We start from the raw sequence: 274842 nt of genomic DNA, 5'->3' as shown, positions 1-274842 counted from the left end.
TTTTCACAAATAAACGCAAGTTATATCGAATAAATGTTACTACTAAAATGAAGTACAATATGTCACGAGAAAACAATGTCAGAATCGCCAAGATCCGTTGAAGCGTTCCAGAGTTATAACCTCATAAAGGGACAGTGGTCAGAATTGTAAAAATTGGCCCGGTCATTAACGTGCAAACCACCCTCGGGGCTTAAGGGGTTAAAGGTCTGTCTTCATGTGTGGATCTTCTCACTGCAAGAGTACAAAATATTCAAGACTTTGTGGCTCAGAATTCTATGTTAGAACCAAGAATTCCTATTCCTGATTTGTTTTCTGGAGATAGAGCTAAATTTCTGAGTTTCAAAAATAATTGCAAACTGTTTCTGGCGTTGAAACCTCGCTCCTCTGGTGACCCAGTTCAACAAGTTAAGATTATTATTTCTTTATTACGTGGCGACCCTCAAGACTGGGCATTTTCCCTTGCGCCAGGAGATCCTGCATTATGTAATATTGATGCATTTTTTCTGGCGCTCGGATTACTGTACGATGAACCTAATTCAGTGGATCAGGCAGGGAAAAATTTGCTGGCTCTGTGTCAGGGTCAGGATGAGATAGAGATTTATTGTCAGAAGTTTAGAAAGTGGTCTGTGCTCACTCAATGGAATGAATGTGCTTTGGCAGCAATCTTCAGAAAGGGTCTCTCTGAAGCCCTTAAGGATGTCATGGTGGGATTTCCTATGCCTGCTGGTCTGAATGAGTCTATGTCTTTGGCCATTCAGATCGGTCGACGCTTGCGTGAGCGTAAATCTGTGCACCATTTGGCGGTATTATCTGAGCATAAACCTGAGCCTATGCAGTGCGATAGGACTTTGACCAGAGCTGAAAGGCAAGAACACAGACGTCAGAATGGGCTGTGTTTCTACTGTGGTGATTCCACTCATGCTATCTCCGATTGTCCTAAGCGCACTAAGCGGTTCGCTAAGTCTGCCACCATTGGTACGGTACAGTCGAAATTTCTTTTGTCCGTTACTTTGATCTGCTCTTTGTCTTCCTATTCTGTCATGGCATTTGTGGATTCAGGCGCTGCCCTGAATTTGATGGACTTAGAGTTTGCTAGGCGCTGTGGGTTTGTCTTGGAGCCCTTGCAGTGTCTTATTCCATTGAGAGGAATTGATGCTACGCCTTTGTCCAAGAATAAGCCTCAGTATTGGACCCAGCTGACCATGTGCATGGCTCCTGCGCACCAGGAGGATATTCGCTTTCTGGTGTTGCAAAATCTGTATGATGTGGTCGTGTTGGGGTTGCCATGACTACAAGTCCATAACCCAGTATTAGATTGGAAATCAATGTCTGTGTCCAGCTGGGGTTGTCAGGGGGTACATGGTGATGTTCCATTTCTGTCTATCTCATCATCCACCCCTTCTGAGGTCCCAGAGTTCTTGTCTGATTACCGGGATGTATTCGATGAGCCCAAGTCCAATGCCCTACCTCCGCATAGGGATTGTGATTGTGCTATCGAGTTGATTCCTGGTAGTAAGTTTCCTAAGGGTCGACTGTTTAATTTATCTGTACCTGAGCACGCCGCTATGCGGAGTTACGTAAAAGAATCCTTGGAGAAGGGTCATATTCGGCCGTCGTCATCGCCATTGGGAGCAGGGTTCTTTTTTGTGGCCAAGAAGGATGGTTCGCTGAGACCTTGCATTGATTACCGCCTTCTTAATAAGATCACAGTCAAATTTCAGTACCCCTTGCCGCTGCTATCTGATTTGTTTGCTCGGATTAAGGGGGCTAGTTGGTTCACCAAGATAGATCTTCGTGGTGCATATAATCTTGTGCGTATTAAACGGGGCGATGAATGGAAAACTGCATTTAATACGCCCGAGGGCCATTTTGAGTACCTAGTTATGCCATTCGGACTTGCCAATGCTCCATCAGTATTTCAGTCCTTTATGCATGACATCTTCCGAGAGTACCTGGATAAATTCCTGATTGTATACTTGGATGATATTTTGGTCTTCTCGGATGATTGGGAGTCTCATGTGAAGCAGGTCAGAATGGTGTTCCAGGTCCTGCGTGCTAATTCTTTGTTTGTGAAGGGATCAAAGTGTCTCTTTGGTGTTCAGAAGGTTTCATTTTTGGGGTTCATTTTTTCCCCTTCTACCATCGAGATGGACCCTGTTAAGGTCCAGGCCATTTATGATTGGACTCAGTCGACATCTCTGAAGAGTCTGCAAAAGTTCCTTGGCTTTGCTACTTTTTATCGTCGCTTCATCTGTAATTTTTCTAGTATTGCTAAACCATTGACCGATTTGACCAAGAAGGGTGCTGATGTGGTCAATTGGTCTTCTGCTGCTGTGGAAGCTTTTCAAGAGTTAAAGCGTCGTTTTTCTTCTGCCCCTGTGTTGTGTCAACCAGATGTTTCGCTTCCGTTCCAGGTTGAGGTTGATGCTTCTGAAATTGGAGCGGGGGCTGTTTTGTCGCAAAGAGGTGCTGATTGCTCGGTGATGAAGCCATGCGCCTTCTTTTCCAGGAAGTTTTCGCCTGCTGAGCGAAATTATGATGTTGGCAATCGAGAGTTGCTGGCCATGAAGTGGGCATTCGAGGAGTGGCGTCATTGGCTTGAAGGAGCTAAGCATCGCGTGGTGGTCTTGACTGATCACAAGAACTTGACTTATCTCGAGTCTGCCAAACGGTTGGATCCTAGACAGGCTCGTTGGTCGCTGTTTTTCTCCCGTTTTGACTTTGTGGTTTCGTACCTTCCGGGCTCTAAAAATGTGAAGGCGGATGCCCTGTCTAGGAGTTTTGTGCCCGACTCTCCGGGTTTGCCTGAGCCGGCGGGTATTCTCAAAGAGGGAGTAATTGTGTCTGCCATCTCCCCTGATTTGCGGCGGGTGCTGCAAAAATTTCAGGCTAATAAACCTGATCGTTGCCCAGCAGAGAAATTATTTGTCCCTGATAGGTGGACGAATAAAGTTATCTCTGAGGTTCATTGTTCGGTGTTGGCTGGTCATCCTGGAATCTTTGGTACCAGAGATTTGGTGGCTAGATCCTTTTGGCGGCCGTCTCTGTCGCGGGATGTGCGTTCTTTTGTGCAGTCCTGTGGGATTTGTGCTCGGGCTAAGCCCTGCTGTTCTCGTGCCAGTGGGTTGCTTTTGCCCTTGCCGATCCCGAAGAGGCCTTGGACACATATCTCTATGGATTTTATTTCGGATCTCCCCGTCTCTCAAAAAATGTCGGTCATTTGGGTGGTTTGTGATCGCTTCTCTAAGATGATCCATTTGGTACCCTTGTCTAAATTACCTTCCTCCTCTGATTTGGTGCCATTGTTCTTCCAGCATGTGGTTCGTTTACATGGCATTCCAGAGAACATCGTTTCTGACAGAGGTTCCCAGTTTGTTTCGAGGTTTTGGCGAGCCTTTTGTGCTAGGATGGGCATTGATTTGTCTTTTTCCTCGGCTTTCCATCCTCAGACTAATGGCCAGACTGAACGAACCAATCAGACCTTGGAAACATATCTGAGATGTTTTGTTTCTGCTGATCAGGATGATTGGGTGTCCTTTTTGCCGTTGGCTGAGTTCGCTCTTAATAATCGGGCCAGCTCGGCTACCTTGGTTTCACCGTTTTTCTGCAATTCTGGTTTCCATCCTCGTTTCTCTTCAGGGCAGGTTGAGTCTTCGGACTGTCCTGGTGTGGATACTGTGGTGGACAGGTTGCAGCGGATTTGGACTCATGTAGTGGACAATTTGACCTTGTCCCAGGAGAAGGCTCAACGTTTCGCTAATCGCAGACGCTGTGTGGGTCCCCGACTTCGTGTTGGGGATTTGGTTTGGTTGTCATCTCGTTATATTCCTATGAAGGTTTCCTCTCCTAAGTTTAAGCCTCGTTTCATTGGCCCGTATAGGATTTCTGAGGTTCTTAATCCTGTGTCTTTTCGTTTGACCCTTCCAGATTCTTTTTCCATCCATAACGTATTCCATAGGTCATTGTTGCGGAGATACGTGGCGCCTGTGGTTCCATCTGTTGATCCTCCTGCCCCGGTTTTGGTGAAGGGGGAGTTGGAGTATATAGTGGAGAAGATTTTGGATTCTCGTGTTTCGAGACGGAAACTCCAGTATCTGGTTAAGTGGAAGGGTTATGGTCAGGAAGATAATTCCTGGGTCTTTGCCTCTGATGTCCATGCTGCCGATCTTGTTCGTGCCTTTCATATGGCTCATCCTGGTCGGCCTGGGGGCTCTGGAGAGAATTCGGGCCTCACTTTGCTAAATCTATTTCATCTCTGTGTTTGTATTTTCATCTTAACTCACAGTCATTATATATGGGGGGCTGCCTTTTCCTTTGGGGAATTTCTCTGAGGCAAGGTAGGCTTATTTTTCTATCTTCAGGACTAGCTAGTTTCTCAGGCTGTGCCGAGTTGCATAGGGAGCGTTAGGCGCAATCCACGGCTACCTCTAGTGTGGTTTGATAGGTTTAGGGATTGCGGTCAGCAGAGTTTCCACGTCTCAGAGCTCGTCCTATGTTTTGTGGTTTTTGTCAGGTCACTTGTGTGCTCTGAACTTCAAGGTCCATTGTGGTTCTGAATTACCTATTCATAACAGCTGTGCTGATGAAGAAAACAAGCTGTTATATTGTCCTCCATACATAGCACAGCAAACAGAGATGATCCTGCTTTTCAATCCTTAGTTCGCACACAGACAGAAGCTGCAGAAATATGGAGTTAAAAATGTAGCAGTACAAAGCAGTGTATATGTGAATCCAGCTCTGGCGGTGAAGTGAAGCTCAGCATGATCTGTTTGTGTTTCTCTGTGCCTCTTTTCTCACTCTGCTAATCATGTCTCCTCCTCACTATTCTTTCCATTTAATAGGAGGTATAACCTGACCTACTGTGCTGCCAGTTTGTCTTGTGTGGTTTTTTTTTCAGATTGATTAGTACGTTTAGGAGGCAAGGGAAGGGGAAGAAGTGACCCATAAGGGGAGGAAAAAAGCAGATTTCTTTGATAAGATATATTAAAAAGTTTCTTACATTTGCCTGTGCTATTGATTTAAGCAACGTTTGTAGAAAGCAAAGCTCCTATTTATCATGAAATTAGTCAAAACAGAATTGGACCTTAAATACAATAGTGAACATTATCTTTAATGAAAGCAATCTGTATCATTATGGAATGTGATCTATTCCTAGTTTTTTGTCTCATAGACACAGATTTATCATACCATTGTACACTGCATTAGTAAAAATGACATTATTGTGCAGAAATACAAAAAATAACTTTCAAAATTTGTGACATGATTCCCTTATTGTTATCTCATTTGTAATAATATGCAGGTACTGAGTATGTCACCACGGAACAGACAGACCAACAGTTGAGGGGTTTAATAACAGGAATCAGGTTCTCCTCGCAGGGAGGAAGCAATGGAAAATAACTAGCAATAAAACAGTGCAAAAATATGGGAGTCAAACAATGTAACAGGAGTAAGCAAGATTTCTTGAGAAAAGAACACTTATCAGCCTGATGAGGACTTGCTTGAAGGGTCGTCTTCTCCAACGTAGGCGCCGAGAAACAGCGGCACTTGTCCCTCTGTTGTCCGTGGGCTGAGTAGTCTCTAGGAGCCTGCTGCCTGGGGTTTCGGGAGTTAATGTGGTATGCACAGGCTCTGAGTCTTTAGCTTTTACAGCATAGCCAGGAATCAGGGGCTCTGCACTGTTAAGTCTCTATACCAGGAATCAGGGGCTCTGCATTGTTAAGTCTCTGTACCAGGAATCACAGTCTCTGTACTGATACTGCGGGGACCAGGGGGTCGCAGTCTCTACACGGGCCAATGTCTCTACACGGGTCTCAAAGCGCCCCTCTCCAGTCACAGCAGAGTCCACTTTCAAGTACTCACAAGATGCAGTCTTTCTGGGCAGTCTCCCTGTATTTGTCCTCAGACTGGGAGCTCTCTCTCTCCCGAAGCGCAGCTGCACCCTGCTCTGACCGCTGCTTACGCTGCTATCTCTCTTGTGCCCGTGCCTTTCCCGCTCTCTGCCCGCTTCCTTCCTGTCCCAGTCTCTAAGTCTGCCCCCTGGGGAAACTGCAGCACAGCTCAATGGTTCCAGGCACAGAGCCGAGAAGGTAACCGCCCCCCAGACTCTTCTGGTGTTTCACCTCCTTACACATTGTTGGAGTGATATTTTTTTTAACCTTCTATGAGATGTTGCAGGCTGCCGAAAGCCGTTGGTTGAGTCTTTATTTGCGGTGAATAGGAAAATGAGAAGCTGCTCCTTTCTATAGTCAATTTTTACAAATGATAATGAATTTTGGAGGTGTTATATGGACATTTTAAGACATAGGAGTGTTTTTTTTACCATTCTGCCAATACTATAACTCAAAAACACAAATATATGAATGAAAGATCCAAATAATCGCAGAGTTTTTCATACAAGATTCCAAATCATAAATACTGAAAAAATATTATTACTATTGTTATAGGGAGATATATATATATATATATATATATATATATATATATATATATATATATATACACATAAATAGAGTAATATAAGCAGTACCAACAGGTGATCAGGGGGCTGTGCCTCCCGGGTAAATACCAAACCTTTAAAATGAAGACAACTTCAGGAAAAAAAAATATGGCTTTTTCTGAAGAGGTTTCCAGTTGAAAGACTCGTCTAGACATTTCCCATAATGGAACATGGACCTTGGAGGCTAGGGCTGCCCAAGAGGTCCATTTTACCCATAAGGAAATACCAATACTAATAAAGTCCTGTGATATTTGGGGGTCTCATTGGAGATTTTACAATGGTTCCCAAGAGCTCTGGTGTTTTTTTTTTAAATTTCACCACCGAAGTGGAATCCCCAATGCATGTTTCCTGTCCGCACTAAAATACTTACCAGCTGCCGTCTTCAGCTGTTCTGGGAGCTTTGGCTTGAGTCATGTCCCCCAACTTGGGAATCATGTAATATTGTATTGTTATTGTCATTGTGTTGTTGTTATGCTTCCTTGCAATAGGGTTTGGCCCATTTAGAAGTTGCCCTCGCTGTCTCTATGTGACTCTGATGTAGCTCTGTTGTCAGTATCCTCTTCTTTCTTCCTCATTCTCTATGTCAGCCATATTAAGAAACTCAAGTGTTTGCATCTCTCATTTTTACCTACTGTAATTGTGCAAAACTACAAGAATTCGCTGAAAAATAAATATTCTGGAACCTTCACACGTGCCTCCTGCAGTTGAGTTCAAGCTATCTGATGAAATCACTTCATGAGTATCGGTTCATAGAGAACCACAGAAACGGTCTCTCAAGCGCCTCACACACTCAACCTAGTTATGGAGTCAGAAGTCTTCTGCTAGGCTTCTCTAGTTGTGGTCGATTGGGATCGGCACATCACAGGGAAGACGGCAGCTTTCAAGTAGATTACTAGGGGCAGGGAACTTACATTAGTGGCACAGCTCCATTGCTGAAATAAAAAAAAATGCTGGAGTGGTGCTTAAGACATTAGCCCACTGTTCTGACTCATAAAGAGGGGTCCCAAGTGGGGTGCCTGTAGGACAGTGTTTATCACCTCCAGTCCTCAAGACCCCACAACAGGTCATGTTTTCAGGATTTCCTTAGTATTGCACAGGTGATAATTTCATCACCTGCTCAAGCATTAATTCCATTGCCTATGCAATACTAAGGAAATCTTGAAAACATGACCTGTTGTGGGGTCTTGAGGACTGGAGTTGAAAAACACTGCTCTAGGATGTCCATGTGCCCCAATAAGGCTAGTTTCACATTTGCGTACGAATCCGCAGCGTTTAATCCGCATCCGCAAGTGCAGGAAAAAGCGCATAGAAACACGTACAAACGCAGCGTTTATTAGACGCATGCTGGAACGCATGCGGTTAATAAAATGCCGCGTTTTCACGCTTTAACATGTAACGGGTCCGTGGCTGTCTGATGAAGGACTGCTCCAGAACCTGGGTCAACAATGCTGCTTCATGTGCTGTGAAAAAAGAAAAAAATTATTAATACCAAACATTTACTAAACGCCAACTCCTGTGGAATAGAAACATACAGATTATGGCAATACAACACAACCTAATACACCGAAAAAATACTTACGTTCTCTGGGCAAGGAAGGGTCTTAAAAATGCCAGAATGCGGTGGTATTTATATATTTTCGGATCCTTGCTCCAGAACCACTAGGAACATGGCTCTCTTGACGCAGGTCCTTGTTGAAGCGGTCCTTCATCGAACGCCAAACATGTTTTGACTTTGAGCATTGTTGAAAAACAAAAAATAATGGTTAGACAATGGACTTTTGGCCGTGCTCACACAACTGTGTGTGATGAGAGAAACTCCTGAGAGTTTGTGTCATCACACACAGTTGTGTGAGCACGGCAATACTTACCAAATGCATTTCGGACCCGAGTCAGGGCGTTGTCCCAGCCATCCCACATCGCTTTGGCCACCTCATTCCATAGCCGCCGGATCGTTACGTTGTCCGAGTGCGGGGGAACCCGGGTGTCCCACAACGGGACTCGCTCATGGACCAGGGAGATGAGGATATCGTTGTCAATGAGGTCCTCATCCCGTTCTGGAACCTAAAAAATAAATTAAGACATTAAGGTTGGAGACATTAACATAAGGAAAAGAAAGAAAACAGAGGCAGAGAAATGGCATGAATAATGAAAGTCAAGATAAAAAAGGAGTCTAGGAGAAAAATGTAAAGAAAGAGGAAAGTAAAGAAAGGAAGATTCAAGAATACTAAAGTGAGGATACAATAAACAGTCAGCCAGGTATACTTACACGCTGCCGCCTTGCCACCTGACCGTGAACCCGCTGCTCCTGCTCAGTCTCTGCCGCAGTGGAAGAAGTGCTCTAAAAAAAGGAAAAAAAAATTGTCACATGTGTAGATGTGACAGTGAATACTTACCAATCTGAGGAGTCAAGTACTCACTTCACTGACATGTTCGGCTTGTGAAGGCCCAGGACGTTGCTCCTCATCAGAAGAAGATGACATTCTGATGCATGCAGAAAGAAAGAAAGAAATGGCAGAAATTAGGACATGTAGAGACAGAAAATAAAGGCATTGGCTAGGATATACTCACATTGTTCAGTCTTGTTTCCTCCAAGATGATTTCGTCTTTCTGGTCTGGTTCTCTGTCTGCTGAGGATTGACCTGCAAATGTCCACTCCCTCCCTTTTTCACTTTGTATGTGGGGGGTGGCTAATCAGTGTCTAGACACGTTTTCCTGGGGTGCAACGCATTCGTTCACAAACGCAAGCAAACGCATTGTGCTTGCGGCCGCATGCATTCACATAGACAGCAATGTGTTTTTTTGCCGCATTCCATCCGCTAACAAACGCATATGTTTCTAGGTGGCAAATTGACGCCTCTAAAATTACTACATGTAGCGTTTACCGCGCCAAACCGCAGACGACGAAACAACGCATGCGTCGTCAAACGTGGCAAAACGCAACCGATCGCAGACACATGTGTCTCTAATGTTAAATATAGGAATACACAACGCATGCGGATAATTGCGGAAGAAACACTGCGGACACAACCGCAAATGTGAAACCGGTCAAAGGTTTATGAACAGGAAGGTTTTTCACAAGAAAACTCCTGAACATTAAGCCATTCTATGATTCTGTAGCTTTTGCCTAGATGTAAGACTCTAAACATTTCTTTCTCAGCGGATATAGCCGAATTTGGGAAATTATTCCACATCTCACACTGAAAGCGTCCTATAGAGACTTACTGTAGAAAGGGACTGTCAGAAAGAATTAAGGACAATCTTGCCCAGAGTCATCTGCCATAAGCTTTAAATGACTTTATCTCAGTCTTATTGCCTCACTAAACACGGCTGGGTCAGGAACAGTAGGGGAAATCTTCCCCCTCATTTAGTAATGTGTCAAAGCAGGTCTGACGATTAACTTACTATATGAAATTCTTCATGGCTGGGTTATCACTCCGTTGGTAGAATTCAGATTTCTAAGTGTTTTTCTTCAAATATTGTGACCTTCCTTTTACTAGGTTGTTGGAGCTGAAATAATTAGTCCTTCAAGTCATCATTGGGCCCTTTTTTAATATGTTTATTTTTTTTAAAATTTAGTTGTAGTTTTGTGCATATGAGTGTAAAAGTTTTAGAGCTTTTACACAAGAGTAAACATTTTTCAAGCACTCCAATGTTCTGGATGGTTTATTTTCTGACAGCAAAGAAAAATCTCAAATATGGTGAGGAACTGATGCATTATTGAAATACATATCAAGACGTTTAGGAGACATGTGCCTATTTGAAAAAGTATATTTTTGGACAAGCTGGTGCTTGTGCTAAAATTTGGAACTTCTTGCCATATTTCTGCCATTTCAGCTGGCAGAAACATAGTACTACTGAAACTTAGTACTACTTTGTACTAGAAAAGGAAATAGTGTCTACTTATCTGCTCTCGCAAGGTTAGGTATGACTTCTGGATCCAGAACATTATAGAGGGATGCACGGATAGTAATGCCCAGCTGGTTACTGGATGGAGTAGCATTCTAAATAGGGATAGTGATCCAGAAATCCCACAAAATTGCTTAAAAAGTCATATTTATTCCAATATCTTTAAAAACATAGTGAAAAAAATGGAAGGAAGGGTGAATAAAATCACATAGATGACGTGTTCTGAACTGCAATGGTTCTTAATCATAACCTATTGTTACAATGAAGACACAAAAGAGCACAGTGAGGTCAAAAATACTCTGTTGTAAAAAAATCACAGTAATAAGCAAGTGCTAGTCAAAAGATGGAAAAAACAGGGTATTTAGTTGATACGTTTTTTTGCAAAAAAATGTATACTAAGCTGCTCCACCAATCGTCAAGGTATACCCATATAGAGCAGTCCTAACTAATGTATATAATCCCTATCTGATGTATTTAAAAACCTGATCATCTGTATAGTACCTGTATAAGCAGGGTTCAGAGAGGGAATTTTCATGTAGACATGCTGGATTGTTACAATGGCAGTCAAATACGCTGCGTTTTGCGACGCATGCGTCGTTTTTTACCGAAATTTGGACGCAAGAAAAATGCAACTTGTTGCGTTTTCTTGGTCCGACGCTTGCGGCAAAAAAGACGCATGCGTCGCACAACGCAACAAACAAAAACGCATGCGTCCCCAATGTTAAATATAGGGGCGCATGACGCATGCGTCGCCGCTGCGTCGCCCCTGACGCAAACCCGACGCAAACAAGCATAACGCTAATGTGAACGTAGCCTAATCCATTTTTGGAACAGTTCACATGGTATGGTCGCTATATAGACGACATCCTCCTTAAATGATGTGGCAATGAGTTTTCTTCAGTTTACGTTTTTGATTTTCATAAATCAAATAATTTGAAATTCAAGGTCATTACAGAACATCACGAAAATAGTTTCCTTCTTTTGGATATATCATTATTTGGGATGAAAACGATGGTTCCATTGCGGTTCAAAATTCATCATCCATGTGATTTTATTCACCCTGCCTTCCAATTTTTCAATACGTTTTTAATTATCTTAGATTAAATATGACTTTTTAAACAGTTTGTGTTTTAGTATTGCTGGATTCATATCCTGATTCTTAGTACTATTTTTTAACTCAAGGAAACCAGTTTCCTTCAAAGAGTGTTTGATTAACCACTCCTGTGGTAGCATTCTGAGGAATTTGAGAATTTGCTGGTTTCCTTCACAGATTACATCTGATATTTGAGGGTTCAAGCAACAAGACACTCTGTAATCAGCCTTTGTTTAGAGGGTTCTTTAAAACTAAGCAATTCCCTACAGCTGAGAACATCTTTACAATTCCTCAAATTCTTCTCCAATTTTCTGAAAATTTGTACCATAATTAGGTACTTGGAAACCATTGGGCCAAATGAGCAAATGGAATGTAGCACGGATAAATGACATTGATGCAGTAAAGTGAACAAGTGCAGAAACAGAGGCTATATAGGCTAGATGGTAGGTGGAGGAATGGAGGCTGTAGAAAACCATGGAGAAGATGAACATTTTTTATGCCCAAGCGAGGTAGTTGTGGGTGAACTTCTGCTCCCATCTGCTCTGACATCCTACAGACAAATTGTGTCCTTGTCCTGTGCTGCTGTGTATGTGGTGCTTCCCATTTACGTCTGTCTTGCAAGGCTAGCTCTAACTCCAGAAATCCATCCTCTTGAACCAGGGCAGCAGGAATCAATCCAAGGGACACAAGATTCCTAAAAATGACCAAACTTTGACTTGGTGACGGGAAATATTTAGATGCAGATGTAGATGATAAGGCCCAATGAGTTGTCATCCTTTCCCACTTATACCAGACACATCTTCAGCCCTGGTTCTTAGTATAGGTATAGGATACCTCTTGCTAACTTCTCCAGCCCTAAGGAATCTTCTCCACCACCAGCAGTATATTTGGATTCCATCTCATTCTGCCCCCGAGAGTTTGAATTCAATTTCTTCTGCAGCTTCGCAGGCAGAACCCAGGCCCTGACGTCTATCTTGAGATTCCAGGGCCTGCAAAAGGGGACTTGTGCAGAAGGGTTCCCTAGCAATCCACTGCCCTGAGGTTCTTGTCCCTAGCAGCCCTGACCTGAGCCTGCTGATTCTCACCACTCACACTACCTTGTCACTTCCTGAACTTGACAATAACCCCCAGTTCCTCCTCCCCAATATGGAATGGCTGTTAACCCTCACACTGACTCTATGCCTGCTGTGTTACTTCACCTTTCACCTACATTTTAGACAGTGATATCTTGTGACCATTAGTTATCACTCCGACCCACAGGGGAATTATAATTGTTATAACAAGGAAACATATCAGGAACAAAACATTATTCACATTCTGCACCACACTAGCATTGATGTCTTCAGAGGGAACATGACAGCTGGTTCATCTCACTACATTTTTCCCTTCTTTAATAATGGTCGTCCTCGACAACCTGGAAAAACCTGCAAGACACTGCATAAAACCAAACCAAAACAAACATTAATTCTTTGCTTCTCTGGAAGGCAGATGTTTTCTTTCCTGTTTCTTCAGGTCAGCATAACCCTGGTCCAACTAGGCTGAGACCCTGGAACCAAGTGTCCATGTCCATATTTGACAGAGGCAAACAGGCCAACACAATAGCAGCCCTTCCTGTTCAAGGTCTCAGTCCTCAAGTTTCCTGACCTGGCTGGAAGATCAAGTCATCCGTTCCCCCTCCCTGAAATGTTGGTTCTTACAACCAGGACACAGTCCATGTAGAAAAAAATTCCATAGGGGCATTGGGGCAAAGTCCCCAACTGGTAGGGCAAGGTAGCTGGCGAAGGGTGTAGAACCCTAAAACAGCACAAAGTCTCTCAACCAGCAGGGAGGCAAATAAGCAAGGGGCAAACCAAACCTTCGGCTGTCTAGACTCATCGAAACAGTCATTCTCCCTGAGCAGAGGGCATCTCATCCTCCGCTTACATTTCTTCATTCATCGCTAATATCCATAGGGCAGTCATGGGGCATACTTGAGTCTCGACCGCCATGTGCCATCGTCATTCAGGGTTTTCCTCTCAACTTCTCACCTCTCATGTGTTGGGAAGAAAATGGCTTCCTGCATGGTGCCACGCTTGCATGTCTGGCTCTGCCTATTTCTAGGCCAAACTTCTAACGTGACCGCCTCATTATACCTCACTCTCGGTGGCTCCGCCTTCTGCCACACCTCCTTCCACTGTCATCTTCCACTCAATGCGCTGTACCTCGCTCTGCGCCGCTCCCTCCTTCAGAACGTACCTCTCATTCTGGGTTGATCTTTGGCTGCTGGGCCCATTCTCCTTCTGGCCAACATTCGTGGGACCTGGACACATTTTTGTGCTCTCGAGCGAAGTCCACTTCCACGATAGGCGGTTCTCCTCCTCTTTGCCACCTCTGTCGCCGTCTTGGAGTCCAAGTTTCTGGCCTACATCAAGGGCCACATGTATTCCAGTGCTCTTCCATCCCTACCATGCATTGTATTTTCCTCACTTTCTTCGTGCAAGGCACTTGCATCCTACTGGCTGCACCAAATGTAAGATGCCCATGAGAGGTAGTCGTGGGCGACCTTCTGCTACCAGGGCAGCAATCATTCCAGGGGACACGAGATTCATAAAAACAACTAACTTTTACTTGTTGACTGGCAGTATTTACAGTATCTACAGGCAGATGTAGAGGATAAGGCCCATCATCTTTCCCACCGGTACCGGACACATCTTCAGCCGTGGTTTTTGGTATAGGTAGAGCATCTCTCTTGCTAACTTCTCTAGTCTTAGGGAATCTTCTCAACCACTAGCAGTATTTTCAGATTCCATCTCACTCTGTCTCTGAAAGTTTTAGTCCAATATCTCCTGCAGCTTCGCAAGCAGAACGTGCCCCCAGGGCCTGATGTCTATCTCGATATTCCCAGGCCAGCAAAAGGGAACTCGTGCATAGGGGTTCCCTGGCAAACCACTGCCCCAAAGTTCTAGGCTCACGTTGTCCCTAGCAGCCCTTTACCTGAGCCTGCTGCTTGTCACCGCTCACACTACCTTGTCACTTCCTGAACTTGGCAATAACCCTCGGATCCCCCTCCCCAATCTGGGCAGGCTGTTAACCGTCACACTGTCTCTATCCCTGCTGTGTAACGGGCAAATTTCACCTTTCACTTACATTCTAAACATCTTGTGGCTGTTAGTTATTACTGCCGCCCACAGGGGAATTATAATTGTTATAACAAGGAAACTTATTGGGAACACACATTCTACACCACAGTGGGCAGCACGGTGGATCAGTGGATAGCACTGGAGTCCTGGGTTAAAATCCCATCAAAGACAACATCTGCAAGGAGTTTGTATGCTCTCCCCATGTTTGCGTGGGTTTCCTCCGGGTTCTCCAGTTTCCTCCCACACTCCAAAGAAATACTGATAGGGAATTTAGCTTGTGAGCCCCATCGGGGACAGTGATAATAGTGTGTGCAAACTGTAAAGCGCTGAGGAATATGTTAGCGCTATATAAAAATAAAGATTATTATTATTACAGTAGCATTGATGTCTTCAGGGGGAACACGGCAGCTGGTCCATCTGCCTACAGAAACTTAGTGATGTAGTAGAGCCCAGCCACACAGCAGTGCATGCTATGATAGAAGACGCACTTGTGGTGATGCAGAAGCGCCCAGCAATACAGCAGAGAGAACAAATGTCAGGAGGCGCTTTTGTGGTGATGTAGCAAAGCCCGGCAGTATGGCAGAGCTGTATACAGTGGGTACGGAAAGTATTCAGACCCCTTTAAATTTTTCACTCTTTATTTCATTGCAGCCATTTGGTAAATTCAAAAAAGTTCATTTTTTCTCATTAATGTTCACTCTGCACCCCATATTGACTGAAAAAAACATAAATGTAGAAATTTTTGCAAATTTATTAAAAAAGAAAAACTGAAATATCACATGGCCATAAGTATTCAGACCCTTTGCTCAGACACTCATATTTAAGTCACATGCTGTCCATTTCCTTGTGATCCTCCTTGAGATGGTTCTACTCCTTCATAGGAGTCCAGCGATGTTTAATTAAACTGATAGGGCTTGATTTGAAAAGGCACAAACCTGTCTATATAAGACCTCACAGCTCACAGTGCATGTCAGACCAAATGAGAATCATGAGGTCAAAGGAACTGGCCAAGGGGCTCAGAGCTCAGAGACAGAATTGTGGCAAGGCACAGATCTGGCCAAGGTTACAAAAGAATTTCTGCAGTACTCAAGGTTCCTAAGAGCACAGTAACCTCCATAATCCTTAAATTGAAGAAGTTTGGGACCACCAGACCTGGCCGTCCAGCCAAACTGAGCAATCGTAGGAGAAGAGCCTTGGTGAGAGAGGTAAAGAAGAACCCCAAGATCACTGTGGCTGAGCTCCAGAGATGCAGTAGGGAGATGGGAGAAAGTTCCACAAAGTCAACTATCACTGCAGCCCTCCACCAGTCGGGTCTTTATGGCAGAGTGGCCCGATGGAAGCCTCTCCTCAGTGAAAGACATATGATAGCCCGCATAGAGTTTGCTAAAAAACACATGAAGGACTCCCAGACTATAAGTAATAAGATTCTCTGGTCTGATGAGACAAAGATAGACCTTTTTCGTGATAATTCTAAGCGGTATGTGTGGTGAAAACTAGGTACTACTCATCACCTGCCCAATACAATCCTAACAGTGAAACATGGTGGTGGCAGCATCATGCTATGGGGGTGTTTTTCAGCTGCAGGACAGGACGACTGGTTGCCATTGAACGAAACTTGAATGCGGCCAAGTACAGAGATATCCTGGATGAAAACCTCTTCTAAAGTGCTCTGAACCTCAGACTTGGCTGAATGTTCACCTTCCAACAAGACAATGACCCTAAGCACACAGCTAAAATAACAAAGGATTGGCTTCTGAACAACTCTGTGACCATTCTTGACTGGCCCAGCCAGAGCCCTGACCTAAACCTAATTGAGCATCTCTGGAAAGACCTGGAATGGCTGCCCACCAATGTTCACCATCCAACCTGAACTGGAGAGGGTCTGCAAGGAAGAATGGCCGAGGATCCCCAAATCCAGGTGTGAAAACTTGTTGCATCATTCCCAAGAAGACTCATAGCTGTACCAGCTCAAAAGGTTCTTCTACTCAATACTGAGCAAACGGTCTGAATACTTACAACCATGTGATATTTCAGTTTTTCTTTTTCAATAAATATGCAAAAATTTCTACATTTCTGTTTTTTTCAGTCAAGATGGGGTGCAGAGTGTTCATTAATGAGAAAAAAATGAACTTTTTTGAATGTACCAAATGGCTGCAAGGAAACAAAGAGTGAAACATTTAAAGAGGTCTGAATACTTTCCGTACCCATTGTATGTCAAAAGACGCACTTGTAATGGAGTCGCAAAACCCAGCAACTCAGCAAAGTTGGATTTGTCAGGAGACTCACAATTTGCGATGTAACAGAGCCTAGCAACATAGTAGAACTTTGTTTGTCAAAAGGCATCACAGAAAAATGAAGCAATGGAGATATTTAGTAGTGCTCATAAGGCCAATAACTGTGACCTTAGGGGTACACCAGGTTGCACAGGAGAAATTATTGAGAGTATGTGGTATTGATCTGTTACGGATTAATGTTAGGGGAGGGAATCTCTCGAAACGTCTAGCGCAGCTGGGGTCCAAGTGGATTTGGACATTACGGACAATCCACCCTCATGGACTAAATGAGAATATTTCATTTGCTCCATTCTTGTGATTATATATACCTGGTATCATAGTGAAATTTCCTGTTGGCATGCACAGTGTTTTTACTTATGTTTTATCCTTTATTTTTTTGCTTTAGGTAGGTGTACGCTTTAGTCTGCTGGTTGTGGACCATCAAGGATACTTGGAATGTCGCAATGATATGCCCGTCAGTTTCGTCGAGTATTGTTTCCTGCTTGGTCCTATCCTTTATATACTGTTTTGGGTATTATTATAGTCACCATTGTTAGGGGCTATTTAATTCTTTGGGGATAATAGTGGTCTTTCTATATGTCTATGTATTACTATGGTGGGTTTGGGTGGATACATGTTTTGCTGTATATGTTTACATATGTATTGTTTATATATTGTTTCATGTTTTGATTTGATTTTGTATATTCATTATTTTTTGCATTTTTATGTAGTTTTGTTTAGGTGTTATATACGGGTATTATGTGATCTGTCCCTATGTATTGTGTATTATTTTTTATCCTTTTTTTGGATTTTGTGTCCTTTTTATGTGGTTATATTGATATTTTTTATTTTTTATTTTTTTGTCTGTTTGTATACCATTATTATGTATCCAGCTGTGAGGTGTTCCGCTGCCGGCTGGTGTGTCCTTAGGTTTTTGGTATCTAGATATTGGGCATATTTGTCCATTTTGATATTCTCCTTTAAATATTGTTCTATCACACCTGATGAGACACTCGCTGGGCGGTAATGCTTTATCTGACCGATGGATGTCATTATTATTGTTTTTCTTGTATTGTTGTTAGTCATCTCCACTCCCCTTTTTCTTTTGCCCTTTTCAAGTATGGTATCGGTTAGTTATCTTTGCGCAGGCGCTTGCTTGCGGATTGTTATTGCCCTCTTTCTTGCCCTCACTATGTATGGTGTCGGTTACTCATCTCTGCGCATGCACCCGCCTGTGATTTATCCATGCTGGCGTCCATGTCATGTGGTGCCGGATCACGTGGGGCCCGCGTGTTTCCGGTTCCGGATGGCAGCGGCGCTCTGGCTGGCGGCACAGGCGGGCGGTGCGCTACACGTTTAGGGTGAGTTCCGGTATGATTGTATTTAAAAGATGTTGCGGCACCTGTCGAGCACACCCCCTGAGGAAGGAGCCCTGTTAGGCCCCGAAACGCGCGTCGGGGTGGGCTCAGGTTCCCCACTGTTGAGTGAACTTCAGGTAAATGCCTTTATAATATATCTAACGATGGTAATTGGCTGTTATTCAGTGATTTTTTACTGTATGTGCACTTGCACCTTATCTTATATACTTTCTATTGGCCATATTAGAGCTACCAGAGTTATCAGTGTATGCGCAATTGCCTTATCCACCTACTGTGGTTTATATCAATAATAAATGATGTTCTGATACGGTGGGCAGTACCTTGCAGCCCTATGTGTAGTATTGCCGTACAGTTCTTTCACTAGCCCCACTTGTCCCGATGTATCTTTTCCCTTGTGTTTTTTTTAAATATATATATTTAATGAAGGAATTTTTTATGGGACTTATGGACTGTGTTTCTCTGTGGAGTGTTAGAACCATGTGATGTTTCAGTTTTTCTTTTTCAATAAATATGCAAAAATTTCTACATTTCTGTTTTTTTTTCAGTCAAGATGGGGTGCAGAGTGTTCATTAATGAGAAAAAAAATGAACTTTTTTGAATTTACCAAATGGCTGCAAGGAAACAAAGAGTGAAACATTTAAAGACGTCTGAATACTTTCCGTACTCACTGTATGTCAAAAGACACACTTGTAATGGAGTCGCAAAACCCAGCAACTCAGCAAAGTTGGATTCGTTAGGAGACTCACAATCAGCGATGTAACAGAGCCTAGCAACATAGTAGAACTTTGTTTGTCAAAAGGCATCACAGAAAAATGAAGCAATGGAGATATTTAGTAGTGATGCCTGAGGTGGCCCATAAGGCCAATAACTGTGACCTTAGGGGTACACCAGGTTGCAAAGGAGGAAGCAAGCCAATGAGGGAGGAAGATGCTGGAACTGGGACAACTAACACTTTATCCCCAAATTGTTGTACATTATAGCCATAAATTAAAGACCATCGAACAACCTTCTACCTACCAGAATATACACAGATATAGCAGTCGTAGTCCTGCTTGACCTTCTGTCTGCCTATGGTACCTAACCTGTCATTTTGTCTCTTATCATTCTGGATAACACAATTTGTGGCTTCGTCAGCCTTTTGCTTCATGCTTAGTTTGTTTTTGCTTGTTCTTCATGCTTTGTTTATTCTTCTGTGACATATCTGCGGTGGGCACTGACATACCGCGAAGTGAATACTGTGAAATCAATGTCCCTGTGACTATTTTCTGGTGCCTTGTTTGTTGTGACAAAGGCATCAACACGACAGATTTCCCATATATTATACAATAATATTCCTAGCAAGACAGAAAGTAGGTTAAATATATTACAATATCTGATGCCTGAGGTGCTTAGCCATATGGCTCACCTGTCTCCAAATTCTGCCCTGTGCCAAAAAACGAAAATACTACTGTTAAGGAAGCAGAATCCGCTTCTTGTTAGAAAATATAATTATTCATTGAAACATGACTCATACGAATCTGTTCTTCATTTTATCAGCATTTTATAAGCAGATGCTCCCCTGCTGATCCAGGCCTTCTAAAAAATGACATATTAATGCCAAGGGCAAATGCCCATAAGAGTCGGAGTTATTATCCTGATATATAGCTTCCCTTGCTTATCTTTGTACATGCTCAAAACAAGGTTGCCAACATAATTATTTTTGTGAACAACACATCCAAAAATCACTGACATTTTTTAAGGGTACAGGTTGAAACCGTGACAAATGATGAAGAATATAAGTAATTTCTATTGTTCAGAATAATTATATAAACATATATCTAACTCTGCTCTCCACCTGGCCAAACAATCTACCGTACTTCACCTCCCTCATCACATCGCTAACTGACAATCTAAAACAACTTTTCAAAACTCTCCACACCCTCCTTAGCCCTAAAGTACAGCCTCCTGTGACCAACCTCAGCGCTTATGATCTGGCCACATATTTCCAAGAAAAAGTCAACCATATCAGTCAGGATATTTTTGCCCAATCCCCTCAGAGCTTGGATCCCCTTGCCTTATCAAAAAAAAAAAAGAAGGCTCTATCCCTCTTTTCACCCTACAACCTGCTCCAGTGACCCTATTCCCTCACATCTCCTTCAGTCCCTTTTTACAGCTGTCTCTGTTCACTAAACTAAAAATATTTAATCTCTCTCTCATCTGGTATCTTTCCCTCTTCATTCAAAAACACCGTCATAACCCCTTTACTAAAAAAAAAATCCCTCGACCAGAAATGCACTGTTGACTACAGACCTGTCTCAAATATTCCCTTCTTCTCTAAACTGATTGAACGATTGATCCTCTCTCTTTCAGATAACTCTCTAAAATCTGGTTTCTGATCTTTACGCTCTACTGAAACTACCTTCGCTAAAGCATCTAAAGATCTACTAACAGCTACTGTAAATCTAATGGCCACTACTCCCTGCTGAATTTCCTCAATCTCTCTGCAGCATTCTACACTGTGGATCACCAGCTCATCCTCACTATCGTCTGCTCTGTTGGCATGAAGGACACTGTTCTCTCTTGGTTCTCCTCCTATCTCTCTGATCGCTTTTTCAAGGTATCTTTTGCCGCCTCTTATTCTTCTAATCTTCCTCTTACTACCAGGGTTCATCAGGGTTCCGTTCTAGGTTCCCTCCTCTCTATGTATACCGCTCCGATCAGAAAGAAAAGGGTTGCAAGGAACCAACTGAATCAATATGCACAAAACATGAGAATGTAGGTTTAGAGAGGGATAATGCTTTAGATATGTGCATATATCTGAAATGTGCTAGCCGAGAGACTAATTGCTGAATTACATATAAACAAACCACAAGAAAATTGATAGAAAGACAATAGGGCCGTAATTATGAAATTTAATTATTATTATTATTCAAGTATAAAAACTGTGAGAGGACACACAAACCAAGAGGGGAGCGAAACACATAAGGATAATAAATTTGACATGTGTCAAAAGTAAGACAGGAGACATGCTGCATAGGTAATAACAAGAATGCATGTACACTATGAAACCAAGGGGGCCAGAAAGGCATCGCCGAAACACGGCGGTCCTGCTGTTGTTCTGTTGTATGTTAGTGCTCTTTCACACTTCCTGATATTTCCGGTACTGAAAAAAGCAGTACCGGAGATATCAATGGCTGTGTGTATAATACTCATGACATACATGTGTCAACCATGTGCCGCCCATGTTCCACATTAGTATCACATGTACCGGTGCCTTGGAATCAGCGGTACTGTTTGCACTGTTCCCCAGTGCTGGGTGCTGAAGACATCTCTCATCATTCATCCTGCTTGTGCTGCGATCAGGGCTAGGAGTGGACAATGTTAAGAGTTGTATTCAGTTGATAACAGTCAATTAAGGCAGTGGATGATGAGAGTATTCATTAACCACCGCCTACGCTTTAATTAAATAACTAAATAAAATAAAAAATTATGTGGGGTTCCACTGTATTTTTGATATCCAGCAAGGCAAAACTGACAGCTGTGGGCTGCAACCCTCAGCTGTCAGCGTTACCAGGGCTGGTTATCAAGAATAGAGGGTTCCCCATGCAGTATTTTTTAGTTATTGAAATAAATTATTTTAAAAAATGGAGTGGGGTCCCTCCATTTTTGACAACCAGCAAAAGCTAAAGCTCACAGCTGGAGGCTGGTATTCTCAGGCTGGTAAGGGGCCATTGATATTGCCCCCCCCCTAGGTCTACAAATAGCAGCCTGCAGACGTCCAGAAAAGGCATATCTATAAGATGGGCCAATTCTGGTGCTTTGCCCAACTCTTCCCACTTGCCCTATAGCTGTGGCAAGTGGAGTAATATTTGTGGAGTTGATGTCACCTTTGTATTGTATGGTGACATAAAGCCCACCGATTAGGAATGAAGAGGTGTCTATAAGACACCAAACCATTACTATTCCTATAGTTGTATTGTAAATAAACACACAGCCAGAATAAAGTATTTTATTAGAAACTAGATGGTGGCCTGATTCTAACGCATCGGGTATTCTAGAATATGCTTGTCCACATAGTATTTTGCCCAGCCACGTAGTATAGTGCCCAGCCACGTAGTATAGTGCCCAGCCATGTAGTATATAGCCCAGACACGTAGTATATTGCCCAGACACATAGTATATTGTCCAGAATCGTGGTTTATTGCCCAGCCACGTAGTATATTGCCCAGTCACGTAGTATATTGCCCAGTGACGTGGTATATTGCCCAGTCACGTAGTATATTGCCCAGCCACGTAGTATATTGCCCAGCCACATAGTATATTGCCCAGCCACGTAGTATATTGCCCAGCCACAAAGTATATTGCCCAGCCACATAGTATATTGCCCAGTGACGTAGTATATTGCCCAGCCACGTAGTATATTGCCCAGCCACGTAGTATATTGCCCAGCCACAAAGTATATTGCCCAGCCACATAGTATATTGCCCAGTGACGTAGTATATTGCCCAGCCACGTAGTATATTGCCCAGCCACGTAGTATATTGCCCAGCCACAAAGTATATTGCCCAGCCACGTAGTATATTGCCCAGTGACGTAATATATTGCCCAGCCACGTAGTATATAGCCCAGTGACGTAATATATTGCCCAGCCACGTAGTATATTGCCCAGTTACGTAGCATATTGCCCAGTGACGTAGTACATTGCCCAGTGACGTAGTATATTGCCCAGTGACGTAGTATATTGCCCAGTGACGTAGTATATTGCCCAGTTACGTAGTATATTGCCCAGTGACGTAGTAAATTGCCCAGTTACGTAGTATATTGCCCAGTGACGTAGTATATTGCCCAGTCACATAGTATACAGCACAGAGCCACGTAGTATATTGCCCAGTGACGTAGTATATAGCAAAGAGCCACGTAGTACATTGCCCAGCCACGTAGTATATTGCACAGCGAAGTAGTATACAGCACAGAGCCACGTAGTATATTGGCCAGTCACGTAGTATATTGCTCAGCTACACAGTATATTGCCCAGCCAGGTTTGTCACAGGTGAAAAAATAAAAAATAAACATACACTCACCTTTCCGAGGGAGCCCTTGTAGTCCAAGGCAGCTTCCGGTCCCAGGGTTAGCGTAGGACCTGTGATGACGTCGCGGTCACATGACCGTGACGTCATGGCAGGTCTTTGCAGCGCAGGCGCGCAGGGCCTGTGATGACGTAGCGGTCACATGACTGTGACGTCATGGCAGGTCCTTCTGCCACCGGAACCTGCAACGGAAGATGGCGGCCAGCGCGAGCGTCTACGGAGGGTGAGTATAGCAGGTTTTTTTTATTTTTATTATTTTTAACATTACATTTTTTACTATTGATGCCGCATAGGAATCGTCAATAGTAAAAAGTTGGGGACACACAGGGTTAATAGCGGCGGTAACGGAGTGCGTTACCCGCGGCATAACGCGGTCCGTTACCGCCGGCATTAACCCTGTGTTAGCGGTGACCAGAGGGGAGTATGAGGGCGACAGGCACTGACTGCGGGGAGTAAGGAGCTGCCATTTTCTTCCGGACTGTGCCCGTCGCTGATTGGTCGCGGCAGCCATGACAGGCAGCTGGCGAGACCAATCAGCGAATGAATAACTGTGACAGACAGACAGACGGAAGAGACAATTATATATATAGATGAAACAAAAACACACTTTTGCTTTTTAGTTAAACTATATGAAGTGCTTTTTGGATATCATTACAGCAACGTTTTTAATGAAAAAAAGTGTTAGTGATGCAAATTGCATCACCAGCAACCCACTGGGGACAGCATGACGTGACATGCTCCCTTTACGCAAGAGGCACCACTAACCAAATAACACCATGGAGACCAAGGAGATATCCAAACAAGTCAGGGGCAAAGTTGGCCTTCAAAAGTTGGGTCTCTGTCCTGATATGTAACCTCACCAGGGCAATAAAGCCTACAATTTATGGGGCAGCAATGGACCATATATAATTGATATATTCATTAAATAGCGCTTCTTTTTCCCCTTTTTTCCCATTTTCTATGGCAGTAATGCAGTTTCCATGTTCTAGAGTAATCTTTCTTGGTAAATCATGGTGCAACCGTTATCATTTTTCAAATTAATTAGAGAGGTAACACAGAGCCCAAAGGTAACACTGTAGGAGCTGCAGAGTTCACAAGCAGGGACTGGAGTATCTGTCCATACGACTACAGTAAGCCACACACTCTACACAGGTGGCCTTTATGGAAGAGTGGGCAAAGAAAAAACCTTTGCTTACAAACAAAATTGTAAGGCTTGTTTTGAGTTTGCCAGAAAACATGTGGAAGTCTCTCCAAATGTATGGAGGAAGGTGCTGTGGTCAGATGAGACCAAAATTCTACTTTTTGGACACCACGGTAAATGCTATGTCTGGTGCCAAACCAACACAACTCATCACCATCACCCCAATAACACAATACCCACAGTGAAACATGGTGGTGGCAGCATCATGCTGTATGTATGCTTTTCGGCAGCAGAGACAAGAAAAATGGTATGAGTCGAGGGTAAGATGGATGGTGTGAAATACAGGGATATTCTTGAGCAAAACCTGCTTCAGTCTGTCAGTGATTTGAGACCAGGATAGAGGTTCACCTTCCATCAAGACAATGAATCATACTACTAAAGGAACACTCAAGTGTTTTAAGGGGAAACGTGTAAGTGTTTTGGAGTGGCACAGTCAAGGCCCAGACATTAATCCAATTGAGAATCTGTGGTCAGACTTGAAGTTCGCTGTTCACCAGATGAAATCATCTAACTTGAAGGAACTGGAGCGGTTTTGCCTTGCGGAAGGGGCAAAAATCCCAGTGTCAAGATGTGTCAAGCTCATAGAGACTTATCCAAAGTGACTTACAACTGCAATTGCATCAAAATGAGGCTCTACAAAGTTCTGACTTTAGGGAGGTGAATAGTTATGCACACTGAAGTTTCAGTAATTTTGTTCTATTTATTGTTTGTTTCTCAATATAAAGAAAATAAATGTTTACAGCTGTAGGCATGTTCTTTACATGAACTGATGCAAATTGTCATGGTTCCAACTTTCAGTATGTCTGGGATGCAGTTACTGACAGCTCGGCCGTCCAATCCGGTACAGGGGCATGCTGAGCTGTCAGTGTTGATTGATCACTCGACTATCCAATCTGTGACTGGGAGGTGTAAGCTGTCTACAAGTGTTCATTATTCCAGGTGATTGTCATGCTGCTTAAAGGGAACCTGTCACCCCCAAAATGTAAGATGAACTAAGCACAGTGGCATCAGGGGCTTATCTACAGCAGTGGTGTCAAACTGCATTCCTCGAGGGCTGCAAACAGGTCATGTTTTCAGGATTTCCTTGTATTGCACAGGTGATAATTTAATCACCTTCAGAGAATGATTCCAGCACCTTGTGCAATGCTAAGGAAATCTTGAAAACACACATGGTTTGAGGCCCTCGAGGAATGCAGTTTGACACCACTGATCTACAGCATTCCGTAATGTTGTAGATAAGCCCCCGATGTATCCTGTTAGATATGAAAAAGAGGTTAGATTATACTCACCTGGGCGGGCGGTCCGATCCGATGGGCTTCGCGGTCCGGTCCGGGGCCTCCCATCTTCATAGGATGATGTCCTCTTCTTGTCTTCATGCTGTGCTCCGGTGCAAGCGTTCCTTGTCTGCCCTGTTGAGGGCTGAGCAAAGTACGCAGGCGAAGGGCATCTCTGACCTTTCGCGGTACCTGCGCATTGCAGTACTTTGCTCTGCCCTCAACAGGGCAGAAAAAGTACGCCTGCGCCGGAGCAGCAGCATGAAGACAGGAAAAGGACGTCATCATAAGAAGATGGGAGGCCCCGGACCGCAACACCCATCATACCGGACCGCAGCGGGACCGCCCCTGGGTGAGTATAATCTAACCTCTTTTTCTCATCTTTTAGGATACATTGGGGGCTTATCTACAGCATTACAGAATGCTGTAGATAAGCTCCTGGTGCCGGTGGTCTTAGCTCATCTTCCATTTTGGGAGTGACAGGTTCCCTTTAACTGAGCTGATTCTCCCAGACCTCTTCCAGACGTACATTTAGCTTGTGAGGTTTGTGCTCCCGTGCCGTGAGTTCTGTATGCTTGATCATTTGCTACCTGACCTTGGACTTTGTTCTGACCATCCGTCTGTTTAACCCCATCTGCTCTGATCCGTTATCCTCCTTGTATTCTGACCTCGGAACGTTACCTGACTACACTTTTGTCTCTTCCTTCTGTTTATGATGTACTCTCCTGTCTTCTGACCTTGGACTCCTTGACCATTCTGACACACGGCTTGGCCGTGAGAAGTGACTAGCGTCGCACAAACCGTCAAAAAAACCAAACAATGAAATTCCAAGTTATGAGGTAGCAAAACACGAAAAATTCCAAGGGGGCAAATACTTTCACAAGTCACTGTGTACCTATGTACTTGCTCTAATATACATTGCTATACACTTACCTGTATCCATTTGACAATCTATAACTCACTTGCTGGCTATAATTATAATGTGTGTTTGTACTACCTTCAGCCTGATATATACTGTATCCTCATACTTCATCTTGGTTTCATTGTGTGCATGCATTCTTGTTATTACCTATGCACCATGCCTCCTGTCTTACTTTTGACACTTGTCAATGTTATAACCCTTATGTGAATCACAACCTTCCTCATTTTGTTTGTATGTCCACTCATAGTTTTTATACTTGAATAATAATAAAAAATTAATTTTCTAATTAGTTTCTGCCTTACTTACTTTCTATCGGTTTTCTTGTGGCTTGCTAATACCGCTCCTATAAGATAAACCATTAGCAGATTTGGATTCTGATACCATCTCTATGCTGGTGACACCTAACTATACACCTCTTCTCCTCATATCACCCCTACCTTAATACAAAATATCTAGAACTGTCTGTCTGCTTTCTCTAACATCATGTCCTTCGTCTACTAGCAACTGAATTTCTCCAAAACTGAACTTCTCGTGTATCCCCCGCCCTTTACTAACAGGACCCAACAAGAAGGGGGGCACTGCTAGACCTAATATTAACCAACAGGCCAGACCGCATAGCAAATATAAGGGTTGGGGGTTACTTGGGAAATAGCGATCACAAAATAATAAGTTTTCATGTATCCTTTAAAAAGATGTGTAATAGAGGGGTTACAAGGACACTAAACTTCAGGAGGGCAAATTTCCAACGGATGAGAGAGGATCTTGGTGCAATTAAATGGGACGATATCCTGAGACAAAAATACACAAAGACAATGGGAGACATTTATTAACATCCTGGATAGGACCTGTGCACAGTATATACCGTATGGGAATAAACATACTAGGAATAGGAGGAAACCAATATGGCTAAATAGAGCTGTAAGGGGCGCAATAAGTGACAAAAAGAAAGGATTTAGAGAATTAAAGGAAGTAGGTAGTGAGGAGGCATTAAATAAATACAAAAAATTAAATAAATTCTGTAAAAAGCAAATCAAGGCAGCAAAGATTGAGACAGAGAGACTCATTGCCAGAGAGAGTAAAAATAATCCCAAAATATTCTTTAAATAAATAAATAATAATCTTTATTTTTATATAGCGCTAACATATTCCGCAGCGCTTTACAGTTTTGCACCCATTATCATCACTGTCCCCGATGGGGCTCACAATCTAGATTCCCTATCAGTATGTCTTTGGAATGTGGGAGGAAACCGGAGTACCCGGAGGAAACCCACGCAAACACGGAGAGAACATACAAACTCTTTGCAGATGTTGTCCTGGGTGGGATTTGAACCCAGGACCCCAGCGCTGCACGGCTGCTGTGCTATCCACTGAGCCACCGTGCCTACATAAATAGTAAGAAACTAAAAAATGATAGTGTTGGCCCCCTTAAAAATAGTCTGGGTGAAATGGTGGATGAGGATGAGGGAAAAGCCAATATGCTAAATGACTTTTTTTCATCAGTATTTACAAAAGAAAATCCCATGGCAGACAATATGATCAGTGATAAAAATTCCCCATTAAATGTCACCTGCTTAACCCAGCAGGAAGTGCGGCGGCATCTAAAAATCACTAAAATTGACAAATCTCTGGGCCCGGATGGGATACACCCCCGAGTCCTGCAGGAATTAAGTACAGTCATTGATAGACCATTATTTTTAATCTTTAAAGACTCCATAATAACAGGGTCTGTACCACAGGACTGGCGTATAGCAAATGTGGTGCCAATATTCAAAAAGGGGACAAAAACTGAACTCGGAAATTATAGGCCAGTAAGCTTAACCTCTACTGTGGGTAAAATCCTGGAGGGCATTCTAAGGGATGCTATACTGGAGTATCTGAAGAGGAATAACCTCATGACCCAGTATCAGCACGGGTTTACTAGGGACCGTTCATGTCAGACTAATTTGATCAGTTTCTATGAAGAGGTAAGTTGCGGACTGGACCAAAGGAACCCAGTAGATGTAGTGTATATGGACTTTTCAAAAGCTTTTGATACGGTGCCACACAAAAGGTTGATACATAAAATGAGAATAATGGGGATAGGGGAAAATATGTGTAAGTGGGTTGAGAGCTGGCTCAGGGATAGGAAACAAAGGGTGGTTATTAATGGAGCACACTCGGACTGGGTCACGGTTAGCAGTGGGGTACCACAGGGGTCAGTATTGGGCCCTCTTCTTTTTAACATATTTATTAATGACCTTGTAGGGGGCATTCAGAGTAGAATTTCAATATTTGCAGATGACACTAAACTCTGCAGGGTAATCAATACAGAGGAGGACAATTTTATATTACAGGATGATTTATGTAAACTAGAAGCTTGGGCTGATAAATGGCAAATGAGCTTTAATGGGGATAAATGTAAGGTCATGCACTTGGGTAGAAGTAATAAGATGTATAATTATGTGCTTAATTCTAAAACTCTGGGCAAAACCGTCAAGGAAAAAGACCTGGGTGTATGGGTGGATGACAAACTCATATTCAGTGGCCAGTGTCAGGCAGCTGCTACAAAGGCAAATAAAATAATGGGATGCATTAAAAGAGGCATAGATGCTCATGAGGAGAATATAATTTTACCTCTATACAAGTCACTTGTTCGACCACACTTAGAATACTGTGCACAGTTCTGGTCTCCGGTGTATAAGAAAGACATAGCTGAACTGGAGCGGGTGCAGAGAAGAGCGACCAAGGTTATTAGAGGACTGGGGGGTCTGCAATACCAAGATAGGTTATTACACTTGGGGCTATTTAGTTTGGAAAAACGAAGACTAAGGGGTGATCTTATTTTAATGTATAAATATATGAGGGGACAGTACAAAGACCTTTCTGATGATCTTTTTTAATCATAGACCTTAGACAGGGACAAGGGGGCATCCTCTACGTTTGGAGGAAAAAAGGTTTAAGCGTAATAACAGACGCGGATTCTTTACTGTAAGAGCAGTGAGACTATGGAACTCTCTGCCGTATGATGTTGTAATGAGTGATTCATTACTTAAATTTAAGTGGGGATTGGATACATTTCTGGAAAAGTATAATGTTACAGGGTATATACACTAGATTCCTTGATAGGGCGTTGATCCAGGGAACTAGTCTGATTGCCGTATGTGGAGTCGGGAAGGAATTTTTTTCCCCAAGGTGGAGCTTACTCTTTGCCACATGGTTTTTTTTTGCCTTCCTCTGGATCAACATGTTAGGGCAAGTTAGGTTAGGCTATGGGTTGAACTAGATGGACTTAAAGTCTTCCTTCAACCTTAATAACTATGTAACTATATATGTAACTATGTAACTACACCCAATAAAGTAATTTCCTTGGGTGATTGAACTATAACTCATAAGTAGCACACTTTCTGTTTTGGGGTCATATTTGAGACAGAACTTTATTTTATTCCCTATGTCCAATCACTCATTTGCTCATGTTACCGGCATTTTAAAAACATCGTCAGAATCCAACCTTTTCTCAACTTTAAAACTGCAAAAACTCTTATTGTTGCTCTTATTTATTCTTGACTGGACTATTGAAACTCTCTACTGATCGGTCTCCCTCTTACCAAACATTCTCTTCTCTAATCCATCCTGAATGCGGCAGCCAGAGTCATATTCCTGTCCAGCCGCTACACCGATGCTTACATTCTGTCCCAGTCATTGCACTGGTTACCCATCCATTACAGAGTACAATATAAACATATTGCTCTCACCCACAAAGTTCTCCACAGATCTGCACCACCACACATCTCCTCCCTCATCTCTGTCTATCACCCTACTCATGCTCCCCATTCTGGAACTCATCTAAGACTAACATCCTCCATAATCAGAAACTCCCTCTTCCGTCTCCAAGATTTTTCACCTGCTGCGCAAGTTTTCTGGAATGCACTATATTGAACAATCCAACTGATACCTAACCCCCACATTTTAAACTCATCTCTTTAGACCAGCCTATCACCTCAACTCACGACCCTAACTCTCCCCTTTTCCATCCTTCTAAACTTTCTGCAGAATTCAGTCCCTCCAATTCATCCATCGCCACATCCTCCATGCATCCAGTAGCACTCTGTACCTGTACTTATCCTGGCTGATGACTGGATCATGCAGCTTTATTTGAAATGCCCTAATAATTCTAATGATGGCTGGACCATACAGGACCACACTCTTTACCTATTGTGCCCCCTTGTTTCCTTATAGAGTGGAAGCTTTTGATCACGGTCCTCATTCCTCCTATATCTGTTGAACTATGTGTTACTTTGATATCTTTGGTATAGTAAAGTAATGAAAAACCATGGAAAGCAACAAAGAAACATTTATCAGATGAGTAATGATTTTTTAATTAATTCATGGTATTTTCCTCCTTAGCTTAAAATGTTCTGATATCTGAAACAACTTTAAAAATAACCCGACAGCCGACTTATGCTGCCCGAATCATGGATGTATCAGTGGCTCTATCACTGCAGCCAGGTATGTTTTACTGTCCAACATCGCGGCGTTTCAGAAAGAACCTATATTTATTTAACCCTCTCTCAATATACACACACATAGGGTGTCACTATAGAGAAGTGGGGCGACGACAAGCCACTGATGACCTGCATCAGACTAGTCGGCCCTGTTGTAGATTTAGTTCCCTGCTGCCTTTCAGAAGTATGTTTTCTCTGAAATGTCCAAGAGCGAAACCTACCTGGCTGACATAATGGACCCCAGGCAGCATGTACAGGTATTCGCTGTCAGGTTGTGTCTCTCTTCAGCTACCGCTATCGGCAGCTCATTGTAGAATTACTTATACAGCTTCCATTAAACTTAAAGGAAACATGTCAGCAATTGTTTACATATGGAAATAGAGATATGGTTGTAAAGGCGCTTGTCTCCCAATAAAAATGATACCTTTTTTGTAGAGATCCGATGTGCCAGTCATGAGAAATCGAATGTAGAAGCTATGCGTAAATCAGGCTGAAGAGCACTGGGGCGTGTCAATGCATTAGACAGCTTCCTTAAAGTGCACTGACACGCCTCCACTGCATTTCCAGCCTGATTTTCATATAGTTTCTGCATTCAATTTCTCATGACTGGCACATCGGATTTGTACAAAAAAGGTGTCATTTTCATTGGGGGACGAGCACCTATACAGCCATACCACTAGTTCCGTATGCAAAAGTATAGTCATTGGATCCCTTTAAACAGGATCTGTCACTTTTCCTGACGTCTGTTTTTTGTAAATACTTGCATTCTGAAAACTTAATCCTCAAACATTGTTTTTTTACAACTTTCTGTTCCTCTGTTATTTCCACTAGAAATGTATGAATAATTGACAATTGGGTGTTACCCATTGGGGGTCACTGCACTGTCTGAACTTGTCCAATCAGCACTGATAGTTTATTTATTCATCTTTAAACAAAGAGAATAGTAACATCCAGTTTTCAATTTTTTATTGTTATAAATCTCCAATAGGAATAACAAATAAAATGGAACAAGAAAGGCAAAAGCCAAAGGGGACACTGGTCTCTTCATTTATAGGATTGTTGGGGGGTTCCAAGACGATGCTTCTCCCACCGATCATGATTTTCATATCCTGAAAATTCCAGCACATGGTGGGAATACTCCTTTAACAAGTCACGCCCCAGAGCAGTGAGATGATGGTTAAGCAGATTTTCTGGATTTACACTTTTATTAACAGAAAGATTTTATTATTTTTTTTTTACATTTTTTTTAATTAAAAACGTATTTTTGCCCATGACGGACCATCGTAATGCACGGTCCACGTGAAAGTAGCACTGTTCTGTAAGAAAACGTTGGCACTTTTTTCTCCTTTTCTAGTTTTTCTTTATCAAAGTCTTAGAAATTCTCACAAATACAATTCACAGAAAAAAATAAATAATGTATTTAGAATATGGAGTGGATATTGAGTTCAAGCACTTCAGGATATAAGGCTGGAAAATGTAGGAAACGTCGCAGATATTGCACAGGGTTGAAGCCTGCCTTCTCTATTCCTATACATCACTTTAAATGGGTTCTCCAAGACTGGAAAAATGTCTCCAGGAAACAGCGCCACCCTCATCCACGGACTGTGTCTGGTAATGCAACGCTTTCACTTGAAAACTGTAATGCCAGACCCAACCATTGGATAAGTGAGGCGCTGCTTATAAAAAAAGAAACAATATTTTTCCAATCCTGGGTAACCGCTTCAGTTTTAAAACGTTTCTATGGCGTTGTCGCAGACTTGGAATGTTATTTTCTTGGTGGTCCGGGATATGGAGGAGGAGGAGGATATTGTCGAGGCACTGGAGGAGTCGGAGTATATGGCGGAGGTAAGTCGATAGGATACTCCATCTCATATTCATAGCTGTAAGGTGGAGGCGAAACTGTAGGGAAAAAATAGAGAATGAAAAAACAAATATAAAAAAACACCGTTAACTCAATTCATTTTAACTCGCCAGTCAAACATGGACAAGGCTTTTAAAGGGAATCTGTCCCCCTGGGACGTATATGATCTCTTAATATGGGCATACAGGTAATAAAAATGTTACACTAGTCCTACCTGTATGCCTCATATTAATGGTCTTGTTGCCGAGAAATCTTATATTGTTTCCTTATGCTAATGATTTCTTCCAGTCTCCGGGGCGTGCGGTGCCTGGAAGAAATCCCTGCCTCCTGTCTTCATTGTAATATGACCCCCCTCCCATGCACCTCAGTGTTGGCACCGGAATCCCGCGCCTGTGTCCTGCACTTTCTCCATAATACGTACCTTTTCCTCCTGTTTATGGGCGCTGTATTCAGGGATCTTCTGCGTAGGCGAGTCACGGTGACCTCCGGTGTGCAGTCCGATAAGATGCTCTCCCCACTTCCTCCCTGCACAGTCATTGCTAGGAACCATGTGTACATAGTGATGACTATTCAGGGAGGAAGTTGGGAGAGCACCTTATCGGCATGCACACCGGAGGTCACTGGAGCGGAAGTCACCAGCGCCTGCGCAGAAGATCCCTGAGTCCAGTGCCCACAGAAGGGAGGAAAAAACTATGGCATGTGGAGGGAGTGCAAGGCGCAGGCGCGACAACTGACGTGCATGGGAGGTGGTAGGATTATAATGAAGACAGGAGGCAGGGATGTCTTCCAAGCAATGCACACCCTGGAGCCTAGAAGAAATCATTAGCATGAGGAAAGAATATAACATTTCTCAACAACAAGACCATTAATATGCAATATTTCTATTACCTGTATGCCCATATTAATAGGTCATATTCTTCCTTGGGAGGGGTTGACAGATTCCCTTTAAGCTGGATTCTTACTGGGCATGTTTTTAAAAGAAATAACAGCAATTCTTATCCTTGGCATTTTTTCTGGCATTGCACATGACTACATGTGAAGTTTTTACAAATAATAATAATAATCTTTTTTTTAATTTTTATTATTACATATGGCATCACTGTTACATTTTTGGGAGCAATGGATGAGATGCGATTTATATCTCCAAATTCTATCACGCCCTGTCAAAACTTGTTTCCTCTCTCTTTTTCTGCACAGAAATAAAAAAACAAATAATAATACAATTTTTCTACCCCTTTCCTCCCCTTCAATATCATGATTTGGGAGTTGGAGAGACCTCCGGCCATAGTACATGCCTTTAAAATTCCACTAACATTTCCTGGGCGAATAGGAGATAATATGTAATAGAAGTTTGGGACATTCGTTCATTTTTATTCAGGAGTGAAAAAAGACACACGAGATTCATTTAGAATGAATCTGAGATAAAATATAATAACTCAAAATCACCTTCCATGTAATAGTCATCATATTAAACCGGTGCAGGAAATAAGTGATGGCGCGGCTGCACTAAGAGTGTAAATGATGTATCTGCACTCTTGGTTCTCTTAAAAATAGAAATCGCTCAGGAGGTGATAATGATTATTTTCATCCGCAAATGTTCTCATTTTGCAAATTAAAATTCAATAGAAATTTAGATTGTAAAATGAAATGAAACATCACAAAAAGTTACAGCAAATGCAAAATGTATAACTAAATACAACTGATAATAGAAGTAATTACATGTCCTTAAAATGGGAAATGCTTGAATAATGTTGGAATTAGTAAAAAAAAAAAATATAATCTGCATCTGTTTCTTTTAAAACCATTTCGTCCTCAGCTATCTACTGTGCCAAGCAGTGGCAATTTCTTTAAGAGAACTATGTTTAGCAGCTCTTTGTCACTATAGAATGTACATGGAAAGCAGCCAATCAGTGGTGTGGGCGGGGCTATAGAGAGCTCAGCATTCAGAGCTCTGCTAGATCTGCAGCAGAGAAAACTGTGATTGGATCACAACTGCTGCACCCAGTAACATAAGTGATATATCACTGGAATCAGAGTCTCTGTTCCTACATCATGCTGTCGTTAGATTACAAAGCAAAAACCTACTGACAGATTCAGTGCATGCGCACTGATGTTTTCGGCTCTGCCCACAGAAGGGCATAGCATGGTGAACAGGAGCGAGCTGACGATTTCTATGTGCAGGCGTGGTATTTCGCTTAGCCAATTTGCATGATGGTGTAGGTGACTTGCCCTCCAGGGCTGTGGGGTACCCGGTACCAGGTCCAGCGTTCACAGGGGGATGCCACGGTGGCAACCTGGTCCATGGCCTTGGGCGCCCATGTAAAAGGGGAACAGAATAAAGTTTATGCTCATGATACCACCTGTAGTATTCGGTCAGTGGGGACCGATGTTGCTTTAAGGGGTCCGCTGGGGTGATGTTATGGCAGCTAGATGGTATAACTTCCCACAGGTGAAGTGTGTCCTTAGGGCTCCCAGTGTGTAAATGCAAGATGGTGAATAGTGCAGTAAAGAAGGAGGACACAGGTTTGCAGTCACTTTACCTGGTTTACTGAAGACATTGGGCAGCCACAGTCCAGGGCACCAGATCACAGGGTAGGCAGGGTCCGGCCGGCTTGGAAGTGAATCCAGAGTCCCCTTTACCAGGTGGAGTTAAAAGCCTTCCTCTAGCGCGGTGGTGTTATAGTCCCTTACTGCCTATGACTTCAGATAAGGTCCTCACAGATGTTCTCTGTCACCCATATAGGATAGGACAATACCTGCATGACAGGTAACTCGAGCCTTTTTACAGGTACTCTATCACTCCCCGGGCTCTATATGTTACTGTGTCTTCAGGTGTGTGTGGCGGAAAGGTAACTTGCAGTTCAGCTGTCCTGCCGGTCTCTGCTGTAAATCTTAGAGTTCCTTACAACCTCGGTGGTCCGGCTACCGGTTAGCTGCGCTTCAGAAGGAGGCAGCCTGCTCGTAGCTCGTCTCCCCTGATATCTCCTCTCCTGTGCTTCACTCTCCTGCACGCTCACTGAATGATGTCCTTTCCTTCTGTATATCTCTTTCCAGGGGCTGTAGTACTTCAGACTGCACGGCCCCTTCAGACCTTCTGACACTCTATGTCGGTCTGCTCTCTTCTGTCTCTCTGACAATCTAACCTGTTATGATCTGGTGGCCTAGGAGCAGCATGAGACGTACTCTGGAGAAGGTGGTACCTGTACTGACCGCAGACCCTGAACTTAGCACCGCAACTAGAAGTAGCCGTGGGATGTACCTAACACTCCCTAGACACCTCAACACAGCCTAAGAACTAACTTCCCCTAAAGATAGAAACGGGAAAACTATCTTGCCTCAGAGAAAATCCCCAAAGGATAGACAGCCCCCCACAAATATTGACTGTGAGAGGAGAGGGAAATGACATATGCAGACTGAAATCAGGATTTAGCAAAGGAGGCCATTCTAGCTAAAAAGAAAGAATAGGACAGAGTACTATGCAGTCAGTATTAAAACACTAGAAAATATCCACCACAGAAAATACAAATCTCCACATCTGACTAAAGACATGGAGGGTATATCTGCATCTCCGGAGACACAGCTTGGCTGCAAAAAATCCTTCACAGACAAAGCTGGACAAGACAAAACATGAAAATGCACTGAACTATAAGGTCCAGAGCATGTGGATAGCAAAAACAAAGCCAGAACTTATCTTTGTTGAAATCAACAGCAAAACAGGAGAGACCAGGTATGGATGTGAATCCTCCAAAAACAATGGACAACTGGCACTGACTAAAGAATCAAGCAAGACTAAATAGCCCAGTCCAAATTGCAATAAGTGGACACACCTGATAAATGCTGTGATCCAAAGACAGCAGTACTACCACTCATAACCACCGGAGGGAGCCCAAGAGCAGAATTCACAACAGTACCCCCCCTTGAGGAGGGGTCACCGAACCCTCACCAGAGCCCCCAGGCCGATCAGGACGAGCCAAATGAAAGGCACGAACCAAATCGTCAGCATGAATATCGGAGGCAACAACCCAAGAATTATCCTCCTGGTCATAACCCTTCCATTTGACCAGATACTGAAGCTTCCGCCTCGAAAAATGAGAATCCAAAATCTTCTCAACCACATACTCCAACTCCCCATCAATCAACACCGGGGCCGGAAGATCAACAGAGGGAACAACGGGCACCACATACTTCCGCAACAAAGATCTATGGAAAACATTATGGATGGAAAAAGAGGCTGGAAGGGCCAAACGAAAAGACACTGGATTGATAATCTCAGAAATCCTATAAGGACCAATAAACCGAGGCTTGAACTTAGGGGAAGAAACCTTCATAGGAACATGATGGGAAGACAACCAGACCAAATCCCCAACCCGAAGCCGGGAACCAACACACCGATGACGGTTAGCAAAATGCTGAGCCTCCTCCTGAGACAACACCAAATTGTCCACCACATGAGCCCAAATTTGCTGCAGCCTGTCAACCACAGAATCCACACCAGGACAATCAGAAGGCTCAACCTGCCCTGAAGAAAAACGAGGATGAAAACCAAAATTACAAAAAAAAGGCGAAACCAAGGTAGCAGAACTAGCCCGATTATTAAGGGCAAACTCGGCCAATGGCAAGAAAGCCACCCAATCATCCTGATCAGCAGACACAAAGCATCTCAAATAAGTTTCCAAAGTCTGATTAGTTCGCTCCGTTTGGCCATTTGTCTGAGGATGAAATGCGGAAGAAAAAGACAAATCAATGCCCAGCCTAGCACAAAAGGCCCGCCAAAACCTAGAAACAAACTGGGAACCTCTATCGGACACAATATTCTCCGGAATGTCATGCAAACGAACCACATGCTTAAAAAACAACGGAACCAAATCAGAAGAGGAAGAAAATTTAGGCAAAGGTACCAAATGAACCATCTTAGAAAACCGGTCACAAACCACCCAGATAACCGACATCCTCTGGGAAACCGGAAGATCTGAAATAAAATCCATAGAAATATGCGTCCAAGGTCTCTCAGGTACCGGCAAAGGCAGAAGCAACCCACTAGCGCGGGAACAGCAAGGCTTAGCCCACGCACAAATCCCACAGGACTGCACAAAAGAACGCACATCCCACGACAAAGAAGGCCACCAAAAGGACCTACCAACCAAATCTCTGGTACCAAAAATCCCAGGATGGCCAGCCAACACAGAACAATGAACCTCAGAAATCACTTTACTAGTCCATCTATCAGGAACAAACAGCTTCCCCACTGGACAGCGGTCAGGTTTATTAGCCTGAAATTCCTGAAGAACCCATCGTAAATCAGGGGAGATGGCAGAAAGAATCACTCCTTCCTTCAGAATGCCGACCGGCTCAAGAACCCCAGGGGAATCAGGAAAAAAACTCCTAGAGAGGGCATCAGCCTTAACATTCTTAGAACCCGGAAGATACGAGACCACAAAATCAAAACGGGAGAAAAACAGGGACCATCGAGCCTGTCTAGGATTCAGTCGTTTGGCAGACTCGAGGTAAATCAGATTCTTATGATCGGTCAGGACCACAATACAGTGCTTGGCCCCCTCAAGCCAATGTCGCCACTCCTCAAATGCCCACTTCATAGCCAACAACTCCCGATTGCTGACATCATAATTGCGTTCCGCAGGCGAAAACTTCCAAGAAAAGAAGGCACACGGTTTCATCAAGGAACGATCAGAATTCCTCTGAGACAAAATGGCCCCTGCCCCAATCTCAGACGCGTCAACCTCAACCTGAAATGGAAGACAAACATCCGGCTGACGCAACACAGGGGCAGAAGTAAATCGGCGTTTAAGCTCCTGAAAGGCAGAAACAGCCGCGGAGGACCAATCCATCACATCAGCGCCTTTCTTCGTCAAATCGGTTAGAGGTTTAACCACACTGGAGAAGTTGGCAATGAAACGACGATAAAAATTAGCAAAGCCCAAGAATTTCTGAAGGCTCTTCACAGATGTGGGCTGAACCCAATCATGAATGGCCTGAACCTTAACCGGATCCATTTCTATAGATGAGGGAGAAAAAATGAAGCCCAAAAAAGAAACCTTCTGCACTCCAAAGAGGCACTTCGACCCCTTCACAAATAAAGCATTATTACGGAGGATCTGAAATACCATCCTGACCTGTTTCACATGAGACTCCCAATCATCGGAAAAAATCAAAATATCATCCGAATATACAACCATGAATTTATCAAGATAACTCCGAAAGATATCATGCATGAAGGACTGGAACACAGATGGGGCATTAGAGAGTCCGAATGGCATCACAAGGTATTCAAAATGGCCTTCGGGCGTATTAAATGCAGTTTTCCATTCGTCACCCTGCTTAATACGAATAAGATTATATGCCCCTCGAAGGTCAATCTTAGTAAACAAACTAGCCCCCTTAATCCTAGCAAACAAATCAGTAAGCAAAGGCAAAGGGTATTGAAATTTGACCGTGATCTTATTCAAGAGGCGATAATCAATACAGGGTCTCAAGGAGCCATCCTTCTTGGCAACAAAAAAAAACCTGCCCCCAATGATGAAGAAGATGACCGAATATGCCCCTTCTCCAAAGACTCCTTAATATAGCTCCGCATGGCGGCATGTTCTGGCACAGACAGGTTGAAAAGTCGGCCCTTAGGGAACTTACAACCTGAAATCAAGTCAATAGCACAATCACAGTCCCTATGCGGTGGAAGGGAACTGGATTTGGGCTCATCGAATACATCCTGGAAATCTGACAAAAACTCAGGAATTTCAGAAGAGGGGGAAGAGGAAATTGACATCAAAGGAACGTGACCATGAACCCCCTGACAACCCCAACTAATCACAGACATAGATTTCCAATCTAACACCGGATTATGTACCTGTAACCATGGAAAACCCAGCACAATATCATCATGCAAATTATGCAACACCAGAAAACGACAATCTTCCTGATGGGCTGGCGCCATGCGCATGGTCAGCTGTGTCCAAAACTGAGGTTTATTTATAGCCAACGGTGTAGCATCAATCCCCCTTAAAGGAATAGGGTTCTGCAAAGGCTGCAAGGGGAAACCACAACGTCTGGCAAATTCTAAGTCCATTAAGTTCAGAGCGGCGCCTGAATCCACAAATGCCATGACAGAAAATGACGATAATGAGCAGATCAAGGTAACAGATAATAGAAATTTAGGTTGTACAGTACTGATGGTAACAGAACTAGCGATTCTCTTTGTACGCTTAGGGCAATCAGAAATAACATGAGCAGAATCGCCGCAGTAAAAACACAACCTATTCTGACGCCTGAATCTTTGTCGTTCAGCTCTAGACAAAATCCTATCACACTGCATAGGCTCAGGGCTCCGCTCGGAGGACAACGCCACAGTGTGCACAACTCTGCAAGCGCTGATCAATCTGAATGGCCAGAGACATAGAATCACTCAGACCAGCAGGCGTGGGGAACCCCACCATAACATCTTTAACGGATTCAGAAAGACCCTTTCTGAAAATTGCCGCCAAGGCATCCTCATTCCATTTAGTCAACACCGACCATTTTCTAAATTTCTGGCAATACGATTCTGCCGCTTCTTGACCCTGACACAGGGCCAACAAGGTCTTCTCTGCATGATCCACTGAATTAGGTTCATCATACAATAACCCTAGCACCTGAAAAAAGGTGTCTACATTAAGCAAAGCAGGATTCCCAGATTCCAGGGAAAATGCCCAATCCTGAGGATCACCACGCAGCAGGGAAATAACAATTTTAACCTGCTGAATGGAATCACCAGAAGAACGGGGTTTCAGAGCAAAAAACAGTTTACAGTTATTTTTAAAGCTCAAACATTTGGACCTGTCCCCAAAAAACAAATTAGGAGTTGGAATTCTAGGCTCTAAAGCCGGAGTCTGAACGATATAATCGGAAATACCCTGTACTCTAGCAGCAAGTTGGTCCACACGAGAAACCAATTCCTGAACCTCCATGCCAGCGCCAAACTCCTGAGCCACCCAGAGGAAAAGAGGGAAGGAAAGACAAAACAGACTACAGAAAAAAAAATGGCTCAGCACTTTCCTTCCCTTCTTCTGAGATGCATTTAACTCATTGTTGGCCAGTTGTACTGTTATGATCTGGTGGCCTAGGAGCAGCATGAGACGTAGTCGTAGACGTAGTCGTAGACGTGGAGAAGGTGGTACCTGTACTGACCGCAGACCCTGAACTTAGCACCGCAACTAGAAGTAGCCGTGGGATGTACCTAACACTCCCTAGACACCTCGACACAGCCTAAGAACTAACTTCCCCTAAAGATAGAAACGGGAAAACTATCTTGCCTCAGAGAAAATCCCCAAAGGATAGACAGCCCCCCACAAATATTGACTGTGAGAGGAGAGGGAAATGACATACGCAGACTGAAATCAGGATTTAGCAAAGGAGGCCATTCTAGCTAAAAAGAAAGAATAGGACAGAGTACTATGCGGTCAGTATTATAACACTAGAAAATATCCACCACAGAAAATACAAATCTCCACATCTGACTAAAGACATGGAGGGTATATCTGCATCTCCAGAGACACAGCTTGGCTGCAAAAAATCCTTCACAGACAAAGCTGGACAAGACAAAACATGAAAATGCACTGAACTATAAGGTCCACAGCATGTGGACAGCAAAAACAAAGCCAGAACTTATCTTTGTTGAAATCAACAGCAAAACAGGAGAGACCAGGTATGGATGTGAATCCTCCAAAAACAATGGACAACTGGCACTGACTAAAGGATCAAGCAAGACTAAATAGCCCAGTCCAAATTGCAATAAGTGGACACACCTGATAAATGCTGTGATCCAAAGACAGCAGCACTACCACTCATAACCACCGGAGGGAGCCCAAGAGCATAATTCACAACACTAACCCCTCTTTCCCTCTAAACCACAATATATAGGGGAGTCACCTAGGAATAGGATCAAAAGCTCTCCCTTGTGGCCTGGAGTGTGAACATGTTGTGTGTATGGTGATTACCTGATAAAAGATATCCTTCATCGCTTCCAAATGTCACATCACTCTCCCCGTGAGAAAAGCAATGCTACTGTGATGACCAGGACCCTGGGGCGCCACATAGGCGTCAAACATGTACAGAAAAACAGGAGGACGGCAAGCAGCAGCCGGGAGGAGAGATAGAGAGCACAGAATGGATGCCCCTTGAATCGGACAGACAGGATCAACATACAGCATGGGAGAACTTTAATAGGTTTTTGGGGGGGTGCACAGGGGGAGTCAGGAGGTTATATAACCATTTATGGAATGCAGCACAGGCACTAAATAAGGTGATAGTTCTAGGTGACACAGGACAACACTTGGGTCAGGTTCCCTTTAATATCTTAATAATGGCTGAACATTTAAATAAGGAGTAAATTGCAAAATTGCTGATATTACAAGCTTTGTCCAACAGTACCCATTTATGAAGAGGGGAATATCCCTACAGCTCTTGATGGGATTTACAGCTGTGTGAAAAAGTGTTTGCCCCTTTCCTGATTTCCTATTCTTTTGCATGTTTGTCACACTTAAATGTTTCAGATCAAACAAATTGAAATATTAGCCAACGATAACACAAATAAACACAAACAGCAGTTTTTAAATGAGGATCTTTATTATTTAGTGAAAAAGAAATCCAAACCAACAGGGCCCTGTGAGAAAGTGATTGACCCCTAAACCTAAAAACTGGTTGGGCCACCCTTCGCAGCAACAACTGCAATCAAGCGATTGCGATAACTGCCATGGAGTCATTCACAACACTCTTGGGGAATTTTGGCCTACTAGTCTTTGCAGAGATGTAATTCAGACACATTGGAAGGTTTCCGAGCATGAACCACCTTTTTAAGGTCATGCCACTGCATCTCAATCAGATTAAGGTCAGGAAGGACTTTGACTAGGCCACTCCAAAGTCTAAATATTGTTTTTCTTAAGCCATTCAGAGGTGGACTTGCTGCTGTGTTTTGGATCATCGTCGTGCTGTGTAACCCAAGTGCATTTCAGCTTGAGGTCAAGAACAGATGGCCGGACATTCTCCTTCAGGATATTTTGGAACACAGGAGAATTCATGGTTTAATTTACCACAGGAAGTCTTCCAGGTCCTGAAGCAGGAAAACAGCCCTAGACCATCACACTACCACCACCATATTTTATTGTTGGTATGATGGCCCTTTTCTTCAATGCTGTGTTACTTCTACATTAGAAGTAATGAGATATACACCTTCCAAAAAGTTCAACTTTTGTCTTGTCAGTTCACAGAGTATTCTCCCAAATGTTTTGGGATCATCAAGATGTTTTTTGGCAAAATTGAGATGAGCCTTTATATTCTTATTGCTCAGGAGTGTTTTTTGCCCAGTCTATTTCTTATGGTGGAGTCATAAACACTGACCTTAACTTAGCCAAGTGAGGCCTGCAGTTCTTTGGATGGTGTTGTGGGGTCTTTTGTCACCTCTTTGATGAATCGTCACTGCGCTTTATAGCCTTTTGCAGACTGATAAATCGCAGTTACTTTGTTTCTCATTTGTTCCAGAATTTCTTTGAGTTGCGGCATGATGTTTAGCTTTTGAGGATTTTTTGGTCTACTTTACTATATATATATATATACTCCGCTTCCCAAATAATGTGATAAACCACAGCTAATTTATGGTGGCAATCACTTTTTCACACAGAGCCCTGTTGATTTGGATTTCTTTTTACCTTAATAGGAAAGACCTTCATTTAAAAACTGCATTTTGTGATAACTTGTGTTTTCTTTGTCTAATATTTCAATTTTCTTGGTGATATGAAACATTTAAGTGTGACAAACATGCACAAGAAGGGGGCAAATATTTTTTCACAACTGTATATGGTGGCACAAAGTATATATTATCAAGACATCTAGAGGCAATATTTTCTGGGTATCTCCTTCTACCTGAATAAGAACTGATGGCGTTGATATGTGTTGCTCTAATCACTCCCACACGGGTTCCTCGGCTGCTCTTCATGCACATGCAGATACAGATGGCAATTCCTGCAATTACCCCCATGATAAAGACAATTCCAAACACTATTCCAGCTATCGCTGTGCCCCTGAAATGATAAAAAATAGCATCATGTTACATAATAATAAGTACACACTATACTAACAATACCTACGGTGAACCAGAAATTAAGAGATTGTCCAGCACCTCTAAGTAGGCCATCAAAGTCAGATCGGTGTGCGTCCAACAACTAACTCTCCCACTGATCTGTTTTTGTATCTCCGTCTGTGGCCAGAACAGCTTCATACAATGTGCTGTGGAAGTTCTCAGGTACTGCAGCTCTGATCACATTTACTTTAAAAAGAGCTGAGTTGTAGGTCTTGAGAACGGCCACCATGGAGCTAGGCTCTTCTGACTTTGCACACTGTGAACAACTGGACGCAGCGAGAGCTGCAAACAGATGATCTGTGGGATATTGAGGGGTGACAGACTTCCCACCCAGATCTGATATTGATGACCTATTCCATTATCAATATACAAGTGCTGGGTGACCCATTTTATATCCACAGCCCAGTACAAAACCCTCTAACATACCAGTCTCTTGAATACCACCACAAACCGTATTCTGCTGAGAGCACCTTGGAGAAGATGCACAGAAATTTTTTTTCCCAATTTTGGTAATAAAACATATATTATAAAATTCACTTGATGAAGTCAACAAGAGTGTCCCCTTGGCCCGTCAGGTAGGTATACATGAGTATAGCCATTTCTCTATGCAGAGACGTCATGGAAAAATACGTTTTCGAGACAACACGTTCCATCAGCAGTATACACCGGGCAATACTCCCAAGGTATAAAATCCATGATGGCTCCGACATGATGTGAGCAAAGCCATAGCAAATGGAACAAAATGTTTTTTGAGCCATTTGGGCTAATATAAGAGTAGACCCGTCCTCGAACCATACTCCCCATACACAGGGCAACACATTCTACGAGGGAGGGAATCCTGGTGAAGTTACATTCCCATTGTCACGTCTTATTTTCTTCGCTGTGAAACACGTTGTACAGTCCCAGAATTGGGCTATTTATATGTTGATGAGAACAACGGCTGAATATCACAAGGAACAGAGGAAAGGAAACAGCTTCTGAATGTTGCCTGTGGGCTACAGACATCTTAATCCAGTGATAATTACTCACTAGGATACGGAGGCGTTCTGCTGGTACAAGCATTATTGTAATTCTTTCTACGGTAAAACAGACGCTTCTTGTCACTGCGCTCTTAAAAGTAAATTTGAGACTTGAACTAATTTCTGTTGCGATAAGTCAAAAAAGCATTATTCCCATATTGTACATTTACGGCGAATGTGGATATGGAATAAATGTACAAAATGGGAATAGCCCATTCATGTAACTTTTATCCCAGTTACACGTTCGCTCATCTCTAGTTATTTCATCTAGTATTGTTATGGTATATTGCTAGGATATCACAAATTTGACAACTGTTTAGACTCCTCTGGCGGAGGCTTATCTTAGAGAGGACAAACGGAGTCTGAAATGGAACATCCCGGATCTGTCACTGCCCTGACATCAGACATTCTGGATCTTTAAACCCCTGGCTTCAGACATCCCAGAACTTTCACTTCCACGACATCAGACATCCTGGATCTGTCACTCCCCTGACATCAGACAATCTGGATCTTTTACTTGCCCGACATCAGAGATCCCGGATCTTTTAGTTCCCCACATCAGACATCCCGGATCTTTTAGTTCCCCGACATCGGACATCCCGGATCTGTCACTCCCCGACATCGGACATCCCGGATCTGTCACTCCCCTGACATCAGACAACCTGGATCTTTCACTTCCCCGACATTGGACATCCAGGATCTTTTACTTGCCTGACATCAGAGATCCCGGATCTTTTAGCTCCCACATCAGACATCCTGGATCTGTCACTTCCCTGACATCAGACATCCCAGATCTTTCACTTCCCAAACACTGGACATCCTGGATCTTTCACTTCCCCTGACATCAGACATCCCGAATCTGTCACTTCCCTGACATCAGACGTCCTGGATCTGTCACTTCCCTGATATCAGACATCCTGGATCATTCACATCCCTGACATCAGACATCCTGGATTGTTCATTTCCCCGGCACCGGACATCCATGATCTTTCACATCCCCATCATCTTTTGGTGGAGAGTCAGGAAACCCCCACACACATTTGACTAGCGTCGGCCAAATCAACCGATATTTAATACTTTCTAATGACATCCCCCACACTGCTCACAACATTTCTCAGGCATTTTGATCCTGTATTGGAACATAATGGAGGAATGTGGAGGTACAGTAAGGGATCATAGGTTTTCCCTGTTTCGGCTATATTCTGCTCTTTCGGAACCACAGCACAGTGATGTGCATATAGTGTTAGAATAGGAATTTTATTGTGACGCCCAGGAGACCGGGGTACCCAGCACCGGACCAATGGGGTCTGTCTCTTGAGGGGTATGTCACGGGTGGCTTGACCCGGTGCTGTGGCCTCAGGCAATGCACAGTGTAAGGGTATCGTGAGGGAACAGGCACTTACTTGATCAGCAGCAGGTTCTCCCAGCGGCGATGATCCCGATCCTAGATAGATGGCTATTGTCCAAATGAAAGACTGAGGCACTGAAACATTTAACCAGTTTACTTCAACATAAAGGGATTTACAACCAGTCCTGTCACCGGAGTCTGTATGGGAACTCTGAGTTACTTTGACCCTGCCGGGGTCTTCGCCTCTTATTGCACGCAGTTTCTGTGTGGCCCTGCTGCTGTATGTGAACTGGCTGCCGGCCCAATCTGTCCCCTCCGGGTCCTGGTTCGACGGGCAACCCGAGTCCTTTTATCTGCTTACCCCCTTCAGGAGTACCGCTGAACTCTGTGTCTGTTGCTGCGTCCGGCCCTAGTGAAGCTGATATCACCTCACGTTTTTCCGGTTGCTGTATTATATATAATGAATACAGTCACGGATCCGGTATCCGTCTTTGCGCCTGTTCTGGGTAGTGATTAATGCTACCCGGTTCTCACAATGTCCTTTTTCTCCGTCCCTTTTCTCCTCAGGCCGGTGATTTGGGCCTGGAAACCGTCATAGGGCTGTTAGAAATTCAGCTGTATGACCTCTCACTTTCAGCTCCTTAGCCCAACTGCCAGTTCTTCTCTCAGACCAGAATGGATCAAGGGGAGTCTCTGGAGCTCCCTCTTCTGGCCGGAGGTGGTAGTGCAGTCTTGCTATTTTAGTATTTGTATTTAGTGTCAGTAACTGTTTTTGTGGCAAATACCCCTAGGGGTGCCACATTCCCCCTTAGTTAAGAACAGTACTCTGGGACTGTGGGACGATAACATTTTGAAATAACAATTAATATGTACAGAGTCTTAAAAATGAAAAGTTACAAAAACCACTCAAGGAGTGTAAAAAGTCACTTCAAATAGCGTCCATTAATACAGTTCTATCCTTGAAGGTACTAGGAAAGGCACTGCACTTTGTGTCCAGGAATTTAGTTCCATTTTTCCAACAGAGTTGTCAATATAAAGTCTAAAGAAAGTTCAAAAAGAGCAAAAAGCAAAGTTCAAAAAGCAGTCTTTCCGGAGCTTTGATTTAGTGCCTCCGGGCTGATAAAAAGTTCAAGAATATGCAATAAGTTCATACAGACAAGTCTCTGTAGGTACTGGGCTTAAACGTTGCAGAATGATAACAATGACTATAGTTTTATAGTTGGTAATCCGCATACCTGGCCGGTAATTGACCCTAGGTACTACGCTGTGATCTACGTAATAGCGGTGTCTCTTCATGTGGTGTACTACTCTCTACTGCGGATGTAGTATCTGCCCGCTCTGCTAAAGATAATTCCACGACTATGGAATCGGCAAGTCCACCGTGAATGGGATTACTCTGATCAGGAATCTGTTCTTCCTGACCTGGAACCTCCCGTAGTACGGGGTCAGCCTCTTCCTGTCTTGGGACTTCTGGTATTGGGTTCGGTGTTGGGTAAAAGGCCACCATGGGAACCACTACTGCACCATGGTATGTTAGTAGGGTTTTGGGAAAGTCTCCTATACAGGTGTGATACACTTCCTCTTCTTTTTCCTTTACTGGTTGAACCTGTATGGGTTGAATAACTTCTGGTTCTGGCTGGACAACTTCTGGCTCTTTTAATGCTTCCGGACATAATTTAAGATTGTCTCTTGACACTAGTACAGATGTTAAGCCCCCGTTTTTGCTAATGAGGCACATTTTAGGATTATCCATTCTTGTTGGTAAAACTGTGTAGGGTACGGCTTCCCACTGATTGTCTAGTTTATTGGTTCGACGATTTCTCTTGAGCACTTGGTCACCCGGTCTTAATGGGGTCGCTAGAGCATTCTGGTTGAAAGTTCGCTCTTGTCTTTCTCTAGTTTGTTGAAGGCTTCTTTCCACACTCTCTTGCACTTGGCGATACTGCTTTTGCCGTATGATATCCCAATTGGAGTCTTGGACTTCTGCGTCTGGTTTCAGAATTCCCATTTCTAGATCGATTGGTAATTGGCCGGGTCTTGCACGCATAAGGTAAGCTGGGGTGCAATTGGTGGAGCTCACCGGGACATGATTATACAGATCCACCAAGTCAGGCAATTTCTCTGGCCATTGATTCCTTTCTGTCTCAGGTAAAGTCTTTAGTAGTTCTATTACAATATGGTTCATCTTCTCGCATAAGCCGTTTGTTTGTGGATGATAGGCCGTCGTCCGGATCTTTTTGCAACCATACATATTACAGAATTCTCTGAAGATCTCTGATTCAAAGGCTGTACCTTGGTCGGTGAGAACCTGTTCCGGATATCCATGGGGTCTACAAAAGTATGTTTGGAACGCTTTGGCTGCTGTTTTTGCTGTCAGATCTTTTACGGGTACTACTACCAAGAAGCGTGAATAATGGTCCACGATGGTCAAGGCATAGACATAGCCGGACCGGCTTGGTGTCAACTTCACGTGGTCCATGGCTACAAGTTCAAGTGGTTGTTTGGTGATTATGGGCTGCAGTGGTGCTCTTTGGTTCTTTTGATCGTTTCTTCTGAGGTTGCACGGGCCACAATTTCTGCACCACTGTTCGATTGATTTTCTCATCCCGACCCAATAAAATCTTTCTCTTAGAAGTACTTCTTACTTTTTCCAACCGAAGTGACCAGCACCATTATGGTAAGCTTCGAGGACCATCTTGACTCTTGTTTAGGCACGATAATCTGCCAAACCAATTCATGTGTTTTCGGATTGGTGTACCTTCTACAGAGCTTCCCTTGATACAGGAACATTTTGCCTCTCTCTTTCCAGAGTTGATGCGTCTCTTCTGGGGCATCCTCATCGAGATATGCACTTTGCTCAGTTAACAGTTCCTTCACCAACTTCACAGCCGGATTGCTGTCTTGGGTGTCAGCCCATCTATGGTGTGCTAACGGATTAAAATTCACCTCTTGTTGTTTCTGATAGGTACTTGACTGATGATGTTTTGCCTTGGGATGATGGAAGGCTGGTAGTTCAATTTCTTCAAGCTCCCCCGTTTCTTCTTCTACATCTCTCAAGTGTGGCATCCGAGATAGGGCATCGGCATTTCCATTCTTGCGACCTGCTCGATACTTGATTATGAAGTTGTAATTAGATAACCGGGCTATCCATCGCTGTTCTAACGCACCTAATTTGGCTGTGTTCAGATGGGTCAACGGATTGTTGTCAGTATAGACAATAAATTCTGCAGCAGCCAGATAGTGTTTGAAACGTTCAGTCACAGCCCAAACTACTGCCAGTAGTTCCAATTTGAAGGAGCTGTAATTTTCTGAATTTCTTTCAGTTGGCCGGAGCTTTCTACTTGCAAAGGCGATGACTTTCTCCCGACCTTCTTGCTTTTGTGACAGCACCGCTCCTAGTCCCACATCACTGGCATCGGTGTAGAGGATGAAAGGTTGATGGTAATCTGGGTATGCCAGAACCTCTTCTCCGGTTAGTGCCTTCTTTAGTTGTTCAAAGGAGTCTTCCCTTTCATCGTTCCACTGAAAAGGAGGGTTTCGGTTTGAAGGTTTCTTCGTCTGCCCTACCAAGGCGTCTTGCAAGGGTGCTGCCAACTTGGTAAATCCTTTTATAAGTCTGCGATAGTAACCCACCAATCCCAGGAATTGCCTCACTTCTTTTGCGTTGGTAGGTCTTGGCCAATCCCTTATGGCGCTTATTTTCTCGGGATCCGGTGCTACTCCCTCCGAACTCACGATGTGTCCCAGGTACTGTACCTTTGGCTTGAGAAGGTGACATTTGGATGGCTTGATTTTCATGCCATACCTGGATAAGGCTTCGAACACTTCTGCCAGGTCTTTTAAGTGTTGTTCGTAAGTCTTTGAGTAGACGATCACATCATCTAGGTACAGGAGGACGGTCTCGAAGTTCTTGTGTCCGAGGCAGCATTCCATCAGCCGCTGGAAGGTACCGGATGCGTTGCAGAGTCCAAATGGCATGCGATTAAATTCACATAGACCCATTGGTGTGGTGAATGCCGTCTTTTCCTTATCTCTCTCAGCCACAGGGACTTGCCAATACCCGCTTGTTAAGTCTAAGGTGGAAAAATAATTAGCAGATTTCAAAGCAGTCAAGGACTCTTCTATCCTAGGCAAGGGGTAGGCGTCTTTATGGGTGATGTTATTAATCCGCCGGTAGTCTACGCACATTCTCATGGTTCCGTCCTTTTTTTTGACAATCACTAGAGGGGCCGCCCAGGGGCTACAGCTGTCTCTTATTACCCCGGCCTGTTTCATCTCCCTCAGCATATCTTTTGCACATTGATAGTGAGCGGGCGGTATGGGTCTATATCTTTCTTTTATTGGGGGATGGTCACCGGTGGGGATTGTGTGTTCTACCCCTTCTATCCATCCGAAGTCCAATGGGTGTTTACTGAAGACTTGTTCATATTCCGTCACTAGCCTATACACCCCTTGTTTTTGATGGGTAGGTGTTGAATTTATGCCCACGTGTAGCTGTTGGCACCAATCCTCCAATTCTCCATCTGAGCCGTTGACTTCCACCTGACAGGTTGGTTCTAAGGGCTCAATGGTTGTGATGGCATTGTTGTCAACAGTATATAGCTTTGCCACTGTAGCATACCTTGGCAAAGTGACCTCTTCCTCTCCACAGTTCAAAAGTCGTACCGGCACTCGTCCCCGGTGTACCTCGACTACCCCTCGTGCTGTGAGTATAGTGGGCCTGCTGTCAGTGTACACTGGTTCTATTAAGGCTTGATAATCTCGTCCCTTAGTACCAATGGCTGCTCTACACCATACCAGCATTTCTGTTTTTGGTGGGATTACAATAGACGTTGGATCACTTACCCTCACACTGCCGATTTCTCCACCTGCAACTTCTACCTGTTGCCTTAACATCAATACTTTTATTTCCCTCCGGAGAACTCTCTGCTGGTAGGATTGGGCAGTTTCAGCAATTTGCTGTAAGACAGAAATAACTTCGGCAAAGCAGTTCTCTAACACATTCATTCCTATCAATACAGTTGGTTCACAGTTCCGCCGGTCAACATCAACAACAATTATACCCTGTTTCTTCAATTCTACTTTACCAATCTTTATGGTCATCTCCCTGAATCCTAGTTTCGGTACCAACTTACCATTACTGGCCCATATATCTAGTTCAACATCAGAGGGCCCTTTATCAATATCTGCATCAGCCCAGTACCTCTTATAAAGGATATACGGTATAGATGAAATCTGGGAACCTGTGTCCAGCAAAGCGTTGAGGGGAATTCCGTCCAGCACGATAGGGATAATGGGTCGTCCTCCGATGTACCTGTCGTGCCAGGGTGTTGGGCCTTGAAAGTTCATTCCTGTGAAGCGGCCCGCATTCCCAGGGGATTCCCGTTTAAATCACAATCTCGTGCAAAGTGGCCTGGCTGCTGGCAACGGCGGCAAATGGGCTGTCCATCCGGTTGGTAGCGGTCGTGGGGTCGTCCTCTCCATGTCGGGTATTTCCGGGGTCTCATCCATGGAACATCCTCTCTACGGTTTGCCAACTCCATCTTGGGTCCTCTCATCTCCTGCATGGTTTTAGCCATTGAAGCAACAACATCAGTTAAAGAGTCAAGCTTTTGTTGAAGAGCCTCATTAGTACTAGACACCAGGGGCTTAGCAATGGCCCCGGACATAGCTGATGTCACTGGCACTCCCTGTTGTTGAGGTGCCTATGCCATGGGTTGCGCAGGATCCTGATCCCGAGGTGCCTCTGCCAGCTGGAGACGTATAGCGCTCTCCTTTAATTGGGCAAATGTCAATTCAGGGTTCTTAAAAACAAGCATGCTCACATGCCCCCGGTGAGAAGGGGTGAAGAGTCCCTCAATAAATTGATCTCTTAGCAGTTTATCCGCTCCGGTGTTAAAAATGGTTTCAGCCAGTGTAAGTGATTTAAGGGCTTCCTGCAGGTTTAAGGCAAAGTCTCTCACGCCCTCATTAGCTTTTTGTTTGCAATTAAAGAATTGTATTTTAGCTTTGTTGCTGGCAGTGGTTTCAAATGTAGCTTTTAATCCAGCAAATATGCGTTCAACAGTGCCTTTTAGATCAGCTGCCCATGCTGTGACTTCTCGCTTAGCATGGCCACTTAACTGCATCATCAGGAGACTAACACGCTGAACTTCACCCACGGGGAACATGTCAAAATGGGCCAGCATCTTTTCTCTGAAATCGTCAAGGGTATTAGGCTCACCTTCATACATTGGAAGCCACGGGCCACCCGGGGTATATGGCATCAGCACCGGCATGATGGGCGCCACTCCTTGCACCGCTGCGCTGCCGGACTCTCTATTGACACTCTGTCTTTCAGCTGCATTAGCGTCGACGTCTCCGTGCTGCGACATACTGTGCCCCCTTAGTTAATCCGGACCCTTCCGGTCCTCCGCTTCCGTCGGGATAGTGTAGATTCGTTCCGCTGTGCAGCAGGATTGGTTTCCCCTTGCTCTGATGTCAGAGCGCTCAGCTTGGTGCCGCCCACAATGACACGCCCCCTGCTGCTCCCGCCCGCCACGCGCTCTGTGATGGCGGATTCTGAAGTTTTTCAGTCAGACTGAGGCTCAGGTGATGGCGTAGCTCAATTAACAGGTCTTGTGCCTAACGGTTATGAGGTGATGGCGGCCATCTTTACTCCATTATAACCAAAGGGGAAAAGTCACTTTCAATAGTTTTTAATGGGAAATGGAATTTTCTTTAATAAAGTAAATTTTCAAGATTTTTCATCCAAGTTTTCACAGTTTTGGGCTCCAATCACGGCACACAATACCCGGTATACGGGCTGGCTGTATCCTGTTCGTGACGCCAATTGTGACGCCCAGGAGACCGGGGTACCCAGCACCGGACCAATGGGGTCTGTCTCTTGAGGGGTATGTCACGGGTGGCTTGACCCGGTGCTGTGGCCTCAGGCAATGCACAGTGTAAGGGTATCGTGAGGGAACAGACACTTACTTGATCAGCAGCAGGTTCTCCTAGCGGTGATGATCCCGATCCTAGATAGATGGCTATTGTCCAAATGAAAGACTGAGGCACTGAAACATTTAACCAGTTTACTTCAACATAAAGGGATTTACAACCAGTCCTGTCACCGGAGTCTGTATGGGAACTCTGAGTTACTTTGACCCTGCCGGGGTCTTCGCCTCTTATTGTACGCAGTTTCTGTGTGACCCTGCTGCTGTATGTGAACTGGCTGACGGCCCAATCTGTCCCCTCCGGGTCCTGGTTCGACGGGCAACCCGAGTCCTTTTATCTGCTTACCTCCTTCAGGAGTACCGCTGAACTCTGTGTCTGTTGCTGTGTCCGGCCCTAGTGAAGCTGATATCACCTCACGTTTTTCCGGTTGCTGTATTATATATAATGAATACAGTCACGGATCCGGTATCCGTCTTTGCGCCTGTTCTGGGTAGTGATTAATGCTACCCGGTTCTCACAACGTCCTTTTTCTCCGTCCCTTTTCTCCTCAGGCCGGTGATTTGGGCCTGGAAACCGTCATAGGGCTGTTAGAAATTCAGCTGTATGACCTCTCACTTTCAGCTCCTTAGCCCAACTGCCAGTTCTTCTCTCAGACCAGAATGGATCAAGGGGAGTCTCTGGAGCTCCCCCTTCTGGCCGGAGGTGGTAGTGCAGTCTTGCTATTTTAGTATTTGTATTTAGTGTCAGTAACTGTTTTTGTGGCAAATACCCCTAGGGGTGCCACATTAGCAATCCTTAAAGTAGCTGTCCAGGCTTAGGGCTCAAGTCAACAGTCACTCTATGTGAATCCTCATAGGGTGCACAGTGCGATCTGTCATGATTTTCAGGTGCGAGCGCAGGGAGCTAGTGGTTATATGACTGCAAGTAAGAGATTTTCATACTTCTGGACACATTCTGACTAGACTTGTCCGGCCTCGCTCAATACACTTGTATTGAGATAGGCCTCCACGTCTAGTCAGCACATGACCGCTGGTATGCAAATCATATCCAAAACACAGTACAAGACACACTGGAAACTCCAAAAATAGTTGCTGCACAAAATGACTGTTGCCACCGATCCCATCTGCGACGTCTCCTGTTTGCCTCCAACTATGTTATGGATACAATGAAGCTGATGATTAATGAATGCTGACTTCAATCTGTTCGTCTTTTGGATTACTTTTTAGACTGTAACCTGCGGTGCTGTGCAACACTAATGAAGATTGGCATCAGCTCTTGGTATTGCTTATCAGCTCATTATCATAGAGCTTGAGTTGCCCATATCTAACGCTGACATGTGTTTTCTTCTTTCCATTAAATTTTAACATTATAGATTGAGTATAAAATATACCTTAAAATGGATCTGTCAGTAGATTTCACAATACAACTTGCATGCATTGTTAGATAGATCTCATAGGCCTGATGAGGCTGGTATATTTTCTTTGTCAGAAGGGCTGTAAAATTATTGTTGAATGTTTTCTAGATTGAATGACAGCACCTCATTATCCCTCCTCTTCATTGCTGACTCTCTGCATATGTAGCCAGATTGGCAGCTTCTCCCTCCTGCCTGCTTCTGATTCTTCACCCATGTTGCTTATCTGACAGCTCTACAGTAACCCTCCACCCACCTGCCGAGTCTCTGCCAACATTGCCTGATTGGCAGGTTCTCAGTGTCCCTCTACCCTGATGAAATTGCGATCTCACACTGCTCAGTACAAGCTGCAACTGTCAATCAGAACGGGGGTGAATACACTTAGACTCATGTGTTCTCATTCTTTAGCTGTATTCAAAAAATTCCCAGTTCAATATCCGGGTTATACAGCCATTCTGAAGGTCATTTTCACCGTAAGGACACCAGCATCATCAGGTCCTAAGGATCGATCAGTTAATTGATTAAGTTTATATTGTGAAATCTGGTGACAGATCCATTTTAATTCCCACTTTTCAAGACTATAACTGCAGCATCAACAAAAAGATGAGTATTTAATGTGCGAAAGCAGAATGAGGCAGAAATTTCTGCGGCAAGGTACAGAGACACATGGCAGTCATTAGGAGCTCCCTGCTGCGAATCCTTGTGTTCTCAGGCAAATGATAGGGAACAGGACTTCCTTTCTGTAAAACTACTAATTATGGGTGTGGCGGACCACCAGCGTATGACGCTTACCACAAAAAACAGTTACCGTATCTCCTCTATTGAGAACGGAAGATGATCTGAATAGCAACTTAATGCAAATTACAAGTGACACATTATGTACTGTTAATGCTGCGTTTAGACAGGTTGACCATGGCCGTAAAACAACCAACGATGGGCTGCTAGCCAATTCATATCAGTTGTGTTTTGTTTACACAGGCTGATTTCACTCTCGCAGAATGATCATTAAAGGGGTTGTCCAGGACTATTATATTTTTTTTTACTATGGTCCAAAAAACTAACAAACATGTAGGTAATGTTAGGCCCCGGGATTCTCCCTCTGCATAGGGTGGATCCCGAGCCTTGCCTGCATCAGTGGTCTCCCATTCATCTTTGGTCACTGCTGAGCATAGACTTCGGTCCCAGCATCTTGCTCAGGCTTGTGCTGTTCGCCTTGTTATTGCTGGCTCTTCAGCCAAGTCTATGGTAACCAGCGGTATTCAGCGACGAGCGAACACTCTGGAAGCTAAGTCCAGAAATCACCCTACTGAGCATGCTCATGATGTGGCAATGTCTCATTGGTGGTCGGTCGTCAGCTGTCCTGGTGATGTGGCAGCTCCGCAGAAGAGTTATTTTGAGTGCAGTTGCTGACTGTCTGACCACTGTTGCTGCCTGCCCTGTTAGTCAGCTTCGATCCTCTGTGAGGTTAACAGGGATCGTGTCTAGTGTCATATCTTTCGTTACTGTGTGCGAGTGACACAGCTCTATTGCAGAGCATCTGCTCCATTACTGTGTGCGAGTGACACAACTCTATTGCAGAGCATCTGCACCGTTACTGTGTGTGAGTGACACAACTCTATTGAGAGAATCTGCTCCATTACTGTGTGCGAGTGACACGGCTCTATTGCAGAGCATCTGCTCCATTACTGTGTGCGAGTGACACAACTCTATTGCAGAGCATCTGCACCGTTACTGTGTGTGAGTGACACAACTCTATTGAGAGAATCTGCTCCATTACTGTGTGCGAGTGACACGGCTCTATTGCAGAGTATCTGCTCCATTACTGTGTTACTGTGTGCGAGTGACACAACTCTATTGCAGAGCATCTGCTCCGTTGCTGTGTGCGAGTGACGCAGCTCTATTGCAGAGCATCTGCTCCATTACTGTGTGCGAGTGACACAACTCTATTGCAGAGCATCTGCTCCATTACTGTGTGCGAGTGACACAACTCTATTGCAGAGCATCTGCTCCGTTACTGTGTGTGAGTGACACAACTCTATTGAGAGAATCTGCTTCATTACTGTGTGCGAGTGACACGGCTCTCTTGCACAGCATCTGCTCCATTACTGTGTGCAAGTGATACAACTCTATTGCAAAGTATCTGCTCCATTACTGTGTGCGAGTGACGCAGCTCTATTGCAGAGCATCTGCTCCATTACTGTGTGCGAGTGACGCAGCTCTATTGCAGAGCATCTGCTCCATTACTGTGTGCGAGTGACACAACTCTATTGCAGAGCATCTGCACCGTTACTATGTGTGAGTGACACAATTCTATTGAGAGAATCTGCTCCATTACTGTGTGCGAGTGACACGGCTCTATTGCAGAGTATCTGCTCCATTACTGTGTGCAAGTGACACAACTCTATTGCAGAGCATCTGCTCCGTTGCTGTGTGCGAGTGACGCAGCTCTATTGCAGAGCATCTGCTCCATTACTGTGTGTGAGTGACACAACTCTATTGCAGAGCATCTGCACCGTTACTGTGTGTGAGTGACACAATTCTATTGAGAGAATCTGCTCCATTACTGTGTGCGAGTGACACGGCTCTCTTGCATAGCATCTGCTCCATTACTGTGTGCAAGTGATACAACTCTATTGCAGAGTATCTGCTCCATTACTGTGTGCGAGTGACGCAGCTCTATTGCAGAGCATCTGCTCCATTACTGTGTGCGAGTGACGCAGCTCTACTGCAGAGCATCTGCTCCATTAATGTGAGTGACGCAACTCTATTGCAGAGCATCAGCTTTGTTACTGTGTGCTAGTGACACTACTGCATGTGCTGTTCGCTGAGTGACGTCTAACTCAGTGAGAGCTAGCAATCGCTCATTGCATTCTCTGCCATTGTTCACTTTAGCTGCAGTTTTACATCTCTGCACGGTGGACTCCGGGTTGCGATTGCACTTCCTCATTAAATTTATTTAGTGCAATCCACCAACCCAAACAGGTAGTTGGTAACAAAGATAGCTTCCTACCTCTTGAACCCGATGCTGACTCCGAGCCATCACCGTCTGCTTCTGCTGGTAATTCAGTTGCTCCAATCAGCAGAGCAGCTCTTCTATTCCTGGGCTGCTCCTTTGATGAGGCGTGACTTCCAAAGTCATGCTGATTAACAGCCGGCTCCAAGTAGTTAGGCAGCAGGGAACCGACTGTCAATCAACATGACTTCATCAGTCATACCCCAAACAGAGCAGAACAATGAGAAGCAGCTGCTCTGTCAACCTGATGTCAGTGAATCGCTGGCAGAAGCGGCCTGTGAGAGATCAGAGCTGTCCACAGCAGGCAGGTAGTTAGCAACTAGGCCCATAGTTTAAAAAAATCACATAGCCCTGGACAACCTTTTTAAATACGCTCTGGACAGCACGTCCTGCTTACACAGGATGATATGCTGCCGGGAGTGATGATTTGTAAGCAAGCGTAAATACAACTCATTTGTCAATTTGGTTTGTATTAAAATGCCATGAGTGCCTCACTACTTTGCTGCATTATTGAATTTTTACCTGAAACACGTAAGCATTGTTTTTTTAATATATTAAATGTGCTGGAGAACATTCCTTTTATCGAGAGCATGATGGAGTGGTGACGTTCCGTACCATATACTGTTTATATCAGGCCACTGCCGGAGCTGATCGGCCGAGGTTCTAGGTGTCGGACTGCCACCGATCTGATATGGATGACCAGTAACAGTAGAGGAAATCCCCTTTAATTAAGGAGCTAAATAAAAAAAGAAATATGGACGACTTTTCCAACACTTCTCTGCGGTGACTTTGAAATTACAAAAAATAAGATCATGTCACTTGTCTGTACAAAAACAGCAAGATGACGACACAAGTCGCGGTAATTCTACATTTTCACCTCCACTCATGGGTGCGGCCATGGAGTCTTACACTGATAAAGGTATTTTAATTGCACCCCTATTGTCAACTCTACTCATTTCTTTTTGCAAATGTGAGTGCTTAAAAAAGTAAGAACACATGAAAGCACATACAAACCAGGGTAAATACTTCTAACTAAAATGGTGCTCAGTTCTCAAACGTGAATTTCCTGAATTTTTCCCAATCAGTTCACATTGTGCATTATATATTTTGTAAATCTAACAGATTGATGCCCCTGTTTGTATTTTGCTGGCAGAAAATTGCAGTGTTTTTGTTGTGATTTGCATAATTTTCACGAAAACAAAAATGGGATAATTTCGGAGTCTCTTGGTTCTGTTCTGCGGGGAACGTGCCTGGCCTCGCTGTATTATTACCTGACCCTTGTCCTCTGTGCCGTATTTCCAGCCAAATAAATAAATCCGAACATCAGACATACACAAACTATGTCATTCTGCCAAGAAACCTGATATAAAAACACAAATGAGCTTCTTTCATTCATCAGATTAATTGTGTAAAATTAGCAAATTTATTTACCAGACTGATGAAGAATAAAGCTGATTATCTGCGTGGTATAATGGTAACACTACCTTGTCATTATGTCGTGTCAGCAGTTAAAACACGTTTAAAAATATTTGGGTTGACCCCACCATGCAATAAAATGATAGAGAAGAAAACCGTGGAACATTTTAGTAAAGACTCAGCAATAAAAAGGTAAATGTATGATGGTTAGACGTAAAGGGACTTTCTCAAGTTTGAAAGCTATCCCTCATCCATGCAACAGATCGATGGGGGTCCACCTGATCACTGATCCCTAGAATCATGGCTCCGAAGAGTCCATGTGAATTGAGCGGTGGTGGATCCTGTGCACTGTTGCTCCATTCCTTCTCAATGGGAGTGTCGGAGATAGCCATTACTGTGCTCGACCGGTCTTCGGCATTCCCATAACGATAAAAGGAATGGCAGGGCACATGATTGACCACCGTGGGGCTTTATAGAATCCCGATACTCAGGATAGGTGTTTGTCCAAGAGGTTAGAACACTGACTTACAAAACTTAAGAATATTCCTTAAAAGGGACATTTAAGACACAGTTGGGAATACCTGTGTACAGACGTTGGCTAGAACTGGGCACAGTTACGGAAACAGCCGACCAGACTGTGCTGTGATGTTACTTCCGTAGGAGATATGAAAACAGTGTAGTGTAGCCTTCTCAACTTTTTCCACGGCCTCGTCCAAGTGTAAGGTTTATAGTGACAGATGTTCCCATCTCAGCTTTGGGAATATCTTATAACCTTTAATAACAAGGTTGTGTGTACCATATTGCAATGGGGGCTTTGAAGAGTTAAAGTCTAGTCCTGATTCCTGATGTGATATAGCTGGGCAACCCTGCTACACTGATGGAACATTCTGCTTGCACTCTATGACAAACCCAGCTCTGCTACATAGTTCGGTAAATCTGCTAAACTGCTGGCTATTTGTGTATAGATTCTGTGAAAACCTTAGCTCCGCTCTATCACTGAATACCACTGCCTAATCATTCTGCCAGCATTGCCTTGGACTCTGTGACTACTGTTCTGAGTTACGTCTGATGTAGCACAAACAGATTTCCCTCCTTTTCTTCTGCTCTGGTTTCTCATAGCTGAGTTGACCAGAGCTGTCCAACGCCGATGCTATATAGTCATTGTCATTTCCGCTCTTCTTTATCAGATCTCATGGTTCCAGTTTTGCTCTTCCACTTGCCATCCTGCTTTATCTGCCTCGACTGTTCCGACTGGATCGTCCTGCTGCGCTGATGCCATCTGTATGCACCACATTAAGGCTATGTGCACACGTCCAGGAATTCATGCAGAAAATTCCTGTGGAAATCCGGACATTTCTGCCAGATTTCCGCAAGAAATCCGCATGCGTTTTTTTTCGCCTTTTTTTTGCGCGGTTTTGATGCGGTTTTTGCGCATTTTTTGTGCGCTTTTTCCCGGACATTTCCCAATGCATTAGACAGTGGGATATCCGCGAAAAAAACGCAAAATTAATGAACAGGTTCATTATTTTTCCGCAATGTGTTTTTCATGCGGAAAAACGCACATCATGTGCACAGAAATTGCAGATTCCATTATAAATGATGGTATGCTTAATGTATGCAGATTATTTGCGGTTTTATAGCGTTTTTATAGCGCAAAAACCGCAAATAATCTGCAACGTGTGCACATAGCCTCAAACTGTTCATCCGGACCAAGAATTTTCCCCATCAGGTGAGACAAACCTGTTTCTTTTTATCCAGGTCATTATTATGCATTGCTTATATAGCGCCATCATATTCTCCAGCGCTTTGCTGTCCCCGATGGGCCTCCCAATTTACATTCCCTATCAGTATGTCTTTGGAGTGTGGGATGAAACCAACGCACACACGGGGAGAGCATACAAACTCCTTGCAGATGTTGTCCTTGGTAGGATTTGAACCCAGGACTCCAGTACTGCAAAGCAACAGTGCTAACCCCTGAGCCATCATAGAGTGCTAACCACTGAGCCATCATAGAGTGCTAACCACTGAGCCACCATGCTGCCCATATTGTTATGAAACCTGGAAAGAACGAACGAACAAGGATCCTGTTTTATGTCTGTCTTTGGGCATCCTGTCTTCTGGGTATTCTGTGAAAATATTCACTCATTTTATGTTCTTCTGAAACAATTTTGGAAAGACGTTGCACGCTCGCGTAGTGGCCTAACATTGGAGATTTCCCATTCTCTTCTTTCTTGAATCTCAATCTTCATTCACAATAAAAGTACCGTCACACTAGACGATATCGCTAGCGATCCGTGATGTTGCAGCGTCCTGGCTAGCGATATCGTCCAGTGTGACAGGCAGCAGCGATCAGGCCCCTGCTGAGAGATCGCTGGTCGGGGCAGAAAGTCCAGAACTTTGTTTCGTCGCTGGACTCCCCGCAGACATCGCTGAATCAGCGTGTGTGACGCCGATTCAGCGATGTCTTCGCTGGTAACCAGGGTAAACATCGGGTTACTAAGCGCAGGGCCGCGCTTAGTAACCCGATGTTTGCCCTGGTTACCATCGTTAATGTAAAAAAAACAACCACTACATACTTACCTACCGCTGTCTGTCCCCGGCGCTCTGCTTCTATAAATAAGCTTTGCACTGCGTGTCATCTCACAAACGAGATCGTCGCCTCCTTCGCTTTTCAGTGCTGATCTTCCTGCACAGTTTCTTTATCCTTATTTCAACCTTTCTTGACAATTCAGCCGGAGTGTTAGAATAGTTGCCTAGGAAGCAGCGGGAAGGGTGTACGTACAGCCTGGCGGGACTTCAACCGTTCCAGCGTGCCGGGGCTTATAAAAATAGCATATGGCTCGTGCTATTGATAAATGGTGTCGTCACTGGCAGCGCAAGTTAAAATGAATGCAAATATCAATACATCTGCTGGAAGAATATTTTTTCTGCTCCGGCATATCTCAGGAGCTTTGATTGTGAACAGCCGGTAAAGAAAATTTATCAACACAATAGCGATAAGGTAATTCCATTGGAGACATCTCTGTTTCTGGTTTTATGCATGGTAGAATGAAGGCAAGCAAATCCACAGAGCACTATTCCTTATTTATTATCCTATATGATTATATTTTGCATTGTTTGTATTGTTAAAGGGGTTGTCCATTTTTTGGCGTAAAGAAGTAACAAATGTGTCCTCCATTCCAACGATTCTCTAAAAAACAATGTGGAGACTTTTTGACTGGGCTCCCTTTCCATTATTGCATTATTGTCCTATTTTTGGTCCTGTTTTAATTGTGTTTTTTGTTTTACGTCAAACTCTTTTTAGTTCCGCCTAGTTTCAATTCTATTTACTAATTTTTCATCCTTTTTTTTCCTGTTAGCGATTGTGGGTGTGTTTTTTTTTAGTAAACCATATTTTTTCGGTCAAATTATTATTTGATACATTTTGAGAATTTTTTTATGCTATCCAGTTCCCCTGGAGAGATTTTTCTTTCGTACGCCAGATAGATGTGTGAAAATTTTAAAATTGCCTGAAACATTTTAACAGGTCATGCAGCTTTTTGCTCTTAGAAGGTACAAAAAAAATGGTAAAAGACAAAATAACGAACAACTTTCGTGAAGGCACATGTGCAATTTTGAAGAATTTGTCATTAAAAACTATAACGGATACCACTAGACATAAAAGAAAAGTGATTTAAAACCCCCCGCAAATGGTGAAATGGGCCAAAAGCTGTTTCTTATATAGCGCAAACATATTTTACAGCTCTTTTTTTCCTTTGGAGAGTTGAAGGAAACTGAAGAACTCATAGTAAACTCTCAAGGAGAACATAAAAGTTCCATGTTGTCCTTGGTCTGAATTTCTCCTAGTACCCCGAAGCACCAGCCAACAGTGCTAACCACTTAGCCTCCATGTTGCCCTGCTTTATCTTGGTGACCCAGTAGACGTGACTCATTGCAATCTGCTCATCGTCAGGGGGAGCAGTAGAAAAGTCCCTACATTTGTTTCACCTTTTATAATAACATCCAGTAGACTTTTAGAACAAAGGAAGACCTTTAGAAATCTCGGAAGTGTTGGCTAATTTCCCTGGCACATGGCAACACCACCTGAAAGCTACTAGAAAATGCTTTTCTTGCAGGTTTCTGCTACATAACACCAGTCAGCGCCATCATAAGACAAAGCCTCAGCATCCATATGTCCATTCAGTGGGTGGGAAACAAGTTGTAGAGGAGATGTATGGCTTGTAAACAGGTCCAAGTTGAAGGAAATATAAAGCAAATCTACAATACTAATTGGTACATGTTGGCTATAATGGTGGCCTCAGTAATGTTTCTCATGTAGTAAAGATGTCCACCTTTTGATATTTCACCCCTAGCTGAACTGTTTTGGTCCTGATGCCCATGGTAAAAAGGAGGCTTGACACTGAAATGGCTATAGTAGCGTCCTGACACTGAATTGGTAATAATTGTGATGAGCGAACATCCTTGGATAAGGAGTCATCCGAGCATGCTTGTGTGGTAACTTAGTGTCTTCGGCGTGCTCGAAAAATATGTTTGAGTCCTCGCGGCTCCATGTCTCGCGGCTTTTATACAGCCGCAACACATGCAGGGACTCACACATATTTTTCGAGCGCGCCAAAGACACTTGGTTACCACATGAACCTGCTCGGATGACACCTTATCCAAGGACATTCGCTCATCACTAGTAGTAACCACAGCTAGATGAGTATTCGAGATCAAAAGATACAGATATAGTTGCTTGAAAGGCCAGTTATCTGTGATCTGTTTGTTTGTAATCAGCGTGTATGCATAAAAGCTGAGTGATTTTCTGTGATCCAGACAGACTCTTGCATCTTTCATCCAGCCACTGACATTTCTGGATTGTGAGTCATGGGGAAAGCAAAAGAATTGTCAACGGATCTACGGGAAAAGGTAGTTGAATTGTATAAAACAGGAAAGGGAGACAAAAAGATATCCAAGGAATTGATAATGCGAGTCTGCAGCATTCAAACTGTGATTAACAAATGGAAAATCAGGGGCTCTGTAAAAATAAAACCACTGTCAGGTAGACCAACAAAAATGTCATCCGCAACTGCTAGGAAAATTGTTCGGAATACAAAGAAAAATCTGCAAATAACATCTGCTGAAATTCAGGAATCTCTGAAAACTAGCGGTGTGGCTGTTTCAACATGCACAATAAGGAGGCACTTGAAGAAAAATGGTCTGCATGGTCAAGTCGCCAGAAGAAAGCCATTACTTCTCAAATGCCACAAAGTATCTCGCCTACAATATGCAAAACAGCACAGAGACAAGCCTCAAAACTGCTGGAAAAGGTAATTTGGAGTGATGAGACCAAAATTGAACTTTTTGGCCACAACCATTTGAGAGAGGTCAACAAGGCCTGTGATGAAAGGAACACCATTCCTACTGTAAAGCATGGAGGTGAATCACTGATGTTTTGGGGATGTGTGAGCTGCAAAGGCACAGAAAACTTGGCCAAAGTTAAAATGAATTATGAAAGAAGCATGTTATCAGCAAATTGTGAAGGCAAATTTCCAATCAGCCCGGAAGCTGCTCATGGGACGTACTTGGACGTTCCAACATGACAATGATCCAAAACACAAGGCCAAGTCGACCTGTCATTGGCTACAGCAGAACAAAGTGAAGGTCCTGGAGTGGCCATCTCTGTCTCCTGATCTCAATATCATTGAGCCACACTGTGGAGATCTCAAGCGCGCAGTTCATGCTAGATAGCCCTGGAATTTACAGGAACTGGAGGCTTTTTGCCAAGAAGAGTGGGCAGCTTTACCATCTGAGAAAATAAAGAACCTCATCCACAACTACCACAAAAGACTTCAAGCTGCCATTGAAGTTAGAGGGGGCAATACATGGTATTAAGAAATTGGATATGTGAACTTTTGATCAGGGTAATTTGGATGTTTTGGGTTGTCATTATGATTTAAAAAGAGAAAACACAGTAGTTTGACAATAAATGGCTTCACCCAACCACTAGCCATAAGTGGAGAAAAAGTTTTGGTGTCATCATTCATATTCTCTGAAAAAGGTCAAAAAAAGCAAAAAATCTGCCAGAGTATGTAAACTTTTCAGCACAACTGTATCATTATCAGTGTACTCCTGGTCATCATCATCATCATGATCATTGTAATATTGTTATCATATATTATTATATTATCAATCTTTCAATGTTATTATCATTACAATATACAATATCATTATCAGTGTGCTCCTCTCTTTTATCATCAGAATCATGATCATTGTGAAGTGATTGTTATCAACTGTCATTATCTCTTCACTCTCCCTTTTTATCGACAGCATCAAGGTTATCATCATTTTCAAGGTCATCATGATCATCATCACATATCATTATCTCTACCGTTCTCACCTTCACTATCAGCACCAATATCATGATCATCATGAAGTTAATATTATCCAGTATTGTTGTCAATGTAATTATTTTGATCAAATATAATTTTCAGTGTACTCCTCATCATAAGAATCATGATCATTCTGATGTTATTATTATCAAATTATTAGTATTAAATATTATCAGTATCAAATATGTGTACTCCCCCGCTTTTCCTTGTTTTCTATAAACATCATGATCATATGATCATTGTGATGTCCTTGTTATCAAATGTCATTATCATAATCAAATGACATAATCAGTGTTCTCTCTTTTATGATCAGAATCATGCTACTCATATTTTATTGTTATCAAATGTCATGATTTATTTCTTTATCATAATCATTATCAGTGTACTGCTCTTGTTCATCTTCATCATGATCATTGTAATATCATTGTTATCAAATGTCATTATTAAGGTAATCATGATCAAATCTCATTATCAAGATAATCTTTATCAAATGTCATTATCAAGATAATCATTATTCAATTTAATTACTAAGGTAATCATTATCAAATGTCATCATCAAGGTAATCATTATCAAATGTCATTATCATGATAATCTTATCATGGTCATTATCAAGATAATCATTATCAAATGTCATCATCAAGGTAATCATTATCAAATGTCATTATCATGATAATCATTATCATGGTCATTATCAAGATAATCATTATCAAATGTCATCATCAAGGTAATCATTATCAAATGTCATTATCATGATAATCATTATCAAATGTCATTATCAAGATAATCATTATCAAATGTCATCATCAAGGTAATCATTATCAAATGTCATTATCAAGATAATCATTATCAAATGTCATCATCAAGGTAATCATTATCAAATGTCATTATCATGATAATCATTATCAAATGTCATTATCGGTGTACAGTTCTTTTCATCATTAGCCTCATGATCATCATGATGTCATTAATATAAAATGTCATAAATATAATCAGTGTACTCCTCCTCCTCATCATCAGCAGCATCATGATCATTGTGATATCATCACTAGGGTTGAGCGAAACGGGTCGTTCATTTTCAAAAGTCGCCGACTTTTGGCAAAGTCGGGTTTCATGAAACCCGATCCGACCCCTGTGCGGGGTCGGCCATGCGGTACGCGACTTTCGCGCCAAAGTCGCGATTCAATGACGCGAAAAGCGCCATTTCTCAGCCAATGAAGGTAAACGCAGAGTGTGGGCAGCGTGATGACATAGGTCCTGGTCCCCACCATCTTAGAGAAGGGCATTGCAGTGATTGGCTTGCTGTCTGCGGCGTCACAGGGGCTATAAAGGAGCGTTCCCGCCGACCGCCATCTTACTGCTGCTGATCTGAGCTTAGGGAGAGGTTGCTGCCGCTTCGTCAGAAGCAGGGATAGCGTTAGGCAGGGTCCATTAACCACCAAACCGCTTGTGCTGTAGCGATTTCCACTGCCCAACACCCTGTTTTGTTTTTTTGGTTTTTTTTTGTGGGAGATTAAGATTGACATTTCTGCTAGAGTGCCAATCCCTGTGTGTGCCATCTCTCACTCAGTGGGCCATAGAAAGCCTATTTATTTTTTTGCTTGATTTGGGTTATAAAATCTACCTGAAAAAATCACTACATCAATCAGTGGGAGAAAAATATTGGCCTCAGGGCTTGTGTGCCACTCCTGACTCCTGTGTGCATCATCACTCACTCAGTGGGCCATAGAAAGCCCATTTTTTTTTTTTGCTTTATTTGGGTAATAAATTCTACCTGAAAAAATCAATAAATCAATCAGTGGGAGATTAATATTGGCCTTTGGGCTTGTGTGCCAGTCCTAAGCGTGCCATCTCTCTCTCTCAGATAGTGGGCCATAGAAAGCCTATTTATTATTTTTTTTATTGGGTTTATAAATTTTCCCTGGAACAAAAAAAAAAAAGTGGGAGATTAATATTGGCCTCTGGGCTTGTGTGCCAGTCCTGAGCGTGCCATCTCTCTCACAAATAGTGGGCCATAGAAAGCCTATTTATTTTTTTGTTTGATTTGGGTTCTAAAATCTACCTGAAAAAATCACTACATCAATCAGTGGGAGAAAAATATTGGCCTCAGGGCTTGTGTGCCACTCCTGACTCCTGTGTGCATCATCACTCACTCAGTGGGCCATAGAAAGCCCATTTTTTTTTTTTTTTGCTTCATTTGGGTTCTAAATTCTACCTGAAAAAATCAATAAATCAATCAGTGGGAGATTAATATTGGCCTTTGGGCTTTTGTGCCAGTCCTAAGCGTGCCATCTCTCTCTCTCAGATAGTGGGCCATAGAAAGCCTATTTATTATTTTTTTTATTGGGTTTATAAATTTTCCCTGGAACAAAAAAAAAATAGTGGGAGATTAATATTGGCCTCTGGGCTTGTGTGCCAGTCCTGAGCGTGCCATCTCTCTCACAAATAGTGGGCCATAGAAAGCCTATTTATTTTTTATTTTTTTGGTTTTATAAATTCTCCCTGAAAAAAAAAAGGGAGATTAATATTGGCCTTTGGGCTTGTGTGCCAGTCCTAAGCGTGCCATCTCTCTCTCTCTCAGATAGTGGGCCATAGAAAGCCTATTTATTTATTTTTTTATTGGGTTTATAAATTTTCCCTGAAAAAAAAATAAAAAGTGGGAGATTAATATTGGCCTCTGGGCTTGTGTGCCAGTCCTGAGCGTGCCATCTCTCTCACAAATAGTGGGCCATAGAAAGCCTATTTATGTTTTTGGTTGATTTGGGTTCTAAATTCTACCTGAAAAAATCAATAAATCAATCAGTGGGAGATAAATATTGGCCTCTGGGCTTGTGTGCCACTCCTGACTCCTGTGTGTGCCATCTCTCTCTCTCTCTCTCCAATTGTGGGCCATAGAAAGCCTATTATTTTTTTAGCTAAATTTGGTTTCTAAATTCTTCCTGAAAAAATCATTTTATTCTATTATTTTTTTTTCCTAAAGTCTCCCTGAAAAAAAAACAAAAACAAATCAGTGGGAGATTAATATTGCCCTTTCTGCTTGTGTGCCAGTCTTGACTCCTGGGTGTGCCATCTCTCTCTCTCTCTCTCCAATTGTGGGCCATAGAAAGCCTATTATTTTTTTTAGCTTGATTTGGGTTCCAAAATCTACCTGAAAAAATCACTACATCAATCAGTGGGAGATAAATATTGGCCTCTGGGCTTGTGTGCCACTCCTGACTCCTGTGTGCGTCATCTCTCACTCAGTGGGCCATAGAAAGCCTTTGTTTGTTTTATTTGTTTTCTAAATTCTCCCTGAAAAAATCATTTTATTTTATTTGGTTTCTAAATTCTTCCTGAAAAAATCATTTTATTCTATTATTTTTTTTTCCTAAAGTCTCCCTGAAAAAAAACAAAAAACAAATCAGTGGGAGATTAATATTGCCCTTTCTGCTTGTGTGCCAGTCTTGACTCCTGGGTGTGCCATCTCTCTCTCTCTCTCTCCAATTGTGGGCCATAGAAAGCCTATAATTTTTTTAGCTTGATTTGGGTTCCAAAATCTACCTGAAAAAATCACTACATCAATCAGTGGGAGATAAATATTGGCCTCTGGGCTTGTGTGCCACTCCTGACTCCTGTGTGCGTCATCTCTCACTCAGTGGGCCATAGAAAGCCTTTTTTTGTTTTATTTGTTTTCTAAATTCTCCCTGAAAAAATCAATTTATTTTATTTGGTTTCTAAATTCTTCCTGAAAAAATCATTTTATTCTATTATTTTTTTTTCCTAAAGTCTCCCTGAAAAAACAAACAAAAACAAATCAGTGGGAGATTAATATTGCCCTTTCTGCTTGTGTGCCAGTCTTGACTCCCGGGTGTGCCATCTCTCTCTCTCTCTCCAATTGTGGGCCATAGAAAGCCTATTATTTTTTTAGCTTGATTTGGGTTCCAAAATCTACCTGAAAAAATCACTACATCAATCAGTGGGAGATAAATATTGGCCTCTGGGCTTATGTGCCACTCCTGACTCCTGTGTGCGTCATCTCTCACTCAGTGGGCCATAGAAAGCCTTTTTTTGTTTTATTTGTTTTCTAAATTCTCCCTGAAAAAATCATTTTATTTTATTTGGTTTCTAAATTCTTCCTGAAAAAATCATTTTATTCTATTATTTTTTTTTCCTAAAGTCTCCCTGAAAAAAAAACAAAAACAAATCAGTGGGAGATTAATATTGCCCTTTCTGCTTGTGTGCCAGTCTTGACTCCTGGGTGTGCCATCTCTCTCTCTCTCTCCAATTGTGGGCCATAGAAAGCCTATTATTTTTTTAGCTTGATTTGGGTTCCAAAATCTACCTGAAAAAATCACTACATCAATCAGTGGGAGATAAATATTGGCCTCTGGGCTTGTGTGCCACTCCTGACTCCTGTGTGCGTCATCTCTCACTCAGTGGGCCATAGAAAGCCTTTTTTTGTTTTATTTGTTTTCTAAATTCTCCCTGAAAAAATAATTTTATTTTATTTGGTTTCTAAATTCTTCCTGAAAAAATCATTTTATTCTATTATTTTTTTTTCCTAAAGTCTCCCTGAAAAAAAAAAAAATCAAATCAGTGGGAGATTAATATTTACATTTGTGCTTCAGTGACAGTCCTGCGTGTGTGGCATCTCTCTCATTTGTTGCCACCAACAACAGAGTGTGTAACATTGTGCCTGATTTTCGTTGTGGTCTCACTCACCTGTAAAGGGGTAGCTAAATCATACTGAAGTTATAGCTCACCGTGTAAGTTGTGTGACAGCAACAAATACCGTTAGTTTGTTTACGTTTTTAAAACAATGAGGAAGTCTGGTGGAAGAGGTCGTGGCCGGGGGCGTTCATTGTCAGCTGGTAATGAGGGTAGTGGTAGTGGTGGAGCATCAGCTGGTCGTGGGAAAAAAAATATTGCACCTAAGTCTGGAGCTGTGGAGCCAGGTTCGTCGTCTGGCTACACAAGGCCTCGAACGCTCCCTTTTCTGGGAGTAGGAAAACCGCTTTTAAAGCCGGAGCAGCAAGAGCAAGTTTTGGCTTATCTTGCTGACTCAGCCTCTAGCTCTTTTGCCTCCTCTCGTGAAACTGGTAAATGTCAAAGCAGCGCGTCGTTAGTGGATGTTCACGGTCAGGGACAAGTCGCTTCCTTGTCCTCTTCAGCAAAAACAACAACAGAGAAGAATGCAGCAGGCGACACAACGGGTTACTCCATGGAGCTCTTTACACATACCGTCCCTGGCTTAGAAAGTGAAGCAGTTAACAGTCCATGCCCATTACAAGTTGAATCTGACATGGAGTGCACTGATGCACAGCCACAGCCAGACTACTATGCTGGTCCTTTGACTCAGACCACAACATTGCCCTCGCAGGGTAATGATCAAGAATCAGACCCTGATGAGACTATGTTGCCCCATCACGAACGCTATACCACCGACCGACACGGTGACACAGACGAAGTTGCACACGAGCTACAAGAAGAGGTAATAGATGACCCAGTTCTTGACCCCGATTGGCAGCCATTGGGGGAACAGGGTGCAGGCGGCAGCAGTTCTGAAGCGGAGGAGGAGGGGCCGCAGCAGGCATCAACATCGCAACAGGTTCCATCTGCCGGGCCCGTATCTTGCCCAAAACGCGTGGCAAAGCCAAAACCTGTTGGAGGACAGCGTGGCCATCCGGTTAAAGCTCAGTCTGCAATGCCTGAAAAGGTATCCGATGCTAGAAAGAGTGCAGTCTGGCATTTTTTTAAACAACATCCAATTGATCAGCGCAAAGTCATCTGTCAAAAATGTTCAACTACCTTAAGCAGAGGACAGAATCTGAAAAGTCTCAATACAAGTTGCATGCATAGACATTTAACCACCATGCATTTGCAAGCCTGGACTAACTACCAAACGTCCCTTAAGGTTGTAGCACCCTCGGCCAATGAAGCTAGTCAGCAACGCAACATCCCTTCCGGCAGTGTAGGGCCACCATTTTCCGCACCACCTGCAGTATCTGTGCAGGTTTCTTTGCCAGGCCAAAGCAGTCAGGGTCAGGGAATCACCAGTTTCGTAGTAGGAAACACTGCATCTAGGGCACCGGCGGCAACAATACCATCTCCCACCGTCTCTCAGTCTGCCATGTCCACCGGCACCCCCGCTAGTTCCACGATCTCCAGCTCTCCAGTCCAGCTCACCCTACATGAGACTATGGTTAGAAAAAGGAAGTACTTAGCCTCGCATCCGCGTACACAGGGTTTGAACGCCCACATAGCTAGACTAATCTCGTTAGAGATGATGCCCTACCGGTTAGTTGAAAGCGAAGCTTTCAAAGCCATGATGGACTACGCTGTACCACGCTACGAGCTACCCAGTCGACACTTTTTTTCCAGAAAAGCCATCCCAGCCCTCCACCAGCATGTTAAAGAGTGCATCGTCCATGCACTCAGGCAATCTGTGAGCACAAAGGTGCACCTGACAACAGATGCATGGACCAGTAGGCATGGCCAGGGACGTTACGTGTCCATCACGGCACACTGGGTGAATGTTGTGGATGCAGGGTCCACAGGGGACAGCAAGTTTGGGACAGTTCTGCCTAGCCCACGGTCTAGGAAACAGTTGGCTGCAGCCGTTCGCACCCCCTCCTCCTCCTCTTCGTCCTCCTGCAGAAGCGAGAGCTCGTCCACAGACCGCAGTCGCACAACCACTCCATCCGCAGCTGCCACTGTTGCACACCAGGTCTCCCATTATGGGGCAGCTACTGGCAAACGTCAGCAGGCTGTATTGGCTATGAAGTGTTTGGGCGACAACAGACATACCGCGGAAGTTCTGTCCGAGTACTTGCAGAAAGAAACGCAGTCGTGGCTGGGCACTGTAGATCTTGAGGCAGGCAAGGTAGTGAGTGATAACGGAAGGAATTTCATGGCTGCCATCTCCCTTTCCCAACTGAAACACATTCCTTGCCTGGCTCACACCTTAAACCTGGTGGTGCAGTGCATCCTGAAAAGTTATCCGGGGTTATCCGACCTGCTCCTCAAAGTGCGTGGACTTTGCTCACATATCCGCCGTTCGCCCGTACACTCCAGCCGTATGCAGACCTATCAGCGTTCTTTGAACCTTCCCCAGCATCGCCTAATCATAGACGTTGCAACAAGGTGGAACTCAACACTGCACATGCTTCAGAGACTGTGCGAACAGAGGCGGGCTGTTATGTTTTTGTGGGAGGATACACATACACGGGCAGGCAGTAGGATGGCAGACATGGAGTTGTCAGGTGTGCAGTGGTCGAAGATTCAAGACATGTGTCAAGTCCTTCAGTGTTTTGAGGAATGCACACGGCTGGTTAGTGCAGACAACGCCATAATAAGCATGAGCATCCCCCTAATGCGTCTGCTGATGCAAAGTTTGACGCACATAAAGGATCAGGCGTCTGCAGCTGAGGAAGAGGAAAGCCTTGATGATAGTCAGCCATTGTCTGGCCAGGGCAGTGTACAGGACGAGTTAGCTGGCGAAGAGGAGGAGGAGGACGAGGAGGATGATGGGGATGATTATATTTTTAATGAGGAAGCTTTTCCGGGGCCACTGGAAATTGGTGGCGCGGCAAGGCCGGGTTCTGGTTTTTGGAGGGACACAAGTGACGTTGATTTGCCTGAAACTGCCCCTCAACCAAGCACAACCGCAGATTTGAGAACTGGAACTTTGGCCCACATGGCGGATTATGCCTTACGTATCCTCAAAAGGGACACACGCATAACTAAAATGATGAACGATGACGATTACTGGTTGGCCTGCCTCCTTGATCCTCGCTATAAAGGCAAATTGCAAAATATAATGCCACATGAGAACTTGGAACTAATATTAGCAACCAAACAATCAACTCTTGTTGACCGTTTGCTTCTGGCATTCCCTGCACACAGCGCCCGTGATCGTTCTCACACGAGCTGCAGGGGCCAGCAGACCAGAGGAGTTAGAGGGGCAGAAATCAGAAGTGGCGTTGGCCAGAGGGGTTTTCTGACCTGTTTGTGGAGTGATTTTGCTATGACCGCAGACAGGACAGGTACTGCAGCATCAATTCAAAGTGACAGGAGACAACATTTGTCTAGTATGGTTACAAACTATTTTTCATCCCTTATCGATGTTCTCCCTCAACCGTCATTCCCATTTGATTACTGGGCATCAAAATTAGACACCTGGCCAGAATTCGCAGAATATGCATTGCAGGAGATTGCTTGCCCGGCAGCTAGTGTCCTATCAGAAAGAGTATTCAGTGCTGCAGGTTCAATACTAACAGAAAAAAGGACTCGTCTGGCTACCCAAAATGTAGATGATCTAACCTTCATTAAAATGAACCACAACTGGATTTCGAAATCTTTTGCCCCACCTTGCCCGGCCGACACCTAGCTTTCCTATGAAAAGGTCTTGCCTGTGGACTATTCTGAATGCCTTTTCCAATCTCGTAATTTTCTGCACCTGATTGTCCAGCATACGACATGTTTACACCTCACTAAATGGCCAAACTCCCCACACGGGGCCGTGGTATCGACACTTGGCGACAGCACCCGTGAGAGTGCTGTTTGTCTGAAGAGGTGGGTGTTCCCGGTTTTGGTCGACGGCACTGCCACTGAGTCCCTCCTAGTACAATAAAGTGTCTCTGGCGGTGGTGGTGCGCACCCAACGTCAGACACACCGTTGTAATATGAGGGGCCCTGGGCCTGTACCGCCGGCCACAAGACAGTTCCCCCCCCCAGCTCAAACAGTGCTCTACCACTTGCAAAATTATCTCACAGCTCCACCAATGTTTAGTCTATGCGCTGACATCCTTCAATGCCTGCCACTGACAATACCATTGTATTGACATTTTTGTTATGTTAGGCCTTCGAAGCCTGTCTGCGGTCACTCCTTCCACTAGGCCTCCACTGACCACACCACTGCTGCCCGTGTACCCCTGGAACCAATTTAAAATTGCCTACAGCCAGCCCAATTTTTTTATTTTAGGCCTTCGATGCCTGTCTGCGGTCCGTTCTTTCTACTACTACTACACTGACCAGGCCACTGCTGCCCGTGTACCCCTGGAACCAATTTAAAATTGCCTACAGCCATGTGTTATTATTTTAGGCCTTCGATGCCTGTCTGCGGTCACTCCTTCCACTAGGCCTCCACTGACCACACCACTGCTGCCCGTGTACCCCTGGAACCAATTTAAAATTGCCTACAGCCATGTGTTATTATTTTAGGCCTTCGATGCCTGTCTGCGGTCACTCCTTCCACAAGGCCTCCACTGACCACACCACTGCTGCCCGTGTACCCCTGGAACCAATTTAAAATTGCCTACAGCCATGTGTTATTATTTTAGGCCTTCGATGCCTGTCTGCGGTCACTCCTTACAATATGCCTCCACTGACCACACCACTGCTGCCCGTGTACCCCTGGAACCAATTTAAAATTGCCTACAGCCAGCCCAATTTTTTTATTTTAGGCCTTCGATGCCTGTCTGCGGTCCGTTCTTTCTACTACTACTACACTGACCAGGCCACTGCTGCCCGTGTACCCCTGGAACCAATTTAAAATTGCCTACAACCATGTGTTATTATTTTAGGCCTTCGATGCCTGTCTGCGGTCACTCCTTCCACTAGGCCTCCACACCACTGCTGCCCGTGGACCCCTGGAACCTATTTTTAATTGCATAGAGCATCCTTTTTTTAATAGTAGGCGTACAAAGTCTGTCTGCGGTCCACTATTGAAATTGTCCTCCACTGCCCAGAGCACTGCTGCTTGTGTACCCCTGTAACTTTTTTAAGCTGCAGTGAGCCACATTTTTGGGTTAAGTCCTACTACCTGTGTCTGTCTGCGCCACTCAATTCAGCTGTGTTCCTTTGAAAAAAGCTGAGCGTCAATAGTCTTGTTTTCAGCCTCTAGGAATTTTAAAACTGCATTGGGGGTACAACTTTGGTAGGGCCTACTAACGGTGTCTGCCTCCCCAAGGTGTGCCCCAGGTTTCCTCGCCATTGCTTCGATCTTAATGCTCTCGTTTAGTAGTTGTTGGAAACTACACTGCATTAGGCCTACAAATTGGGTATGGGGTGTAGAGAGATGGTGTGTTCCACTCCAAGGTGTTCTCCAGGTTGCCTTTCCTGAGCTTCGATCTTCTGGCTCTCGTTTAGTAGTTCTTGGAAACTACACTGCATTAGGCCTACAAATTGGGTATGGGGTGTAGAGAGATGGTGTGTTCCACTCCAAGGTGTTCTCCATTTTGCCTTTCCTGAGCTTCGATCTTCCGGCTCTCGTTTAGTAGTTGTTGGAAACTACGCTGCATTAGGCCTACAAATTGGGTATGGGGTGTAGAGAGATGGTGTGTTCCACTCCAAGGTGTTCTCCAGGTTGCCTTTCCTGAGCTTCGATCTTCCGGCTCTCGTTTAGTAGTTGTTGGAAACTACGCTGCATTAGGCCTACAAATTGGGTATGGGGTGTAGAGAGATGGTGTGTTCCACTCCAAGGTGTTCTCCAGGTTGCCTTTCCTGAGCTTCGATCTTCCAGCTCTCGTTTAGTAGTTGTTGGAAACTACGCTGCATTAGGCCTACAAATTGGGTATGGGGTGTAGAGAGATGGTGTGTTCCACTCCAAGGTGTTCCCCAGGTTTCCTCGCCAATGCTTCGATCTTCATGCTCTCGTTTAGTAGTTGTTGGAAACTACACTGCATTAGGCCTACAAATTGGGTATGGGGTGTAGAGAGATGGTGTGTTCCACTCCAAGGTGTTCTCCAGGTTGCCTTTCCTGAGCTTCGATCTTCCGGCTCTCGTTTAGTAGTTCTTGGAAACTACACTGCATTAGGCCTACAAATTGGGTATGGGGTGTAGAGAGATGGTGTGTTCTACTCCAAGGTGTTCTCCAGGTTGCCTTTCCTGAGCTTCGATCTTCCAGCTCTCGTTTAGTAGTTGTTGGAAACTACGCTGCATTAGGCCTACAAATTGGGTATGGGGTGTAGAGAGATGGTGTGTTCCACTCCAAGGTGTTCCCCAGGTTTCCTCGTCAATGCTTCGATCTTCATGCTCTCGTTTAGTAGTTGTTGGAAACTACACTGCATTAGGCCTACAAATTGGGTATGGGGTGTAGAGAGATGGTGTGTTCCACTCCAAGGTGTTCTCCAGGTTGCCTTTCCTGAGCTTCGATCTTCCGGCTCTCGTTTAGTAGTTCTTGGAAACTACACTGCATTAGGCCTACAAATTGGGTATGGGGTGTAGAGAGATGGTGTGTTCCACTCCAAGGTGTTCTCCAGGTTGCCTTTCCTGAGCTTCGATCTTCCGGCTCTCGTTTAGTAGTTGTTGGAAACTACGCTGCATTAGGCCTACAAATTGGGTATGGGGTGTAGAGAGATGGTGTGTTCCACTCCAAGGTGTTCCCCAGGTTTCCTCGCCAATGCTTCGATCTTCATGCTCTCGTTTAGTAGTTGTTGGAAACTACACTGCATTAGGCCTACAAATTGGGTATGGGGTGTAGAGAGATGGTGTGTTCCACTCAAAGGTGTTCTCCAGGTTGCCTTTCCTGAGCTTCGATCTTCCGGCTCTCGTTTAGTAGTTGTTGGAAACTACGCTGCATTAGGCCTACAAATTGGGTATGGGGTGTAGAGAGATGGTGTGTTCCACTCCAAGGTGTTCCCCAGGTTTCCTCGCCAATGCTTCGATCTTCATGCTCTCGTTTAGTAGTTGTTGGAAACTACACTGCATTAGGCCTACAAATTGGGTATGGGGTGTAGAGAGATGGTGTGTTCCACTCCAAGGTGTTCTCCAGGTTGCCTTTCCTGAGCTTCGATCTTCCGGCTCTCGTTTAGTAGTTGTTGGAAACTACGCTGCATTAGGCCTACAAATTGGGTATGGGGTGTAGAGAGATGGTGTGTTCCACTCCAAGATGTTCCCCAGGTTTCCTCGCCAACGCTTCGATCTTCATGCTCTCGTTTAGTAGTTGTTGGAAACTACACTGCATTAGGCCTACAAATTGGGTATGGGGTGTAGAGAGATGGTGTGTTCCACTCCAAGGTGTTCTCCAGGTTTCCTCGCCAACGCTTCGATCTTCATGCTCTCGTTTAGTAGTTGTTGGAAACTACACTGCATTAGGCCTACAAATTGGGTATGGGGTGTAGAGAGATGGTGTGTTCCACTTCAAGGTGTTCTCCAGGTTTCCTCGCCAATGCTTCGATCTTCATGCTCTCGTTTAGTCGTTGTTGGAAACTACACTGCATTAGGCCTACAAATTGGGTATGGGGTGTAGAGAGATGGTGTGTTCCACTCCAAGGTGTTCTCCAGGTTGCCTTTCCTGAGCTTCGATCTTCCGGCTCTCGTTTAGTAGTTCTTGGAAACTACACTGCATTAGGCCTACAAATTGGGTATGGGGTGTAGAGAGATGGTGTGTTCCACTCCAAGGTGTTCTCCAGGTTGCCTTTCCTGAGCTTCGATCTTCCGGCTCTCGTTTAGTAGTTGTTGGAAACTACGCTGCATTAGGCCTACAAATTGGGTATGGGGTGTAGAGAGATGGTGTGTTCCACTCCAAGGTGTTCCCCAGGTTTCCTCGCCAATGCTTCGATCTTCATGCTCTCGTTTAGTAGTTGTTGGAAACTACACTGCATTAGGCCTACAAATTGGGTATGGGGTGTAGAGAGATGGTGTGTTCCACTCCAAGGTGTTCTCCAGGTTTCCTCGCCAATGCTTCGATCTTCATGCTCTCGTTTAGTAGTTGTTGGAAACTACACTGCATTAGGCCTACAAATTGGGTATGGGGTGTAGAGAGATGGTGTGTTCCACTCCAAGGTGTTCTCCAGGTTACCTTTCCTGAGCTTCGATCTTCCGGCTCTCGTTTAGTAGTTCTTGGAAACTACATTGCATTAGGCCTACAAATTGGGTATGGGGTGTAGAGAGATGGTGTGTTCCACTCCAAGGTGTTCTCCAGGTTGCCTTTCCTGAGCTTCGATCTTCCGGCTCTCGTTTAGTAGTTGTTGGAAACTACGCTGCATTAGGCCTACAAATTGGGTATGGGGTGTAGAGAGATGGTGTGTTACACTCCAAGGTGTTCTCCAGGTTGCCTTTCCTGAACTTCTATCTTCAGGCTCTCATTAAATTGTGGTTAAACGGAACAACTGCATTTGGCGTACTAGTTGATTTGGGGCCTACTATAGGTGTCTGCCACTCCTTGCTGTTCTCCTGGTTTCCTGTCCTGACATTCCATTTTCAGGCTCTCGTTAAGTAGTTGTTAATGTTAGACTGCATTTGGCCTACTAGTTGGGTTGGGGCCTACTATCGGTGTCTGCCACTCCTTGCTGTTCTCCTCCACTGAACAAAGCTGTGCCGCCTGTTTACTACGGTTGCCAATTTTGAACTGCATTTCGACTACTTACTGATTTGGGCCTACTCTCTGTGTCAGCCTCTCATTCCAGTTGTCCTCCACTGCAATGCCCCCTGGTTAGTCCTGTGTTACCAATTTTGAACTGCATTTAGCCCACTTTATTCTTTGGGCCTATATCTGTGTTTCCTCCTCATCCTGCCCATTGCCCAGCCAGTGATAGATGAGTCTGCTGGTACATTGACCCATGACGCAAAATTCCCCGTGCACGCTACACAGCAAGATTGTGACCCTGCTGAAAGTCAGGTTCCTCTTCCCGCATACCATACCACCTTACACGGGGACAAAGAGGAAGGTGCAGATGAAAGTGCAGGTTCCTTCATCAGGTGGGGGGAGGAATACTAGTTGGCGACGTCACTGGCACAGGGCCTCTCATAGTACGCAAAAGTGTTGCTGCCGGTGGGAGGCGCCCCCGCCATGCAAACACACCGCTGTACTTTGAGGGGCCCTGTGCCAGTGCCAATGCCAACGAGTGGGCCCCCCCTGCTTGCTCAGGATCACAGCACTTGCAAAGTTGAAATACTTACCTCTCCCTGCTCCACTGCCGTGACGTGGTCCAGATTTACTGGGCCCACTAATTACTTGAACCAGCCCTACCCCCCACAACTTTAGCCAAATGACCCCCAATTTCAAATGCCTTCCAATTATTATAAGGTAAATTATGATTGACAAGCTTCTTTAACAAGAATGGATGTTTTTGCCATTAAAATGGGCAGTGTAGGTGTTTTCCTGGCCTCCACTCACTGCCGACTATGCTCCCCCATTGACTTGCATTGGGTTTCGTGTTTCGGGCGATACCCGACTTTTCGCGATAATCGGCCGATTCCACTCGACTCGACTTCTAAGATAGTCGGGTTTCGCGAAACACGGCACGACTCTAAAAAGGTCAAGGTCGCTCAACCCTAATCATCACTGTTATCAATTGTCTTTATAAAAGTCACTAATATTTTGCTGTGCACTATTATCAGTCTCATTTTTCTCTTGAACATCCTCATTTTGTCATTAGCCAAAGTCTTCATCGGAGTTCCCAACCTGTTATTTGACAAAGGTGAACGCCTTGTGTGCAGCACATAAAGGGTTACTACAATACAATATTTTGTGCTTTAGAGTCCAATCTCATTACATCTGCAAGAAAATCGCAGCATCTCCTGCCCACAGAGAACACACGGCAATTACAGGATAGCCTCAAGGGCAATTTCATTTCAGTTTTCATATCACAGGGTAGACACACAAAGCGTATGTGTGATCTCAGGGGGGCAGGTAGCAGGGGGAGGGGGCGCAATGACTCTCAGTTGTATTCCGTAGAAATATATTATCACCTGAGCACAAGACTTAGAATGACATAAAAACCTGTACGACAGTCATATGTAAAGTGCATAAATACAATGAAATATTGATGTCAAATTTGGTGGACTAAATTTCTGTATGTGCCAAATTAAAGGGAATCTGTCAGTAGGATCAACCCTCTCAAGCCGTCTATATGGGCATGTACGTCATATGAAGCTGAATAAAATGATACCTTGATATCTGCAATCTCATGTGTTATGCCCGAAAAATCCATATTTTTTCTTAATATGTAAATGAGCTGTTAAGATCTATGGGCCGGACAGAGATCTCCCTTGAGAATCTGCCCCAGAGATTATTTTAAATGAAAGGGGGCATTACCAATATGAGACATGGAGATCATGAGAGCGGACTGTCAGTCATTACGTGTCTCACAATGGTAACTCTCCCTTTCATTTAAAATCAGCTCTAGAGGCAAATTCTCAGTGTCATCTTGTCAGCTCATTTACATATTATTAAAAATGTGGATTTCTCTGGAATAAGACATTGGATTGCAGATATTGAGATATCATTTTATTCCACTTCCTATGACCTGCGTGCCCATATAGACAGATTAGGAGGGTTGGTCATACTGGCATATTCACTTTAAGAGGTAAAGGGCCCAAACAATTCATAATTGCACTTGCACCTTATTTTTGTCCAGTTTTTGTTTTTTAGGCTGTTTTTATTCTTTTATTTTGCACCGTTTTTAATTTTTTTTCTGTGGTCTGCTTTTTTATTTTATATTCACCATTATGGGTGGGGTTTCCAGATATTCTCAGCTGATTCATAATTGTGACTTTTTAAAAAGTGATTTTATATACCGTAGGTCTTAATCATTCTGAGCCCATTTTGTTTTTATCATTTTAGCGGTTTATACATCTTTTTTGCTCTACAAACGCGCAAAAAGGGTAAAAGACAAAAATAAACAGCATTTTTGCTTTTGAGCAAAATTCTCGAACATGTACAAGATTGAAGAATTTGACTTAAAAAAAAGTCAATGAATACAAGATAAAGTGTAAACTGTAACGGATAAAAAAGAGTAAACAATACAGTGCTTTACAAAAAAAAGAAAAAAAAAAAAAAAGAAAAAAAAGAGCATGAACCACACATCCCAAAATCATACGTTGATCTAAAGCCGCTAGGCAAAAATTAATATAACTGAATATGAGGTTTTCAGTTTAACATTCTGATCAGACTGTATGAAGCCCACTGCCCCTTCACGGCAAACCTCGTAGTGGGTCCTATCGCCCTAACGGAGCGGAGCCGTGCGGCGCCCACCGCCACAGCGGCCATGCACCAGCAGGGCGGACCGCCTGTTGCCCCACAGCACAGAGCTGGAGGAAGGTGAGTTTAAGTGCTCCTTTCATTTTGGTGTTGGTGCTGTGTGGCGGCCATTGTTGCTGTGGCTTTGTGCTGGTGGGGCGGCGCGGTCTGGAGTCTTGGGGACTCAGTCTTGCAGCATGTGTGCTGTGGGGCAACAGGCCGTCCGCCCTGCTGGTGCATGGCCGCTGTGGCGGTGGGCGCCGCACGGCTCCGCTCCGTTAGGGCGATAGGACCTACTACGAGGTTTGCCGTGAAGGGGCAGTGGGCTTCATACAGTCTGATCAGAATGTTAAACTGAAAACCTCATATTCAGTTATATTAATTTTTGCCTAGCGGCTTTAAATCAACGTATGATTTTGGGATGTGCGGTTCATGCTCTTTTTTTTCTTTTTTGCAAAGCATAAACAATACAGTGTTTTCTTGAATTTATAGCTTATTTTGAGTTAGTGAATGACATCATCTTTACGTGTTACATTAATTACCGGTTAAAACATTTGTGGTGCATATTTATAGTAGTAGGACCCCATGCTAACCTGATGGAGAATGTAGTTGAAACTTGCAACATTAAAGGAGTTGTCCGGGTTTGGGGTACAAGTATGCAATCACTCTGCAGACTTGTGAATCCTCACAGTGCGCGCTGTCAGAATTAACCAGTGCTGGCACAAGAGCGTTCAGGCATGTGACTGTGTGGCGCCCCAGGGTCCTGGTCGTCACAGTAGCATTGCTTTCCTCATGGGGAGAGTGATGTTACGCTTGAAGGCAAGGAAGGATAACTTTCACCACGTAAACACAAGCATGCAACATGTTCACACTCCAGGCCACCAGGGGGAGCTTTTGATCTTATTTACTAGGTGACTCCCCATATATATGGTAATTTTGGAAGGAAAGTTAGTTAGTTAGTGTCAGACAGCAGACTGGAGGAGTCTGAGGCAGGAAGAGCGCCGTGTAGCCTGTAGTCGCTACAGCTCCTGGAGAAAGAGACATACAGAAGGAAAGAACATTATTCAATGAGCGTGCAGAAGGGAGAAGCACAGGAGAATGATATCAGGGGAGACCAGTTAAGAGCAGGCTGCCTCCTTCTGATGCGCAGACAACCGGTAGTTGGACCACCGAGGTTGTAAGGAACTCTACGACTTACAGCAGAATCCGGACAGACAGCTGAACTGCAAGTTACCTGTCTGCCTTAATACCCAGGAGGCACGGTGACGCCTATAGAGCCCGGGGCATGCTAGAGTCCCTGTAAAAAGGCTCAAGTCACCAGTCATAGGGGTTATGTCCTATCCTGTATGGGGGACAGAGAAAACAACTGTGAGGACCTTATCTGAAGCCATAGGCAGTAAGGGACTACAACTGGAGCACCCCCAGACACAGGGCCATGCATTCTCGGTACTGGGCCTCTCTGGTTCGGTTCTGATGCTGTCACGGTGGCTATACCCGGTCCGTGACCCTGCTAAGAGGCGTCCAATAAAGGTGGTACAGTCTGTCAGGGATTCGTGACGCCACCTGTGGTGTTCGGTCAGGGCGACCGACGCTGCTGTGGGGTCCGCTGGGGTGATGGAATGGCAGCTGGATGGTATACCTTCCCACAGGTGAAGTATGTCCCCAGGGCTTCCCAGTAAGGTGGATGGTGATGGTGTGAGGTGCAGTCAATAACGAGGACACAAGGTTGCAGTCTCTTTATACCTCTTTACTGAAGACTTCAGGATCCGCAATCCAGAGCACGCTTAACAGGGCTATCTGAGACCGGCCGGTCCGATGGGCACTTCCAGAATTCCCTTTGCAGGTGGAAATCGTTGCATATGAATAGCGCCTGTGTGTTGTAGTGCTACCCTGCTGAGCATTCGGAATAGTCCTCACAACTTCTGTTCTCATTCGTTTGTTCTTTCTAATATGTTCCAGATGTTTCTAGTTCAACGTCCCCCAGGTATGTTGTGGCTAGGACGCACCCGTATGACGGGAAGGCCTGGAGGTCTTCCGGGACCCTAGAGACGCCCCTCTCCCACTGTTGCCCCCTATGTCTTCGTAGGTGTTTAGGTGAGACAACCAACCTATAATTAACTGTCCTGCGGAGTTTGAAGTAAGGCGTAGAGTCAGTTACTCCCTCGGTGTTCCGGCCACTGGCTACGTGCCTCAGTAGGATGTTGCCTTGGTCTCACGGCACGACTCCTACTGGCTCTTCTTTGTGCTTGATCTCGTTTCTCACTGTCTCACAATATCCTTCACTTCGTGTCTCTTTCTTAGGATACCGCCGCGGGGTGTGCAGACGCGGTTCCATAACGTTCTGTTCTGGTCGCTAGGTGCCTGCCAGGTTCCCACGCTTGACAGGGACCCCCCTGTGTCTTCTCCCTGCAACACTCCCTGCCACGGGATGTTGCCTGAATCCAACCCAGTCAACTTCTGTCTAACTTCCTCCCCAGCCCCTAGTTTTACCAGTGTGAGGAGGGGCCCAATAAATAAAGCCTTTTGCTCCCCCTAGTGGCCGGAGTGTGAAGTGTAATGTGTGCTGGTAATACCTGGTCAGGAGAATTCCTTCAGTGCCATCAGACGTACCATCACTCCCCTTAGTGGCAGAGTGTCATACTGCAACGACCAGATTTCTGGGGCGCTGCACAACACCACCACGCTAAAGGAAGGCTTTTAACTCCATCTGGTAAAGGGGACTCTGGATTCACTTCCAAGCCAGCTGGACCCTGCCTGCCCTGTGATCTGGAACCCTGGACTGTGGCTGCCTGAAGTCTTCAGTAAACCAGGTAAAGAGACTGCAAACCTGTGTCCTCGTTCTTTACTGCACTATTCACCATCTTCCATCTACACTTTGGGAGCCCTGGGGATATACTTCACCTGTGGGAAATTATACCATCTAGTTGCCTTAAGATCACCCCAGAGGACCCCTTAAAGCAGCGTCGGTCCCCACTGACCGAATACTACAGGTGGCGTCACGAACATAAACTATATTTCAATTATCCCCTTTTGCATGGGCACCCAGGGCCACAGACTGGGTCGCCACCGTGACATCCCCCTGTGAACACTGGACCGGATACCGGGTACCCCACGGCCCTGGCAGGCGACTCATCTGCAAGCATGCAATTTGCATACATGCGGTCACATGCCGACTAGATGTGCATGGCCTCACTCAACACAAGTGTATTGAGCGAGGTCAGATACGTCTACTTGGAATGTGGTCGGAAGTATGCGCATGCCATATTTGCGGTCACATGACCACCCGCTGGCACTGGTGGACATTAGTGGTGACCGAATACCTAATACCTATTGAAAGACCAGTGCCATCAACTGTGGTAGAGATTGGGGATCATCAGAAAGAAGCCACTCCAGAAGAGACTCTTGCTGCTTCTCAGGTATCACAGGTCATATAAGAAAGGCTCCTCCAGTGGAAGAAAGAAGTTGCCACCATGTAGTAGAAGAAGAACAGATCCAAGAGGTCTCCATTAGGACTCTTATGCTGGAGCAATTCCCTTTGCTATCCTGTGCAGGCTCCAGAGTCTAGATGTGACCTCAGCACCATCAGATACGTCTTTGTGGAAAATAGTGACTGTATGGAACGACAAGGATATACCGGCAAACCTCCGCAGCCTGCGCCAGTGGACTATAACCCAGGGGGCACTATAATTACCTATTGGTGTTCTGCACCATCATTTTTTTCCAATTTATTTATATATATGTATTAATTTATTTATTATGACATATATATTTATACTTCTACCATTTCTATAAGATTTGTACTGAACCTAAATACCGTGTATAATATTTTCCCTTTATCTCTGAAAATTTTATTCTCTCTACAAGTGAAAAATCTGAAAGCTACAAATAGCCGATCATAAACTTTACATATAATGAACTTAGAGTGGTCTGCCTTCCCGGTCCTTGCCAAATTAATCTATCATGTTCAATTCAATATACACTTCACTGCTTTGCACATTCAGACCCAAATGCCTTCACTTTTCAAGCAGAATTCAGGCTTAGCATTTCTTAATGGGATGTCGCAGTCCGCTGCCCCTGAGAAAAGGAAAGTCATTTTAAAGTCAGGTGAGAGGATCATGATTACATATATTAAATTGAAGAAGATTCCTTTCAACAGGTACTTGTCGACGATTTTACAAAGCGGGTGCAGGTGCAGGATGACAGAGATGTCTCAGAACGCTAATGAAATGAACAGATTTGGAGAAGCAGATACAATGCTAAGTAATCAAAAACAATAGTCAAACACCCGAAGTCTAAGGGATAACATTTCTCCTTGTGTAGAATGACATGCCTCTGACATGTCAGAATAAGGAGACTTAAGTTAACTCCTTATACCCCAGTCAGAGGCCTTTGATACAGCCAAATCAGATACCATGCTTTGCACTGAGGAGAGGCAACACCCTGAAACATGTCTGCAAATTGAGATTCTGGTTTGGCTTTTATCCTAAGTCATGTGGCAAGACTCGTTAAAGGGTCAGTATTGACTTTTAAGATTGCTACTTCAAATAGGTAGCATTAAAGTTCAAGTCCTTTTCCTCTCTGAAGAGACAATTTGCATATACATGAAGGTACAGAAATTAATTGACCGCACCCCTTCCACATCCCATTTTTCTAAACACTGAATGAGCATGCATGTGGATGTTAGAGCTTTGTTTGATGAGTGTGTAAAGTGTCCGAGAGCGGTAGTAGCGACCGAGCTGCTGTCCGTTTTCGCTCTGACACTTTACAGACAAGGGGTCTTCCAGTCCCAATGTGCTGTAGGGTGTGGGGTGCATCACTCTCACTTGTACCCTGCAGGCTTCTGCTGCCTCCAGACTTCCGTCCTCAGGAGCCAACGCACACAATGCATGGGACACCAAGTTCTTTGTAACAGTCAAAATTTTACTAAGCAGTCCAAGTTCATCAGGTGGGCACAAGTGGGATAGGACACAGCAAGTCCCAGCTTCCTCCTTCTTAGCACAACTCCTCTTCAGTCCTGTCGCTAGCTCGTCCTGGACTACCCTCAAGCCAACTGATTCTAACAGTCTCAGGGATTTCTCGTCCACCTCGGCAGTGCACCCGGAACCGGCCTTCACCTTCCGTCTATGCGGGTCCCTAGCCATCTTCCTTTGCACTTCAGAGGACACAGACCTTAGGCTACGGATGTGACAGGAGCGACCGCTCGGGATTTCAGTAATGCTTCCTACTGCCTGCAACAATGGACACATCTGCCTGTAGCAACCCAATGCACCTGAACTTGGCCTCCACTAAGCACTTCACTAGCTGACACTGAACTCCCTCTAACCAGGAAGTACCCCCCTATTATCAGCACTAGTGCCCACCCACTGGACTAGCACTATATTTTACAATTTCCAGTCTCATATGCTAAACCTATTATCTTTACTCTATGTCTTATGCTATACTAAGCTTATCCTGCTATACTAAGCTTACACCTTATGCATTAACACCTTATATACTGTAAATCAGCATAACACATTAGATTACATCAGGCATGTTACTTTTACATGGAAAGCCGCACAACGGTATTCACATAATGCGTCTGTTTTCTTCAGGGGCAAGAATAGGGTAAGACAGTCCACATGCCTACCAGTGATCACCTTGGCATTAAGCACAACAGTTTTAACAGAAGAGCTGATCTTCAGGAGCTAGGCTTTTCCAACACTTTCAGGAGTCTGGGAGGTCTCCACTTTTTATAGGAAATCTAGGACATTTAGAGAGTTGGCAAGTGTGATCAGGGCCGGCGTTAGCAGCAGGCAGACCAGGCAGCTGCCTAGGGCTCCCGCTCCCCCCAGGGGCCCCCAGCCAGTGGCGTGGTGTTAATAGATGCACATCACGCAGCCGCTATGGGGCCCGTGGGTCAGGGGGGCCCGCCTGCCGCCAGCACAGAGTCCCCCCCGCCGCCGCATTGAACTATACCGGTGTCATAGTGACGCCAGTACAGTTCAAATCAATGATGAAGGAGAGAGCGCCAGATGACGCTCCCTCTCCCATAATTCCTCTCTGACTCTGACACTGCGGGTGCGCGATGATGTCACCTCATTGTGCACCTGCTGTGTGCTGTGCCCGGGCAGTGCAGCCGCTGAGACCGGAGCCGAACCTGGAGCAGCGCGGAGCACGAGGAGAGGTGAGGATTGTGTTTTTTTTTTTTAATATATCATTGAGTACTGGACTGTGGGGCCATTCTCGGGGGGGATGGGGGTATACATTATATTCTATGGGGAGGTGGGCTGTGTTATATTCTATGGGGGCTACATTATATTCTATGGGGCTGAATTATATTCTATGAGGGAGGATTGTATCATACTCTTTGGGGCTACATTATATTCTATGGGGAGGTGGGCTGTATTATATTCTACGGGGGGCTACATTATATTCTATAGGGAGGTGGGCTGTATTATATTCTATGGGGGCTACATTATATTCTATAGGGAAGTGGGCTGTATTATATTCTATGGGGGAAGTGTTATGATCAGGTGACTTTGGAGCAGCATGAAAACTTTCACTGGAGTAGGTGGTAACTATACTGACCGCAAACCCTGATCTTATCATCGCAACTAGAAGTAGCCGTGGGGTGTGCCTAACCAAACCTAGACACCTCGATACAGCCGGAGAACTAAATATCCCTAAAGATGGAAATATGAATACTATCTTGCCTCAGAGCAGAACCCCAAAGGATAGGCAGCCCCCCACAAATAATGACTGTGAGTAGGAGAGGAAAAGACAAACTCAGGCAGAAAACGGGATTTAGCAAAAGAGGCCACTTCTAGCCAAATAGGAAAGGATAGGACAGGACACTAAGCGGTCAGCATTAAAATCCTTCCAAAATATCCACAGCAGAAAATACAAAAATAAACTCCACCACCTAACTAAAGGTGTGGAGCGTATATCTGCAACTCCAGAGAATCCAACCAGACTGAGAAAACACTGACACAGTCTAAGCTGGACAATAGAAAAACAAACGAACAGCATTGAAAATAAGCACACTGCATGTGTGCCACAGGAAAAGAAACAGACACTTATCTTTGCTGAATTGGCAGCTAAGCAGGAGAGGCCAGGAGAGATCCAACACTTCCCAAGAAACATTGACAACTGGCCAGGAGTAATGAGTCCAGCAAACCTAAATACCCCAGTCAGAATTGCAATCAGCACATACACCTGTGCAAGACTGCAGCCCAGGGACAACTGCATTACCATTTACAACCACCGGAGGGAGCCCAAAAGCAGAATTCACAACAGGGAAGTACATTATATTCTATGGGGGCTGAATTATATTTTATGAGGGAGGATTGCATCATACTCTTTGATGGGGCTACATTATATTCTATGGGGAGGTGGGCTGTATTATATTCTATGGTGGGGCTACATTATATTCTATGGGGAGCTGTATTATATTCTATGAGGGAGGATTGCATCAAACTCTTTGATGTGGCTACATTATATTCTTTGAGGAGGTGGGCTGGATTTTATTCTATGGGGCTACATTATATTCTATGGGGAGGTGGGCTGTATTACATTATATGAGGGGCTACATTATATTCTATGGGGAGGTGGACTGTATTATAGTCTATGGGAGGCTACATTATATTCTATGTGAGAAGAAGAGAACAAAGGAGTGTGTAGGTTTAAAAAGCAGTAATATTTTATTAACAATTCATCAAGAAATGTGCATAAAAAAGTACAAAATTCAATAAAGTGCATCAGGATAGAATAAAGAGGACACCCCCAGTGTGAGTCGCCAACTAGATCAATGCATATAATGGCAGAGAGCTGCTATTAGGTACATACTCTGTGCAAGTGAATAAATATCACTGCAACAATTGTATAAGTGAATAAAGCAGCGCTTACCGGTAGAATAGAAGAAGGCAGAGAACACCAGGTTGGATCCAGAAAGAACCCCCGATGCGCCTTTCGCTTACCATGGTATTTGCTTTCTCAAGAGGAAGTAGAATACAGAGCCGCAAGGACCTTAAAACATGATTGGATCTAGTCCATGTGATCTATCACGTGTTTCATCTCAACCAATGACAGTGGTACCGTTGGCGCATGCGTGTGTCGATTGCCAGGTCCTACGTCAGCGGCCAGTGCCTCACATCACAGCACACGACCGGGGAGATAAAGAAAAAATCCTCAAATCCCCGGCTATGCGCAGGAGGCACAATGGACGCTGCACCGACGCAGGAAACAGCCGACACACACGCTGCATGAGCACGACCGCAAAGGTGAATCTCAATAGGCAGTAAATTATAGCAGCAGTCAGCATAACACGTAATCAATAAATAAACCTCATGGTTAGTGAGGTTACAAAAGTGGCATCACAAGCTGTAGGAGAGCCAGCTATGTGTTTCATGCCGATGACTTGCACTGTTTGTAAGCGCCATCCTACTCATTGTGTACACTGCTCTGCTCCTCACAGGGTCAGACCATCTCGCTGTGCTGATCAGTGCAACACTTCAAGCACTGCTACATCTTCATGTTGTTGGATAGCACCAGGCTATATGGAGGCACATATAACACCAAGCGGCACAATGACCACAAAAAGAATATAATCCTTGTAAGAATATTTTTTTATTAAAGTAGCATAAATAGCAAACAAATAAACAATGGATAAAAAGACACTACTGGATACCGCAGTAAACAGGGAACTCTATTACCAGCATAAACAAATGCCCAAGTAGATACTAGTGCTCCATACCTCTGAACTAATTAGTGTGCAAATAGACAAAATGTCTGTGCAAATAGCTAGGATTGATATAGCAGCATTAACCATATACTAGAAAGTGCAAAGTGCATCAAGTCCAAAGTGGACTATCTTTAGAAATGCATAGGCATAATAAGAACAAGAGGTGAGCAATACTTACAGATAGTTTAAACAGGCATAATGCTGGTGACAGGTGATCCCCGCCGCCCCAACGCACGTTTCGTCAAGACTTCTTCAGGAGGCGTGTGTTAGGGAGGGGGTTCCGGCTATTTAAACCAATTCTGACCAATAGTAAGCATTGAATATAAGTGACGAATAACATCAGCTGCCAAGCGCTGATGTAGCGATCCAATGCTGGACACACCCCCATCAGCCGACGTACACATGGGAAATGACACGTCCCACACCGCACCCACATCCAGGCTCTGCATGAATGGCACATGCGTCGCCTCCAAGACACCAAGGAGACCTTCACAGAAACGGCCGTGGAGCGCAAACAAGCGAATGCCGTCATGGAGATGGCGGTCACTAGCCGCGCACCGGGTGCCGCCCCCAGGAGGGTCCGGAGTCAGGGAAGCCACCGCATGCACACTGAGAGCCAGGACATAGAGGTAAAAGGTATGTGTGCACAGCGCCACTATTAAGCACACATCATAGCTATCCCTTATGGCACAATACAACGAAAAAAACAATACACAAAAGTGTATCTACTAACAAATATAACATGAATATACAATAGCCGTGACAGTGAGGTAATGGGAATACCAATTCCACAATAATATAAAACATAAGACATAATAATAAACGTATAGCGATAGTGCACACATAAATTAATTGTGCTAGCAATAAATAAAAATAGAATGCATATACGTGACATAAAAAATACAAAACAATATGCACATGTTATAAAATGCAATAATACAAAAAGTGGGCAAATTTCATGGTATACATTAATCACATAGGGTATAGCATAAATGTGACATAAATAAGATAGCGCGCAAAGACAAATAGCTAGATATGGCATAAACCATAACGCTGAACATAAATACAAAAACGTACAAAAACCAATGAATATAAATCACATAAACTGTGGCGCTGATTACATAAATAAATAGAACACAAAAATCAATAATTATATATGTCCACCTCAAAAACAATTCATGGCAAGAATTCTTTAAGAACGCTGTGAGGGGCTTCCATCTCAAAGGCATGTGGATTCACCTAGATGTGGAGTGGGATATACTTCAGTCAAATAAATTTCACACGAAGCCAGAACTGAAAATTATTTGAGAAAGAAAAATTAAAAACACAATATACAAACACAATAAAAACCAAAACCCAACCCCCCCCTAAAAAACGTGAATGATGTCAATTATAAAAAGGACCCAAAGCCGAAGCTCTCATTGAGGCCAACCGGGGTAATCGCGTTAAGTCGATAAATCCACCGGCTTTCCACCCTAGCAAGAGCTTTAAATAAATCACCACCCCGTGAACCCAGGGAGACCTGATCAATAGCCTTAATTTTGAGCTTGCCTGCATTGCATTCATGATATAGGTAGAAATGTCGAGCGAGAGTTTTGAGTGATTCAGCATCCTTGGCAGTCTTTGCCCTTTCAATATCGTGCACATGTTCTCTTGTTCTCAACTTGAGTTCGCGTGTCGTCATTCCAATATACACTTTATTGCAAGGACATTGCGCGTGATAGATCACCCCCTTGGAGGCACAGGTAAGTTGGTGACGAATTTTAAAGACACGGCCATCCTGGGGATATATTCATGTTATATTTGTTAGTAGATGCACTTTTGTGTATTGTTTTTTTCATTGTATTGTGCCATAAGGGATAGCTATGATGTGTGCTTAATAATGGCGCATACCTTTTACCTCTATGTCCTGGCTCTCAGTGCACATGCGGTGGCTTCCCTGACTCCGGACCTTCCTGGGGGCGGCACCCGGTGCACGGCATGTGACCGCCATCTCCATGACGGCGCTCGCTTGTTTGCGCTCCACGGCCGCTTCTGTGAAGGTCTCCTTGGTGTCTTGGAGGCGACGCATGCGCCGTTCATGCAGAGCCTGGATGTGGGTGCGGTGTGGGACGTGTCATTTCCCCTGTGTACGTCGGCTGATGGGGGTGTGTCCAGCATTGGATCGCTACATCAGCGCTTGGCAGCTGATGTTATTCGTCACTTATATTCAATGCTTACTATTGGTCAGAATTGGTTTAAATAGCCGGAACCCCCTCCCTAACGCACGCCTCCTGAAGAAGTCTTGACGAAACGTGCATTGGGGCAGTGGGGATTACCTGTCACCAGCATTATGCCTATTTAACCCCTTAAGCCCCGAGGGTGGTTTGCACGTTAATGACCGGGCCAATTTTTACAATTCTGACCACTGTCCCTTTATGAGGTTATAACTCTGGAACGCTTTAACAGATCTTGGAGATTCTGACATTGTTTTCTCCTGACATATTGAACTTCATGGTAGTGGTAAAATTTATTCGATATAACTTGCGTTTATTTGTGAAAAAAAACGAAATTTGGCGAAAATTTTGAAAATTTTGCAATTTTCCAACTTTAAATTTTTATGCCCTTAAATCACAGAAATTTCCCCCATGTCTACTTTACATCAGCACAATTTTGGAACCAACATTTTTTTTGTTAGGGAGTTATAAGGGTTAAAATTTGGCCAGCAATTTCTCATTTTTACAACACCATTTTTATTTTAGGGACCACATCTCATTTGAAGTCATTTTGAGGGGTCTATATGATAGAAAATAACCAAGTGTGACACCATTCTAAAAACTGCACCCCTCAAGGTTCTCAAATCCACATTCAAGAAGTTTATTAACCCTTCAGGGGTTTCACAGGAATTTTTGGAATGTTTAAATAAAAATAAATATTTAACTTTTTTTCACACAAAATTTATTTCAGCTCCAATTTATTTTATTTTACCAAGGGTAACAGGATAAAATGGATGCCAAAAGTTGTTGTACTATCTGTCCTGAGTACGCTGATACCCCATATGTGGGGGTAAACCACTGTTTGGCGCATGGCAGTTCCCTACGGAACTTATCTAGATGTGTGGTGACCACTTTGACCCACCAAGTGCTTCACAGAAGTTTATAACGCAGAGCCGTGAAAATAAAAATTATTATTTTTTTCACAAAAATGATTTTTTAGCCCCCAGCTTTGTATTTTTACAAGGGTAACAGAATAAATTGGACCCCAAAAGTTGTTGTCCAATTTGTCCTGAGTACGCTGATACCCCATATATGGGTGTAAACCACTGTTTGGGCGCATGGCAGAGCTCGGAAGGAAAGGAGCGCCATTTGACTTTTCAATGCAAAATTGAATGGAATTGAGATGGGACGCCATGTTGCGTTTGGAGAGCCCCTGATGTGCCTAAACATTGGAACCTCTCACAAGTGACACCATTTTGGAAAGTAGACCCCTTAAGGAACTTATCTAGATGTGTGGTGAGCACTTTGACCCAACAAGTGCTTCACAAAAGTTTATAATGCAGAGCCGTAAAAATAAAAAATCATATTTTTTCACAAAAATGATTTTTGCCCCCAATTTTTTATTTTCCCAAGGGTAAGAGAAGAAATTAGACCACAAAAGTTGTTGTGCAATTTGTCCTGAGTGCGACGATACCCCATATGTGGGGGTAAACCACTTTTTGGGCGCATAGCAGAGCTCGGAAGGGAAGGAGCGCCATTTGACTTTTCAATGCAAAATTGACTGGAATTAAGATGGGACGCCATGTTGGTTTGGAGAGCCCCTGATGTGCCTAAACATTAAAACCCCTCACAAGTGACACCATTTTGGAAACTAGACCCCCTAAGGAACTTATCTAGATGTGTTTTGAGAGCTTTGAACCCCTAAGTGTTTCACTACAGTTTATAACGCAGAGCCGTGAAAATATATATATTTTTTCGCAAAAATTATTTTTAGCCCCCAGTTTTGTATTTTCGCAAGGGTAATAGAATAAATTGGATGCCAAAAGTTGTTGTCCAATTTGTCCTGAGTACGCTGATACCGAATATGTGGGGGGGAACCACTGTTTGGGCACATGGCAGAGCTCGGAAGGAAAGGAGCGCCATTTGACTTTTCAATGCAAAATTGAATGGAATTGAGATGGGACGCCATGTTGCGTTTGGAGAGCCCCTGATGTGCCTAAACATTGGAACCTCTCACAAGTGACACCATTTTGGAAAGTAGACCCCTTAAGGAACTTATCTAGATGTGTGGTGAGCACTTTGACCCAACAAGTGCTTCACAAAAGTTTATAATGCAGAGCCGTAAAAATAAAAAATCATATTTTTTCACAAAAATGATCTTTTTGCCCCCAATTTTTTATTTTCCCAAGGGTAAGAGAAGAAATTAGACCACAAAAGTTGTTGTGCAATTTGTCCTGAGTGCGACGATACCCCATATGTGGGGGTAAACCACTTTTTGGGCGCATAGCAGAGCTCGGAAGGGAAGGAGCGCCATTTGACTTTTCAATGCAAAATTGACTGGAATTAAGATGGGACGCCATGTTGGTTTGGAGAGCCCCTGATGTGCCTAAACATTAAAACCCCTCACAAGTGACACCATTTTGGAAACTAGACCCCCTAAGGAACTTATCTAGATGTGTTTTGAGAGCTTTGAACCCCTAAGTGTTTCACTACAGTTTATAACGCAGAGCCGTGAAAATATATATATTTTTTTCGCAAAAATTATTTTTAGCCCCCAGTTTTGTATTTTCGCAAGGGTAACAGAATAAATTGGATGCCAAAAGTTGTTGTCCAATTTGTCCTGAGTACACTGATACCGAATATGTGGGGGGGAACCACTGTTTGGGCACATGGCAGAGCTCGGAAGGGAAGGAGCGCCATTTGGAATGCAGACTTAAATGGATTGGTCTGCAAGCGTCACGTTGCATTTGCAGAGCCCCTGATGTACCCAAACAGTACAAACCCCCACAAGTGACCCCATATTAGAAACTAGATCTCCCAAGGAACTTATCTAGATGTGTTGTGAGAACTTTGAACCCCTAAGTGTTTCACTACAGTTTATAACGCAGAGCCGTGAAAATAAAAATTATTTTTTTTTTCACAAAAATGATTTTTTAGCCCCCAGCTTTGTATTTTTACAAGGGTAACAGAATAAATTGGACCCCAAAAGTTGTTGTCCAATTTGTCCTGAGTACGCTGATACCCCTTATGTGGGGGGAACCACTGTTTGGGCGCATGGCAGAGCTCGGAAGGGAAGGAGCGCCATTTGGAATGCAGACTTAGATGGATTGGTCTGCAGGCGTCACGTTGCATTTGCAGAGCCCCTGATGTACCCAAACAGTACAAACCCCCCACAAGTGACCTCATATTGGAAACTAGACCTCCCAAGGAACTTATCTAGATGTGTTGTGAAAACTTTGAACCCCCAAGTGTTTCACTACAGTTTACAACGCAGAGCCGTGAAAATAAAAAATCATTTTTTTTCCCACAAAAATGATTTTTAGCCCTCCAAATTTTTATTTTCCCAAGGATAACAAGAGAACTTGAACCCAAAAAGTTATTGTCCAATTTGTCTCGAGTACGCTGATACCCCATATGTTGGGGTAAACCTCTGTTTGGGCGCACTGGAGAGCTCGGAAGTGAAGGAGCACTGTTTTACTTTTTCAATGCAGAATTGGCTGGAATTGAGATCGGACGCTATGTCGCGTTTGGAGAGCCCCTGATGTGCCTGAACAGTGGAAACTCCCCAATTCTACCTGAAACCCTAATCCAAACGCACCCCTAACCCTAATCCCAACTGTAACCCTAACCACACACCTAACCCTGACACACCCCTAATTCTAATCCCAACCCTAATCCCAACCGTAAATGTAATCCAAACCCTAACCCTAGCCCTAACCCTAGCCCTAACCCTAGCCCTAACCCTAACTCTAATGGGAAAATGGAAATAAATACATTTTTTTAAATTTTATTATTTTTCCCTAAGGCTACGTTCACATTGCGTTAGGGCAATCCGTTTGGCGCTAGCGGATTGCGCTAACGCAATGTCTTTTTAGGTGTCGCGTTTAGTGGTCGCGTTAACGTCCCCGCTCTGGAAGATCGGGGATCGGACCTCGGGCGCGCCGCGGACGCTGCAAGCAGTGTCCGAGGCGCGCCACAAAAGAATGGCACCTTGCTAGCGTGAGCTGAAAATGGCACGCTCTAGCGATGCGCTACACCTGAAAATCACATTGCTGTCAATGGGTGCGCTAACGGACCCGTTGCACGGCGTTAATTGCGACATTTTCGCCGTGCAACGCTGTCCGTTAGCGTTAACCCATTAACGCAATGTGAACCTAGCCTAACTAAGGGGGTGATGAAGGGGGATTTGATTTACTTTTATAGCGTTTTTTATATCGGATTTTTATGATTGGCAGCCGTCACACACTAAAAGACGCTTTTTATAGCAAAAAAGTTTTTGCGTCTCCACATTTTGAGACCTATAATTTTTCCATATTTTGGTCCACAGAGTCATGTGAGGTCTTGTTTTTTGCGGGACGAGTTGTTGTTTTTATTGGTAACATTTTCGGACACGTGACAGTTTTTGATCACTTTTTATTCCGATTTTTTGTGAGGCAGAATGACCAAAAACCAGCTAATCATGAATTTCTTTTGGGGGAGGCGTTTATACCGTTCTACGGTTGGTAAAATTGATAAAGCAGTTTTACTCTTCGGGTCAGTACGATTACAGCGATATCTTATTTATATCATTTTTTTATGTTTTGGCGCTTTTATACGATAAAAGCTATTTTATAGAAAAAATAATTATTTTGGCATCGCTTTATTCTGAGGACTATAACTTTTTAATTTTTTTGGTTATGATGGTATATGGCGGCTCGTTTTTTGCGGGACAAGATGACGTTTTCAGCGGTACCATGGTTATTTATACCCGTCTTTTTGATCGCGTGTTATTCCACTTTTTGTTCGGCGGTATGATAATAAAGCGTTGTTTTTTGGCTCGTTTCTTTTTGGCTCGTTTTTTTTTTTTTTTTTTTCTTACGGTGTTCACTGAAGGGGTTAACTAGTGGGCCAGTTTTATAGGTTGGGTCATTACGGACGCGGCAATATTAAATATGTGTACTTTTAATGTTTTTTTTTTTTTTTAGATAAAGAAATGTATTTATGGGAATAATATTTTTTTTTTCTTCTTTATTTAGGATTTTTTTTTTTTTTTACACGTGTGGAAAGTTTTTTTTTTTACTCTTTCACTTTGTCCCATGGGGGGACATCACAGATCACTGATCTGACAGAGTGCTGACAGTGATCTGACAAACCCGGAAGTACTCCCTGCAGGACCCGTATGCAGCCCCGCGGCCATTTTGGATCCGGGGCCTGCAGGGAGAAGACGCTCGGTACACGGTGAGTACATCACCGTGTACCGATCGTCTCAGGGAAGCACGCAGGGAGCCCCCTCCCTGCGTGATGCTTCGGTGCACCACCGGCACACTGCGATCATGTTTGATCGCGGTGTGCCGGGGGTTAATGTGCCGGGAGTGGTCCGTGACCGCTCCAAGCACATAGTGCCAGATGTCAGCTGCGATAGGCAGCTGACAACCGGCCGCGATCGGCCGCGCTCCCCCCGCGAGCGCGGCCGATCGCTATGACGTATGTTGTGAATTCTGTTGTCGGGCTCCCTCCTGTGGTCGTGAGTGGTACTTCGGCTGGTTCTGTCCATGGACTTCCTCTGGGGGGTGTTTCTGAGTTTCCTTCCTCAGGTGACGAGGTTAATTCGTTAGCTGGCTGCTCTATTTAATTCCACTTAGATCTTTGCTCCATGCCACCTGTCAATGTTCCAGTATTGGTCTAGTTCACTCCTGGATCGTTCTTGTGACCTGTCTTCCTAGCAGAAGCTAAGTTCCAGCTTGTATTTCTTTGGTTTGCTATTTTTCTGTCCAGCTTGCTATTTTTATTGTTGTCTTGCTTGCTGGAAGCTCTGGGACGCAGAGGGAGCGCCTCCGCACCGTGAGTGGGTGCGGAGGGTCTTTTTTGCGCCCTCTGCGTGGTCTTTTTGTAGGTTTTTGTGCTGACCGCAAAGTAACCTTTCCTATCCTCGGTCTGTTCAGTAAGTCGGGCCTCACTTTGCTAAATCTATTTCATCTCTGTGTTTGTATTTTGATCTTTACTCACAGTCATTATATGTGGGGGGCTGCCTTTTCCTTTGGGGAATTTCTCTGAGGCAAGGTAGGCTTTATTTTTCTATCTTCAGGGCTAGCTAGTTCCTTAGGCTGTGCCGAGTTGCATAGGGAGCGTTAGGCGCAATCAATGGCTATTTCTAGTGTGTTTGATAGGATTAGGGATTGCGGTCAGCAGAGTTCCCACGTCCCAGAGCTCGTCCTTTATTATCAGAAACTATCAGGTCATTCCGTGTGCTCTTAACCACCAGGTCCATTATTGTCCTGACCACCAGGTCATAACAGTACAGGTGGCCCAAAGTACTAATGCATCTCAATAGAGGGATAAGAGAAGTTCTGAGACCATTTTTTTTTCTTTGCAGTGTGTTTTGTCTCTCTCTTTCCCTTTACCTCTGGGTGGTTCAGGACACTGGTGTAAACATGGACATTCAAGGTCTGTCCTCTTGGATGGATAATCTCACTACAAGGGTACAAAACATTCAAGATTTTGTGGTTCAGAATCCGATGTCAGAGCCTAGGATTCCAATTCCTGATTTGTTTTTGGGTGATAGATCTAAGTTCTTGAATTTCAAAAATAATTGTAAATTGTTTCTTGCCTTGAAACCTCGCTCCTCAGGGGACCCTGTTCAACAAGTAAAGATCATTATTTCTTTGTTACGTGGTGACCCTCAAGACTGGGCATTTTCCCTTGCGCCAGGAGATCCGGCATTGCGTGATGTTGATGCGTTTTTCCTGGCGCTTGGATTGCTTTATGACGAACCTAATTCAGTGGATCAGGCAGAGAAAATCTGGCTGGATCTGTGTCAGGGTCAGGATGAAGCGGAGATATATTGTCAGAAGTTTAGAAAGTGGTCTGTGCTCACTCAGTGGAATGAATGTGCCCTGGCAGCAATCTTCAGAAAGGGTCTCTCTGAAGCCCTTAAGGATGTCATGGTGGGGTTTCCCATGCCTGCTGGTCTGAATGAGTCTATGTCCTTGGCCATTCAGATCGATCGACGCTTGCGTGAGTGTAAAGCTGTGCACCATTTGGCGGTACTATTTGAGCATGGGCCTGAGCCTATGCAATGTGATAGGACTTTGACCAGAGCTGAACGGCAAGAACACAGACGTCGGAATGGGCTATGTCTGCCACCATTGGTACGGTACAGTCTAGGTTTCTATTGTCTGTTTCTCTGATTTGCTCTTTGTCATCCTATTCTGTTATGGCATTTGTGGATTCAGGCGCTGCCCTGAATTTGATGGACTTGGAGTATGCTAGGCGCTGTGGTTTTTTCTTGGAGCCCTTGCAGTATCCTATTCCATTGAGAGGAATTGATGCTACGCCTTTGGCCAAGAATAGGCCGCAGTACTGGACCCAATTGACCATGGGCATGGCTCCTGCACATCAGGAGGATATCCGCTTTCTGGTGTTGCATAATCTGCATGATGTGGTCGTTTTGGGGTTGCCATGGCTACAGGTTCATAATCCAGTATTGGACTGGAAATCTATGTCTGTGTCCAGCTGGGGTTGCCAGGGGGTACATGGTGATGTTCCATTTTTGTCAATTTCGTCTTCCACTCCTTCTGAAGTTCCAGAGTTTTTGTCGGATTATCGGGATGTATTTGATGAGCCCAAAGCCAGTGCCCTACCTCCTCATAGGGATTGCGATTGTGCAATTAATTTGATTCCTGGTAGTAAGTTTCCTAAGGGCCGATTGTTCAATTTATCTGTGCCAGAACACGCCGCTATGCGGAGTTATATAAAGGAATCCTTGGAGAAAGGCCATATTCGACCGTCGTCATCACCGTTAGGAGCAGGGTTCTTTTTTGTGGCCAAGAAGGATGGTTCTTTGAGACCTTGTATTGATTACCGCCTTTTTAATAAAATTACAGTCAAATTTCAGTATCCTTTGCCGTTGCTGTCTGATTTGTTTGCTCGTATTAAAGGGACTAGTTGGTTCACCAAGATAGATCTTCGAGGGGTGTATAATCTTGTGCGTATTAAACAAGGCGATGAATGGAAAACAGCATTTAATACGCCCGAGGGCCATTTTGAGTACCTGGTTATGCCATTCGTGCTTTCCAATGCTCCATCAGTATTTCAGTCCTTTATGCATGATATCTTCTGAGAGTACCTGGATAAATTCCTGATTGTGTATTTGGATGATATTTTGGTCTTTTCGGATGATTGGGAGTCTCATGTGAAGCAGGTCAGAATGGTGTTCCAGGTCCTTTGTGCGAATTCCTTGTTTGTGAAGGGGTCAAAGTGTCTCTTTGGAGTTCAGAAGGTTTCATTTTTGGGGTTCATTTTTTCCCCTTCTACTATCGAGATGGACCCTGTTAAAGTCCAGGCCATTTATGATTGGACTCAGCCGACATCTGTGAAGAGCCTGCAAAAGTTCCTGGGCTTTGCTAATTTTTATCGGCGCTTCATCGCTAATTTTTCTACTGTTGCTAAACCGTTGACTGATTTGACCAAGAAGGGTGCTGATGTGGTCAATTGGTCTTCTGCAGCTGTAGAGGCTTTTCAGGAGTTGAAGCGTCGTTTTTCTTCTGCCCCTGTGTTGTGCCAGCCAGATGTTTCGCTTCCGTTTCAGGTTGAGGTTGATGCTTCTGAGATTGGAGCAGGGGCTGTTTTGTCGCAAAAAAGTTCTGATGGCTCGGTGATGAAGCCATGTGCTTTCTTTTCTAGAAAGTTTTCGCCTGCTGAGCGTAACTATGATGTTGGTAATCGTGAGTTGTTGGCCATGAAGTGGGCATTCGAGGAGTGGCGTCATTGGCTGGAAGGAGCCAAGCATCGCGTGGTGGTCTTGACAGATCACAAGAATTTGACTTATCTTGAGTCTGCCAAACGGTTGAATCCGAGACAGGCTCGATGGTCGTTATTTTTCTCCCGTTTTGATTTTGTGGTTTCGTACCTTCCGGGCTCTAAGAATGTGAAGGCTGATGCCCTGTCAAGGAGTTTTGTGCCTGACTCTCCGGGTGTTCCTGAGCCGGCGGGAATTCTCAAAGAGGGGGTAATTTTGTCTGCCATCTCCCCTGATTTGCGGCGGGTGCTGCAAAAATTTCAGGCTGATAGACCTGACCGTTGCCCAGCGGAGAAACTGTTTGTCCCTGATAGATGGACTAGTAGAGTTATCTCTGAGATACATTGTTCAGTGTTGGCTGGGCATCCTGGAATCTTTGGTACCAGAGATTTGGTGGCTAGATCCTTCTGGTGGCCGTCTTTGTCACGGGATGTGCGTTCTTTTGTGCAGTCCTGTGGGACTTGTGCTCGGGCTAAGCCCTGCTGTTCTCATGCCAGTGGGTTGCTTTTGCCCTTGCCGGTCCCGAAGAGGCCCTGGACGCATATTTCTATGGATTTTATTTCGGATCTCCCTGTCTCTCAAAAGATGTCGGTCATTTGGGTGGTTTGTGATCGCTTTTCTAAGATGGTCCATTTGGTACCTTTGTCTAAATTGCCCTCCTCCTCTGATTTGGTGCCATTATTTTTCCAGCATGTGGTTCGTTTACATGGTATCCCGGAGAACATCGTTTCTGACAGAGGTTGCCAGTTTGTTTCGAGGTTTTGGCGATCCTTTTGTGCTAGGATGGGCATTGATTTGTCTTTCTCCTCGGCTTTCCATCCTCAGACAAATGGTCAAACCGAACGAACTAATCAAACTTTGGAAACATATCTGAGATGCTTTGTTTCTGCTGATCAGGATGATTGGGAGTCCTTTTTGCCGTTGGCTGAGTTCGCCCTTAATAATCGGGCCAGCTCGGCTACTTTGGTTTCGCCGTTTTTCTGCAATTCTGGTTTCCATCCTCGTTTCTCTTCAGGGCAGGTTGAGTCTTCGGACTGTCCTTGTGTGGATACTGTGGTGGATAGGTTGCAGCAGATTTGGACTCATGTGGTGGACAATTTGACATTGTCCCAGGAGAAGGCTCAATGTTTCGCTAACCGCCGGCGCTGTGTGGGTCCCCGACTTCGTGTTGGGGATTTCGTTTGGTTGTCGTCTCGTTATGTTCCTATGAAGGTTTCCTCTCCTAAGTTTAAGCCTCGTTTCATTGGTCCGTATAAGATTTCTGAGGTTATCAATCCTGTGTCATTTCGTTTGGCCCTTCCTGCTTCTTTTGCCATCCATAATGTGTTCCATAGGTCGTTATTGCGGAGATACGTGGCGCCTGTGGTTCCATCCGTTGATCCTCCTGCCCCGGTGTTGGTTGAGGGGGAGTTGGAGTATGTGGTGGAGAAGATTTTAGATTCTCGTGTTTCGAGACGGAAACTCCAGTACCTGGTCAAGTGCAAGGGTTATGGTCTGGAAGATAATTCCTGGGTTTTTGCCTCTGATGTTCATGCTGCCGATCTGGTTCGTGCCTTTCATTTGGCTCATCCTGGTCGGCCTGGGGGCTCTGGTGGGGGTTCGGTGACCCCTCCTCAAGGGGGGGGGGGGTACTGTTGTGAATTCTGTTGTCGGGCTCCCTCCTGTGGTCGTGAGTGGTACTTCGGCTGGTTCTGTCCATGAACTTCCTCTGGGGGGTGTTTCTGAGTTTCCTTCCTCAGGTGACGAGGTTAATTCGTTAGCTGGCTGCTCTATTTAATTCCACTTAGATCTTTGCTCCATGCCACCTGTCAATGTTCCAGTATTGGTCTAGTTCACTCCTGGATCGTTCTTGTGACCTGTCTTCCTAGCAGAAGCTAAGTTCCAGCTTGTATTTCTTTGGTTTGCTATTTTTCTGTCCAGCTCGCTATTTTTATTTTTGTCTTGCTTGCTGGAAGCTCTGGGACGCAGAGGGAGCGCCTCCGCACCGTGAGTGGGTGCGGAGGGTCTTTTTTGCGCCCTCTGCGTGGTCTTTTTGTAGGTTTTTGTGCTGACCGCAAAGTAACCTTTCCTATCCTCGGTCTGTTCAGTAAGTCGGGCCTCACTTTGCTAAATCTATTTCATCTCTGTGTTTGTATTTTCATCTTTACTCACAGTCATATGTGGGGGGCTGCCTTGTCCTTTGGGGAATTTCTCTGAGGCAAGGTAGGCTTTATTTTTCTATCTTCAGGGCTAGCTAGTTCCTTAGGCTGTGCCGAGTTGCATAGGGAGCGTTAGGCGCAATCAATGGCTATTTCTAGTGTGTTTGATAGGATTAGGGATTGCGGTCAGCAGAGTTCCCACGTCCCAGAGCTCGTCCTTTATTATCAGAAACTATCAGGTCATTCCGTGTGCTCTTAACCACCAGGTCCATTATTGTCCTGACCACCAGGTCATAACAGACGTACTATCCCGTCGGTGGGAATTAAGGCCCACCCCACCTTGACGGGATAGTACGTCATATGGGATTAAGGGGTTAAACTATCTGTAAGTATTGCTCACCTCTTGTTCTTATTATGCCTATGCATTTCTAAAGATAGTCCACTTTGGACTTGATGCACTTTGCACTTTCTAGTATATGGTTAATGCTGCTATATCAATCCTAGCTATTTGCACAGACATTTTGTCTATTTGCACACTAATTAGTTCAGAGGTATGGAGAGTATCTACTTGGGCATTTGTTTATGCTGGTAACAGAGTTCCCTGTTTACTGTGGTATCCAGTAGTGTCTTTTTATCCATTGTTTATTTGTTTGCTATTTATGCTACTTTAATAAAAAATATCCTTCCAAGGATTATACTCTTTTTGTGGTCATTGTGCCGCTTTGTGTTATATGTATCTATTTGAGTTTTTGTCCTTTGTTATTCCCCCTTGAGGCATTTGTTTTGGTGTTATATGGAGGCACAGTCAGACTCTGTAGAAATGTAAAACCACTGTGTTCTGCCAGCAGTGGATATTTTTAGCAGCTTCTTCCTCCACACCTTGCCTGAGCTTAGGTCCTAGCTGCAGTTCGTCACAAGCTCACAAGTTTTCAGTCTAGGTGTTTCTGTTTTCATCCTCCTGTTACTGACCCTGCTTGTTTACCTGTTTAGTCTGATCTCTCCACTAATGACCCCGGCTTGTATTTTGAATGCGTGTTCCTGCCCCATCCTCTGACTGTCTGAGCGCATCTCTGTCTTCATCCTCTGTGCCTAATATTTGTTCCTTTGACCCACCGGTCAGCTGCTGTAGCTCCAGGGACTGTCTTAGAATGGCACCTGGTTAGTGCCCTAATGGCCCAAGCCTATCCTCAACATAGTTAGCAAGTCCGAAAAAAGACATTTGTCCATCCAGTTCAGCCTATATTTCGTCAGAATAAATCCCAAGATCTACGTCCTTCTAAAAAACCTAAAAGTAAGATACAATATTGTTACGCTCCAGGAAGACATCCAGGCCTCTCTTGAACCACTCGACTGAGTTCGCCATCACCATCTCCTCAGGCAAGCAATTCCAGATTCTCACTGTTCTAACAATAAAGAATCCTCTTCTATATTGGCGGAAAAACCTTCTCTTCTCCAGACACAGAGAATGCCCCCTTGTGCCCGTCACCTTCCTTGGTATAGAAACAGATCCTTGGAGAGATATTTGTATTGTCCCCTTATATACTTATACATGGTTAAGTAGATCGCCCCTCAGTCGTCTTTTTTCTAGACTAAATAATCCTTATTTTGCTAATCTCTCTGGGTATTGTAGTTCCCCCATCCCCTTTATTAATTTTGTTGCCTTCCTTTGTACTCGCTCTAGTTCCATTATATCCTTCCTGAGCACCGGTGACTCTAGAGAAGATCAGGTAGTCACTTAGTAACAACCCTCCAGATAAATAATAAAAATGTCAAGTGGAAAGGTGTCCATAGCCTTTAACACTTTCCATGTGCATCAAATGTTGTGTGCAGGAGTTGACTCAGCAGTTCCATACACTGCCTTTATGCTTAAACACCCAGGATATGAGCAAACAAGGTCTTTTTCATTTGGGCAAACCAACCAGGTTTTCCAAGAGGAAGACACTTCAGGCCTGCTCGAAGTTTAATTTCCTGAGGCGTCAACTTTTGTAGATTTTTTTTTGTCATTTCCTGAGTGCTTTTTAATGATTTCGGCCGTCTATGGTTATTTGAGCCTTCCCGTTGCCTTGTATTGTAAAGCATAGATCATCTTGAAAGCGGAAAATTCCTGAAGAATGGTCAGCGCACACTTTGTAACCGTTTGGTGTCTTTGGAAACTTGAAGTGGTTAAAAGATGCTCAAAAGACTGAATATTTGACCAGCAAGTTGTTTTTTTCACAGGAATGATTATGTCCATTCTTTTGAAGCATTTTCTGGACACTTTTTTAGGAGGTTTTTCAAGTGGACACACTTGTAAAAATTGTGTGCATGAACCCTATGATGCCGCTGTCAATATTACCATTGTGGTAAAATAGGACCATTTTAATTTCCTATTTTGAGCTTTCATCACTTTTCTTCAATATATGGTCTTGCTAAGTATTGAGTAGTTTTTTTTTTTTTAGGTTTAGCTTTTGTTTATTCATGGCTCATAACAATTTCAATGTAGACATTTCATTTGTATAATGGAAACCGGCAAAAAAAAAATTGAGATGCCACTCATATGGACAGGAAAGCATCCAACATAATTATGTTAGTGCAGCTTATACTGATAGCGAAAAATATCATACTGAACCGAAATGGAGAAAAATTCACCTCTTCATGGAAACTCAACAAGCCTTAATAACTACTGCACGGAAGAAAAATCAATTCTGAAAAACAAGGTGATGGAAGTCTCCAAAATGCCATATTTGAAATCATTAAAATGTTTTCTTCTTCCCCAAAAACATGTACAATTAAATCTATCATCCATGAAAGAACATTTGTCAATCAATTCTTAACAAAAAACATTTTTTCCGTTAGTGGTTTTCGGGAGAGGTAAAATTGAACACTGCTGAAATGTGTCTTTGTTTCACTAGTTTTTGTCAAGAAGCAAATTACTAGATAAAGTATAAATTTTGGTAAATACAAAAATCTAGTTTTTACCCAATGATTAGGAACTAAACCTTCCTTTAAGAAGTCCATCTTCATACAGATTTTTTTTCTTCATATTTCAAAAATTTGTATTCTTTAGTTTTTACTTCATTTTTTAGTCCCCTCAGAGCAATTAAACGTACGATGATTTGATTGCTTATGCTATGTAGGGGGAGCGTGGTGTACAGAGACTGAGCAAAGAGGGTTTCACACTAATAGATATTAATTCATCTTTTGCTGCATTGCCTTAAACTACAAATCTCAGAAACCTTTGCTCTACTTTGCAACTTGGAAAAGAAGAAGCAGCAGCAGTAGAGGAAAGGATTGATTGGCCGAGCAAGCTGGAGCAGAACAGAGGAGCTAACTGCACTGGGCAACCTGTGGGTTGTCATCCATTGCTGAGAAAAGACAGTGAGGGCCCAGGACAGGAGAACAGAGTGGGTGCTGATAGCTCTGCAACCCAATGTGACGGGAGAACAGTAAGTCCCGGAGCTGCACCACAACTACAGACTAGCCAAATTGCGAGGAGTTGCCCACCACCTCCTGGCTTACCTCAGAGAAGGATCCTGCCATCCATTCCGTGTCCCCAAGCCTGGACCCTGCACTTCATGCAGCAGTTACTGTTGGGATTTGTGGTTCCACTGTTATGGAAGTTATACTAGAACTACTTGTTAAGGGAGTATTGCTGAGATTTGTGCTTCCACGTACCAGAAGTTTATAATAGGATCAGCAATTAAGGGGTTATGTATTCATTGTATTATTAAGTGCACCAAAGGTTCCTGAAAGCGCACCAACATCCATGCCAACTGGACCCCAATGGTGGTCTATTAGTTGCATTGCTGCAGCCATTTTTGGGTTACGTGTTATTAATTAAAAGGAGTGTGTCTTTTGTCAATTAAAGGGAAAGTATATTTTTTAATTGTGGTCCACAGGTAGAATTGCGGAATGTGTTGTGTGATATCTGTACTGTTTTACCCCTGTAGGGATTTCACTCACTCAGGTGCGACGGCTGACACTCAGGAGGCACGTTCCTTTAAAAGTTGACAGGGTTTATTACTTCATAAACCACATGGCAAAATAACAGCAAACAAATAGCCTTTAGCTCAGGAAAAGAAAACAAAGTGTCCAGTCCATCAGGCTCAGTCCTGGAGCCTTAACACACTCAGGATGGTTTCACCTCCACACATATCTGCTGTGTTAAGCATTAGCCTGTCTTATATAGAGCTAACCACACCCAGTAACCCATCACATGATTAGCCATGTGGTCTGACATCACCACAGGTGATGTGTTTCAACATATATATACATGGTTATGTACAACAAAGAAATACTCCGAGCTACATTACAGCAACAAGGCACTTATGTGACACATACCTCTCGTTGACTATACACCCTTTAGCCATGCTACATACCTCCCCCTCTGCCTAAAGCCGTGGGGCTTGGCACTTTCCCCCACTAAACAAGGGATTCTTGATAGGGCATCCGCATTACCGTGCAGCTTTCCGGCCCTATGTTCCACATGGAAACTGAAGTTCTGCAGGGCTAAGAACCAACGGGTGACCCTAGCATTTCTACCCTTTGTTTCCCTCATCCATCTAAGTGGGGCATGGTCAGATATTAGTCTGAATTTACGACCCAGCAGATAGTACCGTAAGGTGTCCACCGCCCACTTTATGGCCAAACACTCTTTTTCTACGACTGAGTAGTTCCTCTCAGATGAGGACAGCTTTCTACTCAGATAGAGAACAGGATGCTCCTCCCCATGTAGCTCTTGGGAAAGGACTGCTCCTACCCCAACATCTGAGGCATCTGTCTGAAGAATAAATTCTTTCTTGAAGTCTGAGGCCATCAGAATGGGCTGCTTACATAGAGCCCCTTTCAACTCTTGGAAGGCTGACTCTGTCTCTTCGGACCATTTAACCATCACCGATTTTGTCCCCTTTAGCAGATCAGTCAGAGGCGCAGCCACTGTGGCGAAGTTCGGGATGAACCTCCTGTAATATCCCACGATTCCCAGAAAGGCTTTAACTTGCTTTTTGGAGAGTGGTTTCGGCCATGTTTGGATTGCCTCCACTTTCTTGATTTGGGGCTTTATTTCTCCACGACCCACTATATAGCCTAGGTATTTAGCTTCTTCCTTACCCAAGGCACACTTCTTCTGGTTTATTGTAAACCCCGCCTCTCTTAGAGCATCAAACACCGCTTGGACTTTCTCCAGATGACTCTCCCAGTCCGGGCTAAAGATGACGATATCATCTAAGTACGCAGCAGCGTAGGCCTTATGGGGTGCAAGGACTCTATCCATAGCCCTCTGGAAGGTCGCCGGAGCTCCCTGTAGGCCAAACGGCATCCATCAGGTGTCGAAAAGGCCTTCTTCTCCTTGGCTTCCTGTGCCATGGGGATCTGCCAATACCCCTTTGTCAAATCCAAGGTGGATATATATCTGGCGTGCCCAAGCCTTTCAATGAGCTCATCAACGCGGGGCATGGGATAAGCGTCAAACTTGGAAACCTCATTCAACTTCCGATAGTCATTGCAAAACCTCCACTCTCCATCAGGTTTCGGGACCAGGACAATTGGGCTCGACCAACCGCTCTTGGATTCCTCAATGACTCCAAGCTTCAACATACGCTCCACCTCCTTGGAGATAACTTCTCGACGAGCCTCAGGAATACGATAGGGCTTCACGTTCACCCGCACATGTGGCTCTGTTAGGACCTCGTGCTCTATGACCTTCGTGTGTCCTGGCAACTCTGAAAACAGGTCCCTGTTTTTCTGGAGTAACTCCCGTCACTGTTGTTTCTGGGTCTTCAATAGCGTCTCTGCTATAGTAACCGCTCCAACCTCACCTTCTGGGTTGCTTACCAACGATGGAGTTACTGTCGGCTCTCTATCTTGCCACGGCTTGATGAGGTTGATATGGTATACTTGGAATGGTTTCCGTCTTCCAGGTTGGTGAATGTTATAATTTACTTCACCAAGTTTCTCGACAACCTCATATGGCCCTTGCCATTTAGCCAAGAACTTGCTTTCCACCGTCGGAACTATCACAAGAACTCGGTCTCCTGGATTGAACTGCCTCACTCTTGCAGACCGGTTGTAGACTCTGGCCTGAGCTTCTTGTGCCTGGAGGAGGTGTTTTTTCACGATAGGCATCACCGTTGCAATCCTCTGCTGCATCAGGGCCACATGCTCAATGACGCTTCTGTGAGGCGTGACTTCGGCTTCCCAGGTTTCCTTGGCTATATCCAGGAGTCCTCGCGGATGTCGGCCATATAGAAGCTCAAACGGTGAGAACCCTGTGGAGGCCTGTGGAACTTCAGGAATGGAAAACATCAGATAGGGTAAGAGACAATCCCAGTCTCTACCGTCTTTCTCTATAGGTTTTCTCAGCATGCTCTTCAGTGTCTTGTTAAATTTCTCAACAAGGCCATCTGACTGAGGATGGTACACCGAGGTCCTCAACTGGGAGATTTTCAGGGCTTTGCATAACTCCCTCATCACCTTGCTCATGAAAGGTGTCCCCTGGTCAGTCAGGATCTCCTTCGGCAGACCTGTCCGGGAAAAGACATGGACCAACTCGCGGGCTATACTCTTCGAGGAAGAATTTCTCAAGGGAATTGCCTCAGGATAGCGTGTGGCATAGTCCAGGATGACTCATATATACTGATGGCTCCGGGCTGATTTAACTAAGGGACCAACCAAGTCCATGGCAATTCTCTCGAACGGCACCTCAATAATGGGCAGTGGCACAAGGGGGTTCCGGAAATGAGGAGTGGGAGCAGTTAGCTGACATATAGGGCAGGACCTGCAATAGTTCACTATTTCCCGGTGACACCCAGGCCAATAGAACCTCTGCACAACCCGTTCCTGCGTTTTTTCCACCCCTAGGTGTCCACCCAAGATGTGTGAATGGGCCATGTCCAACACCTTTCGTCTATATGGACCCGGCACTACCAACTGCTCTACCAACTCCTCCCTTTTTTTCGTGACCCGGTACAACAACTCCCCACTCATCAGAAAATGGGGAACCCTTGTGTCTGCCCCCGACTCCTGTACCACCCCGTCAATAACTGTGACATTATTAAAGGCTTCCCTCAGAGTGGGGTCCCTATGTTGGGCAGTCCCAAAATTTTCACCGGTTACCTCTAACTCCAGAATGTCAGATGCAGGGGACACTTCCTCCTCATCCCCAACCAGAACACAAAAAGGAAACCTGTCTGACTCCGGGTGTGGCGACATCCTTCCAGGGTTCATTGGTTCCCTACTCTTGCTAGGGAGCTCAGAACCTTTTCCCCACAAATCCCAAAACAAACAGAAATCCCGGCCAATAATTATAGGGTGCAACAAGTCCTGCATGACGCTGACTATGTGGGACTCAGTGCCACATGCTGTTTCAATGTCCACCCTGGCCATAGGGTAGTCCTTTGCATCACCATGTATGCACCGCACTCCGACCTTCTTTCCCGGGAGCAGGTGGAGAGGAAAAGTGGCCCTCACCAGGGTCACTAGGCTCCCCGAGTCTAACAGTGCCGTTACTGCTCGACCGTTCACCTTTACGGGACACGCTTGAGGTCCCTCGTTGGGCGGAGAGTTCACACTGCAGGCTGGATACGCATAGTATGAACAACGGCGTCCCATGCTGCAGTCCATCTGCTCAGTGGTCTGGGAAAAACGGGCAGCTATATGTCCTGGCCCATGGCACCTCCAACAAATAATATCACCCGTAGGGACCTTGGGCACCACCTCCCCCGCCCTTTGTGACCTTTTTGGGACTCAGCTCCCTTCTGGGACCCCCAGTACGGCATGGGTTGCCTCCCGGAGCAGCCTTCCAACCCTTGGTATCTCTCAACCAGTCCGATCAGCTCGTCGGCATTCTGGGGATCACCCTGGGCAACCCAAGTCTGTATGGACCTCGGGAGGGAATGCACAAACCGATCCATCATCACTCGTTCCACCATCTGTGCAGGTGTACACGACTCTGGCTGCATCCATTTCTGGACCAGGTGCAACAGGTCAAACATTTGAGAGCGAGGCGGTTTGTCCCGGTGATAGGCCCAGCAGTGAACTTGCTGTGCCCTGACAGTCAGTGTCACCCCCAAACGTGCGAGAATCTCAACTTTCAATTTGTGATACTCTTTGGCATCCTGCAGGGTCAAATCATAGTACGCCTTCTGCGGTTCTCCCGTCAGGTATGGTGCCAGTACCTCTGCCCACTGCTTTGGCGGAAGTTTTTCCCTCTCAGCGACCCTCTCAAACACTGTCAGGAAGGCCTCAACATCATCCCCGGGAGTCATTTTTTGCAATGCGCGTCTTACCGTCTTTCGGACGTGGGTGTCATCAGCCAGACCTGGGGTTGGGGCACTCGTCTTGCCCTGGATGGCGGTTGCCAGAAGATGCATCTGCTGCTGGCTCTGTTGCATCTGCTGCCGTTGCTCCTGCTGGCTCTGTTGTATCAGCTGCTGTTGCTCCTGCTGGCTCTGTTGCATCTGCTGCCGTTGCTCCTGCTGGCTCTGTTGTATCTGCTGTATCAACAGCTTGTTGGTCTCTTGCTGCTGTGACTGCATCTGGACCAAGTGTTTCAGCAGGTCCTCCATTTTACCCGGCAATGCTTGCTGGCTTGCAATAGCCTTGACCCAGGACATTCAATAACAGACTTACGTCTCCGCTGGGAACGCTGCCTGCACGTCTACCACCAATTGTAGGGATTTCACTCACTCAGGTGCGACGGCTGACACTCAGGAGGCACGTTCCTTTAAAAGTTGACAGGGTTTATTACTTCATAAACCACATGGCAAAATAACAGCAAACAAATAGCCTTTAGCTCAGGAAAAGAAAACAAAGTGTCCAGTCCATCAGGCTCAGTCCTGGAGCCTTAACACACTCAGGAGGGTTTCACCTCCACACATATCTGCTGTGTTAAGCATTAGCCTGTCTTATATAGAGCTAACCACACCCAGTAACCCATCACATGATTAGCCATGTGGTCTGACATCACCACAGGTGATGTGTTTCAACATATATATACATGGTTATGTACAACAAAGAAATACTCCGGGCTACATTACAGCAACAAGGCACTTATGTGACACATACCTCCCGTTGACTATACACCCTTTAGCCATGCTACACCCCATAGATATTGAACCATGCTATCAAAGCATTCAGGCATACCCATTTAGGCAACTTAAAGGGATGTTACACTATATACTGCAATAAAACAGTATTGCAGGATGTGGTGAAAATCTCAATGAAATTTCAAAGCTGCAATCTGATTTGACAACATTTAGACTGTTGATTATATTAATCTTTCCTACATATTGTATATTTTATTAGTGGTGGCCCATGGGCCAAACAAGAATGGAGTCAAGACTGAGTTTAAAGAGGCAAACCATTCTCTAGAGTGTCCAAATAATACCACCGTACAGGGCACAAAATAGTGTGTCATCTAAAAAACACATTTGTAAACATGCGAGAAAACGGAGTGCAAATCCACTAATAAAACTAAATCAATATATTTATTCGTAGTAATTTCACAAAGATTTTAAACAAACAAAAATAAACAAAAATATTACAACAGAATACTGATAAGAGACATCGGTGCAACACAAGTACAGCACCATTAGTGTGACAGGAGGGTACAAATATACTATTAAATATAGATAAAGTGCCAGTGCAAAGATAAAATAAAGATTGGGGCCCCAGAGATCATATCAGCGAAGACATAGTGAGTCCCCAAGTGAGGTGTAAAGGTACAGTCTGTCCCACGCTGAAATGTCACCAGGTCATAACCCTATATAAGTCTTGCCCATCGCTGCCAAAAGTGCCGCACACTATGCCCCGACGCTCATTTAGTTGCAGCAGTTCCCGGAAGAAGCCCACGCGGAACGCGCATCAGCGTGTAGTGTGCTGCACTTTTGGCAGTGATGGGTAAGACTTATATAGGGTTATGACCTGGTGACCTTTCAGCGAGGGCCAGACTGTACCTTTACACCTCACTTGGAGACTCACTATGACTTTGCTGATATGATCTCTGGTGCCCCTTTCTTTACTTTATCTTTGCACTGGCACTTTATGTATATTTAATAGTATATTTGAACCCTGCTGTCACACTAATGGTGCTGCAATTGTGTTGCACCGATGTCTCTTACCAGTATTCTGTCGTAATATTTTTGTCTATTTTTGTTTTTTTAAAATCTTTGTGAAATTACTACGAATAAATATATTGATTTAATTTTATTAGTGGATTTGCACTCCGCTTTCTTGCATGTTTACAAATTTAGTGGGAGTTATCCAGGGCTAGTGCTATTGGTGGTTTGGACACTTAGACCTAGTACCACTATTTGATATTTCCTGTTACTGGGATTTTGTATCATCTAAATAACATAGTAACATAGTGACTTAATGTTAGTGTCATACTTTGCCCCCGTAAGTCCAGCATTCACTAGCTAAACATTTTTTTTTATAAAATGGACGAATTTCGGTGCTCAGGGCCCGTATGTTCAAGTGACACTAGATAATGTTACTCACTCATTCTGGAGAGGGTGTTGATGGCTCCTAAATAGTAAAGACCTCAAGTGAATTGCCTCTCAAACCTCCCAGCCCTATTTTTTTTAAGTATAGACATATAAAGCTAGGTAGCTGAGATGTGACCACAATGTTGGCTTAAGCTACACTGACTTACAATAGATGATGAGTGTCTAATTCCCAGGGGTCCTACTGGAGCGCCCGCCAGGAACGTGGGGTACTCGGGCCGGGTCCGACGGTTCTTCACGGGGTTGTTGTCATGGCAGTGACCCGGTCCATGGCCCGGGCATCCAATAAAAGTCAATTAAAGGGGAATAAAGTTTATAAGGGATTAGTTCGTGACGTCACCCCTGGTGCTCGGCAATAGGGAAATGGCGGACGCTGCAGTTCAGGTCCACTGGGGCAGATGGTGACGCAGCAGAGATGTTTCAGCTCTCCACGGGTAGAGCTAGGCCTCAGGGCAGTTAAAGAGTTAAAGTTAATGATGGTGAATGTTGTGATGCAGGGTGGATGGCGCAGTAAATAACTCTGAGGACACAGCAGGGTGCAGTTTTCACGCTTCGGATCCTGTTGGGCGACGTCCTCCTGGTCCCCTTGATCCTATGTGGCTGCCTTTTCAGAGAGTGTGTGTGGCGGTTGCTGTGGCACATACAGATACCCCAGCCTCTGGCTTGCTAGCTGAGTCTAGTAGTTTCTCCCCTAGTCTGGAGGCCGGTTCCCCGACTGCGAACTAGTCCTTCCAACCACCTACAGTCAGCGTGGATTCGGGCACCCATGGTGGATTCCTCACTTACCTGGCCCTTAGGACCCCTCACTTCCTTCTCTCTGGAGCTTCTCTCAGTCACCTCCTCTCACTCCTCTTTCTAACTCACAAACTAACTCCACCCTCTTGTTTCCATGACAACTCCTCACAACGGCCACTCTCTCCACCCACACCTTCTACCTAGTCCCTCCCTGGCCTGGAGAGGTCTAGTGTTGGATGCTAGTGTGTCAGTCTCTGGTAGTGCCCCCTTCTTACCTGAGAGTGGAGCACAACACCTCTGGCTGAGGAGCAGTACCTCTGTGGTGACTTGATCCTCAGGGGCACCACACTACCACTGGGGACCCCATTGATCACAAGAATAGGGATTACATGTCCGTGTACATCCATTCAAAGTGTATGGGACTGTATTCAGCTACCTTCATCAGCCCAATGGAGACTGAATGGTGCTGCAGTGAGAATGAACATGAGACCCTTATTTTCATAATCAATGGGGGTCCTTGCATTTTGGCCTCTAGTGATCAAACACTAATTGGCACAAGATTTTGTAGTTTTTCCAGCAAAATTCATTTAAAAACTGAGCCAAACTACACGTCACCCTGGTTTTCCACTACGCGGACACCTGGCTGTCTCGATGGGTGACCATTAGAGAAGATGTTATAATGCATTACAGCAGAAGTTGATGATGAGGTGGTCGAACGTTGATGGTAGAGTCAATTTTCCAGGAAAACAGCAGCTGCTACAACAACAGCTTTATCTGTTTCTACAATTCTAATTGTTATTTGATTGCAACTAAATGAAAAGTTTAGAATCTCATCTCATTTCCATCATGGTAAGTTCCACACGACAGCTGTGGATTCCCTGACCCAACTGTGCAAAGAAATAAAGAGCCGCATCAAAAGTGGAAAATTACCAGCAAAACATCTTATTTTTTCCTAATGTTTGGACAGCTTCACATTTATTCGAACATCCAAATAATATGTGAATGGAAAGAATTCCAGAAGACTAAATTGATGGCCAGAGCATGCATCCTCAGTCATATCCCCTGACAGGATACAGATTGATCATCCACCTCACAACAGGATATACAACAGCCAAACCCTTAAGTTGTCTGTCATCGCTTTAATGAAAAGGTTTTCTGTAGGAATGTGGGTCGTGGAGATAGATGGCTTCATGCAAATGTCAATGCAACAACAAGATCATTCTTCTCTGGAGTTTAGAGCAGTTACAAAGTGAGTCTCCCACTCTGGAGGACCCAGAACATCCATAGCCCATGGGCAGCATGCAATGCTTCATTTCACCTGTGGAAGTGCTGCAGGGAAATAATACACTTACTGCTGAATTTCATTACAAGTTTCAGCTGGTTGCTAAGGTACAGATTGGGACCCTTCTTGCAAAACCCCAAAATGCATCTTAATAATATGGCCTGATGAACTGTGAAGTCTTGGGGACAAATGAATTATTACTTGTGGGTGCCAGAATAGCTGTGTTAAACAGCCAAAACACCTTAGATTCAGTGGCAAACAGCGGCTACAGCATCTAAGTGGTTATAAAGTGGGAAGGGGCTTTTTTTAGCCATTGTCATGATCACTGGGTGTTTCTGGTTTGCTACAGCGAGGGTCTAAAAAAGGCCCCCAAGTATTTCATGTTTCAAATCCTAAGAGGTCTTAATAGCTTAAATGAGACCTGTCGATTGCCATAAGTAGATCATTTTTTCACCTAGTGTGTGCCGCTGTTCTCCTGAATCTGGTGTTATTTTACATTTGTTCCTGTTCCTCTCTGTTCCTGAGATATGTAACTTTAGTCTTGTTATCTATGGGGGGAATGGTCCTCATCTTTTCTCTGTGTAAAGGTACCGTCACATTAAGCGACGCTGCAGCGATATAGGCAACGATGCCGATCGCTGCAGCGTCGCTGTGTGGTCGCTGGAGAGCTGTCACACAGACAGCTCTCCAGCGACCAACGATGCCGAAGTCCCCTGGTAACCAGGGTAAACATCGGGTTACTAAGCGCAGGGCCGCGCTTAGTAACCCGATGTTTACCCTGGTTACCATTGTAAATGTAAAACAAAAAAAAACACTACATACTTACATTCCGGTGCCTATCGCATCCCCTCGCCGTCACCTTCCCTGCACTGTGTAAGCGCCGGCCGTAAAGCAGAGCGGTGACGTCACCGCTGTGCTCTGCTTTACGTTCGACGCTGACACAGTGCGGGAAGCTGACGGCGAGGGGATGCGACAGACACCGGAATGTAAGTATGTAGTGTTTGGTTTTTTTTACATTTACAATGGTAACCAGGGTAAACATCGAGTTACTAAGCGCGGCCCTGCGCTTAGTAACCCAATGTTTATCCTGGTTACCAGTGAAGACATCGCTGAATTGGCGTCACACACACTGATTCAGCGATGTCAGCGGGTGATCCAGCGACGAAATAAAGTTCTGGCCTTCTAGCTCCGACCAGCGATCTCACAGCAGGATCCTGATCGCTGCTGCGTGTCAAACACAACGATATCGCTATCCAGGACGCTGCAACGTCACGGATCGATATCGTTATCGTTCTAAAGTCGCTCAGTGTGAAGGTACCTTAAGTCTTCTTGAGGACCACACTCTGCTGGTTAAAAAAAGTAGATCAACCCCTTATCCCCCGGAGCTTTATTCGGTTTTGAGTTTTTGCTTTTCGCTCCCCTTCTTCCCAGAGCCATAACTTTTTTATTTTTCTGTCAATAGGGCCATGTGAGGGCTTGTTTTTTGAGGGACGAGTTCTATTTTGAACAACATCATTGTGTACTAGAAGATAGGAAAAAAAATCCAAGTGAGGTAAAATCGCAATCCCACACTTGTTTTTTGTTTTGCTTTTTTTACTAGGTTCACTAAATGCTAAAACTGACCTGCCATTATGATTTTCCAGGTCATTACGAGTTCATAGACACCAAACTTGTCTAGGTTCTTTTTTACCTAAGTGGTGAAAAAAAAATCCCAAACTTTGTTTAAAAAAACAAATTGCGTCATTTTATGATACTCGTAGTGTCTCCATTTTTCGAGATCGTAGGTTGGGTGAGGGCTTATGTTTTGTGCGCCGAGCTGACGTTTTTAATGATACCATTTTGGCGCAGACACAATCTTTTGGTCGCTTGTTACTGCATTTTAATGCAATGTCGCGGTGACCAAAAAAAACGTAATTTGGGGGTTTTAACTTTTTTTCTCGCTGCGCCGTTTAGCGATCAGGTTGATCCTTTTTTTTGATAGATCGGGTGATTAAGAATGCAGCAATATCAAATATGTGTATGTTTGATTTTACTTTTATTGTTTAATTTTGAATGGGGTGAAGGGGGGTGCTTTGAACTTTTATATATTTTTTAGTTTTTTTTTATATTTTTAAAAACTTTTTTTATTACTTTTGGCATGCTTCAATAGACTCCATGGGAGGCTAGAAGCTACCATAGCCCGATCGGCTCTGCTACATAGAGGCAATGTTCAGATCGCCTCTATATAGCAGATTTACTGACTTGCTATGAGTGCCGACCACTGGGTGTTGCTCACAGTAATCCAGCATTAACAACCATAGAGGTCTCCAGGAGACCTCATGTTGTCATGCCCACACACACCGGTGACCCGTGATGACGTGACGCAGGTCCCCACTGTGCGTATTTCCGACCTGATGGCCGGAAGCGCGATTTAAATGCCGCTGTCAGAGTTTGACGGAGGCATTTAACTGGTTATTAGCCGCGGGTGAATCGCAATTCCACCCACGGCTATTGTGGGCACGTCAGGATCAGGTTGATCCTTTTTTTTTTATAGATCAGGTGATCCAAAGCGTTTGATACCGTGCCGCACAAGAGGTTGGTACACAAAATGAGAATGCTTGGTCTGGGGGAAAATGTGTGTAAATGGGTTAGTAACTGGCTTAGTGATAGAAAGCAGAGGGTGGTTATAAATGGTATAGTCTCTAACTGGGTCGCTGTGACCAGTGGGGTACCGCAGGGGTCAGTATTGGGACCTGTTCTCTTCAACATATTCATTAATGATCTGGTAGAAGGTTTACACAGTAAAATATCGATATTTGCAGATGATACAAAACTATGTAAAGCAGTTAATACAAGAGAAGATAGTATTCTGCTACAGATGGATCTGGATAAGTTGGAAACTTGGGCTGAAAGGTGGCAGATGAGGTTTAACAATGATAAATGTAAGGTTATACACATGGGAAGAGGGAATCAATATCACCATTACACACTGAACGGGAAACCACTGGGTAAATCTGACAGGGAGAAGGACTTGGGGATCCTAGTTAATGATAAACTTACCTGGAGCAGCCAGTGCCAGGCAGCAGCTGCCAAGGCAAACAGGATCATGGGGTGCATTAAAAGAGGTCTGGATACACATGATGAGAGCATTATACTGCCTCTGTACAAATCCCTAGTTAGACCGCACATGGAGTACTGTGTCCAGTTTTGGGCACCGGTGCTCAGGAAGGATATAATGGAACTAGAGAGAGTACAAAGGAGGGCAACAAAATTAATAAAGGGGATGGGAGAACTACAATACCCAGATAGATTAGCGAAATTAGGATTATTTAGTCTAGAAAAAAGACGACTGAGGGGCGATCTAATAACCATGTATAAGTATATAAGGGGACAATACAAATATCTCGCTGAGGATCTGTTTATACCAAGGAAGGTGACGGGCACAAGGGGGCATTCTTTGCGTCTGGAGGAGAGAAGGTTTTTCCACCAACACAGAAGAGGATTCTTTACTGTTAGGGCAGTGAGAATCTGGAATTGCTTGCCTGAGGAGGTGGTGATGGCGAACTCAGTCGAGGGGTTCAAGAGAGGCCTGGATGTCTTCCTGGAGCAGAACAATATTGTATCATACAATTATTAGGTTCTGTAGAAGGACGTAGATCTGGGTATTTATTATGATGGAATATAGGCTGAACTGGATGGACAAATGTCTTTTTTCGGCCTTACTAACTATGTTACTATGTATTAAGAATGCAGCAATATCAAATATGTGTATGTTTGAATTTACTTTTAATGTTTAATTTTGAATGGGGTGAAGGGGGGTGCTTTGAACTTTTATATATTTTTTAGTTTTTTTTTATATTTTTAAAAACTTTTTTTATTACTTTTGGCATGCTTCAATAGACTCCATGGGAGGCTAGAAGCTACCATAGCCCGATCGGCTCTGCTACATAGAGGCAATGTTCAGATCGCCTCTATATAGCAGATTTACTGACTTGCTATGAGTGCCGACCACTGGGTGTTGCTCACAGTAATCCAGCATTAACAACCATAGAGGTCTATGATCCAAAGAACACTATCCCCACTGTCAAGCATGGAGGTGGAAGCATTATGTTTTGGGGGTGTTTCTCTGTTAAGGGCACATGACTACTTCACCGCATCAATGGGAGAATGGATGGAACCATGTACCATAAAATCCTGAGTGACAACCTCCTTCCCTCCGACAAGACATTAAAAATTTGGTCATGGATGGGTCTCCCAGGAAGACAATGACCCAAAACATACAGCCAATGCAAGAATGGAGTGGCTTAAAAAGAAGCACATTAAGGTCATGGAGTGGCCTAGCCAATCTCCAGACCTTAATCCCATAGAAACCTATGCAGGGAGTTGAAGCTCCGAGTTGCCAAGCAACAGCCTCAAAATCTTAATGATTTAGAGATGATCTGCAATAAGGAGTGGAGCAAAATTCCTCCTGACATGTGCGCAAACCTCATCATCAACTACAAAAAAGTCTGCCTGCTGTGCTTGCCAATGAGCGTTTTGTGTTGTGAACTCTGTTGTCAAGCTCCCTCCTGTGGTCATGAATGGTACTTCGGCTAGTTCTGTCCATGAACTTCCTTTGGTGGCGGTGAGTGGTGCTGCTGCTTCTGAGTTTCCTTTCACAGGTGACGAGGCTAATTCGTTGGCTGGCTGCTCTATTTAACTCCACTTAGTTCATTGCTCCATGCCACCTATCAATGTTTCAGTATTGGTCTAGTCCGCTCCAGGATCTTGCTGGTGACCTGTCTACTCTATCAGAAGCTAAGTTCCTGCTTGCTATTTTCCTGTCCAGCTTGCTATTTGATTTTTGTCCTGCTTGCTGGAAGCTCTGGGACGCCGAGGGGGCGCCTTCGCCCCGTGAGTCGGTGCGGAGGTCTTGTACCCTCAGCGTGGTTTTTTGTAGGGTTTTGTGTTGACCGCAAAGTTACCTTTCCTATCCTCTCTCTGTTCAGTAAGTCGGGCCTCTCTTTGCTAAATCTATTTCATCTCTGTGTTTGTGATTTTCATCTTGTTTCACAGTCAATATATGTGGGGGGCTGCCTTTTCCTTTGGGGAATTTTCTCTGAGGCAAGGTAGGCTTTGTTTTCCTCCTTTAGGGCTAGCTAGTTCTTAGGCTGTGCCGAGTTGCATAGGGAGCGTTAGGCGCAATCCACAGCCATTTCTAGTGTGTGCGATAGGATTAGGGATTGCGGTCAGCAGAGTTTCCACTTCCCAGAGCTTGTCCTGTATTTTTGTCACTATCAGGTTTTTTCTGTGTGCTCTTAACCACCAGGTCCATTGTTGTCCTAACCACCAGGTCATAACAGTACAGGTGGCCCAAAGTACTAATGCATCTCAATAGAGGGATAAGAGAAGTTCTGAGACCATTTTTTTTCTTTGCACTGTGTTTTGTCTCTCTTTTCCCCTTTACCTCTGGGTGGTTCAGGACACAGGTGTAAACATGGACATTCAAGGTCTGTCCTCTTGGATGGATAATCTCACTACAAGGGTACAAAACATTCAAGATTTTGTGGTTCAGAATCCGATGTCAGAGCCTAGGATTCCAATTCCTGATTTGTTTTTTGGTGATAGATCTAAGTTCTTGAATTTCAAAAATAATTGTAAATTGTTTCTTGCCTTGAAACCTCGCTCCTCAGGTGACCCTGTTCAACAAGTAAGGATCATTATTTCTTTGTTACATGGTGACCCTCAAGACTGGGCATTTTCCCTTGCGCCAGGAGATCCGGCATTGCGTGATGTTGATGCGTTTTTTCTGGCGCTTGGATTGCTTTATGATGAACCTAATTCAGTGGATCAGGCAGAGAAAATCTTGCTGGCTTTGTGTCAGGGTCAGGATGTGGCAGAGATATATTGTCAGAAATTTAGGAAGTAGTCTGTGCTCACTCAGTGGAATGAGTCTGCCCTGGCAGCAATTTTTAGGAAGGGTCTCTCTGAAGCCCATAAGGATGTCATGGTGGGATTTCCCATGCCTGCTGGTCTGAATGAGTCTATGTCTTTGGCCATTCAGATCGATCGACGCTTGCGTGAGCGTAAAGCTGTGCACCATTTGGCGGTATTATCTGAGCGTAGTCCGGAGCCTATGCAATGTGATAGGACTTTGACCAGAGCTGAACGTCAAGAGTATAGACGTCGGAATGGGCTGTGTTTTTACTGTGGTGATTCCACTCATGCCATCTCCGATTGTCCTTAGCGCAATAAGCGGTTCGCTAGGTCTGCCACCATTGGTACTGTACAGTCTAAATTTCTTTTGTCCGTTACTCTGATTTGCTCTCTGTCGTCCTATTCTGTAATGGCATTTGTGGACTCAGGCGCTGCCCTGAATTTGATGGACTTGGAGTTTGCTAGGAGCTGTGGTTTTTCCTTGGAGCCCTTGCAGTATCCTATTCCATTGAGAGGAATTGATGCTACGCCTTTGGCCAAGAATAAGCCTCAGTACTGGACCCAATTGACCATGGGCATGGCTCCTGCACATCAGGAGGATATTCGCTTTTTGGTGTTGCATAATCTGCATGATGTGGTCGTTTTGGGGTTGCCATGGCTACAGGTCCATAATCCAGTATTGGATTGGAAGTCTATGTCTGTGTCCAGCTGGGGTTGTCAGGGGGTACATGGTGATGTTCCCTTTTTGTCAATTTCGTCTTCCACTTCTTCTGAAGTTCCGGAGTTTTTGTCGGATTACCGGGATGTATTTGATGAGCCTAAGTCCAGTGCTCTACCTCCTCATAGGGACTGTGATTGTGCCATTAATTTGATTCCTGGTAGTAAGTTTCCTAAAGGCCGTTTGTTCAATTTATCTGTGCCAGAACACGCCGCTATGCGGAGTTATATAAAGGAATCCTTGGAGAAAGGTCATATTCGCCCGTCGTCATCACCGTTGGGAGCAGGGTTCTTTTTTGTGGGCAAGAAGGATGGTTCTTTGAGACCTTGCATTGATTACCGCCTTCTTAATAAAATTACAGTTAAATTTCAGTACCCCTTGCCACTGCTCTCTGATTTGTTTGCTCGTATCAAAGGGGCTAGTTGGTTCACCAAGATAGATCTTCGAGGGGCGTATAATCTTGTGCGCATTAAACAGGGCGATGAATGGAAAACCGCATTTAATACGCCTGAGGGCCATTTTGAGTACCTGGTCATGCCTTTCGGGCTTTCCAATGCTCCATCAGTATTTCAGTCCTTTATGCATGACATCTTCCGAGAGTATCTGGATAAATTCCTGATTGTGTATTTGGATGACATTTTGGTCTTTTCGGATGATTGGGAGTCTCATGTGAAGCAGGTCAGAATGGTGTTTCAGGTCCTTCGTGCTAATTCCTTGTTTGTGAAGGGGTCAAAGTGTCTCTTTGGTGTTCAGAAGGTTTCATTTTTGGGTTTCATTTTTTCCCCTTCTACTATCGAGATGGACCCTGTTAAAGTCCAGGCCATTCATGATTGGACTCAGCCGACATCTGTGAAGAGCCTGCAAAAGTTCCTGGGCTTTGCTAATTTTTACCGTCGCTTCATTGCTAATTTTTCCAGTATTGCTAAACCGTTGACTGATTTGACCAAGAAGGGTGCTGATGTTGTCAATTGGTCTTCTGCGGCTGTGGAAGCTTTTCAGGAGTTGAAGCGTCGTTTTTCTTCTGCGCCTGTGTTGTGCCAGCCAGATGTTTCGCTTCCGTTTCAGGTTGAGGTTGATGCTTCTGAGATTGGAGCAGGGGCTGTTTTGTCACAAAGAAGTTCTGACAGCTCGGTGATGAAACCATGTGCTTTCTTTTCTAGGAAGTTTTCGCCTGCTGAGCGCAATTATGATGTTGGCAATAGAGAGTTGTTGGCCATGAAGTGGGCATTTGAGGAGTGGCGTTATTGGCTTGAGGGAGCCAAGCATCGCGTGGTGGTCTTGACGGATCACAAGAATTTGACTTATCTCGAGTCTGCCAAACGGTTGAATCCTAGACAGGCTCGATGGTCGCTATTTTTCTCCCGTTTTGATTTTGTGGTTTCATACCTTCCGGGCTCTAAGAATGTGAAGGCTGATGCCCTGTCTAGGAGTTTTGTGCCTGACTCTCCGGGTGTTTCTGAGCCGGCGGGTATTCTCAAAGAGGGGGTAATTTTGTCTGCCATCTCCCCTGATTTGCGGCGGGTGCTGCAAAAATTTCAGGCTGATAGACCTGACCGTTGCCCAGCGGAGAAACTGTGTGTCCCTGATAAATGGACTAGTAGAGTTATCTCTGAGGTTCATTGTTCGGTGCTGGCTGGGCATCCTGGAATCTTTGGTACTAGAGATTTGGTGGCTAGATCCTTTTGGTGGCTGTCTTTGTCACGTGATGTGCGTTCTTTTGTGCAGTCCTGTGGGACTTGTGCTCGGGCTAAGCCCTGCTGTTCTCGTGCCAGTGGGTTGCTTTTGCCCTTGCCGGTCCCGAAGAGGTCCTGGACGAATATCTCTATGGATTTTATTTCGGATCTCCCTGTCTCTCAAAAGATGTCGGTCATTTGGGTGGTTTGTGATCGTTTTTCGAAGTTGGTCCATTTGGTACCCTTGTCTAAATTGCCTTCCTCCTCTGATTTGGTGCCATTATTTTTCCAGCATGTGGTTCGTTTACATGGCATTCCGGAGAACATCATTTCTGACAGAGGTTCCCAGTTTGTTTCGAGGTTTTGGCGATCCTTTTGTGCTAGGATGGGCATTGATTTGTCTTTTTCCTCGGCTTTCCATCCTCAGACAAATGGCCAAACCGAACGAACTAATCAGACTTTGGAAACATATCTGAGATGCTTTGTTTCTGCTGATCAGGATGATTGGGTGTCCTTTTTGCCGTTGGCTGAGTTCCCCTTAATAATCGGGCCAGCTCGGCTACTTTGGTTTCGCCGTTTTTCTGCAATTCTGGTTTCCATCCTCGTTTCTCTTCAGGGCAGGTTGAGTCTTCGGACTGTCCTGGTGTAGATACTGTGGTGGACAGGTTGCAGCAGATTTGGACTCATGTGGTGGACAATTTGACATTGTCCCAGGAGAAGGCTCAACGATTCGCTAACCGCCGGCGCTGTGTGGGTCCCCGACTTCGTGTTGGGGATTTGGTTTGGTTGTCGTCTCGTTATGTTCCTATGAAGGTTTCCTCTCCTAAGTTTAAGCCTCATTTCATTGGTCCGTATAAGATTTCTGAGATTCTTAATCCTGTGTCATTTCGTTTGGCTCTCCCAGCTTCCTTTGCCATCCATAATGTGTTCCATAAGTCATTGCTGCGGAGATACGTGGCGCCTGTGGTTCCATCCGTTGATCCTCCTGCCCCGGTGTTTGTTGGTGGGGAGTTGGAGTATGTGGTGGAGAAGATTTTGGATTCACGTATCTCGAGACGGAAACTCCAGTATCTGGTCAAGTGGAAGGGTTATGGTCAGGAAGATAATTCCTGGGTTTTTGCCTCTGATGTTCATGCTGCCGATCTGGTTCGTGCCTTTCATTTGGCTCATCCTGGTCGGCTTGGGGGCTCTGGTGAGGGTTCGGTGACCCCTCCTCAAGGGGGGGGGGGGTACTGTTGTGAACTCTGTTGTCAAGCTCCCTCCTGTGGTCATGAATGGTACTTCGGCTAGTTCTGTCCATGAACTTCCTTTGGTGGCGGTGAGTGGTGCTGCTGCTTCTGATTTTCCTTTCACAGGTGACGAGGCTAATTCGTTGGCTGGCTGCTCTATTTAACTCCACTTAGTTCATTGCTCCATGCCACCTGTCAATGTTTCAGTATTGGTCTAGTCTGCTCCAGGATCTTGCTGGTGACCTGTCTACTCTATCAGAAGCTAAGTTCCTGCTTGAATATTACTGTTTGCTATTTTCCTGTCCAGCTTGCTATTTGATTTTTGTCCTGCTTGCTGGAGGCTCTGGGACACCGAGGGGGCGCCTTCGCCCCGTGAGTCGGTGAGGAGGTCTTGTACCCTCGGCGTGGTTTTTTGTAGGGTTTTGTGTTGACCGCAAAGTTACCTTTCCTATCCTCTCTCTGTTCAGTAAGTCGGGCCTCTCTTTGCTAAATCTATTTCATCTCTGTGTTTGTGATTTTCATCTTGTTTCACAGTCAATATATGTGGGGGGCTGCCTTTTCCTTTGGGGAATTTTCTCTGAGGCAAGGTAGGCTTTGTTTTCCTCCTTTAGGGCTAGCTAGTTCTTAGGCTGTGCCGAGTTGCATAGGGAGCGTTAGGCGCAATCCACAGCCATTTCTAGTGTGTGCGATAGGATTAGGGATTGCGGTCAGCAGAATTTCCACTTCCCAGAGCTTGTCCTGTATTTTTGTCACTTGTTATGATCCGGTTGTTAGGACAAATAATGGACCTGGTTGTAACTGATAATAAGGACGAGCTCTGGGACGTGGGAACTCTGCTGACCGCAATCCCTAAACCTATCAAAACACACTAGAAATAGCCGTGGATTGCGCCTAACGCTCCCTATGCAACTCGGCACAGCCTAAGAAACTAGCTAGCCCTGAAGATCGAAAAACAAGCCTACCTTGCCTCAGAGAAATTCCCCAAAGGAAAAGGCAGCCCCCCACATATAATGACTGTGAGTAAAGACGAATTTACAAACACAGAGATGAAAATAGATTTAGCAAAGTGAGGCCCGACTTACTGAACAGACCGAGGATAGTAAAGGTTACTTTGCGGTCAGCACAAAAACCTACAAAAGACCACGCAGAGAGTGCAGGGAAAAAACCTTCCGCACCGACTCACGGTGCGGGAGGCGCCCCTCTGCGTCCCAGAGCTTCCAGCAAGCAAGGAAATATTGACAAAAGCAAGCTGGACAGAAAAAATAGCAAACAAGCAAAATAGCACAGAGGAACTTAGCTTCTGCTGGAGCAACATGAACTCAGAACGATCCAGGAGCGAACTAGAGCCATAGTACAACATTGACAGCTGGAATGGGGCAAAGATCTAAGTGGAGTTAAATAGAGCAGCCCACTAACGAATTAGCCTCGTCACCTGTGGAAGGAAACTCAGAAACACCCACAGGCACCAGAGAAAGTCCATGGACAGAACCAGCCGAAGTACCATTCATGACCACAGGAGGGAGCACGACAACAGAATTCACAACAGTCACTATCAGGTTTTTTCTGTGTGCTCTTAACCACCAGGTCCATTGTTGTCCTAACCACCAGGTCATAACAGTTTTGCCACCAAGTATCAAGTCTTGTTTGCCAGAGGGATCAAATACAATACAAAATCAGCAAGGGATCAAATGCTTATTTCCTTCACTGGATATATGATATTTTTTTTTACCAGGTGTAAATGCAGCTGTTCTCCTAAAGTTCTAGTGATGTTTTTTGTTCCTACGCATCTCCATTCCTCAGATAAAGCCCCCTCTCTCCTTTTTGCAAATCTAACTTTTTTTATCCAACAGGGTGTGGTCATCAAGGAGATTTCCACAGAGAGAAGCTAAAGGCCACAACCACTAAGCTAACAAAACTAGAATTATTATATTATTATTTTATTATTATTATAGAATTATGTTAAGGCAATAGGATGGGCATATCTCACCAATGGAGAGGAGCAAGAACAAAAGAAACAACATCACATTCAGGAGAACAGCGACATTTACACCAGAATAAATATACGGTGTATATATTTATACTTCTTTATGGTACATGACAAATCCTCTTTAAATTTCATAATTGGACTTAAAAAAGGAAAGAAGAAAAGAATACAGTTACCACACAAGAAAACATGCACAAGTTTTGTAGATCAATTGGGACATTAACATCAGAGGTAGAACCAGCACCAAACATAATAATAATCTTTATTTTTATATAATGCTAACATATTCCGCAGCACTTTACAGTTTGCACACATTATTATCACTGTCCCTGATGGGGCTCACAATCTAAATTCCCTATCAGTATGTCTTTGGAATGTGGAAGGAATACCGGAGTACCCGAAGGAAACCCAGGCAAACACGGAGAGAACATACAAACTCCTTGCAGATGTTGTCCTTGGTGGAATTTGAACCCAGGACTCCAGAGCTCCAAGGCTGCAGTGCTAACCACTGAGCCACGTGCTGCCCTATATCGTATTGATGGTTGTACGGCTCTGGCACCCAGCCATACATGCCATGAGTTTCCTGATGTTTTGGGGTTGCTTTGCTGCCTCTGGCACTGGACTGCTTGATCGTGTGCATGGCATTATGAAGTCTGAAGACTACCAACAAATTTTGCAGCATAATGTAGGGCCCAGTGTGAGAAAGCTGGGTCTCCCTCAGAGGTCATGGGTCTTCCAGCAGGACAATGACCCAAAACACATTTCAAAAAGCACTAGAAAATGGTTTGAGAGAAAGCACTGGAGACTTCTAAGGTGGCCAGCAATGAGTCCAGACCTGAATCCCATAGATCACCTGTGGAGAGATCTAAAAATGGCAGTTTGGAGAAGGCACCCTTCAAATATCAGGGACCTGGAGCAGTTTGCCAAAGAAGAATGGTCTAAAATTCCAGCAGAGCATTGCAAGAAACTCATTGATGGTTACCGGAAGCGGTTGGTCGCAGTTATTTTGGCTAAAGGTTGTGCAACCAAGTATTAGGCTGAGGGTGCCAATACTTTTGTCTGGCCCATTTTTGGAGTTTTGTGTGAAATGATCAATATTTTGCTTTTTGCTTCATTCTCTTTTGTTTTTTTTCATTTAAGACAAATTAAATGAAGATAATAATACCAAAGAATTTGTGATTGCAATACTTTGGGCCATGACTGTACCACCATACTAGTACGTTTAATTATTCCTTACTCATCACAAAAAAGTCATTGCGCGTTTCCTTGGATCTTATTGCAGTGGTGTAAACCGCCAGAAGTAAATATCTTTTTAATACAGTGCTTAACGGAAAGAGGGAGATGTTTGTGGAGTTTTTTCCTTGCTACTGAGGATGGAAGAGATCCAGCACCATGAAATGTTGACAATGTGGGTTTTATTCGAACAATCTCGAAGTCGTATATCACACTTCTTCTTCAGGAATAACCACCCACCATTTCGTATAGTTCGAAACACGTCGAATGAAAAGCGCATTGTCAATGTGTCAAGATTTGAAGACTTGAATACTTGAAGAGATCCAATGCCATGAAATATTGACAATGCGGTTTTTATTCGACGGATTTTGAAGTATATCACACTTCTTCTTCAGGAGTTATCACATACCATTTTGTATGTGGCTGTTCCTGAAGAAGAAGTGTGACATACTTCGAAACTCATCAAATAAAAAATGCATTGTCAATATTTCATGGTGCTTGGATCTCTTCCATCCTCAGTAGCTGGGAAAAAAACCCCCACAAACATCTTCCTCATAATTTTGCAGTACGGTCTGGTGATCCGTGGATTCGCAGAAAGCTGATTAACTTTTCAATGCCCAAACCTCGTTAGCTTATCCTGCTTCAATATCAAATAGGTAATTTGCATACTTCTGTAGCTCCTTCGTTATGGAGGGGGGCACACGGAGATGTCATATAGGCGCGGACGACCACAAAACAATAAAACAAAGAGCCGGAATGAAGTATTCCATGCTGTCACTTTACTGATTATTACAATTATTTGGTTAAGTAGAATACTTTCACCTTTCCTGGGAGAGTGTGTTAAAAATATATTGCATGAAATCATATGAGAGAGGTGCCGATAGAGTGGGTGAGGTCACGGGGAGAGAGGCTTTTATTCGTCTGCACTGCTCTAATGTTCTGCATTTTAAACTTTAATAACCCTGAGTGCGGACTGAGATATTAAAATGCTTTTCCTAATGGAGGATCAGAAAACAGTAACGGTATTTATTTCTAATGGAGAAGGAGGGGAGGAAAATGGCAACATCAAATGCTGTAAGAAAACATCTGCCACCTTTTAGATTTACATTATGATGTTTTATCTGTCACCATGAATCGCTTTTGGTCTTTAAAGGGGTTGTCCAGGACCGCGATATTGATAACGTATCCCCTGTAAATGTCATCAATATCAAATTGCTGGTGGTCCTGCACCTGCTGCCCCCATCAGTCAGCTTATATCTGGTGCCACAGCCACGGAAGTAGACAGTGTATAGAGCGAGTACAAGACATCTCGGCACACTGTGCCGTGATCGTCCTCCGATACTGCAGCTCAGTTTGTATTGAAGTGAATGGAAGCTGAGCTGTAGCGCCTGAGAATTGGAAAGGCGAAGGAGCTTGATCATGCTAATTCCAGTGCAGGAAAGGGGATTAAAATGATTCCTTGGTTGATAAAATCTGTCTTGTGGTTGTTGTTTAATCTTTATTTTCAGTTTTTAGTTAATGACTAGCTGAAGAGCCCGGCGTTGCCTGGGCATAGTAAATATCTGTGGTTAGTTATAGCACCTCACCTCTCTTATTTTCCCATCATGCCTCTCATTTTCCCAATCACATCTTTCATTTTCCCCCTCACATCTCTCATTTTCTCCCTCACACCTCTCATTTTCTCCCTCACTCCTCTCATTCCCGCCTAACACTTGTCATTTCGACCTCACATCTGTCATTTTCCGATCACTCCACTATTTTCCCTCACTCCTCTCATTTTGCAATCACACCTTTTCATTTTCACCTCACACCTCTCATTTTCACCTCAGTATATACATGTTTGTCATCTCCCTTATATATAGTATACACCTGTATGTCATCTCCTGTATATAGTATATACCTGTTTGTCATCTCCCCTGTATATAGTATATACCTGCTGTGTGTCATCTCCCCTGTATATAGTATATACCTGTATGTCATCTCCTCCTATATATAGTATATACCTGTATGTCTTCTCATTCTATATATAGTATATACCTGTATGTCATCTCCTCCTGTATATAGTATATATCTGTGTGTCATCTCCTCCTGTATATAGTATATACCTGTATGTCATCTTCTATATAGCATATACCTGTATGTCATCTCCTCCTGTATATAGTATATACCTATAGGTCATCTGCTCCTGTATATAGTATATACCTGTGTGTAATCTCCTCATGTACATAGTATATACCTGTAGGTCATCTGCTCCTGTTTATAGTATATAGCTGTGTGTCATCTCCTCCTGTATATAGTATATACCTGTAGGTCATCTGCTCCTGTATATAGTATATACCTGTGTGTCATCTCCTCCTGTATATAGTATATACCTGTAGGTCATCTGCTCCTGTATATAGTATATACCTGTATGTCATCTCCCCTGTATATAGTATATACCTGTATGTCATCTCCTCCTGTATATAGTATATATCTGTGTGTCATCTTCTCCTGTATATAGCATATATCTGTGTGTCATCTCCTCCTGTATATAGTATATACCTGTGTGCCATCTCTCCTGTATATAGTATATACCTGTGTGTCATCTCCTCCTGTATTAGACCGCATTCACATGTTATTTGGTCAGTATTTTTACCTCAGTATTTGTAAGCTAAATTGGCAGCCTGATAAATCCCCAGCCAACAGGAAGCCCTCCCCCTGGCAGTATATATTAGCTCACACATACACATAATAGACAGGTCATGTGACTGACAGCTGCCGTATTTCCTATATGGTACATTTGTTGCTCTTGTAGTTTGTCTGCTTATTAATCAGATTTTTATTTTTGAAGGATAATACCAGACTTGTGTGTGTTTTAGGGCGAGTTTCGTTTGTCAAGTTGTGTGTTGTTGAGTTGCGTGTGGCGACATGCATGTAGCGACTTTTGTGAGATGAGTTTTGTGTGGCAACATGCGTGTAGCAACTTTTTGTGTGTCGAGTTGCATGTGACAGGTTAGTGTAGCAAGTCGTGTGCGGCAAGTTTTGCGCATGGTGAGTTTTGCGTGTGGTCAGTTTTATGTGTACTACCTTTTGAGTATGTGCAAGTTTTGTGTGAGGCAACTTTTGCACGTGTTGCAACTTTTGTGCATGTGGCAATTTTTCCACGTGTGCAAGTGAGGTGAGTTTTGCACTTGTGGTGAGGTTTGCGTGAGCCTAGTTTTTGCATGTGTCGAGTTTTGCGCGTGGTGAGTTTTGAGCGGCGACTTTTGTGTTTCGACTTTTATATGGCGAGGTTGGTGTATGTGTGGTGAAATGTGTGCTGAGGGTGATATGTGTTCAAGCACATTTTGTGTGTGTGTTCATATCCCCGTGTGTGGTGAGTATTTCATGTCGGGGCCTCACCTTAGCAACTGTACGGTATATACTCTTTGGTGTCATCGCTCTCATTCTTTAAGTCCCCCTTGTTCACATCTGGCAGCTGTCAATTTGCCTCCAACACTTTTCCTTTCACTTTTCCCCATTATGTAGATAGGGGCAAAATTGTTTGGTGAATTGGAAAGCGCGGGGTTAAAATTTCACCTCACAACGTAGCCTATGACGCTCTCAGGGTCCAGACGTGTGACTGTGCAAAATTTTGTTGCTGTAGCTGCGACGCTTCCAACACTTTTCCTTTAACTTTTTTCCCCATTATGTAGATAGGGGCAAAATTGTTTGGTGAATTGGAACGCGCGGGGTTAAAATTTCGCCTCACAATATAGCCTATGACGCTCTCGGGGTCCAGACGTGTGACTGTGCAAAATTTTGTGGCTATAGCTGCGATGGTGCAGATGCCAATCCCGGACATACACATATACACACACACATTCAGCTTTATATATTAGATATGCTTGTGCTGAATCCTATTTTTTATATGGATTTTAAGGGCCTTACTTTCCCTCCATGATTTGTAGACGATGGATAAATCACTGAATAGTACTTTCAAAGATAATGTATTGTTGCTCACAGTGGATATAATGTTAGTGCAGAAGGCCTTGTGCGCGTCCTCCAACCACAAATCAGAAATCTCTGGACCCGACAAAAACCTTGCCAAACTATAATATACTAGATGGTGGCCCGATTCTAACGCATCGGGTATTCTAGAATATGCATGTCCACGTAGCATATTGCCCAGCCACGTAGTGTATTGCCCAGCCACGTAATATATTGCCCAGCCACGTAGTATATTGCCCAGCCACGTAGTATATTGCCCAGCCACGTAGTATATTGCCCAGCCACGTAGTATATTGCCCAGCCACATAGTATATTGCCCAGCCACGTAGTATATTGCCCAGCCACGTAGTATATTGCCCAGCCACGTAGTATATTGCCCAGCCACGTAGTATATTGCCCAGCCACGTAGTATATTGCCCAGCCACGTAGTATATTGCCCAGTCACGTAGTATATTGCCCAGCCACGTAGTATATTGCCCAGACACATAGTATATTGCCCAGCCACATAGTATATTGCCCAGACACATAGTATATTGCCCAGCCACGTAGTATATTGCCCAGCCACGTAGTATATTGCCCAGCCACATAGTATATTGCCCAGCCACGTAGTATATTGCCCAGTCACGTAGTATATTGCCCAGCCACGTAGTATATTGCCCAGCCACGTAGTATATTGCCCAGTCACGTAGTATATTGCCCAGCCACGTAGTATATTGCCCAGCCACGTAGTATATTGCCCAGCCACGTAGTATATTGCCCAGTCACGTAGTATATTGCCCAGCCACGTAGTATATTGCACAGCAACGGAGTATACAGCACAAAGCCATGTAGTATACAGACTTAAAATAAAAAATAAACATATACTCACCCTCCGTTGAAGTCCTGGCCCTCTGTGCGATGCTTCAGGAGGATAATTTGCATATTCCAGGTGCCTTCTGGGAGAAGCGAAGTCTCCCTAAGCTAGAAGATCGTTGGGTACAGCCGGGACCAGCTGCTTCGAAAGCATCACCAAACCGTGCGCCTTACGGCGCGCGAATTTTTGCCTGTAGGACATTATTGCAAGAGAGCTTGGCTGAGTAGATTACACAAGAAGGAAAACACACAGCAAGTCAGCAGGATCTAGGAGCAACATGGCAGATGTGACAACCTACATGGTGAGCTGCAGCATGTGCTACATGTTCACAGATCGACCAGAAGAAGAATCCAATTTCACCTGTCAGAAGTGTAGACTAGTGGCCCTTTTAGAAGAAAAGGTGCGGGGTCTGGAAGAAAGAATAGCAACTTTGAAACTCATCAAAGAGAATGAAGACTTTCTAGACAGAACAGAAGCATCTCTACTGGTCACAGAAGGTGAAAAAGTGTCAGAGAACCTCCAAAAGCAGATGAGTGGAAGCATGTGACCAAAAGAAGCAAGAAGACCATGGAGAAATCACCAACCACACAACTGAAGAACCGATATCAAATCTTTGTAGAGGATGAAGATGGCACACCTAAGAATGAAGCAATACCAGCAAGCAAAAAAGAAAAGGGCACACAGCAACAAGTGACAGCAAAAAGTACAGCCAAGAAGCAACGAAGAGTGGTGGTGGTGGGAGACTCACTACTGAGAGGCACAGAAGCAGCCATCTGCAGACCGGACATAACTGCAAGAGAAGTATGCTGCCTTCCAGGTGCGATGATCAAGGATGTGACCGATAGGATACCAAAGCTCTTCAGCTCCAAGGACGTCCACCCATTTCTTCTGATACATGTTGGCACCAATGACACGGCAAGGAAGGACCTACCGACAATCTGCAAGGACTTTGAAGAGTTGGGGAAGAAAGTAAAGGAACTGGATGCACAGGTAGTTTTTTCTTCTATCCTTCCAGTAGACGGGCATGGCACCAGGAGATGGAACAGGATCCTTGATGCAAACAACTGGCTAAGACGATGGTGCAGACAACAAGGATTTGGATTCCTGGACCACGGTGTGAATTACTGGTATGATGGACTCCTCGCCAGAGACGGACTACACCTCAACAAACCTGGGAAACACACATTCGCCAGAAGACTCGCTACACTCATCAGGAGGGCGTTAAACTAGAAGAAGAGGGGACGGGAAGAAAAACATTAGACTCGAACAAAGACGACCCAGGAAAACATACTCTGAAGGGAGGTAAGAACATTTCTAAAACAATCCACAGTGAGGAGATTGGAACAAAACAAAATCCTCTAAACTGCATGCTCGCAAACGCCAGAAGCCTGACAAACAAGATGGAAGAACTAGAAGCAGAAATATCTACAGGTAACTTTGACATAGTGGGAATAACCGAGACATGGTTAGATGAAAGCTATGACTGGGCAGTTAACTTACAGGGTTATAGTCTGTTTAGAAAGGATCGTAAAAATCGGAGAGGAGTAGGGGTTTGTCTCTATGTAAAGTCTTGTCTAAAGTCCACTTTAAGGGAGGATATTAGCGAAGGGAATGAGGATGTCGAGTCCATATGGGTTGAAATTCATGGAGGGAAAAATGGTAACAAAATTCTCATTGGGGTCTGTTACAAACCCCCAAATATAACAGAAAGCATGGAAAGTCTACTTCTAAAGCAGATAGATGAAGCTGCAACCCATAATGAGGTCCTGGTTATGGGGGACTTTAACTACCCGGATATTAACTGGGAAACAGAAACCTGTGAAACCCATAAAGGCAACAGGTTTCTGCTAATAACCAAGAAAAATTATCTTTCACAATTGGTGCAGAATCCAACCAGAGGAGCAGCACTTTTAGACCTAATACTATCTAATAGACCTGACAGAATAACAAATCTGCAGGTGGTCGGGCATTTAGGAAATAGCGACCACAATATTGTGCAGTTTCACCTGTCTTTCACTAGGGGGACTTGTCAGGGAGTCACAAAAACATTGAACTTTAGGAAGGCAAAGTTTGAACAGCTTAGAGATGCCCTTAATCTGGTAGACTGGGACAATATCCTCAGAAATAAGAATACAGATAATAAATGGGAAATGTTTAAGAACATCCTAAATAGGCAGTGTAAGCGGTTTATACCTTGTGGGAATAAAAGGACTAGAAATAGGAAAAACCCAATGTGGCTAAACAAAAAAGTAAGACAGGCAATTAACAGTAAAAAGAAAGCATTTGCACTACTAAAGCAGGATGGCACCATTGAAGCTCTAAAAAACTATAGGGAGAAAAATACTTTATCTAAAAAACTAATTAAAGCTGCCAAAAAGGAAACAGAGAAGCACATTGCTAAGGAGAGTAAAACTAATCCCAAACTGTTCTTCAACTATATCAATAGTAAAAGAATAAAAACTGAAAATGTAGGCCCCTTAAAAAATAGTGAGGAAAGAATGGTTGTAGATGACGAGGAAAAAGCTAACATATTAAACACCTTCTTCTCCACCGTATTCACGGTGGAAAATGAAATGCTAGGTGAAATCCCAAGAAACAATGAAAACCCTATATTAAGGGTCACCAATCTAACCCAAGAAGAGGTGCAAAACCGGCTAAATAAGATTAAAATAGATAAATCTCCGGGTCCGGATGGCATACACCCACGAGTACTAAGAGAACTAAGTAATGTAATAGATAAACCATTATTTCTTATTTTTAGTGACTCTATAGCGACAGGGTCTGTTCCGCAGGACTGGCGCATAGCAAATGTGGTGCCAATATTCAAAAAGGGCTCTAAAAGTGAACCTGGAAATTATAGGCCAGTAAGTCTAACCTCTATTGTTGGTAAAATATTTGAAGGGTTTCTGAGGGATGTTATTCTGGATTATCTCAATGAGAATAACTGTTTAACTCCATATCAGCATGGGTTTATGAGAAATCGCTCCTGTCAAACCAATCTAATCAGTTTTTATGAAGAGGTAAGCTATAGGCTGGACCACGGTGAGTCATTGGACGTGGTATATCTCGATTTTTCCAAAGCGTTTGATACCGTGCCGCACAAGAGGTTGGTACACAAAATGAGAATGCTTGGTCTGGGGGAAAATGTGTGTAAATGGGTTAGTAACTGGCTTAGTGATAGAAAGCAGAGGGTGGTTATAAATGGTATAGTCTCTAACTGGGTCGCTGTGACCAGTGGGGTACCGCAGGGGTCAGTATTGGGACCTGTTCTCTTCAACATATTCATTAATGATCTGGTAGAAGGTTTACACAGTAAAATATCGATATTTGCAGATGATACAAAACTATGTAAAGCAGTTAATACAAGAGAAGATAGTATTCTGCTACAGATGGATCTGGATAAGTTGGAAACTTGGGCTGAAAGGTGGCAGATGAGGTTTAACAATGATAAATGTAAGGTTATACACATGGGAAGAGGGAATCAATATCACCATTACACACTGAACGGGAAACCACTGGGTAAATCTGACAGGGAGAAGGACTTGGGGATCCTAGTTAATGATAAACTTACCTGGAGCAGCCAGTGCCAGGCAGCAGCTGCCAAGGCAAACAGGATCATGGGGTGCATTAAAAGAGGTCTGGATACACATGATGAGAGCATTATACTGCCTCTGTACAAATCCCTAGTTAGACCGCACATGGAGTACTGTGTCCAGTTTTGGGCACCGGTGCTCAGGAAGGATATAATGGAACTAGAGAGAGTACAAAGGAGGGCAGCAAAATTAATAAAGGGGATGGGAGAACTACAATACCCAGATAGATTAGCGAAATTAGGATTATTTAGTCTAGAAAAAAGACGACTGAGGGGCGATCTAATAACCATGTATAAGTATATAAGGGGACAATACAAATATCTCGTTGAGGATCTGTTTATACCAAGGAAGGTGACGGGCACAAGGGGGCATTCTTTGCGTCTGGAGGAGAGAAGGTTTTTCCACCAACATAGAAGAGGATTCTTTACTGTTAGGGCAGTGAGAATCTGGAATTGCTTGCCTGAGGAGGTGGTGATGGCGAACTCAGTCGAGGGGTTCAAGAGAGGCCTGGATGTCTTCCTGGAGCAGAACAATATTGTATCATACAATTATTAGGTTCTGTAGAAGGACGTAGATCTGGGTATTTATTATGATGGAATATAGGCTGAACTGGATGGACAAATGTCTTTTTTCGGCCTTACTAACTATGTTACTATGTTACTATGTTACCCGGCAGCTTCCGGTCCCAGGCTTGGTATGGTGCGTAGGACCTGTCATGACGTTGTGGTCACATGACCATGACATTATGGCAGGTCTTTCTCTCAGGACCTGTGATGACGTCGCAGTCACATGACCGTGACGTCATGCCAGGTCCTTGTCGCATACCATCCTTGGCACCGCAACCTGCCGCTTGCATGGACCTGTCACCGGAGAATCGCGAGGAGCGGGAAAGGCGCAGGAATGTGAGTATATAATGATTTTTATTTTTTTAAATTATATTTAACATTAGATCTTTTTACTATTGAGGCTGCATAGGCAGCATCAATAGTAAAAAAGTTGGTCACACAGGGTTAATAGCAGCGTTAATGGAGTGCGTTACACTGCAGCATAACGCGGTCTGTTAACGCTGCCATTAACCCTGTGCGAGCGCTGACTGGGGGGAAGTATAGACTGCAGGCACTGACTGCGGGGATAAGGAGCGGCCATTTTGCCGCCGGACTGCGCCCGTCGCTGATTGGTCGTGGCAATGGTCGTGGGCGTTTTGCCACGACCAATCAGCGACTTGGATTCCATGACAGACAGAGGCCGCGACCAATGAATATCCGTGACAGACAGAAGGACAGAAAGACGGAAGTGACCCTTAGACAATTATATAGTAGATAGCTATTCCACAAAATAGATTGACTCTGGGGTCAATAAGTGTGGGCTAACATAAAGAAACCCTTCTTTAAAAACATTTTATTGGGTATGCATTAAAAACATGGGGCTAACCCGCTTTTTGGCAGGATCCTTTTTTTAGGATAAAACGTATGACATTTAGCCGTACATCTCTGCAGATCTGGCTTTATTACAGTATGTTATCTTTATCAAATTATGGTGTGGGGTGGGAAAATGTACTGTAGCTGTACACCTCTAGTCTTCATTCGAGGTACACCTATCACCTCGGTATTACATTGATTTGGTTGCGAAACCAATGGAACAGACACTTATTCTAAGTGTCCCAGGAGCCATTTTTCATTATGACAATGCCAGGTCACATGTTCATTGTGCAACTGTGAGCAGCCTTCATGGTCTAAACGTGCTACCATAGCCTACAGCATCTTCGTATTTGTCTCCCATCAACCATATCTGGGATGTCATTGGTCAGCAATGGAAAAGGAGCTGCCAGCAGTGGTTTTTGATGATTAGCGTGCTTCTAGGAAGCCAAGAAAAGTCCCATAATCTTCAACTTAGAGGTTGTGCAGTACCATGAAAGACTAGTGTTTACAAGCTCTTTGGGTATAGGCAAATGCAGCAGATGTGTTGAAAACCATTCTGTGCTCCGAATGTTTTTGCTTTTTGCAGTCTGTGACTTGACTGCTTTGGAAAGTTGTAAGGACCCTCTGGTAAAATGCATACACTATCTCACACCCTCCTTTGTTGGTGGTCTTAACTAAAGGTACCTTCACACTAAACGACGCTGCAGCGATCCAGACAACGATCCGGATCGCTGCAGCGTCGCTGTTTGGTCGCTGGAGAGCTGTCACACAGACCGCTCTCCAGCGACCAACGATGCCGGTAACCAGGGTAAACATCGGGTTACTAAGCGCAGGGCCGCGCTTAGTAACCCGATGTTTACCCTGGTTACCATCGTTAAAGTAAAAAAAACAAACGCTACATACTTACCTACCGCTGTCTGTCCCCGGCGCTGTGCTTCGCTGCTCTGGCTGTGAGCGCCGGGCAGCCGGAAAGCAGAGCGGTGACGTCACCGCTCTGCTTTCCGGCCGCTGTGCTCACAGTCAGTGCAGTAAAGCACAGCGCCGGGGACAGACAGCTGAAGGTAAGTATGTAGTGTTTGTTTTTTTACTTTAACGATGGTAACCAGGGTAAACATCGGGTTACTAAGCGCGGCCCTGCGCTTAGTTACCCGATGTTTACCCTGGTTACCAGCGAAGACATCGCTGAATCGGTGTCACACTCGCCGATTCAGCGATGTCAGCGGGAGAGCCAGCGACCAAAGAAAGGTCTGGCCCTCTAGCCCCGACCAACGACATCACAGCAGGATTCTGATCGCTGCTGCGTGTCAAACTAAACGATATCGCTAGCGAGGACGCTGCAACGTCACGGATTGCTAGCGATATCGTTTAGTGTGAAGGTACCTTAAGAAATCAGCTATAGGAAGAAGAACACTGCCATTCTAATGAATGAGACCTGAAACAACAGGCAGCGGAGATGGGAGGATTCAAGCCATTCGCAGTTGATGGCAGACTGATTTCATGCCCTGTGATGCCCACACAATAATGATGTCTTTAGGGATTTCCTCAGAGACGCTCCAGTGCAGGATGTCTGCTGACCTGAGATAGGCCGAGCGTGGCTCAGACTTGGCGGAACACACCATCTCTTCTAATAGGATATTTTATTTGAAGTAAAGTTCACTGAACATCAAGCACAGCAGCAGCGTTATGTCGCATATCCACACTGTGCAAATCTTGCATTTAACTCTGGAAAGTGTTACTGGCATTAGTAAAGCAAAGACGCACTTGTCTATTGCATTCGGCAGGAGAACTGCGGCTGGATTCTTCAACGGTGATACGGACGTAGCAGAGCTTTGAGGTTTCTTTACGCATCTCAGTGATCTCCAGATTGTCAGATACATCCCAGCCGGCAAAAGAGGCAGGGTTTATACAATCCCAGTGGACAATACCCAAATGGGTATTCCCTGGTGTGTATGAGCGTTCTCGGGAGAATTGGGCAGGGGCGTTCATAGAAATCACAGGCCCCTATAGCAAAAGCTCTCATCGCTTCCTACCCCCCAAAAAATAATATATATATTTTTAAATTTTGTACAGTTAAGTGACAACTAGAGTGTCAGCTTCACCTAAGGAGCAGAATACTGTAAGACATGGCTGACACTCTAGTTGGCACGTGACAGCAAGTATTCAAAGCGCATCCTCGTGGTTACATGACATCTGTTGGAAGAGAAGATCCCAGCCATATATATATATATATATAGTATATATTGCTCAAAAAAATAAAGGGAGCACTTAAACAACAGAATCTAACTCCAAGTAAATCAAACTTCTGTGAAATCAAACTGTCCGCTCAGGAAGCAACACTGATCGACAATCAATTTTACATGCTGTTGTGCAAATGAAATAGACAACAGATGGAAATTATTGGCAATTATCAAGACACAATCAATAAAGGAGTGGTTCTGCAGGTGGGGACCCTAGACTACATGTCAGTACCAATGCTTTATGGCTGATGTTTTGGTCACACACTCATGGTAGGCGGACTCTAAAACCCCCACAAGTGACTCAGGTAGTGCAGCTCATCCAGGATGGCACATCAATGCGAGCAGTGGCAAGAAAGTTTGCTGTGTCTGTCAGCGTAGTGTCCAGAGGCTGGAGGCGCTACCAGGAGACAGACCAGTACACCAGGAGACATGGAGGGGGCCGTAGGAGGGCAACAACCCAGTCTCATGACTGCTACCTCCGCCTTTGTGCAAGGAGGAACAGGAAGAGCACTGCCAGAACCCTGCACAATGACCTCCAGCAGGCCACAAATGTGCATGTGTCTGCACAAACGGTTAGAAACTGACTCTATGAGGATGGTCTGAGGGTCCGACGTCCACAGATGGGGGTTGTGCAACACCGTATAGGATGCTTGGCATTTGCCACAGAACACCAGGATTAGCAAATTCGCCACTGGCGCCCTGTGCTCTTTACAAATGAAAGCAGGTTCACACTGAGCACATGTGACGGACGTGACAGAGTCTGGAGATACTGTGGAGAGCGATCTGCTGCCTGCAACATCCTTCAGTATGACTGGTTTGGCAGTGGGTCAGTAATGGTGTGGGGTGGCATTTCTTTGGAGGGCCGCACAGCCCTCCATGTGCTCGCCAGAGGTAGCCTGACTGCCATTAGGTACCGAGATGAGATCCTCAGACCCCTTGTGAGACCATATGCTGGTGCGGTTGGCCCTGGGTTCCTCCTAATGCAGGACAATGCCAGACCTCATGTGGCTGGAGTGTGTCAGTAGTTCCTGCAAGATGAAGACATTGAAGCTATGGACTGGTCCGCCAATTCCCCAGACCTGAATCCAATTGAGCACATCTGGGACATCATGTCTCGCTCCATCCACAAACGTCACATTGCACCACAAACTGTCCAGGAATTGGCGGATGCTTTAGTCCAGGTCTGGGAGGAGATACTTCAGGAGACCATCTGCCGCCTCATCAAGAGCATGCTCGGGCATTGTACAGTAGTGAGGTCATACCGGCACGTGGAGGCCACACACTATACTGAGCATCTTTTCCTTGTCATGAGGCATTTCCACTGAGGTTGGATCAGCCTGTAATTTAATTTTCCACTTTGATTTTGAGCATCATTCCAAATCCAGAGGTCCATGGGATATTAATTTTGATTTACATTGATAATTGTTATGTTTTATTGTTCTGAACACATTCCACTATACAATGAATAAAAATTTACAACTGGAATATTTCATTCAGAGATATCTAGGATGTGGTATTTTAGTGTTCCCATTATTTTTTTGAGCAGTGTGTATATATATATATATATATATATATATATATATATATACCGTATATACTCGAGTATAAGCCGACCCGAGTATAAGCCGACCCCCCTAATTTTGCCACAGAAAACTGGGAAAACTTATTGACTCGAGTATAAGCCTAGGGTGGAAATGCAGCATTTACCGGTGAATTTCAAAAATAAAAATAGATCATTATTTCCCCATAGCTGTGCCATATAGTGCTCTGCACCGTTCATATTTCTCCATAGCTGTGCCCCATATAGTGCTCTGCACCGTTCATTTTGTCCCATAGCTGTGCCCCGTATAGTGCTCTGCACCGTTCATTTTGTCCCATAGCTGTGCCCCATACTGTGCTCGGCACCGTTCATTATTGCCCCATATCTGTGCCCCATATACAATGCTCTGCACCGTTCATTATTGCCCCATAGCTGTGCCCCATATACAATGCTCTGCACCGTTCATTTTGTCCCATAGCTGTGCCCCATATACAGTGCTCTGCACCATTCATTGTGCCCCATAGCTGTGCCCCATATACAGTGCTCTGCACCGTTCATTGTGCCCCATAGCTGTGCCCCATATACAGTGCTCTGCACCGTTCATTGTGCCCCATAGCTGTGCCCCATATACAGTGCTCTGCACCGTTCATATTTCCCCATAGATGCTCTGCCATTGTCGCTGCTGCTGCTGCTGCAATATAAAAAAAAAACCACATACTCACATCTCTTGCTTGCAGCTCCCAGCGTCCGGTCCCGGCGCCTCCATCTTCCTGGCGTCTCTGCTCTGACTGTTCAGGCAGAGGGCGCCGTGCACACTATATGCGTCATCGCGCCCTCTGACCTGAACAGTCAGAGCGCAGACGCTGGGAAGATGGAGGCGCCGGGAAGATGGAGCGACGCCCGGCGGCTGGAATGCGGACAGGTGAATATAAAATACTTACCTAGTCTCAGCGATCCTGACGCTCCCTCTGCCTGGTCTTCGGTGCCGCAGCCTCTTTCTCTATCAGCGGTCACTGGCACCGCTGATTAGAGAAATGAATACGCGGCTCCACCCCTATGGGAGGTGGAGCCGCCTATTCATTTTTTTAATGAGCGGTCCCACGTGACCACTGAAGAGGGGAAGAAGCTGCAGCACAGAAGACCGTGGGACGGCCTCAGCGCCCTCTCCCCCTGCCACCCACCTTGACTCGAGTATAAGCCGAGAGGGGCACTTTCAGCCCAAAAATTTGGTCTGAAAATCTCGGCTTATACTCGAGTATATACGGTATATATATTTATATAAAATTATATACCTGCTATCTGGTAGTATACTACAAATAAAAGTATGTCGTAGACTGCATAAGACGTACCTAAAACATTTACTTTTTTTAATTTTACAGTGCATGTTAGAAATCACTGTATGGATCCATAAGGAGCAACTGTTTAACATAGGCATTCTGGTGTATACACTAAGCAGAGGTTGTTTAGTCTTACATTGTTATTTCCAAAAAGATCAAGGTATCCCAGATCCCAATGATAAGGTAAAACTTACTGATTGTTGGGGGTCTGGCCACTAGAACTCTTCAGCTCAGCCATGAGGAAACATGTTCAACTTCTCTTCTTTTCATTGTTAAAGAAGCACCCCCGCTAACTTTTTTATTGATTCATTTTCATTTTTTAAATCGAGAAATAAGAAGTTCTGTTTGCAGTTTGCAAAAAGTTGTGTAGGGGACACAGCTAGCACATGGAAGAAGGTGCTCTGCTCAGATGGGACCAAAGAAGAACATTTTGGGTTAAATGTAAAATGCTATGTGTGTCAGAAAATGAGCGCTGCACATCACTCTGAAAATACCATCCCCACCATCAAACACGGTGGTGACAGCATCCTGCCGTAGGCAAGCTTTTTTTTCAGAAGGGAAGCTGATCAGAGTTGATGGTAAGATGGAAGGAGATAAATACAGGGCAGTCCTGGAGGAAAACTTGTTAGAAGCTGCGAAAGACTTGAGAGTGGAGATGTCTCCATTCAATCTCACTGATCGAGAGGGAGTGTGCAAAGATCAATGGGCAAAACTGTCATCTCTAGATGTACAAAGCTGGTAGAGACAGACCCCAAAAGACTTGCATCAGTAATTGCAGTAATATGTGGTCCTACAAAGTATTAAGTTGGGGGGTACAGAATACAAATGTTCTTCACAATTTTAAGATTTACAGTGGGGGAAATAAGTAATTGATCCCTTGCTGATTTTGTAAGTTTGTCCACTGACAAAGACATGAACAGTCTATATTTTTAAGGGTAGGTTAATTTTAACATTGAGAGATAGAATATCAAAAATAAAATCCATAAAATCACATTGCACAAATTATATAAAGCTATTTGCACTTTGCAGTGAGAAATAAGTATTTGATCCCTCTGGCAAACAAGACTTAATACTTGGTGGCAAAACCCTTGTTGGCAAGCTCAGCAGTCAGACATTTGTTGTTGTTGATGAGGTTTGCACACATGTCAGGAGGAATTTTGGTCCACTCCTCTTTGCAGATCATCTCTAAATCATTAACATTTTGAGGCTGTTGCTTGGCAACTCTGAACTTCACCTCCCTCCATAAGTTTTCTATGGGGTTAAGGTCTGGAGACTGGCTAGGCCACTCCATGACCTTAATGTGCTTCTTTTTGAGCAGCTCCTTTGTTGCCTTGGCTGTATGTTTTGGGTCATTGTCTTGCTAGAAGACCCAGCCACGACCCAATTTTTAATGTCCTAGCGGATGGAAGAAGGTTGTCACTCAGGATTAAATCCTGCTGTCAAAAAGTGACTACAGCATATAAATAGTTGACAGACTGTGGGGGCTCCCTATTTAACCCCATGAGATCATGATTGTATGGTCCTGATGTTTTCCATGGCAATTCACGGCCAAATAGGAATAAATGGCACTATAAAAATGTATAATAATAATAATAATAATAATAATAATAATAATAATAATAAAATAGCGGCCTTAGGCTGCAGTCACACTATTAGTATTTGGTCAGTATTTTACATCAGTATTTGTAAGCCAAAACCAGGTGAGGAACAATCAGAGTATAATAGAAACATATGCACCACTTCTGCATTTATCACCCACTCCTGGATTTGGCTTACAAATACTGATGAGAAATACTGACCAAATACTGAACGTGTGACTGCAGCCTTACAGTCTGCTGGCTATAGAGGTAAAAATTCACTTTTTCATTCTTTTCGTGACAGCAGTTTTCCATATGTCAAGGGGTGCTGTTTTTAAAATGGTATCACTTTTGGGGGTTTTCCAATATATAGGACCCCCGGAGTCACTTCAAACATGGATAAGTCCCTAAAAAAATAAGTTTTGTAAATTTCCTTGAAAAAATGAAAAATTGCTACTACATTTGTAAACCTCCTAAAAGGCTAACAAAATAAATCATAATTTTACAAATGGGGCTGATGTAAAGCAGATACGAGGGAAATGTTATTTATTAATGTGTTGCTGTGGTATGACTATCTGGATTAAAGGGATAGACATTCAAAGCTTGAAAATTGAACATTTTTTTACATTTTTATTTTTTATAAATAAACAAAACATATCGACCTAAGTTTACCATTATCATAAAACATAATGTGCCACAATTAAAGTTTCAAAATTAATGGGATATGATGAAGTGTTCCATAAAGTGACACTAGTCAGATTTCCAAAATTTGGCCCGGTCACTAAGGGGTTTTATATATATATATATATATATATATATATGTGTGTGTGTGTGTATTCTCTTAGAGACATTGCTATGTCTAATAAATGTACAGTACTTAGTCCTCTCGTCCACAGCAAAAAAAAAGAAATCGAACTATCTAAAGAAATGTCACCTTAAATGTAATACTATCAATGCACATATTAAATGATGGAAACACACGATAAAATAAGGAAAATATAGACAAAACTTACGAAAGTACATTTCCAATGTAGGCATAGTAGGAGCAGCAGTACGGAGGAGTCCCATCGCAGCAGTAGGATTTGCAGTCTGTCCCACAGTGTGCCAGGCAGGATTCTAGACGAGGAGACAGACACAGGCAGGGTGAGGGATACAAGTTCTGGATTGCACATTTTCAGCAGGTTTCAGAGTTTTGTAAAGTGTAGGATTGTTTCGATGTTTTGAAAATTTTCTCTGTTCAAAAATCAAAGAAGTTGCCCAGCGAAAAAATTGATCATCTGTCTACAGGATAAGTGATAACTTACTGATTGGTGGTGCCTGACCACTGGGACTTTAAGCTCCATTACAGAGGGGAGTGGCAGGTGGAACGCCGGAGTGGCAGGTGGAACGCCGGAGTGGCAGGTGGAACGCCGGAGTGGCAGGTGGAACGCCGGAGTGGCAGGTGGAACGCCGGAGTGGCAGGTGGAATGCCGGAGAGGCAGGTGGAATGCCGGAGTGGCAGGTGGAATGCCGGAGTGGCAGGTGGAATGCCGAAGTGGCAGGTGGAAAGCCGGAGTGGCAGGCGGAACGCCGGAGTGGCAGGCGGAATGCCGGAGTGGCAGGCGGAACGCCGGAGTGTATCAACCACAACAAGAAAACAGAGATCCCTAAAAAATAACTTTTAATAATGAATATAAAAAGACTATATTTACCCACAAATTAAATAAAACAGTATTAAATGTACCTAGTGGACCCTAAATTGAACTTCAATGAGTTCTACCTGGCAGTGGAGGTTGGCACCCTACTTTACTGCGGTTGGCGCCCCCACTCCTCGACGGCTCGCCCTTACAAGCCCTAAAAGGCCCTATATCATAGGAAAGGCTGAGTAGACACTACTCTCAATACCTAAAATGATAACCTGCCTATCAGTGGAGGTTGGCACCCTAATTTACTGCGGTAGGCGCCCCCACTCAACGACGGCTTACCCTAGGGTCCCTAATAATCCCTATAATACGGGATAGACAAAGAAAATTTTGTCCCACAAACACCACCGATACCCGTAGAAGAGAAAAAAACAAACCAAAATAGAAAAATAAACCTAAACAAAATAATATAAGTAACGAAAAAAAGTTTCACTATACTAGACTGATGTATATATTGAGCAAGCAAATAATGCTATAATAGATAGAATACTATAACCCAAATACGGGTACACTGGGTGCAATAATATTTATGTCCACAAAATAGAGACCCAGCACTCAGATAAAGTCCACTCTTGTGACACTATATGATATACATATGCTTAATAACAAATAGTATATGTCCATAAATATGGCACAGCAACCATGGCAAGAAGTGGACAAAAGAAAAAATCTTCAAGGCAGCCAATATAACCACAGCCACCACTAGATGAACAATAATAACAACTCCTCTAAATATCTAGTATGAGGATTAGAGGACACGATCGTCCTAGTGGTGCAAGATAAACTGTCAGGATTATATATCACCAGTGTACTCATCCATTTACTGCGATTTTTTGGCGTGGATCCAGCTGCCAAGAATACAGAGCGGTTTCATGTGGATAAATACAACTAGCCCCACAAGGCAGCCCATGTGACCACAACCACTACTAGATGAAAAAAATGATAACAACTCCTCAGAAAATTAACATGAGGATTAAAAGGACACAATCGTCCCAATGGTGCAGAGTAGACAGTAAGGATTACATATCACCAGTGTACTCATCTATTTGCTGCGGTTTTCATGGCGTGGATCCAGCTGCTGCCAAGAGTACAGAGCGGTTTCATATGGATGAACATAACCGGCATCTGTCAAATAGTCCCCAAGCAATGCCCGACGCGTTTCCCCCCCATAGGGAATGGTGGGGGTTCATCAGGGGTATGCAGACACGCATAGGATGTAGGTGCTGTAGCGGCAAGCGCCACTTACCAAGTCCGCCTTTTTATACATCAGCAGGGAGCACACTGGAAGCGTCGGCAAGTACGCCGGAAATGACGCCGCCAGGACGCCCATAATGCACAGCGCCACATGATGCGAGCCGGGCCACAAGAAAATGGAGGAGCGGCCAAAAGCCGCCCACACACAAATGGCCGATCTGAACTGCGCATGCGCATATAAGCGCTCTGCAGAAACAAAGGCAGCATACATACGGCTCCATCGAAATGGCCGACACAGCAGCACAAACGCCCTAGAAGGTCAAAGCTAATGCTGGGCAGTGAGAATACACCGCTGGAGGCAGACCAACTACGAGGATAGATATCCCCACACATATATTGTAATCGGGCGAACACTTTGGCCAATGATAAAACATATACAGCTGATAGGTGGTAAGTGGCCATATGGACAAGAACCAAATGAATAAATAAAGTCAAAGTAACAGAAAATGATGAAAAAAGGTCAAAATATATGACCTAGCTTGTAAAACAAAGTATAAATATACATGGCCATAAATACACATATAGAGACCCACCATTTATGACTAGACAAAACTAGCAAAGGACAACTGCTCATTAAGACCCAGAGGGCTCACAGATCTAAGTAGATACGTCCACCTGGACTCCCGTTGTAGTATCTTTCTGTCAAAATCACCGAGTCTGACCGTGGGAGCAATAACTTCAATGACCTTAAACGATAAACATCCACTGTCACCTCCATGTTCCATGTTAACGTGTCTCGCTAAAGGTGTATCTCTGTTGTGTCTGATATCACCAAGGTGTTCGCTCATACGAACACGTAGTTCAAGTTTGGTTTTACCAACATAATCCCTGGGACAGGAACACGTACAGAGATACACCAAACCCGTAGTTCTGCAATTAGCAAACTGTCTGATAGAAAAAATCCTGCCTGTAACCGAACTACAAAAAGTTTTGGACACGTCAATATATTTACAAAAGGAGCAATGCCCACATTTGAAGGTGCCCAAGGACCTATTGGCAAGCCACGTACTCTGTTTCTTAGGGGGGATAAAGTGACTATGGACGACACTGTCTTTAATAGACCTACCCCTTCTATAAGTAATTGACGGATGGGGAGATACAAACTTGCCAATTACAGGGTCAGATTTAAGTATCTGCCAATGTCGTTTAAAGACTTCATAGATTCTCCTGGATTGGTCATCAAAGGTACCAATTAACCGTGTAATGGTAGAACCCTCAGTTTTAATCTTAGGTACCAACAAAGATGTTCTATTAGATCTTCGTGCTACATGATAAGCAGAATCGATCACATCATGCGGAGTGGCAGGCGGAATGCCGGAGTGGCAGGCGGAACGCCGGAGTGGCAGGTGGAACGCCAGAGTGGCAGGTGGAACGCCGGAGTGGCAGGTGGAACGCCGGAGTGGCAGGTGGAATGCTGGAGTGGCAGGTGGAATGCTGGAGTGGCAGGTGGAACGCCGGAGTGGCAAGTGGAACGCCGGAGTGGCTGGTGGAAAGCCGGAGTGGCTGGTGGAAAGCCGGAGTGGCTGGTGGAACGCCGGAGTGGCAGATGGAATGCCGGAGTGGCAGGTGGAACGCTGGAGTGGCAGGTGGAATGCCGGAGTGGCAGGTGGAACGCAGGAGTGGTAGGTGGAACGCCGGAGTGGCAGGTGGAACGCTGGAGTGGCAGGTGGAACGCCGGACTGTCCCTCCATTCATTCTAGGTGGAAATGTCGGAAAAAGCTGAGTTCAGTGCTTGGCTGCCCCATAGGTAATGAATGGAGATCGGGCATGTGTGCTCCAGCTCCGGTCTAAAGGTACCGTCACATTTAGCGACGCTGCAGCGATATAGACAATGATGCCGATCGCTGCAGCGTCGCTATTTAGGTCGTTGTGTGGTCGTTGGAGAGCTGTCACACAGACAGTGACGTCACCGCTGTGCTTTGCTTTACGGCCGGCCGGCGCTGACACAGTGCAGGGAAGCTGACGCCGGGGACAGACACCGGAATGTGAGTATGTACTGTTTGTTTTTTTTAACTTTTACAACGGTAACCAGGGTAAACATCGGGTTACTAAGTGCGGCCCTGCGCTTAGTAACCCAATGTTTACCCTGGTTACCAGTGAACACATCGCTGGATCGGCGTCACACACGCCGATTCAGCGATGACAGCGGGTGATCAGCAACCAAATAAAGGTCCTGATCATTCCCAGCGACCAACGATCTCCCAGCAGGGGCCTGATCGTTGGTCGCTGTCACGCATAACGATTTCGTTAACGATATCGTTGCTACGTCACAAAAAGCAACGATATCGTTAACGAAATTGTTATTTGTGAAGGTACCTTAAGGCTATGTTCACACATTGTGGCTTTTAGTGCAAACGAAAAGCTGCAAAAGCTATGAGATTTCAGAAATCTCATGCACATACGGTACTTGTTTTTTTCCTGACTTAATTTGAAAACTGTAGCACGTCAATTCTGTCTGCGTTTTTGAAGCATTTTTTCAACCGTAGAAAGTAATGAAAAAATGAAAAAAAAAGGGTTTTTGCAATCTTTGCAGCATTTTTGGTGAATACTACTAACTTTAGTTAGTGTGTACTGTAGAAAAATTGCACAAGTAACCTGCACCAAAAATCGGAGGAAAGAAACACCATGAAAAATGCTGCAAAAACTGACATTTTGAACACATCATTTTTACTGCTAAGAAAAACACCTCATAAGTGTGAACATAGGCCAACAGCGATAAAAGATCCCTGTTCTGCTGATCGGTGCAGTCCCAGCATTCGGACACACATTAATCAGTGAGTTATCACCTATTCTGTGGATAGGTGATGACTTGTTTTCACTGCACAGCCCCTTTAATTATAGTTCGTGGTCATTTTAGGGCTCTCTCGGATGCCCGTGATCATCTGTCCGATCTCGGATGGCAGTGGATGGAATGGTCTCACATCTCCAGAATTGAGTGTGGCAGCCCGATAAAAATATATGAAGTGGTCACTGGTCACACTCAGGCCAGGAGATGCGCAAACAGTCCGTGCATTGAGATCTGAGATCGGACCGATCTCGGACATCTGAAAGAGCCCTTAGCCTTGTTACCAACATTACCAACCCTGTTCATTCAGACTGTCCATGTCCAACCTTTAAACCAGGCACAATATTTAGGCATCCAATTATTAGGTTTGGGTGATGATCAGGTGACTAGTTCTATTCTACTAATTCTTCTTTAAACACATGCTCATATCTAAAAAGATTCTAATTCCTGAGCAGTATTTTTATTAAAAACTAACAGAAAACAGGGTCCATGTCCGAGGGGGTGGAAAAAGAGCATTTTCTGATAGGCCAGCACAAGAAGCACAAAACATATGGCCCTTGGACCAAGCGTGGTAGATTTAGATGGTGCCTATCTCCATCTTGTATAGTAAAAAAATATTAAGGCTCATTGTTCAAGGAAGGGGTCATAGCCATTATTGATTATGAGGACATTGCCCTTTAGGACAGTATGCTGGAGGATGAGGCATGTCAAAGTCTTTTAAAATAAATTTCAATGGTAATACTTTTTTCTTCCTGTTGGGGTGCTGCAGGAGAACTGAAGACTTGTTGCAGGGTTCCGCCACAGAGCACTGATTATCGCTGGGGTTTCTAGTTGTTGACTTTTTAATCAGCTTATCACAAGAAGCTGGACAATCACTTTAAACAATAGGAATTATCAATATATTTAACCCCTTCATGACCCAGCCTATTTTGACCTTAAAGACCTTGCCGTTTTTTGCAATTCTGACCAGTGTCCCTTTATGAGGTAATAACTCAGGAACGCTTCAACGGATCCTAGCGGTTCTGAGATTGTTTTTTCGTGACATATTGGGCTTCATGTTAGTGGTAAATTTAGGTCAATAAATTCTGCGTTTATTTGTGATAAAAACGGAAATTTGGCGAAAATTTTGAAAATTTCGCAATTTTTACATTTTGAATTTTTATTCTGTTAAACCAGAGAGTTATGTGACACAAAATAGTTAATAAATAACATTTCCCACATGTATACTTTACATCAGCACAATTTTGGAAACAAAATTTTTTTTTGCTAGGAAGTTATAAAGGTTAAAATTTGACCAGCGATTTCTCATTTTTACAACGAAATTTACAAAACCATTTTTTTTAGGGACCACCTCACATTTGAAGTCAGTTTGAGGGGTCTATATGGCTGAAAATACCCAAAAGTGACACCATTCTAAAAAATGCACCCCTCAAGGTACTCAAAACCACATTCAAGAAGTTTATTAACCCTTCAGGTACTTCACAGCAGCAGAAGCAACATGGAAGGAAAAAATGAACATTTAACTTTTTAGTCACAAAAATTATCTTTTAGCAACAATTTTTTTATTTTCCCAATGGTAAAAGGAGAAACTGAACTGCGAAAGTTGTTGTCCAATTTGTCCTGAGTACGCTGATACCTCATATGTGGGGGTAAACCACTGTTTGGGCGCACGGCAGGGCTTGGAAGGGAAGGAGCGCCATTTGACTTTTTGAATGAAAAATTGGCTCCGCTCTTTAGCGGACACCATGTCACGTTTGGAGAGCCCCCGTGTGCCTAAAAATTGGAGCTCCCCCACAAGTGACCCCATTTTGGAAACTAGACGCCCCAAGGAACTTATGTAGATGCATAGTGAGCACTTTGAACCCCCAGGTGCTTCACAAATTGATCCGTAAAAATGAAAAAGTACTTTTTTTTCACAAAAAAATTCTTTTAGCCTCAATTTTTTCATTTTCACATGGGCAACAGGATAAAATGGATCCTAAAATTTGTTGGGCAATTTCTCCTGAGTACACCGATACCTCACATGTGGGGGTAAACCACTGTTTGGACACATGGTAAGGCTCGGAAGGGAAGGAGCGCCATTTGACTTTTTGAATGAAAAATTATCTCCATCGTTAGCGGACACCATGTCGCGTTTGGAGAGCCCCTGTGTGCCTAAACTTTGGCGCTCCCCCACAAGTGACCCCATTTTGGAAACTAGACCCCCCAAGGAACTTATCTAGATGCCTAGTGAGCACTTTAAACCCTCAGGTGCTTCACAAATTGATCTGTAAAAATGAAAAAGTACTTTTTTTTCACAAAACAATTCTTTTCGCCTCCATTTTTTCATTTTCACATGGGCAATAGGATAAAATGGATCGTAAAATTTGTTGGGCAATTTCTCCCGAGTACGCCGATACCTCATATGTGGGGGTAAACCACTGTTTGGGCACACGGCAGGGCTCGGAAGGGAAGGCGCGCCATTTGACATTTTGAAAGGAAAATTAGCTCCAATTGTTAGCGGACACCATGTCGCGTTTGGAGAGCCCCTGTGTGCCTAAACATTGGAGCTCCCCCACAAGTGACCCCATTTTGGAAACTAGACCCCCCAAGGAACTTATCTAGATGCATAATGAGCACTTTAAACCCCCAGGTGCTTCACAGAAGTTTATAACGCAGAGCCATGAAAATAAAAAATAATTTTTCTTTCCTCAAAAATGATTTTTTAGCCTGGAATTTCCTATTTTGCCAAGGGTAACGGGAGAAATTGGACCCCAAATGTTGTTGTCCAGTTTATCCTGAGTACGCTGATACCCCATATGTGGGGGTAAACCACTGTTTGGGCGCACGGCAGGGCTCGGAAGCCATTTGGCTTTTTAAATGGAAAATTAGCTCCAATCATTAGCGGACACCATGTCACGTTTGGAGAGCCCCTGTGTGCCTAAACATTGGAGATCCCCCACAAATGACCCCATTTTGGAAACTAGACCCCCAAAGGAACTAATCTAGATGTGTGGTGAGGACTTTGAACCCCCAAGTGCTTCACAGAAGTTTATAACGCAGAGCCATGAAAATAAAATAAAAAAAATTATTTTCTCAAAAATGATCTTTTAGCCTGCAATTCTTTATTTTCCCAAGGGTAACAGGAGAAATTTGACCCCAAAAGTTGTTGTACAGTTTGTCCTGAGTACGCTGATACCCCATATGTGGGGGTAAACCACTGTTTGGGCACATGCCCGGGCTCGGAAGTGAAGTAGTGACGTTTTGAAATGCAGACTTTGATGGAATGCTCTGTGGGCGTCACGTTGTGTTTGCAGAGCCCCTGATGTGGCTAAACAGTAGAAACCCCCCACAAGTGACCCCATTTTAGAAACTAAACCCCCCAAGGAACTTATCTAGATATGTGGTGAGCACTTTGAACCCCCAAGTGCTTCACAGACGTTTACAACGCAGAGCCGTGAAAATAAAAAATAATTTTTCTTTCCTCAAAAATGATGTTTTAGCAAGCATTTTTTTATTTTCACAAGGGTAAAAGGAGAATTTGGACCCCAGTAATTGTTGCGCAGTTTATCCTGAGTATGCTGGTACCCCATATGTGGGGGTAAACCACTGTTTGGGCACACGTCGGGGCTCGGAATTGAGGGAGCACCATTTGACTTTTTGAATACAAGATTGCCTGGAATCAATGGTGGCGCCATGTTGCGTTTGGAGACCCCTGATGTGCCTAAACAGTGGAAACCCCTCAATTCTACCTCCAACACTAACCCCAACACACCCCTAACCCTAATCCCAACTGTAGCCATAACCCTAATCACAACCCTAACCGCAACACACCCCTAACCCTAACCACAACCCTAATTCCAACCCTAACCCTAAGGCTATGTGCCCACGTTGCGGATTCGTGTGAGATTTTTCAGCATCATTTTTGAAAAATCCGCGGGTAAAAGGCACTGCGTTTTACCTGCGGATTTTCCTCGGATTTCCAGTGTTTTTTGTGCGGATTTCACCTACGGATTCCTATTGAGGAACAGGTGTAAAACGCTGCGGAATCCGCACAAAGAATTGACATGCTGCGGAAAATACAACGCAGCGTTTCCGCGTGGTATTTTCTGCACCATGGGCACAGCGGATTTGGTTTTTCATAGGTTTACATGGAACTGTAATCCTGATGGAACACTGCTGCGAATCCGCAGCGGTCAATCAAAGAATTGACATGCTGCGGAAAATACAACGCAGCGTTTCCGCGTGGTATTTTCCGCACCATGGGCACAGCGGATTTGGTTTTTCATAGGTTTACATGGAACTGTAAACCTGATGGAACACTGCTGCGAATCCGCAGCGGCCAATCCACTGCGGATCCGCAGCCAAATCCACACCGTGTGCACATGGCCTAATTCTAAAGGTATGTGCACACGCTGCGGAAAACGCTGCGGATCCGCAGCAGTTTCCCATTAGTTTACAGTTCAATGTAAACCTATGGGAAACAAAAATCGCTGTACACATGCTGCAGAAAAACTGCACGGAAACGCAGCGGTTTACATTCCGCAGCATATCACTTCTTTCTGCGGATTCCGCAGCGGTTTTACAACTGCTCCAATAGAAAATCGCAGTTGTAAAACCGCAGTGAAATGCGCAGAAAAAACGCGGTAAATCCGCCATAAATCCGCAGCGGTTTAGCACTGCGGATTTATCAAATCCGCAGCGGAAAAATCCGCAGAGGACCAGAATACGTGTGCACATACCAAAACCCTAACCCTAACCCTAGCCCTAACCCTAACCCTAGCCCTAACCCTAACCCTACCCCTAACCCTAACCCTACCCCTAGCCGTAACCCTAACCCTAACCCTAGCCCTAGCCCTAACCCTAACCCTAACCCTACCCCTAATCCTATTCTAACATTAGTGGAAAAAAAAAAATCTTTATTTTTTTATTGTCCCTACCTATGGGGGTGACAAAGGGGGGGGGTCATTTATTATTTTTTTATTTTGATCACTGTGATAGATTATATCTAAGTGATCAATATGCACTTTGAAACGAATCTGCCGGCCGGCAGATTCGGCGGGCGCACTGCGCATGCGCCCGCCATTTTGGAAGATGGCGGCACCCAGGGAGAAGACGGATGGACCCCGGCAGGATCGGTAAGTATGGTGGGGTGGGGAGCACGGGGGGGGGGGGATCGGAGCATGGGGGGGTGGATCGGAGCTCTGGGGGTGGAACGGAGCACGGGGGTGGGTGGAACGGAGCACGGGGAGGGTTGAACGGAGCACGGGGGGTGGAACGGAGCACAGGGGGTGGATCGGAGTGCAGGGGGGGTGATTGGAGCATGGGGGGGGTGATTGGAGCACGGGGGGAGCGGACAAGAGCACGGGGGGGAGCGGAGCACAGGACGGAGGGGAGCCGGAGCAGTGTACCGGACAGATCGGAGGGCTGGAGGGGCGATCGGTGGGGTGGGGGCACATTAGTGTTTCCAGCCATGGCCGATGATATTGCAGCATCGGCCATGGCTGGATTGTAATATTTCACCAGTTTTAATAGGTGAAATATTACAAATCGCTCTGATTGGCAGTTTCACTTTCAACAGCCAATCAGAGCGATCGTAGCCACGGGGGGGGTGAAGCCACCCCCCCTGGGCTAAACTACCACTCCCCCTGTCCCTGCAGATCGGGTGAAATGGGAGTTAACCCTTTCACCCGATCTGCAGGGACGCGATCTTTCCATGACGCCACATAGGCGTCACAGGTCGGATTGGCACCGACTTTCATGACGCCTACGTGGCGTCAAAGGTCGGGAAGGGGTTAAGGTACCGTCACACTGAACGATAACGATAGTGATCCGTGACGTTGCAGCATCCTGGATAGCGATATCGTTGTGTTTGACATGCAGCAACGATCTGGATCCTGCTGTGACATCGCTGGTTGGAGCTAGAAAGTCCAGAACTTTATTTCGTCTCTGGACTCCCGCAGACATCGCTGAATCGGCGTGTGTGACGCCAATTCAGCGATGTCTTCACTGGTAACCAGGGTAAACATCGGGTTACTAAGGGCAGGGCCGCGCTTAGTAACCCGATCTTTACCCTGGTTACCAGCGTAAGCGTAAAAAAAAACAAACACTACATACTTACATTCCGGTGTCTGTCCCCCGGTGCTGTGCTTCTCTGCACTGTGAGCGCCGGCCGGAAAGCAGAGCACAGCGATGATGTCACCGCTGTGCTTTCCGGTTGGCGCTCACAGTCAGTGCAGAGAAGCACAGCGCTGGGGGACAGACACCGGAATGTAAGTATGTAGTGTTTGTTTTTTTTACGTTTACGTTGGTAACCAGGGTAAACATCGGGTTACTAAGCGCGGCTCTGTGCTTAGTAACCCGATGTTTACCCTGGTTACCAGGGGACTTCGCATAGTTGGTCGCTGGAGAGCTGTCTGTGTGACAGCTCTCCAGCGACCACACAGCGACGCTGCAGCGATCGGGATCGTTGTCTAGATCGCTGCAGCGTCGCTAAATGTGACATTACCTTTAGATTGTGAGCCCCAATGGGGACAGCAACGATAATGTTTGCAACCTGTAAAGCACTGTGGAATATGTTAGCGCTATATAAAAATAAAGATTATTATTATTAATATATCATGCCATGAAAAAATGTTTGTTCTTTTGTGTATGCATAACCTCCAAACATGTACCATCATAAGTATAAACACTGATGCAAATATATAAAAATTACATACTGTATATACTATATATCTAAAAACAACAACAACAAGACCACTGCAACAGAGCAGGGCTAATTTAATGGACAGTGCAAGGATAATGTTATCTCCTCCAGCAATTCCATTCAGGACTGATTTCTACAATTTATTTTCTCAGAACAGCTAGAGAAGCAAATTGTCCGATCATTTAGGAAAGAAATAAGAATAAGAAGAGAGAAATGTTTATGTGCGTCTGGGAAACAAAATGCAGATTCTTCCATGTGCTGAGATATGCAGACCTCCAGGTGTAAACCAGGCGACCCACTTGAAAAGGAGTTATTTGTACCCATGAAGATTGCTTTATTACTGACTCCTGTTCTGTTTTGTTGACTTTTCAGCAGTCTCATTATCATCACAGATAGGATGACACTGACAGATAACCCTCTAATATGCAGTGTATAAAACAAGATACACCAGTCACAATAGGTGATGTTGCAGCTCATCTCCTCCCCTGACGTTTGCCAGATCATCCCTAAAAACTCTGCTGTGGTAATCAATAGGCCAAAGCCAGTTTATTGCTGCCTATGAACATGTTGCTGTTGAATTGTCATCTGTACAGAAAGGGTTAGAGTAATATTAGACATAATTATCAGTTTGAAAATTGTAAGATTTTTATATGGACAGTAATATGAAAAATAAAAAAATATTAATAAAAATAAATAAAATAAAAACCTTATTTAAAGAGGACTTGTCAATTGTTCAAAAAATGGAATTAAATACATGGTAAAACTCCTTCAGCTCTCCTGATGCTGCCGCTGTTTTTTGTTTTGCTATGCATGTCTCCACTGCAGAGATATTCACGATCGTTTCTTTTGGAGCACACTATGTGAAATCTCTACTTTGTAGTCCACCTGAACATTTCTTCACAATTTTTTCTGGGGTTGTGTATCTTCACCCCTCCCTTCAAGACGCTGCCAATCACAGCTCCGCATCTGATTTAGCCGTCCAGTCTCCAAGGCTGAAGACCTGTGATTGGCAGCATCTGTGAGGGAGGAGTGAAAGCGCATCACCCTAGAGAGGACTCTGAAGAAACACCCAGTTGAACTACGAGCAGAGATTTCACATAGTACGCTCCAGAAGAAACAAATGCGAATATCTATGAATGGGGTGAGGCAGCACAAAACGGAGAACAGTGTCAGAATCAGGGAAGATCAGATGTTTTTTGAAAAGTATTTAAATAATTGTTTTGAGCAAGTGACAGGTACTCTTTAAATAAATGGCCAATGTCTAATGACACATCGCCTTTCAACTGGTCATACACATTAGAATAGTTTTGGCCAGACCTGGACTAATTAAAGAGCTAGTGTGATTATTGGTGTATTGGGTCATCTCAATGTCGGATGTTAGTGGAAAGAAAGAAAGATTTTATGGAGGCCTCCCAGAGAAGATATCAAGGGAAAGAAGGATCAGATGGTTTGAGTTCTGCTCTCCACCAGGGTTATCTGACAGTGGCTTACTCGCTGCTCCCTATCGAGAACACATACGTAGAATGCCCGTCTATGATGGAGTCGGGAGGCAGAGCTGTTGACATGGCAGCTTTCTAATGCAATTTGCCTGCCTTAGAGGTTCAGCTCTGGTCTAGATTCTAGAAGGACCTGTTTGACTATGTCCAAAGTCTAAGAATTTCCCGCTAGAAGAAGACAGCTATGCAGAAGTATCGCGTCTCTCAGAACTTTTTGAGTCTTCTACGTACCTAGGAAAAAGTATCACTTTATCACACGATTTCATGAAGCATTATTTCCAGCATTGTGCAGACACCTGGCACATAACAAGTAGTATGTCTCAGCTGCTATAGTGACTTCATCCCTGACCATCTCCCAAAGGAACAAACGTGATAGCAACGTCTCACCTACTCTGCAAGTCCTTGGAGGGTTCCCAGGTGTACAAAGCTGCTTATCCAGCCCTGCGCTCCTCTAACCAAATAACCAGAGACATGATTAGGTCATTAATTAAAGATAGTTGATAGCAGTCTAAAGCACTAAGAAGGCAGAGAATTAGTTACATCTGTGACATCTGTGTATAACAAATGCTGCAAAGGCAAAAGTGTTAAGGTCAAATTTCTGCCCTGATCGATGATATAAGTCGATTTGCCCTTTTTTTTAAGGGAGGAGAGGACCTGTAACTTGCCATTAATATGTAATTTTCTTGCCAGGTGTAAATGTTGCTGTTCACCTGAATCCGGTGTTGTTTTTCTTTTGTTGCTGCACCTATTCATTCCCTTTTCTCTTTATGTAACTCTAGGTTTTTTTTTAAGCCAAGTGGGTGCTGCCCTCTACTCTTCTCAGTGGTCATTTTCTTGAGGACCACGCTCAGTTGCCTACAAAAGAGTAAATTTATGTTCAGGGAAAAGGGGGCCATATCTCAGTGATGTCGAGGAGCAGAAGCAAAAAAAATGTTTAAAAAAAAATGGATGTGGGAGAACTGCGGCATTTACACAATGTTAAAAAATTACAAATTTATGGCAAGTGACAAATTCTTTATATGGACATGACGGATTATCACTTGGTCCCCGTACACTTAGCATATTGTCTCTGGTATATTCCCTGTTTACACTGGGAAATGTGTGGCCGACAGTTATTCATTTTTGTCTGTACAAATGACCAGATTAGCTTTGAAACAGGCATTTTGCTCGTCTGATCAGTGGCCAACGATCAGGAATAACATTCTTACAAAAGCTCATCAGCTGATTATCATTCATGTAAAGGATCCTTTGGTTCTCTGAATTCAGTGAATGTTATATATCACAGTGCAATAAAATTCCATAAATTCTGATAATCTATTGTTGGGCCGATCATTTTTCCTTTTTGGTCTGTACAAATGACCTGATTAGCTTTGAAACAGGCATTTTGCTCATTAATCGTCTGATCAGTGGCCAACGATCAGAAATAAACATTCTTACAAAAGCTCATCGGCTGATTATCATTCATGTAAAGGATCCTTTGGTTCTCTGAATTCAGTGAATGTTATCATTCACAGTGCCATAAAATTCCATAAATTCCGATAATCTATTGTTTCGAGCGCAGGATTGCAAAGTAATCAGCAATCTCAAGCTAACAGGAGCAGAGGATTTAAGATTCTATTTTCAGGAGCAGATAATTGTTTAAACGATGAACAAAGGGATCGTAATGAGCAAACAATGGCAGACAGGTGTTCATACAGATCCAATGGCGAATCCCACCACCACGCTGCTGGTGCCCTGAGCAAATTTCACGCCTCTACCCCTCTTGTTCCCCAGATACGCCTCTGATGGTAGAGGTGGCCCTGTTCTAAATTTTGCAATGAGGCCCAAAAGCTACAGCATAGATCTGAGATACAAAGCAAAATTTGGTGTGCGTCATACTTTGGATGATGAATCTGAAGAATTTCTACTCTTATAAGTAAACTTTTCTAGAAATGTCAGATCCAAGATATTTTATAATCTATCAGGTTCCATTAGTGCTGGATTAAAGGCAGCAAACTGTACCAGCTGATAACTGCAGAAGGTCGTAAAATTCACAAGATTTACCAACTAGCAGATGGTTCCAACAATACCTATATGATTACAGTGATAACATTCTGCAATTCTAGAATACTGTGCCCCTGAGTGATTTGCAAATGAGAAAGAGGTAATCACCGAATCATTGTTCCAGGGCTGTAACATTATACTGGGACGACATTTCATCTTTGCCAATATTTTTAAATAATTTTCAGGAACACTTGTCTGCTGAGCCAGTGCATTTCCAAATATAATGTATTTATACAAAGAATCAATCAGCACCCTTATATAAATACAGCAGTGAGACTGATGCAAAAGAATCACAATGGTTTGAAGTCTTCACAGTGCCAAATTTAATCAACTTGTCAACTAAATATTTTTTTCATGGCTGGGAGTTACACGTCTCTATAGATCCCTATGTATGGAAAACCATGCGGTATCCCTATCGGTATAATCATAAAGTAGTGCATATGTTAGTGCAGTGCCCCAGAGTCCTGGTTGGTGCAGTAATGTTATTCTTCCACCAGGGGGAGTGATGTTACGTCTGAAGGCAATGAAGGAGATCTTCTGTCCAGGTATCACAACCACATATACACACTTCACACCCCAGTCCGCCAGGGGGAGCCATGCTTCTACTAGGGCACTCCTCACACTTGGATAAAACTAGTGGGTTGGTTAGGAAGTTAGACAGAAGATGACTGGAGGGAGTAGGAGCTAGTCAGTGAGTCCCGACCGAGTTTGGCAGAGGCTGGTTGGAGTGGGTTCCAGTCAGCTCCAGACTGCGGCCTGCAGAAGGCGAGGGTACACGGAGCTGCGCCTGCATCCCATGCGGCAGCATCCCAAGAAAGAGACATTGAACTGAATTGTGTTGCAGTGAGTGAGAAACGAAGTCATAGCAAAAGAAGAGGAACATCAGGGGGAGACCAGCTAGAAGCAGGCTGCCTCCTTCTGAAGCGCAGTACCGGTAGCCAGAACACCGAGGGAGTAAGGATCTCTATGCATTACTTCAGAGACCGGCAGGACAGTTAATTCCACATTGGCTGCCCGATCATATAGCCAGGAGGCATGGTGGCAACTCGTGGGGGCTGGGGCGTCTCTAGGGTCCCTATAAATAGCCTCAGGCCACCAGTCATACGGGTTTGTCCTATCCTATCCGTCAGGGGGACAGAGAGAAAGAGACTTAACACCGACGATAGTTGTGAGGACCTCACCGAATTGCTCAGCAGGGAGGTACTACAACACACAGGCGCTAGAGGAAGGCTACTGACTTCCACCTGGATGAGGAGACTCTGGATTTGCCTTCAGATCGGCTGGACTCTGCCTACCCTGTGGTCTGTACCCTGGACTGTGGATGCTGAAGCCTTCAGTAAAGGTAAAGAGACTGCAACCTTGTGTCTTGTTTATTCACTGCGCCATCCACCATCTACACTCTGGGAAGCCCTGGGGACACACTTTACCTGTTGGAAGGTACACCATCTGACTGCCATAACATCACCCCAGTGGACCGCTAAGCAGCATCGGTCACCCTGACCGAATACCACAGGTGATGTCACGAACACTATCCCTTTAAAGACCTTTCCCCAATTTACAATGGACGTTCCCCTAGGGCCACGGACCGAGTCAGCCACTGTGACATCCCCGACGAGAACTGAAGGGCCCGGTACCAAGTAATCCCCTAGCCCTTGGGGGCGCTCCATTAGTTGGCTGCTTTAAAGTGAACCTGTCACTGATATAAAAGTGATACTTTTTTGCTCTCATTTTATTTGCACTGCTCTCCTGATTATTCAGTTGTATTTCTTTTTTTTAATCCACCATACAGTTCAATAGATATGGGCCTTTTTATTTAATGTTGCTTTTCATGGTATTAACCAAGGGGGTGTGGATTTCTTAAGGGCGTGCCTTCTGGCTGTTCTGCATTATTATCCCATGAGTCTATTATAATTCCATAACTAGGCTGCAAGTGTGGGTTTCTTGATACAAAGTTTCTATGGTTGTCTATATGTACTAGTACTCACACCAAGAAACTTCATCAGATAGCTTGACTCGACTGCAGAGGCATGTATGAAGATTCAAGAATAAGTTTATTCTCAGGTAAAAAAAAAATTCTGAACCAAAGATGTAAAGAGATGAACCTAGTAACATGGCTGACGAATACTAATTGAGGAGGAGGAAGGGAGTGGTTACTTACATCAGAGCTGTGCTACAGGGAGAGAGACAGGACAAACTTTTGAAAGGCAAACTGATTCCATAGCAGTATAATAGCAATACAATACTGTATAATAATAAGGGAGCTGTCACGCCGTAAGCAGCGTTAAAGGGGCAGGACGGCGTATCGGGACCCGCACCTGTCCCTACCACTTTAATGGGGCCCTGGCTTTCCCTTATCTCAGGGGTACCTATGATGGTTAGGAGGCCCGAGCCGCCAGCTTTCCCTGTCTCCTGTGCAGGCCCTATCAGTGTCCCCCTCTCCCCCAAAGGAGCTGGACTGCACCAGTGTAGTAATACAACAAATAACAGGGTATACAGACAAGGTAACTAAATGTCTCAAACTCACCAAATGCTCACACAACCACAGAGGAAACACAGAGAAAGGAAGAGAAGGAATAAACTAGGAAGGAAAACAGGTTAAACATGCAACCAAAACAGCAGACACCAATCTCTGTAAATAAACCTCCAACACCAACACTACGCTCCTTCGACCTCCAAGCCAGGCAGTAGAACTGATCACTGACAATAGATGAAGTCAGGACTGGGTCTATATAGAGGATCAGATTACAAAATCCACTTCAGCTGAGAGAGACCCAGCTCTCAGCAACTCAGCAATAAAGTTAACTCCTGCACTGCTGGCACAAAGCAGCCAGGTCAGAATACAGGTGAAGAGCTTCTGTTAACTGTGTGTGAACGAGGCCCAGAACGCTGCGGTTCTCTGGAACCTCTCTGTCGTAGTAGCCCCGTGACAGGAGCACTGGAAAAAAAACTAAAAAATATTATAGAATATCGGTGAGCTGCAAAACAGGTGAAGGTCTAGGACAGGGGAGTATAATGTATCTTATTTTTTTAACCACTTCCTCGATCTCGAAAGAAGAAAGCAAAAAGGCACTTTGCTTGATTGGTGAAAATTGAATCCAAAAAATGTAAAATTTGCTAGCATTTTTAGGAAATTTGTAATGTATTTGATTGATTACAAATTTATTTGCTAGTCTCTAACTATAAATTATGCGGAATCTTTACCTACAAAACTATAGATCAATCTGCTCAGCTACTTTTACTCTTGAACAACTGTGTGCATAATACAGTTTCTACATTACCTGGGAAATAAGTGTTCTCTTCCACTTATAGATGCTCCAACCCTTGAGCGTTCTTAGGACCAGCGCTCACATAATAAATAAAATTACTTCTAAGTCATCAATTCACATTTTTCAACCAAGAAACAAGTTAAATATTTCATTTATATAGTATTATTTTCCGGTGCCCACTGCCTTACACAACACCTTGCTACAAGGCAGCTGTAATTAATCTTAATTCTCGGATATCTCATGGAGCCAAATGTTTGTGTTTGGAGTAATTACATTTGGATAAACAGCTTTAGAAACATTTTCCTAGTAATTTCTAATTTTTAAAACCCTTTCCCTATAGAAACCTGCAGTATCACTGAGAGATGAGAATATTTAATTCACAGTCCAGCCCTGGGCCAAGAGACAAGGATCAACTTTTATTAGGAGTTACTAACTTCAATTAAAATGTCTAATAACGAAGCCTAATTTTCTGTATCTAATTGTGTGCAGTATTGGGTAGGGAATGGCTGCCACTGGGCTCTTATTGTGTAGAACACTAGATGTAAACCAATTACAAGGTAAAAATGGATTCATTAAATCAGCTTGATAATCAAGTCGTCCATAAAGTGGGTTAATGTCGCAGAACCGCTGAGTAAAGAGACAATCCTGAAAACCGCCCTTGAAGCGGTGGATGACAGAACGCATCGGCTGCGTTCTCCGGTGGCCCGCGGAAAAGCAGCGGTGAATTTCAACTTTGGTTCCATTGTGAACGAATGAGCAAAACTTGTTAATTATTTTACAATTTAGTTACGTGAGGCAAAAAAAGCTTAATTGAATATATCCGTATTATAAGATGAAGATGGCGCAGATCATTTTCTTAATGGATCTTACTTTTTAATTAATGTGATTTTCTTATAAGGATAATATCACACAGTTGCTGTTACATCCTGTTAGAGGCCACAAGCTCAAAAAGGCTACCTCGGACAGACTTGGTACAAGCCACTCAATCTGGCAGATTCCAGATGAACTCCGGCCTTCACCCTTTAACCCCTGTACAGGGATCTAGAGGTCCACTGGATTGTTTCCATGGAAGGGCTGCTGGCCGGAGGAGAAAACCAGATGTGAGAGGGGTTGTTACATGGGGTCAACACAAAAAAGTCATGTCATGTACAAAATCAAAAGGCAAGTGGCTGGTCAAAATATAAGCCAAGGTCTGACAATGGAAAATACAAAATAACACACAGAAGCAAAGAGTCAGAATGACCAGGTCTAGCTGAATAAACTATTATTTGGCAGTCAGAGACTGTTTGCTGGGGTTTATATAGAAGGAAGCCCACCTACTGCTCCCAGCAAAGAGCTAATTACATACCAGCTCATTGCAGCAAAACACAGGATGACAGAAAAGGGGCAACTAGACTAAACAATCTAAAAGCTTAACTGGGACACACTTCCGGCATCCAGCAGTTCATTTATTTTACTCAGTCTATATAGCGCCATTAATTCCACAGCGCTTTACAGACATTATTGGCACTGTCCCTGATGGGGTTCACAATCTACATTCCCTATCAGTATGTCTTTGGAGTGTGAGAGGAAACTGAAGAACCCGGAGGAAACCCATGCAAACACGGAGAGAAGTTAACGTGGTATTAGTGCTGCACTGCCTAGCGACCCAGGCAGAGGTTGCAGCACTATATCCAGACAGGTATGTGACAGTTGCCATCCTGCGTGGCTCACACTAAGGCATCTTTCACACTTCCGTCGTTTGGCCAACGTCGCAATGTGTCATCCTGCAAAGTTGCCCGCAGGATGCGTTTTTTTCTCCATAGACTAGCATTAGCGACGCATCGTGGCGTATGGCCACACGTCGCATCCATCGTGCAACGGATGCGTCATGATTTTGCGGCCCATCGTGATGAAAAAATGTTCAATGTAACGTTTTTTGGTCCGTCGGAACCGCCATTTCCGACCGCGCATGCGCGGCCGGAACTCCGCCCCCTCCTCCCCGGAACTCATAATGGGCAGTGGATGCGTCTGAAAACTGCAGCCGCTGCCCACGTTGTGCACTATTTGCACAACGTCCGTTGGTACGTCGGACTGACAGTTTGCGACGGCCCCGTACCGACGGAAATGTGAAAGAGGCCTTAGTCAACTAGAAAAACAACAGACATAAGAACCAAGACTTAAGGTGGCTGGAAACTTGAGAAAAAGTTAGCTGAACCTGCCGTTTTCAACAAGACCAGCTAACTATTGTCTCTCTCCCGAAAGGACTGATTGGGCATGTTGAAAATTAATATGAATGAATCCCTTCTTCTTATGGTACACAGAGTTGTCTGGCTGCAGTTTTTTTTCCATCTTTCCATTGAGAATACATGAATGCTCGACCAAGCTGAGGAACCAATGACCCAGGCGTTTGGCCTTGGGATTCTTTTGGCAAGACTTGCCATTTTTACAGAATAGTTGGTAAAATGACCTTGACTATCCAAAGCATCTTGGTACATGGACATACAGCAAATATCGATAAGAATTCAAAGTGCTAGATAAAACTGTATCCTAAAATAGAATGTGAAAAGAGTTTTCCTAGAGTAATAAAGGTTGGAAATGACACCTAATCTGGAAATCTGCATTGGCACAACTGTTTTTATTTACAGAACATCTTGAGTAACTTTCCAGATACTAAGAACCGATAAGATAAAGAAACACAAAATAGTGTCTAAAAAGTATTGATTTTTATAAAAAATTATTTTAAAAAAGGACATACCGTAGTTAAAAAAACCTTTATAACTACTTTACAGCAGAGACCAGTCAAACGTATTTTTGTGGATTTTTTTCACATCTATTATATAAATTTGACTCTAGCATCATGGACTAGTGGCTACCAGCCTTACCCAAGAGAAACTTGTTATATATATTGCATAAATGTTTGCCGAACCCACTGATTTCAACACTATAGACTTACTAATGTGTATAAAGATCCGCCAGCGCCAAAGGGGTCTGGCTCGGCCAAGTGGCACAGTCAAAGGAGCTATCGGAGTGATATATTGGAGATTGTGATGGTCATTACAATGGAAAATTTCAATGTGTGCCTTAATTTATTGATTACTGTGGCAATGATCATGTTTTGGGATTTGTCTTTCATTTTTCACATGACTAGATTCTTACCAAATTTTTGCACTACGATCTGGTTGCTAAAATACAGTGTTGCTACCATTTTTATCTTCAGTTTCCAACATGTTATGAAAATATTTTGGTTTATTGCTAAGCTCCTTATCTACAGTGCTATTGTGAAGCTCCTGGACCCCAAAGCAAATTATATAATGTGACCCCAACTAAAGGCCCATGTACATGGATCAATAAACCCAACTGATTTCCGATCGTTAGCTTGTATAGAAATAGCAGTGATCAGCCAACAAATGAGCTGCCGACAATATGCAAGTTGTATTATTTTGCCGATTGGCATTCAATATGAGCAGAACGCTGCCCATACACACCTGCTGACAGTCTCAGGTGTCACCCCATTCATAGTTGGGCCCCTGATTTGACCTGCTTTTTTACTTCCATTATTGTTGTAGTGGCCCATAAACCAACTTTACATCCCCAAGACTTGCTAAAAGATTTTCTGTGTGATAAATCTAATTAGATTATAGTAAAATAATGACAAGGTGTTGTCTTCTGTCACAATGTGTGAATCTCATATTTAAGGTGTGAAATCTGAATACTTGTTACCTCTTCCAGAATAAAACCTGGAGCTGGAAATACAGACCCTGTTGCCAGGAGAACTCCTTTATTTTTGGAGAAGTTGAAGAGGCAGTACAGATGGGAAATAGTAAACTTCCTAGAGATCGTATCTGCAGAATGATTTAAGCTACTGTTGGCCCAGGATCTTTCACAGTTGGGGCATTTTGCATTATCTTCCAAGAATAGGTTTCACACGTCCATACACAAGCAGCAAAGTATCTACGTGGATCGATGGCCACCTCAGTTGCTTGTCTCCATAAGTCCACTGCTAAATATTCACTTCTTTCAAATATTCACGATTATATTCAGTACATGTGCTAGTCTATGTTAGTAGGGCAGATGGAGGCTCAGTGGTTAGCACTGCAGCCTTGCAGCCAGGGCTGCCACTAGAAATTTCGGGGCCCCATACTGGCAAAATTTTCGGGGCCCCCTTGAGACTCCGCCCAGGCTCCACCCCAGCCCCGCCTCCATGCTCCACCCCTCGAACTGTCCACAGACCCACCGCTCTCTCTTGGAAAAACTCCACTTCTCACCTATCACACATCAACAGTTCCCATCACCAGATCATAAATATAGCCAGCAGCTTTTGTTTTGGCCAAAAGATTTTTTAAGCCGCCACCATAACATGGTAGACACTTTTGGCCGGGCCCTACTCTACTGTAACCTATTAAATATTTGTTAAAATATGCAATACAATTTAGGTATATTTTTATTTATTTTTCAATTTTTAATATGACCAATAATATCACATACAAGGAACAAATACCGCTACACCATGACCAGATGACATATTACCACCACAGTGATCGAATAATATCACATACAAGGAACAAATACCACAACACCATGTCCAGACCACATATTACCACCACATAGTGACTGAATACTACAATTCTGATCAGTAATTAAAAAAAAGCACCATACTATCACCATAAGTGCCATTATACACAGGAGATCTGTACTTAGTATGCAGTGTCTGTGTACAGATAATACAGTGATCACTAGTGAAATTATACACAGGAGCTCTGTATACAGTATACAGTGTATAGTGTCAGTGTATAGGTAACACACTGACTCACCAGTGACGTCTCTAGGTGAAGTCCTTCATCTTTCATCCAGCACAGACCACCATCATTTAATCCAGCCAGGACTTCTCTCTGCAGGAAATAACACAGTTATCTCGAGCTCCGCTTGTAGAATACATTACTTAATTTTTCCCACCTTCTACATTACACCACATGAAGAAAAAGAGGCGACATAGTGTCACTCTACACAGTAACAGGACCGCCCCCCCATTTAAAACCGTGTCCTCAAAAAATAAAATAAATACATCACTGCAGTAATAATATCCCTAAATTAGCCCCTATGGTAATAATATCCCCCAGCCTGGCCACCGTGTGTCTCATTCCTGGCGTCAGCCACATGTTCTCCCATCCTGCCCTCATGAGTATCCATTCTGCCCCATATGATCTCCCCATCCTGCCCCATATGATCGCCCCATGTGATCTCTCCATCCTGCCCCATCTTTCTGCATCATATCCATCCTGCCCCATGATCCTGCACGATCTGTCTCCAATCATGCCCCATGTCTCCATTCTGCCCCCTATGTCTCCAACCATGCCCCTGTGTCTGCAATCCTGCCACTTGTCTCCAATCATGCCCCCTGTGTCTCCATTCTGCCCCATCTGTCTCCAATCCTCCCCCATCTGTCTCCAGTCATGCCCCCATGTCTTTCATCCTGCCCCGTGTCTCCAATCATGCCCTGTATCTCCACTCTGCCCCGTGTCTCGCATTCTGCCCCAATTTCCAGCATTCTGCCCCAATGTCCAGCATTCTGCCCCCGGGTCTCACAGTCTGCCCATGTGTCCAGCATTCTGCCCCTGTCACTGTGTCCAGCATTTCTGCCCCACTGTGTCCAGCATTTCTGCCCCACTGTGTCCAGCATTTCCGCCCCAGTGTCTATAGCATTCTGCCCCTGTCACTGTGTCCAGCATTTCTGCCCCACTGTGTCCAGCATTTCTGCCCCACTGTGTCCAGCATTTCTGCCCCACTGTGTCCAGCATTTCTGCCCCACTGTGTCCAGCATTTCTGCCCCACTGTGTCCAGCATTTCTGCCCCACTGTGTCCAGCATTTCTGCCCCACTGTGTCCAGCATTTCTGCCCCACTGAGTCCAGCATTTCTGCCCCACTGTGTCCAGCATTTCTGCCCCACTGTGTCCAGCATTTCCGCCCCACTGTGTCCAGCATTTCCGCCCCACTGTGTCCAGCATTTCCGCCCCACTGTGTCCAGCATTTCCGCCCCACTGTGTCCAGCATTTCCGCCCCACTGTGTCCAGCATTTCTGCCCCACTGAGTCCAGCATTTCTGCCCCACTGTGTCCAGCATTTCTGCCCCACTGTGTCCAGCATTTCTGCCCCACTGTGTCCAGCATTTCTGCCCCACTGTGTCCAGCATTTCTGCCCCACTGTGTCCAGCATTTCTGCCCAACTGAGTCCAGCATTTCTGCCCCACTGTGTCCAGCATTTCTGCCCCACTGTGTCCAGCATTTCTGCCCCACTGTGTCCAGCATTTCTGCCCCACTGTGTCCAGCATTTCTGCCCCACTGTGTCCAGCATTTCTGCCCCACTGTGTCCAGCATTTCTGCCCCACTGAGTCCAGCATTTCTGCCCCACTGAGTCCAGCATTTCTGCCCCACTGAGTCCAGCACTTCTGCCCCACTGTGTCCAGCATTTCTGCCCCACTGTCCACTGAGTCCAGCATTTCTGCCCCACTGTGTCCAGCATTTCTGCCCCACTGAGTCCAGCATTTCTGCCCCACTGTGTCCAGCATTTCTGCCCCACTGTGTCCAGCATTTCTGCCCCACTGTGTCCAGCATTTCTGCCCCACTGTGTCCAGCATTTCTGCCCCACTGTGTCCAGCATTTCTGCCCCACTGTGTCCAGCATTTCTGCCCCACTGTGTCCGGCATTTCTGCCCCACTGTGTCCAGCATTTCTGCCCCACTGTGTCCAGCATTTCTGCCCAACTGAGTCCAGCATTTCTGCCCCACTGTGTCCAGCAATTCTGCCCCACTGACAGGTCCCCCGGCCCCGCTGCCGCCGGCACTTGCCTCCTCTCCTCTGCTCTGCCGGTCCCCCGGGCCTCGCTGCCGCCGGTGCTTGCCTCTTCTCCTCTGCTCTGCCGGTCCCCCGGGCCCCGCTGCCGCCGGTGCTTGCCTCTTCTCCTCTGCTCTGCCGGTCCCCCGGGCCCCGCTGCCGCCGGCGCTTGCCTCTGCCCTCTTCTCCTCTGCCGGTGACCGGTCCCCCGCTGCCGCCTGCCTCTTCTCCTCCGCCGGGTCCCTCGTCGTCCGGTGGTCCCCCGCTGCCTCTTCTCTGCTCCCTTGGCCTCCGCCGTCCACGTGGTGTGCCGCCGCACGCTGCTCTGCTCTGGTCCCGGAATGAGGAAGTGGAGCAAGGCAGCGTGTGACGTCACTAACTTGCGGCGGGCGGGCCCATGAATCACCGCGGGCCCGGCCGCCTTAAAGGTACAAGGCTCATTTAGAGACAGCAGGCACAGCACAGTGGCACTGCAGCCGCAGCCTGAATAAAAATGTCAGGGGGGGCACGAGCAGAGCGCGGACCGGACCGGCTGCCAGCGTGCTCGCTCGGGCCCCCCTTTTTGCTCCTCATCACCGGGCCCCATACGGCAGTGATGCCTGTAATGCCCTGATGGCGGCCCTGCTTGCAGCACTTGGTTCCTGTGTCTAAATCCCACCAAGGACAACATCGGTAAAGAGTGTGTTTGTTCTCCTCGTGGCTGAGTGGGTTTCCTCCAGTTTCTCCGGTTTTCTCCCACTCTCCAAAGACAAACTGATAGGGAATGTAGATTGTGAGCACCACTGTGGATGGTGGGGTGCTACACCAAATTTCGTCTTTTATTCTCATGCAAATTAACTGTGCAAGTGCACTGGTGTGCATCGGTGCACTTACAGTCCTTTGCTCCTCTTTGCTTCTTCCTGTCAGCAATGCCCTAACATCTTGATTGACAGTGGAGAGCAGAGGTGATGTCATGTAGCATAGCACCTGTCTCCACTGTCAATCGTGATCCAGTGGTGGCACTGGTGGGGAGAAGCAAAAGGGAGCAAAGGACTCTAAGTGCACCGATACACACCAATGCACTTGCAAAGCCAACTTGCATTTAAATAAAAGGCAAATTTTGGTGCGATGCAAAACTGGAGGACGATGAGATAGATATTCGAGATGTTTCTCCTTACCCTATCCTGCGCTACTTCTGGCCTCTTAGTGAAAGTCTTGCTAATAGTTTCCTTTTTAAAGTGTTCCTGAAATCACAAATAATAGCTTGTGGATCACTGGAGATTTGGCCACTAGATCTATAGATCTTAAGAACAGGGATCCGCAACCCTGAGAATAGGGCTTCAATGGAGAAGAGGTGTGCATACTTGGTCACTACTCCATTCATTGTCCCGACATCTTCCCTCACGTGATCTCCGGTCCCCCCAAGACCTCCTTCTCTCCTCCACACTTATTCGCTCCTCACCTAATCACCTCCAAGACTTCTCCCGAATATCCCCCATCCTCTGGAATTCTCTGCCCCAACACGTCCGACTACCAACCACTTTCGGATCCTTCAGACGGAACCTGAAAAACCACCTCTTCAGGAAAGCCTACAGCCTGCACTGACCCCGCTGCCTCCTCACCACTACCGGAGCTACCACCTCACCAACACTGGAGCTCCTGCAACCCCCCAACCTGCTGTCGCCTGCAAGGGCAGGGTCCTCTCCCCTCTGTATCAGTCTGTCATTGTTAGTTTGTTTACTGTACAGCACAATGGAATCAATGGTGCTATATAAATAAATAATAATAATAACAATAATAATTGTCTGACAGAGAAAGTCAACAACAGCACAACTTGCAATTTTGTGAATAGTTGAATAGTGCTTGTGAAATCAAGAAACTTTCCAATGTACTGTATATTAAAATCCTCCCCCAATAATTACAGTATTGTTTTTTTTATTGCTTACTATGCGTTGCTCAGATTATCGGTCATCACCGTGGTGTAAAAGCTCTGGCCGAACATGCTCTTTCCAATATAGCTTGTAAGCACTGCACTGAGGCTGGTCACATTGCTGCAGTGCAGTCTTATCTCTCGATCACAGCCAGCTTTGGTCCCAATGCGCCTCCGATACTGTCTGATATAGTAAAATCGGAGAGTACAAGCTCTGGCCAGTGGTGTAAAAATGCTACTGGTACGAAAAGTCAATCAAGCAGGAGCATTCATGTCCCAGCAATCATAAATCCAGGATGTTGAGAAGCTGAGCATTCCTAATTCAGAACATGGGACTAATCGCTTAGTCCTGACCAGATTGTGGTATGTCAAAAACTAAAGGAAACCAAACACTTCAAATACTGATACACGTTTCTCCGTCAGCTTTCTCAAGGGTTTTAAGCCAATAGTGTGTCCTTTTCTCATAGTTTTCACAGGTTTGTGTCTGGATAGCATCTTTTAAATTACAGGTAAGCATGGAATAACAGACTTTTTGGTATACTTTCATGTACACAGTTTTTCATAGCAGAAGTCATTGGTGGGTGAAGTCAAATAGGGCCAAGGACAACATCTGCAAAAAGTTTGTATGTTGTCCCTGTGGGTTTCTTCCTGGCCTTCGTTTTCCTCCCACACTCCAAATATAGATAATAAATTTGTAACACCCCAGGAAGCCGGTTGTTACAGTGGTATTGCCTTCCTCATGGGGAGGGTGATGCCATGCCTGGAAGTGACAAGGATGCCTTTAACAGGTAACACATACACACAACACTGTTATGACTCCAGGCCAGAAGGGGGAGCTCTAGACCTGGTTTCAGGGTAGCTTCCCTATATATTCTGGCTGGAGGAGGAGTTAGACAGTATGTGAGGAGAGCTAGAGCTGAGCAGACATGTGGCTCTGCAGCTCCTGACAGGAGAGTCAGGCAGTCTGTGGGAGACAGCGAGGGGAGAAGGAGCAAAGGAGGAGAGAGAGAAACTGGAGTGGAGCTGCGACTGAGCTCACTCCAGGATCAAGCGCAAGAGAAGCTGGAGTCCGGAATTCCGAGGTTGTGGGGTAACTGTGTGCCCGACAGCAGAAACCATCGGGCAGGAGATTTCAAGTCTTCTGACCACCATTACACCTGAAGACACAGCAGCAGATTAGAGCCCGGAGTCACCACGAGAGGGACACCTGTAAAAAGGCTTGCGTTGTCTGCCATGCGGGTAGTGTCCCCCTAAAAGGACAGAGAGAGAGAGAGGACCTTGTACGAAGCCTCAGGCCGCAAGGGACTGAGAACACAGAGCAGTAAGGAAGGCTTCCAACCCCACCTGGCTAGGGGCATTCCGAATTGTTTCCAAGCTGCCCGGATTCCAAAGACCACCTGTAACCTGTACCTGAACTGCATCAGTAAAAGGTAAATAGACGGCAAACATGGGTCCTCTGATTCTTTCCTGCACTTCACCATCTATCATCCTTACCAACTGCATTGGGAGCCCTGAGGATTAAGTTCTACCTGTGGGGAACTATACCACCTCTGCTGCATCATCCCCAGTGGACCCCTGTAAGCAGCTTCGGCCATCCCTGGCCGAGTACCACAGGTGGCGTCACGAACATTCCTACAATAGACTTTATTTATACTTCCATTAATCCCTTTTTACTGGATACCCAGGGCCACGGTTTGGGTCACTGCGGCAGTGACCACACCTTTAAGAACAGAACCGGCCCGGTACCGAGTACCCCACGGTCCTAGCGTGCGCTCCAAATTGTGCACACACTGACGGACAATTGGTTGAAGAGTATTTATAAGAACATGCGCTCCCGATCATCGCCCTATGTAGACATGCCATCAGTCAGCTGATTGTAAGTTGGTTATGGTGGTCCTAAAATCCTAGTTGTTGGCAGCACATCTCCATGTAAACAAAAACTGTATGGGAACTATATGACCGTATTAATGATTGTTCCGTCCGATTGACCAATGTAAAAATTCAACCATTGATTTACACTCTGCCTATACAGATCCACCATAAACCACACATCCTGATCTCCAAAGCTGAAAACCTGGGGGGCACGTTCAGGACCACTCCCCAATTACAGTGGAAGACATATTGATAGGGAATTTAGATTGTGAGCCTCAAAGGGAATGGTGAAGTTATGTCTGTAAGGGGCTGTAAAATAAATAAAAAATATAAAAATACTCTGATTTTTGTTCAAGTTCCCTTTAGATTCCGAGATGATGATTTTGTTAGAAATTTGCTGATATTCAAAATTGGAGTCAATTTTTTTTTTTGTAATAGTAAAAAAAAAACATAAGAAAAAGGAAAACATAACAAAGCAAAACTTAAAATGAAAAAATATCTCATGCCCTCTGTAATCAGAAAGGAAATGTCACACTGTTGGCGTTAATGAAAGATTGCCTGACAAACAGAGATGTCCTGCTCACCCCTTCCATCCAATTGACCTTAATTTGCCCTTAATTTATAGTTACAAAGCAGCTCTCCATTTGCATTCGCATTACTCTCTGTACATTTACATATTAAGAGAGCCAATTAGTTTGCTAAATGCGACACAAAACGTTCTGTCAAGTGCAAATCGCTGACCACTAAGCCTGGTGACACTTGTAGGATGCAGCTTATGGGATAACTTGTCCAAGAACAGTGGAGGACCAGAAGTTCTGGAGACCAAACACATTGAGGAGGCCCCAGACCGCTCTACTTCTTTCCTATTCACAATGCATATGATAAGACCAGAGTAACTCAGACATTGAGGATTTTAGACACGGATCATACTTAAAGGGATTTTTTCACGAACAAAGATAATTTTAATCAATAGATATTGGAATAATAATAATTTCCACAATTGGACGTGTTTAACCCATTATCTACCGATGTCCTTTTTTTTGGGGGGACGCCTAATCTTTAGCTTCTAGCAACTAAGATTTTATAATTTTTATAACTGGGTCCAATTTTTTGTGTTTGTGTTTGTAAAATGAATGTTTTCAAAATAGGAAATCATGTCATTGTCAATTTTAATTGAATATTGGGACGCCCTTTTCTGAAAAAATCCGTACTTGTAGAAATTTTAATTTGGCAAGTAATGGGTTGAAAACATGTTCCTGTGCTGAGATAATCTTATACATGTGTCCCTGCCGTGTACTGTGTAATGGCCGCGTCTGACCGTACAGGAACATGGTCTGAGCATAGCACATCTCCTGGGCAGGGGAGGAAGCAAAATAAATACACAGACAGGACAGTACGGGATCACAGCTGATTCTTTTGTGGCACCCCTAGGGGTATTTGCCACAAAAATAGTTACTGACAGTAAGTACAAATACTAAAATAGCAAGACTGCACTACCACCTCCGGCCAGAAGGGGGAGCTCCAGAGACTCCCCTTGATCCATTCTGGTCTGAGAGAAGAAATGGCAGTTGGGCCAAGGAGCTGATAGTGAGAGGTCATACAGTTGAATCTCTAACAGCCCTGTGACTGTTACCAGGCCTAAATCACCGGCCTGAGGAGAAGAGGGATAGAGAAAAAGGACATTGTGAGAACCGGGTAGCATTAATCACTACCCAGAACAGGCGCAAAGACGGATACCGGATCCGTGGCTGTATTCATTATATATAATACAGCAACCGGAAAAACGTGAGGTGATATCAGCTTCACTAGGGTCGGATGCAGCAACAGACACAGAGTTCAGCGGTACTCCCAGAGGGGGTAAGCCGATAAAAGGACTTGGGTTGCCCGTCGAACCAGGACTCGGAGGGGACAGATTGGGCCGGCAGCCAGTTCACATACAGCAGCAGGGCCACACAGAAATTGCGCACAATAAGAGGCGAAGACCCCGGCAGGGTCAAAGTAACTCAGAGTTCCCATACAGACTCCGGTGACAGGACTGGTTGTAAATCCTTTTATGTTAAAGTAAACTGGTTAAACGTTTCAGTGCCTCAGTCTTTCATTTGGACAATAGCCATCTATCCAGGATCGGGATCGTCACCGCTGGGAGAACCTGCTGCTGATCAAGTAAGTGCCTGTCCCCTCATGATACCCCTTACACTGTGCATTGCCTGAGGCCACAGCACCGGGTCAAGCCACCCGTGACATCCCCCTCAAGAGACAGACTCCATTGGTCCGGTGCTGGGTATCCCGGTCTCCTGGGCGTCACAATTGGCGTCACGAACAGGATCTAGCCAGCCCGTATACCGGGTATTGTGTGCCGTGATTGGAGCCCAAAACTGTGAAAACTGGGATGAAAAATCTTGAAAATTGACTTTATTAAAGAAAAATCCATTCCCCATTGAAAACTATTGAAAGTGACTTTTCCCCATTGGTTATAATGGAGTAAAGATGGCCGCCATCCCCTGAGGTAATCACTTCATAACCGTTAGGCACGAGACTGTTAATTGAGCTACGCCATCACCTGAGCCCCAGTCTAACTGAAAAACTTCAGAATCCGCCATTACAGAGCGCGGTGGGTGGGAGCAGCAGGGGGCGTGTCATTGTGGGCGGCACCAAGCTGAGCGCTCTGACATCAGAGCAAGGGGAAAATCGATCCTGCTGCACAGCGGAACGAATCTACACTATCCCGACGGAAGCGGAGGACCGGAAGGGTCCGGATTAACTAAGGGGGCACAGTATGTCGCAGCACGGAGACGCCGCAGCACCCGGCAACGCTAATGCAGCTGAAAGACAGAGTGTCAATAGAGAGTCCGGCAGCGCAGCGGTGCAAGGAGTGGCGCCCATCATGCCGGTGCTGATGCCATATACCCCGGGTGGCCCATGGCTTCCAATGTATGAAGGTGAGCCTAATACCCTTGACGATTTCAGAGAAAAGATGCTGGCCCATTTTGACATGTTCCCTGTGGGTGAAGTTCAGCGTGTTAGTCTCCTGATGATGCAGTTAAGTGGCCATGCTAAGCGAGAAGTCACAGCATGGGCAGCTGATCTAAAAGGCACTGTTGAACGCATATTTGCTGGATTAAAAGATACATTTGAAACCACGGCCAGCAGCAAAGCTAAAATACGATTCTTTAGTTGCAAACAAAAAGCTAATGAGGGCGTGAGAGACTTTGCCTTAAACCTGCAGGAAGCCCTTAAATCACTTACACTGGCTGAACCCATTTTTAACACCGGAGCGGATAAACTGCTAAGAGATCAATTTATTGAGGGACTCTACACCCCTTCTCACCGGGGGCATGTGAGCATGCTTGTTTTTAAGAACCCTGAATTGACATTTGCCCAATTAAAGGAGAGCGCTATACGTCTCCAGCTGGCAGAGGCACCTCGGGATCAGGATCCTGCGCAACCCATGGCAGAGGCACCTCAACAACAGGGAGTGCCAGTGACATCAGCTATGTCTGGGGCCATTGCTAAGCCCCTGGGGCCCAGTACTAATGAGGCTCTTCAACAAAAGCTTGACTCTTTAGCTGATGTTGTTGCTTCAATGGCTAAAACCATGCAGGAGATGAGAGGACACAAGATGGAGTTGGCAAACTGTAGAGAGGATGTTCCATGGATGAGACCCCGGAGATACCCGACATGGAGAGGACGACCCCGCGACCGCTACCAACCGGATGGACAGCCCATTTGCCGCCGTTGCCAGCAGCCGGGCCACTTTGCACGAGATTGTGATTTAAACGGGAATCCCCTGGGAATGCGGGCCGCTTCGCAGGAATGAACTTTCAAGGCCCAACACCCTGGCACGACAGGTACATCGGAGGACGACCCATTATCCCTATCGTGCTGGACGGAATTCCCCTCAACGCTTTGCTGGACACAGGTTCCCAGATTTCATCTATACCGTATATCCTTTATAAGAGGTACTGGGCTGATGCAGATATTGATAAAGGGCCCTCTGATGTTGAACTAGATATATGGGCCAGTAATGGTAAGTTGGTACCGAAACTAGGATTCAGGGAGATGACCATAAAGATTGGTAAAGTAGAATTGAAGAAACAGGGTATAATTGTTGTTGATGTTGACCGGCGGAACTGTGAACCAACTGTATTGATAGGAATGAATGTGTTAGAGAACTGCTTTTCCGAAGTCATTTCTGTCTTACAGCAAATTGCTGAAACTGCCCAATCCTGCCAGCAGAGAGTTCTCCGGAGGGAAATAAAAGTATTGATGTTAAGGCAACAGGTAGAAGTTGCAGGTGGAGAAATCGGCAGTGTGAGGGTAAGTGATCCAACGTCTATTGTAATCCCACCAAAAACAGAAATGCTGGTATGGTGTAGAGCAGCCATTGGTACTAAGGGACGAGATTATCAAGCCTTAATAGAACCAGTGTACACCGACAGCAGGCCCACTATACTCACAGCACGAGGGATAGTCGAGGTACACCGGGGACGAGTGCCGGTACGACTTTTGAACTGTGGAGAGGAAGAGGTCACTTTGCCAAGGTATGCTACAATGGCAAAGCTATATACTGTTGACAACAATGCCATCACAACCATTGAGCCCTTAGAACCAACCTGTCAGGTGGAAGGCAATGGCTCAGATGGAGAAATGGAGGATTGTTGCCAACAGCTACACGTGGGCATAAATTCAACACCTACCCATCAAAAACAAGGGGTGTATAGGCTAGTGACGGAATATGAACAAGTCTTCAGTAAACACCCATTGGACTTCGGACGGATAGAAGGGGTAGAACACACAATCCCCACAGGTGACCATCCCCCAATAAAAGAAAGATATAGACCCATACCGTCCGCTCACTATCAATGTGCAAAAGATATGCTGAGGGAAATGAAACAGGCCGGGGTAATAAGAGACAGCTGTAGCCCCTGGGCGGCCCCTCTAGTGATTGTCAAAAAAAAGGACGGAACCATGAGAATGTGCGTAGACTACCGGAAGATTAATAACATCACCCATAAAGACGCCTACCCCTTGCCTAGGATAGAAGAGTCCTTAACTGCTTTGAAATCTGCTAATTATTTTTCCACCTTAGACTTAACAAGCGGGTATTGGCAAGTCCCTGTGGCTGAGAGAGATAAGGAAAAGACGGCATTCACCACACCAATGGGTCTATGTGAATTTAATCGCATGCCGTTCGGACTCTGCAACGCATCCGGTACCTTCCAGCGGCTGATGGAATGCTGCCTCGGACACAAGAACTTCGAGACCGTCCTCCTGTACCTAGATGATGTGATCGTCTACTCAAAGACTTACGAACAACACTTAATAGACCTGGCAGAAGTGTTCGAAGCCTTATCCAGGTATGGCATGAAAGTCAAGCCATCCAAATGTCACCTTCTCAAGCCAAAGGTACAGTACCTGGGACACATCGTGAGTTCGGAGGGAGTAGCACCAGATCCCGAGAAAATAAGCGCCATAAGGGATTGGCCAAGACCTACCAGCGCAAAAGAAGTGAGACAATTCCTGGGATTGGTGGGTTACTATCGCAGATTTATAAAAGGATTTACCAAGTTGGCAGCACCCTTGCAAGACACCTTGGTAGGGCAGACGAAGAAACCTTCAAACCAAAACCCTCCTTTTCAGTGGAACGACGAAAGGGAAGACTCCTTTGAACAACTAAAGAAGGCACTAACCGGAGAAGAGGTTCTGGCATACCCAGATTACCATAAACCTTTCATCCTCTACACCGATGCCAGTAATGTGGGACTAGGAGCGGTGCTGTCACAAAAGCAAGAAGGTCGGGAGAAAGTCATCGCCTTTGCAAGTAGAAAGCTCCGGCCTACTGAAAGAAATTCAGAAAATTACAGCTCCTTCAAATTGGAACTACTGGCAGTAGTTTGGGCTGTGACGGAGCGTTTCAAACACTATCTGGCCGCTGCAGAATTTATTGTCTATACTGACAACAATCCGTTGACCCACCTGGACACAGCCAAATTAGGTGCGTTAGAACAGCGATGGATAGCCCGGTTATCTAATTACAACTTCATAATCAAGTATCGAGCAGGTCGCAAGAATGGAAATGCCGATGCCCTATCCCGGATGCCACACTTGAGAGATGTAGAAGAGGAAACGGGGGAGCTTGAAGAAATTGAACTACCAGCCTTCCATCATCCCAAGGCAAAACATCATCAGTCAAGTACCTATCAGAAACAACAAGAGGTGAATTTTAATCCGTTAGCACACCATAGATGGGCTGACACCCAAGACAGCAATCCGGCTGTGAAGTTGGTGAAGGAACTGTTGACTGAGCAAAGTGCATATCCCTATGAGGATGCCCCAGAAGAGACGCATCAACTCTGGAAAGAGAGAGGCAAAATGTTCCTGTATCAAGGGAAGCTCTGTAGAAGATACACCAATCCGAAAACACATGAATTGGTTTGGCAGATTATTGTGCCTAAACAAGATGTGAAGATGGTCCTCGAAGCTTACCATAATGGTGCTGGTCACTTCGGTTGGAAAAAGTTAGAAGTACTTCTAAGAGAAAGATTTTATTGGGTCGGGATAAGAAAATCAATCGAACAGTGGTGCAGAAATTGTGGCCCGTGTAACCTCAGAAGAAACGATCAAAAGAACCAAAGAGCACCACTGCAGCCCATAATCACCAAACAACCACTTGAACTTGTAGCCATGGACCACGTGAAGTTGACACCAAGCCGGTCCGGCTATGTCTATGCCTTGACCATCGTGGACCATTATTCACGTTTCTTGGTAGTAGTACCCGTAAAAGATCTGACAGCAAAAACAGCAGCCAAAGCGTTCCAAACGTACTTTTGTAGACCCCATGGATATCCGGAACAGGTTCTCACCGACCAAGGTACAGCCTTTGAATCAGAGATCTTCAGAGAATTCTGTAATATGTATGGTTGCAAAAAGATCCGGACGACGGCCTATCATCCACAAACAAACGGCTTATGCGAGAAGATGAACCATATTGTAATAGACCTACTAAAGACTTTACCTGAGACAGAAAGGAATCAATGGCCAGAGAAATTGCCTGACTTGGTGGATCTGTATAATCATGTCCCGGTGAGCTCCACCAACTGCACCCCAGCTTACCTTATGCGTGCAAGACCCGGCCAATTACCAATCAATCTAGAAATGGGAATTCTGAAACCAGACGCAGAAGTTCAAGACTCCAATTGGGATATCATACGGCAAAAGCAGTATCGCCAAGTGCAAGAGAGTGTGGAAAGAAGCCTTCAGCAAACTAGAGAAAGACAAGAGCGAACTTTCAACCAGAATGCTCTAGCGACCCCATTAAGACCGGGTGACCAAGTGCTCAAGAGAAATCGTCGAACCAATAAACTGGACAATCAGTGGGAAGCCGTACCCTACACAGTTTTACCAACAAGAGTGGATAATCCTAAAATGTGTCTCATTAGCAAAAACGGAGGCTTAACATCTGTACTAGTGTCAAGAGACAATCTTAAATTATGTCCGGAAGCATTGAAAGAGCCAGACGTTGTCCAGCCAGAACCAGAAGTTATTCAACCCATACAGGTTCAACCAGTAAAGGAAAAAGAAGAGGAAGTGTATCACACCTGTATAGGAGACTTTCCCAAAACCCTACTAACATACCATGGTGCAGTAGTGGTTCCCATGGTGGCCTTTTACCCAACACCGAACCCAATACCAGAAGTCCCAAGACAGGAAGAGGCTGACCCCGTACTACAGGAGGTTCCAGGCCAGGAAGAACAGATTCCTGGTCAGAGTAATCCCATTCACGGTGGACTTGCCAACTCCATAGTCGTGGAATTATCTTTAGCAGAGCGGGCAGATACTATATCCGCAGTAGACAGTAGTACACCACATGAAGAGACACCGCTATTACGTAGATCACAGCGTAGTACCCAGGGTCAATTACCGGCCAGGTATGCAGATTACCAACTATAAAGCTCATAATGTGAATTGTATATATGTTATGCCGTATATAGTTAAACAGAAAATGTAGTATAGTCATTGCTATCAGTCTGCAACGTTTAAGCCCAGTGCCTACAGAGACTTGTCTGTATGAACTTATTGCATATTCTTGAACTTTTTATCAGCCCGGAGGCACTAAATCAAAGCTCCGGAAAGACTGCTTTTTGAACTTTGCTTTTTGCTCTTTTTGAACTTTCTTTAGACTTTATATTGATAACTCCGTTGGAAAAATGGAACTAAATTCCTGGACACTAAGTACAGTGCCGTTCCTAATACCTTCAAGGATAGAACTGTATTAATGGACGCTATTTGAAGTGACTTTTTACAGAACTCTATTTTTGTTTCCTTGAGTGGTTTTTGTAACTTTTCATTTTTAAGACTCTGTACATATTAATTGTTATTTCAAAATGTTATTGTCCCACAGTCCCGGAGTACTGTTCTTAACTAAGGGGGAATGTGGCACCCCTAGGGGTATTTGCCACAAAAATAGTTACTGACAGTAAGTACAAATACTAAAATAGCAAGACTGCACTACCACCTCCGGCCAGAAGGGGGAGCTCCAGAGACTCCCCTTGATCCATTCTGGTCTGAGAGAAGAAATGGCAGTTGGGCCAAGGAGCTGATAGTGAGAGGTCATACAGTTGAATCTCTAACAGCCCTGTGACTGTTACCAGGCCTAAATCACCGGCCTGAGGAGAAGAGGGATAGAGAAAAAGGACATTGTGAGAACCGGGTAGCATTAATCACTACCCAGAACAGGCGCAAAGACGGATACCGGATCCGTGGCTGTATTCATTATATATAATACAGCAACCGGAAAAACGTGAGGTGATATCAGCTTCACTAGGGCCGGACGCAGCAACAGACACAGAGTTCAGCGGTACTCCCAGAGGGGGTAAGCCGATAAAAGGACTCGGGTTGCCCGTCGAACCAGGACCCGGAGGGGACAGATTGGGCCGGCAGCCAGTTCACATACAGCAGCAGGGCCACACAGAAATTGCGCACAATAAGAGGCGAAGACCCCGGCAGGGTCAAAGTAACTCAGAGTTCCCATACAGACTCCGGTGACAGGACTGGTTGTAAATCCTTTTATGTTAAAGTAAACTGGTTAAACGTTTCAGTGCCTCAGTCTTTCATTTGGACAATAGCCATCTATCCAGGATCGAGATCGTCACCGCTGGGAGAACCTGCTGCTGATCAAGTAAGTGCCTGTCCCCTCATGATACCCCTTACACTGTGCATTGCCTGAGGCCACAGCACCGGGTCAAGCCACCCGTGACATCCCCCTCAAGAGACAGACTCCATTGGTCCGGTGCTGGGTATCCCGGTCTCCTGGGCGTCACACTTTCTTGAGGTTAATTTAAAAAAAAAAAAAAACAGGCATGGAAATGCTTTATCTCCCCAAGGAATCAGCTGCGATCCCCTGCTGCAATATCTGTAATATCTGTATACTTTTTTGCTTTCCCCCCTACCCAGGAGCTGTGGTATGATCAGACCATATTCCTGTACAGTCAGACACAGCCATTACACAGTACACAGCAGGGACACATTAATAAGATTATCTCAGCACAGGAACATATTTTTAAACACATCCAATTGTGGAACTTATTATTATTCCAAGATGTATTGATTAAAGTCAATTTTAAAATTTGCTTGTGGAAAAATTCCTTTAAAGGGAACAAAATTGAGGGTGAGCTAAGCCCACCAGCATCAGGGGCTTATCTACAGCATTCTGTAATGCTGTAGATAAGCCCCCGATGTATCCTAAAAGATGAGACAAACAGGTTATATTATACTCACCCAGGGGTGGTACCGGTACGATGGGCGTCGCGGTCCGATGGGTGTTGCAGTCCGCTCCGGCGCCTCCCATCTTCATCAGATGATGTCTGCCTGTTGAGGGCAGAGTAAAGTACTGCAGTGCGCAGGCGCTGGGCCTCTCTGACCTTTCCCGGCGCCTGCGCACTGCAGTACTTTGCTCTGCCCTCAACAGGACAGATAAAGTACGCCTGCACCGGAACGTGAAGACAAGAAGAGGACGTCATCTGATGAAGATAGGAGGCCCCGGACCGGACCGCGATGCCCACCGGACCGGGACCACCTCTGGGTGAGTATAATCTAACGTCTTTTTCTCCTCTTTCAGGATACATCGGGGGCTTATATACAGCATTACAGAATGCATTACAGAATGCTGTAGATAAGCCCTGATGCCGGTGGGCTTAGCTCACCCTCGATTTTGGAGGTGACAGGTTCCCTTTAATGAGGTTTTCTTGGTTTAAAATAATTAAAACATAATAACTATATAAAGGAAACATTCTACAACTTTATAAAAACTTTATTTATTTAGTCTTCATTTTATATATGTTCTGTTACTTTCCTGCATATATTTATATTCCAATTCTTTACTATTTTTAAAATATTACTAAAAAATGTAATTCACCTGTTTCATAGTAAAAAAAAAAACACACAACGGCCAGATTACATATGCATGGGATCTGTTTGTTGTATATTTTTTTACATTGATTTGAACACAGAACAAAAACACACGGTTCTGTTTTTTTTAGTGGCCTGCCTAGAATATAATGGGTAAGTGTTGTATCCGTGAACAACACAAATACAGCAAATACGTGTAAACTGAACATCTAAATGGGGTCTTAAGGTGCCTTCACACTAAGCGACGCTGCAGGGATACCGACAACGATGTCGATCGCTGCAGCGTCGCTGTTTGGTCGCTGGAGAGCTGTCACACAGACCGCTCTCCAGCGACCAACGATGCCGGTAACCAGGGTAAACATCGGGTTACTAAGCGCAGGGCCGCGCTTAGTAACCCGATGTTTACCCTGGTTACCATCGTAAAAGTAAAAAAAACAAACACTACATACTTACCTTCCGCTGTCTGTCCCCGCCGCTGTGCTTTCCTGCACTGACTGTGAGCGCAGCGGCCAGAAAGCAGAGCGGTGACGTCACCGCTCAGCTTTCCGGCTGGCTGACGCTGACACAGGATGCAGGAGGAGTGCAGAGAAGCAGAGCGCTGGGGACAGACACCGGAATGTAAGTATGTAGTGTTTTTTTTTTTTTACTTTTACGCTGGTAACCAGGGTAAACATCGGGTTACTAAGCGCGGCCCTGCGCTTAGTAACCCGATATTTACCCTGGTTACCAGTGAAGACATCGCTGAATCGGTGTCACACACGCCAATTCAGCGATGTCTGCGGGAGATCCAGCGATGAAATAAAGTTCTGGACTTTCTGCAGCGACCAACGATGGCACAGCAGGGGCCTGATCGCTGCTGCCTGTCAAACACAACGATATCGCTAGCCAGGACGCTGCAACGTCACGGATCGCTAGCGATATCGTTGTGAAGTTGTTTAGTGTGAAGGTACCTTTAGGCTGAATTCAGATGTTTGTGTTTCACAGGTCCTATATCCACCCATACGTGGACGGATCGGAGGTCTCCAGTCCAGAACTAACAGCTTCATGTTTGCCTATGAGTCTAATAGTTTGGGTTAGGAAACTTGCGCTCCATAGATGTGAAATTTGGACATGTGAACCAAGCCCCATATTACCAGGGATTCAGGCTGCTACAGTGTAACAGAGGATTGTGCAGTTATTGTATTTAGCTCAAAGTTAATTATTTTGGTCCTTCTATCCGCCATAGCCTATGTTCACATCTGTATTAGGTATTTGGATTTTCGTCATTTATTCCCCTGCGCGCTCAGTTCAGACCTCCCACTTCTGTTTGCTATGCTTCTCTTGTGCTGCCTCAGTGCTCTGGAATGCACTACGCAAGATCCCAAGAGTTTAAGTGAAAACTACGTCTTTTGGCCATGTTTTGGATGTGGAAACTGAACAGAAACTCCAAGTTTTTGAGGAGAATTTGGAGAGTTTCTGCTCCAAAAACTCTAAAAAAAACTCTGTGTGTACATGACCTTAATTGCTCCATAAAAATACCTCTTTATGGCAGCAATATCACATCACCTCACTAATTTCACTTTCTTCCTCACTGTTTCCTCAGTATAGCACAAAGCATCTGCATAGAGACAGAAACATAGATATTGGCTGGTTATAGGTTTATTCAGCTTTACATGGGTGCCATTATTTATATTATTATTATTATTTATTGGCCGGACCTTACGATATTAGCCCTTTTTGCCATCTTTTCCCCTACTTCCTCATAAATTGTCCCCCTCTCTTCTTGCAGGAATTAATGGATTATGTGTGATGTCTGATATTCTTTGTTCATGTAACGTCTGTAAAGTGCTGCGGAATATGTTGGTGCCATATAAATAAAATTATTATAATTGAAGTCTTCTTCCATCCCACAATACACACAAATGGGAACCATTACCGTAATTATGGTGGGGTCAGATTTTCATCATAGTGTCTGCCCAATATCTGGAAGAAAATAGTGCAGAATTTGGAAATAATGATGCTATCTGTAAAGGAGCCTTGTAATAGAGCCTCTCGCTTAGATGTGAACAGAGCCATGGCAGATTGCCTACCGTAAAGTACATTCAGACAGGCTGATATCAGACAATTAAAAAAAATGCAACCAGGCTCTTGCTATGTTATCTGAAAGCAGCATGATGCAGGGGCAGAGACCCTGATTCCAGCGATGTATTAATTATTGGTCTGCTTTGTGTAGCTTTTTTCTTGATAAAATCACTGTTTTATCAGCAGGTGATTATCACAGGAAGACTACTTGGTCTGCTGCCAAGTAGTCCAAATCCACCCCCACCACTGATTGGCAGCATTCTGCACAGTGTACACAGATAGCAGCCAATCAGTGGTGTGGGCGGGGTTATATAGGACTTAGCATTCAGAGAACTGCTACAGTAGGTCTGGAGCAGCTAAAATAGATTTGAATCAAAACTGCAGTACCCAGTAAAGTAGGTGATGCATCACTGGAATCAGGATCTCTGCCCCTGCAATATGCTTTTCTCAGACAGGATAGCAAAAATCTGGCAACAGATTCTCTTTATCAAGCATCATCAGCAGTATACAAGTGGTTTGGAGGCCATTCTCTGGCTATTTGACATGGACTGACGCATAATGGTGGTAAAAGAATATGTGCTAAAACAATGTTTCTGTCTCCATACAGCAGCATCTCCAATGTGTTTCCCCCTCCTCGGTAGCAAGGCTTTGCATAAACATCAGATAATTGCTGCCAGATTTCACTGATGTCAGCACAATCACCCACTTATATGTGGTGGAAGCCCCCAGGTAAGGGAGACACCCTAGGCAACTGCCCTTTTTTGAAAAAAAAATGTACAACTAAATGTAAGAGAGATGGACAAGAGGAAATAGGAGTTTAGACGTGTATCAATATGTGGAACAGATGCTAATATTTCACAGGATATGTCCCGTGCCCTTAGGATCAATAGCATAAGAGGTGACTGTGAGTAATGACCTTCTGGTTGTTTCCTGTGCAGGAGTTCTGACAGTAATCCCTTAAGGGCATGTGCACACACAGAATGGTCCACTGCGGATTTTTCTGCAGCGGATTTGATAAATCCACAGGGCAAAAACACTGCGTTATTCCTGCGGATTTATAGCGAATTTACTGCAGATTTGCCGCTGTTTTTGTGCGGATTCCACTGCGGTTTTACACCTGCGGATTCCTATTATGGAGCAGGTGTAAAACCGCTGCGGATTCCGCACAAAAATTGACATGCTGTGGAATGCAAACCGCTGCGTTTCCGCGTGTTTTTTTCCGCAGCATGTGCACTGCGGATTGCGTTTCCCATAGGTTTACATGGTACTGTAAACACATGGGAAACCGCTGCGGACCCGCAGCTGCGGAAACGCTGCGGATCCGCTGCAAAATCCGCAGCGTGTGAACATAGCCTAATAGTTCAAGTAACCAGATGTAAGAAATTCTCCATCTAAGACTACAGGGACGGCTCAGTATTCAGGATAGGGGCTTTGTACCCATCTGTGTTGGGAAGAAGAGTTTTAGTATTTTTATTTTATTTTTGCAAGGGGGATATCTTTCTGTTGGAGCTTTTATTAAAGGATAAGTCCACTTGGGTGAGAATTATACTAACCTATTAAGGACTGTGCATGCGCATATTTACATGGGCCATTAAGGGGCTTTATTCTGCTCTGAGCAGTGAATCGTGCAACCTAGGTCGGGTACCTGACTATCACTGATAATATAGACAAGGCCCTGAAAAAGCTTGTTTTCATGCGAAACAGTGTTGCCTTATGAAGCTCCGCTTACTCTGTGCACCTACAGTATTATGGAACAAAGCACACAGAATTTATGTACAATTGCTGCAAGTTCTCTTTTGCACTTACAATCATGACCAAAAGTGTTTGCACCCTTGAAATTGGTCTAGAAAATGAAGTATTTCTCCAAGAAATTATTGTGATTACACATGTTTTGTTAAACACCTGTGTTAGGGCCAGCGGAACGCACCAAGCAATAGGGTGATAGATACGAGGTGCGTTCGCCCCCGGGGTCCACTGTGCAGAGATACCTGCTGCAAGTAATGGCGGATGGACACTGAGCTCACATGTGGGTTAAACTTCACCCCGTGTGACATGAAAGCGAGCTCTGTTGCCTCACAGAGTCGCGCTGTACACAGGGACTGAAACCCTAACTGAAAGTTGTGCTTACTCTGGAACTCTTCTGTGCTAACCGCACACATGAAGGAACCAGATGCTAAGCCAAGGCTAATTGAACCCCACTGACGCTAGCTGCCTGTCTGAGTGTACAGCCCCAAGGCTAAACAGACTCACACCACTTATATACAGTGTGGCAGAGTATCCACTGGCAACTCCCAAACACAAATGATACTAGCTGTAGCAGTTCAGGACCTTCCAAGTGGACCAATAGGAGCTGCTACAGGACCTGAGCGTGTGACCCTCGACCTCCAATGAGAAGTCTTCCCCTGGGCATGCTCAGGAGAGGAAAAGCAGGACTTAGTCCAAGGAGCGCCCGCTCGCCGCCGAACAGCACTAGTTATAATGGCTGAACCTGGAAGGGCAGCAGTAACCAAATGTGCAGTAACTGTCCTGGCTAGGCACTGGGATTGACGTCTCCGCTGAACATGCTCCACTGTGGCTGGAGAAGAATGGGAGACCGCAGCGGACAAGGCTTGAGATTCCCCCTGTGCAGCAGCAGGAACTCGACGCCTAACATTACCTAGGGCCCCCCCCCCCCCTTCCTTTGGCCTTGCTATGCTCAAAGGCTGCAATGAGCAGCAGATCCCGAATGTGCTCCCCAGGTTCTATCCTCTGGGTCGTGGCCCTTCCAGTCCACCAGATAGTATTTTTTGCCACTTACCACCTTGCACCCCAAGATAGAGTTCACCTCGTACTCATCCGTGGACAAACCTGATGTTCCGGCAGATGACTCAGAAAACCAGGACATGTAGACGGGCTTTAAGAGGGATACATGAAAAGTGTCAGTGATACCTAGGCGCGGAGGAATAGCCAAACGAATAGACCACAGAGTTGACCTGTTCCAGAGCCTTGAAAGGGCCTATGTAGCGAGGCGCAAACTTAGTGGACTCTATTCGCAGCCTGATGTTACGGGTGGAGAGCCACACTAAGTCGCTAGGAGCAAAGGTCGGACCAGGACGCCAGTGTGCATCAGCAGAAACCCTCATTCTCTCCTTGGAGGCCCGGATGGCATCCTGTGTGCGGTCCCAAATGTCACGTGCCTCCATCGCCCAGTCTGCCACCCTAGAATCGGTGGATGACACGGGCATGGGCACAGGGACACGCGGATGATGGCTGTAATTAAGGAGACATGGAGTCTGCCCGGTAGAGTCAGCTATGGCGTTGTTCAAAGCAAATTCAACCCAAGGTAACAAAGATGCCCAGTCATCCTGCCTGGCGGAGACAAAATGTTGCAAGTATGTGACCAGAGTCTGGTTGGCCCTCTTTACCAACCCATTCGTTTCGGGATGGCATGCAGAAGAGAGATTCAGCTCAATGCTGAGTAAACGACAGAGCTCTCCCCAGAACCGAGACGCAAACTGAGGACCCCGGTCACTGACAATTTTGTCAGGCATGCCATGTAGACGGAAAACATGTTTAATGAACAACGCCGCTAAGACCCGTGCAGAAGGTAACCATGGAAGCGGAACCAAGTGCACCATTTTAGAAAAATGGTCGTGACTACCCAGATAACTGCAGCTACGAGACTTGGGTAAGCCTACCACGAAGTCCATCCCGACCATCTCCCAGGGCCTGTCTGCCACCAACAGAGGGTTAAAGTAGCCCAGCAAGCCGTTGCCGAGGAGACCGATTCTTAGCGCAGGAGACAAACGCCCGAATATAGTCCCCATATGCGGCCACCAGTACGTCCTCGCCAAAAGCTCAGATGTCCTCTTGGTCCCAAAATGTCCACCCACCCTGGAAAAGTGAGCCCAAGAGAGAATGTCTGGTCGCAAATTAGATGGAAAGTCTTGCCTGGGGGCACAGACTCTAGCGAAACCGGAGCCACAGTTCTCAGGCTCTCTGAAGGAACAGTAAGCCGAGGCTCCTCCTCCTCCTCTGATGATACTAAGGAGCGGGAGAGAGCGTCGGCATGAGTGTTCTTCTCCCCGGAGAGAAAATGGAGGGTAAATTGGAACTGGGAAAAGAACAGGGACCATCTGGCCTGGCGAAAGTTTAGCCGCTGGGCGGTATGCAAATACACCAAATTTTTGTGGTCGGTGAAAACTTGGAAGGGAAAATGAGCTAGGAGGTGTCTCCTCTCCAAAAAGGCCAACTTCATGGCTAGCAACTCCCTATCCCCGATGGAATAATTCCTCTCCGCCGGTGTGAAGGTCTTGGAGAAGAAGAAGCAAGGATGCTCCCGACCTTGAGCATCCTTCTGGAAGAGGACTGCTCCAGCACCGACGGAAGAGGCATCCACCTCCAAGATAAATGGTTTATCAACATTGGGGCGACGTAAAATGGGAGCGCCAGCGAAGTGTGACTTAATAGAGAGGAAGGCCTTGGAGACCTCCTCTGACCACAATTTGGGATTAGCTCCCTTCTTGGTGAGGGCAACCAGAGGAGTTACCAAAGTTGAGAAGTGGGGAATGAACTGGCGATAATAGTTGATGAACCCCAAAAAGTACTGCACCGCTTTGAGAGAATAGGGTTCATGCCAGTCCATCACAGGCTGCAGTTTGGCGGGATCCATAGCCAACCTTGGGCCGAGATGATATAGCCTAGAAAAAGGCAAAGACTCCCGCTCAAACACACACTTCTCCAACTTGGCATAGAGGGAATTTGCCCGTAGGAGGTCGAAGACTTTGCAAACATCTCTCCGGTGGGAGTCTATATCTGGAGAATAGGTGAGAATATCATCCAGGTAGACTACAACCGAGGTGGAGAGCATATCCCGGAAGATATCATTCACAAAGTCTTGGAAAATGGCTGGGGCATTACAGAGCCTGAAGGGCATCACCAGGTATTCATAGTGCCCATCCCTGGTGTTAAAAGCCATCTTCCATTCGTCCCCCTCACAGATGCGAATCAGGTTGTAAGCACCCCGCAGATCTAGTTTAGTAAACACCCTTACTCCCCAAAGCCTATCAAAAAGCTCAGATATCAGGGGCAATGGGTACTTGTTCTTAATGGTGATGCTGTTAAGACCCCTGTAATCTATGCATGGAAGTAATTCTCCGTTCTTCTTCTGCACGAAGAAGAAACCAGCCCCTGCAGGTGACACTGACTTCCTGATGAATCCTCTTGCCAGATTCTCCTGGATGTACTGAGACATTGCCTTCGTCTCCGGGAGAGACAACGGGTAGACTCGACCCCGAGGAGGCTCAGCACCAGGCAAAATGTCAATAGGACAGTCATAGGGGCAGTGAGGCAGAAGGGTCTCCACAGCCCTTTTGGAGAACACGTCCGCATAGGGCCAATATTGCTTGGGGAGAGAGGAAAGATCTGCGGGTACCTCAGTAGTAGCAACCTGAACGCACTCCCTCTGACACCTACCCCCACAAGATTCACTCCATCCCAAAATTCTGCCTGTGGACAACTCAATATGAGGGGAGTGGTACCGTAGCCAAGGTATCCCTAACAGGACCTCATCAATTTCTTCAGGAATGACGAGCAGAGATAAAATCTCCTGATGAGATGGCGACATAGATAGAGTAAATGGGATGGTCTGGTGTGTTATCTGTGAGGGCAGTGTCGACCCATTCACCACTCGTATGGTCACTGGTTTTGCGAGCATCACCAGGGGTATTGCGTGTCATTGGGCGAAGGCAGATGACATAAAATTGCCCTCCGCCCCAGAATCCACGCAAAGCTCTACCGAATGAGTGGATGAGCCTATGGTAATTGTCCCCTTAAAGGACAGTTTGGAGGCAAACGTTGCCGTGTCTAGTGTACCTCCACCTACTACCACTAGACGCTGACATTTCCCCGACCGCTGGGGACATCTGGTGGCAAGATGTCCTGACTGCTGGCAGACATGACAGACCTTGAGTGCACGAGCGGTCCCGGACTTAGATCCTGCTCGTGACACCTCCATGGCCTCAGGTGCCTGGACCAGAGATTCCAAAGGTTTAGCGAAGGTGGGAGCCAGCCGAAACCTCTGCCTACACTGGGCTCGCTCTAACCTCCGCTGGTTAAAATGGAGGTCAATGCGAGTGGATAAAGCTATCAGCTCCTCCAGTGTGGCGGGAATCTACCTAGTGGCCAAAGCGTCCCTCACATGTTCAGCCAGCCCCCTCCAAAATACAGAGATGAGGGCTTTATCCCACAACTCCAACTCAGATGCTAACGACCGGAAGTGGACGGCAAAATGGCTGACCATGGACGAGCCCTGAGTCAATGCCAACAGTTGGAGTGCCATATCATGGGTGACTCAAGGTCCCAAAAAGACCTGTTTCAGAGTGCTCAAGAACAGTGGAGCACTCTGCACCACATGATCACCACATTCCCACAGTGGCGTAGCCCACTCCAATGCCCTGTCTGACAGAAGAGATATAACGAATCCCACCTATGCCCGCTCTGTGGGAAACCGTGCAGCCAGGAGCTCAAGGTGTACTGGCGAGGCGCACTGGCTCACGAAACCCGTACAAGATACACTTTCACCAGAGTATTTATCTGGCAGTGGGAGGTGTGATAAGGTCAGACCAGGGGTGGCAGTGGACAAACTTGCTGCAGCCACGCTTGCAGCCTGAACAGCTACGGCAGAAACATCCACAGCTGAGGTTGTGCGCTCGAGAGCCGCCAACCTGCCCTCCAGCTGCTGGATGTACCACAGCAGCTGCTGTTCGTCCGCCATTACTAACCAGACCCTGGCGCTAGTATACTGTTAGGGCTAGCGGAATGCACCAATAAATAGGGTGATAGATACGAGGTGTGTTCGCAGCCCGGGGTCCACCGTGCTGAGATAGATGGACACTGAGCTCACACGTGGGTTAAACTTCACCCCGTGTGAAATGAAAGTGAGCTCTGTTGCCTCACAGAGTCGCACTGTACACAGGGACTAAAACCCTAACTAAAAGTTGCGATTACTCTGGAACTCTTCTGTGCTAACCGCACACATGAAGGAACCAGATGCTAAACCAAGGCTAATTGCCCCCACTGACGCTAGTTGCCTGCCTGAGTGTACAGTCCTAAGGTTAAAAAGACTCACACCACTTATATACAGTGTGGCAGAGTATCCATTGGCAACTGCCAAACACAAATGATACTAGTGCATGGCCGTGCGAACCTTTTATAACTGTAGCAGTTCAGGACCTTCCTAGTGGACCAATAGGAGCTGCTACAGGACCTGAACATGTGACCCCCGACCTCCAATGAGAGGTCTTCCCCTGGGCAAGCAAGGGGAAAAGCAGGACTTAGTCCCAGGAGCGCCCGCTCGCCGCCGAACAGCACTAGTTACAATAGTTACAATGTCTGAACCTGGAAGGGAAGCAGTAACCAAACGTGCAGTATCTGTCCTGGCCAAGCGCTGGGACCGACGTCTCCGCTGAGCATGCTCCACTGCGGCTGGAGAAGAATGGAAGACCGCAGCGGACAAGGCTCGAGATACCCCTTGTGCAGCGGCAGGAACTCGACGCCTAACATGTTTGTTTCTTTTGTGTGTATTGGAACAACACAAAAAAACTGAAAAAAATGGCATATTGGGCATAATATTATACTAAACCCCAAAAATGGGCCAGACAAAATATCTTTTCAAATTGTGGGTAAGCAATTTTGTTTCAAATATGTGATGCTCATTCAAACTCACCTGTGGCAAGTGACAGGTGTGGGCAATATGAAAATCACGCCTGAAACCAGATAAGAAGGGGAGAAGTTGACTCAATCTTTGCATTGTATGTCTGTGTGTGCCACATTAAGCATAGAGAACGGAAAGAGGAGAAGAGAACTGTCTGAGGACTTGAGAACCAAAATTGTTGAAAAATATCAACAAGGTTACAAGTCCATCTTCAGAGATTCTGATGTTCCTGTGATTTTACTGTACGCTGCACATTAATTGTCGGCTTTTATTCTATCCATCTATCTAGAAAAAGGAGAGCACATCAGCACTATGTATAAGTTTAGGCCATGTGAAAATACAGAAAAACATTAAAAACATAATCTAGATTTTACTACTCAAACCTCAAAAAAAATTTTTTAAACTTACGGAAATGAAGGTTCTTAGCGCATAAATTGGCCAACTCATGAACGCCCATCAAGCACGGCAAGGTGACCTCCCTCTGATGGGTCCCTGCTCTACTGTATATATATATATATAGTTATATATAGTTATATATGTGTGTCTGTTTTGATGAATATTTCCTTTTAAAACGATGTGTTAATGACATTGAGAATTACTCTATGTAAAAGCTTATGTTAAAATCGTATTGCAGTCGGATAGGAATCACACTGCTTTTGGATGTAAATCGGATGCTAGGAAAAATCGTATTGTAGTCACATGACACTTGCATGGCACTCAAGCAACTCTCGGCAGGGAGACTACGATTGATTTTTCATACATTTAGTGTGTCTACGGCCTTATAGTACATCACTTGTCTCACACAATAGGATGATGTTTGAACAGTTTAGAGATGCCCTTAATCTGGTAGACTGGGACAATATCCTCAGAAATGAGAATACAGATAATAAATGGGAAATGTTTAAGAACATCCTAAATAGGCAGTGTAAGCGGTTTATACCTTGTGGGAATAAAAGGACTAGAAATAGGAAAAACCCAATGTGGCTAAACAAAGAAGTAAGACAGGCAATTAACAGTAAAAAGAAAGCATTTGCACTACTAAAGCAGGATGGCACCATTGAAGCTCTAAAAAACTATAGGGAGAAAAATACTTTATCTAAAAAACTAATTAAAGCTGCCAAAAAGGAAACAGAGAAGCACATTGCTAAGGAGAGTAAAACTAATCCCAAACTGTTCTTCAACTATATCAATAGTAAAAGAATAAAAACTGAAAATGTAGGCCCCTTAAAAAATAGTGAGGAAAGAATGGTTGTAGATGACGAGGAAAAAGCTAACATATTAAACACCTTCTTCTCCACGGTATTCACGGTGGAAAATGAAATGCTAGGTGAAATCCCAAGAAACAATGAAAACCCTATATTAAGGGTCACCAATCTAACCCAAGAAGAGGTGCGAAACCGGCTAAATAAGATTAAAATAGATAAATCTCCGGGTCCGGATGGCATACACCCACGAGTACTAAGAGAACTAAGTAATGTAATAGATAAACCATTATTTCTTATTTTTAGGGACTCTATAGCGACAGGGTCTGTTCCGCAGGACTGGCGCATAGCAAATGTGGTGCCAATATTCAAAAAGGGCTCTAAAAGTGAACCTGGAAATTATAGGCCAGTAAGTCTAACCTCTATTGTTGGTAAAATATTTGAAGGGTTTCTGAGGGATGTTATTCTGGATTATCTTAATGAGAATAACTGTTTAACTCCATATCAGCATGGGTTTATGAGAAATCGCTCCTGTCAAACCAATCTAATCAGTTTTTATGAAGAGGTAAGCTATAGACTGGACCACGGTGAGTCATTGGACGTGGTATATCTCGATTTTTCCAAAGCGTTTGATACCGTGCCGCACAAGAGGTTGGTACACAAAATGAGAATGCTTGGTCTGGGGGAAAATGTGTGTAAATGGGTTAGTAACTGGCTTAGTGATAGAAAGCAGAGGGTGGTTATAAATGGTATAGTCTCTAACTGGGTCGCTGTGACCAGTGGGGTACCGCAGGGGTCAGTATTGGGACCTGTTCTCTTCAACATATTCATTAATGATCTGGTAGAAGGTTTACACAGTAAAATATCGATATTTGCAGATGATACAAAACTATGTAAAGCAGTTAATACAAGAGAAGATAGTATTCTGCTACAGATGGATCTGGATAAGTTGGAAACTTGGGCTGAAAGGTGGCAGATGAGGTTTAACAATGATAAATGTAAGGTTATACACATGGGAAGAGGGAATCAATATCACCATTACACACTGAACGGGAAACCACTGGGTAAATCTGACAGGGAGAAGGACTTGGGGATCCTAGTTAATGATAAACTTACCTGGAGCAGCCAGTGCCAGGCAGCAGCTGCCAAGGCAAACAGGATCATGGGGTGCATTAAAAGAGGTCTGGATACACATGATGAGAGCATTATACTGCCTCTGTACAAATCCCTAGTTAGACCGCACATGGAGTACTGTGTCCAGTTTTGGGCACCGGTGCTCAGGAAGGATATAATGGAACTAGAGAGAGTACAAAGGAGGGCAACAAAATTAATAAAGGGGATGGGAGAACTACAATACCCAGATAGATTAGCGAAATTAGGATTATTTAGTCTAGAAAAAAGACGACTGAGGGGCGATCTAATAACCATGTATAAGTATATAAGGGGACAATACAAATATCTCGCTGAGGATCTGTTTATACCAAGGAAGGTGACGGGCACAAGGGGGCATTCTTTGCGTCTGGAGGAGAGAAGGTTTTTCCACCAACATAGAAGAGGATTCTTTACTGTTAGGGCAGTGAGAATCTGGAATTGCTTGCCTGAGGAGGTGGTGATGGCGAACTCAGTCGAGGGGTTCAAGAGAGGCCTGGATGTCTTCCTGGAGCAGAACAATATTGTATCATACAATTATTAGGTTCTGTAGAAGGACGTAGATCTGGGTATTTATTATGATGGAATATAGGCTGAACTGGATGGACAAATGTCTTTTTTCGGCCTTACTAACTATGTTACTATGTTACTATGTTATCTCTGACAGTGACACCGTCAGTTTAAGTCCGTGTTCTGCACAGAACAGTCTGTCTCATCACAAATGGACTAAGAGAGATGATTTTTAGATTGTTTTTTTTTTATTTAAAAAACATGAAACATCTGTCAGTGCACTGTATTATTAAATGGGCTGTTTTGTATTACCGGTTACCATCCGTTCGTATGGTGAGGTCACTATAATATTAATAAGGCTGTGCTTGTGTTAAAGGGAACCTGTCACCCCGAAAATCGCGGGTGAGGTAAGCCCACCGGCATCAGGGGCTTATCTGCAGCATTCTGTAATGCTGTAGATAAGCCCCCGATGTTACCTGAAAAAGGAGAAAAAGACGTTATATTATACTCACCCAGGGGCGGTCCCGCTGCTGGTCAGGTCGGATGGGCGTCTCTGCTCCGCTGCGGCGCCTATCTTCTTTCCATGACGTCCTCTTCTGATCTTCAGCCACGGCTCCGGCGCAGGCGTACTTTGCTCTGCCCTCTTGAGAGCAGAGGATAGTACTGCAGTGCGCAGGCGCCGGAAAGGTCAGAGGCCCGGCGCCTGCGCACTGCAGTACTTTGTCTGCCCTCAACAGGGCAGAGCAAAGTACGCCTGCGCCGGAGCCGTGGCTGAAGATCAGAAGAGGACGTCGTGGAAAGAAGATAGGAGGTGCCGCAGGGGAGCAGAGACGCCCATCCGACCTGACCAGCAGCGGGACCGCCCCTGGGTGAGTATAATATAACGTCTTTTTCTCCTTTTTCAGGTAACATCGGGGGCTTATCTACAGCATTACAGAATGCTGTAGATAAGCCCCTGATGCCGGTGGGATTACCTCACCCGCGATTTTCGGGGTGACAGGTTCCCTTTAAGAAGCATAAGATGGGTTGGATACAGTCCTACGAGATCTCACAGTCTTATATACCTATTTTCTGGGAAATTTGTGACTAGTGAAAAATCTATTTCGATGCAGATAAAAAATTTTGGGAAAAATTCACTGAACCTTACAAATTTAAATTTTAAACAATTCCATCATCTCTAGTCTTAACATTTTTGTTTTTCAATTGAAATAGCTGAATAGGGGATTATTTTATTTGTAGGATGAATTGTAGTTTTTAGTGGCACCATACACTTTATTAAATTATGTACTGGAAATTCCAAGTGAGGTATTTCATAAAAACTTTTGGCTACCGTTTTTACTACATTCAACTCGTATAGTTTTCTTTATATTTTAGTGATAAAAAAAATCAAAACTTTGCCAAAAAAAATCTTTTGTTTTGCCTTTTTTCCTAAACTTTTTCAATTTTTTTTCATTCATGAAGCCATTGATAGAGTTGCGTGTGCGTGAGGGATTGTTTTTTTCCCTGTCATTATGAAAAACTATATTGGGATGTAGATAACGTTTTGATGTAGAAGGTGTGGTGACAAAATAAAATTCACAATTCTGGCATTTTCATTTTTTTTTTCTTTATGACTTTTGTGGACGTGGTGATACCACATATGTTATTTGTTTTAAATTTTTGATTTTGGATTGAGAATGGGCATTCTCACTGTCATGGTCTAGTTCCTGACTCTGGCTTTAGCAGCTGACTCAGTTATACCCTGATTTGTCCTCTGCCTGTTTACCTAGGTCCCTTTCCTGTGTTCCCCTGTGACTTCATTCGTTGTAGTACTCGCTCTCTATGTTGTGACCCCTTGGTATTTGACTCGGCTTGTCCTCTGACCTCTTTGACTGTCTTGCATCTCTGGCTTTCCTGCTTTCGATCGGCTATCACTTCTTTGGCTTGTTTCTGACCACGTGTATTGCCATGACCTCTGGTACTTTGTTTCCTCTCTGTTGCTGACCCGGCTTTTCCTGACTACTCTTTTGCCACCTAGTGGCTTCTGCCTGCTGCTCTGTGATTTCACTGTGAGTGTACCTGTTTTCCTTCACCCGCACCCCTGGTGGAGGTAGTGTGCTACTGCGCTGCAGTGGGCATTACACTCACAAACTGATTCGGCCTTTGTTAAGCGGCCTTTAATCACTGACGGGAAGATTACTTTTTGTATTTTTGATGTTCACGGCATAGTCAGATGTGGTGGCTGTCACTGGCAAGGGAGAATAAGCACACAAGTTTACAGGTATCACCTCAGTGTTACTCAACTCATTCGCACATTCATGATCGGTGGGCTTTACAGGCAACTGCATAATAGTACCCCATTGTGAAAATGATTTTCAGCCTAGAAAAGTGCAAATATTTTATGAAAACACCTAATTCTTCCCACAGTATAAATGGTTTTCGAAAGCAAATTAATTTCATAGTTTGGGAAATATCTGTCCATCATCTCCCGTTTCCTGACAACCTCATGAAATAATAGGAACGCTCATCATAAAATGTCACTTCTAAAATTAGCTAAATCCTCTTTTTTTTCGAAAAATATTTAGAATTGAGAGTCCTCAGTGATTGACACATTTTAATGGCTAACTGAAAAGATGGTAACAAATCGCAGATTTTTTTAACATTTTTCGTTACTTGTCGTTACATGCCTTTCTAAACTTTTCTTAAGGTATCTGTCTTGTTTGATGTGTACTAGAAAAAGTTTGAAAAAGCGCTGAAAAAAATGTAAAAAAATAAATAAAATGAACATGTGCACAGAAGTCTCGAAATGACTTTCTGGACGTATATATTCTGTATTTTGTAACTTCTTTTAACTGGATCAAGCTACAAAAGAAGCGACTGTCCCACTATTCAGGCAGTTTCTTGGAAACCGCAACCATTTTGTATAAAGAATTAAAGAAAGACAAAAGACAAAAAAAAGACAAAGAAAATACTTCAAGTAAAAAACTATGCAGGTACACCGTGGTCTATGAGATGTTGTGTGTACATACACTAAAGCTCCAATTGAGCAAAGCAATTTTGCCAAAATTCTGGGGTAAATTGCTCTGAAAAACAACAAAATTTTGGCAGAACCCAGAGTTGCGCAAATAATTTGCAACTTTTGGTATTTTCATTCCTGTTTCTCTAAGCTCCACCAAAATGGGCAGAGCTGGGGTGTGGCGAGGGCGTGAAGCTACAGATCGTCTAATTCATGATGAGCTGGGGTGGTCCCTAAGCCATTCCCCAACTGGAGTAAGACTTCTGGAGTGACGCACGCAGGTGCACGCCACTCGTCAGACACTCCTGATTTATGAAGAGGCTTCCACTTCCATCTTACTCCACCATGTCCCCACATTGAGAAATAGAGAAAATTGCCAATCTTGATGAATCGGGGCTTAAGGCTTCTGAAAACCACTGACTTGTACTGATCCTCTAGAAGGTCCTTACACGCCTTCGCGTAATTCAGACTTTATTCATGATTTATGAATCTGTAAATAACCATAATGGTTAAAAAATGTAGAAGCCTAAAGAAAAATGATTTGTGTTGCCATTTTCTGAGGTACATAACTTTTTTCTTTTTCCAATGGTGGAGCTGTGTGAGGGCTTGTATTTTGTGTGGTGAGCTATTTGTTTTGGTATTGGTAGGTATCATCTTGATTAGTTTTTATTCCATTTTTTAGGGATGTGCATTGATCTAAAGATGCCAATTTAGACGTTTTGATTTTTCTTCGGTACAGCAGGTACTATACCGATTCATTCATTTTATTATACCATAGACCTGACTTTTATGGTCGTCGTGGTGATACTAAATATATTTCTGTACAATCAGGTCTTGCTCCAGCTATACCTAATTTGTTGGGCAAAGAGGGGATAAAGTCATCAAATTTTTGCCCAACCTTGCGTTGTTCAAAATTTATCCCACTTTCCAATGCTTTTTATGCAAGAATTTCGGAGTACAAGCTTTGATAAATTGAGGCCTTTGTGTTGTCTGTTGCTGGCTGCAGAAAGAGTTGTCAGAGAATCCGTCAGCGAGACCCTTCTGACAGCCTGATGGGAGAATTTGCAACTCTTACTTGTCTTTTTTTCTGATTTATGACCAAAGACCATGTAAATAGTAAGAAACTAAAAAATGATAGTGTTGGCCCCCTTAAAAATAGTCTGGGTGAAATGTTGGATAAGGATGAGGAAAAGGCCAGTATGCTAAATGACTTTTTTTCATCAGTATTTACAAAAGAAAATCCCATGGCAGACAAAATGATCAGTGATAACAAAGATTCCACATTAAGTGTCACCTGCTTAACCCAGCAGGAAGTGCGGCGGCGTCTAAAAATCACTAAAATTGACAAATCTCCGGGCCCGGATGGGATACACCCTCGAGTACTGCAGGAATTAAGTACAGTCATTGATAGACCATTATTTTTAATCTTTAAAGACTCCATAATAACAGAGTCTGTACCACAGGACTGGCGTATAGCAAATGTGGTGCCAATATTCAAAAAGGGGACAAAAACTGAACTCGGAAATTATAGGCCAGTAAGCTTAACCTCTACTGTGGGTAAAATCCTGGAGGGCATTCTAAGGGACGCTATACTGGAGTATCTGAAGAGGAATAACCTCATGACCCAGTATCAGCACGGGTTTACTAGGGACTGTTCATGTCAGACTACTTTGATCAGTTTCAATGAAGAGGTAAGTTCCGGACTGGACCAAGGGAACCCAGTGGATGTAGTGTATATGGACTTTTCAAAAGCTTTTGATAACACAAAAGGTTGATACATAAAATGAGAATAATGGGGATAGGGGAAAATATGTGTAAGTGGGTTGAGAGCTGGCTCAGGGATAGGAAACAAAGGGTGGTTATTAATGGAGCACACTCGGACTGGGTCACGGTTAGCAGGGGGGTACCACAGGGGTCAGTATTGGGCCCTCTTCTTTTTAACATATTTATTAATGACCTTGTAGGGGGCATTCAGAGTAGAATTTCAATATTTGCAGATGACACTAAACTCTGCAGGGTAATCAATACAGAGGAGGACAATTTTATATTACAGGATGATTTATGTAAACTAGAAGCTTGGGCTGATAAATGGCAAATGAGCTTTAATGGGGATAAATGTAAGGTCATGCACTTGGGTAGAAGTAATAAGATGTATAACTATGTGCTTAATTCTAAAACTCTGGGCAAAACTGTCAATGAAAAAGACCTGGGAGTATGGGTGGATGACAAACTCATATTCAGTGGCCAGTGTCAGGCAGCTGCTACAAAGGCAAATAAAATAATGAGATGCATTAAAAGAGGCATAGATGCTCATGAGGAGAACATAATTTTGCCTCGATACAAGTCACTAGTTCGACCACACTTAGAATACTGTACACAGTTCTGGTCTCCGGTGTATAAGAAAGACATAGCTGAACTGGAGCGGGTGCAGAGAAGAGCGACCAAGGTTATTAGAGGACTGGGGGGTCTGCAATACCAAGATAGGTTATTACACTTGGGGCTATATAGTTTGGAAAAACGAAGACTAAGGGGTGATCTTATTTTAATGTAAAAATATATGAGGGGACAGTACAAAGACCTTTCTGATGATCTTTTTAATCATAGACCTGAGACAGGGACAAGGGGGCATCCTCTACGTCTGGAGGAAAGAAGGTTTAAGCATAATAACAGACGTGGATTCTTAACTGTTAGAGCAGTGAGACTATGGAACTCTCTGCCGTATGATGTTGTAATGAGTGATTCATTACTTAAATTTAAGAGGGGACTGGATACCTTTCTGGAAAAGTATAATGTTACAGGGTATATACACTAGATTCCTTGATAGGGCGTTGATCCAGGGAACTAGTCTGATTGCCGTATGCGGAGTCGGGAAGAAATTTTTTTCCCCAATGTGGAGCTTACTCTTTGCCACATGGTTTTTTTTGCCTTCCTCTGGATCAACATGTTAGGGCATGTTAGGTTAGGCTATGGGTTGAACTAGATGAACTTAAAGTCTTCCTTCAACCTTAACCCCTTTCTGCCATTAGACGTACTATTCCATCCATGTGGGGTGGGCCTTAATTCCCATGGACGGAATAGTACGTCATATGCGATCGGCAGCGCTCACGGGGGGAACGCCGCCGATCGCGGCCGGGTGTCAGCTGCTTATCGCAGCTGACATCTGGCACTATGTGCCAGAAGCGGTCACGGACCGACCCCGGCACATTAACCCCCGGCACACCGCGATCAAAGATGATCGCGATGTGTCGGTGGTACAGGGAAGCATCGCGCAGGGAGGGGGCTCCCTGCGGGCTTCCCTGAGCCCCCCGCAGCAACGCGATGTCATCGCGTTGCTGCGAGGGTCTTACCTCCCTCCCTGCCTGCTCCAGGCCCGGATCCAAGATGGCCGCGGATCCGGGTCCTGCAGGGAGGGAGGTGGCTTCACAGAGCCTGCTCAGAGCAGGCACTGTGAAGCCTGCAGCACTGTAAGTCAGATCAGTGATCTGACAGAGTGCTATGCAAACTGTCAGATCATTGATCTGTGATGTCCCCCCCTGGGACAAAATAAAAAAGTAAAAAAAAAAATTTTTTCCAAATGTGTAAAAAAAAAAAAAAAAATATTCCTAAATAATGAAAAAAATAAAATAAAATATTATTCCTATAAATACATTTCTTCATCTAAATAAAAAAAAACAATAAAAGTACACAAATTTAGTATCGCCACGTCCGTGACGACCCGACCTATAACTCTGGCCCACTAGTTAACCCCTTCAGTAAACACCGTAAGAAAAAAAAAAAAGAGGCAAAAAACAACGCTTTATTATCATACCGCCGAACAAAAAGTGGAACAACACGCGATCAAAAAGACGGATATAAATAGCCATGGAACCGCTGAAAACGTCATCTTGTCCCACAAAAAACGAGCCACCATACAGCATCATCAGCAAAAAAATAAAAAAGTTATAGTCCTGAGAATAAAGCGATGCAAAAATAATTATTTTTTCTGTAAAATAGTTTTTATCGTATAAAAGCGCCAAAACATAAAAAAAATGATATAAATGAGGTGTCGCTGTAATCGTACTGACCCGAAGAATAAAACTTCTTTATCAATTTTACCAAACGCGGAACGGTATAAACGCCTCCCCCAAAAGAAATTCATGAATAGCTGGTTTTTGGTCATTCTGCCTCACAAAAAATCGGAATAAAAAGCGATCAAAAATGTCACGTGCCCGAAAAGGTTACCAATAAAAACGTCAACTCATCCCGCAAAAAACAAGACCTCACATTACTCTGTGGACCCAAATATGGAAAAATTATAGCTCTCAAAATGTGGTAACGCAAAAAGTATTTTTTGCAATAAAAAGCGTCTTTCAGTGTGTGACGGCTGTCATTCAAAAATCCGCTAAAAATCTCGCTATAAAGGTAAATCAAACCCCCCTTCATCACCCCCTTAGTTAGGGAAAAATTTAAAAAATGTATTTATTTCCATTTTCCCATTAGGGCTAGGGTTAGGGCTAGGGCTAGGGTTAGGGCTAGGGTTAGGGCTAGGGTTAGGGCTAGGGTTAGGGCTAGGGTTAGGGCTAGGGCTAGGGTTAGGGCTAGGGTTAGGGTTAGGGCTACAGTTAGGGTTGGGGCTGAAGTTAGGGTTTAGATTACATTTACAGTTGGGAATAGGGTTGGGATTAGGGTTAGGGGTGTGTCAGGGTTAGAGGTGTGGTTAGGGTTACTGTTGGAATTAGGGTTAGGGTTGTGTTTGGATTAGGGTTTCAGTTATAATTGGGGGGTTTCCACTGTTTAGGCACATCAGGGGCTCTCCAAACACGACATGGCGTCCGATCTCAATTCCAGCCAATTCTGCGTTGAAAAAGTAAAACAGTGCTCCTTAGCTCCCGAGCTCTCCCGTGTGCCCAAACAGGGGTTTACCCCAACATATGGGGTATCAGCGTACTCAGGACAAATAGGACAACAACTTTTGGGGTCCAATTTCTCCTGTTACCCTTGGGAAAATACAAAACTGGGGGCTAAAAAATAACGGCTCTGCGTTATAAACTGTAGTGAAACACTTGGGGGTTCAAAGTTCTCACAACACATCTAGATGAGTTCCCTGGGGTGTCTAGTTTCCAATATGGGGTTACTTGTGAGGGGTTTCTACTGTTTAGGTACATTAGGGGCTCTGCAAACGCAATGTGACACCTGCAGACTATTCCATCTAAGTCTGCATTCCAAATGGAGCTCCTTGCCTTCTGAGCCCTCCCATGCGCCCAAACAGTTGTTCCTCCCCACTTATGGGGTATCAGCGTACTCAGGACAAATTGGACAACAAATTTTGGGGTCCAATTTCTCCTGTTACCCTTGGGAAAATACAAAACTGGGGGCTAAAAAATAATTTTTGTGGGAAAAAATGTTTGTTTTATTTTTACGGCTCTGCATTATAAACTTCTGTGAAGCCATTAGTGGGTCAAAGCGCTCACCACACATCTAGATAAGTTCCTTAGGGGGTCTACTTTCCAAAATGGTGTCACTTGTGGGTTTTTTTTACTGTTTAGGTACATTAGTGGCTCTGCAAACGCAATGTGACACCTGCAGACTATTCCATCTAAGTCTGCATTCCAAATGGAGCTCCTTGCCTTCTGAGCCCTCCCATGCGCCCAAACAGTTGTTCCTCCCCACTTATGGGGTATCAGCGTACTCAGGACAAATTGGACAACAAATTTTGGGGTCCAATTTCTCCTGTTACCCTTGGGAAAATACAAAACTGGGGGCTAAAAAATAATTTTTGTGGGAAAAAATGTTTGTTTTATTTTTACGGCTCTGCATTATAAACTTCTGTGAAGCCATTAGTGGGTCAAAGCGCTCACCACACATCTAGATAAGTTCCTTAGGGGGTCTACTTTCCAAAATGGTGTCACTTGTGGTTTTTTTTTACTGTTTAGGTACATTAGTGGCTCTGCAAACGCAATGTGACACCTGCAGACCATTCTATCTAAGTCTGCATTCCAAATGACGCTCCATCCCTTCCGAGCCCTCCCATGCGCCCAAACAGTGGTTCCCCCCACTTATGGGGTATCAGCGTACTCAGGACAAATTGTACAACAACTTTTGGGGTCCAATTTCTTCTCTTACCCTTGGGAAAATAAAAAATTGGGGGCGAAAAGATAATTTTTTGTGAAAAAATATGATTTTTTATTTTTACGGTTCTGCATTATAAACTTCTGTGAAACACTTGGTGGGTCAAAGTGCTCACCACACCTCTAGATAAGTTCCTTAGGGGGTCTACTTTCCAAAATTGTGTCACTTGTTAGGGGGTTTCAATGTTTAGGCACATCAGTGGCTCTCCAAATGCAACATGGCGTCCCATCTCAATTCCTGTCAATTTTGCATTGAAAAGTCAAACGGCGCTCCTTCCCTTCCGAGCTCTCCCATGCGACCAAACAGTGATTTACCCCCACATATGGGGTATCAGCGTACTCAGGACAAATTGTACAACAACTTTTGGGGTCCAATTTCTTCTCTTACCCTTGGGAAAATAAAAAATTGGGGGTGAAAAGATAATTTTTTTGAAAAAATATGATTTTTGTATTGTTACGGTTCTGCATTATAAACTTCTGTGAAGCACTTGGTGGGTCAAAGCGCTCACAACACATCTAGATAAGTTCCTTAGGGGGTCTACTTTCCAAAATGGTGTCACTTGTGGGGGGTTTCAATGTTTAGGCACATCTCGATTCCAGTCAATTTTGCATTGAAAAGTCAAATGGCGCTCCTTCGCTTCCGAGCTCTGTCATGCGCCCAAACAGTGGTTTACCCCCACATATGGGGTATTGGTGTACTCAGAACAAATTGTAGAACAACTTTTGGGGTCCATTTTCTCCTGTTACCCTTGGTAAAATAAAACAAATTGGAGCTGAAGTAAATTTTTTGTGAAAAAAAGTTAAATGTTCATTTTTATTTAAACATTCCAAAAATTCCTGTGAAGCACCAGAAGGGTTAATAAACTTATTGAATATGGTTTTGAGCACCATGAGGGGTGCAGTTTTTAGAATGGTGTCACACTTGGGTATTTTCTATCATATAGACCCCTCAAAATGACTTCAAATGAGATGCGGTCCCTAAAAAAAATGGTGTTGTAAAAATGAGAAATTGCTGGTCAATTTTTAACCCTTATAACTCCATAACAAAAAAAAATTTTGGTTCCAAAATTGTGCTGATGTAAAGTAGACATGTGGGAAATGTTACTTATTAAGTATTATGTGTGCCATATCTCTGTGATTTAATTGCATAAAAATTCAAATTTGGAAAATTGCGAAATTTTCGCCAAATTTCCGTTTTTTTCACAAATAAACGCAGGTACTATCAAAGAATTTTTACCACTATCATGAAGTACAATATGTCACGAGAAAACAGTGTCAGAATCACTGGGATCCATTGAAGCGTTCCAGAGTTATAACCTCATAAAGGGACAGTGGTCAGAATTGTAAAAATTGGCCCGGTCATTAACGTGCAAACCACCCTTGGGGGTAAAGGGGTTAATAACTATGTAACCATGTCAAAGTCAAATGTGCGACGAAAGAGCCTGTAAGACCATAACCATGCAACATTTTTAACAATATCTAATTACCAAAATGATTTTTAGGCCCAAATACATGAAAATAAGTATGTGTGCATTGGCCATTTTTACTACCGTATTTTCCTGCATGAGACGACTTTTTACCCCCTGAAAATCATCTCAAAAGCCGGGGGTTGTCTTATACGACGGGTACGGCGTGTGCAGGGAGCTGTCCTGTATGGTTCCCAGGGTCGTGACCGCGACGTCATCGAAGGTCCTTCACTCACTGCATCCTTAGGAACAGAGGCCGCCGCTTGCACCGCTGAGAGCTGGGGGCCATCAGAGGGTAAGTATATCCCATATTTTTTATTTTTATTCTTTTTTTTACATGAATATGGATCCCAGGGCCTGAAGGAGAGTTTCCTCTCCTCCAGATCCTGGGAACCATCTGCACCGCACACGCCATATAAGATGACCCCTGTCTTATACGGCAGGTATATCCCAAATTCCATATTTTATATGGAAAAGTTGGGGGTCGTCTTATACGGCCAGTCGTCTTATACACCAGACAATACGGTACTTATTAGTAGTACTGTTAATAGCCAAGTGCATATACCCCAGTCTCGTGTTTTATCCTGTGTTTCCAGCTGTCCGGCAAAGGTTCTAGCAGCTGGGTCTGTCATTAGTCTCCTGGAGAGTTTTCCAGCTTGCTGTTTCTGTCTGCCTACGTGCTCCGTCTGTGTCTGAGCCTTTAACCCCTTAGTGACAGAGCCAATTTGGTACTTAATGACCAGGCCAATTTTTGCAATTCTGACCACTGTCACTTTATGAGGTTATAACTCTGGAACGCTTCAACAGATCCCGCTGATTCTGAGATTGTTTTTTCGTGACATATTGTACTTCATGTTAGTGGTAACATTTCTTCGATATTACTTGCGATTATTTATGAAAAAAACGGAAATATGGCGAAAATTTTTAAAATTTTGCAATTTTCAAACTTTGTATTTTTATGCCCTTAAATCAGAGAGATATGTCATAAAAAATAGTTAATAAATAACATTTCCCACATGTCTACTTTACATCAGCACAATTTTGGAAACAAAATTTTTTTTTGTTAGGGAGTTATAAGGGTTAAAAGTTGACCAGCAATTTCTCATTTTTACAACACCATTTTTTTTAGGGACCACATCACATTTGAAGTCATTTTGAGGGGTCTATATGATAGAAAATAATGAAGTGTGACACCATTCTAAAAACTACACCCCTCAAGGTTCTCAAAACCACATTCAAGAAGTTTATTAACCCTTTACGTGCTTCACAGGAACTGAAACAATGTGGAAGGAAAAAATGAACATTTAACTTTTTTTTGCAAACATCTTAATTCAGAACCATTTTTTTTATTTTCACAAGTGTAAAAACAGAAATGTAACCATAAATTTTGTTATGCAATTTCTCCTGAATACGCCAATACCCCATATGTGGGGGTAAACCACTGTTAGGGCGCACCGCAGAACTTAGAAGTGAAGGAGCGCCGTTTGACTTTTTCAATGCAGAATTGGCTGGAATTGAGATCGGACACCATGTCACATTTAGAGAGCCCCTGATGTACCTAAACAGTGGAAACTCCCCACAAGTGACACCATTTTGGAAACTAGACCCCTTAAGGAACTTATCTAGATGTGTGGTGAGCACTTTGAACCCCCAAGTGCTTCACAGAAGTTTATAACGTAGAGCCGTGAAAAAAAAAATTGCATTTTTTCTACAAAAATTATCTTTTTGCCCACAAATTTTTATTTTCACAAGGGTAACAGGAGAAATTAGACCACAAAAGTTGTTGTGCAATTTCTCCTGAGTACGTCGATACCCAATATGTGGGGGTAAACCACTGTTTGGGTGCACCGCAGAGCTTGGAAGAGAAAGAGTGCCGTTTTACTTTTTCAATGTAGAATTGGCTGGAATTGAGATCGGACGCCATGTCGCGTTTGGAGAGCCCCTGATGTGCCTAAACAGTAGAAATCCCCCACAAGTGACCCCATTTTAGAAACTAGACCCCCCATGGAACTTATCTAGATGTGTGGTGAGAACCTTGAATGCCCAAGTGCTTCACAGAAGTTTATAATGCAGAGCCGTGAAAATAAAAAATATTTTTTTTTTCCACAAAAAAGATTTTTTAGCCACCAAATTTTTATTTTCACAAGGGTAACAGGAGAAACTGGACCCCAAAAGTTGTTGTCCAATTTGTCCTGAGTATGCTGGTACCCCATATGTGGGGGTAAACCACTGTTTGGGCGCACGGCAGAGCTCGGAAGGAAGGAGCGCCGTTTTGGAATGCAGACTTTGATAGAATGGTCTGCGGGTATTATGTTGCGTTTGCAGAGCCCCTGATGTACCTAACCAGTAGAAACCCTCCACAAGTGACCCCATTTTGGAAACTAGACCCCCCAAGGAACTTATCTAGATGTGTGGTGAGAACTTTGAATGCCCAAGTGCTTCACAGAAGTTTAGAATGCAGAGTCGTGAAAATAAAAAATATTTTTTTCTCCACAAAAAAGATATTGTAGCCCCCAAGTTTTTATTTTCACAAGGGTAACAGGAGAAATTGGACTGCAATAGTTGTTGTCCAATTTATCCCGAGTACGCTGATGCGCCATATGTGGCGGTAAACCACTGTTTGGGCGCACGGCAGAGCTCGGAAGGGAAGGAGCGCCTTTTTGGAATGCAGACTTTGATAGAATGGTCTGTGGGCATTATGTTGCGATTGCAGAGCCCCTGATGTACCTAAACTGTAGTAACCCCCCACAAGTGACCCCATTTTGGAAACTAGACCCCCCAAGGAACTTATCTAGATGTGTGGTGAGAACTTTGAATGCCCAAGTGCTTCACAGAAGTTTAGAATGCAGAGTCGTGAAAATAAAAAATATTTTTTTTTTTCACAAAAAAGATTTTGTAGCCCCCAAGTTTTTATTTTCACAAGGGTAACAAGAGAAATTGGACCCCAGAAGTTGTTGTCCAATTTATCCCGAGTACGCTGATGCCCCATATGTGGGGGTAACCCACTGTTTGGGCGCACGGCAGAGCTCAGAAGGGAGGGAGCACCATTTGACTTTTTGAGCGCAAAATTGGCTGTCGTGTTTGGAGACCCCCTGATGTACCTAAACAGTGGAAACCCCCCAATTCTAGCTCCAACCCTAACCCCAACACACCCCTAACCCTAATCCCAACCTCATCCATAATCCTAATCACTAACCCTAACCATAATCACAACCCTTACCCCAAAACAACCCTAATGTCAACCCTAACCATAACCCTAATCAAAACCCTAAATCCAACACACCCCTAATCCTAATCTCAACCCTAACCTCAAACCTAACCCTAATCCCAATACACCCCTAATCACAACCCTAACCTTAACCCTAATCCCAAACCTAACCCTAATCCCAAGCGTAACCCTAATGCCAACCCTAACCCTAATACGAACCCTAATCCAAACCCTAACCCTAATCCCAGCTCTAACCCTAACTTTAGCCCCAACCCTAGCCCTAACTTTAGCCCCAACCCTAACCCTAGCCCTAGGGCTACTTTCACACTTGCGTCGTTTGGCATTCCGTCGCAATCCGTCGTTTTGGACAAGAAACGGATCCTGCAAATGTGCCCGCAGGATGCGTTTTTTGCCCATAGACTTGTATTGCCGATGGATCGTGACGGATGGCCACACGTCGCGTCCGTCGTGCACTGGATCAGTTGTGTTTTGGCGGAGCGTCGGCACAAAAAAACGTTCAATGAAACGTTTTTTTGTACGTCGCATCCGCCATTTCTGACCGCGCATGCGTGGCCGTAACTCCGCCCCCTCCTCCCCAGGACATAGATTGGGCAGCGGATGTGTTGAAAAACTACAGCTGCTGCCCACGTTGTGCACAATTTTCACAACGTGCGTCGGTATGTCGGGCCGACGCATTGCGACGGCCCCGTACCGACGTAAGTGTGAAAGAAGCCTAACCCTAAGTTTAGCCCCAACCCTAACCCTAAATTTAGCCCCAACCCTAACCCTAAATTTAGCCCCAACCCTAGCCCTACCCCTAACCTAACCCTACCCCTACCCCTAACCTAACCCTACCCCTAACCCTACCCCTAACCTACCTCTAACCCTAACCCTACCCCTAACCCTACCCCTAACCCTACCCCTAACCTAACCCTAACCCTACCCCTAACCCTAACCCTAACCTTACCCCTAACCCTACCCCTAACCCTAACCCTACCCCTAACCCTACCCCTACCCCTAACCTAACCCTACCCCTAACCCTACCCCTAACCCTAACCTAACCCTAACCCTACCCCTAACCCTACCCCTAACCCTACCCCTAACCTAACCCTAACCTAACCCTACCCCTACCCCTAACCCTAACCCTACCCCTAACCCTAACCCTACCCCTAATTTTAGCCCCAACTGCTGTTCTCCTGCCGGCCGGCAGATGGAGACAGATGGTGGGCGCACTGGGCATGCGTCCGCCATGTTCTGCTGCCAGCGGCCAGGAGGAGCAGCAAGAGGATCCAGGGACCTAGGTGAGTATGCTAGGGTCCCCGAATCCCCCTATTTCTCTGTCCTCTGATGTGCGATCACATCAGAGGACAGAGAATTACACTTTACTTTTTTTTTTGCGGTCGCCGGTAAACAGTTAATTACCGGCGATCGCAAAACAGGGGTCGGTAATACCGACCCCGATCGTGCTCTTTGGGGTCTCGGCTACCCCCGGCAGCCGAGACCCCAAAGATTCTCCCGGTGCCGGCCGGCGGGTGCACTGCGCATGCGCCCGCCATTTTGAAGATGGCGGCGCCCACTGGGAGACACGAGGAGCATCGGGGGAGCTAGGTGAGTATTGGGGGGCCACCTGGGACCCCTTTTCTCTGTCCTCCGATGTGCGATCACATCGGAGGACAGAGAAATTAAAAAGAGATCGCTTTTTTTTTTTTTTTTTGCGATCGCCGGTAAACGGTTAATTACCGGCGATCGCAAATGCGGGGTGGGTTAAAAACCCCCCGAATCATGTTCTCTGGGGTCTCGGCTACCCTCGGCAGCCGAGACCCCGGAGAAAATCGGCCTCTGGGGGGCGCTATGGACTTTTTCCACAGCGCCGTTAATTAACGGCGCTGTGGTTTAAGTACCCTTAGCGGCCGCCGTTAAAAGGCGTATCGGCGGTCGCTAAGGGGTTAAATGTCTCATCCTTTTGTAATCACAACGACATTCTTAAAGGGAATCTTTCAGTAGGACTAACCCTCCTAAGCTGTTTATATGGGCATGCAGGTCAGAGGAAACTGAATAAAATGACACCTTGATATCTGGGATCTGATGTCTTCTTCCAGAGAAATACACATTTTTCTTAATATGTAAATGAGCTGCTAAGACCTATGGGTCGGACATAGATCTCCCTGAGAATCTGCCTCCAGAGCTTGTTTAAAATTAAAGGGGAGCTTACCGGTGTGAGACATGGAGATTAGGAGAGCAGATTGTCAGTTATTACATGTCTCACACTGGTAATTGCTCTTTTCAGTTAAAATAAGCTCTCAGGGAGATCTATGTCCGACCCAGAGATCTTAACATATAATTTACATATTAAGAAAATCAAGGATTTCTCTGAAATAAGATATCAGATCGCAGATATCAAAGTATCATTTCATTCAGCACCTTATGAACTACATGCCCATTTAGATGGCTTAGAAGGTCTGATCATACTGACATCCAATAATCCAAAAAATCTGATAATACAGAAACAAAAACTTAGCAAAGAGAAACAAGTAGGAAATAAAACAAAAAAGTGTTATAATAGATTTCTGTGCAAATATTTTAATTTGGCCATATTTTTTTAAAGGGATTATCCCTCATAAAGCATTGAAAAACGCATTCTGGCCGCTGAGACCCTCAGTGATTCCAACAATGGGGGTCTAGTGTGAATGGAGTGGTAGTGCGCATGCGTGACCACTGTTTTATTCACAGTCTGTAGAGCAGTGGTCACACAAGTGCAATACCACTCCTTTCCCACAGACTTTAGGACCCCTTTTCTCTGGATCTGTGGGGGTCTTAGCTGTTTGACCACCGATCATACATTTATCACCTATCCTATAGCCTAACCCCGTACCATCTAAACTTAATACAAATCCTGCAGCATTAATGCTTTCAACATAAACATCACAAACTCTTTACGTTTTTCAAATGATTTGACGAAAAGTTTTTTGGATTTTTTTTTCAACTCATCTGTTACATACAATTAAATTCAAATCAATTTTTTATTAAGTTCTGCTTTTTTTTTAGATTATTTTTAATCTAATTTATTTGTTACATAAAGTTTTTGAAACGATTGACAAAAAAGTTTAGAACTTGCATTTTTATACTTTTGGGAAAATGTTTTTGAATTTTTTTAGCCATCACCGCATATGGAAATCGGTATTGAAGTGAATTTTTTTTTAATCCATCCTTTGAAAAAGTATTCACACCCTTCCATCCCTTATCCCTACACTACCCAGGACTGAATGCGTCTCTTACTACTGTCTGCACTTACAGATGTTTCAGATCTGAATATGTCATTTAGCGCCATTGATCCTACTAATTCGATCTAAAATGGCAAAGTTGTGCCAAACGACCAACTCATCCTATCTCCATGTGTATCGCATCTCTGCCCTCATCCGCTTCAGACTACAGTGTCTTATGACCAGGCTTTTTCATATTGTCAGCAGATGTTTCCTCAAAATTCTCAAAATGTATTGCGAAATTGCAAAGATATAGTAGAGCCGGGTTGGCGGTCAAAGAGCTACTTTTTTTTTCATTTGCATAAAAAAATCACAACGAACAAAAAATAAAGATATATTACATTGTAAGTAGTGGCTGCCGCATTTATTACGAAGCCTTGTTAGATGACAAATTTATCTCTGTTACATGTGTATTAACACCAAGAAAGTTAATTAGTGAAGTAACAAAGGAAGGAAGAGTGCGGAGGACTTACCTGTGCTGATGGCTGAGAGCAGCAGCGCTGTCCGCACACTCGTGGGGCCGGATGCCTTGGTTATGTCCATCCAAACTTTGGAGGCAGCGAGTTTCTCTGGGGATGAGCGCAAATCTACCGGCTAGAGTTAACGTCATATAATGCACAATAAGCTCTATCGGAATCTGGATGTGAATGTGTCCTTGTCACCAGCAGCCTCCTCATACAGAGCTGTGAAGCCGTTGTGTCCCCCCCACAGATTTTCTTTGTGTGTGTGAGAATTCCCTGCTCCTTCCTCTTGTATTCCAATAGCTTTTCCTGGTGACTCCATTCTCAGATTTCACATTTCTGCATGGTGGGTGGCAAGTGTTTTTTTTTTTTCCCTTGAAAGATACAGCCCTGTGAGTGATATCCTCCAGGCGTCTCCATCTCCTCTTTCTAAAAAGTTAACAACATTTCCTTATCTGGTACGTTCAATGGAATAGATGTCAATTTTCATCTTCTTTAATCAATTGATCAAGACATTTTTTTCTAATTTATGAAGTTTTTGAAATGGTTAACAAAAGTTTTTTGTTGTTGTTGTTGAAATATTTGCATTTTTAATTCTTGGAAAAAAGCTTTAAATGTCTTAGCAATGTCCGTATGTGGGAATACGTACTGAAGTTATTATCATATATATATACATTTTTTCTTATTCATCCTTTGATAAAGTATAAGGCCGGGGGTCACACTTGCAAATGTGATGCGAGAAACTCGCATCAATACCTGACACTGCTGCTCGCACTCGGGACCGGTGCGTGCGGCTTCATAGAAATACATGCAGCCGAATGCTCTGATCCCGAGTGCCGGCGGCAGTGCCGGCCGGGTATTGATGCGAGAAACTTGTGCGAGTATCTTGCATCACACTCGCAAGTGTGACCCCGACCTAAGGCCCCATTCATGCGTTTGTTTTTTTTCCCATACAATTATGTTGATCAGACTTTGATCAGAGGTTGGTAGGAGTGTCATTAATTTTTCTCGTGCACAGAGAAAAAAAAAAGTTTCTCCTCTTTCTCCTTTCTGACAGTCCGTGGCATCCGAGTTCGGTCGGATTTTTTTACAGACTCATTGACCTGCATTGCTAATTTTGATACGACCCCCGGATCAAAATAAGACATGTCTCTGCAATCTTCCGTAGACCACTCCACGAAAAACCAGGGCCCCATTGACTATCACAGGTGCGAGTGTTACCCGTGAAAAATAGGCATCCAAGAACATCAGACATCTAAGTGAGGCCTAAATAAATATAATAAAATAATAGCAAACATGTAGTAGACTTGACCAGCTTCGCCAGCTTCATGTGGATGATTGGATGATCCCTTCACATTGGATTTTTCCTCCTTGATACACATTTTTCTTTTTCCCACAATATTATTTTGTTTTGTGGTGCGAGCTGTAGCTTTCATCGTTACCATTTTGGGGTCTATTACACCTTTTTGTTCTCTTTTTATTCCCTTTTTTGGAAAGCAAAATGACTAAAAAGCAAATTCTGTTACTTCAATTTTTTTTCGCTTTGTTTTTCACCATATTGGATAAATGTTATGATGTTTTTTTTTGTTTTGAATAGTTACACACGCAGAGATACCAAACATGTTGGTGTAGTTAGGAGGGGTTTAAGTTCCTGCAGAACTGGGCCAACTTCTCACTTGGCTACAGGCTCTATGCTAGGGACGGGCTGCACCTCAATGGAGAAGGTGCAGCTGTGCTGGGGGAGAAAATGGCTAGAAGGATGGAGGAGTGTTTAAACTAAGAATTGGGGGGAGAGTATTCATTTTATAGGACGGGATAGAGACCTGGGCACAAACAAGGAAGTTGGGGGTGGCGGTGGCATGGGGGGTGGGGTTAGATCAATTAATAATTTAAGAAAGAATAGAGGTGCAGAGAGATACATATGTATGTATACTAATGCCAGAAGCCTTGCCAACAAAATGGACTAATTAGAATTAATGGTGTTGGAGCATAATTATGACATGGTGGGGATATGGGGATATCTGAAACTTGGCTGGATGAAAGCCATGACTGGGCTGTTAACTTGTAGGGTTATAGTCTGTTCAGAAATGACCGAATGGAGAGGCGAGCCGGAGGGGTGTGTCTATATGTAAAATCGTCCTTAAAACCCATCCTGCGTGATATTATAGGTGAATCTAATGAAAATGTAGAGTCCCTGGGGGTGAAGATCAGGGGAGGGGGAAAAAATAATAAATTACTGATAGGGGTTTGTTATAAGTCTCCAAAAATAATGGAAGCAATGGAGAATATCCTCATAAAGCAAATAGATGAAGATGCAACTCAAGGAGAAGTCATTATTATTGGGGACTTCAACTACCCTGAAATAGATTGGGGAACAGAAATCTGCAGTTCCAGCAAAGGTAATCGGTTTTTGACAACTATGAGAGACAATTACCTTTCACAACTGGTTCAGGACCCAACAAGAAGGGGGGCACTGCTAAACCTAATATTAACCAACAGGCCAGACCGCATAGCAAATATAAGGGTTGGGGGTCACTTGGGGAATAGTGATGACAAAATAATAAGTTTTCATGTATCCTTTAATAAGATGTGTAGTAGAGGGGTTACAAGGACACTAAACTTCAGGAGGGCAAATTTCCAACGGATGAGAGATGATCTTGGTGCAATTAACTGGGACGATATCCTGAGACATAAAAATACACAAAGAAAATGGGAGACGTTTATTAGCATCCTGGATAAGACCTGTGCACAGTATATACCGTATGGGAATAAACATACTAGAAATAGGAGGAAACCAATATGGCTAAATAGAGCTGTAAGGGGCGCAATAAGTGACAAAAAGAAAGCATTTAGAGAATTAAAGGAAGTAGGTAGCGATGAGGCATTAAATAATTACAGAAAATTAAATAAATTCTGTAAAAAGCAAATCAAGGCAGCAAAGATTGAGACAGAGAGACTCATTGCCAGAGAGAGTAAAAATAATCCCAAAAATATTCTTTAACTACACAGAAGGTGAAAAAAGTTTCAGAGAACCTCCAAAAGCAGATGAGTGGAAGCATGTGACCAAAAGAAGCAAGAAGACCATGGAGAAATCACCAACCACACAACTGAAGAACCGATATCAAATCTTTGTAGAGGATGAAGATGGCACACCTAAGGATGAAGCAATACCAGCAAGCAAAAAAAAGGGCACACAGGAACAAGTGACAGCAAAAAGTACAGCCAAGAAGCAACGAAGAGTGGTGGTGGTGGGAGACTCACTACTGAGAGGCACAGAAGCAGCCATCTGCAGACTGGACATAACTGCAAGAGAAGTATGCTGCCTTCCAGGTGCGATGATCAAGGATGTGACCGATAGGATACCAAAGCTCTTCAGCTCCAAGGACGTCCACCCATTTCTTCTGATACATGTTGGCACCAATGACACGGCAAGGAAGGACCTACCAACAATCTGCAAGGACTTTGAAGAGTTGGGGAAGAAAGTAAAGGAACTGGATGCACAGGTAGTTTTTTCTTCTATCCTTCCAGTAGACGGGCATGGCACCAGGAGATGGAACAGGATCCTTGATGCAAACAACTGGCTAAGACGATGGTGCAGACAACAAGGATTCGGATTCCTGGACCACGGTGTGAATTACTGGTACGATGGACTCCTCGCCAGAGATGGACTACACCTCAACAAACCTGGGAAACACACATTCGCCAGAAGACTCGCTACACTCATCAGGAGGGCGTTAAACTAGAAGAAGAGGGGACGGGAAGAAAAACATTAGACTTGAACAAAGAAGACCCAGGAAAACATACTCAGAAGGGAGGTAAGAACATTTCTAAAACAATCCACAGCGAGGAGATTGGAACAAAACAAAATCCTCTAAACTGCATGCTCGCAAACGCCAGAAGCCTGACAAACAAGATGGAAGAACTAGAAGCAGAAATATCTACAGGTAACTTTGACATAGTGGGAATAACCAAGACATGGTTAGATGAAAGCTATGACTGGGCAGTTAACTTACAGGGTTACAGTCTGTTTAGAAAGGATCGTAAAAATCGGAGAGGAGGAGGGGTTTGTCTCTATGTAAAGTCTTGTCTAAAGTCCACTTTAAGGGAGGATATTAGCGAAGGAAATGAGGATGTCGAGTCCATATGGGTCGAAATTCATGGAGGGAAAAATGGTAACAAAATTCTCATTGGGGTCTGTTACAAACCCCCAAATATAACAGAAACCATGGAAAGTCTACTTCTAAAGCAGATAGATGAAGCTGCAACCCATAATGAGGTCCTGGTTATGGGGGACTTTAACTACCCGGATATTAACTGGGAAACAGAAACCTGTGAAACCCATAAAGGCAACAGGTTTCTGCTAATAACCAAGAAAAATTATCTTTCACAATTGGTGCAGAATCCAACCAGAGGAGCAGCACTTTTAGACCTAATACTATCTAATAGACCTGACAGAATAACAAATCTGCAGGTGGTTGGGCATCTAGGAAATAGCGACCACAATATTGTACAGTTTCACCTGTCTTTCACTAGGGGGACTTGTCAGGGAGTCACAAAAACACTGAACTTTAGGAAGGCAAAGTTTGACCAGCTTAGAGATGCCCTTAATCTGGTAGACTGGGACAATATCCGCAGAAATAAGAATACAGATAATAAATGGGAAATGTTTAAGAACATCCTAAATAGGCAGTGTAAGCGGTTTATACCTTGTGGAAATAAAAGGACTAGAAATAGGAAAAACCCAATGTGGCTAAACAAAGAAGTAAGACAGGCAATTAACAGTAAAAAGAAAGCATTTGCACTACTAAAGCAGGATGGCACCATTGAAGCTCTAAAAAACTATAGGGAGAAAAATACTTTATCTATAAAACTAATTAAAGCTGCCAAAAAGGAAACAGAGAAGCACATTGCTAAGGAGAGTAAAACTAATCTCAAACTGTTCTTCAACTATATCAATAGTAAAAGAATAAAAACTGAAAATGTAGGCCCTTTAAAAAATAGTGAGGAAAGAATGGTTGTAGATGACGAGGAAAAAGCTAACATATTAAACACCTTCTTCTCCACGGTATTCACGGTGGAAAATGAAATGCTAGGTGAAATCCCAAGAAACAATGAAAACCCTATATTAAGGGTCACCAATCTTACCCAAGAAAAGGTGCGAAACTGGCTAAATAAGATTAAAATAGATAAATCTCCGGGTCCGGATGGCATACACCCACGAGTACTAAGAGAACTAAGTAATGTAATAGATAAACCATTATTTCTTATTTTTAGGGACTCTATAGCGACAGGATCTGTTCCGCAGGACTGGCGCATAGCAAATGTGGTGCCAATATTCAAAAAGGGCTCTAAAAGTGAACCTGGAAATTATAGGCCAGTAAGTCTAACCTCTATTGTTGGTAAAATATTTGAAGGGTTTCTGAGGGATGTTATTCTGGATTATCTCAATGAGAATAACTGTTTAACTCCATATCAGCATGGGTTTATGAGAAATCGCTCCTGTCAAACCAATCTAATCAGTTTTTATGAAGAGGTAAGCTATAGGCTGGACCACGGTGAGTCATTGGACGTGGTATATCTCGATTTTTCCAAAGCGTTTGATACCGTGCCGCACAAGAGGTTGGTACACAAAATGAGAATGCTTGGTCTGGGGGAAAATGTGTGTAAATGGGTTAGTAACTGGCTTAGTGATAGAAAGCAGAGGGTGGTTATAAATGGTATAGTCTCTAACTGGGTCGCTGTGACCAGTGGGGTACCGCAGGGGTCAGTATTGGGACCTGTTCTCTTCAACATATTCATTAATGATCTGGTAGAAGGTTTACACAGTAAAATATCGATATTTGCAGATGATACAAAACTATGTAAAGCAGTTAATACAAGAGAAGATAGTATTCTGCTACAGATGGATCTGGATAAGTTGGAAACTTGGGCTGAAAGGTGGCAGATGAGGTTTAACAATGATAAATGTAAGGTTATACACATGGGAAGAAGGAATCAATATCACCATTACACACTGAATGGGAAACCACTGGGTAAATCTGACAGGGAGAAGGACTTGGGGATCCTAGTTAATGATAAACTTACCTGGAGCAGCCAGTGCCAGGCAGCAGCTGCCAAGGCAAACAGGATCATGGGGTGCATTAAAAGAGGTCTGGATACACATGATGAGAGCATTATACTGCCTCTGTACAAATCCCTAGTTAGACCGCACATGGAGTACTGTGTCCAGTTTTGGGCACCGGTGCTCAGGAAGGATATAATGGAACTAGAGAGAGTACAAAGGAGGGCAGCAAAATTAATAAAGGGGATGGGAGAACTACAATACCCAGATAGATTAGCGAAATTAGGATTATTTAGTCTAGAAAAAAGACGACTGAGGGGCGATCTAATAACCATGTATAAGTATATAAGGGGACAATACAAATATCTCGCTGAGGATCTGTTTATACCAAGGAAGGTGACGGGCACAAGGGGGCATTCTTTGCGTCTGGAGGAGAGAAGGTTTTTCCACCAACATAGAAGAGGATTCTTTACTGTTAGGGCAGTGAGAATCTGGAATTGCTTGCCTGAGGAGGTGGTGATGGCGAACTCAGTCGAGGGGTTCAAGAGAGGCCTGGATGTCTTCCTGGAGCAGAACAATATTGTATCATACAATTAGGTTCTGTAGAAGGACGTAGATCTGGGGATTTATTATGATGGAATATAGGCTGAACTGGATGGACAAATGTCTTTTTTCGGCCTTACTAACTATGTTACTATGTTACTATGTTACTAAATAGTTAGAAACTAAAAAATGATAGTGTTGGCCCCTTTAAAAATAGTCTGGGTGAAATGGTGGATGAGGATGAGGAAAAAGCCAATATGCTAAATGACTTTTTTTCATCAGTATTTACACGAGAAAATCCCATGGCAGACAATATGATCAGTGATAGCAAAAATTCCTCATTAAGTGTCACCTGCTTAACCTAGCAGGAAGTGCGGCGGCATCTAAAAATCACTAAAATTGACAAATCTCCGGGCCCGGATGGGATACACCCTCGAGTACTGCAGGAATTAAGTACAGTCATTGATAGACCATTATTTTTAATCTTTAAAGAGTCTATAATAACAGGGTCTGTACCACAGGACTGGCGTATAGCAAATGTGGTGCCAATATTCAAAAAGGGGACAAAAACTGAACTCGGAAATTATAGGCCAGTGAGCTTAACCTCTACTCAGGGAAAATATGTGTAAGTGGGTTAAGAGCTGGCTCAGGGATAGGAAACAAAGGGTGGTTATTAATGGAGCACACTCGGACTGGGTCGTGGTTAGCAGTGGGGTACCACAGGGGTCAGTATTGGGCCCTCTTCTTTTTAACATATTTATTAATGATCTTGTAGGGGGCATACAGAGTGGAATTTCAGAATTTACAGATGACATTAAACTCTGCAGGGTAATCAATACAGAGGAGGACAATTCTATATTACAGGATGATTTACGTAAACTAGAAGCTTGGGCTGATAAATGGCAAATGAGCTTTAATGGGGATAAATGTAAGGTCATGCACTTGGGTAGAAGTAATAAGATGTATAACTATGTGCTTAATTTTAAAACCCTGGGCAAAACCATCAATGAAAAAGACCTGGGAGTATGGGTGGATGATAAACTCACATTTAGTGGCCAGTGTCAGGCAGCTGCTACAAAGGCAAATAAAATAATGGGATGCATTAAAAGAGGCATAGATGCTCATGAGGAGAACATCATTTTACCTCTATACAAGTCACTAGTTCGACCACACTTAGAATACTGTGCACAGTTCTGGTCTCCGGTGTATAAGAAAGACATAGCTGAACTGGAGCGGGTGCAGAGAAGAGCGACCAAGGTTATTAGAGGACTGGGGGGTCTGCAATACCAAGATAGGTTGTTACACTTGGGGTATTTAGTTTGGAAAAATGAAGGCTAAGGGGTGATATTATTACAATGTATAAATATATGAGGGGACAGTACAAAGACCTTTCTGATGATCTTTTTACTCATAGACCTGAGACAGGGACAAGGGGTCATCTTTTATGTCTGGAGAAAAGAAGGTTTAGGCATAATGACAGACGTGGATTCTTTACTGTAAGAGCAGTGAGACTATGGAACTCTCTGCTGTATGATGTTGTAATGAGTGATTCCTTACTTAAATTTGAGGGGACTGGATGCCTTTCTTGAAAAGTATAATGTTACAGGGTATATATACTAGATTCCTTGTTAGGGTGTTGATCCAGGGAACTAGTCTGATTGCCATATGTGGAGTCGGGAAGGAATTTTTTTCCCCAATGTGGAGCTTACTCTTTGCCACATGGATTTTTTTTTGCCTTCCTCTGGATCAGCATGTTAGGGCATGTTAGGTTAGGCTATGGGTTGAACTAGATGGACTTAAAGTCTTCCTTCAACCTTAATAACTATGTTACTATGTTTTTGTTTTTATATTATTTCATTTTCAGGAAAAGTGGGGTTATGTGAAATCATTTTTTTAGAATTTTTTTTTTTTACAATTTTTATTAGTCCCCTAGGGGACTTGAGCCTGTAGTCACTTGTACAATGCACTTCATTACTGTAACATTGCTATGTATTGTAAATCACTGATAGGGTGAACTTCATCGATCAGGGCTTGCTTTGATGACATCAATTAGAGTTCGCTCACATCTGCGCATAAAATCAGAAAGTGCAATGTGAGAAAAAAATCGCATTGCACTCGCAGGAATGTCATTCAATCAGGCATGCTTATCTGCGACTTTTTCTTCACTTGGAATTGGAATGAGGAAAAAAATCACAGCATGCTGCTTATGGTTACCTAAAACGGCCGAGACTCGCCAATGCAAGTCAATGAACCCGAGAAAAAAATTGCCTGACACTCTCCAACTTTTCTGGCTGAGAATCCCCACTACTTTATATACATACCTTAGACTCAGGTGCTGTAATGAGTTCCCTGAAGTCATTCCATACATGCAGAGCTCAGATTGACAATACCATCTAACAGTTTAACTGCAACATGCAGAGCTCAGCAGCATCCGTTGCTGTTATAGGTAAATAATGACTGAATAACAAAGTAGATTTGATAAACTTTGCATAAATCAATAGTAGAATGAGACACTGTATAAGAATATTAACAAGTAGATGGAGGCGCGATGCTATCGCATCGAGAGGGCGGTTACCTAATGGCATCCTAATCTAATGACTTTTGCATCAGGGGACTCATGTGCTTGACGCCTACCCTTATATGCATTGTTTCTGTCCCAGCGATGCTGTTGCTCTTCAATAGTCTCATTTGCCCTTTGTTGTCTTCGATATTGTGCCTTAGAGGCATTCCTTTCATCGTCATTGGCGTACTTTTTAGGAGGAGCCATGTTGGCATTGATATTTGCTTTTTAAAGTGGTTTTCCCACGAACAAAAGTTAATTTGAAAAAATTTTCTGTGTCTGACCATGAGCCAAACATACCACAGCTCCTGGGCAGGGGAGGAAGCAAAAGACATTACTGACAATACAGCAGGAGATCGCAGAGTGTTAGGACTGGCGGAACGCACCAAGACAGATGATAAAGGTGCGTTCGCAGTCCGGGGTCCACCGTGCAGGTGAGAACCTGCTGCTAGCAATTAGCAGACAATATGGCGGTACACTAAAGTATACACGCGTGGGTTAAACCTCACCCAGCGTGAAGAAAGCGATCCTGTTAATTCACAGGACCGCAGTACCGCACTAGTGCGCGAGCAAGTGGTCAGCGGACTTAACCCCAGAAGGGATTGGAGCCCGATTAGACCCTTGCTGGCGTAACACCGCAACTGGGTGTGTAGAGAACCTTAAGCAATCTGTGCACAAGAGTGCGAGCGATGCCGCACTAACGGACGCCACTAACCACCCAGACTCGGGTATGGAAAGCGCAAGGCAGGCGCACGGCGCCGTACTGGCAGGCACAGCTACAGGACGCTGTGATGTGTGTTAGTGCTGTAGGCTAAGTCGGGCGCTAGGTAGCAGCCATACACCTTCCGCGAACAGACATTCAATAGGGTAGGGGTTTCCAAGGACGACTTGCACTCACAACATACACACATAAGCAATTGTAAAACAATACTAGCGCATGGCCGTGCGGTCATGCGCAGTTTATATAACAGCAGCACAGGAAGTGGCCACAGCACTTTTGCCCTTCTAGGACCTGCCAAGAGGACCAATGGAATGTGCTGCAGAGCCTGAGCACATGACCCTCGATCTCCAACGGGAGACCTTACGCTGGGCATGCTCAGTACATGCAGACAAGGACTTAGTCCCAGAGAAGTCCGCTCGCTGCTGACCAGCACTGACTTTAAAGGCAGAGACTGGAGAAGCAGCACTAACTCTCAGAACAGAGTGAGAATGAGCAAGACGCTGGGACCGACGTCCTTGCTGAGCAGGCTCCACTGCGGCTGGACAAGAATGGGAGACCGCAGCGGAAGTGGCTCGAGATTCCCCCTGTGCAGAAGCGGGAACTCGACCCCTAACATTACCCCCCCTCCTAGGGCCCCCCCCTCCTTGGGCCTCGCTACGTTCGAAGGCAGCAATGAGCTGCGGGGCCCGAATGTGCTCAACAGGTTCCCAGGACCTGTCCTCGGGGCCATAACCCTTCCAGTCCACCAAATAAAATTTTTTACCACGCACCACCTTGCACCCCAAAATAGCGTTCACCTCATAATCGTCCGTAGACGAACCCGATGTCCCAGCAGATGACTCGGAAAAGCGGGACATATACACGGGTTTCAAGAGGGACACATGAAAGGTGTCGGTGATACCCAGGCGTGGCGGAAGGGCCAAACGATAGACCACAGGATTAACCTGCTCGAGGACCTTGAATGGACCCAAGTAGCGAGGAGCAAATTTAGTGGACTCAACTCGCAGCCTGATGTTACGGGCGGAGAGCCACACCAAGTCGCCAGGAGCAAAGGTCGGGGCGGGGCGCCGATGAGCATCAGCGGAGGACCTCATTCTCTCCTTAGAGGCCCGAATGGCATCCTGAGTGCAGTCCCAAATATCCCGTGCCTCCACAGCCCAGTCTGCCACCCTGGAGTCGGCGGAAGACACGGGCATAGGCACAGGTACCCGTGGATGCTGACCATAGTTGAGGAGGAATGGGGTTTGTCCAGTGGAGTCGGCAACGGCGTTGTTCAGTGCAAACTCTGCCCATGATAGCAAGGATGCCCAGTCATCCTGCCTGGCTGAAACAAAATGTCGCAGGTATGTGACCAAGGTCTGGTTGGCCCTCTCTACCAACCCATTCGTCTCGGGATGATAAGCGGAAGAGAGATTCAACTCAATACTGAGAAGACGACAGAGCTCTCTCCAGAACCGAGACGCAAACTGGGGACCCCGGTCACTGACAATTTTGTCTGGCATACCATGTAGGCGGAAGATATGTCTGATGAACAACGCTGCCAAGGCCCGTGCAGAAGGTAACCGCGGCAGCGGCACCAAATGCACCATTTTTGAGAAATGATCGGTGATGACCCAAATGATGGTACAGCCGCGAGACTTGGGCAAACCCACAACAAAGTCCATCCCGACCATCTCCCAGGGCCTATCTGCCACCGGCAAGGGATAGAGCAAACCAGCTGGCCTTTGACGCGGAGATTTATTTTTGGCGCAGGAGACACACGCCAGAACGTAATCCCTGACATCCCGGACCATATGCGGCCACCAGTACGTCCTCGCCAGTAGCTCAGATGTCCTCTTTGTCCCAAAGTGTCCACCCACCCTGGACGAATGAGCCCAAGAGAGAACCTCCGGTCGCAAATTAATGGGCACAAAAGTCTTGCCCGGAGGCACAGACTCTAGCGATACCGGCGCCACGGTTCTCAGGCTCTCGGAAGGGACAATAAGCCGAGGCTCCTCTTCCTCCTCCTCAGTTGACATAAGGGAGCGAGAGAGAGCGTCAGCACGGATATTCCTCTCCCCGGCGAGATAATGCAGGGAAAAGTGGAACCGGGAGAAGAACAGGGACCATCTGGCCTGGCGAGAATTTAGCCGCTGGGCTGTCTGCAAATAGACCAAATTTTTGTGGTCCGTGTAAACTTGGAAGGGAAACCGCGCACCTTCCAGAAGGTGTCTCCACTCCGAAAAGGCCAACTTCATTGCTAGCAACTCCCTGTCCCCGATGGAGTAGTTCCTCTCCGCTGGCGTGAAGGTCTTGGAGAAGAAGAAGCATGGATGCTTCCGACCTTGAGCATCCTTTTGGTAGAGGACTGCTCCAGCACCAACGGACGAGGCATCCACCTCCAGTAGGAATGGCTTATCCACATCGGGACGATGTAAGATGGGAGCGCTAGCAAAGTGGGACTTAATAGAAGTGAAGGCCTTGGAGACCTCTTCCGACCACAATTTGGGATTCGCTCCCTTCTTGGTGAGGGCTACCAAGGGAGCCACCAGAGTTGAGAAGTGGGGAATGAACTGGCGGTAATAGTTTATGAACCCCATAAAGCGCTGCACCGCTTTAAGAGAATGGGGCTCTTGCCAGTCCATCACAGCCTGTAGTTTGGCAGGATCCATAGCCAATCCCTGGGCGGAGATGATATAGCCCAGGAAAGGTAAGGACTCCTGCTCAAACACACACTTCTCCAACTTTGCGTAAAGAGAGTTTGCCCGTAGGAGGTCGAAGACTCTGCCAACATCTCTCCGGTGGGAGTCAATATCTGGAGAAAAGATGAGAATATCATCCAGATAGACTACAACCGAGGTGGAAAGCATATCCCGGAAGATGTCGTTGACAAAGTCTTGAAAAACGGCAGGTGCATTACAGAGCCCGAAGGGCATCACCAGATACTCATAGTGCCCATCTCTGGTGTTAAATGCCGTTTTCCACTCGTCCCCCTCACGGATGCGAATCAGGTTGTAAGCACCCCGCAGATCTAGTTTCGTAAACACTCTAGCTCCCCGAAGCCTATCGAAAAGCTCAGATATCAACGGCAAAGGGTACTTGTTCTTAACTGTGATAGCATTAAGACCCCTGTAGTCTATGCATGGACGTAGTTCTCCATTCTTCTTCTGCACGAAGAAGAACCCTGCCCCAGCAGGTGACACTGACTTCCTAATGAACCCTCTTGCCAGATTCTCTTGTATGTACTGAGACATTGCCTCCGTTTCCGGGAGAGATAATGGGTAGACTCGACCCCGGGGAGGCTCAGCACCAGGCAAGAGATCAATAGGACAGTCATAGGGGCGATGGGGCGGAAGGGTCTCCGCCGCCTTCTTGGAGAACACGTCTGCATAAGACCAATATTGCTTGGGGAGAGAGGATAGATCTGCGGGTACCTCAGTAGTAGCAACCTGAACGCACTCTCGGTGACACCTACCCCCACATGATTCACCCCATCCCAGAATTCTGCCTGAGGACCACTCGATGTGAGGAGAGTGGTACCGTAGCCAAGGTATCCCCAACAGGACCTCATCAATACCCTCAGGAATGACGAGTAGAGAAATAATCTCCTGATGGGATGGCGACAGGGACAGAGTAACAGGGATGGTCTGATGTGTTATCTGTGCGGGGAGTGTCGACCCATTCACCACTCGTACCGTTACTGGTTGGGATAGCATAACCAGGGGTATTGCGTGACGTTGGGCGAAGGCAGAAGACATAAAATTGCCCTCCGCCCCAGAATCCACGCAGAGGTCTACCGAGTGGGAGGATGAGCCAAAGGTAATTGTCCCCTTAAAGGACAATTTGGGGGCAAACGTCGCAGTGTCTAGTGCACCTCCACCTACTACCACTAGACGCTGACGTTTCCTCGACCGCTGATGACATCTGGTGGCAAGATGTCCTGACTGTTGGCAAACCTGGCAACCCTGGAGTGCACGAGCAGTCTGGGACTTAGATCCCGCTCGTGACACCACCTTAGGTTCCTGAACCTCAGGAGCCTGAACTGGAGATTCCAAAGGTTTGGCGAAGGTGGGAGCCAGCCGAAACCTCTGCCTACACTGGGCTCGCTCTAACCTCCACTCGTGAAAACGGCGGTCAATGCGAGTAGATACTGCTATTAACTCCTCCAGTGTGGCGGGAATCTCCCTAGTGGCCAGAGCGTCCTTAACGTGGTCAGCCAGCCCCCTTCAAAATATAGGGATAAGGGCTTTATCCGACCACTCCAGCTCAGATGCCAGAGTGCGGAAATGGACGGCAAAAAGGCTGACCAAGGACGAGCCCTGAGTCAGTGCCAACAGTTGGAGCGCCGTGTCATGGGTGACACGAGGTCCAAGAAAGACCTGTTTCAGAGTGCTCAGGAATAACGGAGCACTCTGCACCACATGATCGCCACGCTCCCACAGCGGCGTAGCCCACTGCAACGCCCTGTCCGACAATAAGGAAATTATAAAGCCCACCTTAGCCCGCTCTGTAGGGAAACGAGAGGCCAGAAGCTCGAGATGTATTGAGCACTGACTCACGAATCCCCTACAGGACTTACTGTCACCAGAAAATTTCTCTGGTAGCGGGAGGCGAGATAGCGTCGGTACAGGAGCGGCAGTGGACAAGGTAGCTGCAGCCACACTTGCAGCCTGAACAGCGACAGCAGTAACATCCACAGCTGAGGTTGAACGCTCAAAAGCCGCCAACCTTCCCTCCAGCTGCTGGATGTACCGCTGTAAACGCTGATCGTCCGCCATTTTACTAGCCAGACCCTGGCGCTAGTATTCTGTTAGGACTGGCGGAACGCACCAAGACAGATGATAAAGGTGCGTTCGCAGTCCGGGGTCCACCGTGCAGGTGAGAACCTGCTGCTAGCAATTAGCAGACAATATGGCGGTACACTAAAGTATACACGCGTGGGTTAAACCTCACCCAGCGTGAAGAAAGCGATCCTGTTAATTCACAGGACCGCAGTACCGCACTAGTGCGCGAGCAAGTGGTCAGCGGACTTAACCCCAGAAGGGATTGGAGCCCGATTAGACCCTTGCTGGCGTAACACCGCAACTGGGTGTGTAGAGAACCTTAAGCAATCTGTGCACAAGAGTGCGAGCGATGCCGCACTAACGGACGCCACTAACCACCCAGACTCGGGTATGGAAAGCGCAAGGCAGGCGCACGGCGCCGTACTGGCAGGCACAGCTACAGGACGCTGTGATGTGTGTTAGTGCTGTAGGCTAAGTCGGGCGCTAGGTAGCAGCCATACACCTTCCGCGAACAGACATTCAATAGGGTAGGGGTTTCCAAGGACGACTTGCACTCACAACATACACACATAAGCAATTGTAAAACAATACTAGCGCATGGCCGTGCGGTCATGCGCAGTTTATATAACAGCAGCACAGGAAGTGGCCACAGCACTTTTGCCCTTCTAGGACCTGCCAAGAGGACCAATGGAATGTGCTGCAGAGCCTGAGCACATGACCCTCGATCTCCAACGGGAGACCTTACGCTGGGCATGCTCAGTACATGCAGACAAGGACTTAGTCCCAGAGAAGTCCGCTCGCTGCTGACCAGCACTGACTTTAAAGGCAGAGACTGGAGAAGCAGCACTAACTCTCAGAACAGAGTGAGAATGAGCAAGACGCTGGGACCGACGTCCTTGCTGAGCAGGCTCCACTGCGGCTGGACAAGAATGGGAGACCGCAGCGGAAGTGGCTCGAGATTCCCCCTGTGCAGAAGCGGGAACTCGACCCCTAACACAGAGGATACATTTTGTGAGGTAAAATATTTTTTAAAAACAGTCAGTGAAATATTTTACCTCACAAAATGAATCCACTGTGATCCCCTGCTGTAATGTCAGTATTGTCTTTTGCTTCCTCTCCTGCCCAGGAGATTTGGTATGCTCCATACACGGTCAGACACAGGCAATTTTTAAAATTAACTTTTCGGCCCTCTTGAGACTCAGCCCATACTCCACCTTAGCTCTGCTTCCAACCTTCCACAGTCCCACCACCCAATCTTGGAAATACTCCACTTCTGCACCACATCCTCACCAATCACACATTAACAGTTCCCACCTAACACCAGATCACACACATCAGCTTTTGTTTTGACCAAAAGATTTTTTAAGCCACCACGACAAGGTAGATTCTTTTGACCAGGCCCTACTCTACTCTAAACTATTAGACATTTGTTAAAATATACTGTACTCTTTTTAGGTATATTTTTATTCATGTTTCTTTAAGGGAATGTGTCACACACGTTTTTTAAAATTATTATTATTATTATTATTATTATTTATATACTGTATATAGCACCATTGATTCCATGGTGCTGTACAAAATCTGAACATCACTTACAGTAGACAAACTAATAAAGATAGGCTGGTACAGAGGGAAGAGGACCCTGCCCTTGTGGGCTTACATTCTACAGGATGAGGGTGAAGCAGATGGTAGGTGGGGGGTTGCAGCAGCTCCGGTGGTGTTGAGGTGGCAGCGTGGTCGTTGCAGGTTATAAGCTTTCTTGAAGAAGTGGGTTTTCAGGTTCCAGCTGAAGCATCCAAATGTGGTGGATAGTCAGATGTGTTGGGGCACAGAATACTAGAGGATGGGGGATATTCGGGAGAAGTCTTGGAGGCGATTGGGTGAGGAGCAAATAAGTGTGAAGGAGAGAAGGAAGTCTTGGAAGGAAAGGCAATTACATGAGGGAATATCTGTGGAGATTTGTTTGGAGATACAGTTTGCAGAGGAGAAAGGTTATGGATCGCTTTGTAGGTCAGTGTTAGTAGAATAAACTGGATACGCTGGGAAATTGGGAGCCAGTGAAGGGGTTTGCGCAGGGGGAAGCAGGAGTGTAGCGAGGAGAAAGATTAATTAGTTGGGCAGCAAAGTTAAGAACAGACTGGAGAGGTGCGAGAGAGTTAGAAGGTATTGCCCCAGATCTACGTCCTTCTAAACAACCTAAATAGTAACATAGCTAGCAAGGCCGAAAAAAGACATACGAACTGATGAACAATAATGATCAACAATATCATAAACAAGGAACAAATACTGTCACACCATGACCAGGCCATATATTACCACCACATAGTGACCGGATGATACCACATAAAAGGAACAAATACCACCACAACATGATCAGACCATATATTACTATCACACAATGACCAAATAATACCACATACAAGGAACAAATACTGCCACACCATGACAAGACCATATATTACCACCACAGTGACCAAATAATACCACCTACAGGGAACAAATATTGTCACACCATGACCGGACCACATATTACCACCACATAGTGACCAAATAATACCACATACAAGGAACAAATACTGCCACACTATGACCAGACCACATATCACCACCACATAGTGAATGAGTGATACCACATAAGAGGGACAAATACAACCACACGATCACCAGACCATATAGTACCACCACATGCAAAGAACAAATACTGTCACACCATGACCAGACCACATATCACCACCACATAGTGAATGAATACCACATACACTTTACAAATACCGCCACACCATGATCAGACCACGTATTACAACCATATACTGACCAAATACTACAATACAATAAAGAAAATACAAATTTTACCACATGTCATTATACACAGAAGTTTTGTATATAGTACATAGTGTATAGTGTCAGAGTACATGTAACACAGTGATCACCGGAGACATACACAGGAGCTCTGTATATAGTGTCAGTGTACAGATAATACAGTGATCATCAGTGACATTATACACATGAGCTCTGTATATAGTGTATAGTGTACAGGTAATACAGTGATCTCCAGTGACATTCTACACAGGAGCTCTGTATATAGTGTCACTGCACAAATAATACAGTGACCACTGGTGACATTATACACAGGAGTTCTGAATATAGTGTCAGTGTACAGGTAATACAGTGCTCACTGGTGACATTATACACAGGAGCTCTGTATATACAGTAGTGTCTGTGTACAGGTAATTCAGTGATCTCCGGTGTCATTATACACAGGAGCTCTGTATATAGTGTCAGTGTACAGATTGATCACCAGTGACCTTATACACAGGAGTTCTGTATATAGTGTCAGTGTTCAGGTAATACAGGGATTTACCACATACAGTACTGTCTGGACTCAGCATAGGGTTAAATTATCACACAATTTGCATAAGACAATTAGAGATCCCCATGAAACATCCTAACGTAAAACATAACTTTTAATTATTTTGCAAAGTAAACACACATTTAAAATTACAAAACAAATGTGTGTATGAGTGTACTATAAAAGTGATTTAGTAACAAACGTGCGAGTGCATATAAGTCCAATTATTATTATTTATTGCACTGCCATTATTGACTACCTGTGGAGGGAATTTCACTATTCCATTCAAGGTGAAATTCACCCAGAAGCTTTCCTTCACCCCGAGCTATAATGTCACCATCCTAAACTAATATCCAACATGCCAAAAGATCACTCTATCAATTACATTGTTTTAATAGAGCTTATGGTCCACTATTTTAATATGTCCGGAAATATAGCAGATTACTATTTTATCGTACTCTAATGTATTTTAAATTGCATTAAAGCTTACTGGCATTAGTGATATATAGATGATTTTATCACTAAGGAATCATAATCTACTCCCCAGTACAATCTCACAGTCAGATCACGGCCGGAGAATCACACATTCAGATCCTCTACTAATATATACTTTTAGGCATCTATGATCAAATCTGCAATGGCCACAAAGTTATCTGACCACTATGCCATACTATTTTCACACAGCTCAATTCACAGCCAGGAGACTATATACAGGCGACTACCTTGCTGCCAGATCATAAAAGATGCCAGTAAGGGCAGTAATGCCCTGATGACAGCCCTGAGTGAGATAAAGGCCTCGCTCACAGGACCGTTTAACCCTGCGAGTGCTCTCTGATGTTTTATCGGATTGCACTCGGCCCAATGTTATCCTATGGGGCAGTGCAGATCGGCATTGAGAGAATCGATGGCCATGTAACCCCAGCCAAAGAGTGAAGACATAGACTGATCATGCTGCCAGTTCTTGTAGGAGGTTTAGCACATCCCAGAGTTGGATTCACAGCTACACTGCTCAGTCCTGCTGCATTACGTCTTCCATGTTGTTGCTGCTTCTGAACATGTGCTACATATGGGGACATCGGTGCAGCTGTGTATGGGGACATCGGTACAGTCAGTCTCCAGCCCACTAGCTCAGAAACAACTGAACATTAGAGATAAAGTCTACAGAGGGGAAAAATCCAAACTGCATGAAAATTGGTGAACATTAATAGATAATAGTGATACACCGTTAGAAATAATGTTATTGTTCATCATCCTCATCATCATCATTAATACTATTTAGAGAAGTAAGTCAGGCAGAAGATTTGATGCTTGCACTAATATGATTCAAAGTTGATAGAGTGTTTTTGAGAAATGTTTTTGAGTTGGAGGTGGCCAGCGGTCGTAAGGGGTGACGATAATGCAAAGCTACATCCGATCCACCAATCTGTTCAATATATTTATAATGATTGGATGTTCATATTCTGGATATATTAAGATTTAATCACAACTGGATACGTTACATTTTGGCAAAATTTATACAAAAAAATGGAGAGCGTAACTGAACTTACATTGAGTAAATCCGTTTTGTGGTCCGGAGCTGCTACATTTTCACTTTTATTTTTACTGGCGATTATTGGAAAGACTTTATACATTGAATATTATCCCTAGGTCTCTACTGAGAGGAGTAGATGTGCATTTGATTGCTATGGGGAACCTAAGTAGAAGGAGCCAAGTCCTGGTTTGTTCCTTTTCAACCGCTATTTTGTTGGAGAACCTGTGCGAGACTCCCCTCTCTAGAGCTACATTGAGAGCAGGGGGTGCGGAATCAGCCCAACAATCATACATGGGTGAAAAAAGGCACCCTTATGGGGGGGGGGGAGGACGCCCTTTAATTTATACTATGAATGGACCTAATAGATGGACATAAGAATTGAGAGAATCCTTACCCTACGTATTTTCCATCAATGGTCTATGACTGTGACACAACTACAAACCTCCGCATGCCAGCGATTGGAGACGACTACCCTATTGCTTGATTTTTTTACACTTTCAATCATTAGTTAAGCTCCACGTCCATAAAGTCAACCCATGGATCACATATTTGGTCGTGGTACGCCTCTGGGTGTAGCTGATGTACTGCAGTTTTTCCTTTGCAGCCAAGGAAACTTCAATCACCATACGTTCGGCACGAGTTGTGTCAACTAAAAAAATATGTTTTGGGCTCATAACTCGCAGCAACTCCCAAGTTAGAAATGGGAATACAAATTAGTTTAGATTTCCCCAAAGCAGCTTTAGTATTAAAATGAATGGGATACTTAGGCTGAGCTATGGATAAGTGTTTCTGTGATCATTTTTCAACAAGTGATTGCTCGCAGCGCCGGTCCTTTACAACAGAGGAGCGTGTTAACATTCCGAGCACGGAAATCACTGCGAGGAGAAGAAATAACTGCTACATTCGGCGATAATTGTGCATTAATATCACTCACAGATTTGGGTTTCCAAAATTGTTTTTCCAAATTGAAAGTGAATTTTTCTTCCCGCGCTGCTCTTGTACTCACGGAGCAAAAATAATAGAATGCCGAGGCTGGTCAGACTTCATTTTTAGCCATTAAAGGGAACCTTTTTACACATACTCTTCACTAATAACATTTGGGCTATACAGCTCGTTTACAGACCGATGTGTCATCATGATTATATTTTGTAATATCTTTGCAATGTTTCTAAAATTAAAAAAGTTTTTAATAGAAAATGTAATTGGTTCATGCAGCTCCTATGCTGATCTAAGCGTCTCCATTGGTTACAGACTACAAACAAAACTCCGTGTAGTCGGATCGCTTGGTACTCTGTTCTCTCTGTGCTAATCTACAAACTGTACAAGAAACAGACCGACGGACGTGACTCCTAACTGCAGGATCAGATTACACACAGCATTTATTTGTAGTCTGTAACCTGGTCTACTTTTATCAGAAATACTCTTGCATTTTGGGGATAATATACTTTAAAGATCTAGGCAGGAGTAAAGGCGGAGACAGGACTAGTCGGGACAAAATATACTTCAAATATCCAGCTGAGGACCACAGTCAAAGACCAGGTTAGTCCGGACTAACGCCGGACTAACCTGGTCTCTGACTATGGTCCTCAGCTGGATCTTTAAAGTATATTTTGTCCTGAAATGTCACATGGCTGCTAAGCAAGCTAGGAAATAAAGTAATTAAAAAAGAAGTTGGCGTAGATCAAAAGTTAATACACCGAAATGATTTTTCTTTTTTCACACAATTTCTTTATCCTACATGGATAGTTGATGACAACCGCTAATGTTGGATTGTCACCTAGTTTTTTAGAAATACTATTAAATACAAAAAAAAAATACCTACTCAGAGCTAACTACTGACCCCCTTTCACATTAGCATTCTAATAACTCTTTTTATTCCCATTACTCTGCAGGTGCATCACTTCTTACTCAGCTCCATTTATTGTCTAGGGGACTGTCCCAGTCCCCTAGACAATATATGGAGCATTGAAGGGAATGCTCGATTCATATTGGTCTTTGTGTCAGGGAGGTTATTAGAGGTTTAACCATCAGCATTTAGTAAATTATCACCAATTGAAAGTGACTGGACACAGAACACAGGCATATGCCTGTAGCCCAGGAACGTTTTCTTGTCTGTCTTTCACTCGCGTAGCATTATGCCAACCTAAGCACATTGAGGCTTTGCTATCCTAACCTGTGACCACAATTCTCAATAGTCACTAGTAACTATTGCTTTAATTTTTCATTTCATATACCAATATTAGACTTGAAAATAATCAACTTTGCAATATCTCTTATCAGAGAAATCCGCTTCTTTCTCCTCCTCGATTGATCTTTCACTTTCAATTAATTGGTGAAATGTGTAAACTCTGGACTCAGTGAAGACAGATTTTCACATTATGGAGATAGATGACAGTTACAGTTTTCCGTAGAACTTTATGAGCACCAACTGCGTCTTCCGTCTCAGTAATGGAAGAGTTTGTATTCACTGAAAACGGAGTGTACCCGATAATTGCGTAAATTCAGAGTGACTGATCAGTCCCAGAGGAGATTGAAGTGAATTTTTCTAATAAGACATATTACAAAGTTTCATATTTTAAAGTGTACAATTGATTTATGAAAAAAATATAAAAAAAAGACTTTATAGACCGCTGTAATTTTTGTTGCTGTGTCTTGTGTGAGAGTTTTTTTCAGGCACACTGAAGGCAAATGCATCAACATTTTCAATATTATGTCCCTTTGCAGCTGATTCATTCACAGCAGTCTTTTTCGGGGATTCCTCATTATAAAGAATGACTTCCTTTCTGCATTACAAAGAAGGTGTCTCAGCCACACATGCTGACACACTTCCTGCTTGCAGCCTTTATTTATAATCTATGGTATCACAAAGTGGAAATCATTGGATTACATTACTATAGGGAACACTTTTACTTTGGCATTTACAGAAATAAGGGGGCAAGCTTGCACGTCCGGGGGACCTTCTTACATCACTACACTCCAAAGAAGGCTCATAAGGTGTAGTACCAATGGAAGTGATGCCTGTCCCACCCCAACTTTTAAAGGTGTCTCCAAGGACTGGATCCCCAAGAGCAACCTGGGATTGGGGGAAAAAAAAACCATTCCACTCTACTGTAAATTCCAGTAGTATCTTTATATCTCTTTAGTACTGAAATGTTTTAATTGTTGTCAATTTTTTGCTTGACAAAGAACATTTTGTCTGAAGTGCTGCAAAATGTATATTATTGAAGGATTAACCCCTTCATGACCCAGCCTATTTTGACCTTAATGACCTGGCCGTTTTTTGCAATTCTGACCAGTGTCCCTTTATGAGGTAATAACTCAGGAACGCTTCAACGGATCCTAGCGGTTCTGAGATTGTTTTTTCGTGACATATTGGGCTTCATGTTAGTGGTAAATTTAGGTCAATAAATTCTGCGTTTATTTGTGATAAAAACGGAAATTTGGCGAAAATTTTGAAAATTTCGCAATTTTCACATTTTGAATTTTTATTCTGTTAAACCAGAGAGTTATGTGACACAAAATAGTTAATAAATAACATTTCCCACATGTCTACTTTACACCAGCACAATTTTGGAAACAAAATTTTTTTTTGCTAGGAAGTTATAAGAGTTAAAATTTGACCAGCGATTTCTCATTTTTACAACGAAATTTACAAAACCATTTTTTTTAGGGACCACCTCACATTTGAAGTCAGTTTGAGGGGTCTATATGGCTGAAAATACCCAAAAGTGACACCATTCTAAAAAATGCACCCCTCAAGGTACTCAAAACCACATTCAAGAAGTTTATTAACCCTTCAGGTACTTCACAGCAGCAGAAGCAACATGGAAGGAAAAAATGAACATTTAACTTTTTAGTCACAAAAATTATCTTTTAGCAACATTTTTTTTATTTTCCCAATGGTACAAGGAGAAACTGAACCACGAAAGTTGTTGTCCAATTTGCCCTGAGTACGCTGATACCTCATATGTGGGGGTAAACCACTGTTTGGGCGCACGGCAGGGCTTGGAAGGGAAGGAGCGCCATTTGACTTTTTGAATGAAAAATTGGCTCCACTCTTTAGCGGACACCATGTCACGTTTGGAGAGCCCCCGTGTGCCTAAAAATTGGAGCTCCCCCACACGTGACCCCATTTTGGAAACTAGACGCCCCAAGGAACTTATCTAGATGCATAGTGAGAACTTTGAACCCCCGGGGGCTTCACAAATTGATCCGTAAAAATGAAAAAGTACTTTTTTTTCACAAAAAAATTCTTTTAGCCTCAATTTTTTTCATTTTCACATGGGTAACAGGATAAAATGGATCCTAAAATTTGTTGGGCAATTTCTCATGAGTACGCCGATACCTCACATGTGGGGGTAAACCACTGTTTGGGCACATGGTAAGGTTCGGAAGGGAAGGAGCGCCATTTGACTTTTTGAATGAAAAATTATCTCCATCGTTAGCGGACACCATGTCGTGTTTGGAGAGCCCCCGTGTGCCTAAACATTGGAGCTCCCCCACAAATGACCCCATTTTGGAAACTAGACCCCCCAAGGAACTTATCTAGATGCATATTGAGCACTTTAAACCCTCAGGTGCTTCACAAATTGATCTGTAAAAATGAAAAAGTACTTTTTTTTTCATAAAAAAATTCTTTTCGCCTCAGTTTTTCATTTTCACATGGGCAATAGGATAAAATGAATCCTAAAATTTGTTGGGCAATTTCTCCCGAGTACGCCGATACCTCATATGTGGGGGTAAACCACTGTTTGGGCACACGGCAGGGCTCGGAAGGGAAGGCGCGCCATTTGACTTTTTGAATGGAAAATTAGCTCCAATTGTTAGCGGACACCATGTCGCGTTTAGAGAGCCCCTGTGTGCCTATGCATTGGAGCTCCCCCACAAGTGACCCCATTTTGGAAACTAGACCCCCCAAGGAACTTATCTAGATGCATATTGAGCACTTTAAACCCCCAGGTGCTTCACAGAAGTTTATAATGCAGAGCCATGAAAATAAAAAATAATTTTTCTTTCCTCAAAAATGATTTTTAGCCTGGAATTTCCTATTTTGCCAAGGGTAATAGGAGAAATTGGACCGCAAATGTTGTTGTCCAGTTTGTCCTGAGTACGCTGATACCCCATATGTGGGGGTAAACCACTGTTTGGGCGCACGGCAGGGCTCGGAAGGGAAGGCACGCCAATTGGCTTTTTAAATGGAAAATTAGCTCCAATCATTAGCGGACACCATGTCACGTTTGGAGAGCCCCTGTGTGCCTAAACATTGGAGATCCCCCACATATGACCCCATTTTGGAAACTAGACCCCCAAAGGAACTAATCTAGATGTGTGGTGAGGACTTTGAACTTCCAAGTGCTTCACAGAAGTTTATAACGCAGAGCCATGAAAATAAAATAAAAATTTTATTTTCTCTAAAATGATTTTTTAGCCTGCAATTTATTATTTTCCCAAGGGTAAAAGGAGAAATTTGACCCCAAAAGTTGTTGTACAGTTTCTCCTGAGTACGCTGATACCCCATATGTGGGGGTAAACCACAGTTTGGGCACATGTCGGGGCTCGGAAGTCAAGTAGTGACATTTTGAAATGCAGACTTTGATGGAATGCTCTGCGGGCGTTACGTTGCGTTTGCAGAGCCCCTGATGTGGCTAAACAGTAGAAACCCCCCACAAGTGACCCCATTTTAGAAACTAGACCCCGAAAGGAACTTATCTAGATGTGAGGTGAGCACTTTGAACCCCCAAGTGCTTCACAGAAGTTTATAACACAGAGCAGTGAAAATAATAAATACGTTTTCTTTCCTCAAAAATAATTTTTTAGCCCAGAATTTTTTATTTTCCCAAGGGTTACAGGAGAAATTGGACCCCAAAAGTTGTTGTCCAGTTTCTCCTGAGTACGCTGATACCCCATATGTGGGGGTAAACCACTGTTTAGGCACACGTCGGGGCTCAGAAGGGAAGTAGTGACTTTTGAAATGCAGACTTTGATGGAATGGTCTGCGGGCGTCACGTTGCGTTTGCAGAGCCCCTGGTGTGCCTAAACAGTAGAAACCCCCCACAAGTGACCCCATTTTGGAAACTAGACCCCCCCAAGGAACTTATCTAGATATGTGGTGAGCACTTTGAACCCCCAAGTGCTTCACAGACGTTTACAACGCAGAGCCGTGAAAATAAAAAATCATTTTTCTTTCCTCAAAAATGATGTTTTAGCAAGCAATTTTTTATTTTCTCAAGGGTAACAGGAGAAATTGGACCCCAGTAATTGTTGCCCAGTTTGTCCTGAGTACGCTGATACCCCATATGTGGGGGTAAACCACTGTTTGGGCACATGTCGGGGCTCGGAAGTCAAGTAGTGACGTTTTGAAATGCAGACTTTGATGGAATGGTCTGCGGGCGTCACGTTGCGTTTGCAGAGCCCCTGGTGTGCCTAAACAGTAGAAACCCCCCACAAGTGACCCCATTTTGGAAACTAGACCCCCCAAGGAACTTATCTAGATATGTGGTGAGCACTTTGAACCCCCAAGTGCTTCACAGACGTTTACAACGCAGAGCCGTGAAAATAAAAAATCATTTTACTTTCCTCAAAAATGATGTTTTAGCAAGCAATTTTTTATTTTCTCAAGGGTAACAGGAGAAATTGGACCCCAGTAATTGTTGCCCAGTTTGTCCTGAGTACACTGATACCCCATATGTGGGGGTAAACCACTGTTTGGGCACACGTCGGGGCTCGGAAGGGAAAGAGCACCATTTGACTTTTTGAATGAAAGATTGGCTGGAATCAATGGTGGCGCCATGTTGCGTTTGGAGACCCCCTGATGTGCCTAAACAGTGGAAACCCCTCAATTCTAACGCCAACACACCCCTAACCCTTATCCCAACTGTAGCCGTAACCCTAACCACAACCCTAACCGCAACACACCCCTAACCACAACCCTAACCCCAACACACCCCTAACCCTAACCACAACCCTAATTCCAACCCAACCCTAACCCTAAGGCTATGTACCCACGTTGCGGATTCGTGTGAGATTTTTCCGCACCATTTTTGAAAAATCCGCGGGTAAAAGGCACTGCGTTTTACCTGCGGATTTACTGCGGATTTCACCTGCGGATTCCTATTGAGGAATAGGTGTAAAACGCTGCGGAATCCGCACAAAGAATTGACATGCTGCGGAAAATACAACGCAGCGTTTCCGTGCGGTATTTTCCGCACCATGGGCACAGCGGATTTGGTTTTCCATAGGTTTACATGGTACTGTAAACCTGATGGAACACTGCTGCGGATCCGCAGCGGCCAATCCGCTGCGGATCCGCAGCCAAATCCGCACCGTGTGCACATAGCCTAATTCTAAAGGTATGTGCACACGCTGCGGAAAACGCTGCGGATCCGGAGCAGTTTCCCATGAGTTTACAGTTCAATGTAAACCTATGGGAAACAAAAATCGCTGTACACATGCTGCGGAAAAACTGCACGGAAACGCAGCGGTTTACATTCCGCAGCATGTCACTTCTTTCTGCGGATTCCACAGCGGTTTTACAACTGCTCCAATAGAAAATCGCAGTTGTAAAACCGCAGTGAAATGCGCAGAAAAACCGCGGTAAATCTGCCATAAATCCGCAGCGGTTTAGCACTGCGGATTTATCAAATCCGCTGCGGAAAAATCCGCAGAGGACCAGAATACGTGTGCACATACCGAAACCCTAACCCTACCCCTAACCCTACCCCTAACCCTACCCCTAACCCTACCCCTAACCCTACCCCTAACCCTACCCCTAACCCTACCCCTACCCCTACCCCTAACCCTACCCCTAACCCTAACCCTAACCCTACCCCTAACCCTACCCCTAACCCTACCCCTAACCCTACCCCTAGTTCTAGCTCCAACCTTAGTGAAAAAAAAAAAAATTCTTTATTTTATTATTGCCCCTATCTATGGGGGACAAATGGGGGGGGTCATTTACTGTTTTTTTTATTTTGACCACTGTGATAGATTATATCACAGTGATCAAAATTCACATTGGAACGAATCTGCCGGCCGGCAGATTCGGCGGGCGCACTGCGCATGCGCCCGCCTTTTTGGAACATGGCGGCGCTCGGGGAAGAAGACGGACGGGACCCCGCCAGGATCGGTAAGTATAAGGGGGGGAGATCAGGGCACAGGGGGGGGAGATCAGGGCACGGGGGGGCGTCGGAGCACGGGGGGGGAGGGATCGGAGCATGGGGGAGAGTGATCGGTGTGCGGGCGGGTGGATCGGTGTGCAGGGGGGGTGGATCGGTGTGCAGGGGGGGTGGTTCGGAGCACGGGGGGGATCGGAGTGCGGGGGGGTTTGATTGGAGCACGGGGGGGTGTGATTGGAGCACGGGGGGAGCGGGCAGGAGGACGGGGGAGCGGAGCACAGGACGGAGGGGAGCGGGCCACAGATCGGGGGGCTGGGGGGGGCGATCGGTGGGGTGGGGTGGGGGCACATTAGTATTTCCAGCCATGGCCGATGATATTGCAGCATCGGCCATGGCTGGATTGTAATATTTCACCATTTTTTTAGGTGAAATATTACAAATCGCTCTGATTGGCAGTTTCACTTTCAACAGCCAATCAGAGCGATCGTAGCCACGAGGGGGTGAAGCCACCCCCCCTGGGCTAAACTACCACTCCCCCTGTCCCTGCAGATCGGGTGAAATGGGAGTTAACCCTTTCACCCGGCCTGCAGGGACGCGATCTTTCTGTGACACAGCATATGCGTCACAGGTCGGATTGGCACCGACTTTCATGACGCATACGCTGTGTCACAGGTCGGGAAGGGGTTAAACAAAAGCTAAGATTGTCATCAAACCCCGCAGCGCCTTAGACTTCTGGAGAATACTTATTTAATATTATTTAGATATTTTCTATTTAGCATTGCATTGATATTGTATAATGGTATTAAATAGGCCCTCTCCAGCTATATTATGTGGGGATTGTAAAGAAGTGGTAAACAAGGTGAGTGCTACTTTTGATATTATCCAGGATTACATTCTCTATATAAACAGCCCTACATTCAGCAATATTGTTGTTGAGACTTTGCTCCGCTCATATTGGGCTTTAAAACTCTGTTGCGCTCCACGTCGGGATTTGCAGACGACCTAGTGTGATCCCATGTGATCATCTATCTGGGCCTTCCAAGACACATACCTGTGTCTTGGTATGCAGACTTTCTAGCTACTTCGCAGTACTCTCTACTACTTGTTCCTATGTGTCCACCTGTGGCCTCCAGGACATTTCCTGTTCACCTGCGGCTTCCAGGACCTCTACTACATGTTCCTGGTCTTCCAGGACCTCTTCTGTGTGTCCACCTGTGGCTTCCAGGTCGTCTCCTGTCTGACTGTGGCTTCCAATACCTCTGCTATGTGTACACCTGCTGCTTCCAGGTTGTCTCCTTTCCACCAGCAGCTTCCAGCACCTGTGATACCTGTTCCCGGTCTTCCGGGACCTATTCTTCCTGGACCTCTGCTACCTGTCTGTGGCCTCCAGGACTACTGCTACCTGTCTACCTTTTACAGGACCTCTGCTAGCTGTCTGCCATCTCCAGGACCTCTGACACCTGTTGTGGGACTCCTGTCTTTCAGTGATCTCCTGTACCCCCGCTACCTGTTTCCCGGTGCTTCAACTGTCTGCTGCACCAACACCCATGGCCCATGTGCCCACCCACACCTTGGGCTTTGAAGCTCCATCTCACCTAGTGAGCCCAACAAATATACTCCATGTTTTCTTGATAAAGGTAAAAGGGAATTTATCTACATTAATAAGCTTGGTACAGGCTAATTAACTTCTTATTATATATTATGAGTTCACACACATGCGAGGTGCTCTGGTCAGAAAATATTGTGAACTGTGCAAAATCTGCTGAAGTGTAAGTTGTCTGAGTCTGCATTAAAATGAAGATAATACACTTGAGAGTGAGAATGAAAGTCATTGTAAATATGATTACACACTATTCATCTCGTGGCTATCGAGTTGGTGATTAGCTGCACAACCGCACTGACAGCAATAAATAGCCTGCCGTCAATAGGATACGATCCTGCTGAGAAATCCTTCATGCTGTTTAATTAAATAGAGTTCAATCCATTTATGACCTAATTTAACTAGGGCGTCCGGGACCACCCCGGAGATTATTGGAGACTATGTGCCAGATCTTCCGATACGTACGGTACATACAGATGACCAATTCATGGCCTTTTCTGTGAGGACTATGTTATATGTGGAACCTCAGTCTCTATTGCAGAAAGTGAGATCCGTTTCATTAAGATGGCTCGAAAATCAAGAAAGCCTAATTGCCAGGACTGACCGGGAAACTGCCCAAAAAATAAAATCTCCTAGACAGCTGATTAAGGCAGGTTTCACACGTTCATGAAAGATGGATCATGTACAGCTCGCAACACATGGCCAGAAATCTGAGGGAAAAGTGATCAAATCAATTATGCCATAATTATGGCATTAATTTCTTGAAAAAGTCAGAAAAAATTTAGAGCAACGCCGAGTGGTGCAAAATATTTCCTACTTTTGGCGTTTTCACACGAGTTTCTTGGGACTGGGGCTTGACCCCATAGCTCGTCATGAATTAGACAACATTCTTACTCCAGTCCCTGATTCTCGCACAGCCCCCTCATCAAAACCTATGTGAACATTGCCAGTCTCGATGAATTGGGGTTTATTATTTTAGTGTGCACATAAAAGATGCAAAGAAATGGCAAACGGAGAATTTGCTTTAATGTCTTCTGATTGGTGGACATGTTTACAAGAACCAGTAGACAGGAAAGGAACATTCGACCTCGCTATGTTCCATGTTGTGAATTCCGCTCTTGGGCTCCCTCCGGTGGTTGTAAGTGGCACTTTTGTGAGTTCTGCTCTTGGGCTCCCTCTTGTGGTTTCAAGTGGTATGGCTGCTCCTTGGATTTAGTTGTCAGCAGCTGCTTCTACTGATTGTCTTTTCTGCTCGGCTATTTATGCCTGGCTCTTTCCTTCAGCCAGTGCCACTTGTAAATGGTTCCTGGTTGGATTCACATCTCTTTGGATTTCCCTGTTATCCTGACCAGTTCAGCAAAGCTAAGTTCTTGCTTGCTCTTTTCTGTCCACAGATTGTGGACTTATCCGTTCTGTGCTTTCTATGTTTGTCCAGCTTATCAGTATGAATTATCTCTGTGTTGCAGGAAGCTCTGGGAAGCAGATTAAGGGTACCGTCACACAGTGGCATTTTGATCGCTACGACGGCACGATCCGTGACGCTCCAGCATCGTAACAATATCGCTCCAGCGTCGTAGACTGCTGTCACACTTTGCAATGCACGACGCTGGAGCGATAATTTCATGACGTATGTGCGATGTAGAAGCCGTTGGCTACTATGCGCACATCGTATACAATATCGTGCACACCTTTGTTACACCATGCGATCATGCCGCCACAGCGGGACACTAGACGACGAAAGAAAGTTTCAAACGATCTGCTACGACTTACGATTCTCAGCGGGGTCCCTGATCGCAGGAGCGTGTCAGACACAGCGAGATCGCTGGAACGTCACGGATAGATCGCTGGAACGTCACGAATCGTGCCGTCGTAGCGATCAAAATGCCACTGTGTGACGGTACCCTTACCCTCCACACCTTTAGTCAGGTGTGGAGATTTTTGTCATCTCTGCGTGTATTTTTGTAGTGTTTTATACTGACCGCACAGTATTCCATCCTGTCCTATCTATCTAGCTAGACTGGCCTCCTGTGCTCATCCTGGTTTCATTCTGTGTATGTCTTTTCCCTCTCCACTCACAGTCATTATTTGTGGGGGGCTAATCTATCCTTTGGGGATTTTCTCTGAGGCAAGATAGTTTTTCTATCTTTAGGGGTAGTTAGCTCCTAGGCTGTAACGAGGTGCCTAGGGAGAGTTAGGAGCATCCCACGGCTACTTCTAGTGTTGTGTTGAGCTTAGAGACTGCGGTCAGTACAGATACCACTTCCTTCAGAGCTCGTTCCATGTTGCTCCTAAACCACCAGATCATAACAGTTCCATCACCACTGTTACATCTGGCACAGTTCTGGACAACATGGTTTACCATTGGTGGACCTCATTATAAGGATCGCTGGTCTCCATGATGCAACGGATCCAGCACCCCTGCTAATTTACGGGTTCTGTTCTTATGAAACCACTAAACGAGAGAGTTGAGAATCGCAGGTGTGAGACCACAGACACAGAAGTATTACTGATTTGTTTTGCATGGACCTGTAATACTGTGCCCCTCGACCTTCCCTCCTGTTCTCAGTTTGTTTCCTCTTCTGTCAAGGGACATCATGTGTTCACTGCCTTTAATCAGTGGTCACTTGCAGCAGTACCTAGCAATGAAGGAGGTCCCCTTTTTGTTAACTTCCAGTTATTTTTTATTGGAGCTTTGCATAATGGCAAAATGAAAACTTAGCAGATTCTCTTGAATTTGGATGGGAGATTAGATTTGCTTCAAATTTACTTGAAGAGAATAGAATATGCCTTATCATGCTCTGAAATCTCTCCAGACCCCAAACCATAATGCAAGGAACAGATGAGAGTTGGAGCCAGAGAAATATATTTTTGCTCGATTCAAATGAAATTGCTGAAATGAATTTCTGGATTTTAGTGAAACGAATTGCAAAAAATAAAAAAATATGGATTCTGATCAATTCAAAACTAAGGAATAATTGAAAGCAAATTCGATTTGGTTCTGATCAATTTGCTCATCTCCGGTGCTGAGCCTCTTGTTTTGTACAGATCACTTTTCAGCTTGTGCTGTGTACGCTGCAGGTCAGCAGGTGGGATTACAATGGAAGGTCGCTCCCTCTTGCAGCACAGTGACCTCTGCACATGTCAAAGGGCATGCCCACAACGCTTTCCCATAGAGGTTCCTGTAAAGAACAACTCTAAAATTGATGTGTGATGACACAGATTTTATTCTTAATTATGCCACACTTATTGTACAGTAGGCCATAAGCCATTGTTCATGTGAGCCTGTACGTTGACTCATATTGTAATCTGTGGAATTCCTGTTGATTAGGTAATGTATCAGCCCTCTTAAGGTACCGTCACACTAGACGATATCGCTAGCGATCCGTGACGTTGCAGCGTCCTCGCTAGCGATATCGTCCAGTGTGACAGGCAGCAGCGATCAGGCCCCTGCTGTGCTGTCGCTGGTCGGGGAAGAAAGTCCAGAACTTTATTTGGTCGCTGGACTCCCCGTAGACATCGCTGAATCGGCGTGTGTGACACCGATTCAGCGATGTCTTCGCTGGTAACCAGGGTAAACATCGGGTAACTAAGCACAGGGCCGCACTTAGTAACCCAATGTTTACCCTGGTTACCATCGTTAAAGTAAAAAAAACAACCGCTACATACTTACCTACCGCTGTCTGTCCCCGGCGCTCTGCTTCTCTGGTCTGGCTGTGAGCACAGCGGCCGGAAAGCAGACCGGTGACGTCACCGCTCTGCTTTCCGGCTGCCCGGCGCTCACAGCCAGACCAGAGAAGCAGAGCGCCGGGGACAGACAGCGGTAGGTAAGTATGTAGCGTTTGTTTTTTTACTTTTTAGGATGGTAACCAGGGTAAACATCGGGTTACTAAGCGCGGCCCTGCGCTTAGTTACCCGATGTTTACCCTGGTTACCGGGGACCTCGGGATCGTTGGTCGCTGGAGAGCTGTCTGTGTGACAGCTCTCCAGCGACCAAACGGCGACGCTGCAGCGATCCGGATCGTTGTCGGTATCGCTGCAGCGTCGCTTAGTGTGACGGTACCTTAAGGTTTACTAAGCTACAACCTTGGAGGTCAAGTACAGCAGGTTAATTAAACAATAGAACAATGAGGTATTTCTTCCCCAACCTTTCCCCGATCCTGTGAGATAATGCCCTGAATTACAGTTGTGGGTTTACAAGGGACCTCGCTCCCTCCCTAGTGGGACTCTACAGACCAGCAGCTAAGGAACCAAGGCACCAACTGGTGTAATATAGATCTGCTCCAGCACCCATCACTGAACCCCCAAAGTAATTTGGAGAAGCCAGGTTGAGACAGTCAGGTCACCTCGCTACATACGTCACTGTACTTGGTCAGGTTCCTAAGTTTGCCGCCACCTCCTCTCTGTGGGGCCCACCAAAATCGGGGTGCTATTGGTTAGGATAGTTGTCCCTGGATGCCCCGAAGGCAAAGATAATCTAATCCCTGGCGAGCCAGTGGAAGGGTGAGACTCTGTCATTTGCACCATCTTGTGTATTTTATGGGACTGTACTAAACAGTAGGTTGTTGATCGTTGGTGATCCGATAAAGTATTACCGCAGTGTTACCCTGCTGTCTGAGTAGTATTCTGCCCATGGGTAAAAAGTACATGCAGTCAGCTTATGCTGTCTTTCTTAAAGGGAATCTGTCACCCCAAAATTTGACTATAAGCTAAGGCCACCGGCATCAGGGGCTTATCTACAGCATTCTGTAATGCTGTAGATAAGCCCCGGATGTAACCTGCAAGATAAGAACAATGAGTTAGATTATACTGACTCAGGGGCGGTCCCTGTCTGGTTCGGGTCCGATGGGTGTGGCGGTCCGGGTCCGGCGCCTCCTATCTTCATACGATGATGTCCTCTTCTTGTCTTACTGCCATGGCTCCTGCGCAGGTGTACTTTGTCTGCCTTGTTGAAGGCAGAGCAAAGTACTGCAGTGTGCAGGCGCCGGGCCTCTCTGACCTTTCCCGGTGCCAATAGTTGGTTGTAATTTGGGCCCATTACTCCTGACAAAACTTCTGTAATTGATCCAGGTTCGCCCATAAATTTTCAATAGGATTGAGATCACGGCTTTGTGATGGCCACTCCAAAACATTGACTTTGCTATACTTAAAACACTTTGCTACCATTTTGGCAGTATGCTTCGGGTCTCCATTTGGAAAAACCACTTCCACCTAAGCTTTAACTTTCTGGCTGGGGTCTTGAGATGTTGCTTCAGTATGGCCACATAATCTTCTTTTCTCAAGATGCCATCTATTTTGTGACATAGAATGTAAGTCCGCAAGGACAGGGTCCACCAGTCCCTCCTACAGTAAAACAACCCCACAACATGATGCTGCCACCCCTGTGTTTCACAGATGGGATGGTGTTCTTAGGCTTCCAAACCTCCCTTTTCCTCTAAATGTAACGATGATCATTATGCCCAAAAAGTTCAATTTTAGTTTCAACAGTCCACAGGATATGACTCTAGACACTCTGAGATTCTGGACAGTAGAGAGATATCGGTGGCGTATATATCTTTAATATATATGGGACAACTAATAAAGTCCCATGACTTTCCGTACCACCTATATGCCACCTATATCTCTTGTGGAAGGTCGGCTCACTTAGCTGCTCCCCGAGGTAGGCACAGGAACACTTTTGGTTAAAGCCCCTGGGTGGCTTATTTGGTCATAAACCAATAAGCTCAAACTAGTAACAGAAAAACAGCCTTTCTGGCTCAAATAAAAGTAAAAAGTTCATATACAGTCTTTCCCAGTATGGCTCTTGCCTTTTGGAACAACGCTAGCTCTCGCAGGAGCCTCAGTCTGGAGGCTTCCTTCTTCCAAACCACAGACAGAGGAAAAAAACTGTCTGTGTGACGCTAGTCACTTCTCACAGCCAAGCCATGCGTCAGAATGGTCAAGGAGTCCAAGGTCAGGAGCCAGGAGGGTACGTCATAAACCAAAGGAAGAGACAAAAGCGTGGTCAGTAACACAGGGAACTAATGCATAAACATAGCATTTTAAAGATATAAACATGTATTCATATGTCAAATTCAATTACTGCTAACATTATTGATAGACAACAATGTGAAAACGTCATCCAACATAGAGAAAAGAAGGGGGGTGCGAAAACACCAAAAGACAACTGAAAAGTCCATATAGAGTATAAAATATCAAACCGTTATTATACAAAAACAGGTATGGGAAAACAGTGGGCAATTCCACATAAAACCAAGTGCACAAACGCAGAAGGACCGAGAACAACCGGTGAAACCAAAGAATCCCACAATGTAGACAAAATTGTATCACACATCCATTAGGAAACCATTAGCCAAAGACGTGATTTAGTCAATGTTTATAAGCAAGAGTGGGCAGCCTGTCCAATCATAGAAAATGAACCAGTCACACTAGAACTATGTATCATATATAATGTATCGAAAAATGCATAAGTAAATAGATGAATGGTAAAGAGGAGTTTAAATATAGGGAAAAGGCATATTACCTATATAAATGGACAGGCACAGGTTCACCGGGCGCATGGGTCTGCCCCAACGCGCGTTTCATATGCTGTTCCTTCGTCAGGGGGCAACCCTGCGTGGTCACGTAACTTTCCGAGGTGAGAATACCAGGAGGATAACTGATCATAGAAGAAGGGATTACACAGTTGGATGGTCAGAACAAAGTCCAAGGTCAGGCATCAAAAGACCAAGCATACAGAACTCAAGGCACAGGAGAACACACCTCACAAGCTGAATGTATATCTGGCAGTGGTCTGGGAGAAGCCACTCAGTTAAGTAGCATGGCAATCACCCGGAATAATGAACACTTGGAGACAGCCAACGCCTCCCAGTCTCAGACTGGATAGCCGAACTGTCAATCAACACCCTGATAGCTCAGCACACCCCTGTACCAAATTGGATGGCCACGCTGTCAAAGTACCAACAACTTCAGCATGTTCCTGTACAAGATTGGACCACCGAACTGCCAGTAACTGCAATCCAGACACACTGAGAGGTGGAATCGTGACTGGTTGGACATTTATCTCCCTCCAGCCACACCCTGGAGGTAGAGATAAGGTGGGTAAGCGACTGGATTGCTCTCAGCACATATCGTGCTGGAGGAAAACTCTTGGCTTTCACATCAGGCAGGATAGCAACCTTAGTGACAAATCTCCCCTCACATACGGCACCAGTGAACCTATCACTCTCTCTATAGCTATATATAGTACTGGCTATTGAACCCGTTCTACGCCCGGGTGTCGAGCATTTATATTGGTATATGGTCCCCATCCTGTCATGTGCAGCAATCATCCTGCGCCCCTGTTTTAATCAGTGATAGCAACAGACACTGTGGTGGTATGGAGTCGAAAGTGGCTGCCTTGCTCCACAGATTTGTGTTATATATTCTTTAGAAAATTACTTGGTAGCTTTGCTGACGTATTCCATAGTGTAGATATTCTTACACATGCTCCTGATATCTGCAACGAAATCATTAATGTGGGCGGAAATGCCACGACATCATGAGAGGGCGGGATTGTGACACAGTAATCGGCGCCTGCACAGTCCGCGCAGCAGTGTCTCTTCAGATGTATGTAACGTCATGAGGGCGGGATTGTGTCCACCGTGTCCCCATGGCCCCTGATTCCAGCCCATAAATGTCCCCCTGCTCCCTGAATCGGCGCCTGCGCAGTCTGCGCTTTCCGGCACCATTTTCTTGAAGACACATTACAGTATCCAAGTAACTGGCACCAGAAAGCGCGGACTGCGCAGACGCCGATACCGGGAGCAGGGGGACATTCATGCCCTGGAATCAGGGGGCCTAAGTAATTAATTGTTGTGGCATGAACTGCCACAACGTCATGAGGGAGGCATTGTGTCCACCGTGTCCCCACGCTCCCTGATTCCGGCTCATAAATGTCCCCCTGCTCCCGGAATCAGCGCATGCGCAGTCCACGCTTTCCGGCGCCATTTTCTGGAAGACACACTGTAGTATGTATTCAAGAAAATGGCACCGGAAAGTGCGGACTGCGCAGGCACCGATTCCGGGAGCAGGGGGACATTCATGCGCCGGAATCAGGTGGCGTAAGTAATTGCTGTAGCATGATCTGCTGCAACGTCATGAAGGCGGGATCGTGTCCACCGTGTCCCCACACCCCCTGATTCCGGGAGCAGGGGGACATTTATGGGCCGGAATCAGGGGGTGTGGGGACACTTTGGGGGTGGAAACTAAGTGATATGGGCGGGATTGTGACACAGATTTCGGCACCAGCGCAGTCTGCGCTTTCCGGCGCCATTTTTTCTTGAATACGGACACTGGGTCTATAATCTAACGCTAGGGGCGTCGCGCTTGAGCAGTCTATAAAGGATTCGGACAGAGTGACGCTCCTACCGTAATATTATAGATATTTAATATAATTTTAATTTATCAACATACTCATCTTGTTGATCCTTTTCTAGTTCTTAGGCATATTTGCATTACAGTATGATGCATGACAATGACATGATGTGATAACGCAATCCCTACGGATGTCTTGTCACCATGATTATTTGGTTACAAAAAAGGTGCTAATTATAGGTAATTATAATTATATAAGTATTGGGAAATTATTTTGTAATGTTTCTTGTAAATATTTAACTGGAACCACACTCTTCTGAAATGTTGCCTCACATAGCCTTTTTTTCTATTTTTATGATCCTTCCATGGATGCGGAAAATGAAAAGGTCCAATCCTTTTTTTAGGGTCACCCCACTGTATAGAAATGAATGATGTGTGGGTGCATGCTTGTCCTGATATTCCATAATGAATAGTGATCTGGGAGCACTCAGTCTTGGAAACTGTCGGGGTCTCAGCGGCCTCATATCTACAATAATTGGAGTATATTTGAATATCTGTGTTAATTCTTTTTCATTGTAATTGTTTTATCTGTTGTTTAGCGTCTTTTACTGATGAATAATTATATGTTTTCTCTGAGTTAATAATAACTACATGTTTTCACAGTGCGAATAATATCTACGGTATGTTGTTTCCTGGGGAGAAGGAGCTATATTTTTTATAGTTGGTTACAATTTATCAGTTAGTCAAGTGGAAAAAAAATCCTGTTGTAGTGTTTCTGTCATTGCTAAAATGAATTCCTTCCAAGGTGGACAATTTTTGATTTTGCACTTTTGTTTCTTCCTCCAGTTCTTGCCAGAGCCATAACTTTCAATATATGTAACATAGTAACACAGTAACATAGTTAGTAAGGCCGAAAAAAGACATTTGTCCATCCAGTTCAGCCTATATTCCATCATAATAAATCCCCAGATCTACGTCCTTCTACAGAACCTAATAATTGTATGATACAATATTGTTCTGCTCCAGGAAGACATCCAGGCCTCTCTTGAACCCCTCGACTGAGTTCGCCATCACCACCTCCTCAGGCAAGCAATTCCAGATTCTCACTGCCCTAACAGTAAAGAATCCTCTTCTATGTTGGTGGAAAAACCTTCTCTCCTCCAGACGCAAAGAATGCCCCCTTGTGCCCGTCACCTTCCTTGGTATAAACAGATCCTCAGCGAGATATTTGTATTGTCCCCTTATATACTTATACATGGTTATTACATCGCCCCTCAATCGTCTTTTTTCTAGACTAAATAATCCTAATTTCGCTAATCTATCTGGGTATTGTAGATCTCCCATCCCCTTTATTAATTTTGTTGCCCTCCTTTGTACTCTCTCTAGTTCCATTATATCCTTCCTGAGCACCGGTGCCCAAAACTGGACACAGTACTCCATGTGCGGTCTAACTAGGGATTTGTACAGAGGCAGTATAATGCTCTCATCATGTGTATCCAGACCTCTTTTAATGCACCCCATGATCCTGTTTATATGAGGGCTTTTGTTTTTCACAGGAAAATGTGGCTTATTGGGTCCAATCCAAGCTCTGCACCACATTTATTATGTGCTTGAAAAGTGGTAGGACAAAGCGGCATGGCCTATATAAAGTTCCTCGACACCAATTATGTCACAGCTTTGGGGATAAATAGTAAGCTAAACTAACTAATGGTATGAACTCAGACTAAATAGTTTTAATATCCACTAGATTTATCAACCAACATCATACACTGTGATAAAGTTGGTGCATTTGAAGAATATCCAGTCTACATTTGGTAAAGTGGCATTTGGACAAATCCTGGACCGGCGATAAGTGTCATCGAGGTGGTAATGTGAAGCTCAGAAAAGTAGGTTCCAGTACAGATATTGCTGAGCGGGTTTTTTAACGGGCATGGACGTTGGGTCTGGGTTTTAGGAACGGCCAAAATAGCAGGGTGGGACTGGCCGTTCCCATATCTTCACATCCAGGCTTTGAATAGCCTATTTAAGGCTGCTCAGTTGCCCCAGTCCATGTCTGTGTGTGGAAGGAGGAAAAGACCCATGATACGCTGAGCAGTCAATTGTAAGAGATTGTACTTTGCTCTAAACGGGTGAACCCGTGTCTGTTATACAGAGAACTGTTCCTGTTTATTTTAACCTTCATGACAAAGAAGGTTTTGTGAACCGTGACAGTGTATGGACTTGATAATAAATCGTTCACTTCACTATTTAAACATAAGAACTCACAGTCTCTGCCTACCTAAACCGCTACCAAAGATCTGCACCCCTACAGTTTGCACTGTCTATAAGTTGGACAGATTAGGTAAATTTCCTCTATCATGTTTAAAATACTCATTTTTGTATTTGCACTCATTATTGTATTTGTTGTACTGTTGTTTGTATACGTTTTTCTCTTTTACACCTTTTTTGTTTGCATCATATTAATATTTCAATTGCACCTTTTTAAGTCTATTTTCTAGCAAATATACACCAGTGCCCTCCTGTTGTGAAGATAATTAACTCTCAATGTTTGCTCCATTTGATGAAACATGCACCTTTTTTGCTCTAATACGTCACAAAGAAAGTTAATGACAAAAATAAAGACGGTTCTTGACTTCACTCAATCAAAATTCATGAACTGCTTGCATTATTTTATCTGTTGATTTCATGTGTTTTTCACTAATGTCTTTTTGTCTGTATAAGTCCCCATCTAAAATGTAAAGTGCTGTGGAATATGATTGTGCTATACAAATCTAAATTATCATTATTATTATTATTACTTGCAATGATACAAAATCTAGCTCTAGATACAGATGTCTTCCATGTCAATCTATGCAGTGATACTAAAACTACTTGCGCTTTTCGGAAATCTCTGAAATATCCATAAAAATGTACATTCCCATTCTACCAGAATCCCACTTGGCAACCACATTAATCATTGACCATTTAGAGGAAGGTGGCCGATCTGAGCGCAGCTAATCAATTTAACACAATGTGGGGTAATTACATTATCTCAGAGTGTACGATGGAGAAGTTCATTACAATCTTCCATATACAGTCGGGAAAGAGTGGCAGAAGTCAGGAGATTATTTAGTGTGACCAGAAGATAATGCTTTATTGGAAATAATTCGTATGAATGCACGGGTGGACAAAGACAGAAAAGGGCCCCTGTGAAAGAACAGTATATTGGCCCTTTGCAGTCCAATAGATAATCATAAAGCAAAATTCCACCTGCTTTGGAGGTAGAAATGGGCCCCCTTACCTCTTTGGCCCCTGTGTGACTGTATAGGTTGCGTCAGTGACCTGTTACATGTCCAAATGAAGATTTTCTTACCTTGCCAAAATCATAGTGGTGTCCTGAATTTGTCTCCGCTTTTCGTTTAGTACCTCCACTGCGAATATATGCCCTTTTTTATTATTGTATTTTTGGCACCAAATATGTCTTCCCCTCTATGACACCGCCCAAACACTGCTAGGCAGCTTCTAAACCTGGTTTGACAGCATGATCTCACAAGATCACCTTGTTCTTGTGAGACCACGCTGTAAGAAGGCTCACCTGAGCACAGTGCAGGTACATTAAGAACAGGGAGATCTCGCACAATCATGCTTTTGGATCATGTTCAGATGCTGCCAAGCGGTGATTGGGTAGCGTTATAAAGTAGAAGGGCTACATGTCCCCTCCTCGGAACACTCTTCTGAGTGAGAAGTACACCTGCTCAGGAGCAAGATGGAGGACACTGTGTGGATGATTTATGATTCAAAAGTTTGGGCACCCCATGCTTAATGGTTGTCGAGATGTTCTTTTCTTGAAATTCTGAGCCCTTTTTTCTCCACACCTGCCTTTAATAATTGTGGCCAAAGAGTTCTATGTTAAACTCATCTGTCCACAGGACTTGTAACAAAATGCATCAGGATTGTTCAGATGTTCTTTTGCATACTTCAGAAGATTCATTTTATGGTGAGGGTGCAGGAGAGTTTTTCTTCTGATGACTCTTCCATGAAGACCATATTTGAGCAGGTATCTCTGAACAGTAGAACAGTTTACCACAATTGCAGAATCTGCTAAATCTTCTTGAAGGTCTTTTGCAGTCAAGCTGGGATTCTGATTTGCTTCTCTAGCTATCCTATGTTAAGTTGTCACTGAAATTTTGCTTGGTCTTTCAGACCTTATCTTGACCTTCACTGTTCCTGTTAACTGCCATCTGTTAATTATTATTATTATTTATTATTATAGTGCCATTTATTCCATGGCACTTTACATGTGAGATGAGGTATACATAGTAAAAACAATAAAACCTACAAGAGAAAAAATTAAGCAAAAACTATGATGTAACGAAGTAAAAAAGCAAAAGTGCATTTAAATATTTTAATACTGTTTTTTGATTAAAAAAAATAGCACAAAAGCCATCCCACCGCATCAAGGTAACTCTGATAGGGACAGTCCTACACTGTCTAATATTAAAACCTTACCATGTGTCAATGTTGACCTCAGTGTGAATAAGGGCAGACAAAAGGACTGGGCCCAACCAGTGAAACACCAGACTGGGGAAGCTTTATATATGGTCTCTAGCTCAGAAACAGGGAGGCCACACCCCGGCTTGCACAGAATTCAACAATATAGAGAAAAAAAACACAAAAATTGAGCTTAACTTGAGTTGGTACACATGCAGCGGTTAAACGCATGTTCACATTGGCCACAAAACACTAAAACCTACAAGAGAAAAAAGTAAGCAAAAACCCTGATGTAACTAAGTAAAAAAGCAAAAGTGCATTTAAATAACAGAGTTTTTAATAATACTGTTTTTTGATTAAAAAAAAATAGCACAAAAGCCATTCCACCACGTCAAGGTAACTCTGATAGGGGCAGTTCTACACTGGGGGTGTGGCCTCCCTGTTTCTTATCACTGACTGCTCCTGCCTTGTATTATCTGTATGTTGTATCCAGAGACCTGCATTACACACCTTCCATAAATTATGTCACTGCACACCATAATCCCAGGAAAAGGACCATTGTGAAGGTCATTTCATGGTGTTTCCCACATGGTCTCCAAACCAATCTCTGGTTATTATTATGTTCAAGACAAAAGCGAAACTCATTACCGAGGATAGATCTTCGTTCCAGTCTCCTGTGTCCATCTGGAAAACATGTGGGCAATATCATGAATATACCTTCATGAGCAAAGCTCACACCAATCCTACTCATGGGAACATTGTGTGGGGTTGAATAATTTACATTAGCTTTACTCCTCTAGTCTTCATTCTAGGTACAATGACAGCTTGGGGGTACTCAAATTTCATCCTGGAATCAGTAGTATGGTCATTTGTCCATGACCTCTAGAGCAGTTTTTCAACACAACTACCAAAAGACGCATGTTGACCAAGCTAGTGTGAGCAGCTCTTTACACCTAAACTGCTACCATGGCCTGCAGCATCTCCGGACTTGTCTCCCATTAAGAACATATGAGACCTCATTAGTCTCCAGTTGCAAAGGGAGCTGCCAGCTGTGAATCTTAATGATTTGCCCAAGTGCATTCAACTGCAGGACATTCCTCAAACAACCATTAACAAACACATTGATAGCAACCGAGACTGTAAGTGTCGGGAATTTCTGTGTGTGAAGCTCGTATTCAATACAGAATAAATCAAAATGTTATTTATGTTTCAAAAAATGTGTTTCCATTGTTCATCATTTGCATATCATTAACCCCTTTCTGATGTTGGGCATAATAGTACGCCCAAGTCGGACTCCCTCCTTTTCATGTGGGCTCCAGCAGTGAGCCCACATCTTTCCCAGCAAATGTCAGCTGTTTTGAACACCTGACATGTGCCCGGACAGCCGCAGGTGGAATTGCAATCCACCCGCGGCTATAAACCTGTTAAATGCCGCTGTCAAACTCTGACAGCGGCATTTAACAAGCGCTTCCGGCAATCGCGCTGGATATCCGCCCACTGGTGACTCCCTTCACGTGATCGTGAGTGACCGGTGGGTTAGCATGGCAACCAGAAGTCTCCTGGAGACCTCTATGATTGTCACTGCCGGCTTGCTGTGAGCGGCACCCAGTGGTCGGCGCTCATAGCAAGTGAGTAATTCACCTACAGTGGGAAAAAAGTATTTAGTCAGCCACCAATTGTGCAAAATCTCCCTCATAAAAAGATGAGAGGGGCCTGTAACTGACATCATAGGTAGAGCACAACTATGAGAGTCAAAATTGAGAAAACAAATCCAGAAAATCACCTTGTCTGATTTGGCAAGATTTATTTTTCAAATTTTGGTGGAAAATAAGTATTTGGTCACCTAACAACATGCAAGATTTCTGGCTCTCACAGACCTGTAACTTCTTCTTTAAGATACTCCTCTGTCCTCCACTCATTACCTGTATTAATGGTACCTGTTTGAACTTGTTATCAGTATAAAAGACACCTGTCCACAGCCTCAAGCAGTCACACTCCAAACTCCACTATGGTGAAGACAAAAGAGCTGTCGAAGGACACCAGAAACAAAATTGTAGCCCTGTGCCAGGCTGGAGAGACAGAATCTGCAATAGGCAAGCAGCTTGGCATGATGAAATCAACTGTGTGAGCAATAATAAGAAAATGGAAGACATACAAGACCACTGATAATCTCCCTCGATCTGGGGCTCCACACAAGATCTCACCCCGTGGGGTCAAAATGATCAAAAGAACGGTGAGCAAAAATCCCAGAACCACACGGGGCGACCTAGTGAATGACCTGCATAGAGCTGGGACCACTGTAACAAAGGCTACCATCAGTAACACACTACGCCTCGAGGGACTCAGATCCTGCAGTGGCAAACGTGTCTCCCTGCTTAAGCCAGTACATGTCCAGGCCCACCTGAAGTTTGCTAGAGAGCATTTGGATTATCCAGAATAGTATTGGGAGAATGTCATATGGTCTGATGAAACCAAAGTAGAACTGTTTGGTAAAAACAAAACTCGTTGTGTTTTGGAGGTGACAGAATGCTGAGTTGCATCCAAAGTACACCATACCTACTGTGAAGCATGGGGGTGGCAACATCATGCTTTGGGGCTGTTTCTCTGCAAAAGGACCAGGACGACTGATCCGTGTATATTAAAGAATGAATGTGGCCATGTATCGTGAGATTTTGAGTGCAAACCTCCTTCTATCAGCAAGATGAAACGTGGATGGGTCTTTCAGCATGATAATGATCCCAAGCACACCACCAGGGCAACAAAGGAGTGGCTTTGTAAGAAGCATATGAAGGTCCAGGAGTGGCCTAGCCAGTCTCCAGATCTCAGCCCCATAGAAAACCTTTGGAGGCCCAAAACATCCCTGCTCTAGATGAGATCTGCATGGAGGAATGGGCCAACATACCACCAACAGTGTGTGCCAACCTTGTGAAGACTTACAGAAAACGTTTGATCTCTGTCATTGCCAACAAAGAATATATAAAATATTGAGATGAACTTTTGTTAATTATCAAATACTTATCTTCCACCGTAATTTGAAAAATAAATCTTGCCAAATCATACAGAGGTGATTTTCTGGATTTGTTTTCTCATTTTGACTCTCATAGTTGTGGTCTACCTATGATGTCATTTACAGGCCTCTCTCATCTTTTTAAGTGGGAGAACTTGCACAATTGGTGGCTGACTAAATACTTTTTTTCCCACTGTGCATATAGGTGATCTGATCATCGCCTATATGTAGCTGAACCGATCGAGTAATAGCAGCTTCTTTTCTCCCATGGAGACTATTGAAGCATGCCAAAAATAAAAAAAAAGTTTTTAAAAATATACATAAAAAATAAAGAAAAAAAAGTTCAAATCACCCCCATTTCGCTTCATTCAAAATAAAACAATTAAAAAAGAAACAAAACGTACTGTCATGATCCGTTCCAGGGTTTATTAGTGTCTGCCCTTTTTTCTGGACGGATCATGTCAAGGGTTAACTTTGCTTTGCCTCATTCTGGGTTCAGGTTTGCTATTTAGCTCCCATGAATCTTGCTGGCAGTGTCAGCTATAGTTCTGCCTTTGGCGTGTTAACTGTTATGACCTGGGGGTCAGGACAATAATGTACCTGGTGGTTAAGAGCACACGGAATGACCTGATAGTTACTGATAATAAAGGACGAGCTCTGGGACGTGGGAACTCTGCTGACCGCAATCCCTAATCCTATCACACACACTAGAAATAGCCGTGGATTGCTCCTAACGCTCCCTATGCAACTCGGCACAGCCTAAGGAACTAGCTAGCCCTGAAGATAGAAAAATAAAGCCTACCTTGCCTCAGAGAAATTCCCCAAAGGAAAAGGCAGCCCCCCACATATAATGACTGTGAGTAAAGATGAAAATACAAACACAGAGATGAAATAGATTTAGCAAAGTGAGGCCCGACTTATTGAACAGACTGATGATAGGAAAGGTTGCTTTGCGGTCAGCACAAAAACCTACAAAAAGACCACGCAGAGGGCGCAAAAAGACCCTCCGCACCGACTCACGGTGCGGAGGCGCTCCCTGTGCGTCCCAGAGCTTCCAGCAAGCAAGACAACAATAAAAATAGCAAGCTGGACAGAAAAATAGCAAACCAAAGTAAAACAAGCAGGACTTAGCTTCTGCTGGGAAGACAGGTCACAAGAACGATCCAGGAGTGAACTAGACCAATACTGGAACATTGACAGGTGGCATGGAGCAAAGATCTAAGTGGAGTTAAATAGAGCAGCCAGCTAACGAATTAACCTCGTCACCTGTGGAAGGAAACTCAGAAACACCCACCAGAGGAAGTCCATGGACAGAACCAGCCGAAGTACCATTCATGACCACAGGAGGGAGCCCGACAACAGAATTCACAACAGTTAACCTGAGCCTGCTGGTAGCTCTTGATTTGCCCTGCTGTGAACCCTGACTTGTCCTGTGTCTGTTAACTTCCTCTGTCTGTCCTTTTCCCAGTATTTCTCTGTCTGTTTGTCTGCTTGATTCTCCGGTTCTGATCTCCTGGCTTGGTTATTTACTTCGTTGAGGTCTGTCCCTTTTGTACCGTATATTGCCCATTCTGGTTTACTGATCTCTGGCTACGTTCTGACTATCCATCTGTCTAATCCTATTATACTTTTGTGCTATCTCGTGCTTTTGACTCGGCTTGTCTGACCACTGTCTTGCCAATGGTGGCGTCTGTTCTGCTGTCCTGTGTGTGCAGTCTCACTTTCCTCTCAAGCTCCCCCTGGTGGAGGTTGCACTGTACTGCACTGCAGCAGCCTGACACGTACACATTTTTGGTATCGCTATGTTCAGATTCACCTGATTTATCAATAAAAAAGGATTAACCTGATCGCTAAATGGTGTAGCAGTAAAAAAAGTAAAAATTACATTTTTTTTTGGGTGGCCGCGACATTGCATTAAAATGCAATAACGGGTGATCAAAAGATCGTATCTGCACCAACGTGGTATCATTAAAATGTCATCTCGGCACGCAAAAAGTAAGCCCTCAGCCAACCCGAAATCATGAAAAATGGAGACGCTATGGGTATCGGTAAATGGCGCTTTTTTTTTAAACAATGGAATTTGGAATTTTTTTTCACCACTTAGATAAAAAAGAACATAGACAAATGTGGTATCTATGAACTCGTAATGACCTGGAGAATCATAGCAGCAGGTCAGATGTAGCATTTAGTGAACCTAGTAAAAACAACAAACAAAAAAACAATTGTGGGATTGCACTTTTTTTTGCAATCTCACCGCACTTGGAATTTTGTTCCTGTTCTCTAGTACATGACACGATACTTTTGATGGTGTAGTTCAAAAGTACAACTCGTTCTGCAAAAAAATGCCCTCATATGGACATTTTGACCAAAAAAATAAAAAAGTTATGGCTTTGGTAAGAAGGGGAGCAAAAAAATGAAAATACAAAACCAAAAACACCTAGGGTCGTTAAGGGAATAATATGTCTTTCCATCGTGTTATTTCCATTACTCCACAACTTTTCCTTCTTGGTGTTGCAATTTTAATGCGGAGGAGTGTATATGAGCAGATATTGTGGTGTACTCCTGAGTCCTGATCATAATCATATTCCAGTAATGGAGATCCCAGTACCATCGGGATTCAGCAAATTGAAAGGGGTAAAAGTATTTAGTGCTGGTAAAAATGGGATCTGAGCTGAAAGCCACTACTTTTTAGAATCAGTGATCTTAAGGCTTTCATGTAGGTTCTTCATTTTTCTCCCACACTTAAAAATTAACATTTATTAAGTTTTACTCTGAAGTTGGCCCTAAGATGTGCCTGGGACAATAAAATGAGAGCAGGGAATGATGACAGTGATAATAATCTTGCACTTTGGAATATATTTACCGTATATGGTATAAAAAACAAACACATAAAGAAAATAACACAATAAGCCAGAAATAAATCCTTCCATTATGAAAATGAATGTATCTGTAACCTTGTAGATGCATTAGAATTCCCAGTTCAAGAACATATTCGCCTTACCTCCAACATAGTAATAGATTTATAGATGATTATCCTCGAGGGGGAGCATAGGGTTCATGCTGTGCCTGGCGAGCAAATGCGTAGCTGATGGAAAAACTGCGGTGAGGAGATAGTGGATAGGATAGTCATACATGTACAGCACAAGTGGGAACAGCTAGATAGAAGAGAAGCCTTAGGCTCGGGAGCTGCCTACACATCCTCTTAAGATGTGTTTAACCTCGTCAATTTCCTAATCAAAAGGAGTCTTCAGGCGATGAATGTGACAAGTTATCGCTCCAAATTCCCTGGCCTTCATCTTTACATGCCTCATTTCACTTTATATTATGCTTTTTACCTTTTATATCTATTCCAGTCCTTTCTGTGCACCATTAAAGCCCATGGCGTTCATAGATTGCTATAACATTGATGAAACAAAAACAAGCACCCAAAGTTATTATTATCCCTGGCCACCACCACTTTTATTTCGCTGTCAGAATTACCATTCTTTCAAAAGCATGATTCAATAAAAGAAAATGTATCATCTATGTTATATTTCCAGGGAAAAGGAAAAAAATGGGCTAACAGCTCACCAACCATAATGGAAATGTCCATGGATTCAGAGAAAAAGTGATGCACGGATCTTTGAGGCCGGTGTCCACCACCAGGAAAAGGTAGGAAATTAGCGGTCAAGCACTGGAGTATGTAAAATCCAAAAATGTATTAGGTAATAATTAAAATGGAAAAAATATTAAAAAAACAAGCACACAAAGTCAGGACATATGGAGTCTTATGCATTTCGGACAGTAGAGGCCTTCCAGGAGTGGACATATCATTGCTGCAACCTGTGTGGTCGAACAGGGGCCCAAGAGATAAGGGGGCCCTTTTACTCCAAAGCATTTTGCAAGATGTTAATCTATTGGACTGTAAAGGGCCTATATACTGATCTTGCACAGGGGCCCTTTTCTGTCTTTGTCCACCAGTGAGTCCTTCACGTGCTTAGCTGTATAGAATCTTAGTGAATAAGCACCACTCACATGTCCCTGAAATGACCTTTACATTGTGCTAGGTCACACCCCAATATTAACTATGCATACATACAGTTAAAACCAGATGTTTACATACACTATATAAAAAGACACATTTGCATGTTTTTCTCAATATCTGACATGACATCAGAATAAACCTTTCCCGTTTTAGGTCAATTAGGATTACCATAATTATTAATATTTGCCAAATGCCAGAATAATGAGAGAGTGATACAATGTTTTAAGGCATTTTTATTACGTACTGCAAAGTCAAAAGTTTACATATACTAAGATTACTTTGCCTTTAAACAATTCTGGACTGCCCATATGATGATGCCATGTGTTTGGAAGCTTCTGATAGGTCTTTTGGCAACATCTGAGTTAATTAGAGACACAGCAGTGGATATATTTTAATGCACACCTGAAACGCACTGCTTCTTTGTGTAACATCATGGGAAAGTCTCAAGAAATCAGCCAAGATATCAGGAAGAGAATTGTGGACTTGCACATGTCTGGCTTGGGTACAATTTAAAGATACTTAAAGGTGCTTCGTTCATCTGTACAAACATACACAAGTACAAACAACATCCGAACGTCGAGCCATCATACTGCTCAGGAAGGAGATGGGTTCTGTGTCCTAGAGATGAATGTGCTTTGGTCCAACATGTGTATATCAACCCAAGTAGGGCCGGACTGGCCATCTGGCAATTCGGGCAAATGCCGAAGGGCCTCTCTGGTCATGGGCTATCTTATCTGCTAAGTTGTTAACAAAGTCGTAGAATCCGTCACTTACAGGGATAAGATGGGCCTGTGTGATTTCAAATGCCATGGCTGAATTTCAGCCCCAGTCCGTACCTGAACCCAAGGACCACAGCAAAAGACCTTGTGAAGATGATGGCGGAAGCTGGTAAGATTGTGTAAATAAACACAGTGAAACGAGTACTGCATCAACATGGGCTAAAAGGCCACTCTGCCAGGAAGAAGCCATTACTCCAAAAGAAACATAAAAAAGACAGATTAATGTTTGCAAATGCACACAGGAGCAAAGAGCTTAGTTTTTAGAGACATGTTCTCCTTTTTCTCCTCACGTTTCCCTGAGCTCAATGTGAACAAAACTGAACTCATCATCTTTCCTCCATCTCACCTAACTCCGATACCCGATCTTTATACAGTGGGGGAAATAATTATTTGATCCCTTGCTGATTTTGTAAGTTTGCCCACTGACAAAGACATGAACAGTCTATAATTTTAAGGGTAGGTTAATTTTAACATTGAGAGATACAATATCAAAAATAAAATCCAGAAAATTGCATTGTATAAATTATATAAATTTATTTGTATTTTGCAGTGAGAAATAAATATTTGATCCCCTACCAACCATTAAGAATTCTGGCTCCTACAGACCTGTTAGATGCTCCTAATCAACTTGTTACCTGCATTAAAGACAGCGGTCTTACAAAGTCACCTTTATAAAAGACTCCTGTCCACAAACTTAATTAATTAGTCAGACTCTAACCTCTACAACATGGGTAGGACCAAAGAGCTTTATAAGGATGTCAGGGACAAGATCATAGACCTTCACAAAGCTGGAATGGGCTACAAAACCATAGGTAAGACTCTGGGTGAGAAGGAGACAACTGTTGGTGCAATAGTAAGAAGAAAATGGATGAAATACAAGATGACTGTCAATCAACATCAATCTGGGGCACCATGCAAAATCTCACGTCGTGGGGTATCCTTGATCATGAGGAAGGTGATCAGCCTAAAACTACATGGGGAGAGCTTGTTAATGATTTTAAGGCAGCTGGGATCACAGTCACCAAGAAAACCATTGGTGACACATTATGCCGTAAAGGTTTAAAATCCTGCCGTGCCTGCAAGGTCATAAACAAAAAGGTGACACTCTGCTTTTAATTATTTTTCAAAATGTGCCAAAAAAAGTCATAAAAGAAAAGAAAATATACACACATACCTGCTACATTCCTGACGTTCCTCAGCACAGCTGGTCATGTTTCCAGCCAGTCTTCTAACTCCAGTGGTGAGTTGGAGAGAGCACTAGGAGACTGTTTACCCTGTCTCATATGGCACATGACGTCTGCAGCCAATCAGTGGCTGCTGATTAGCTGCAGAAATTACATGACGTCTCCCAAACGAAGAAAAGAGAGGAGATTGGTGGAAGATATAAGCTGTAGAAAGGAGAAGCGAGGGTCTCAAGCACTAAAACACACATTTAAAAAATGCAACAAAAAATACCGTAGTTTCCGGCGTATAAGACGACTGGGCATATAAGACGACCCCCAACTTTTCCAGTTAAAATATAAAATCTTCTCAAAAGTCGGGTGTCGTCTTATAGGGTGGGTGTCGTCTTATAGGGTGGGTGCGGAGCAATCTGCGGTCGACGTATATAGTGGGGGGGAGTGGTCCCGATGACGAGGTGAGGGAGCGCCTCACCAGGAAGGTGTAAGTGAAACAAACTGTCAGCGTCTGGGATGCCAGGGTTATGCAAAAAAGAGAGTGAGAGTGGTGCTGTGCCTAGAAAAAACACTCCTCTTTCACTCATCTGGCTCGCCCTTGTATCCTATTATCTCCTTCTCTGCCTCTGCTTCACTTACACCTTCCCGGTGAGGTGTCCCCTCACCTCGTCATTGGGGTCGCTCCCCCAACAATATGCGGCGACCGCAGATTACTCCGCACCTGCCCTATAAGACGACACCTGGCGTATAAGACGATACCCGACTTTTGAGAAGATTTTCAAGGGTTAAAAAGTAGTCTTATATGCCAGAAAATACAGTACTTAGAAAAGGCCAGAAAATGACCAACAAAGGTATTAAAAAACAAGCCAGCGAAGTGTGAATGTGTCCTTCAGACATCGGTGATTTTTCTTGTTTGCGCAAAATGGTCCGATTTTTATCAGAGTTAGGTTTGTTTGTCAGTTTTTACCATCAGTATTTTATCAGTGATTTTCTCATAGGGTATGTGCACAATTGTCTTTTTCAGGTAAATTCTGCTTGGAATCCACTTGAAAAGCACCCTAAAGCCACAGTAAAAAAAAGTGAACTTAATGCACAGCAATGTAAAAAGACATTGCTGTGCACATGTTCAGTCTTTGGTTACTTCTTTTAACCGTTTCAAAATTCAGATACTTAGAGCAGTAAAAAGAAGTAACATGTTCATTATTTGGCCCTTAGTGGCTAGAGTATAAATTACAGAAAAAAGACACCAAAAGCCAAGGCAGTGATGTGGCTTCAGGATGTGGCTTTAGGTAAAAAACTGTCATCCTTTCCTTACAGAGGAGGGTCTGCCGGCATGTTAAAGACGTCATGTGCACATACCTGTTGATTAAAAAAAACAAATTGCATAGTCCCTCCTCTCCATGAGGATGCCTATGAAAAATCTTCCAAGCCTAATACAGAAAACTCGGAAATGTATTTTCTAGTTTTCATCCATGTGCCATCCATGTGCCATCCATGTGCTGCCCATGTGTGATCCGTTTTCATATATCTACATTAAAACATGTACATGATCTCATAAATTTCCTGGGTTTATAATACAAAATCTATCAGCAAAAATCCGATGCCACTCTGATGGTCCATGTGGGATCCAAATTTTTTCACTCACCCGTAGACTCGAATGTCTGAGTCTTATCCGAGACTTGGATGACTTGGATGAAAGCAATGCTTGCTGAAAATCTCAAGGACACTTGGACAGAGAAAAAATATGTTCATCTGAACAGCCCTATTGGATGCCATGGGTCAGTGTGCGTCCAACTAAAAACTGGATAGCATACGACTGATTTCTACGCTTGTCTGCTTGATCCCTTACAATGTTAAAAATGGGCGACGCACAGCTTGGACACAGAGGAGATCCATGTGTAGACCATGATTTTCACAACCCCAAAGACTTGTATGGATAATTTTGATCCGGGACACTGATCATATGGTCATATCTCCATTTTTGTTTGCGGACCAGTTGACGTGCTCCATAGACAATAGCTCCACAGCCTATAATGGGTTTGAATTTAGTTTGTTAAAAACAAGAATAGAACATGTAAGAAACAGACACCTGAATGAGGCTTCATGCAACCTTGAATTGCTGTTAGGTCTCATTCTGATGGCTTTAGCTTCTCTCATGGACACGGATATCACATGCGCCCATGGTAATTTAAGGACTGTGTCCCGAGTGGAAAAAATTGCAGCGTGCACCATCAAACTCCACGGAGAGATGGATGATTTGCCAAAAACCACCGTTCCTCCTAACATGACACAGCCGCTCCATACCTCCATCAATGCGTTAAAAATCAATCCGCAATATCCAGGCTGCTGGTCCAGAAATGGCTGCATTCATACTATCGGGCAGACGACCAGCGTGGCATAAAACAGCGTCCATTGGGCGTCATCTGTATAAACTGAGATAAAGAAAATTAGGCAAAGTGCCAAAATTCATGAACTACATTTCTCTCTGCACTTCAGTAAATGACCCATTGTGTCCTATAGCGTTCAGCTTGGCAGGACCCTGCAGATAATCGCGGCTGTTATCGTAGATTTATGTGCTAAACAAGCTTAGTTTGTGCCATTAGCCCTCCCCTGGCACTTGTAGGGATTGTGGTCAGATAGTTACATTGTTTAGTGTACAAAGGTGTCAGCTTTATATGAGATTCTCAAGTGAATCATGTTTTATATCAGCCGGCCGGACCCGCCGTCCTCCGAACAGAGCGCTATTATCATAATTAAATGGATATTGTGCTAAAATAATAAACTATGATTGTGGGTGAATGATACATGGGTGCTGCTGGCATTTTGTCAGTAATATTTCTGCCTTTTTTTCCTGCAAAAGTGACTGCTGACCAGTGGAGTAATTTGTTATTATAGTAGTGTGTTGCCTTGTACCAGTCAGTCCAGTCTTACATTTGATCCTGTCCCTTGAGTTACTATATAGTGCCGGATTCATCATTTACATTTTTTAAGTCACATTTCTCTTTTGTCTTGCGGTATTTATGGGTTTTTTGTGCCAAATTTTTCAATATGGTGCATATGGTTCAAGAATTTTGCGAAATATTAAAATGCTTTAACTTTTATCCTTTTGAGCTAAAAAAAGTTGTATGCTCTGCTAAAATTATGCAAAATTTGTTCCTAAATTAAGACGTACCTAAAACCACTCTGAGGGTTTAAAGGGAACCTGTCAGCAAGATTTTGCTTAGTAAATTACACACAGTGTCAGGTCGGCACCGTTATACTGATTAAAATGATACCTGGGTGATGTAAATCCGTCTTGTGGTTGTTGCTTAATCTTTATTTGTAGTTTTCAGTTAATGAGATTTTGGTGCTTCAGGGTGGCCTGTGGGCGGGGCAGTGGGTGGCCTGTGGGCGGGGCAGTGGGTGGCCTGTGGGCGGGGCTGTGGGTGGCCTGTGGGCGGGGCTGTGGGTGGCCTGTGGGCAGGGCTGTGGGTGGCCTGTGGGCGGGGCTGTGTGTGGCCTGTGGGCGGGGCTGTGTGTGGCCTGTGGGCGGGGTTGTGGGTGGCCTGTGGGCAGGGCTGTGGGTGGCCTGTGGGCGGGGCTTTATGTGGTGCTCTGCTCACATATTTATCCTTATGGCTTATGACAGGTCACTGATCCTTCAGTGACCTGCCCCCTATTTTACATATACTATTGTGAGGTTCCCAAACAATTATATAATATGCCTCTATGCATTTATGCTTTATTTCTATACTCTCGTGGGGTAAGAAATATGTATGAGAATATGCATAAGATGTATCATCTAAGGCTGGTTTCACATTTGTGGACGAGGGCTTTGCAGAGGGTTGCGTAGTTCCTCAGTTAAGCCCCGCCCACTGTCGTGCCTCTTCCTTCAGCTCCACCTACATCGGCATACGTCCTGCGTACCCTATCTTTAACACTGGGTATGCAGACCATGTGGAAGTATGCGGATGCCTCCTCATGTATCGTCTTGACGCTGCGCTGACCTGCGTCAAACGTAACATGTTGCTTTTTGTTGCGGTCAGCCCAGCTTCAAAACGACGCATGCAGAGGAATCTGCATACATCCACATGGCCTGCGTACCCAATGTTAAAGATAGGGTATGCAGAACACACAGGATGCATTATGGTAAGCCCGCTATATGGCGTCATTAATAGGCTTTGAGCCATATACTTTGCATTTCTGTGTGAACACTCCACATACAGACTATTTGTTTGCACAGGTGCACCAAGTGGCCAATTCCTGATTGTAGGGTGGCTGCCTTATTGGTATTATTGCACTTGTGTATCTGCCATCTTAATTTGGGTCCGCTGCACCCTGGTTAGTGCAATTGTTGGAGGCCTTGAACAGGTAAGCATCTCTGCCTGTATACTGTTTTTTTTTTGTCTAGAATAGTGGAGGATTTTCCTCTTATGGTGTTTTTTTAGAGTAGGACTGCCAATATGTAAGGACCCTTGACGTGGGTTGGCAGCTTAAATATTGTGGCCATAATATCGACCAATATCTTGCATACATTGATATGTTTTTGGTGCACTGTATTTTTTTCCAGGGTGCAGCTGGGCCCTAGATGACTCTGTCCACTGTGGCCTCTGTTCACACAGCATGCATTATGGTTAGCCCGCTATATGGCGTCATTAATAGGCTTTGAGCCATATACTTTGCATTTCTGTGTGAACACGCCACATACAGACTACTTGTTTGCACAGGTGCACCAAGTGGCCAATTCCTGATTGTAGGGTGGCTGCATTATCGGTATTATTGCACTTGTGTATCTGCCATCTTAACTTGGGTCCACTGCACCTTGGCTAGTGCAATTGTTGGAGGCCTTGGACAGGTAAGCATCTCTGCCTGTATGCTGGTGTTTTTTTTACGCAGAACGCATGCAGACGTAGGCGAAGCTGAAGGTGTGACAGTGGGTGGGGCTTCACGGAGGAAGAAGACTTTCGTCCTCAGCCCTGCCAAACGCTAGTGTGAAGCTAGCCTCACAGATGTATTTTAGCAAATGTGAAATTCTCAACAGGTCCTGATGGTCTGCATGTGTCAGAACATAATTCGGGTTGTAGTTTCACGAAAGTTAGAGGGTCAGACTGAAAGGGGACCAATGGTCTAGAATCTAGACTCTACAGTTGTAGCAAACTTTCAACCTTGAGAACTTCTACTTTTGTAAAAACACTTTACCCCCTCCTGACACAGCCAGTTTTAGCTTTTTCCTCCTCTCCCTGCTAGAGACATTACATTTTTCCTTTCCATCACCATAGCCAAGTGAGTGGCTATTTTTTGGGGGACTTGTTTTATCTTTGACTGACACTATTCATCTTATAATATAAGGTACTGAAAAATGGAAAAAAAAGTGGAGTGAAATGCTAAAACCCCCACATTTCCAAACATGTATTTTGTGTTTTGTTTTTTCTAAAAAAGATGTGCATTGTATGGTAAAAATGACCAAGAGGGGTTCCCGACTTTTGAAGTATGGGTATGAAGCCATGCCCGTGCAATCGCTGTCGGGAGCTCAACTTAAGTTATAGCCAAGATCTGGATGTCACTGACAGGAGCTGTGCCCTCACCAACCTGGCCCATTTAACCCCTTAAAGGCTGCGATCAATATCAATCGCAGCATTTACAAGGCTGTGGAAGGAGGAGGCTCCCTTGTCCCTTGTAATCAGTGGCCCTGCGACATCATCGTGTGAGACCGATCGTTGAGATGACCTCCGGGTAAGACAGCTACATCAAGCCTGTTAGACCATGTCAGAAGCATGGTCTACAAGGCTTCCACGAGCCGGTGTTCACAGGAATATCGTAATGGCAGTCAAGGGTGGGTTCTGTAGACTACCCATCGTCGCCCCACAATCACGTGATTGGGCGCCAATGTGCCGGACTTGTTATGTGATTCAATGATTGACTAAAGATTTCCCCCTAGCTGATAGAAGCACTTGATGTACTGGGAAAGATGCGGGCTCGGTGCCGGATCCTGCATCAAAGGCAAGGACACGGCTAATGACGTAAATATACATCATCAGTTGTGAAGGAGTTAAAAAAACAAACATTGTCAATTTTCTTTTCATGGACCCAACTTTTCATTTTACATATTGAGAAACTGAACTCCAGTCATATCTTCTGTCTGTTGAAATAAAAAGAAGTTTATCAGCTGGTGAAGAGCCTAAGTTCTGCAACATGAAAACCAAACATGAAAACCAATTCTGACATTCTGAATCCTGCTGAATCATTTTACTCAGCTTAGCTACAAAACAATCAATATGCATGCTGCAGTATGTATTTCCACTGTGTATCGATCAAACTTCGCCCGGACTTGGATATTCTGTTTTGTAGATGTTGACAACTTTCAAACTTCTGAGTCTAAATTAATTGACATTCACTGAGAGTGCCAAATCAAGTCTTGTGGGGTCCCTGGAAGAAACCTTGTGTATCCTGCTCCCACCACTCCAGGAAATATAGAAATAACCCAGTGGTAAAATTCCAAAATAACGCAGCCGACAATATGTCCAATTACAAAGATCCAGTAATGTCCGGAGCTGAGCCGCCCCCCCCCCCCCATGCGGCGTAAGAGGAGGACAACATGACAATGGTATGTTGGGAGGGGTTAGGTGATGGAGGTGGGGGCCTGGGGGAGACAGGGTTATGAGGAGGTGGTGGGAGGGGTCTAGTCGCTTCCCGTTCTCTGGGCATCGAGTGTCCCACCCTCCCGCCCTAATGCAGTTGGTTTGAGCTAATAATTTGTTTTTGGTGGTTCTTTTCAATACAATGGGTCATTGTGGCCGTTGTGGCTGGGTGGAGTCCTTGGAGTTGGTGGAAATTGGGTTGGGGGATCCATTGGATTATGGCTCCTCTGTCTTTGGAATTCAACTCGTTTTGGATCTGGTGAATTGTGGAAGGGGGTTCCGGCAGGGGTGGTCGGTTCCCCTTGAATTTTAGCGTGAACAGTGAACCCGCTGGGTTTTGGTGCTCCCGAGCCAGTATGGTAGCGGCTGGAAGTAATTTGGTTTGATGTACGTTCACGCTATGCAGTGTTAATCACCAGATTCCTGGGAGCTCCAAGGACTCCTCCTAGACTTTAAAAATGTTATTTGATGAGTATTGTAATGTATTTTGTTTTATGTTAAATAAAAGCTGCTGTGGCCTATAATATTCCAAAGAAATTGCCTCATGTTTTTATTTGAAGCTAATGCCATGCTTCTTGGGTTTGAAAATGGGGCGATAGGTTATTCTTCCTTACCCCGGGTACTCAGCATTACCAGGGTCAAGTTCTCTTCAATTTGTAAAAGTTTTACATGCGTCTTGAAAATAATAATGAGAAGATATTTTAAATACAAAACTTACAATTATGCAAGGGAACATGATGGCGGTGAATATTGTTTGAAAATGTATTTTTTCCTATTTTTCAAAAATTTTTCTAGAATTTGTATAAAATATGTCAACATTACTATGCTGCTGCATGAAAGCTTGAAAAATACCCCAAAAATGCAAAAATCACAAACCCAGGTGAATAGTTAAACTTGTGCCCAGACGTGCTTCTTGAACTTGTAAAGTATGACTTCTTTACCTGGCAGAGTGCCGTCCATTGGGCAGTGGCTGTGCTTGGTATTGTCACATTTACTTAAGTAGGACTGACCGGATGGTACAAGACACAGCCATTAATAAATGTACATACAGTAGGTGGGCTAGTAAGCTTCAGGAGGCTGTAGCCCCTTTTGTGGGCTTATTGCTGACTTGCTGGGAGTTGGGTCCCACCAATCTGATATTGATCCTAAAGAGATGCTACCAATAAAGTACCAGAATCCCCCTTTAGGCCGGGGTCACAGTTGCGAGTGCAATGCTAGAAAATCGCTCAAGTCTCTCGTATCAATATCCGGCACTGCCGCCGACTCTCGGGATCGGAGTATTCGGCTGCATTGAAATACATGAAGCCGCAAGCTCTGGTCCCCAATGGGGTTGGTGACTATTGGGCAACACCTTAAAAATACCCCAGGGCGCAGAATAAAACCTCTCGGACTGGCGCTTTTCCTCCGATATATACTTGACAGGGCACTTTTATCTTTGCTACAGAATGAGCCAATAGTCTGCACTCGTCACTGATGCTCCTTCCATTTTCTCTGCGGCTCCCGGTAAAAGCTGAGAGCAGACCTCGACCGCCCGAAAAGAGAATTAATTGAGCGACGGTGGAGCATGTGCACTGCAGCTCCAGTCGATTGGGGATGAACGTTTCCTATTCTGCCGATAGATGGGG

At 44.3% G+C, this 274842-nt stretch overlaps 1 protein-coding gene across 2 annotated transcripts; it reads right to left on the bottom strand.

The window, feature by feature from the left end:
• Nucleotides 1–32161: 32161 nt before the first annotated feature.
• On the bottom strand, nt 32162–215893 carry CYYR1 (cysteine and tyrosine rich 1). Of its 2 annotated transcripts, XM_069760865.1 has the most exons (4): nt 215564–215893; nt 146247–146349; nt 43980–44137; nt 32162–33109 (listed from the first exon to the last, which is right to left on the bottom strand). In XM_069760865.1, exons 1-4 carry the CDS (start codon nt 215631–215633, stop codon nt 32976–32978), a joined length of 465 nt encoding a protein of 154 aa, XP_069616966.1. In that variant the 5' UTR covers nt 215634–215893; the 3' UTR covers nt 32162–32975. The 2 variants fall into 2 exon arrangements, with proteins under 2 accessions (XP_069616966.1, XP_069616967.1); XM_069760866.1 differs by lacking the exon at nt 146247–146349.
• Nucleotides 215894–274842: the final 58949 nt, after the last annotated feature.

The sequence above is a fragment of the Ranitomeya imitator genome, chromosome 3, assembly GCF_032444005.1.
Source record: "Ranitomeya imitator isolate aRanImi1 chromosome 3, aRanImi1.pri, whole genome shotgun sequence".
Taxonomy (NCBI): Eukaryota; Metazoa; Chordata; class Amphibia; order Anura; family Dendrobatidae; genus Ranitomeya; species Ranitomeya imitator.
Note: the sequence above shows the minus strand (reverse complement) of the source record. Positions and strands in the feature narration are given on the sequence as shown.

Excerpts from the sequence above, each read along its gene's own strand:
- CYYR1 (XM_069760865.1), bottom strand. The coding sequence starts at position 215,633 with ATGGACATAACCAAGGCATCCGGCCCCACGAGTGTGCGGACAGCGCTG. Across the intron at positions 146,350-215,563 it reads GCTCTCAGCCATCAGCACAG|AATCCTGCCTGGCACACTGT; the intron begins GTAAGTCCTCCG and ends CTCCTCGTCTAG. Across the intron at positions 44,138-146,246 it reads TACATTGGAAATGTACTTTC|GGGCACAGCGATAGCTGGAA; the intron begins GTAAGTTTTGTC and ends TTATCATTTCAG.